General features: G+C 42.3%; 7 protein-coding genes and 2 pseudogenes across 22 annotated transcripts; 2 read left to right on the top strand and 7 right to left on the bottom strand.

Annotated features, from left to right (window-relative positions):
- Positions 1-10359: 10359 nt before the first annotated feature.
- Positions 10360-16282, bottom strand: LOC306667739 (glutathione S-transferase Mu 1-like). 2 transcript variants are annotated; one of them, XM_079150467.1, is made up of 8 exons: positions 16154-16282; positions 15795-15870; positions 15326-15390; positions 14955-15036; positions 14756-14856; positions 13724-13819; positions 13535-13645; positions 10360-11591 (listed from the first exon to the last, which is right to left on the bottom strand). In XM_079150467.1, exons 1-8 carry the CDS (start codon positions 16187-16189, stop codon positions 11502-11504), a joined length of 657 nt encoding a protein of 218 aa, XP_079006593.1. In that variant the 5' UTR covers positions 16190-16282; the 3' UTR covers positions 10360-11501. The 2 variants fall into 2 exon arrangements, with proteins under 2 accessions (XP_079006593.1, XP_079006594.1); XM_079150468.1 differs by having other exon boundaries at positions 16215-16269.
- On the bottom strand, positions 10360-88184 carry GSTM4 (glutathione S-transferase mu 4). 6 transcript variants are annotated; one of them, XM_079150497.1, is made up of 9 exons: positions 87989-88184; positions 87645-87720; positions 70681-70745; positions 70309-70390; positions 70110-70210; positions 69125-69220; positions 68935-69045; positions 66837-66935; positions 10360-11493 (listed from the first exon to the last, which is right to left on the bottom strand). In XM_079150497.1, the coding sequence occupies exons 1-8, from the start codon at positions 88022-88024 to the stop codon at positions 66846-66848; spliced, it is 657 nt and encodes a 218-aa protein (XP_079006623.1). In that variant the 5' UTR covers positions 88025-88184; the 3' UTR covers positions 10360-11493; positions 66837-66845. The 6 variants fall into 6 exon arrangements, with proteins under 6 accessions (XP_079006623.1, XP_079006620.1, XP_079006619.1 ...); XM_079150494.1 differs by lacking the exons at positions 70110-70210; positions 70309-70390; positions 70681-70745 and adding exons at positions 86576-86676; positions 86763-86844; positions 87139-87203 and having other exon boundaries at positions 87989-88161; XM_079150493.1 differs by lacking the exons at positions 69125-69220; positions 70110-70210; positions 70309-70390; positions 70681-70745 and adding exons at positions 85393-85488; positions 86576-86676; positions 86763-86844; positions 87139-87203 and having other exon boundaries at positions 87989-88158.
- Positions 20051-24521, bottom strand: LOC306667777 (glutathione S-transferase Mu 2-like; annotated as a pseudogene). Its single transcript, XR_013766954.1, has 8 exons — positions 24486-24521; positions 24133-24208; positions 23637-23700; positions 23282-23364; positions 23083-23183; positions 22652-22747; positions 22462-22572; positions 20051-20544 (listed from the first exon to the last, which is right to left on the bottom strand). The product of XR_013766954.1 is annotated as a glutathione S-transferase Mu 2-like (transcript).
- On the top strand, positions 45278-46542 carry LOC306667733 (malate dehydrogenase, mitochondrial-like; annotated as a pseudogene). Its single transcript has one exon. The product of its transcript is annotated as a malate dehydrogenase, mitochondrial-like (transcript).
- On the bottom strand, positions 56430-61689 carry LOC306667737 (glutathione S-transferase Mu 1-like). The gene is made up of 8 exons (XM_079150456.1): positions 61436-61689; positions 61077-61152; positions 60585-60649; positions 60164-60245; positions 59964-60064; positions 58961-59056; positions 58772-58882; positions 56430-56915 (listed from the first exon to the last, which is right to left on the bottom strand). Exons 1-8 carry the CDS (start codon positions 61469-61471, stop codon positions 56826-56828), a joined length of 657 nt encoding a protein of 218 aa, XP_079006582.1. The 5' UTR covers positions 61472-61689; the 3' UTR covers positions 56430-56825.
- A 24879-nt stretch (positions 88185-113063) lies between the features above and the next one.
- AMPD2 (adenosine monophosphate deaminase 2) lies at positions 113064-124690 on the bottom strand. Of its 5 annotated transcripts, XM_079109919.1 has the most exons (20): positions 124544-124690; positions 124235-124381; positions 123240-123332; positions 119379-119509; positions 119025-119155; positions 118627-118695; positions 118415-118526; positions 117924-118110; positions 117535-117676; positions 117329-117418; positions 116930-117059; positions 116559-116753; positions 116342-116473; positions 116026-116189; positions 115618-115744; positions 115361-115524; positions 115124-115244; positions 114622-114795; positions 114348-114458; positions 113064-114221 (listed from the first exon to the last, which is right to left on the bottom strand). In XM_079109919.1, exons 2-20 carry the CDS (start codon positions 124242-124244, stop codon positions 114012-114014), a joined length of 2493 nt encoding a protein of 830 aa, XP_078966045.1. In that variant the 5' UTR covers positions 124245-124381; positions 124544-124690; the 3' UTR covers positions 113064-114011. The 5 variants fall into 5 exon arrangements, with proteins under 5 accessions (XP_078966045.1, XP_078966046.1, XP_078966047.1 ...); XM_079109920.1 differs by having other exon boundaries at positions 123240-123588; positions 124235-124688; XM_079109921.1 differs by lacking the exon at positions 119379-119509 and having other exon boundaries at positions 123240-123588; positions 124235-124689.
- A 1270-nt stretch (positions 124691-125960) lies between these two features.
- On the top strand, positions 125961-144253 carry GNAT2 (G protein subunit alpha transducin 2). The gene is made up of 8 exons (XM_079126687.1): positions 125961-131441; positions 133114-133156; positions 133411-133552; positions 134244-134401; positions 136515-136643; positions 136888-137017; positions 138463-138616; positions 139027-144253. Exons 1-8 carry the CDS (start codon positions 131324-131326, stop codon positions 139215-139217), a joined length of 1065 nt encoding a protein of 354 aa, XP_078982813.1. The 5' UTR covers positions 125961-131323; the 3' UTR covers positions 139218-144253.
- A 3056-nt stretch (positions 144254-147309) lies between these two features.
- Positions 147310-186825, bottom strand: GNAI3 (G protein subunit alpha i3). The gene is made up of 9 exons (XM_079109449.1): positions 186684-186825; positions 165754-165796; positions 165505-165646; positions 158819-158976; positions 156703-156831; positions 153586-153715; positions 152842-152995; positions 148616-148828; positions 147310-148524 (listed from the first exon to the last, which is right to left on the bottom strand). The coding sequence occupies exons 1-8, from the start codon at positions 186799-186801 to the stop codon at positions 148638-148640; spliced, it is 1065 nt and encodes a 354-aa protein (XP_078965575.1). The 5' UTR covers positions 186802-186825; the 3' UTR covers positions 147310-148524; positions 148616-148637.
- GPR61 (G protein-coupled receptor 61) lies at positions 186715-195822 on the bottom strand. Of its 4 annotated transcripts, none has more exons than XM_079109410.1 (4): positions 195763-195822; positions 190645-192861; positions 189644-190006; positions 186715-188669 (listed from the first exon to the last, which is right to left on the bottom strand). In XM_079109410.1, the coding sequence occupies exon 2, from the start codon at positions 192258-192260 to the stop codon at positions 190905-190907; it is 1356 nt and encodes a 451-aa protein (XP_078965536.1). In that variant the 5' UTR covers positions 192261-192861; positions 195763-195822; the 3' UTR covers positions 186715-188669; positions 189644-190006; positions 190645-190904. The 4 variants fall into 4 exon arrangements, with proteins under 4 accessions (XP_078965536.1, XP_078965537.1, XP_078965538.1 ...); XM_079109411.1 differs by having other exon boundaries at positions 186715-189813; positions 189929-190006; XM_079109412.1 differs by having other exon boundaries at positions 189929-190006.
- Between the last annotated feature and the right edge of the window lie 23864 nt (positions 195823-219686).

Raw genomic sequence — 219686 nt, 5'->3', positions numbered from 1 at the left:
CTTTACCCAGACTCTGTTAGTTGCACTCAGTGGTACAAGGACCTCAGGTCTAAAGAAACAGGCTCTGCTTCTTAATTTTCTTACAAGGGGTGTGATGGAGGGATCAGGATTTTGGAGACAGCAATGTTGAGTTGCTAGTATACAATATCACATGTCGTGGGGGAGGGTACCAGTGTCTGTACCCAACTATGGCTGTGGAGTCTTCTGCAACTTCAAGTTTGGGGATTAGCATACTTCCTGGCTTCTAGCTACCAAGGCCAACTCCCTGATCCTCCCAGAGTTAGAATGAAATACCTGACACTGCTAATGAATTCTCCTGCTTCAGCAAAAAGGAATGCTGCATGCTACACCACATGCCTTCCATCTAACTGAAGATAAAGACCATGCTACCTGCTTTAAAACATAAACCCTTCTCCTTACTTGGGTTTCATTAACCTTTATCACCACTTTTATGGGCATGGGACCGATTACACTTGGTCACCAATATCCATTCTTCTGTCAAAATATTACTCTGTTTTTGAGACTAGATGAAGCCATACTCTGAACCTCACCAGTGGGATGTCTACCTGCGATGCCTGCCATTCTGCCTCCCCTGTGCAATAGGAACTTGCTTCCTTGCCTTGGGCTAGTTCTCTCTCTCCTTCCCATCCTCCTGATTCAGTTTCAGCCAAGACCAGGAGGAAGCACCCTAGGGGATGGCAGGGCCACATGTGGAAGGAGCCTCAGGCCCTGTGTAACTCCATGGCACAGGGCCACCCCACCACCTGCACTCTTCCCACGGACCTGCTGCCTGACACAAGGACCAACTGCCCCCCAGAAGCTGCAGTCTTGGGGTCTCCTTCACCTTAAGTGTTCTCTACTAGCACCATGGGACTGGAGGTACCTGAGGTGTGGAAGTGTAGTGGCCACCAGGTGATCACAGACTATAGCAGCAGACTCAGGCAGACACCCTTTCCAGGGAACCTGTCTCCTTTCCCCATTCTAGAAGGGCAAGAGGTACACTGAGCAGAGAATGAGCCTGTCACCAGGTACCAAACAGTCCCAAGTCTCAGAGCTTCCACCAGGTTCCAGCCACATCAAGCCATCTGTTTTGGTTGCCTGGGTTTGAAGTTCACAACTTCCACTTCTACCTGAGGCCCAAGTGTATGTTTTTGTCTCTTCAGAACCCTGTTTTTAGTTCTTTCAGCTACATGCCAGAAATGGAACTACTGCAGTCCTGTGGCAATTCTATTTTTATTTTTTTCTAATTTTAGCTGATTCATAAAAGATAGAAATTACACATATTTAAGGGATGCCATGAACACATATATACATTGTATAATTTTAAAATCAGGTTAAATACATCTCTTCAAACATCATTTTTTATTATGAAGTCATTCAAAATCCTTACTTCTTTTTGAAATATACAGTACATTTTTGTTAACTATAGTAACACTACTGTGTAATAGAACATCAAAACTTCTTACTCCTAATTGTAACTTAGTACCTATTGATAATCTTTCCCTATCTCTCCTTTCCCCCTCCATTTCCCCCACTCTCTATAACCACCATTCCACATTCAACTTCTGTAAAATCAACATTTTTAGATTCCACATGAGTGAGATCATGCAGTACTTATCTTTCTATTCTTGGTTTATTTCACTTAACAATATCCAGTTACATCCCTGTTATCATAGATGACAGGATTGCATTCCATTGTGTGTAGAAACCACATTTCCTTTATCCAGTCATCAGTTGATAAACACAAATGCCTTTCTTTAAATTTTTTTCAGTATTTTAATTATACATAATAGCAGATTGTTGTTACATATTCATATGTGCACAAAAACACAATATAATTTGTTCAGCTTCATGTCCCAGTACCTCCCCTTTCCTTTCCCTTCTCTTGCCCCAGGTGCCCTTCCTCTACTCCACAGGCCTCCTTTCTATTTTCCTGAGATTCTCCCTGCCTCCTTTTATTTCCCTTGTTTTCTCTCTAGCTTCCACATATGGAAGAAAACATGACCATTGACTTTCTGAGTGTGGTTTATTTTGCTGAACATAACAGCCTCAAGTTTCATCCATTTTCCTGCAAATGACTATAATGTTCTTTATGGATGCATAAAACTCCATTGTGTATATACGCCACATTTTCTTCATTCATTTCTTGACAGACATCTAGGCTGGTTCGATGGCTACTGTGCTGCTACATATATGAATATGCTTGTATTGCTAGAGTATGATGACTGATTCTTTAGGATGAACAACAAAGAGGGTTATAGCCAGGTCATATGCTGGTTCCATTTCTAGTCATTTAAGGAACATCCATACTGATTTCCATAGTGGTTGTGCTAATTTACAATCTCACCAACAGTGTAAAACTATTTCTTTTTCTCCACATCCTTTCCAGCACTTTTGACTATTTGTATTCTTGATGACTGTGAGATGAAATCTCGGTGTTGTTTTGTTTTGCATTTCCCTGATTGCTAAAGAGGTTGAACATTTTTTCATATATTTGTTGGTCATTTGTATTTCTTCTGTTTAGTTCATTTGCCCATTTGTTGGCTGGATTGATTATTTATTTATTTATTTACTTATTTATGATGTCTTTTTAGTGCTTTATATATTCTGGATATTAATCCTCTGTCAGAAAGTAGCTGGCAAAGATTTTCTCCCATTTTGTAGATTCTCTCTTTATACTCTTAATCATTTCCTTTACTGTGCAGAAGCTTTTTAATTTGATGCCACCCCCTTTATTACTTCTTGGCATTATTTCCTGAACTTTAGGAGTCCTATTCAGGGCTCCTTACTTGTACCTATATTTTGTAGTGTTGCCCCTACATTTTCTTCTAGTAGTTACCAAGTTTCCAGTCTCATCCCTGCGTCTTTCATCCATTTTGAGTTGGCTTTAATGCAGGGTGAGAGATAGGAATCTATTTTCATTCTTCTCCATGTGGATATCCAGTTTTTCTTGCACCACACAAATGCCTTCATTGCATCTGTTAAGATGATTCTTTGCCCTTCGTCCTTCGTTATGTAGATGTATCATATAATGTGTGCACATGTTGCACCGTTCTTGCATCACTGAGATGAATGCCATTTGATCATGGGGAATAATCTTTTCAATGCACTGTTGGATTCACTTGCTAGTATTTCATTGAGGAATTTCGCATCTAGTTTCATCAAGGATATTGGCCTGTGGCTTTCTCTTGGGTCTGCTCGCCTTGTCGGGTTTTGGTATCAGGGTAATGCTGGGCTCACAGAATAAGTTTGAAACAATTCCCTCCTCTTCAATCTTTTGGAACAATTTAAGAAGAACTAGTATTAGTTCTTAAAATATTTGATAGAATTCAGCAGTAAAGCCCTCTGGTCCTGGGCTTTTCTTTGATGGGAGACTTTCTTATTACCTATTCAATATTGTCACTTATTTCTGTTCTGATTACAGTTTCTATTTTTTCATAATTCAATATTGGTAAGGTATGTGTACCCAGAAACTTATCCATTTCTTTTAGATTATCAAGTTTGTTGATGTAGAGTTGTTCATAGGAATCTCTAATGATTTTCTTATGTTTTCTTGATGCCTGTTGTAATGTCTTCCATTTCATCTCTGATGTTATTTGAGTCTTCTCTCTCTTTTCTTAGTCTAGCTAAAGATTTGTCAGTTTTGTTTTATTTTTTTGAATAAACAGTTTTTTCTTTCATCAATCTTTTGTATTTTTTTAGTCTCTATTTCATTTATTTCTACTCCGATGTCTTTATTATTTTTCTCCTTCTATTCATTTGGGGTTGAGTTTGGTTTGTTTTTGTTTTTCTAGTTCCTTGAGATGTCATGATGGAATGTTTATTTGAAATCTTCTTTTTTGATATAGGCCTTGATTGCTATAAATTTAGTACTGCTTTTGCTGTATCCCATATGTTTTGGTAACTTGTATTTCCATTTTCATTTGTTTCAAGAAGTTTTAATTTCCTTCTTGATTTCTTCTTTGTTCCATTGTTGTCTAAGAGTGAGTTATTTAATTTCCATATATTCATTTAGTTTCCAGAGTTTTTCTTGTTCCTGATTTCTAATTTTATTGCATTGTGGTCAGAAAAGATATTTCATATGATTTCAGTTTTTAAAAATTTATTGTAGCTGAGCGTGGTGGTACACACCTGTAATCCCAGTGGTGTGGGAGGCTGAAGCAGAAGAATTGCAAGTTTGAGGCCAGCCTCAGCAACTTAGTGAGGCCCTAAGCAACTTAATGAGTCCCTATCTTAAAATAAAAAATAAAAAGGACTGGGGATGTAGCTCAATGGTAAAGGGCCTCTGGGTTCAATCTCCAGTATCTGAAAAATAAGTAAGTAAAAATTAAAACGAAAATATATTAAGTCTTGTTTCATAACCTATGGTTTGATATATCCTGAAATATATTCCATGTATTGTTGAGAAGAATATATATTCTGCAGTTGTTGTATGGAATGTTATATAGACTTCTGTTAGATCCATTTGGTCAAGGATGCAATTTAACGCCCACATTTTATTGTTGATTTTCTTTCTGGGTGATAGGTCCATTGTTGAAAGTGGGGTGTTAAAATCCTCCAACTTGCGTTGGAGTCTCCTTCTCCCTTTAAGTCCATTAAAATTTTCTCTATATATCTGGGCACTCCAATATTGAGTACATATATACTCATAATTTTTACTTTCTCTTGCTGAATTGACCCCTTAATATATAATGGCCTTTTGTCTCTTTTTACCATTTTTTATTTAAAGCCTATTTTATTTGATGTAATTATCACTACTCCTACTTTGTTTCAGATTCCATTTGTATGGAATATCTTATTCTATCTCTTCTTTATCAGCCTATTCATTTGTAAGCATCATATAATATAGTTGGGTCTCTTTTTAATCCATTTAGTCACTCTGTCTTTTAACTGGAGAATTTAATTCATTTACATTTAAGATAATTATCAAAAAGTAAGGTCTTACTGTAGCCATTTGGAAATTTGTAGTTTTATTGTAGCTTCTTTCTCTTTTACAATCTTCCTTTGTGGTTGATTCACAGTTGTAGTGTATTATTTTGGATTTGTCTATTATAGATTTTTGCTTTGTGGCTACCATGAGATATATAACAACATCTTTTTATTATAATAAGCTATTTTGAAATGATAGTCACATAACATGATCATAAAGAAAATAAACAAAAAAGGAAAGAGAAAATATACTAATAAAAAAAACTCCACACTTGGATTTCACTCTTCCCCACACTTTGAATTTTTGATATTGCCTATATCTTTACATGATAATGTAGTATTATTATTTTGTTTTTAGTTTTCTTACCAAAGATGTGAATGGATAGTCTTAGGGTTTCTGAATTTGTGTATTCTTACCAATGAGATTTTTACCATCCATTTTCTTCTTACTCATTAACATCTCTTTCTTTCAACTTGAAGAATTCCCTTTAGAATTACATGTATGATAGGTCTGGTAGAGATGTATTCTCTCAAATTTTGTTTGGGAACATCCTTACCTCTTCATTTCGAAATGATAGCTTTGCTGGGTACAGTATTCTTAGCTGACACTTTTTGCCCTTCGATACTATAAAAACCTCATGCCATTCTCTTGGATTATAAGGTTTCTGCTGATAACTTTTCTGTAAGGCAAATTGAGACAGCGTGTGTGTGTGTGTGTGTGTGTGTGTGTGTGTGTGTGTGTGTGTTTTCTCTTACTGCTTCACAAATCTTTTCTTTATCTTTCACCTTTGCAAGTTTGGAGCAGACTTAGTTGAGTTAAATCCGACTAGGGCTCTTTGACCTTCTTATGCCTGGATATTTGTATCCTTTCATAGGTTTCAGAAATTTTCTGTTATTACCTCTTTAAATAAGCATTCTATGTCTCTGGCATTGTCAAGCCCTTCTTGAACCCTAATAACCTGAATAATTAGTCTTTTAATGCTGCCCTAAAGCTTCCATAAGCTTCCTTCATTCCTCTTCATTCTTCTCCTTTTTATTCCTCTATGTCTGTTCAAATAGCCCATCTTTGAGCTCACTAATTCTTCTGCTTGCTCTATTCTGCTATTGATGATAACGCCTACTGCCTTTTAAATTTCACTTATAGCTTTTTTAGCTCAAAGATTGTTGGTTTTAATTGCATCTGTTAAGTTTCTCTGTTAGAGTATCATTTCTCTATATTGTCTTGAAGCCCATTTAATTTTCTTAAAATAGCTGTTTTAAACACTCCATCCAATAGTCCACCTGATTACTAATATGGTTGGTTTCTGGTGTCTTACTTTAACTGTTGGTGAGGTCATGTTTTCCTGAAAGATTTTGATACTTCTTGGTGTATGGCATCATCTGGACATTAAAGGCTTAGGTATTTATTTCAGTCTTGTAATCTGGCTTTGTGCCTATCTTTCCAGAAACCCTAAGCAGGCTGCTTTTCTCTGAGCCCATAGTCACTTCCACTATTTCAGCACTAGATGGTGGCCTGGGTCTAAGTTAACTTTGAACCCACTGTTGGAGTTTTGTTGCTATTGACCACTAGAGGGTGATCAGAGCTTGGGTTTGTCCCAAATATGCAGGTGGTGTATCCAGCATGAAGTAGAGGATTACCTAACAAGGGTAATTCATCCCCACAACCCTCTCCCTGGGGCTAGCTAGGCTCTGCTGACGTAACTCATTTTCAGCTGCTGGCCTGTGGTCTAGCACTGCAAAATTCTACCTGGTTCTGGCAGAATTACCATGGAGAGACTAGCCTTATGATTGTATATAATACCTATGGCCACCAATGACAGAACACTGTCACAACCTAAGCCCTCTGCCCACTGAAAACAGTACAGCATAGGGTCAGCACCAAGGCCTACAATGCCATGGCTGCCTAATGCTGAGGTGGACTCGTGGCTCAGGATCACCACAATCATCCACCTACAATGCTGGCCGGAATAGAAATCCAATTCTGCCTGACACAGGCTGGATCAGAGGCCCATCCATGGGCACTCACCCACGGGTGGTGGCTTTTAGGACCTCCCCAGTGTTAGATTTCATCAGCACTGGCAAAGTCCTGTGCTTACCATCTATCTTACCCCCAGAAAATGGAGTCTTGTTCCATACTGATGCCTGAGACTGAGACAGTGTTAGTGAAGGCAGTTCCTTGGGCTCTGAAGTTGATGCTAAGCTTGATCACACCAGAGTCTCACAGCATCAGAGACATGCACAGTCTCAAGGATGAGAATTCCTCTAGGCCCAGTCCAAGACTATTAGTAATCAAGGCCAAAACACAAGTCCGTCCTACCAACCACAGATCTCTACCTGCTGGGAAAGACTAGACGCTCTGTCGGTGGGCTCTGTCCTGAGTACAGGGAACTCTGGCCTTTTTCACCTGATAGGTCTCATCACAGTAAGACTAGCACTGAGCTCCAAGGCAAAGCCCTGTGCAGTTTACCTACCCTACTGCCTAGTGAGTGGAGTCTTGCTCGCCCTCTGCTGCCCACAATTAGAGGAGGGATGATGGAGGCAGCCCCTTGACCCCCTGGTGAACATAGTTCTTAGCAGTTAAGTCTGCAGAGACTGACCTTGGGGCAGGGATGGTAGGGCTCTGCCAACCCAGGGTTTGACAATGGCAGACCTGGCATTGGATTTCAGGTCTAAGGGCTGAACTTAATTCCTTCTCTCCTAAGTGAGAGGCATCTTTCTCCATGCTGCTTGGAGTTAGAGAAGGGGTGACATGGACAACCCTTCCCTTCTTACTCTCTTTACTACAACTTTTTTTATTATAATACTAAAACCAGTCACTTTGGTTTCTCTCATAGATTCCTTAGCTCTTGTGAACGGTTTGGTGTGTGAACAGCTGGCTAAATTGGTGTTTGTGAGGAGACAATTGCTAGAGAATCTGTCTGGTCACCTACTTGCTCCATCTTTCTTTATTTTTAATTTTTTGAGTAACGGCCATAGTGATTTCCACAGTGGTTGTACCATCGTACATTCCCATCAACTGGGGACCAAAGTTCCAATTTCTCCACAGCCTCACACAACTTATTTTCATAATAGCCATCCTAATGTATGTGAAGTAAAACCTCATTGTAGTTCTGATGTACCTTTCTCTAATGATCAGTGATGTTGAGCAATTTTTCAGGTGTTTATTGGCATTTGAATATCCTCTTTGGAAAATGTCTATTCAGGTCCTTTGCCCATTTTTGAAAGTGGTTGTTCAGTTTCTACGGTGATGAAATACTGAATCTACCCCCATATCTAAAATTGAGAGCAACTTCCTCATGCTGAGAATGGAAGCTGAGTGGCTGCAAGACACCATACCCTGGCAGACACCAAGGAAGCCGAGAGAGGAGATTGCCCCCTCACAAGTTAGAACAAGCTAACTAAATCTACATATGTACGTTTCCTGACTTTTTTCTCTGCAGACTCTAAAAAATTTCCCTGTCTTCAGAGATTTTGAAGATGAAACTTTTAAAATTGTAAGTTTCTTCCCTCTTCCTTCAAAGCTGACTGTGAATAAAACATATTTTCCTACCAATTTGACTCTGGGTATTTCTGGAGTAGTGAACCATTTGGTGGAGTCTCTTCATGTGGACCAGTATTGGTTCAGCCCTGTAACAGTAGTTGCAGTCACCTGTGTTTATAAGTAAATTTCTGTTGGACACAGCTCCACTTATTCATTATGTTTGGTCAGTCTATGGCTGCTTCTACACAATCATGGCAGAGCTGAGGAAATATGATAGACACCTATTGTCTTTAAGCCAAAATTTTTGCTGGTTATGAAAAATGTTTGTTGGCTTATGTTTTAAATCCATATCTTTTTTTATTTTATTATTTTAATTTCTCTCTCTACATCATGTACAACTAGATGAATGAGAAGTTATACCCCATTTATGTATGATGTGGCAAAATGTATTCTACTGTCATGTATAAATTAGAAAAAATAAAAAATATTTTAAAAAATATTTTGATTTCTCAACTTTTATCAGTGTCATTCTTCCGTTACTGTATCTTTATTTATTTGTTTGTTTGTTTATTTACTTATTTATCTTTTTTGTGGTACTGAGGATTAAACCCATGGGTGCTCTACCACTGAGTTACATCCCCAGTCCTTCTTATTTTTTAGAGACAGGGATTCACCAAGTTGCTGAGGCTGGCCTTGAACTTGTGATCCTCCTGCCTTAACCTCCTGAGTCACTGGGATTACAAGCATGTGCCACCATGCTCTGGTTCCTTTTTTATTTCCATCCTATCTGTCTTCAAAGTTTAATAAACTTTTGGCTTAACTAATTTTTATCTTACCAGTTTCACAAACTTTTAGCTTGCCTTTCATCTTATCAGTTTTAACTTTCTAACTGATCATTTGCTTCACAGTGACTGTTGACATTTGAGACAACTGCAGACAGCAACCATGTGGACCAACACCCAACAGGACTCTTCTCTCAGATCTGCTCTCTGTTACCAAGTAGTTCCTGGTTCTGTCTTTCCAGGGCCCAACTTCTCCTTCTTCAGCCATTATTTTGGCAACCTGCTTATCAAGTGCTTCTTCAGTGAGTCCTGCTTCTTTGAGGGTGACCTGATATAAAATACCCACATTAATTCTGATTACACACATTGTTGGAAGTGCCCCAGGAAACTATGCCTGTGTATCTTGGGTCACATTGTTCCAAGGAGAGCTAGAGCCTCTTCAGTGCTTAGATGAAAGAGAGTTACTGGCCCAGACTCTAATACCTGCATATGTAAACTCTTCTATACCTTCATGGGCTAAGATAACTATTCCCAGAGCTATAAATTCCAGTACTAACCATGCAGGCAGGCCAAGACCTCCCTGAGATATTTCTTCCCAATTTCCAAATTTCTTGAACATTGTGTGCTAGACACTGCCAGACATATCAGAGATAAAAGTCCAACATGCCCTGCACCCTGCTACCTCTCCTCAGTGAGCTTGTGGCTGAGTGGGGTGATAACAGGCACAAAACCAACTGCAACAGTGGGTATGTTCATGGACAACATCCTGGGAACAAGAGGAGGGCTGTCCAGACCAGGCAATGCTTCCAGGAGAGGGGTCAGTAGGTGGTCACCTGTGGGCTCCTTGGCCCCTTCCCATCAGCCCAGCACCTCTCTGGACCATGACACCCATGCACATGGCCTATGGAGCCTTGCACCCTGCCAAACAGATAAGGAACCCTGGCATAGAAGGAGCACCCTTGTGTAGGAATCCCATGGTGAGGCACACAGGGACATGGATAGGGGACAGCAATGACTTTAAAAGACCTTATACCCCGCCTGACCACACAGAGCCCCCTACACATCCCCACCCACCCAGTTCCTGCTATGGACTCCAGAACAAAGACGCCTTGACCCCAGCCACACAGTCAGCCCTTAGGGAAAGAGGCAATGACATAGACACAGAGCAAGTGGGTCCAGGCTTTACTGGGGTCAGAAAGGGCTGGGTGGCTGCCACACTGGGAACCAGAGCCAGGACACCAGTAACACTGGAGTTTGGGGCAGTGCAGGGAGCATGAGGTCAGTCATGCACCTCCAAGCAGAGCTGAGGGTTAAGTAGTAGCCACCAATGAGCAGTGAACTTCATAGCAAGTTCACAAGTCTTCTTTAAATTACTTTAGGGTCTTCTTTAAACTACTTTCAAAGTGGCTGAGAAAGCAAAGGGTGGTAGTTCATTTATAGAAAATAAACAGAAGCAAAGGAGCTAATGGGAAAATATGTTTTAAAAAAAGGATTAATGGAACTAACTCTTGACGGGGTCCACTGAGGCTGGTGTGAAGCTAGGAATTATGGCTACAGGTGTCTCTATTTGGGAAAGAAGATTCCTTTAGTAGCACAGGAGGACTAAGGTAATTTCTGACCGACTACTGACTCCAATGCCCACATTAACAAGAGATTGACTTGTAGATGAAGGCCCCCTTTATAGGATGGCCACGGTGACAATTCACAAACTCCACCACCAAACATGAAGGAAGAGACGAACTCCTGATTGGCAAGGAGTGCAGAAGTGGGCTCCCATTCTCCTGGTAAACATCAAACAGTAATAAATTTGGTTTCCTTTGTTGTTCTCTGCTCAGAGACGACCCACTCTTCTCTCTGGAGAGGGTTCTCTGCTTGAGCCTTACTTTGCTTATACTTTATTTTCACCTCACTTCCACTCTACTGTCACTTATAATAAAGTTCTCTTGCATGGGTTTTGGTGTCTGACTTTAAATTTTCTTTGGTCAGAATACACAAGAACCGAGGTTTGGAGTTTCAGCTCCCTGCTTTCCTGTGACACTGAGGACTATTTGGTTGGACTCAGGGCAGGGAGGTGAAAGTGAAGGAGGGAACTTTGCTGAACAAGGGAATGGAAGCTTGCAGAGGTCTGATTGGAGAAAGACTTGGAAGAAGAAAGGAAGTCAATGAGGTCTTGCAAAGGAGAAGGGAGTGGAGTGGAAAGAAGGAGAAAAGGAGATGACTGGTGCCTCGAGGCAGCACACTAGCAGCGCCAGGTCCAGAGCCAGCAGGGCAGCCATGGATCCCTTCCCCTGGTCCTGGCATGCAGAGTCCTATTTGTTGCCCCACATGGCCATCTTTGAAAACACAGGTGTTGGGAGGAAGCGGCTGGACTTCATGTAGGCAGAGATCTTCTTCAGGCCCTGTGAGTGGAGAGAGGAAGCAGGAGCTCAGGGCTGCTGACCCTGGGCTGCAGCAGCCACTCCAGGAGCAGCCTTTTAAGTGGGTTCAAGTGCTGAGCACAGCAGTCTGTTTAGGTCCCCAGCTCTGCTAAGGTCACTTGTGAATTTCCTTTAACAAGTGCCCTACCTTAATGAGGATTACCATTTGGGGTAGATAAACCTTTAGATTACAATGTAGGTTCAGAAAATCTACTTAACATCCCTGAAAAGTTGGTTCTACCATTGCCAGCTATCAGGAGGGAACCCGAGGTACAGAATGGTTAGGCGACTTCCTCAGGCTCACACAGCTAGTAAGTGGGAGGGGCTGGAGACAGCCTGGCTCTGTATCTCCAGTCTCACATTCTGTTGGTTGTACTCCCCTCCTCCCCTACCCGAAGAAGCCCCATCACTCTCTATTTGCAGAAACGTTCTCCTTTTTCTTCCACTTCGCCTTGTTGCCTGAGTTTGCACACATTATTTAGCAGCACAAAGGTGAGAACTTGCCAGAGCAGTTTGGCAGAGAGCAAAGAGGTATCATGCAGTGACTCAGCAAATCTTTGACTGAAGTGGATCCATAAGAAAAGGCTGGGCATGGATCTAATTAATCCCTGGTCAGCAAGTCTACGTAGTCCAATCTCCCTGTGCTCCAACCAACCTCAGCTGCAGCACTGATATAGGGACCATGACAAATGGCATTCAGATGTATTGTGTATCTTCTTACCAAGATTGAGTTCCCAGATAATTTCAAAAGGATTCAAAGAGCAGACTGCTTGTTCCCAACAATCCAGGCACTACTGGCCTCTGGCTGCAACACTCCCTCCCTTACCCTACAGTCCTGCCAGCTCTTGCACAATCCTCAAGGCCACTCAGCCTGGGACCAGAATCAGAGCTGATGAAAACTAGCTGCGAAGAAGATCACTTTTTCAGCTATAGTGGGAGTAGGACGCAAACACAGCTCTCAGGTTGAAAAACCTCTTGCAGTAACATCTCAAATTCTCAGAGTTCTACTAAAGTAGGTTTTATTGGTGACGAGTAGACCTGGGTGACCCATGATTGGCTGTGAGATGAAGTACAGGCTGTGCTCCCCAGCACCCAGGTGGCACCATGGGTACCCCAGTCTGGTGCCTACTATTTCCTTCCTGCTAAACTTGGTCCCAGGATGGGGGCATCTTAACATGCTCCATTGTGCTGACAGCAAACCCCATATGGAGGAGACTGTCAATGAAACCAAATGAAAATAAATTTAAGACTCCATTTCATGGATGGAACACTGGGGTATTTGGAAGAGCAGGTAGGGAAAGATGAGGGAAGGAATATCCCTCACCATAGAACAATGAAAACAAATTCCCTTCAGGGCTCCCACATGTACCAGCCACTGCCCTGGGGTTCCCGTGCTTCCCCCAGGGGCATCTGATGGAGCCAAGCCTGCTGCAGAGCAGCTCTCAACACTCTCTGCACCTCCCTCTGCCCATTGCCCAGCCTCCCCTCATCCTCCCACTGCCAGCTGCACACACCCTGCCTTGCTCTCCTCCTGCACAGCATATGGACTGCAAAACCCAGGCTGCATGAGGGCCTGAGGCTGCTCCTTCTGACAGAAGGCAGGGACAGCCCCCCAAGGGGGACGTAGAGCCCAGGCTGAGAGGGAGCCCAGCACAGCCTCCATTGGCACTTGGACCCTGAGCAAATGACTTCCCCTCTACAGGCATAGTTTCCATGTCTATCCAGCGGAACTCATAATTCCATCAGCCTTGTAGGAATATTGTAGAGATAACTTCAATGCCATAAATACAAGATGTGAGTGCAGGTCCCGGCATATAAAGACAGTGCTCAATAAATGCTAGTCTTCTTTCAGCTTCAGGACTAGTAAAGCATCATAAAGGGAGAAGGAAAAGGACATTCAAGAGTGAGAAGGAGCAGGGCATCACCTCAAAGCGAGACATGAAGTCCTTCAGGTTTGGGAATGCGTCGAGGCACTTGGGTTCAAACAGACGGTGCTGGTCAAGAATATCATAAGCGAGGAAATCCACAAAGGTGATCTGCAGAAAGCCAAGAATGAGTGCGCATGAAAATCTCCATGCTGGAAAGACTGACACCTCCAGATTCCTTCCCTTTACCTTGTCCCCTGCAAACCATGGCCGCTTCCCCAGGAACTGAGAGAACAGCTTCATCTTCTCAGGCAGGATTTCCAAATACTCAGGCTTCTTTTTCTCCTGAAGTAGAAATCAGCTGTTACCACTCTCAGACAAGGGCTACCTGCCAGAGAGGCTGGCCTCATCAGTGATGTGCATGGCCCCAGCTGCCATGGCTGAGCCTCTGACTTCCCTGAGCCTGGGCCTGTGTCAGAGTCCAGCTTCCGTTCTATGCATCACCATTGCTTAGACTCCTACATGGTAGCATCCCCATCTCTCAGAAAGAAACAAAGTCAGACAGCAACTAACAGGCCCTGAAACTACACCACTCATCTCTAAACTGCCTCAGGAGTACCTGAGTACCTGGCAGGCTCTGGACTCAGATGTTGAATAGATTCAAAGAAGCAAAGTACTAAAAGATCCCCAAGGATAAAACAAAGTTCTAACTTGTGGGATGAAAAAGTATAAAATGGACATTTGAGTAGGGTATGTAGTTGAGAAGTATTTGATGATAAAAGAAAGGAGGGAAAGGGACAGAGGTCTCTGGATGACTCTGAGCTGCAAAGTAAGACAAGGGTCTGATTAACGCTGGTGTAGAGGACACAGAATTGGGGAAACATATGGCAGATGCCCCCAAACAAGGGTGCATTACAATCCCCCATTTTTTAATTCTTTTTATTATGGTTCCAGGAGCAGGCAGATAGTGTGAATAGTCACAAGACAAAACCTTTGGCAGAGGCTAAAGGTCAGAGGTGAAAAGTATCCTAAACACAAACTCTATGTCTAGGAACTTAATTTCCCCCCTGTAGTACCCTAAGTTTGGTGGTAATTGGTTCATAGTGTTTATTTGATAAGATTTTGGAGTTCTGGGGATCAATCTGTTGCTACGATAAATAATCCCTTGGAGAATCAGTCCTTCTGAGGAGTCCAAATGCCAAACAGGACCAGTGTAGATGTGAACCAAAGAGATAAACTCCTATTCTAAGCCCTGTCTGGTCCATGCAATGGGTGACTCACAAAGTCAGGGTTGTAGCAGACCATGGCAAACTGCATGCGAGTGTCCATAGCTTGGTTCTCCAAAATGTCCACACGAATCTTCTCCTCTTCTGTTTCCCCACCTGCAGTCCATGCAACAGAGACATACCCTCAGCATCCCACCTCAGGCAAGCCAGGGACATGGCCACTGACCCCCACACCCTGCAGCAGCCCCACTCACACAGGTTGTGCTTGCGGGCAATGTAGCGCAGGATGGCGTTGCTCTGGGTGATCCTGTGAGTCCCATCAATCAAGTAGGGCAGCTGGATAGACAACCATGGGAAGTCAGGTGGGATACCTGGTCCCACAGTCTCTCCTCCCTGAGTTAGGTCACATGAGACCTGGCACTTGACATGTCTGGCACATGGTAATCACTATATAAACATACCGTAGAATGAATGAATGATCTGGGACACAGACCATCACAGAAAGGCAGGGTAGACACCCAGAACTGAGAGTAGTTGGGCAGAAGCACTGATCCTCACTGAGCAGAACAAGGAGATGAGGTAGGGTTTCAATCGCTTTCCCCAACCACCCCATCCGTCCACCTACATTGGGAAAGTCCAGTCCCAGCTTGAACTTCTCATTTAGCCACTGGCTTCTGTCATAGTCAGGAGCTGTGGGGAGAAGATGATGGGAAAGCAAACCTTCCCTGAGTGCAAATGTCCTCCCTCACGACCCTCCCAAGAGATCAGGGTTAAGACCCCTGAGAGAGTAGATCTGGAATCTGAGCCACTCAGCCTCACATTCCAAGGTTAAAAGTGGGGAAAATGTTTGTGAGGGCTGTGGACCCAACATGACTGACAAAAAGGCTTAGGCAAGGGCTAAAGGGAACATATCAAGATCACAGATAGAGGAGGAACTAGCAATCCACTCCCAGAATACTGCCTCAGAAGACGGAAGTGCTTCCTCACAGAGGTTTGGAGAATGGAGGGCTGCTGAGATGAAAAACAGGTGGCCTGGGTTGCTGGGCACCAATCAGCAGAAGCTGGGTGGAGTTTGAACAGAAGGGTGATATTACCGTTCCCCATCGTGTATCGCTTCTCCTCATAGCTTGAGTCTGTGTATTCCAGGAGCAGGCGAATGGGATAAGCCAGCTGGGAGAGGTGGCCATGGCAGAGGTCAGAGACGGAGGGACCCTGACTGCAGTTTCATCTCTCCCAAACAAACCCCGCCTACCTTTACACACACACACACACACACACACACACACACACACACACACACACACACACGAAGGCGGACAAAGACCTCCTGACAGAGATAGGTAAAGGACTCCAGCAAGTGCGAAGAGGATCCATCTCCTACATGGATCTCCACCTGCCCAGCACAGTGCCTGCCCTGCGCCCCTCTCACCGGCTAGGCGGACCCCCAGCTCACCCCGCGGATGTCCCAATATCCCAGCGTCATAGGCATGGTGCTGTGCACTGAGCCAATAGACCTCTCTCCTAGGTAGGCTTTCAGCTTCTGAGTGAGTCTGGCGTTCAGAAGGCGGAGCCTGGTTTTGGTCGGGTCTTGGGCCCGCCCCGCCTCGCCCCGCCCCGCCCTGCCCCGCCCTGCCCCGCCCTAGATTCCCGCAAGCCCAGAGAACGGAGTGCCAGCCAGGGCCCAGAGGTGGGAGGAGTAAGATCCTGTACGGGGGGGATGGTCCTAGAACCTGAGCTGGGTGCCAAAGGCTGGACCCAGCTGATCTTCTCCTTAGTTCCACCAGCGGCTCCCTGTTCCCCTCTTCCCACCCTACTCACTTGCTGGGTCCACAAGCGGCTGGCAGTGCCAGACAGTGAAAGAGCAAGGCTAGTCTTTCCAACCTTGCATTGCTCAGTCAAGTTGCCTGTGTACTCAGGAAGGTTCAAGCAGCCAGGGTCAGGTGCTCTCAAACGGGGAGTTTCATTCAGCATCTACCACTGGACAATCTGAAAGTTCCTTGATGCTTTATAAGCGATGGCAGCCTCGTTTGTAGAGGAACAGTGTCCAAAAAAAAAAAAAAAAAAAAAAAAAAAAAAAAAAAAAAAGGAAAGACCTGGAGAATATGTCGTCTCCCTGCTCTCCTTTAAGGAATTTGGGGGCGTGGCTCTTCAGTCACCTGACTAAGGAGCATAGGAATTTGCCAATTACATTTGATTCTGTTTATGTAAGTAAATTAAAGAAACAGACCAGAGGGGGACACTAAGGTGGCCTCAGTACTGCCGGATTGCTGGGAAACTCTCACACTGAGCAGCACAGTGGCCACAAGTGGGGTACGAGCTTGGGTGGAAGATCCCGTTCTCCAAGGAGCACACATCTCTCTTGCTTCCTAATGGAGACAGGAGGGGGCTCAGAGGGACTCTGGAGGAGTCTGCACAGGACACAGGTAGGCCAGGGCCAGATCTCAGCTCTCCAGGTTTCTGCATTCCAGCCCTGGCCCTCGCTTCTGACCCATGTATGCTCTTGGTATGACAGGGTGTCTCAGATGGCCTTTGAAGTCACTCTGGGATCCAGGACCTATGGAGCAACTCTCTCCAGAACAAGGAGTGTACTATCCAAGTACACTACCAACTTTCTTCCTTAAAGGCAGGAGACTCTTTCAAAATGAAGAGAGGTCTGATAGATTGCTCTGTGATTGATTTTCATAACAAAAATCAGAAAACAGGTGAGTGGAACTAAAAGTGAAATGGATCCACATGTTAAAGGACAAGATTGTTGCTCTGTAGGAAGTAAAGGTTGGAAATTAGTTAAGACTTTGTTGAGACTGCAGGGTGTGGACCCAGCATGTCAATAAAGGTTTTCCCCCACAGGAACAAGGTGAGGAGTAGGGGTGAAGGAGCACAGGCAGAAGTTATCTCATCCCTATTAATTCAAAGAAGTCACATATTTTGCATGTCTCTGTGAAGTCGGGGAGCTCTGAGACCATGTCACTGGCGCTGGCAGAGTGCAGTCCCTGTTGCAAATGCTGCCTTCACCTTCAGTCAGGCTCAATTCTTCCAACTCAGATCACCTGAGTGATCACTCAGATCACTCAGGCTGCACCTCAGGCCCCAGAGTGAATCCCCATGTAGTTTTACCTAAAGTGAGGTAATAGCACCACATCAGCACACACACCCATGTACATGGGCCTCTGAATTATTAAGTTCTCATTATACATCAAGGTTTGTCATAATCAGTTGATAAATCCTTAGCACAAACACATAACATTTCTAGATTCAATTGAGGAAGCGATTTTTAAAATCAACATTAACTAGATTAATAATTTTGAAAGACATAGGACAGATATTGTACATTGGTGTTCATCCTTCTGACTCCTCCTTTTTGAAAATACACTATGGACGTGCTAACACAGAGACGCCCCATGACTAAGATCATCCTTCAAATTGCCCCAGGTTGGCTCTTAAGGACCGAAGTCAGGTGGGAACTGCAGGGGAGAACTTTTGAAAATATGAGACACACCCTAGTGTTTTTATAGCATCATTAGGAGAGAGAGAGAAGTCAAGTGCAGGAGAAGGAGGCCATGCTGCCCAGGACAAGGATTCTGAGCAGCTAGGAAGGTACAGCCAGTGCACAGGGGCCCCTTTACAGGAGGACAGCTCTGCAGAGGGAAGAAAAGAAGGAGACCAGTAGGCTGTCCAAGGTGGGTCCCAGGGGCCAGGAGGATCATGCCAAGGGGTGACCTGAGTCACCCCTAGGGAGCAGTGGGATTAGGAACAGTGGTCTGAAGCAAGAGATTGTAGGCGAATGTGACCTCACAGAAATACACCCCAATGTTGCCTGGTCCCCTGGATGTCTATGTGCTCTGTCCCAACAGTACTACGTAGACCAGTTCTAATTGATTAGAGGAATACTGTGGGATAATCAAAACATATGCAATGAGATTTGAGTAAGGACCCATAGAGTAACCTCAGGACAGGATTCCATGACTCCTTCCAGGTCTATGAGTGACATACTGACACCCTCAAGGCAAATTCACAGAAATTCTACCTATAATGGCCTCAAATTTTTAAAGATACCACCATAGAAACAAGCACCAACAAACTAATTCAATAAGTTCTACTTCGTGGAAATATTTTCAAATTATCTTAAATATTGTCTTGGTAAATTCAGGAAATACACTATATTTTCTTATCTCTGAAAAAAATCAGATGAATATCACTATTTCCTAGATTTTTGCTAGATGGAACGAGAAAAACAGTATCCTACATCCCTACCATATTAATAAATGGTTAAGGGCTGGGGTACAGCTCAGCAATATGAGTCAGGCCATGGGTTTAATCCCCATCATTACAAAAAAGGAAGAGGAAAAAGAAGAATTAAGTTAAACACACTAGGGATTCATGTTTGACAAATAACACAGTTTGATATTTTTTAAAAAATTGTATAAAATAAGATAATAATACAAAGAAGAAAATTATTGAAACTTTTAGTCTCTTAGGAAACCAGCAATCAAGTTTCCCTAAACATTAGCTAAATATATAGAGCATTAGTCCAACAACCAAAAGAAAATTCTCAGGGCTAAGAAAAAAAGACTTTAAAATTAGTGCAAATGATTTGGAAATTAAGGAGGCAACCAATTGGATAAATACAAATACACCAGAACATTTTTTTAAGAAATTAAGTTTGAATGAACTAATAATGCATAATAAAGAAAAATGATAAGACAAAACACACTTTTTACTCAGGAATTGCTATAATGAATTTTGAAATTTCCAAATTTCCTGAATATTGACTGTGTGCCAGACACTGCCAGACATATCAGAGATAAAAGTCCAACATGCCCTGCACCCTGCTCCCTCTCCTCAGTGAGCTTGTGGCTGAGAGGGGTGACAACAGGCACAAAACCAACTGCAACAGTGTGTTCATGGAGAACATCCTGGGAACAAGAGGAGGGCTGTCCAGACCAGGCAACGCTTCCAGGAGAGGGGTCAGAAGGTGGTCACCTGTGGGCTCCTCGGCCCCTTCCCATCAACCCAGCACCTCTCTGGACCATAACACCCAGCTGCACACGGCCTATGGAGCCTTGCACCCTGCCAAACAGATAAGGAACCCTGGCATGGAAGGAGCACCCTTGTGTAGGAATCCCTGGCATGTAAGGAGCACCCTTGTGTAGGAATCCCATGGTGAGGCACACAGGGACATGGATAGGGGACAGCAATGACTTTAAAAGACCTTATACCCTGCCTGACCACACAGAGCCCTCCACACATCCCCATCCACCCAGTTCCTACTGTGGACACCACAACAAAGACACCCCGACCCCAGCCACACAGTCAACCCCAAGGGTGAGAGGCAATGACATAGACACAGAGCAAGTGGGTCCAGGCTTTACTGGGGTCAGAAAGGGCTGGGTAGCTGCCACGCTGGGGACCAGAGCCAGCACACCAGTAACACTGGGGTTTGGGGCAGTGCAGGGAGCATGGGGTCAGTCATGCACCTCCAAGCAGAGCTGAGGACTGTCTGGTTGGATTCAGGGAAGGGATGAGGAAGAGGAGAAGGGGGCTTTCCTGAAGAAAAGGGGGAGCTGTGGTTTACAGTGGATTTACTGGGGGAGGATTTGATTAAGAAAAAGGAAGCCAGTGAGGCCTTTCAGAGATGGTTATGGAAAGAAGAAAGGAATGAGAAGACAGATGCCAGGGTGCAGAGAGTTAGTATGCCCCAGGGACCAGGTCTGGCAGGGGCAACCTTGGATCCCCTAATCTTGGCATGACAGTTCACTATTTTATATTCCAATAGGTCATCTTTGCAAAAACAGGTCTTAGGAGGAAGCGACTGGACTTCATGTAGGCAGAGAGCTTCCTCAGGCCCTGTGAGTGGAGAGAGGAAGCAAGAGTTCAGGGCTGCAGCCAGTCCAGGAGCAGGCTTGCCAAGAGGGCTCAAGGGCTGAGCACGGCACAAGGCTCAGGTGTGAGCTTTGGAAGGAAACCAATTTCCTGGGAAGTAGAGGAGACTGAATGCTGTGATGAGGGAATTATAATACGGGTATAGAAAATGCACTCAATGATCCCACAGGATTAGTTTTATGTTCAGCATTTATCTGGAAGGAATCTGAGGTACAAAGAAGTCAAGAGACTTCCTCATGCTCACAGAGCTAGTACATGGGCAGGGCTGGATGCAGCCTGGCTCTGTCTCACTAGTTCTGTGCCCTCTCTGTTGCAATCCCTCTTCCCCTATTCACAGGAGGCCCTGACACTCCTTGTCTGCATGAATCTTTCACAACCAGTCTCCTTCTTGCCTCTATTTGCCCGAAGTCTAGGAAGACAAAGGGGTTGGCAACACACCTGTGCAGTTTAATAGGCAGCAAAGTGACCCAGTGACTCAGCAAATCCTAGGTGTAGGTAAACAGGGGTAGGTGAACAAACAAAGAAAAGATTGATTGATTGATCATTCTACCTGAGCAGAAACCCCAAACTCTGAAACCTTGTACCTGAGCCCCTATTCGCCATGTGCCAAAATACTTCATCTTTGTCCCTGCTAGAGAAGATTGGGCTGAATGACACTTAGGTGTGCCATCTTTTCAGGATACAGTGCCCAGGTCAATTGGATGGATTAAAAATCCTTGGCTATCTCAACAGGAAAGACCTAGCAGGCCTAAGCCTGCAGCCCTCTCCTCTCCTCTATCCCAGACATCACTACCCCACTGGAACAGTCCTGTCAACGCTTGCACAGTTCCCAAGGCCATTCAGTCTGACCGATCCAGAGCTATAGAACTAGATTAAAAAGCACATCACTAGACAGAGAATGGGAAAGGGGGAAAAAAAAACCACTCAGGTTGAAATAACTGGCACTGGCACCCCAAATTCCCAAACCTCTACTAAAGTAGGTTGTTAGTGACAAAAAGGTGAACTTGGGGTGAGCCATGATTGGCTGTGTGGTTGTGCTCCCCAGAACCAAGAGGCACCATGGGCATCTCACAGTCTGGTGTCTGCCATTCCCTGCTACCCACAGTCCCCGGATGGAACTTCCACACGTGTCCACTGGGCCTGAAGCCAAAGTTCATGTGGAGGAGAACACTGAATATAAGTGAAAATCAGAGTATGACCCGATCTCACACAGAACACGTGAGATACTCAAGAGGAGAGAGGATGAAGGGCTGAAAACAAGATCCCATCCATAGAACAAGCCATAATAAAGTCCCCAAGGGCCCCCACATGTACCCGTCCAGCACCAGCCACTGCCCTGGGGTTCCCGTGCTTCCCCCAGCGGCATCTGATGGAGCCAAGCCTGCTGCAGAGCAGCTCTCAACACTCTCTGCACCTCGCTCTGCCCATCGCCCAGCCTCCCCTCAGCTTCCCACTGCCAGCTGCACACACCCTGCCTTGCTCTCTTCCTGCACAGTGTGTGGACTGCAAAACCCAGGCTGCATGAGGGCCTGAGGCTGCTCCTTCTGACAGAAGGCAGGGACAGCCACCCAAGGGGGACGTAGAGCCCAGGCTGAGAGGGAGCCCAGCACAGCCTCCATTGGCACTTAGACCCTGAGCAAATGACTTCCCCTCTACAGCCATAGTTTCCATGTCTATCCAGCGAAACTCATAATTCCATCAGCCTTGTAGGAATATTGTAGAGATAACTTCAATGCCATAAATACAAGATGTGAGTGCAGGTCCCAGCATATAAAGACAGTGCTCAATAAATGCTAGTCTTCTTTCAGCTTCAGGACTAGTAAAGCATCATAAAGGGAGAAGGAAAAGGACATTCAAGAGTGAGAAGGAGCAGGGCATCACCTCAAAGCGAGACATGAAGTCCTTCAGGTTTGGGAATGCGTCGAGGCACTTGGGTTCAAACAGACGGTGCTGGTCAAGAATATCATAAGCGAGGAAATCCACAAAGGTGATCTGCAGAAAGCCAAGAATGAGTGCGCATGAAAATCTCCATGCTGGAAAGACTGACACCTCCAGATTCCTTCCCTTTTACCTTGTCCCCTGCGAACCATGGCCGCTTCACCAGGAACTGTGAGAACAGCTTCATCATCTCAGGGAGCCCTTCCAAGTACTTGGGTTTCAGTTTTTCCTGAGACAAAAATCAGTGGTCACCACCCTAAGACACAAGTTCCTTGGCAGAGAGACTGGCCTCACCAGTGGTGTGCAAAACCCCAGTCACCAAGACTGAGAGTCCATCTTCCCCAAGTCTGGGTCAGGGTCCAGCTGCCATTCACTGTGACTTCATTTGTTAAACTCCTGCTGGTACCAGACCCATCTGTCAGAGGGGATGTGAAGTCAGAGAGCAGTAGAACACTGGCCCTAAGACTGTCACCATTGATATGCAAATCATCTTTTGTGGGTAAGACACCTAGGAGTATGCAAGAGTTTGGGCCCTGCCTCACCCAGCACTGTGGGGAGACCTACAAAGTCAAAGTTGTAGCAAAGCCTGGCAAGCTGCATTCGAGTATCCATAGCCTGGTTCTCCAAAATGTCCACACGAATCTTCTCCTCTTCTGTTTCCCCACCTACAGTCCATGCAACAGAGACACACCCTCAGCATCCCACCCCAGGCAAGCCAGGGACATGGACACCATCCCCAACACCCTGCAGCAGCCCCACTCACACAGGTTGTGCTTGCGGGCAATGTAGCGCAGGATGGCATTGTTCTGGGTGATCCTGTGAGTCCCATCAATCAAGTAGGGCAGTTGGATGGATGACCAGGGAGGTCAGGTGGGACACCTGGTCCCAGTCACTCTTCCCTTAATTAGGGCACTTGACGTGTCTGGCACATGATAATCACTTACATAAACATACCGTAGAATGAATGAATGATCTAGGATACAGACCATCACAGAAAGACAGTGTAGACACCCAGAACTGAGAGTAGTTGAGCAGAAGCACTGATCCTCACTGAGCAGGGCAAGGAGATGAGATAGGGTTTTAATCGCTTTCCCCAACCACCCCATCCCTACACCTACATTGGGAAAGTCCAGGACAGCTTGAATTTTTCATTCAGCCACTGGCTTCTGTCATAGTCAGGAGCTGTCAGAGAGAAGATTATGTGAAAGCAAATCTCCCCTGAGTGCAACCCTCTTTTCCCAGGACTCTCTCAAAGAGTCAAGGGTAAGACCTCTGAAAGGATGGATCTAGAATCTGAGTCACTTAACCTCATATTCCAGGGTTACAGTGGTAAAGAGTATTTGTAAGGGCTGTGGACCCAACATGACTGAGGCTTACCAAAGGTTTAGGCAAGGACTAAGGGGAACCCAATCTAATTATAGGTACAGAAAGCCACAGCAATCCCCTCTTAGATCTTGTATTGTAAGGCTAAAATACACTGTCACAAAGGTTTCTAGAAGGACCAGGCTTTTGGTGCAGCAGGCCTACAGGCCTGAGCAACAGTGGTATGGGCATAGGTGCTAGGCAACAATCAATAAGACCTGGGCTGGTGTTTGAACAGGAGGGTGACATTACCATCCCCCAAAGTATATCTCTTCTCCTCATAGCTTGAGTCTGTGTATTCCAGGAGCAGGCGGTTGGGGTGAGTCAGCTAGGACAGATGGCCATGGCAGAGATCAGAGATGGAGGGATCCCGATTGTGTGACTTCATCTCCTCCAAGGGAACCACACTCACCCTCCTACACTTATCCTACACACACACACACACACACACACACACACACACACACACAGGCGGCAAAGCTCTCCTGGCAGATACAAAATCAGAGAGCTCCAGTAAGCACTGAAAAGGACTCTCTTCAAGAACCAGGCCCTCATGTCCCAGGTCCTCATCCCCATCCCACGGGCCATGCGGAACCCTAGCTCACCCCGCGGATGTCCCAGTATCATTGTGTCATAGGCATGGTACTGTGTGGGCTGAGCTGGGTTAGCCTCCAGCTTCTGAAAGTGGCGGAGGCGCAGAGGGGCGGAGCCTAGTTTTGGTTGGGTCTTTGGCCCGCCCTGCCCCGCCCCCGATTCCCGCCAACCCGGAGCCCGGAGATCGAGTCTGGACCCTGGGAGGGAGGAGTAAGAGCCAACGCATCCCCAGCGTGATGATCCCGGGAGTTAGGTCTGGGTGCCCAGAAGCTAAAGGCCCGGCTCTGCTCTCCTTCTCCCCAGCCCGTGCAGCGGCTTCCCACCCCCACTCCCTTCTGGGTGTACAGGAGTTGCTGCGCGCTTAGAGACAGGCACTCTGGTGACAGAGCAGGGTTATTGTCCCTCCTTCCTCTCCTCACATTGTTCAGTCTTGGCCCCTGGGTGAAACCCCTTCTGGCTCTGAAGACTCAGCCTGCCAGGTCAGGTCGAAATGGGATTCTTCAGCCTGAAAGATTAATGCTCCTCTTCGTCCACGGTAATTCCTAAAAATCAGGTGGTCTATAATCTCTGCCGAGGTGTATATTCACCGCTCATGTCTCTAGGGTTAGCAGAATGCAGTCCCTGTTAGAAATCTCCACACGCATTCAAACAGGACAAGATGTCCCAGCTCAGATTCCCAGTCTATTCAGGCTCAAGAAGCAGCCTCTTGCCTCAAAACGAATTACCCTAAAGGCTTGTGCATGGAGAGGATGTAAGAACCATGTACTGGCACAGTGCCTGGCCCCCTGACTTGTTATAGTTCTAGTACCTTAACTCTTTCTCATTTTGAATTTTACACATATTCAGTTTCAAAAGAAGAAAAATTTCTAGATCCCACTGTGGAAATGATTTTTTTTGAAAAACCATTTACTCGAATAATAAATTAGTAAACTAAATGATTAACATGAATTAGAATGATAATTTCGAAAGACAGTACATTGGTGTTCAACTATGTGGTCTCCCTATTGAACCAACACTTGTGGATATCCTACCACACACCCCATGAATAGAAGACAGTCTATGTTGAATGCAGTTTAACCATTAAGGACCAAAACTTAGTGGAAACTACAGGCGAGGATTTTGGAAATATGGTACATATTAAGTGTTTTTACACACTGAGCATAGTGGAGAGGGAGAGAGGTCAAGTGCAGGAGAGGGAGAGAGGTCATGTGCAGGAGAAGAAGGCCATGCTGCCCAGGACAAGGACTCTGAGCATCTGGGAAGATACAGCCAGTGCACAGGGGCCCCTTCAGAGGAGGATAACTCTGCAGAAGAAGGGGAAAAAGGAGATCAGCAGGCTGTCCAAGGTGGGTCCCAGGGGCCAGGAGGATCATGCCAAGGGGTGGTATGGGTCTCTGAAAGGCACTAGGGAGCAGTGGGAATTAGATACACTGGAAACTGATCTGAAACAATGGATTGTGGACCAACCTGACCTCAGTTATTTACCCCAGTGTTACCTGGTCCCCTGAACATCTGTGTGTGGACCAGTTCTAATTGTTTAGAGGAAAACTGTGGAATAATCAAAATATATGGGATGAAATTTGGCCAAAAACCTATAAAGTGACTTCTAAACTAGATTTCATGGCTCCTTACAGGTCTGTGGATAACATGTGGACACCTCATGGCAAATTCACAGATATTCAATCCTGTGGGGTGGGGAGGAAGAGGAAAGAAAGAAGGAGAGAGAGAAAGGAAAGAAGGAAAGAAGAGATCAACAGACAAATTGAAAAAAATTAAATCTGTTAAATATCATCTAGATAAACTTAGCAAATCTAGAATAGAAAAAACATGCCTTAAATCTGAAAAGAAGGTAATAAAGATCACCATTTATGAGATGCTGCCAAATTGGAATTAAGGAAAAAAATTTTCCTACATGCCTAAAATGTTAAGACTAAAACAATTTAACTAGGGATTTTAGAAAGTTAGCAATAATGTTTAGGTTAGAAAATTATGGAGAACAAGAAAGAATTCCAAGGAGAAAAATATTGAAACTTTCATCCACACCCTTAAGAAATCAATAGTTGATCCTCTAAAACCTTTAAATTCATAAAGCATTTGTCCAATGACAAAAACAAAAAGGGGAAATCATAAATTAATAACAGACAGGATGAAGAAAAATCAGCAGAAATAATTTCTCAAGTTAGGGAAGTGTTTTTTCTCAGCAATGTGTTCATCTTACAGCCAAGTAGAACAAATACAAACTTAACACAATTTGTTAAAAGAAATGAAAATCTGAATGAAGTCATAAGGCTTCATAAAGAAAAATGATAACACCAAATTACACTTGTTCTTCAAGAATTTGTGGCATAAATTTTCAAAGTTTTCCAAAGAGGAAGGTGTGACATAAATTGTCATAAACTCCACCCTTGTATGGCTTGAGGTACGTGCCCTGGGGAGACAGCGCAGTGGGGATGGTTGCAAAAGCCCTGTTCCTCACGGGTCTGGGCCCACTATCAGGGGCTATCATCTTAGAGAAAGAACATGATGTTGTAGTCAAGAGCACCCTGTGCTGCTACCCAGCATTCTGGGGAGGGTCAGACAGAGAGAGGAGGGTGCGGGAGAGGGAGGAAGGGAGAGGGACACAGTACATAGGGTTCTTTGTGCTCTTTTTGCAAATTTTTCTCAAAGTCTGACACTATACCAAAATAGAAAGCTAAAAAATATATTTATCATGTGATCCATGATACACATACATATATTATTAATTGAAATAAAAGCTTCATCACACAAGACTTGCTTTAACTACAAAGACTTGCATCCCAGAATTGCTTTATTCTATTTTTTAATGTTTTAAAATTTACATGTTATTTTCTTAAAGTTTTATTTGCAATTGACACATAATAATTGTGCATATTTATGGGATATGATGTGCTGTTTTGATACATGAAAATAATCAAGTCAGGGTATTTAGCATGTCCAGCACCTCAAATGTTGATCATTTCTTGGTGAAATCCTCTCTTCTAGTTATCTGGAAATATACACTTTAGTATTGTTAGCTAATATCACCCTACTGTGCAATAGAGCACAGAACTCATTCCCCTTTTCTAACTGCAGTTTTGTACCTGTTGCCAGTCAATCCTCGTCCATCCTCCCCTTACCCTCTTCATACTCTAATAATCAGTATGCTACTCTTCTATGAGAGCAAATGTCTTAAATTCCACAAGTGAGTGAGGCCATACAGTTCTTATATTTCTGTGCCTTGCTTATTTCACTAAGCATAATGATCTCCAAGTTTATCCATTTTGCTGCAGATGATAGGACCTCATCCTTTTAGTGGCTTCATAGTATTCCATTGTATTTATGTACCACATTTTCTTTACCCATTCACTTGTTGGTGAATACACTGACTGATTCCAAATCTTGGCTATTGTGAATAGTGCTACAATAAACATGGAGCCCACCAATGTCTCTTCAAAATATGCCTTTCATTTCCTTTGGCCAATAGCCGGCAGTGGGGATTGCTGGATTCTATGGTATATTTTTAATTTTCTGAGGAACCTCCATACTGTTTTCTATAATAGTTATTCTGATTCCATTCCCACCAACAATGTGTAAGGGATCCCAGTTCTCTACAACCATGTCATTTCTTGTTTTTTGGTCTTTTTTATAATAACCATTCTAATTGGAGTGAGGTACTAGCTCATTGTGGTTTTGATTTGCATTTCCCTGATGACTTAATGATGTGGAACATTTTTCATATATTCATAGGCCATTCGAAGGTTTTCTTTTGAGAAATGTCTGCTCATATCTTTTATCCATTTTAAAATCAGATTGGGGGGCTTTTTGAGGTTTTTCATTTTGTTTTTATGTTATTTTTTGTTGTTTTGGGTTTTCATTTGCTTGGTTTGTTTTGTTTCTTTTTAATATTTGAAATATTTCAATTTTTGAAATCCTTGCATTTTCAAGATGTTTCCCTTGTCAGATGTACAGTTTGCAAACATTTCACTCCCATCCCGTAGGTGGTCTCTTCCCTCTATTGCTTGTTTTCTTTACTGGGCAGATCTGTTTAGTTTGATGTAATTCATTTGTCTACTTTTGCTTTGGTTCCTGTGTTTTTGAACTGATATCCAAAAAAATCCTTCCTCATACTAATTTCATGGAGCATTTTCTCTGTTTTCTTCTAGTGGTTTTATTGACTTGATTTTGGGGTTTAGTAAGGGATAGGAGTCTAGTTTCATTCTGCTGTGTGTGGATCTCCAGTTTCTCCAGCATCATTTATTGAAGAGATTGTCTTTTATCCACTGTTTGTTCTTGGCATCTTTGTTGAAAATTGGTTGACTATAAGTGCATGGATTTTTTTTCTGTGTTCTTTACTCCAGTTGATGTGTCTATTTTTATGCCTAAATCATGCTGTCTGTTTACTGTAACTTTGTGGTTTAGTTGTGGTTTAGCGTTTTAGCATCCCGTAGTGTGATGTCTCCAGCTTTGTTCCTGTTGCTTAAGACTGCCTTAACTATTAAGGGTCTTTTGTGGTTCCACGTAAATTTTGAGATTTATTTTTTTCTATATCTGGGGAAAAATGTCATTAATATTTTAATAGGGCTTACACTCAATCTGTAGAGTGGCTTGGGTAGTATGGACAATTTAACGATATCAATTCTTCCAATTCATACCCAGTTTTGTGTCCTATCATAAATGTTTCATAGTTTTCATTATTGAACCTCCTGAATTGAATTTCATATTGTAACCTCCTGGTTATATTAATGGCTACATGTTTTATTTTCTTTATTTTCTTGTATGTATTGTAAATTTGAATTACTTTTCATTTCTTTATTATGTAATTCACTCAATGTATAGAAACACTACTAATTTTTATGTGTTTATTCTGTATTGTGCAATTTTACTGAATTTGCTTATTAATTCTAACAGTTTTATCATGGAATCTTTTGGGTTTCCTATATAAGACCACATCATCTGCAAACATGGACAATTTGACTTTGTCCTTTTTATTTTGGAAGTCCTTTATCACTTTCACCTGCCTATTTGTTCTGCCTGGGACTTAAATACTATGTGGAATAAAAGTGATAAAAGTGGGCAACCTTGACTTGTTTCAAATCCTATAGGAAAAGCTTTTGAATTGTCTCTATTTGGTATGATATTAGCTGTGAGTTGGCCACATATAGTCTTTATTGTGTTGAGGTATGTCCCTCATACAATTAATTTGTTGAGTTTTTATTATGAAGAGTTGAATTTTTTCAAATGCTTTCTCTGCATCCATTAAAATGATTGTGTGGTTTTTGTCCTTGCATTTGTTGATGTGATATATCACCTTTAAAATTTTTTGGTTTTTCTCCTAATCCTGACCCCAACCTTGTCCCTAACCTTATCACATTTATTGACCTACAAATATCAAACTATCCTTACCTTTTGAAATAAATTTTTCTTGACCATGATGAAAAATCTTTTTAATGTACCTTTGAATTTGGTTTGCTAGTATTTATTTTGAGGATTTCTGCATATATGTTCAAAAATCCTATAGCTTTTGTTGTGTGCATGTGTGTGTGTCTTTGTCTGTTTTGTTATCAGGGTACTTCTAGCTTCATAGAATAAAAAAATTCTCAACCAGAAAAAAAACAGGATCTAACAGGAACTCTTATGAGAGTTTAAGAAACATTTAAGAAAGAACTTGAACCAATTCTTCTTAAATTATTCCACACTGATTCTATGACTAGAATAATGTAAAAAGAGATGGTACTAGTTCTTTCTTAAATGTTTGGTAGAACTCAGCAGAGGGGCTATCAAGTCTTGGTTTTTTCTTTGATGGGAAACTTTTCATTACTCTCTTCTGGAAACATCTGAAACACTTCCAGAAATAATGATTTGCCAGCTCTTTGGGCATTTCTTAGCCCAGTCGTGTTGACACAATCAGTCACCATGATATTATAAAATAGAATTCCAAGAAAATAGTCACAAATAATATCACCGTGCCTATAGGAAACAAAGGTTTTGACAGCCACAGGTTATCTTTGAACTGTTCTTCAGAAATTGACAAAACCACAGGAGATACAGGAAAACAGAGCTTCACACAGGGAGATTGATAAACAGTAATTCATTTAGGTGGGCACATACATAATCAATCAATAATTAACAAAGAGTCAAAGTAACAAAATTCATGGTATTATTTGAAACCAATAAAAGTACTATAGGAAGAAATATTGGGCCCCTAAGTGTCTAAGGTAGTACAGAAACAGATCCACAGCATTCCTCAAGGTAACTTATATAAGTTTGTGCTCCCTGGAGAGCATTCAAATCATCCATTATAATAACATCAACCATCTTATCCTTTGCCTCATAGTGTCACTTTGGGAATCTTCCCTGATAAAGTAACCAAAATCAGAGGAAGCAATTGGTTTAAAAACAGCGTACTGTACAACATAGCACAAAATCAGAAAAAAATCCACATTTCCAACAGCATGAGATAACTATGTAAATTCTACCTACAGAAAAATGCCAGAGAGCCATTAATAATTAGGAGTATGCACACATGTGGACTACAAATAAGGACAAATTTTTAAGTGAAATGTTAACAAGAAGAAGAGCAGAGCCTAAGAATGTGTATACATGACAACCTCACCTGCCTAAAACAGAGGCATCAATAAAAATCAAAAGAGAATTTGGAGGTCTATTGCAAATATTTTGCTTAATAATTATTCATTGAGAGATCCAAGATGGCGGACTGCATTCCTTGTCACTCCATATTCTCAAACAGAGGATATCTGTTTCTCCGTGAGGCAGTTTTTGCTGCTTATCGATCCTCTGCTGTTCACCCCATTTGTCTACTGCAATCACCTGCAGTCTGCCAGCATACTGACTATTTTTAGAGTGCAGATTGCTCACTGACTGGCACCTATCATCCACCATTTGCCTGCCTCTTCCCTGTCCATCACCTGCCTTTCCTAGCACTCTACAGGTCCCTTCAGTAGGAACCTTCTGACCTCTAACAAGGTCATCCTTCACGCACCTACTATCACCATCGAGTTGTTTTCTTCATTCTCAGTTTTCATGTACATGGAATGATACAGTATGCACTTAGTTGTGTCTTTGTCTTTTACCCCATGTAACTTCACGTCTGTGAGGCTTATTCATATTGTTGTAGGTAGCATTAGGACATGATTTTTGTTGCATTATAGTATTACGTTATATGGATTATGAAATTATATTAGCAAAACACATTTTTTTTTGTCCATTTTCTTTTGATGGAATTTGGCTGTAAGTTATTGGCTGTTCAAAATAAAACTGCTCAACATGATTGCACATGACTCTAGGAAGATGAATCCTGGTCTATAGGTCCTTGCATATTTAGCTTTGGTTGATATTGCTAACATTCCAAAGTGGTTGTCCAATGTATGATATCAATGTGTGAGAGTTCCACTTACTCCATAAATTCATCAACTGCTGTTGGTTCTAGTAATATTAACTATTGTAGAAACTATGTACTAGGATCTTATGGCATTTATAACCACTCTGTTGTCTAATGCTGTTTATCATGTTTTCATGTTTATTAGCCTTTTAGATGTAATTTGTGGGACATGTATGTACAGAGCTTAAACTATATTTTTAATATATATTTCTCAATATGTAGTTTCAAAACAAAGAGATCTTATTGATTTGCAATGTTTTCTTCCAGCTGGGCTTTGCCTGAATACTTGACCCAGAATACCAGCATGTCTTTCTGGATAATCTGGTTTAAGCCCTGATAATTATTAGAAACTTCTGTTATTGGAGGTTGAGACTTGTGGAGTGTCATATTTTGTTTCTTGATCCTCGTGTGTAAGGTTAGATAATTACCCTGGTGCAAATACATACGCATATAATGAGTCAAAGATAGCATTTAGGGGAAGTTTTTAATTTCAAGGTGAGGAAAATACAAGAGAAAATGAGATTCACCCTAAAGAGCCGGGCAGGCAAATTGGCTAGGGACCAAAATTCACCAAAATAATTAAGCTTTGGCATTTTGTTAGGGTAGGGGTTGGGAACTTGTAGTGGCTCTAAAACCATGAGCCAAAATAAACCTTTAGTCTTCATAAGTTCATTATCTCAGGTATTTTGCTATAGTAATGGAAAGGTGACAAACACACCTACATACAATTTATTTATTTATTTATTTATTTTTTGAAAATAACCAAACTGTATATAAGCTTTATTTCTGAAGTTCAGTGGTACCTATTATTAGTGGAATTTTTATCGTACAAAGATTAACTCCTCATTTGGTTTCATGTATCATATTTTTAAACATGAGATGAAAGTACATTATCACTATTATATATATATATATATATATATATATATATATATGAAAACTGAGACCCAGGTTAATTTTAATCTGGCTGCTCTATGATTTGAACATATAGGTTTTTTTTTATACTAAACTATGATTAATACACAGTGAAAATTCAAATATTACATAAATAGCTCTGTAAAATTTTATGACTGTGTCTTTTGGCATTGTAATTAACCACCAAGATCAAGATATAAAATTTTCCAATCACCAGAGAAACAATAAATATTAATAAGTTCATTTGCCAAAAATAGTGTATCCACAATGAAGAAATACTTTAATCACTAATTAAGTCTAAAATAAATTATTTTTGTGCATAGCTTCCATTGCATAATACATTGACAGAAATTAATTGCAGTTAATTTTGAAAGTATGTTTAATAGTCTGAACGGAGATAGTAATCAAGTTTGAAGCTCTTTGCTTTTATCTTCTTCTCCCTTAGTTTATGGCATGCCTGAAAAATGGAATATCTAAAGTGTGGGGTGGAAATATTCCTTAAGTCAACTTTTTAGATCAAGACTTTTTCCTTCCCTCCCCTCTCTCCTCTTCTCCTCTACTGTCCTCCCTTTTCCTCTCCCTTCCCCTTCTTTTCTTTTTGTGAAAGGGGTTTAGAGAGAGCCAACTTGGTGAATACAAGTTTTTCTTAAGTTGTACCTTTTATTAATGTGACCAGAATCTGAGTATACTGAATTTTAAACAGAGAAAAATGAACTGAGCTCATTTGTTCAGGGAAATTTTCATATTTAGGCTGAAATTGGATGTGTGGACTGACAAGTGCTAGTAGAGGGCCAAATTTTCTTCCTCTGCTCGAATGTTCTTCCTCCCATAGAACCATAGATTTTAGAGAACTTCAGAGATTTCCAGTGAAAATAAAGTCATTCAAAGATGAGTCACGGTTTGAGTATCAATCATCTTCAAGTTTCTGTAGGTTCATTTCTCAAGCTTGCTTTAGAAGTTGTTTGAATCACCACGTACCCAACCTTCAAGTGAAGAGGGAAAGTGAATCTTAGAATTCCTAGAATTTTGATTTTTGAAATGAGTATATCAGTCCTAGAATATTCTTATGCTTTCAGAACATGACCAAACTATAGATGTAAGTCCACATATGCTTATATGATTGTTCATGAAACCACAGACCTCGAAGTTAAAGCTATGAACTGTGGGCCTTGAAGGCCTAGCTCATTGGTAAAGCATATGTTGTAGCATATACAAGTTCAAGGGTTCACTCTCCAGCCAAAAAAAAAAAAAAAAAAAAAGCAAAAAGCTGAAATGATTGATAAAAGCCTTCAGCAAATAACACAAATGGAATATTCTTTAACAGAACTCACTTTCGTCCCATTTTTCCATCTGCTACTAGGCCTCAAAGTACTTTACTATTTTCATTAAACTTAATCAAACTTAAACTATGAACAATATTGACCTTCAAAACAGAACACTTTTGTATGCAAAAATTCAGTGGAGCTATTAGAACACTTTATTTTTAAAACCCTATTATCCGGTCAATGAAAATATCAAAGAGGCTCCACTGACAAGGGGTTTTTTGTTGTGAAACTCACTGTAGAAGACATTTTTCTGTCTCAGTGAGGAACTGCATTTCATCAGGTGAGTTTGCTTTACAAATTCAGTACAATTTTCACCAGCAAACGTCACAAAGTTCCTCATCCTCCACAACCAGTATATGTTTTTCTAATTAAAAAGTACCACTAAAGACCTTTGGGAAGGTTCTCTATTGGAGCAAACCTTCAAACAAGTGCATTTCATGTAAGTGAAACATGAGCAGCATGTTCTGGGTCAGGGAAAACATCCTGTAACCGATAACCCTAGGAGTAATTTTGAGTAGCACAAGGGCAACGTGAAGTTGAAACAAAGCTGGATTAGGAATTTGAGGAAAGAATCAATCCTTTAAACAGTTACAGCTGACAACGAAAGGAAGAAAACTCCCTAAAAGGCTAATAAATAATTCACAGTTCAATCTCAAGTATGAATGACTTTGTAGGCGAACCTCAGATTTTCAATCTACTCAAACACAATGAAAAAGGAGTCATTGATGTGTTTATTTTCTGTAGGTGAAGACTCACAACTCAACGAGTATTGTATTTACTACAGTAGAGTAAAATGTGACCAAATGGTGTTTTTACATGAATCCTAGGAGGAATACATTGTTTATGATCTCATTTGTTCTATAAAAGTTTACTGACCACTTACTACAGGCCAGGACCCTGGCATGTGCTAAGATTATAATGATAAACCAAGCAAATTTTATTCTTGTTATAGAATTTAGACAAATGTGACTGTGTTTAGCCTGTGCTGTGAGAAATGCTGAAGATTCCAGGGTGTACCTCAGGAGGTGACTGGCACAGGTAAGAGGGGTGGGAGCAGATGGGTCTGAAATTCCTGACCCATCTTTTCTCCAAACTTCAATCAGTTGCTCTTTCTGTTTTACCCATGAGCTACCTTAGAAGATTAAAGGTCCTGATGTTAAACAAGTTTAAAATTCAGAACAAGGTGGTGAAACTTCTCCCAAATATTCTCCTTTTCCCAGGCTGTTCTGTTCATTTTTTTCAACTGTACGCTTCATAAATATTAGATAACAGGGATTGTACTGAATGTTATATAAAGCAACTCATTGCATTTAAGCACTATTTTAATCTAGCAGTATTTTACAGTCGTTTCTACTGCCACACAATTAGGACTATTGGGATTACGCCTCTAGGTTACAGTTAATTCTCTGCAACCTCTTCCATAATTCCTGTGCTACTGAATTGAAGAGCATGCTCCTGGGCCAGGGAAAAGCCTTATGAAACTTAATAAAATTGAACTGTAAGGTTAGATTTAAGGCATGCATTGAAGTTATGTGCCTGGCCCATGATATTCTGTTTTCAAGTAGATGTACAGAACTCTTTGACTTTCAGTGGAAAATGAAAGAGTTAGTCTATTTTCACCTCACATACTAAACATGTTTGACCTACTGAGGTCTTTAAGTAGAAGAGGATAACACAATAGAAAACAAATTATTTTAATGAGTCAACTGTGTGTCTAGTCTTGAAAAAATGTCTTCAATATTACCTCACTCCAATTACAAACCAACTATTCATCAGATCTCATTAGTTAGATAAGCATGCCAAATTAAGTTTCATAATACTTAGCTCTGAGTGATTTTTAGAACAGAGCAAAGATTCATACACATTTTGTGCCTTCTGAGATATTAAAAAATTTTAGATGAAAGTTTTTAGTTTGAAAATTCCAGAATTTTTAACAACTTCAGATTGAATACCATCTTCCATGTACTTCATTTCAAATTTTAAAATATTTCTTTTTGTCTATGATTGACTGGAAAACATTAATGCATGGCACATATTTCCTCCAGACAGTGTACACAGGCAAGTGAGTAATCTTTAGTCTTGGTGAAAAATTATTTTGTTATCCTATAATAAAAATTTAGTAGTAAATGTGGAACATTCTTATAGATCATCCCTGACTTTCATTTATTATTTTTTCCTTCAGGATAAAAGATCCGGTTATCAGAATTGATAAGAGTTCAGGACCATACTTAAAAATTGATACAAAAGATAACTGAAAATAGAAATATAAGAGCATTTATCATCTTTTGCCAATGAAAGTAGCCTTGAACTTCAGTGCCTAATCTCTTGCAAATGGAAATTATAACACCTAAAGTTAGCCCTGGCCAGAAATAAAACTGAGAGGAAGTATATAAATACATATTTTTGATACCTCTAATCCCACTCACGTGTCCACTTGCTGGCAGAAGGGGCTGCCTTCTTCAGTACTCTGGTCTTAACACAGAGCTTTGTGCTTAACACCCATTTTCATGCCTGCCTTTCGTCAGTCTTCCTCCTTGTCAAGTTTCTGTTAATTAACTGAATTCAATCAGAACAATTAAATAATGCTATTGAGATTGAAATATATGATAAAAACATAACAAGTCTGCTAGGGCATAGGAAGTGAGGGATCCACATTTTAATAGGGTTGTTTTCAGACAAACCACTTGAATCATTAGAAAAGAAAATTGTTGACTCTAAAAACCAGAAAGGTACTTGAGGACCGATGCTTCTAGCAAAGTTCTCTCAAATCAAATAGTTCATAGGGCCCCAGCATTCTACCCACGAGGTCAGCCCTGCCTAGAGGTAAAAGAACCCTATTTTTTTTTTTTTTTAAACAGACTGCATTTTGGTTCCTTGTGCACAAATGGGGTAACATCACTTAGTTTCTATGGTTGTGCACAATGTAGATTCATACCATTCATGTAATCATACATGTACATAGGGTAATGATGTCTGTCTCGCTCCACCCTATCTTTTTTTTTTTTTTTTTTTGCGGTGCTGGGGATTGAACCCAGGGCCTTGTGCTTACAAGGCAAGCACTCTACCAATTGAGCTATATCCCCAGCCCTCATTCCACCCTATCTTAATCCTCCATCAAGCATTGATTAAGGAGGAATCACCAGTCACATGGACTGTGGGCACTTCTATAAACAGCTTAGAGATACGTGCAGGAAGGAGCGCTGTTCCTGTTCAGCTCAGTTTCACGAATATTTACTCGGCACTGAAGAGCATAAATGAAGCATTACAGGGGGTACTCTAATGTGAGCAGCAGGTCTCAGCCTTGCTGTTAGGAACAGGATCTGCTGCAATCAACTGTGGGAGAGAGGTGGAGTTATGACTAATACAGAAGGAACTGCTCATCCCTAGTAACTGATTTGAGCTCTTCATCTTGATGGTCAAAATCTCACTATGCCCCTGGCACGCCTTGCCTGTGAAGAGGTGGTACCCAGCAACAAAGGTTCAGTACCACAGATTGGAGAGGTGGGAAGTTATCTACAACTCTCCTGCATGCTTAGCAGCTATTGCTCCCAAGGCTTTTCCTTGGCCCAGGAGCATGCTCTACAATTTATAACAATTCATTCTGGTACCATGGATGGAAATTGCTGAGTGACTAGAAACTTCTTTTGAAGCTTCTTTATAAGTTCTCTTTATAGTGAAATTAAAATTACTTTAGGAGGATGGGGTGCAGATAAAGGAATGGTGATTAATGAATCTGAGGGAGGAAGCCTCTGCTAGGAATGTTTGGGAAAGGGTGTGAAGTATACAATGCCAGCCTGCAGATTCCCATGATACTGGGAATTGAAAACAGGGGTATTAAACACTGAACCATCCTTTTTTATTTATTTATTTATTTTGAAAACAGGTTCTTGCTAAATTACCTGGGGCCCCCCTAAATTGCTGAGGCTGGCTTTGAACTTGTGATCCTCCTGCCTCAGTCTCTCTAGTTGCTAGGATTACAAGCATGAACCACAGCTTGTCTCCATGGTACTTAGAGACCTCAGGATGAAGGAGACCATGTGAAGGATCAAAACAGACCATCTGCACAGAGACTGGAGTCTGTCATTACCCTTCTTATCAAATGTGCTTGAGCCCCGTGCAGATCTCCAGCACTGGTCTGCATGCCCCATGCCGATGCCACCTGTGCCACTGTCACACTACACATTGGGATGTCTCTCCTGCCATCTTGGATTATCCCTGATGATGACAACACCATCTTTAGTTGGGGCAGCTTCCATCCTGGAACACTTGCTGGAGACTAGAAGCTCATTATCAGGATACCTACAGGTTAGCCACTGCTGCTGACACCAACTTGGGAAGTGTCCGCTTACATCCAGGGATATCAGCCAGGTCTTGAAAGATCATCACCAAGGACCCAAGAGTCTTGGTTGCACCTGAGCTATTTCTGCTAGGTGTGCTAATAGCCACCATCTTGCTGCAGAGGGAGGACAGAGCCTTGCAAGGGATCGGTAGGTGGGAAGGGTGTGAGGGCATCTTGATCCTGCCTCCTTCAGCCAACCAGCCTGACACTCACTGGGATCCCAGAGACAACTCAGGAGCACTTGTTGGGACCCAACATCAGCCTGGTGCACGACTCCACTGAGCACCTGGTCCCACTGGTTTGGCAATCAACAAGGCCCTTCAGCTCCTCAATCCCCAGTCTCTCAACCATCCCCTAGCCACCAACCAGCCCAGCGCCTGCAGCTACGTGACTGGCACACAGTTTCAACACCTGGTCCTGATTTGCTCAATACAGAAAAACTTTCCTAGGCCCACGGGTCCCACCACTCAGCCTTCATGACCTCCAGGAAAAGAGGTTCCTGATTGGGAAGTCAAAAGGGCAGGGACAGGAGAGATACAATTTAGAGACAAAATTATAGACCAGGAATTGTGGGGTCCACAAGTGAGGGAAGGAGCAAAGATCAGGCTCCTGTGTCATACTAGTGTACCCCAAAGGAGAATCCTGAGGTGCAGTCTTCCAGATGGACCTGCGATTGCTATACCTGCCTCCAGGAGTCCCACCACCAAGTCTAATGCTCACCCCTTAGTAACTGTCATCATCCTGAGGGTGGAGTTACCAGCAAACTCCAGACAACCCCACCTATCAGAAGAGAAGGGAAGTAGAGAAGATACTGAACTCCAGCAGAAACAAGTGTTCAATTTTCCTTCAAACCTTTCTTTTTTTCTTTTCCCAATTTTTTTTTCTTTTTTTCATTTTCCACTCTCACATCCTCATCATCTTTGGAATCAAGTACCTTTCATGCATCAGGCTACTGAAGACTGAGAGTTTTGAATAGTATTTTACAGTTTTGTTGTAGATTTTTTTTTCTCACCCTATTTCCTCTTACTTATGTTTCCTTGGAATATCTTTCTCCCTTTTCTCATGCTAACAACCAACTTCTTTTTTTTTTAACTTTTATTTATTTTCATTAACATTCTTTTACAGTGATAAATATTTTTAAAACATTCTTTTCATACATGTATATAGGGTAATGATATCTGTCTCACAATCTACTGTCCTTCCCCTCCCTACCCACCCAACCCCTCCCCTCACTCCCCTCTGTACAATCCAAAATTCCTTCATTCTTCCCTACTCATCCCCCACTATGGATCAGCATCTGCTTATCAGAGAAAAAATTCAGCCTTTGGTTTTTTAGAATTGCCTTATTTCATGTAGTAAGATACTCTTCAGTTCCATCCATTTACCAGCAAATGCCACAATTTCATTCTTCCTCAAGGCTAAGTAATATTCCATTGTGTATTTGTACCATATTTTCTTTATCCATTCATCTGTTGAAGTATGGTTCCATACTTTCGCTATTGTGAATTGAGCTACTGAAAACATTCATGTGACTGTGTCACTGTAGTATGCTGATTTTAAGTCCTTTAGGTATAAACCAAGGAGTGGGATAGGTGGGTCAAATGGTGGTTCCATTCCAAGTTTTCTAAGGAATCTCTATTCTGCTTTCCAAAGTGGTTTCACTAACCTGCAGTCCCACCAACAATGTATGAGTGTACCTTTTTCCCCACATCCTCGCCAACACTTATTATTGCTTGTATTCTTGATAATTGCCATCCTAACTGGAGTGAGATGAAATCTTAGGGTAGTTTTGATTTGCATTTCTGTAATTGCAAGAGATAATGAACATTTTTTTTTGTATGTTCATCAATTGTATTTCTTCTTATGTGAAGTGTCTTGATTGGGTTATTTGGTTTTTTGGTGAACAACCAACTTCTTTTGATTCTGCTTTCACTCCTCCTATGATCTAGTAGCTCTATATTCTCACTTCTTACCTCATTTATATTACATCCTACACCCCTCCCACCTCCTTTTTCCACCTTTAAAAATTGTAGACCTTATTGCAAACCTATTGTTTATGCTGTAGATAATAATTGAACTCATCATCTCTGTTTATTATGACATTACTATTAACATCTTAACAGGGACTATTTGGTTTAAGGCTGCATATTGTTTGTATTGGGTGCTGTTAATATTTATCTCCCCCTTAAATGTGAGGTATTGGAAACCTGCAGAGACACTCTAAACCTATGGAGGGAAACTATTATACCTTGAATCCCCACTGCTAGAGGGTAAGATACACAAACAACATGAAAATTACAAGGAAAGAAAGCACCCCAAACAAATTAAGATGCTATATTAATAGAATCCATCAATAGTACAGTAGAAGAAATGTCAGAAAAGGAATTCAGAATGTACAAAATTAAAATGAACTGTAAACTACAGAATGACATAAGAGAGCAAATGCAGGCAACAAATGATCACTTAAATAAGGAGTTAAAAAAGCAAATACAGGAAGCAAAAGATTGTTATATTCTCTTCTTATCCCATTAACAGTTTCATCCTACACCCCTTCCCAAAGAGATAGTCTGAAAAAAAAAAAAAAAGACAACAACCAGAAATCCTTGAAATGAAGGGAACAATAAACAAAATTTAAAATTCAATAGAAAGCATCACCAACAGACTAGATCACTTGGAAGACAGAACCTCAGAAAATGAAGACAGAATGTTTAATCTTGAAAATAAAGTTGGCCACACAGAGAAGATGGTAAGAAATCATTAACAGAACTTCTAAGAAGTTATGGGATAACATGAAAAGACCAAATTAAGAATTACTTAACTGAGGAAGACACAGAGATACAAACCAAAGGAATGATCAACCTATTCAATGAAATAATATCAGAAAATTTCCCAAACCTGAAGAATGAAATGGAAAATCAAATACAAGAGGTTTACAGGATACCAGATGTACAAAATTACAACAGATCCACATCAAGCCACATTATAATGAAAATGCCCAACATACAAAATAAAGATAGAATTTTAAAGACCATGAGAGAAAAGTATCAGATTACATATAGGGGGAAACCAATACAGATATCAGAAGATTTCTCAGCCCAGCCCCTAAAAGCTAGAAGGGCTGGAACAATATATTTCAAACTCTGAAAGAACATGGTTGCCAGCCAAGAATCTTACACCCAGCAAAACTAACCTTCATATTTGATGATGAAATAAAATTCTTCCATGATAGACAAAAGTTAAAAGAATTTACAAATAGAAAGCCTACAAATAGAACATTCTCAGCAAAATATTCCACAAGGAGGAAATGATAAACAAAAATGTAGGTCAGCAAAGGGAGGAACTATCTTAAAGGAAAAACCAATCAAAGAAGAAACCAAGTCAAGTTAAAAACCAAAAATAAGCCCAAATGACTGGGAATGCAAATCATATCTCAATAATAACCCTGAATGTTAATGGCCTAAACTCACTAATCAAAAGATACAGACTGGCAGATTGGATTTATAAAAAAGATCCAAAAATATGCTATCTTCAAGAGACTCATCTCATAGGAAAAGACATTCACACACTGAAGGTGAAAAAATGGGAAAAAATATATCATGCCCAAGGACTCAGTAAAAAAGCAGGGGTTTCCATCCTTATATCAGATAAAATGGACTTCAAGCCAAAGTTAGTTAGAAGGGATAAGGAAGGACATTTCATACTGCTTAAGGAAACCATAAATCAACAAGACATAACAATAGCAAATATTTATACCCCAAACAATGGAGAATTTATGTACATCAAACTCCTCTCCATTTCAGGAATCAAATAGACCACAACACAGTAATACTGGGTGACTTTAACACACCTCTCTCACCACTGGATAGATCTTCCAAACAAAAACTGAAAAAAGAAACCACAGAATTCAATAATACAATCAATAATTTAGACTTAACAGATATATATAGAATATTCCATTCATCAATGAGCAAATACACTTTTTTCTCAGCAGCACATGGATCCTTCTCTAAAGTAGACCATATGTTATACCACAAAGCAGCTCTTAGCAAATACAAAAATAAATAGATACTACCTTGCATTCTATCAGATCGTAATGTAATGAAATTAAAAATCAATGATAAAATAAAAAAATAAAAACTACTTCAACACCTGGAGACTAACTAATATGCTATTGAATGATGCATGGATAACAGAAGACATCAGGGAGGAGATTAAAAACTTCTTAAAGGTAAATGAAAACACCAGTACAACATATCAAAATCTCTGGGACACTATGAAAGCACTACTAAGAGGAAAATTAATTGCATGGATCTCATTCAAGAAAAGAATAAAAAGTCCACAAATAAATGACCTAACATTACATTTCAAAGCCCTAGAAAAAGAATAGATCAACACCAAAATAGTAGATGACAGGAAATAATCAAATCAGTGCTGAAATCAATGAAATTGGAACAAGAGAAACGATTTTAAAAATTGACAAAACAAAAAGTTGGTTCTTTGAAAAAGTAAACAAAATTGATAAACCCTTAGCCATATTAAGGAAGAGGAGAGAAACACTCAAATTACTAAAATTCATGATGATAAAGGAAATATTACGACAGACACTATTGAAATAGAAAACATAATTAGAAACTGTTTTGAAAATCTATACTCCAACAAAATAGAAAATCTTGAAGACATCAACAAATTTCTAGAGGCATATGATCCACACAAACACAATTTAAACAGATCAATTTCAAGCAATAAAATAGAAGAAACCATCAAAAAGTCTACCAACCAAGAAAAGCCTGGAACCAGACGGATTCTCAGCTGAGTTCTACAAGATCTTCAAGGAAGAACTAATATCAATACTCAAGTATTCCATGAAATAGAAAAGGAGGGAACTCTTCCAAACTCATTCTATGAGGCTAGTACCACCCTGATACCAAAACCAGACAAAGACACATCAAAGAAAGAAAGCTTCAGACCAAAATCCCTGAAGAACATAGATGCAAAGATTCTTAACAAAATTCTGGCAAATTACATACAAAATTAAAAAGATAGTGTACCATGATCAAGTGGGGTTCCTCCCAGGGATGCAAGGTTGGGTCAACAACCAGAAATCAATAAATGTAATTCATCACATTGATAGACTTAAAGTTAAGAATCACATGATTATTTCAATAGATGCAGAAAAAGCACTTGACAAAATACGTCACCCCTTCATGCTGAAAACATTAGAAAAAATAGGGATGGTGGGAACATTCCTCAACATTGTAAAAGCTATCTATGCTAAGCCCATGGCCAACATCATTCTAAATGGAGAAAAACTGAAAGCATTCCCTCTAAAAACTGGAACAAGGAAGGGATGCCCTCTTTCATCACTTCTATTCAACATTGTCCTAAAACTCTAGTGAGAGCAATTACACAAACCAAGGAAATTAAAGGGATACGAATAGGAAAAGAAGAACTCAAACTATCACTATTTGCTGACGACATGATTCTGTATTGAGAGGATCCAAAAAATTCCACCAGAAAACTTCTAGAATTACTAAATGAATTCAACAACGAAGTAAGCAAGATACAAAATCAACACTCATAAATCTAATGCATTTATATTCATAAGTGATGAATTCTCCGAAAGAGAAACTAGGAAACTACTTCGTTCACAACAGCCTCAAAAAATAAAATACTTGGGAATCCATCTAACAAAATAGGTGAAAGACCTCTACAATGAAAACTACAGAACACTAAGGAAAGAAATTAAAGAAAATCTTAGAAGATGGAAAGATCTCTTATGTTTTTGGATAGGCAAGATTAATATTGTCAAAATGGCCATACTACCAAAAGTACTACACAGATTCAATGCAATTCCAATTAAAATCCCAATGATGTACCTCATAGAAATAGAGAAAGCAATCATGAAATTCATTTGGAAGACTAATAGACCCAGAATAGCCAAAGCAATACTTAGCAGGAAGAGTAAAGCAGAAGGTAACACAATACGAGATCTTAAACTATACTACAGAACTATAGTAACAAAAAAAATGGCATGGTGTGGGTACCAAAATAGACAGGTAGACCAATGATACAGAATAGAAGACACAGAGACAAACTCACATAAATACAATTTTGTCATACTAGACAAAGGTGCCAAAAATATACAATGGAGAAAAGATAGTTTATTCCACAAATGGTACTGAGAAAACTGGAAATCCATATGCAGCAAAATGAAATAAACCCCTATCTCTAACCCTGCACAAAACTCCACTTAAAATGAATCAAGGACCTAGGAATTAGACCAGAGACCCTGCACCTAATGGAAGAAAAAGTAGGCCCAAATCTTCATCATGTGGGCATAGGACCAAACTTCCTTAACAAGTATCCCAAAGTGCAAGAAATAAAATAAAAAATCAATAAATGGGGTGGATTCAAACTAAAAAAATTTTTTCTTAGCAAAGGAAACAATCAATAACATGAAGAGGGAGCCTACAGAATGGGAGAAAATCTTTACCACATGCACTTCAGATACAGCACTAATCTCCAGGATATGTAGAGAACTCAAAACACTTAACACCAAAAATACAAATAACCCAATCAGTAAATGGGCTTAGGAACTGAGCAGACATTTCACAGAAGATATGCAATCGATCAACAAATATATGAAAAAATGTTCAACATCTCTAATAATTAGAGAAATGCAAATCAAAACTAACCTAAGATTTCATCTCACTCCAATTAGAATGGCGATTATCAAGAATACAGACTGCAGTGTGGAGGTCGTTGGAATCACAAGCTAGCTGCCAGTTCCTGTGCCTGCCCGCCTGCGCTCCGCCAGCCCCAGCCATGCTCTCAGCCCTTGCCAGCCAGCTGGGGCCGCTGTCCACCAAAGCTTCAGCACTCATCCCAGAACAATGCTAAAGTAGCTGTACTTGGGGCCCCAGAGGAATTGGAGCCCCTCTCACTCCTCCTGAAGAACAGCCCCCTTATGAGTCGCCGGACCCTCTATGACATCTCTCACACACCTAGGGTGGCTGCCGATCTGAGCCACAGGGAGACCAGAGCAACTGTGAAAGGCTACCTCGGACCTGACCAGCTGCCAGACTGCCTGAAAGGCTGCGATATGGTAGTGATTCCGGTCGGAGTCCCCAGAAAACCAAGCATGACACGAGATGACCTGTTCAGCACCAACGCAACAATCGTGGCTACCCTGGCTGCTGCCTGTGCCCGTGCCCAGCATTGCCCTGAAGCCGTGGTCTGCATCATTTCCAATCCAGTTAACTCCACCATCCCAATCACAGCAGAAGTCTTTAAGAAACACGGAGGGTACAACCCCAATAAGATCTTCGGTGTGACAACCCTGGACATTGTCAGAGCTAACACTCTCGTTGCAGAGCTGAAGGGTTTGGATCCAGCTTGGGTCAGCGATCCTGTCAATGGCGGCCATGCTGGGAGGACCATCATCCCCCTGACCTCTCAGTGCACCCGCAAGGTGGACTTTCCCCAAGGCCAGCGCTCACTGGACAGATCTAAGAGGCGGGCACAGAGGTGGTGCAGGCTAAAGCTGGAGCAGGCTCTGCCACCGTGTCCATGGCCTACGCCGGTGCCCGTTTGTCTTCTCCCTTGTGGATGCCATGAACGGCAAGGAAGGAGTGGTTGAGTGCTCCTTCGTGAAGTCCCAGGAAACAGACTGCACCTACTTCTCCACACCCTTGCTGCTGGGGAAAAAGGGTCTGGAGAAGAACCTGGACATCAGCAAAGTCTCCTCCTTTGAAGAGAAGATGATCGTGCAGGCCATTCCTGAGCTAAAAGCCTCCATCAAGAAAGGAGAAGACATCTCTAGTAATAAGAGAAATGCAAATCAAAACCACCCTAAGATTCCATCTCACCCCAATTAGAATGGCGATTATCAAGAATACAAGCAACAACAGGTGTTGGCGAGGATGTGGGGAAAAAGGTACACTCATACATTGCTGGTGGGGCTGCAAATTAGTGCAGTCACTCTGGAAAGCAGTGTGGAGATTCCTTAGAAAACTTGGAATGGAACCACCATTTGACCCAGCTGTCCCACTCCTTGGCCTATACCCAAAGGACTTAAAATCAGCATACTACAGAGAGACAGCCACATCAATATTCATAGCTGCTCAATTCACAATAGCCAGATTGTGGAACCAACCTAGATGTCCTTCAATTGATGAATGGATAAAGAAACTGTGGTATATATATACAATGGAATATTACTCAGCCATAAAGAATGATAAAATTATGGCATTTGCAGGCAAATGGATGAAATTGGAGAATATCATGCTAAGTGAGATAAGCCAATCTCAAAAAGCCAAAGGACAAATGATATCGCTAATAAGTGGAGGATGACACATAATGGGGGGGAGGGAAGGGTTAGTGTTAGGGTTAGAGTTAGGGTTAGGGAGGGGGGCAAGTATGGAGGAAGGAAGCACTGTATAGAGGGAAAAGAGGGGTTGGAGGGGTGGGGCTAAGGGAAAAAATAACAGAATGAATCAAACAACATTACTCTATGTAAATTTATGATTACACAAATGGTATGCCTTTACGCCATGTACAAACAGAGAATCAACATGTATCCCATTTGTTTACGATAAAAAATAAATAAATAAAAAAATGAGAAAATGTATCCAAAAAGGCAGATACATTTGAATTTCAAGAAAAAAAGGATTATGTTTTTAATTATTAAAATAGAATGCTTACATTTTTATTCCCCTGGAAAAAAAAAAAAAAAAAAAAAAAAAGGAGAAGACTTCGCCAAGAGCATGAAATGAGGTGCAGGCGACGAGCAGCAGCTTCCTTAACTCATGATGGCATCACATCTCAGGAAAGCGGTTCGGATGCCTTGCATTTAATTTACTTCGATGATGGTTATTGTATCAATGTTATCATCCTTTGCAAATTGTGGCTGGTCTATTGGTGCGACAATAAAAGCGATTCTGACTTAAAAAAAAAAAAAGAAAAGAATACAAGCAACAATAGGTACTGGCGAGGATGTGGGGGGAAAGGTACACTCATACATTGCTGTTGGGACTGCAAATTTGTGCAACCACTCTGGAAAGCAGTGTGGAGATTCCTCCAAAAACTTAGAATGGACCCCCCCCATTTGACCCAGCTATCCCACTCCTCAGTTTATACCGAAAGGACTTAAATCAGCACACTACAGTGACGCAGCCACATCAATGTTTATAACAACTCAATTCAAAATAGCTAGATTGTGGACCCAATCTAAATGCCCTTCAGTAAATGAATGGATAAAGAAACTGAGGTGTATACACACAATGGAATATTACTCAGCCTTGAAGAAAAATAAAATTATGGCATTTGCAGGTAAACGAATGGAGTTGGGGAATATCATGCTAAGTGAAATAAGCCAATCCCCAAAAACCAAAGGCCGAACGTTTTCTCTGGTAAGTGGGTGCTGAAACATATGGGGGGTAGGGGGCAGTAAGGCAAAAATGGAGGAAAGTTGAGTCGTGTAGAGGGAAATGAGGGGAAGGGAGTAACAGGGGATAGGAAAGACAGTGAAATGAGACAAACATAATTACCCTGTGTACATGTATGATTACATGAATGGTGTGACTCTACATTATGTACAACAAGAGAAATAAAAAGTTTTACTCTATTTGCGTACAATGAATCAAAATGCATTCTGCTATCATGTATAACTAAATAGAACAAACAATAAAAATAAATAAATAAAATAAAGTAAAAAGGATTGGAGATGTAACTCAGTGGTAGAGTAGCCCTGGTTCAATCCCCAGTACCACACGCTCACACACACAGTGAAAGCTAAATTATTCTTTTAACATAGTGTTGAATTCATTTTGCTAATAATTTGCTCAATGTTTTCACATCTAATGTCTTAGGCAAAACTGGTTTGTAGATCCTCTTCTTTGTGTTATCTTCTACCATTGACAGGATTTGATGTCATTTGTTAAGCTATTTTCCCAAATATTAAAATTGCTTTCTTCCTCCTCCACTCCCCATCCTAAGAACTACGAATATGGTTCAGGAGATATTGGAGGATTGAAAGAACACAACCGTAAGACCCTCCAGGCCCAGAGTCATTTTCAGGAGGCAACAATGAATAATTTCTAAAGTTTCCTCCATGCTTATTAGTCTACTCAGGTATTATCAATTATTAATATTACCATTTTAGTAATTTTGGGTTTTCTTTGTTTAATTTTTTTGTTGCTAGGGACTGAACCCAGAGTTTCACACATGCTAAGAAAATTCTCTACTACTGAACTACATCCTCAGCCTTTCTTGTAGCAATTTTGATAAATTAATATTTTTTGCAAAAATCATATATTTTATCCATTGAATACTACACAGTATGTTTAAATTTTCCATATCTATTCTTATACCCTATATTTTATTTCTAGTTTTAATTTATATATTCTTTTCTTCTTCTTTAAAATTATCAGAAGTTTGCTTTATTGCTGCTTTTCAGAGATCCAGTTCTTTGATGTTTTATTCTATTTCTCTAATTCATTAATGTCTCCTTTTTTCCATGTTATCTTACTTTCCTTAAGTTTATATTATTCTTTAAAAATTCATTTAATTGAATCTTTTACTTCATCTATTTTCTTTTATAATTAAAAACATTTAAGGTTAAAAAAACACACACAAAAAAACAAATGTGCTTAATTCCAGAGGCAGTCAGCAAGTCCATCTGAAGACTCAAGGTCCACCCTACTAGTCTACACCCGTCCAGAGAATTAATGACACATCTGCCAGAATAAGACATTTAAAGTTTTCACAGGGGCCCAAGGAGAGGAAGGATTGATGGAGAAAGAAGGTCTGCTTGCCAGGTGTGTAGGAAGCCATGAGAGGACACCTTGAAGTCATCTAGAAAATAAGTAGAGCCAGGATCCTGACAGATTAACTAGGAACCAAAAGCCACCAAAATGATTAAGCTTTGACCTTTTGATAGGGTGGGGGATGGGAATTTACAGAGGTTCACAACTGTACATCTGTATACAGATGGGGTACCGCCAAGCCTATGGAAGGCAAGAAGCATCCTGGATGTCTCTGCTGGGGACTCCACTGCCCTGGTCCTTGCTCACTCATACTTGTAGCCCTGCTTCCCCGTGGAAAACTTCTGTGATGCTCAGGAGAAGTGAGATTCCTGGCAGAAAGGGTTCCTCTATTTTCTAGACAGCCTCATGGGCCACTGTCAAAAATGGGACCAGGAAGTCTCAAATCCCTTCTGACCCCCAGCAGAATCCCCACGAACCAATGCAAGGCCAGCAGTCGGTCCCTTGGAAGTAGCAGTGAAAGGCTGCGAGTGCAGGGAGCCAGACTCAATAGGACAAATGAAGAACAAGTGGGATTCGGGTTTGACTGGGGACCAGGCAGGGTGATCACAGGGTCCTTGCTGGGGACCAGGGTGAGCACCCGGCAATAGTAGTCTTGGGGGCAAATCTGAGCAGCATGGGGCCTCGCTCCAACAGGAGGGAACAGTCAAAGTTGACACAGCCCCTGGACTTAGGGTTGGTTTTAGTTCAGGCCATGAAAAGGTTGGGATGGGAACGCTGCTGACAGAGAACGAGGAGCGGAGTTTTAAAGGGCTTGGATGGGACTAGGTCGGTCCGAGAAAAGAGGGGATAAGGCCTCGGGCATGAGAAAAGAATAAAAAGAAGGGGAAGGAAAGAGAAGGAAGGTGGGCCAGTGCTGCAGGGGTCTGGCTGCTCCCCAGGACTTGGGCAGCAGGAAGAAGACAGGCCCTCACACCCTGCTTCTGCCCTCCCCAGGCCGGACGAGTTGCCCCACGTGGCCATCTTTGTGAACACAGGTGTTGGGAAGAAGCGGTTGGACTTCGTGTAGGCAGAGATCTTCTTCAGGCCCTGCGAGTGGAGAGAGGAAGCAGGAGCTCAGGGCTGCTGACCCTGGGCTGGAGCAGCCACTCCAGGAGCAGCCTGGCCAAAAGCACAGCACAGTCAGCTCACGTCCTCAGCTCTGGAAGGACACTCTTCAATTTCTTGTGACTGAGGGAAAATGGCCCCTATGCAAGGTGTTTTATACCCACTAGAAATTACAATATAGGTTTAGAAAATCCACTCCACAATCCTGCAAGATTAATTCTATGTTCAGCATTTATCAGCAGAGAACAATAGAGAAGTTAAGGAACTTCCTCATGCTCACACAGCTAGTAAGTTGAATGGACTGGATGGAACCTGGCTCTGTGTCTCCAATTCTGGGATCTCTCTGCTGCACTTTCCCCTTGTCCTCCCCATAGTGGGAACTGTCACTTTTTGTCTGTGCAAACATTCTCCTTTTTCATGGGAATGCTTCTGGCATGTGTGGGTTAAAGCAAGAAGATGGATTTAGCAGGACAAAGGGGCTCAAAATATAGTTGTGCAACTTAGAAGAGAGCCCAGGTCTCACCCAGTGACTCAGCAAATCCTGGGTGAAATTAGACAGGGGCAGTGAACAAACTTGAAAGGCCAAGTCACCTTTAATCATTCCCCTGAAGCCGAAAGTTCAAACTGTTGTGCCTGTTAAGTGAAACCAATCTCACTCTATCGCAACCTACCTCATCTCCAGCCCTGCTACAGACCAGGCCATAAGGCCTTCTGTTATATCCTGCGCTTCTCTCCAGGAAAGTGCAGTGCTCAGATCATTTCAAAAGGGGTCAAAGAGATGCAGGACTGCCTGCACTCCACAAACCAGGCCCAGCAGGCCTCAGGCTGCAGCCTTCCCCTCTTCCTGCCCCACCCACACTGTCCTGCCAACCCTGGCACAGTCCCCAAGGCCGCTCAGCCTGGAGCAGATCCCGAGCTGAGGAGAACTGGCTAGGAAAGCAGATCATCAGAGAGTGGGAGAGGGAAACAGATCCAAGGCTGAATTAACTGTTGCACTGTCACCTCAGATTCTCAAATCTCTACTGAATGTTTGTTGGTGACAAACAAGTGGATTTTGGACTGGGGTCATAGCTCAGTGGTAGAGTGCTTGCCTAGCATGTGTGAGGCACTGGGTTCAATTCTCAGCACCACATATAAATAAATAAAATAAAGGTTCATCGACAACTTAAAAAATACCAAAAACAAAACAAACGGACCTGGGGTGACTCGTGATTGGCAGTGAGGTGAGCTGCAGGCTGTGATCCCTAGCTCCCAGGTGTTCCATGGGCACCTTGTAGTTAGGGGGTGCCTGCTGTTTCCTGATGCACTCAGTCCTACGATGGGGGCATCTTTACATGTCCCACTGAACCTGGCAGTTAACCTTATACAGAGAAGATCAGTGAATGTGAGTGAAAATAAGTGTATGACCCAATGTCACGGACATAAAATTGAAGGCATCGAGGGGAGGGAAGAAAAGCGTAAGAGTGAAGGCAGCCGTCCCACCATAGAACACCTCTGTAAAATCCTCCCACAGGGCCCTACGTATATTCAACTTCAGCCCCAATCACAGCCCAGGGATCTCTGTGCCTCCCTAGTCAGGCATCTGATGGAGCAAAGCCTAGTCCAGATCAGGTTATGGCTTTTCCTTTAAACAGAAAATAGGGAGGGGCACTTAGAAGCCAGAGGTTGACAGGGAGCCCAGCACAGCCTCCTGGCACTGGGACCTGGAGCTAATGACTTAACTTGTACAGTCCCAGTTTCCATATCTGTTCAACAGAACTGGTCATTCTGTCAACCCTGTAGGAGTGTTGTAATGATAAATTTGACACAATAAATGTATGGTGTGAGCATGTGTCCCAGAGCAAAGCCAGTACTCAGTAAAGGTCATTATTTTTCATTTTAGTCGGACTTTAGGAAAGTGTTGTGAAAGGGATTAGGAAAAAAGAATGTCCATAAAACAAGAAGTCTTTGCAACGGAAACACTTCCAAAGACTTTAGCTCAGAGGAGGTTCAGGTGAAGGACATTATAAGCAAAAAAGTCCCCACAAGTGATCTGCAAAAGATCAAGAATGAGGGGCACACAACTCTACTCCTCTAGAACAATGACAGCTCCCCATTGCCTTCCCTTTTGCCTTGTCCCTGACAAACTATGGCCTCTTCTCCAGAAATGGTGAGAAGAGCTTCACCTTCTCAGAGAGGCCTTCTGAGTCCTCTGGCTTCTGTTTCTCCTGAGGCAGAAAATAGCTGTCACCAACATCAGACAGGAGCTCCCTGCCAGAGAGGCTGGCATCACCAGTGGTGTACATGGCCCCAGCTGCCAGGGCTGAGCTTCCATCTTCCCTGAGCCTGGGAATGTGTAAGTGTCCAAACTTCCATATGGGTATTTATTAGACTGGTACTGGTACCAGAATCTATCTGTCAGAGGTCATGTAGAAACAAAGAAGAATACAACACCATCCCGGAATCTATCAGCATTTAATGATTCAACAGAGCTTCCTATGCGGGGATCCAACGGCAACTCTGGGGAGAATGGCTTCTATTCTACGATTGGAGGGGCGTGAATAATAGAACCTTCAATGATACAATTTTATATTATGATGGACGCTGGTGGCAGCAATGGGAACATCCTTGAGGCTAAGTAGCCTTCGTGGGTTCAAATGAGAAACAGGACTCTTGAAGACTCTTGCAGATGGAAATTCAAGAGTCCTGACTCCTGATGGTAGTCCTGCCTGCCCCAGCTCAGCAGAGGACACAAGATGACTCACGAAGTCTGGACTATAACAGATTGACCAGAGCCAGAAGATGCTTTCTTGCCCCTGCATTTCCCTAGGGCAGGGGACATGAAGGCTTGAAGGTTGCCAGGGGGGACAATCTCAAACAACCCTATACTGTAGTCAACCCCACTCACAGTTTGTGCTCATGGGCAGTTAGTACAGGTGGCACTACTCTCTGTGGTGCTGTGACTAGCTGGAGCCACACACTGAATCACCAGTGGGATGTCTGCCTGCGATGCCTGCCACTCTGCCTCCCCTGTGCAATAGGAACTTGCTTCCTTGCCTTGGGCTAGTTCTCTCTCTCCTTCCCATCCTCCTGATTCAGCTTCAGCCAAGGCCAGGAGGAAGCACCCTAGGGGATGGCAGGGCCACATGTGGAAGGAGCCTCAGGCCCTGTGTAACTCCATGGCACAGGGCCACCCCACCACCTGCACTCCTCCCACGGACCTGCTGCCTGACACAAGGACCAACTGCCCCCCAGAAGCTGCAGTCTTGGGGTCTCCTTCACCTTAAGTGTTCTCTACTAGCACCATGGGAATGGAGGTACCTGAGGTGTGGAAGTGTAGTGGCCACCAGGTGATCACAGACTATAGCAGCAGACTCAGGCAGACACCCTTTCCGGGAAGCCTGTCTCCTTTCCCCATTCTAGAAGGGCAAGAGGTACACTGAGCAGAGAATGAGCCTGTCACCAGGTACCAAACAGTCCCAAGTCTCAGGTTCCAGCCACATCAAGCCATCTGTTTTGGTTGCCTGGGTTTGAAGTTTATGCCTTCCACTTATACCCAAGACTGAAGTGTATGTTTTTATCTTTTCTAATTTTGGCCACAATGTTCAGAAAACTATTTTCCTTTGCGATTGCTTTCCTTTATTACATCTTCCAAACACTTAGGTAATGATGGAGTTATTTTAAATTCTTTCCTTTTATAATCTATATTCACCTTTAAAATTTCAAATCTACTGCCAGACATGGTTGTAGACATCTATAAGTAATCCTGCTAGCTCTGGAGACTGAGGCAGGAGGATCACAAGTTTGAGATCAGCTTTGCCCACTTAACAAGATCCTGTTTCAAAACAACAACAACAACAAAAATGAAATAAAAATTAGAAAATCAAGAAAGCACTGAGGATGCAGGTGATTTGTATGAATAATAAAGCTTGAGAAGCACTGTTAAAGAAATAAAAGACTAGGGAGGTAGCTCAGTAATACAGAACCACTGGGCTCAATCCCCAGTACCATTAATATATATGTATGTACATATATATTAATATATATAATAATAAATGTAAAATAAAATTTCAAATCTAATATGGTAGCTTTATATAGCTTTGGTTTTTGTTTCATGTGTTTTTATTGATAGTGGAGATTGAACCCAGGGACACTCTACCACTGACCTACATCTCCAAACTTTTCTAAAAATTTTATTTTGAAAGAGGGTCTCAACCTTGCAATCCTCCTGCATCAGTCTTCCATGTGGTTAGGATTACAGGGGAGCACCACCACACTTGGCTTATCTTGTTCTTTTAAATTTGAGCTTCTAGATCAGGGATCAGGAAAGTGCAACCATCTGTTGTTTGTTTTGTCTCGTTATTCATTCATTGGGGTTGCTGTGGTAAACAAATCATACCTTTTGAATTACCTTTTACCCATTTGAACTGTTCAGTAATTATTATGTACATTCGTAATATTGTGCCTCCATCACCATCATCCATCTCTTGAACTCTTTTTGTCTTGTGAAAATGGAAGTTTTACCCATTAAACAATAACTCCCCATTCCCTTCCCTCTTTAGCTTCTGGAAACCACCCTTTTACTTTCCATCTCTCAGACTGTGAATACCCTGCTTCCTTCTTAGAAGTGGAATCATGAAGTTTTAGAATTTTTGTGACTTCTCTATTTCAATTACCATAATGCACTCAAGGTTCATCCATATTTTATCATGTGTTGAAATTTCCTTCAATACTGAATAACATCCCTTTGTATTTACATACCATATTTTGCTTATCCATTCATGGATAAATGTAGGTGGATTCATGGTGTGCATCCATATTTTACTGTTGTAAATAATGCTGGTATAGACATGGGTATACACATATATAATTGAGAATACCTATTTGAGAGGTTCTTTGACTTCTTTTGAGTACATACCCAAAATTGGAATTGGTGCATCACAAAATGCTTCTATTTTTTTGTTTTTTGGGGAACCGCCATATTGATTTCCACAGTAGCTATACCATTTTACTTTCCCACCTACAGAAGAAAAGATTTTCAATCACTCTGTACAATTACCAAATCTATCACTGTTGGCTTTTTGACAGTAGTCATCCTAATGTGTTTAAGGTAGAGTGTCATTGTAGTTTTGAGTTACATTACTCCAGCGATTAGTGATGTTGAACAATATTTTATGCATTTTTTGGCATTTGTGTATCTTCTCTGGAGAAATATCTATTCATAGCCTTTGCCCATGTTTTAATCAGTTCTTTGGTTTTCTGTCTGCTGCAGCCACCTATGTTAGTAAGTAAAGCTCTGTGGGATGCCGCTGTACTTAGTAATTATGTCTGGTCTGACCACATGCATTGCTGCTCCACAGCCAAGCACACTAGGCCTGTGCATCTCAGGTCACGTTGGTCCAAGGAGAGCTAGAATCTCTTCAATACTGAGGTGAGAGAGAGTTACTGGCTCATACTACAATACCTGCACATGTAAACTCTTCTAAGATCACTGTTCCCAGAGTTATAAGTCCCAGTATTGGCTATGCAGGCAGGCCAAGGCTTCCCTGAGATATTTCTTTCCAATTTCCATATTTCCTGAGCATTGTGTGCCAGACACTGCCAGACATATCAGAGATAAAAGTCCAACATGCCCTGCACCCTGCTCCCTCTCCTCAGTGAGCTTGTGGCTGAGTGGGGTGACAACAGGCACAAAACCAACTGCAATAGTGTGTTCATGGAGAACATCCTGGGAACAAGAGGAGGGCTGTCCAGACCAGGCAACGCTTCCAGGAGAGGGGTCAGAAGGTGGTCACCTGTGGCTCCTCGGCCCCTTCCCATCAGCCCAGCACCTCTCTGGACCATAACACCCAGCTGCACACGGCCTATGGAGCCTTGCACCCTGCCAAACAGATAAGGAACCCTGGCATGGAAGGAGCACCCTTGTGTAGGAATCCCATGGTGAGACACACAGGGACATGGATAGGGGACAGCAATGACTTTAAAAGAACTTATACCCTGCCTGACCACATAGAACCCCTGACACATCCCCATCCACCCAGTTCCTACTGTGGATACCACAACAAAGACGCCCCGACCCCAGTCACACAGTCAACCCCGAGGTTGAGAGGCAATGACACAGACACAGAGCAAGTGGGTCCAGGCTTTATTGGGGTCAGAAAGGGCTGGGTAGCTGCCACGCTGGGGACCAGAGCCAGTACACCAGTAACACTGGGGTTTGGGGCAGTGCAGGGAGCATGGGGTCAGTCATGCTCCTCCAAGCAGAGCTGAGGACTGTCTGGTTGGATTCAGGGAAGGGATGAGGAAGAGGAGAAGGGGGCTTTCCTGAAGAAAAGGGGGAGCTGTGGTTTACAGTGGATTTACTGGGGGAGGGGTTGAGCAGAAGAAAGGGATCTAACAAGGGCTTGCAGAGGAAAGGAGACTGGGAAGGGAAAAGAAAGAAGACTGGTGGTGGGGTACCAGGAATACCCGGGCCAGCAGATGCAAAGATGGATCCCACCTCCATGTCTTCAAATTAAAGGGTCCTACTTATTGCCCCACAGGGCCATTTTTAAGTACAGAGGGCCCGGAAGGAATCGGCTGGACTTCATGTAGGTAGAGATCTTCTTCAGTCCCTGAGAGTAGGAAAGAAAAGGGAGGATTTGGGATTTGCTGCCTCTTTGGATTCCAGCAGCCCCAGTCCAGGGACATCCACTTGAGTTTGTAACGCAGATTGAAAAATCCACCAACTACCTGAGGTACAAACAGGGAAAGCAACTTCCTCATTCTTCCAGGGCTACTAAGGGAGGAAGGGTTGAATGGAGCCTGGCTCTGTCTCTCCAATTCTGTGCTCTCTCTGCTGCACTCCCTTCTCCCCCAACAACCCCCCACTGAGGCCCCACTGAGGCCTGTCACTCAGTATCTGCACAAATATTCTCCTTTTTCACATGAGGCTCCTGGCATTTCTGTAATGACAAGCAGGAAGGATACAGCAGAACAAAGGGGCTGAGAACATGCCTGTGCAGCTTGGCAGAGCCCAGATCTCACCCAGTGACTCAGCAAATCCAGGATGGGAAGTGGGAGAGGACCCACCAAGAAAGAACTGGCCAGCTAAAACCAGTCACCTGGATCAGAAAACCCAAACTTCTCCAACTGATACCTGAGCCATTTTCACTGTGCCCCAAACTATGCCATCTCCAGCCCTGCCACAGCAAAACAGCTTGAAATATACTCAGGTGTGCTGTGCACCATCTTACCACGAAAAATGCCCAGATCACATCTAAAGAATTCATACAGTTCAAGGACTGCTTGTACACAAGACAGGCCCAGCTGGCCTCAGGCTGTAGCCCTTAGCTCTCCTCCACCCTTTCACCCCACAGTTGTGCCAGCTCTTACACAAACACCAAGGCCACTCCCAGGACAGAACCAGAGCTAATGAGAACCAGCTGAGAAGCAGATCACATTCTCAGTTGAAGTGGGAGTGGGAAAGGAACACAGATCCCAGGCTAAATAACCAGTTGAACTAATGCCTCAAATTCCCAAATCTCTAAAGAAAAAAAAATAGGCTTTGTTGATGACAAACAAGTGGACTCAGGGTGACCCTGATTAGCTGTGGAGTGAGGTCCACACTATGTTCCCCAGCACCCCGCCGAAACCATGGGCACCTTACACTCTGGCACTTGACACTCCCTGCAAGACTTGATTCCAGTCTGCGGGCATCCTTACATGTCCAACTGGGCCTGACCAGCATTACATACAAAGGAGAATACCAAAAAATATGAGTCAAAGTAAGAGTAACACCATTTAAAACATAAAACCTTCGAGAGAACGAAGAGGAAGAGAATGATGAAAAGGAGGACACAGAATACCCACACAGAACAACTGAGGACAAAGTACCCAAAGGCCCCCACATGTGTACTCAGCACCAGTCACTGCCCTGGGGTCCTCGTGCTTCCCCTATGGGGCACTGATGTAGCCAAGCCTGCTACAGAGCAGCTCTAAACACTGTCTGCCCCTCGCTCTTCCTGTCACCCAGCCTCCCCTCAGCCATCCACCGCCAGCTGCACACACCCTGCCTTGCTCTCCTCCTACACAGCATCCTGGGCTGTAAAACCCAGGCTGCATGAGGATCTGAGGCTGCTCCTTCTGACAGAAGGCTGGGACAACCACCCAAGGGGGCCTTAGAAGACCAGGCTGAGAGGGAGCCCAGCACAGCCTCCACTGGTACTGGAACCCTGAGAGAATGACTTCCCCTCTACAGGCCCAGTTTCCAAACTATCCAGTTGAATGGGTAATTCTATCTACAACCTTGCAGATTGTTGTATCAATAAATTTGTCAAGGTAGAGATAATTTGTGAGGACATATCCCGGCAAAATCCAGGCCTCAAAATGTACTGGTTGTTCTTTTTGTAACCTTTGGGATTCAAAAAGCCTCCTATAAAATAGGAGGGAAAGAAGGCCATTAAAGAGAGAGGAGGAGCAGGGACATCACCTCAAAGCGGGACATGAAGTCCTTCAGGTTTGGGAACGCCTCCAGGCACTTGGGTTCAAATACGCGATGCTGGTCAAGGACATCATAAGTGATGAAATCCACAAAGGTGATCTGCAGAAAGCCAAGAATGAGTGGGCAGAAAATCTCTACCCTGGAAAGACTGACACCTCCAGATTCCTTCCCTTTTACCTTGTCCCCTGCAAACCATGGCCGCTTCCCCAGGAACTGTGAGTAGAGCTTCATCTTCTCAGGCAGGGTCTCCAAGAACTCAGGCTTCTTTTTCTCCTGAGGCAGAAATCAGCTGTCACCACCCTCAGACAGGAGCTCCCTGCCAGAGAGGCTGGCCTCACCAGTGGTGTGCATGGCCTCAGCTGCCAGGGCTAAGTCTCCATCTTCCCTCAGTCTGGGTCTGAGTGAACTTCGCTGCCCAGCATCACCATTGCTTAGACTCCTACTTGGTAGCAGCCCCATCCCTCACAGTGATGCAAAGTCAGGCAGGAACACAACATGGACCCTGAAGCAGTCTGTTGTCACTGATGTCCACACCACCTGAGTCACACCCAGGAGTGTCTCAGTACGTGGGAGGCTGAGGACTGGAAGAAGCAAAATACTAAAAGAGCTCTGAAGAGATAACAAAGTTCTACCTAGTAGGATGTTAAAGAATGAAATGCATACTGGAGTAACATGCATAATGTGGAGGGTATTTGATGTTTCAAGGAAGGAACGAAAGGGACAGAGGTCCTCTGGATGACTCTGAGCTGCTTATTGGGAAAAGGTCCTGATACATGCTGGTGTGAAGGATAAAACATGGGGGAAACATTTCCCCATCTATTCTTTTGCCATGAGTTTTGAATCTCTGTATTCCAGAGACAGGCAGATGGTATAAAGATCTAGGAGAGAGCAGCCATGGCAGAGGTCAAGGTGGAAAGAATCTCAACACCATGACTCAAACTTATACAGATCAAATGTTATATTGGAGTCTGGTCTGTACATGAAGAGTGGTAAGAATTGATCCGCATTGTTTATATGACAAGATTTCATAGGTTATAGGGTCAGTCAATTGGTAAGATAAGAAAGGTTAGAGAATCAATCCCACTAAAGAGTTCAAATGCCAAACTGGACCAATAGTGATCTGAAAGCACAGGTTTAACTCCTCTAGATCCTGTCTGCTCCAGAACTGTGGATGACTCACAAAGTCAGGGCTGTAGCAGACCATCGCAAGTTGCATACGAGTGTCCATAGCCTGGTTCTCCAACATGTCCACACGAATCTTCTCCTCTTCTGTCTCCCCACCTGCAGCCCACACAACAGAGACACACTCTCAGCATCCCACTTTAGCCAACCCAGGGCCATGGCCACCATCCCCAACACCCTCCAGCTAGCCCCACTCACACAGGTTGTGCTTGCGGGCAATGTAGCACAGGATGGCATTGCTCTGGGTGATCCTATGAACCCCGTCAATCAAGTAGGGTAGCTGAATGGACAACCAAAGATGGTCAGGTGGGACACCTGGTCCCAGTTCCCTTTCCCTGAGTTAGGGCACATGTAAGACTTGGCATTAGTGTGTTTGGCCCATGCTAATCACTATACAAACACAAACACACTGTACAATAACTCAATTATCTGGGACACAGACCATCATACAAAGACAGTGTAGACACCTTTCCATCAGAGGTGATGTGTAGGCAAAGAGGAATACACAGCAATGAGGTCAGTTGAGGAGAAGCTCTGGCCCTAGAAACTCTACCCTGGATCAGAGAGATGAGACAGGATGGCTTCACTTTCCCCAAACCACCTCATCCTCTGCACCTACATTGGGGAAGTCCAGGCCCAGCTTGAACTTCTCATCCAACCACTGGCTTCTGTCGTAGTCAGGAGCTGTGGGGAGAAGATGATGTTTGAGTGCAAATGTCCTCCCTCAGGACCCTCACAAGGGATCAGGGTTAAGACCCCTGAGAGGGTGGATCAGGAATCTGAGCCGCTCAGCCTCACATTCCCAGGTTTGGGTGGGTATAGAGAGGATCATGCTTGTAAGGACTGTGGACACTAAAATACTAAGGCTTACAGAAGGTTCAGGCAAGTCTTAAGGGGAATCCAACCCAATTGCTCTTGGAGAGGGATCTGGGACTCTGCTGCCAACATCATGTCCTTACAGACCAAGATATATTCTGAGATTCAGGAAGTGTCAGGCCCTAGGTCCAGCAGATGGAGGTCTGCAGACCTGAGCACCAATTGACCAGGCATAGGTCTCAGGGTACCAATCAGCAGGAGTTGGGCAGGGGTCTGAACAGGAGGGTGACATTACCGTCCCCCATGGTGTATCTCTTCTCCTCATAGCTTGAATCTGTATATTCCAGGAGCAGGCGGATGGGGTTAGTGAGCTAGGAGAGATGGCCATGGCAGAGGTCAGAGATGGAGGAACTCTGACTGCCTAACTTCATCTATTGCAGGTGAGCCCCCTCCCCATCCTACACCTAATGTCAGCACTCTCGCCAGAGGGGACACACACACACACACACATAGTCTGGCACAGGCCTCCTGACAGGGATAGGCAGAGGACTCCAAAAAATCTGAAGAGGATCAATGTCCTGAAACCCACCCACAGCTGCTCTGCATGGTCCAGCCCCTCATCCCCATCCCACCTGCCAAGGGACCCTTGCTTACCCCTCGGATGTCCCAGTAACCCAGTGTCATGGGCATGGTGCTGTGTACTCAGCAAACAGGTCTCTGCCAGGATAGCCTTCAGCTTCTGAGAGCCTCTGGTGTGCACAGGGTGGGCCCTGGTTGTAGTTAAGCGTTCGCTAATCCTGCACTCCCCGCCTCCTTTCTGGATCCTCCAATCCCAGAGCTCTGAGAGCAAGCTGGGGCCCAGCAGAGGGACAAGTAAGTTCCAACATAGCCTCAGCCATGAAGATTCGGAGAACTAGGTCTGGACGCCCAGAAACCAAAAGCAGTACTTTGCAGGCCTGCTGCCAATCCCTACCAGCGGGTCCCTCCTACCCCATCTGCTGGGTGCACAGGGAGTGGCAGTGTAGGGTCAGTGGACTAACATTGAACAGCACCGTCTGTGGTCACAAGTGCAGTGGTCATAAGTGCTTTGGTGACAGCTGGGGATGTGCTTGGGTGGAATATCACATTCTCAAGGAGCAGACACCTCTCCTGATTTCTAATAGAGACAGGAGAGGTCCAAAGGGGACCTTGAAGGATCCACATAGGACACAGGTAGACCAGCTGTTCGTGTCCCAGAATTCCCACCCTGGCCCTGGTTCCTGACCCATGTGTGCTCTTGGTATGAGAGGGTGTCTCAAGTGGCCTTTGATGTCACTCTGGGATCTGGGACTGTGGTGCAATCCTCAACAGGACAAGGTTTTATCCAAGAACACTGCTCTGCCTGCCAGCTTTCTTCCTTAGAGGCAGGAGACTGTTTCAAAATGAAGAGAGGTGGGACAAATTGCTCTGTGGTTGATTTTGCCCCATGTAAAGGATTTCATAAGCATAACAAAAAGACGAAAACAGGTAAATGGAACTAAAAATGATATGAGTTTACATGTTAAAGGGCAAGATTGTTGCTCTGCAGGAAGTAAAATTTGGAAATTAGCTAGGACTTTGTTGAGACTGCAGGGAGTGGCCCCAGTATGTCAGGAAAGGTTTTCCCACCAGGACGAGGTGTGCAGTTGGGGTGGAGGAGCTCAGGCAGAGACCCTCTGCATGTCACGTGCTCTGCAGGTCTCTGTGAAGAGGGGAGCTCTGAGGACACCTCACTGGGGCTGGTAGAGTGCAGCCCCTGCTGCAAATGCTGCCTTCACATTCAGGCTGGTTTAGTTCTCCCATCTCCATCACCAGACTGTGTCCAGGCCCCAAAGTGAATTGCCCTTAGTTTTGCCCAGAGCAGGACCATCCGACCAAGTGCAAGTGAACATGTGCACGCATACAGACAGACACACAGACACACACACACAAGTGCCTAGCCCTGGGATCTGCTATAGTTCTCATGACACTTTAAAGGTTTTTCTTTCTCAGTGTTATAAATCTTGACCTAATACTTACTTTTTATATGTTCCTTTAAAATTTGTATGACAGTATGGTGTATTTTGATATAATTAGGATCCCATTCTTGTGGTTGTACATGAGAGTTTCACTGGTCATGTGTTCACATATGAACATAGGAGAGTTATGTCCAATTCATTCTACTGTCTTTCCTATTTACATCCCCCTCCCTTCCCTTCATTCCTCTTTGTTTAAACCAAGGAACTTCTATTCTTCCCTCCCTCCCCACTTATTATGAGTTATTCACATATCAGAAAGAACATTTGGCCTTAAGTGTTTTGGGGATTGGCTTATTTCACTTAGCATGACATTCTCCAGTTCCATACATTTACTAGCAAATGCCATAATTTTATTAATTTATAATTTTATAATATTAATTAATTTATAATTTTATATATATATAAAATAAAAATCGTCTAAGGACCCATAGAGTGACCTCAGGACAGATTTCTGTGACTTCTTTCAGGTTTGTGGGTGATATGTTGATACCCTAAGGTAAACTCACGAATTTCTACATATATTATTCTCAAAATTTACTAAGAAATACATGTCACCAGAATATAAACTTTTAAACAAATTTACTATGACATGAATAATGGAAATATTTTTTTTAGTCTCTTTAAACAATATCTACATAGACTTACATAATACAGAAAATGTCATAATTTCTCATCTCAAAACAATAAATAAAATAAATATCACCATTCTTAAGATGCTGCTAAATTAGATTTGAGAAGGAGAATTTCCATTTCTAAGATAATAATTATTAGGTTAAACATACTCAGATATTAAGAAGAAGGAATAACACATGATTTAACATAAATATTGTCAAAACAAGAAACAATACTAAGGAGAAAATATTGAAAACTTCATCAATGTGTTTAGAAAATCAATAGTTGGCATTCAAAACCATTAGCATCATTCACAGAGCATTATTCTAATAAAAACAAAAAGGAAATGTCAAGTTAATAAAAATCAGGGCTAAGAAAAGATTGAAAAAATTGGTACAAATGACTTCTAAAATTGGGGAAGCACGCTTTCTCGTCTACTCGTGAATGTTAAAAATAAGTAAAACCAACACAAACATAAACAAGTATGTGCTAAAGGAAAAAAGATCTCAATGAAATGAAGAAAAATAATGACATAAGATGATAAAAAGGCATAAGATCTAGGAATTCGGGTATGAATGTGCAATCTTCCAAAAAGGGAATGTGGTACATGAATGGTCATAAACCCCACCCCTGCATGGCATGGCAGACCTACCCTGGGGAGACAGCACAGTGGGGGTGGTTACAAGTCCTGTCCCCCACAGGTCTGGGTCCATTATCCGGTGTTGGCATCTTAGAGAAAGAATATGGTGTTGTGGTCAAGAGAACCTGTACTGCTACCCAGCATGTTGGGGAGGGTCAGAGAGAGGAGGGTGGGGAGGAGGGAGAGGGACACAGTGAACAGCTGGGGTACATAGGGTTCTTTGTACTCTTTTTGAAAATTTCCTCAAGTCTGAGGCTATATCATAATAAAAGTTTAAAAGAATTTACCACAGGATCCATCACACACACACACACACACACACACACACACACACATATACACACACACACACACACACACACATATATTACAAATCGAAATGAAAGGTCAAAAAAGGCTGATTTTAACTAGGAATGGTGGCAAATACTTATATAATCCCAGCAACTCAGGAGGCTGGAGCAAGAAGATAGTAAGTTCAAGTCCAGCCTTAGCAACTTAGTGAGGCCCTAAACAACTTAACAAGGCCCTGTCTTGAAACTGAAAAAAAATTTTTAAATGACCACATTTAAATTTTTAAATCTGGTTCAGTGCATAAGCATTTGAGATCAATCCACAGTACTGGAAGGAAAAAAAAAAAAGGAGGGCTTCTCTTGCCTGCATGAGTATAATTCTGAATTTTTAAATACTTTTTTTTTTTTTTAATTAAAAATGGCATTCTCCTACGAGCAACAACAGGTGTTGGCGAGGATGTGGGGAGAAAGGTACACTCATACATTGCTAGTGGGGTTGCAAATTAGTGCAGCCACTCTGGAAAGCAGTGTGGAGATTCCTTAGAAAACTTGGAATGGACCCGCCATTTGACCCAGCTATCCCACTCCTTGGCCTATACCCAAAGGACTTAAAATCAGCATACTACAGAGACACAGCCACATCAATGTTCATAGCTGCTCAATTCACAATAGCCAGACTGTGGAACCAACCTAGATGCCCTTCAATTGATGAGTGGATAAAGAAACTGTGATATATATATACAATGGAATATTACTCAGCCATAAAGAATGATAAAATTATGGCATTTGCAGGCAAATGGATGAAATTGGAGAATATCATGCTAAGTGAGATAAGCCAATCTCAAAGAGCCAAAGGACGAATGATATCGCTAATAAGTGGAGGATGACACATAATGGGGGGGAGGGAAGGGTTAGTGTTAGGGTTAGAGGTAGGGTTAGGGAGGGGGGCAAGTATGGAGGAAGGAAGTACTGTATAGAGGGTAAAGAGGGGTGGGAGGGGTGGGGGGAAGGGAAAAAATAACAGAATGAATCAAACAACATTACTCTATGTAAATTTATGATTACACAAATGGTATGCCTTTACGCCATGTGCAAACAGAGAAACAACACGTATCCCATTTGTTTACAATAAAAAAAAAACAAAACAAAAAAAAAATGGCATTCTCCTTAAGGTGTGAATCTACTTTGTGTACAACTATAGAAATGAAAAGTTGTACCCCCTTTATGGACAATGAATCAAAAGGCAGTATGTAAAATTTTTCTTTAAAAAATGGCATTCTCCATCCACCACATCACTGCTCTGTAACAGGTGCTTATTCCCTCTGGGAATCGAGCAATGCTCGAAGACTTCTTGAACTATCCCAACTGGGAAGTGCTACTGGCCTCTTGAGATCAGGTGTGCTGCTGAACACCCTGCAACACACAGCACAGTGCCCACGACAAAGAATTATGTGATCCACACTGGCAGCTATGCCCTGGTTGAGAAAACCTGGTGTATGAACCACAAGTGGATCAAAGCCACCACTGGAACACTGCCTAGAAATGCTGGCTGTCAGGAAGGAGATCTGAGCAGCCCTCCCTGGACACCAGCTGTAGGGGGCTTTCTGTAGGGAGCACCTAGAAACAATCTCAATCTAGGGGGCAGTCCTGTGGCCTCAGGCTTCAGATCAGGGATAAGCAGGGTGGGGCAGAGAACTGCCCAGCTGGGAGGCTGGGCGGCTGGGACTGCTAGGGTTCAGGGTAGAGGGGTGTGCCTGGTGATCACCCAGCACCTGTTTCAGAGTCAGCAGCCTGAACCCAACTCTAGTGTGGTCATTTTTCTAGAGTTGAAGGTCCAGAGTCAGACAGGGACCCTCAATGGAGATCATCAGGCAAATAATCTTTTTGGTAGAACCAGAAACACAGGACTTAGCTCCAAGGAGAGGAATGGTCAGGGTCCTCGAATCCTCGAAGGAGCCTCCTGGGGCAGCCTTCCTCCCAGCAGAATCCTTGAGAACCCTGCCACTGAAAGAGTCATTCCCACGGCAGTGGCAGTGACACTGAGCAAATCCAGGGAGGCAAACTTGGAATGAGACAAAATGCCCAGCAGGAGTGTGTCAGGCTTTATTGGGATGAGACCAGACCAGGGCAGCCGCCACTCTGGGGTCCGGGCTGCACACAAGGGAATACTGGGTTGTTAGGCAGCACTCAGGAGCAGGGGGCCAGTCAGCTCCTCAAATGAGAGCCAAGGATCGCATGGTTGAATTTAGGGCAGAGAAGAGGAAGAGGGAGGGGACATTGCTGAAGAAGAATGGGAGATGAAGCTTGCAGAGGTTCCACTGGGGGAGGGATTGGGTAGAAGAAAGGGAACCAATGAGGCCTTGCAGAGGAGGAGGGAGAGAAAGGACTGAGAAGACTGGTGCCTGGGTGCAGAGAGCAGCCCTGTGAGGAACCCAGGGTAGAGGGTAAGGACAGAGCCTTCCTCGGGGTCCTGGCATCACAGGGTCCTATTTGTTGCCCCACATGGCCATCTTTGAAAACATAGGTCTTGGGAGGAAGCGGCTGGACTTCATGTAGGCAGAGATCTTCTTCAGGCCCTGTGAGTAGAGAGAGGAAGCAGGAGTTCAGGGCTGCTGACCCTGGGCTGGAGCAGCCACTCCAGGAGCAGCCTGGCTAGAAGCACAGCACAGTCACCACGGTTCCTCAGTTCTCCAAGGACACCCTTCAGGGACATCCTTCAGTTACCTGTGACTGAAGAGAGTATGGGCACCTTGCAAGATGCTTTATATGCACTAGAAAGTACAATGTAGCTCAGGAAACCCACTCAACAGCCCTGCAAGATTGGTCATGTATCACCATCTCTCAGAAGGAAACCTGAGATAAGAGGGGTTAGGGAACTTCCTCTTGCTCACACAGCTAGTAGGTGGGAGGGGCTGGAGAGAGCCTGGCTCTTGCCTTTCCAGTTCTGTGCTCTCTGCCCCACTCCCCTCCTGTGCCCCCCACAGGAGGCCCTGTCACTCCCTCTCTGCACAAGCATTCTCCTTTATACATGTCCATGCCTGTATGGTTACAGAGGAGGGATCGAGCAGGACAAAGGGCCAGAGAACAGTGCACTGCCTGTTGGAAGAGACTGAAGACCTCACCAAGTGACTCACAAGAAAATTCTGGATGAACAGAGACACAGTAGAGTCCCAAGAACTGCAGGGCAACAATCTAATCTATCTCCTGAGAATAGAAAGTCCAAAGGTCTTCACATGGAACCTGAGCCCAAGCTGACTGGTCCCTAAACTAGCTCATCTCCAGCCCTGCCACAAACCAGGCTGTCGCTCCTTGATTATATTGTGTGCCTTCCTACCAGGAGAGTAATGGTGCAGATCATTTCAAAGTGTTCAAAGAGATGCAGAGCTGCCTCTGGCCAATAAGCCAGGCTCAGAAGAACTCAAGTCACAGCCCTCTGGTCCACACTGCACCCCAGTACTCCCATTCCACAGGGGTGCTAGCTCTTGGACAAATCCCAAGGCCACTCAGTAGGGACCAGAAACAGAGTGATAAGAAGTAGCTGAGGAAGCACTTCACTAGATGAGGGATGAGAAGAGAAGAGAGCTTGCTGTCTGAGAAACTTGTTGAACTATACACCTCAGATTCCCAGACCTGCACCAAAATAGGTTTTGTTGGTGACAAACAAGTGGACCTGGAGGAACTGTTGAGTTTCTCTGAGGTGGGATGCAGGCTGTGATCCTCAGCACCCAAGTGGCACCACTGGCAACTCTCAGGCATATGCCTGCTATTCTCTGCTGCAATCGGTCCCAGGATGGGACTTCCATACGTGTCCACTGGGCCTGGCACCAAAATTCATGTGGAGGAAATCACTGAATATAAGTGAAAATCAGAGTATGACCCCATCTCACACAGAACACTTGAGATACTCAAGAGGAGAGAGGATGAAGGGCTGAAAACAAGGTACCAACCATGGAAAGAGCCATAATAAAGTCGCCAAGGGCCCCCCCATCTACTCACTCAGCACCAGCCCTAGGATCCTGGTTCTTCCTCAGTTGGCATCTGATGGAGCCAAGCCTGCTACAGAGCAGCTCTAAACACTGTCTGCCCTTCGCTCTGCCCATCACCCAGCCTCCCCTCAGCCTCCCACCGCCAGCTGCAAACACCCTGCCTTGCTCTCCTCCTGCACAGCATCCTGGGCTGCAAAACCCAGGCTGCATGAGGATCTGAGGCTGCTCCTTCTGACAGAAGGCAGGGACAGCCACCCACGGGGACCTTAGAAGACCAGGCAGAGTGGGAGCCCAGCACAGCCTCCACTGGTACTGGAACCCTGAGCAAATGACTTCCCCTCTACAGGCCCAGTTTCTGTCTCTGTCCAATGTAACCCATAGTTCTATCTACACTCTTGCAGGCTATTGCGTCAATAAATTAGACTCAGTGTGTTAATAAATTAGTCTTAGTAGAGGAAGCACATGAGCATAGAAATTTCCTGGCAGAAATCCAGGCCTCAATATTTTCTTTGTAATGTTTGGAACTCGAAAAGCCTTGTGGAAAACGAGGTGGGGGGCACTGAAATGTGAGGAGGAGCAGGGGCATCACCTCAAAGCGGGACATGAAGTCCTTCAGGTTTGGGAACGCCTCCAGGCACTTGGGTTCAAATACACGGTGCTGGTCAAGGACATCATAAGCGAGGAAATCCACAAAGGTGATCTGCAGAAAGCCAAGAATGAGTGGGCAGGAAAATCTCTACACTGGAAAGACTGACACCTCCAGATTCCTTCCCTTTTACCTTGTCCCCTGCAAACCATGGCCGCTTCCCCAGGAACTGAGAGAACAGCTTCATCTTCTCAGGCAGGGCCTCCAAGTACTCAGGCTTCTTTTTCTCCTGAGGCAGAAATCAGCTGTCACCACCCTCAGACAGGAGTCCCCTGCCCAAGGAGCTAGCATCACTGGTGGTGTGCATGGCCTCAGCTGCCAGGGCTGAGTTGCCTACTTCCCTCAACCTAGGCCTGAGCCAACACCCATTCCCTGCATCACCATTTCTTACTTTATAGCATCCCCATTGCTCAGTGTGATGCAAAGTCAGACAGGAACACAACATGGTCCCTGAAACTGTCTGTTACCACTGATGAATCAAAACCACCTGTGAGTCAGACCCAGGAGTGCCTAAGTATCTAGCGGGTACCCAGGAAAACAGAAAATGTTCTACCTACCGAGGTGGCAGAAGTACAGAACAGAGATTTGAATAGTATGCATAAAGGTGAGATGTATTTGATAGTGAAAGGAGGGAGGGGAAGGACAGAGGTTCTCTGCATGACTCCGAGCTGCCCCTTAGGAAAAGGTCCTCCCTCATTCATGCTGCTGTCCAGGGCACCACTGTGCAGACATCTGAAGACCAGGCTGAATTCCACTCCCCGAACTTGTGCTTGCCTTTGTCACGGATTGAGTCTCTGTGCTCCAGCAGTAGGTAGACGGTGTGAGAGAGTCATGGTGGAGGACAAAGGACAGAAATGAAAGGGATCTAAAAGCATACATGAATGTCTATGGAGAGACTGTCCAACCTGGAGAGTCTGAACAGTATCATAAGAATGGTGGGGTTTGATTCAAGTCTATTTGACAAGATGCTGCTTCATGAATGTCACTCTGTTGGTAGGACAGGAAAGCATGGAAAGTTCCTACCACTACGGAATGCAAATAGCATATAGGCCCACTGGAGATGTGAATGGAAAAGTTTAACTCCCCAACCATGTCTGGTCCACACAGTGGAGACTCACAAAGTCAGGGTTGTAGCAGAGAATGATGAAATGCATGCGGATGTCCGTAGCCTGGTTCTCCAAAATGTCCACACGAATCTTCTCCTCTTCTGTCTCCCCGCCTGCAGCCCACACAACAGAGACACACCCTCAGCCTCCACTCCAGCCAAGCCAGGGACATGGCCACTGACCCCCACACCCCTCAGCCAGCCCCACTCACACAGGTTGTGCTTGCGGGCAATGTAGCGCAGGATGGCGTTGCTCTGGGTGATCTTATGAGCTCCATCTATCAAGTAGGGCAGCTGCATGGACAACCAGGGAAGGTCAGTGGGGACACCAGGTCTCAGTCCCCTTTCCCTAAGTTAGGGACACATGAGATCTGGCACTCACTGTAACTGTCCATGGGAAGCCCTGTGTAAATATACTGTGGAATGAATGAGTGACCTGGGACAAAGTTCATCACAGAAACACAGTATAGAGCCAGGAATGAGAGCAGTCAAGCACAAGCACTGATCCCAGAAACTCTAAGCAGGGCAAGGAGATGAGATAGGGTTTCAATCACTTTCTCCAACCACCCCATCCCTACACCTACATTGGGAAAGTCCAGGCCCAGCTTGAATTTCTCATTCAGCCACTGGCTTCTGTCATAATCCGGAGCTGTGGGGAGAAGATGATGTGAAAGCAAACCTCCCCTGAGTCCTTTCCCAGGACACCTCCCCAGGATCTCCCAAGGGGTCAGGGACAAGACTCCTCAGAGGGTAGACAGGAATCTAGCCACTATTTTATATCCCAATGTTTGGAGGAGAAGGATGGAGGGGAAATCTGTAGTAGGGGGTCCCGGCCCTTCATGACTAAAGCTTTCACATTGTTTTGGCAAGCCTTAATAGGGAACCCAAAGCAAACATAGAGGGATAACCAGAAAATTCACTTCCCAAATCCTGTGTTGCAAGATCAGATTGCACCCTCCCAGTATGTTTTGGGAAAGGATCCAGCAGGAGGAGTACTGCTGAACTCAACTCCAGGCTGGGCATGCATTGCTGGGCACCAACCACCAGGAGCTAGGAAGTGGTATGAACAGGAAGGTGACATTACAGATCCCCCTCCCACCATGGTATATTTCTTCTCCTCATATCGTGAGTCTGTGTATTCCAGGAGCAAGCAGATGAGGTTGGTTTGTCTGCTGTGATGACGGCCTATGGCATAGTTCAGAAATGGAGGGACCCTGACTGTGTGACTTCATCTCCTCCAGGTGAACCTGCCACACTCTAAGACTACTAATTCCCACGCACTTGCACTTATATGCAAGCAAGCAACTGCACATGCACACATGCACACACAGATTCGAACATGAGTGAGCACGTGCAAAACCCTAACAGTACTCCAGCAAATCCAGTATTGGATCCGCCTCATGGAACTGGACCACACCTGCTCCACTGGTCTCCACCTCATCTCCCCTTCCAGCCAGCAGGACAAACACTCACTCACACTCACCCCGCGAACATGCCGGTAACCCAGTGTCATGGGCATGGGTGCTAGTTCTGGGGACTGAGCTAACTGGCCTCAGTGGGACCATGTTTGGTTTTATCACCATACACAGAAAGTTTAGGTGGTTTGTCTGCCCTGCTCCTCTTATGCACCACCCTCCCCCACATCTCCTGAGAGACTGATAGGAAACCCAGAGTAAGATCCAATCCAGCCTCAGCACCTGTGGGCCAGGGAGAAACTTCTGGGGGCCTAGAAGCCAAAGGCAGGGCTCTGTCTGCCAGTGGCTTCCAACCTGTCCACAACTCGGTGGGATTAAGGTTTAGGATTAGGGGTCCACCAGGAGCTGGCCCAACACTGTTAGACCAGACAAATGGTGACAGAGCAATGGTTTTCTCCCTTCCCTCCCCCATCACTCAGTCCAGTTCCCTGAGGCTTAGGGAGGTTCATGCTGCCACATTCAAGCCAAAAAGGGGTTCCCAAACCAAACAGTTTAACTCAGCACCCATCCCTACAAGAATAGGACTTTAAAGATCAATCTGACCGCAACATGGCTTTATTTTCCAGGACAGCTTCAAGTCAATAGGAAGACTGTCAGAAGATCCAAGATGGTGGACTAGAGGGAGGTTGTGTTCCTTGTTGCTCCATAACTCAGGTTTCAAGCAGAGGAAAATCTGTTCTCTGTGAGGCAGTCTTTGCTGTGTATCGATCCCCTGCTGTTTACCCCTTTTGTCCATCTTGATCACCTGCAGTCTGCCAGCATATGGACTACTTTTTGAGCCCAGTTCATTCACTGACTGCTGCCTATATTTGCTCACTGACTACTGCCTATGATCCGCCATTTGCCCACTTGCCTGCCAATTGCCTGCCCATCACCTGCCTTTCATCTACCCATCTCCCACTGCCCAAGATTCCCCTTCCAATCATCCACTGGTAGTCTGCAGACCACCCACAGATGGCCAGTGGATCTCCAGCTGCCTGCTGTTGCCTGGAAGTCCACTGTCACAGTACCCACAGGTTTGGTTACACATGGCTGCCACCATTTTGGGACAACAGCCAGGACCTGTAGAACCCCTGGCCTGATTGACCAAGTCCCGCCTCCAGGACCCCTCAGCCCAACTGACTGCACCCTGCCTCCAGGACCCCTGGCCTGATCTGCCCACACCCCAAGCTGCAGCTCCCCATTTGCCAACACCTTTGGAAGCCAGTGTAGCCATCTTGGATTATCCTGGAAGCAGAAGCTCCCATATTTAGGTGGGCAAACTCCATCCTGAGATGCCTTCTGGAGACTGGAAGCTCATTGTCAGGTACCTCTCATGTATCAGGCTACTGAAGACTGGGAAGTTTGAATAGTATATGACTGTTATAGTGTAAGGTTTTTTTTCTCCTTTTTGACAATTTTTAAGTTTTTATTTCTTTATTTTTCTTGTTCTATTTTCCTTCTGTTTACCTGTTTCCTCAGAGTCTCTTTCTCCATTTTCTCATGCTAACAACCAACTTCTTTTGATTATATTTTCACTCTCTACAATCTAGAATTTCTATATACTCTTTTCTTATCCCATTAAGAGTTACACCCTACACCCCTCCCCATCCTCTTTGTCTTCCATTAGAACTGCAGACCTTATTACAAATCTGTTATACTGTAGATAATAATTGAACTCATGCTGTCTGTTTATTAGGACAATATTGGTAACATCTTCATAGAGGTTATTTGGTTTAGGGCTGCATATTGTCTGTATGGGCACTTCTAATATTTATCTCCCCCTTAAAGAAAAGGTTTTGGAAACCTATAGGATCACTGTAAGCCTATTGGGGGGAAACTGCAATACCCCAAATCTGCACTGCTAGAGAGGAAGATATGTGAACAACATGAAAACAAAAAGGGAAGAAAATGATCCAAACAAACCTATATTAATAGAATCCAGTGACAGCATGGTAGAAAAAATGTCAGAAAAGGAGTTCAGAATACACATAATTAAAATGATTCATGAAGCAAAGGATGAGATAAGAGAGCAAATGCAGGCAATGAATGATCACACCAATAAGCAGTTGAAAGAGCAACTGCAGGAAGCAAAATATCATTTCAACAAAGAGATACAGATTCTCAAAAACAAAACAAAACAAAAAACAAATGAAAATCCTTGAAATGAAGGAAACAATAAACCACATAAAAACTCAATGGAAACATCACTAACAGACTAGATCACTTGAAAGATAGAACCTCAGACAATGAAGACAAAATATTTAATCTTGAAAATAAAGTTGACCAAACATAGAAGATGGTAAGAAATCATGAACAGATCCTCCAAGAACTATGGGACATCATGAAAAGACCAAATTTAAGAATTATCAGGATTAAGGAAGGCACAGAGATACAAACCAAAGGAATGAACAACCTATTCAATGAAATAAGATCAGAAAATTTCCCAATCCTGAAGAATGAAATGGAAAATCAAATACAAGAGGCTTACAGAACACCAAATGCACAAAATTACAACAGATCCACACCAAGGCATATTATAATGCAAATATCTAACATACAAAATAAAGATAGGATTTTAAAGGCAGTGAGAAAAATGTTTCAGATTACATATAGGGGAAAATCAATACAGATATCAGCAGATTTCTCAGCCCAGACTCTAATAGCTAAAAGGGCCTGGAACAACATATTTTCAAGCTCTGAAAGAACATGGTTGCCAACCAAGAATCCTACACCCAGCAAAACTAATCTTCAGATTTGAAGACAAAATAAAATCCTTCCATGATAAACAAAAGTTAAAAGAATTTACAAATAGAAGCCTGTGCTACAGAACATTCTCAACAAAATATTTCATGAGGAGGAAAGTAAAAACAACAATGTAGGTCAGCAAGTGAAGAGCTACCTTAAAGGAAAAACCAATCAAAGGAGAAACCAAGTCAAGTTAAAAACCAAAAATAAGCCCAAATGACTGGGAATGCAAATCATTTCTCAATAATAACCCTGAATGTTAATGGCCTAAACTCATCAATCAAAAGACATAGACTGGCAGAATGGATTAAAAAGAAAGACCAAACAATATGCTGCCTTCGAGAGACTCATCTCAGAGAAAAGGACATCCACAGACTAAAGGATGGGAAAAAACATACCACACCCAAGGACTCAGTAAAAAAGTGGGGGTGTCCATCCTTATATCAGATAAAGTGGACTTCAAGCCAAAGTTAGTCAGAAGGGATAAAGAAGGACATTTCATACTGCTTAAGGGAACCATAAATCAGGAAGACATAACGATTGTAAATATTTATGCCCCAAACAACGGTGTATCCATCAAACAAATCCTTCTCAATTCCAGGAATCAAACAGATTAAAACACAATCATTCTGGGTGTCTTTAACAACCACTGTCACCCCTGGATAGATCTTCCAAACAAAAACTAAACAAAGAAACCACAGAACTCAATAACACAATCAATAACTTACACTTAACAGACATATATAGAATATTCTATCCATCAATGAGCAAATACACTTTCTTCTCAGCAGCACATGGATCCTTCTCTAAAATAGACCATGTTATGCCACAAAGTAGCCCTCAGTAAATGCAAAAAAATAGATACCTTGTGTCCTATCAGATCATAATGGAATGAAATTAGAAATCAATGACAAAATAAAAAATGGAAACTACTCCAACACCTGGAGACTAATTAATATGCTATGGAATGAAGCATGGAGAACAGAAAACATTAGCGAGGATGTTAGAGGTAAATGAGAATGATGATACAACAAATCAAAATCTCTATGACACTATGAAAGCAGTACTAAGAGGAAAATACATTGCATGGAGTGCATTCAAGAAAAGAATAAAAAGTCAACAAATAAATGATCTAACATTATATCTCAAAGCCCTATAAAAAGAAGAACAGAACAACATCAAAAGTAGTAGAAGACAGGAAATAATTAAAATCAGATCTGAAATCAATAAAATTTAAACAAAAGAACAATTCAAAAAATCGACAAAACAAAAAGTTTGTTCTTTGAAAAAGTAAACAAAATAGATAAACCCTTAGCCACACTAACAAAGAGGAGAGAGAAAATTCAAATTACTAAAATTCATGATGAAAAAGGAAATATCACGACAGACACCACTGAAATACATAATTAGAAGCTACTTTGAAAATCTATACTCCAACAAAATAGAAAATCTCAAAGACGTCAACAAATTTCTAGAGACATATGATCCTCCCAAACTGAACCAGGAGGACATACACAATTTAAACAGATCAATTTCAAGCAATTAAATAGAAGAAGCCATAAAAGCCTACCAACCAAGAAAAGTCCTGAATTAGACAATTCTCAGCTAAGTTCTACAAGAGCTTCAAACTTATACCAATACTCCTCAAAGTATTTTATGAAATAGAAAGGAGGAAACCCTTCCAAATTCATTCTATGAAGCTAGTGACACTCTGATACCAAAGCCAGACAAAGACACATCAAGGAAAGGAAACTTTAGATCGATATCTCTGATAAATATAGACACAAAAATCCTAAAATTCTGGGAAATTACATACAAATACATATTAAGAAGATGGTGCATCATAATCAAGTGTGGTTCATCCTGGGGATGCAAGACTGGTTCAACATCTAGAAATCAATAAATGTAATTCATCACATCAGTCGACTTAAGAATCATATGATTATTTCAATAGATGGAGAGAAAGCATTTAACAAAATACACCACTTCACGCTCGAAACACTAGAAAAAATAGGGATAGTAGGAACATATCTCAACATTGTAAAGGCTATTTATGCTAAGCCCACAGCCAACATCATTCTGAATGAAGAAAAACTGAAAGCATTCTCTTTAAAAACTGGGAAAAAAACAGGGATGCCCTCTTTCACCACTTCTATTCAACATCATGCTTGAAATACTAGCCAGAGCAATTAGACAGACCAAAGAAATTAAAGGGATACGAATAGGAAAAAAAGAATTCAAGCTGTCACTATTTGCCAATAACATGATTCTGTATTTAGAGGATCCAAAAAACTCCTCCAGAAAACTTCTAGACCTCATCAATGAATTCAGCAAAATAGCATAAATCTAAAGCATTTTTATTCATAAGCAATGAATCATCTGAAAGGGAAATGAGGAAAACAACTCCATTCACAATAGCCTAAAAAAAAAAAAATACTTGGGAATCAATCTAACCAAAGAGGTGAAAGTTCTCTACAATGAATACTACAGAACAATAAAGAAAGAAATTGAAGAAGATCTTAGAAGATGGAAAGATTTCCCATGTTCTTGGATAGGCAGAATTAATATTATCAAAATGGCCAAAGGCACTATACAGATTTAATGCAATTCCAATTAAAATTCCAATGACATTTCTCATGGAAATAGAGAAAGCAATCATGAAATTCATCTGGAAGAACAAAAGACCCAGAGACCTTCAAGTATGTGACCTGGGCAAAATGCACAGATGAACAGATGGTTTTCCCTTTGGAGGCCCTTAAAATGATGATCAGGGACATTTACCAGAAAAGAAGATATCTTACCTCCAAACCTACATCCAGTTCATTCCAAATTGAAAAAACACTCAAAGAAATGGATATGTTCTAGTGTTTTGTATTATATTTCATTTATAAAATGATTTATTCATTAGAGTCATTCGTGTTCATTTATTTGCAATGTAGAATAGTGTTCTCCACAGAAACAGAACACATAGAGGAGATATATATTTATATATATATATATGTATATATATACAATATATACATGTGTACATATACATACTATTTTTAAAATATTTCTAGGTGTTAATAGACCTTTATTCATTTACTTATATGTGGTGCTGAGAATCAAACCCAGTGCCTCACACATGCCAGGCAAGTACTCTACCACAGAGCCACAACCCCAACCCCTACATGATTTTGTGTGTGTGTGTGTGGTGCTGGGGATTGAACCCAGGGCTTTGTGCATGCAAGGCAAGCACTCTACCAACTGAGCTACATCCCCAGACTGTACATAATATTTTTTAAGACAGGAATTGCCTCACATGTTTATGGAGAAGGAAAAGCCCATGATCTCTCTGTAATCTAGAGAAGCAAGGAAATCAGTGGTGTAATTCTGTCAAGTCTGAAGGTCTGGATAGGTGGAGGGCTATAGCATAAGTCCCAGTTGCTATAGCATAAGTTGTATGGTACAGAACCAGGAGCCCAGAAGTCCCAGGTAAGAAGATGGATGTCCCAAAGGCAAATTCACTCTTCCTTTGAATGATGTCTGCCCACTTTGTTGAGGGTTATCCTCTTTATTAATCCAAATGCTAATCTTTTCTGAAAATGCCATTGCAGATGCACCCAGAAATTATGTCTGGGCAACCTTTAGCCTAGTCAAGTTGACACATGAAATTGACCATCACAATATTTGACAGGAAACCTAGAACAGAACCACAATTAATTATATTGTCTTTCCAGGAAACAAAGGTTTTGACTGCCACAGACTCATCTTTTAACCTTCCTTAGGAATTGACTTATAAACACAGAATGAGTAAACAGAGAATTTTATGCAGGGAGACTCATGGACAGTGATTCCTCTGGTGGACACATGCACAACCAATAATTTATAAAGGGTAAAGGTGAAAAATTATGAAGCATTATAAATCTATAAAAGTATCATGAGATGAAATTGTTGGCTCCCATTTGCCCACAGTGTAAAAAGAGGCCTGTGTGACTTATAGTGCCACCAAAAATTAAAATTACTTTATCTGGAGATCATCAAATAGTCTATTATAAATCATCACAACATTTTCCCCATTACCTTGTAGTATCTGCTTGGTGACCTACCCAAACAAAATAACCAAAAACATTGGAAGCAATTAGTTTAAAGATGATCATCATAGTGGAATAGAAGTTTCAATGTTAGTTCAATGCACAAATCTAATGGTATGAGAATGACTAGACAAACTATACTGAGAGTGTGTGTACACATCCTTCTCACCTATCCAAAGAAATGAGCATCAATCGAAAGAGAATTTGAAGTGTTGCCACTAAAGATAGAAATGAGCACCTGCTGTGTTCAGAAGCTGTCCTAGGTATTATTAAAATACTAAAAGGCCAGTGAACAAGGAGAAAAATACATGCTCTCCTGCCATTGACATGCTATGGGGGAAGAAGATGGTGAACACAAGCACAAATAATGTGTGTTGGATAAAATACGTGTACTGTTCACTGAAGCACAACTTCTATATACAGATCACCAGTGTACACCTCTATAGATTCTGACATATGTCTACTTCATGTAATCACCACCCATTTCAAGATATGGACCATTCCAGCATTCTACAAGTTCCCTTCAACAGGAAGCTACCACCCCATCAAGGTCAGCATTTATCTGACACTTACCCCTAGCACAATACAGTCATTTTCCGTGTTTTTCATTTTCATATAAATGGAAAGCTACCATTCGTACTTTTGTGTCTGGATCATTTTAAATAACATTACGTCTGTGAGGCTCATCCATGTATGTTGTCATGTACAGCATTAGTGCATTTATTTTATTTTATTTATTTATTTTTTGAAGATTCAAAATATATTATTAACAGCTACTACGAACAGTAAGATAGCTCAATTAGATTACCAAGCACAAAATCAACATACAAAAATCAGTATTTTACATATATTCAAACAATCTTTTGGAAGATTTAATGGAAAAAAAGAGATTTTATATATATAACAGTAACAAAAACTATATTAATATGTTTGTCAATAAAAATGTGAGGCCTATTAAAAATTAAAATTACAATATCACTAAAGGCAAAAAAATAGCCTTTCTACAAATATGACCATGTTATTGTGTAAATTACTTTGTAAATTTAACAAAATCTCAATGAAAACAGTTTTAAGCTATATCACCTGATGCTAAATTTAGTGGGAAAAAAACATGGAAGTGGACCAGCACTAAAACACATTAAGGCATTTTTAAAAGCCTAAATAATTTAAGAGTATCATACTGGTCTATTAGGAAAACAGAATGTCCAGAAGTAAGTACACTCAGATACATATAGAAATTGAATGTATAAAGATGACATCATTTCAAATCACTGGGTAAAAGAAGTAGTCAATAAATGTTATAGGGATAAATAAAGTAACATCCCTACCTTACCTCATATACCATGACAAATTCCATATGTACCAAAGGTATTTTTTAAATAACACAACCATTAAAAAATAAGAAAACTTGAAACTTTTTTCTTTACAAATCTGTAGGTAGCAAGAACTATCTAACTTTTCATGACTCAAACTCCCCAAGTCATAAATTATTTCACTGGTACTTATGTTACATAAAAATCAATTTTGGGGGCTGGGATCATGGCTTAGTGGTAGAGCACTTGCCTAGCATGTGTGAGGCACTGGGTTCGATTCTCAGCACTGCATACAAACAAATAAAAATAAAAAAAGGTTCATCAACAACTAATAAAAAATATTTTTTTAAAAATCAATTTTTTTATGGAAAGAAGCATCATAAACAAACTTTTAAAAAAGACAATTAAGGGAGATATTTACAGCTCATATCACAAAGAGTCATCCTTCATAACATGTAAATTGGCAATATCATAACCCTTTTGAAACAGAGAAAAAGGAAATAAAATTTGCTATTAATAAACAATGAGATAGTTAACATCACACATTAAAAAAGAGAAATGTAAATTAAAACTTTGGATAAAAGACCATTCTTCTCTCTCTCCATTGGCAAAAATCCAAAGTTAGCTAATATATTCTATTGATAGGACTCTGAAGGGGAAAGCATTTTCTCATGCATTCTGACAGTGGTGTGTTAAATTCACCCAGAATGATTGTGTTGTGGTCTATTTGATTCCTGGAATTGAGGATTTGTTTGATGTACATAGATGTACCGTTGTTTGGGGCATAAATATGTTATGTCTTCCTGATTTATGGTTCCCTTAAGCAGTATGAAATGTCCTTCTTTATCCCTTCTGACTAACTTTGGCTTGAAGTCCACTTTATCTGATATAAGGATGAAAACCCCCACTTTTTTACTGAGTCCTTGGGCGTGGTATATTTTTTCCCATCCTTTCACCTTTAGTCTGTGGATGTCCTTTTCTCTGAGATGAGTCTCTTGAAGGCAGCATATTGTTGGGTCTTTCTCTTTAATCCAAGTCTATGCCAGTTTATATCTTTTGATTGATGATTTTAGGCCATTAACATTCAGGGTTATTATTGAGATATGATTTGCATTCCCAGTCATTTGGGCTTATTTTTGGTTTTTAACTTGACTTGGTTTCTCCTTTGATTGTTTTTTCCTTTAAGGTAGTTCCTTCCTTTTCTGGCCTACATTGTTGTTTTTACTTTCCTCCTCATGGAATATTTTGCTGAGAATGTTCTGTAGCACTGGTATTCTATTTGTAAATTCTTTTAACTTTTGTTTATCATGGAAGGATTTTATTTTGTCTTCAAATCTGAAGGTTAGTTTTGCTGGGTATAGGATTCTTGTTTGGCAACCATGTTCTTTCAGAGCTTGAAATATGTTGTTCTAGTCCTTTCTAGCTTTTAGAGTTTGGACTCAGAAATCTGCTGATATCCATATAAGTTGTTCATTCCTTTGGTTTGTATCTCTGTGCCTTCCTCAATCCTGATAATTCTTAAATTTGGTCTTTTCATGATATCCCCTAGTTCTTGGAAATTCTGTTCATGATTTCTTACCTTCTTCTCTGTATGGTCAACTTTATTTTCAAGATTAAATATTTTGTTTTCATTGTCTGAGGTTCTGTCTTCCAAGTGATCCAGTCTGTTAGTTATGCTTTATTTGGTTTATTGTTTCCTTCTGTTTCAAGGATTGTTTGGTTTTTTTTTTTTTTTTCCAAGACTCTCTCTTTGGGGAGAGGTATAGGATGTAACAGTTAATGGGATAAGAAAAGAGTATATAGAAGTACTAGATCATAGGAACAATGAAAGTGGAATCAAAAGAAGTAGGTTGTTTGCATTGCATAAGACAAAGGAGAAAGATACTCTGAGGAAATAGGTAAACAAAAGGAAAAAAGAGAGTGGAAAATATAAAGAAATAAAAATTTAAAATATTTCAAAAAGGAGAAAAAAAAAACCTACACTATAATGGTCATTAACTATTCAAACTTCCCAGTCTTCAGTAGCCTGACACAAGAGGTACCTGACAATGAGCTTCCTGTCTCCAGCAGGCATCTCAGGATGGGATTTGCCTCACCTAAAAACAGCAGCTTCTGCTTCCAGGATAATCCAAGATGGCTACACTGGCTTCCAAAGGTGTTGGCAAATGGGGACCTACAGCACGGGGCATGGGTGCCAAGTACGTGTGGATTGTGGTCGGTTGGGCCAGGGGTCCTGGAGGCAGGACTTGGTCAGTAAGGCCAGGGTTTCTGCAGGTCCTGGCTGTTGTCCCAAAATGGTGGCAGCCATGTGTAGCCAAACTGTGGGTACTGCGACAGTAGACTTCTAAGCAACAGCAGGCAGCTGGTGATCCACTGGCCGTCTGCAGGTGGTCTGTAGACTACCAGCGGATGATCAGCAGGTGGACCGTGGGCAGTGGGTGATGGGTAGGTAAAAGGCAGGTGATGGGCAGGCAAGAGGCAGGCAAGTGGGCAAATGGCGATAGGTGGCAGTCAGTGAGCGAACTGGGTTCAAATGTAGTCCAAATGCTGGCAGACTGCAGGTGATCAAGATGGACAAAAGGGGTAAACAGCAGGGGATCGATAAGCAGTAGACTACCTCATAGAAAAAAAAATTTCCTCTGCTTGAAACCCGAGTTACAGAGCAACAAGGAATGCAGCCTCCCTCCAGTCGGTAATCTTGGATCTGCCAGTGCATTTATTTTTAACTGCAGCATACCTTGTCATAACATGAATAATGGAATTATATTAATAAACCATGATTTATTTGTTCATTCTTCGTTGACAGAATTTGTGTTGTGGTCAGTTGTGGTCTATTTAAAATCAAGCTGCTTTCAAATCTTGTTGTCCAGGTCTTACATGTCTTTTGGGAAACAAAAACATTCGTTCTTGTTGGGAAGGTTCCCAGGTCACAGGCAGTGGCATGTTTAGGTTTAGATGATGCTGCCAGCATTACAAAGTGATTGTCCCATCCACAATGTATGAGAGTTACAGTTATTCCATAAATTCATAACTACTGTCAGTTCACTGAATGTCAGCCATCCTAGTGAGTACACACCTGGATTCTATGATGTTAGTAACTACTCTGCTATGTAATTGTGTTTACCATATTTTTGTATGTTTATTGACCATTTGGACATTCATTTTTTAGAAACATCTGTTTAAGTCTTGACCCACTTTTGGATATGCTTTTCTAGAAATATAGCTTTTGAATAAGAGAACTTTCTTGATGAGCAACAGTATCTCTAATCCAAGTCTTCCCTGAATGTCTAATGCTTCAGTTTGGATCCTCAACATCCCTCAAAGGCTCATGTGTTAAAGGCTTGGGCACCAAGGTAGCACTATCAGGAGACAGTTGAACCTTTAGGAGACAGGGCCTAGTAAGAGGTACTTCACATCAGTTTTTCCACCAACTATATACTATCCTCATGTAACTATTTGCAGGCATGGGCACAGGTTATTGACACGGGCTAAGGACACAGGTTAAGTTGCTCAGGAGTGTTTGTTTTGGCTTTCAAAGGCATAAGGGTGTTTTGGAGCTTCTTTTTTGAGACTTGTTCAGTCTTTCTTTTTCTGTAATCTCCTAATTCCTGTCTCAGGATTAGAGGGAGAAAAAAGGGCTAATAAGGTCTTGGGTATGACAGGGGAGTGGAAAGGAGGAAAAAAAGATGAAAAGATGGTGCCAGAGCTGCAGGGTATCTGGCTGCTCCCCAGGGCCCTGGCAGCAGGAAGAGAACAGGCTCCTTACTCCTTGATCCTATCCTTTCAAGGCCCTATTTGTTGCCCCATGTGGCCACCTTTGTGTACACAGGTCTTGGGAGGAAGCGGCTGGACTTCATGTAGGCAGAGATCTTCTTCAGGCCCTGCAAGTGGGAGAAAGAAAGCAGAGCTCAGGACTGCCGAGGTTCAGAGAGGTTAAGTGACTTCCTCATGCTCACACAGCTAATAGATGGTACAGACTGAATGCAGCCTGGCTCTGTATTGCTGATTCTGTGCTCTCTCTGCTGCACTACTCACCTCCCCTTCCCACCAGAGGCCCTGTCCCTCCTGTGTGCACAAACAATCTCCTTTTCCACAGGAGCCTCCCTCTTGCCTCTTGAACACAGAGGAAGCAGGACAAAGGGCAGCTTGGCAGAGATCCCAGATCACTCACCCAGTGACTCAGCAAAACCTGGATGACAGTATATAGATTAAAAGTGGACCTGCAAAGGACCACTCTAATCTTCCCCCTAAAGCAGAAAGTCCGAACTTTTCCACCTTGTACCTAAGTCCAATCTCACTGTGCCCCAAACTACCTCATCTCCAGCCCTGCTACATGAGACCAGGCAGTATAAAAGCCTGGTGTGCTTACGGGCCTCCTTAAGAGGACAGGGACTGCACAGATGCTTTCTAAGGGGTTCAATGCAAATCAGGACTGCCTACGCCAAAAGGATCAAGCCACACTGGGCTCAGGCCATAGCCCTCAGCTTCCTACACTCCTCACTCCGAGGCTGAATCCAACCCTTGCACAATTCCCAAGGCTATTTGGCCTGGACCAAAACCAGAGCTGGTAAGAACTAGCTGAGACAGCACATTTCTAGATGAGGAGCGGGAAAAGGGAAACAGATCCCAGGCTGAAACACTGAATCTGCTAAAGAGCTTGTGTTGGTGATAAACAAGTGGACCTGGGGTGACCCCTAATTGGCTCTGAGGTGAGGTGCAGGCTGTGCTCCCCAGAACACAGGTGGTACCAGGGACATTTCACAGTCTGATGCCTACTGTTTCCTGCTCCACTCAGTCCTGGGATGGGGAAATCTTTGCCTGCCCCACTGGGACACACAGCAGACCTCACATGGAGGAAAACATCACTGAAAATAAGTGCACGAGTGAAAAGTAAGTGTATGACCCCATTTCACAGATGGAACACTTAGAACATTGAAAAGAAGAAAGAGAGGTCAAGAGAGAGGCAAGGTTCGCCTCGCAAGCACAAGGCCCTGGATTCAATCCCCAGCACTGCAAAAAAAAAAAAGAGAGAGACAAGGAAAGTCCACACCATACAACACTTCAGGATGAAGTCCCCTAAACAAGCGCCAATGTATATATTCAATTCAGCACCAACTTCAGCCCTGGGGGCTCAGTGTGTCCCCAGAAGGGGGACCAAGTAGTGCAAAGCATTCTGCCTTTTGGCATAAAATATATCCACTGACCAGTGTCCTTGGAAGCTATAAGCTGACATGGTGCCTAGCCCAGCCTCCAGTAGCACTGAGACCTTGAGCAAATGGCTAACCCTCTACACTTTGTTTCCTTATCTGTCCAAAGAGACTGATAATTCTATCCACCTGCAGGAATGTTGTAATGATATATTTGAACAATAAATGCAAGGTGATAAGCATAGGTCCTGACACAAAGCCAGTGCTCAATAAATGCTAGCAGTTCTTGAATCCAGCTCCATGACTAAGAAAACATCACAGAAGGAGAAAAGGAAAAGTTGACAGCCAAGAGGAAGGAAAGAGGAATCACCTCAAAGCGGGATATGAAGTCCTTCAGGTTTGAAAACTCATTCAGGCATTTGGGCTCAAATATTCGGTGCAGGTCAAGTATATCATAAGCAAGGAAATCCACAAAGGTAATCTGCAGAAAGCCAATGATGAGTGGGCATGAAATTTGGTACCCTGGAAAGAGTGACAAGTTCCAATTTCTTCGCTTTTTACCTTATCACCAACAAACCATGGCTGCTTCCCCAGGAACTGTGAAAAGAGCTTCATCATCTCTGGAAGGCCCTCCAAGTACTCTGGCTTCAGTTTCTCCTGAATCAGAAAATAGTTGTCACTACCCTAAGAAATAAGTTCCCGGGCAGTGACAAGGCTCAACATTTCTGTACATGGCCCCAGCTATCCCTGAGTGAAAAACCATCTTACCTAAAATGGTGACTGAGTCACTATCCAGTTTTTTTTAATTTAATAAACTGGCATTTATTGATTCCTATGGGATACCTGACCCCATGCTTTAGAGGTGATAGTACATCAGAAAAGAATAGAACATTATCTCCAATGGGACGCTCTTACTATCACCTGTGGGTTTGACCCATGAGTGCCCTGAGCACCTGGCAGGCTCTGGACTCAGATGTTAGGTGGTATCAAAAAAGCATGAACCAAGGGGCTGGGGAGATAGCTTATTCGGTAGAGTGCTTACCTTGCAAGCACAAGGTCCTGGGTTCGATCCCCAGCACCCAAAAAAAAAAAAAAAAAAAAAAAAAAAAAAAGCATGAACTGAAAGAGCCCAGGAGAGATGAAAGTTCTACCAAGAAGGTTCCAGAAGAATGAAATACATATTTGAGTTTCTCCCATAAAGCAAGGAATATTCGAGGCTGATAGGAAAGAGGAAGAGGAACTTCTGGCTGACCCTGAGTTGCCTAATAGAAAAATTGATTCATGTGGGTATGCAGGAGAGAGCATCAAGGAACACTTGGGTGAAGGTCAAAACTCAAGGGTTCCATAACAATCCATTATTTATACTTCTTTTTCTCATAGATTAAGTATGTGTATTTCATAAGGAGACACATGACATAAACCAGCTGGGAAAGGGCCCACGGCAGAGATAAAAAGTGGAAAGAATTCCAAAAATTTGAATTTATTCTCTAGGAAGTAAATGTTCACCCTGAGGAGTTTGGAATGTACCCTAGATTGGTGGGGATTGAATAAAAGTGTTCATTTGATACAATCTCATGTTACAAGGGACACTGACAGCAGCATGGAGAATATTCTGGAGGAAAAGCAGCACTAAGGAGTTCAAAAGCAAAACAAGACTCATCTAGAGGGGAATCTAGGAGTCTAGAATCCTGATCCAAATCCTGCCTGGTTCAGTGAGGGTTGGGGTGGTCATCAGATGACTTACAAAGTCTGGGCTATAGCAGACTCTAGCCAGCTGATTGGAGATGTCCATAGCCTGGTTCTCCAAAATGTCCACACGAATCTTCTCCTCTTCTGTCTCCCCACCTGCAGCCCACACAACAGAGACATACCCTCAGGCTCCATCCCAGGCAAGCCACTGACCTCCACACCCTGCAGCCAGCCCCACTCACACAGGTTGTGCTTGCGGGCAATGTAGCGCAGGATGGCGTTGCTCTGGGTGATCCTGTGAATTCCATCAATCAAATAAGGAAGCTGGATGGACAACCAGGGATGGTCAGGTGAGATGCTAGGATCCAGTCCCCCTTCCCTGAGTTAAGGACATGTGAGACCTGGTACTTGGTGTATCTGGCCTGTAGTGATCACTACATATACATACTGTAGAATAAATGAATGATCTGGGACACAGACAATCATAAAAAGACGGTGTAGACACCCAGAATTAAGAGTAGTTGAGCAGAAACACTGATCTTGATTCTCTAATCCGGGACACAGAGATAAGAAAGGGATGACTTCACTTCTCCCAATCACCTCATCCTCTGCACCTACATTGGGAAAGTCCAGGCCCAGCTTGAATTTCTCATTCAGCCACTGGCTTCTGTCATAGTCAGGAGCTGTGGAGGAGAAGATGATCGGAAAGTAAACCTCCCTGAGTCCAACGCTCCTTCCTCAGGACCCTCCCAAGGTATCATGGGCAAGACCACTAGGAGGGTGGATCTGGAATCTCAGCCACTACGTCTCACATTCCAAGGTTACAGGGAGTGATGAATGCTTGTAAGACCGTGACCCCAACATGACTGAGGATTACAAAATGTTTCGGCAAGGGCTAAGGGGAACCCAACAAGATCACAGATAGAGAGGATCCAGCACACCACTCCCCAAGTCCTGCCTCGGAAGACCACACTGCATACTCAAGGAGGTTTCTGGGAAGGGGCAGGCTCTAAGTGCATCGGGAGGAGTTCTGCAGAGCTGAGCAACAGGAAGCCAGGCCATGGGTTGCTGAGCACCAATCAGAAGGAGCCTGGACTGGAGTCTAAACAGGAGGGTGACATTACCATCCCCCATCGTGTATCTCTTCTCGTCATAGCTTGAGTCTGTGTATTCCAGGAGCAGACGGATGGCGTGAGCCAGCTGGGACAGATGGCCATGGCAGAGGTCAGAGATGGAGGGACGATGACTTCACCTCCTCCAGAGAGCCTCCCACCTACATCTAACAACACCCGCCCCCTCCCCCGCCAGCACACGTGTGCGCACGCATGAGCTCGCAGTGCGGGAACTCCTCAGACAGGCAGAGGTCTCCAGCAAATCCTGCAGGGGGTCCAATCTCCTACAAGCCGCCCCCACCTCCTCCACACGTCTCCAGCCCCACGCCACCACCCCCCTCACGTGCCAGGCTCACCCCTCGGATGTCCCAGTAACCCAGTATCGTGGGCATGGTGCGGGTGTTATGGAGGAGCCGATTGACCTCTACGGGACCGGGCTATGACTTCGTTTTAGCTCACTGCAACGGCAAGGGCGGGACAGAGCGGTGGGTCCCGTCCCGCCCCTCACACCCTTAGGGGCCGCATTGCCCAGTTCCGGGAAGAGTAAGATCCGATTCCGCCTCTAGCCCCGCCCAGCGACTCCCGACCCTACACTTTGCTGGGTTCTGGGGAGAAGGCAGTGCGCTGGGAGCGTGGCTAATTGGTGACTGACCTAAACCTCTTGTCCCTTCCTGGCCCTCCTCACATAGCTCAGCCCCTGGATTGTCCGTTTCCCGCAGGTTGTAGGAGGCTCAGGCTGCCGGAGTCAGGTCATAAGAGGTACTCCCAACCCGAAAGCTTTAATTTGGCACTTCGCCCCTATTAAATCATACAAGCCTTGGTCTGCAAAGTTCTGCCGATTTGGGTTGTTCAGACGTGATGTTTCTGGGGCTGGCCGACTATGGTCCCCATTGCAAAAGCATCCCACCAATCAGACAAAGCTGATCTCTCAGGCTCCAAGTCTGGGTCCTGGCTCAGTAGTGGCCTCTAGCTTCAAAGTGTATTCTTTTGTAGGTTTGCACACTGAGCCGATGGTACCATCCATACATACTAGTGCTTAGTCCTACTAATAATCACGTGTTACCTAAAGGATTTGGCCAATTTCTTTATTGTGTGGACATCATAGTGTATGTGTACAGACCTAGAGGGCATAAGTCAATCACTTGAGGTAGCCTCTTTGATTCAATCAAGAGGAGAGAACATGAGATGAATGAAGCTGCTGCCAGTATAACATGGTATTCTACAGTTAGTATTTTTTACGTAAGTTGAAAGAGTATAGTCTAAATTAACCATAGTAAATACATACACCAGTAACATTTATTATCATTTTTAAGTATTATGTACTGTGCCCATTGTATATGCTCTTTTTTTTAGGGGGGTCCATGTTTTGAGACAGTCTCACTATGGTGACCAGGCTCATCTTACACTGATGGACTCAAGTGATCCACTGGCCTCAGCCTGGGGAATAGCTGGGACCACAGGCCAACGCTACCACCTTGGGTTTGTGCGTGTTATTCTTTCATATAGTTGTCAGCACAATTGGTTTGTTTATACCTGCTAAATCTAATTGTTTAACATTTTTCTTTTAACATCAGCATGATGACCTACACTCTACTTCCCTCCTTCTTGGTTTATAAAAACACTAAGATATGTGCCACCCCCCACCCCCGCCACCCGCCCTCACAGCGTTCTTACCTGACTGCCAGTCTTCAATAGCCAGATTACAGTCAACTGGAGGGACTATTAATTAATGAGTAATGCACTGTGCCCTGACATTAAGAGGGCTACAGCATCACTAACCAATAGGAATTTTTAAACTTCACTATAATTCTATGGAATCACCTTCATCCATGGAGTCTTTGACCAAACATGGTTAAGTGACAGTGTGACTACACTTATCGTATATTGAGTGTCCCATTTCAAGTTTTATACATCTTGACCTGGGAAAGATAAAATTTTTAAATCCAACTGAGAAAATGTTTTTTTAAAGCCAACATTAATTAGAACAACTATGAAAGAACAGACACTGTTACATTAGTATTCATTAATTTGATCACTCCTTTATTTAAAAAAGCAATGTCAGTATATTGGAGAAAAGATGGCCTATTCAACAAATGGTGCTGGGAAACTGGAAATCTATATGCATCAAAATGAAATTAAACCCCTATCTCTCACCCTGCACAAAGCTCAACTCAAAATGGATCAAGGCCCTAGGAATTAGACCAGAGACCCTGCACCTAACAGAAGAAAAAGCAGGCCCAAATCTTCATCATGTTGGCATAGGACCTGCCTTCCTTAACAAGAATAAAGTGCAAGAAATAAAATCAAGAATTGATAAATAGGATGGATTCAAACTAAAAAGCTTCTCTGCAAAGGAAATAACAACATGAAGAGAGTGCCTACTGGATGGGAGAAAATCTTCACCACATGCACCTCAGATAGAGCACTAATCTCCAGGATATATAAATAACACAAAAAACACCAAAAAAGCAAATAACCCAATCAATAAATGGGCTAAGGAACTGAGCAGACAACTTCACAGAAGAAGATATACAGGTGATCAACAAATATATGAAAAAATGTTCATCATCTCTGGCAATTAGAGAAATGAAAATCAAAACTCTTCTAAGATTTCATCTTATGCCAGTCAGAATGGCAATTATCAAGAATACAAGCAACAGGGCTGGGGAGATAGCTCAGTCAGTAGAGTGCTTGCCTTGCAAGCACAAGGCCCCGGGTTCGATCCCCAGCACCAAAAAAAAAAAAAAGAATACAAGCAACAATAAGTGTTGGTGAGGATGTGGGGGGAAAGGTACACTCATACATTGCTGGTGGGACTGCAAATTGGTGCAACCACTCTGGAAAGCAGTATGGACACTCTTTCCAAAACTTAGAATGGACCCTCCATTTGACCCAGCTGTCCCATTCCTCAGTTTATACCCAAAGGACTTAAAATCAGCATACTACAGTGACACAGCCACATCAATGTTTGTAACAGCTCAATTCACAATAGCTAAATTGTGGAATCAACCTGGATGCCCTTCAATAGATAAATGACTAAAGAAACTGTGGTATATATACACAATGAAATATTACTCAGCCTTAAAGAAGAATGAAATTATGGCATGTGCAGGTGAATGGATGGAGTTGGAGACTATCATGCTAAGCAAAGTAAGCCAATCCCCCAAAACCAAAGGCTGAATGTTCTCTCTGTTAAGTGAATGCTGATCCATAATAGGGGATGGGGAAGGCAAGGGAAGAATGGAGGAACTTTGGATTTGGCAGAGGGGAGGGAGGGGCAGAGAGGAGGGATGGGAGTGGAAAAGATGGTGGAATGAGATGGACATTATTACCCTATGTACGTGTATCATTGCACAAATGGTGTGACTCTACACCGTGTACAACCAGAGAAACGAAAATTTGTGCTCCATTTGTGTACAGTGAGTCAAAATGCATTCTGTTGTCATGTATGACTAATTAGAACAAAAAAAAGAATAATGAGCAAATTAATCATAAACCAGATTTTTCTCTTCAAATATTGCCATTTTTTAAATTTGAGGTTAAATTCCTGTGAAATTTAGACTCTTTACAAGTATTACCCTGAATAAATGAGTGAACAAATTAGGGGGAAAAAAGAGCAATATCAAGCGCAAGCCTATAATCCCAGCTGCTTGTGAGGCTGAGGCAGGAAGATCACAAGTTCATGATCCATCTCAGCAATTTCATGAGACCTTGTCTCAAAATAAATTTTTAAAAGGCTGTGGACATAACTCAGTGTTAGAGCACCCCTAGGTTCACCCCTCAGTACCACACACACACACACACACACACACACATACACATACACACACACGCGGTTGTTGAGTTTCTACCACAGTTAGGCCCCATGGATAAGACAGTTCCTCAAGTAGACTGTACATTGGCTATTAGAGTCTAGAAGTCATACAAGGACTACTGGGAGGATGTTTTGAAAATATAGGACTTGTCTTAGTGTTTTTATAAACTGAGGAGAGAGGCTAAGTGCAGGCCACGCTGGTGTTCAAAGAAAAATGTTAGACATGGGCTGGGGAGATAGCTCAGTTGGTAGAGTGCTTGCCTGGCAAGCACAAGGCCCTGGGTTCAATCCCGGCACCGCAAAAAAAAAAAAAAGAAAAGAAAAGTCAGACAAATTTAGTAGAGTTTGGGCACAGAATGATTTATGAACCGGATGACACTTGGAATCAGGAGAGGTTGAGAGCACCCCCACCCCAGCAATATTTATTGTGGGCAGGCAATATTTATCTTGAGAAAAAGGAAATGTCATACAGGAAACAACTTGAGGGGTCACAGTTCAACATTTGCTTTTCATGGACATAGTTTTATGAGTTGGCAACCTGTGGTTGACTGAACCTTGGCTGCTGTGATTTGCTGAAACTCAGCTACCTGTCACAAGAATACACTCCATTAGGTAGCTTAACACAAATTAAGAGTAAGGATTCTGAGGAGCAGGTAAGATGGATCTCAGAGCACAAAGGCCCCTTCACAGAAGGACAACTGTGCACAAGAAAGGGAAGCACTAGATCAGAAGGCTTTCAAAGGTGGGTCCCAGGGGCCAGGAAGATATCACAAGGGTTGACATGAGTCTCTGAAAGGTACTAGGGAGCATTGGGATTAGGGACACTGGAAAATGGTACCCTTCATCATAAAGTATGTTCTGTGGTTATTGAGAAGAGTATTCATGCCTGTTGATTTCTAGTTGGCTTATTGTTATTCAAGTCCTCTCTTTCCTTGTTTATCTTCTTTCTGCCTGTCCCACACATTATTAAGAGTGGGTAATTGATGCCTCCCACTGTTATTGTCTATTTTTCCATTCAAGCTTGCCAGTTTTTGCTGCATGTGTCTTGTTATTCTATTCCCACTGTGGGGGATGTAGCCTGTATGAAAAGGAATTAGTTATCCCTGCCCCCTCCAGAAGTTCTTCCAAATATTGTACTTGCCTCCTTTTGTGGGGGTGGGGGGTCTAGGTATGTTTTTTACGTAAAGTTGATATCAGTGAAATGGTAGTTTAAAATGTCTGTAAATCTCTAACAAATGGTTGAGGGTAAATGAGTGTGCAGGAGAAGGTGTAAGCCTGAGTCACCCACAAGATTGTATCTTAGTGGAACACAGATTACCCTGGGAGTAGTATTTGTTATCATAGAAGTGAATCACTTTTATGTCCCTTGAGATGGACAAAGTCTCAGAGTGGAATTAATCAGTTCCTGCAAAACAGGCTGAGATGTCTCTGAAGAGAGCAAACAACTGTGGCAGCCAGAATAGCCCCAATATTAGTCCTAATCAATTGGTCCAGCCAATAGGACTGTAATGACCTCAGCAGGAGCACCGAGTTCTACAAGAGTGCAGGCTGGAATTAATGATGTTGGGGAAACATAATAACTATAAGGAGCCTGTGAGAGGGAAGTTTCCTTTTGAAATTTTTTAAAAAGAATGGCTATTAAATTTTTGTCAGCAGGTTCAGGAGAAAGTGACAGGTCTAGCAATTGTTAGAAAGGCAGCAATGCTCTGGGAGAAACATACAAGAAAGTTTTGTTTTCTCTTAAGTGGTAGACGCAGAATACAAGGGTGAGAAAGAAGAAAGAAGAAAGAGAAGGATGAAAATAAGTACGATAAGGTTTTAGAGGGCTTCAAAGTGGAATAAAAAGGTGAAATCGTAAAAAGGGAATTGAGTAGAAATAGTAATCTTGATTCAAAGTCTGGGGAAGAAGCTGTCACCTCTGAACTAAGCATCTTCTGGAAGATTCTAAGAATCTCAGTTAAGATTTCCAATGGAATGAGTGTGTTAGTAGTCCATATTCTATTTCTTTTGAGTTGAGAACCATTAACCTAAGAATCAATACTTTGGAGTCTCACTGCTATCAGTTGTTAATAGTACCTGATAAAATTCTTTTCAATGAGGCTCAAGGGCAGTTTTTGTCAGGTCTTTCCTGAACACTGAATCTCTTGGTGTAGATCATAGGTAGGTGGTTTGGCAGTGCACCTTGGATCTGTTGATGATAAAGATAGAGGTATCATCCTTTGTGATTCTTAATCGTATTTCACTGTAAAAGCGTAGAATCTAAGATTGGGGATGAAATTTTCAAATACCTAGACCAGCCTGTTATTAATTCATAAGGAGATAACCCGTGGGCCCCAGAGAAGGTCAATTTTGTACTCATTAAAACTAATGGTAATATTTTAGACCTCAGGAGTTTAAGGAAGTTTTGTTGACTTTAGTTTTGCAATTCTATCAGGTCTCTTTTTCCTGAGGACTGTCAATGATAAGGACGGTAAAGTTTGGGGTAAAGGACAAACTTGAAAAGGTTCCTTAATAACAATACCAGTAAATTGCATGCCTCTGTCTTACTAGAAAGATTGGAAAGTTCCAGGATAGAAAACAAAACAAAAAAAAACAACTAAAAAACTTTAAACCACACTTAGAACTATAGCTCCCCAGCAAGGAAAACCTTTCACCCATCATGAGGGGAAAAACACCAAACAAAATAATCAGAAACATGTTTATAATCCATTGCAGGAGGTATTTGTATAAAGTGCATTTAGAAGTTAGAAGGGCCCTCAAAATCTTGGTTCTTGTCCTTTCCCACATTTAGATTTATTAGATCACATTGTTGACAGTAGGAGTTGTTTTGTGTAATACCTATAAAATTACCCCACCTGTATTGATTTATCTTGTTGCCCCCTGCTATAATGAGTAATATCATAAAGCATTTTTGCTAAGCTCCATTTTAAATTACTTGACATTATAAGTCAGTCATTCAGAGCACATAACCAGCATCCAAAACTTTCTGGTTTCTGTAATTTTCCACTTTTCCCCTTTTTTGAATCAGGGACTTGTTATGATGGTTAAAAATAGCCTCTGTGAGTTCCTCCAAGGCCTCTCTTTTCTATGAGATTATAGGAGCAATTATCTTGGTTAATGATGCTTTGTTTAGCATGATGGTCAGCTAAAGTATTGCTCACAGGTCTCTGTACTTAAATATTGTTCTTTACAACTTTATTAAAGCTATTTCCTTAGTAACAGCAAAACAGCTAAAGTTTTTATTTTAACCTGTTGTCCAATTTTCATTGAGTTTTGTCAAGGTTAGAAAACTCTTCATTTCCAAAGCATTGCACATTCACAGACTTCCCCAAATGTACATCTGTCCTGAGTTCCATGTGCTTGTTCATGTCTTAACCAATTGGCAGACCAGGTAAGGACAACTACATTAGCATCCAGATTTCAGTTCTGGAGTAGCATATATTTTACAGGTGAATGTAGGTCTGAGATAGCATTTTTAAATATTAATAAATAAAATTAAGGTTAGGACTATCTAAGGGAATTGCTAACAAAATGGCTTAAGAATATGTGAAAAAGGACTTCAAATTCACAGTGGTTTAAAAAAAAAAAAAAGAACTCTACTAACCTGGGTGTAAAATAACTTGAGTCATTTCACATGAAAGACCCAAATTCTAATTTTGCTCCTTTAGTCCCCTATTTTCCTAACAGAATATAATAAAGGATCTGTTAATATTTTCTTATCTGTATATATTTAGGCATACACAGATATATAAACATACAAGTAAGTAATACTTTAAAGCTTGTATTTTTATCACGTGATAACATGTAACATGAGGTCTTTGCTCTTAACAAAATTTTCAGTGCACAGTCCAGCATTGCTAACTGCAAGCACAATGTTGTATAGCAGCTTTACCCTGGATAACCAAAAGTTTCTACATCAAAAAGCAGCTGTCCATTTCCCACTCCCTCAACCCCTGGCAGCCACCTCCCTACTTTCCATTTCTATGAGTTTGCCTATTTTAGATGTCTCATATAAGTGGAAGGAAGCAATATTTGTTCTCTGTCTTGCTAACTTCACTTAGCATAATACCCTTCAGGTTCATCCAGGTTGTTGCATATTGAAAAATTTCTTTCTTTGTTAAGCCTAAATAATATTCCCTTGTATGTAGAGACAACATTTTCTTTATCCATTCATCCATGCAATAACATTTAGGTTGCCTTCATGTCTTGGCTATTGTGAATGATTCTGCAGTAATCAACGCAGTGTTAATGTCTCGTTAAGATGCTGGTTTTGATTCCTTAGGATTTACAGTAAGAATTGCAAGTTTGGGATTCTATGATAGTTGCACTTTTAAGTTTTTGAGGAATCACCACACTGTTGCCCATGCTGGCTGTACCATTTTCTATCTCTACCAACAACGTACGAGTGTTCCGATTTTCTCTCAACAGCACTTGTTATCTTTTGGAGATTTGTTTGTTTTTGTTTTTGACAAGTATTCTAACAGGTGCGAGATGATATTTCATTGTGGTTTTGATTTGTATTTCCCTCATATTAGTGATACTGAGAGTCTCTTAAAATAACTTGTAAGTCATTTGCATGTCTTCTTTGAAGAAATCTTTATTCCAGTCCTTTGCAAGGATGGTTCGGCATATGCAAATCAATTCATTTGATATACCACATTAATGGAGTGAGGTTTAAAAATCACATGACCATCTCAATAGATGCAGAAAAAGCATTTCAGAAAATTCAACAACTTTCATGATAAAAACTCAACAAACTAGTGATAGAAGAAATGTACATCAATGTAATAAAGTGTTTCCTCTAAGATAAGAAACAAGGCAGTGGAATCCGACTCTAGTCGTTTCAAAAAAGCTTATGCACAGCACAGGAAGCAATCAACAGAGTAATAGGTAGCTCCTACCCAAATGTGGATCACACTGTAACCACCATTCCAGACGCCATAATCCTGAACGTTGACATCCTCTGTTCCAGAAGGATACAGGCTAGAGAATGGCGGAGAAAACTGGAGGACGACTCTGCCCGCGGGACCCACGCCTGCCCCGCAACATCATGAGAAGACTGGTGAACCCCGACATCTCCCACGTTTACTAGATTCCATGGTTACCAGTAGACTGGGTTAGATTTAAGGAAAAGGTTCCTTGCAGAAGCCAGAGTTCCCGCCCCACTTCGGGCCATATCAACTCCGATGGCTCCCCCTGGTGGCTAAACGTGCAGGTCGCGGGCAGTGACAGGACCCGCGAGTTCCCTCCAACTGCGGAATCCGCTCCAGGCCTCGGGCAGATCCCATGCATGGAAATTGATTCAGCTGCTCTGGTCCGAGTGCTATTCACCTACTCCATTGCACTGCAAGGGCACGGCCTCTGTCCTCACGAAAGGGACAGTCCCTTAGGCACCACCTCGCAGTTACATTTCTTGGAGCTTTTCACTTTTTTGCCCAGGAACTTTAGCCACATCCCAGGATCAAGAAAACTAGGTATCCCTCCGTACCGCCCTAGGAAGTAGCATCAGAGAATAGTAACCACCGTTTATGGAATAACTGCTGGCTGACCACATTGCTCATTATTATTCTATTCCTTACCACCTCCCCATTAGATATATAGTAGTGTTGTTAGTCTCTTTTTACCAGTGAGAAGAGGCTGAGCTGGATGAATTGGTGCATGATTGTAATTCCAGCACTTTAGGAGGCTGAAGAAGGAGAATGATGAAACCGAGGCCAGCCTGGGCACCTTAGTAAGACCCATCTCAAAACAAAACAAAAAACAAACTGATGGGGCTGGGGATATTGCTCACAGTTGGTAGAGTGCTGCCTTGCATGCACAAAGCCCTGGGTTCAATCCCCAGCACCACCAAAAGAAAGAAAAAAAAAAAAAAAAAAAAAAAAAAAAAACATATTTAGGCTGATTTTTTTTGCAAGTCTTTTTAATTTCATTTCTGTGAAATTCATTTATCATACGAACGAGACATTTTAAAGTGAGCAATTCATAGGTTCACAATGTTGAGCAACCACCACCCTCTATCTAGTTTTTGTCACCCCCCCCCCCCCCCAAAGAACTCCATACCCTTTAGTCCCCTCCCCTCAGCCCCTGGAAACTCCTAATCTGTATTCTGTCTCTATGGATTTACTTATTCTAGATGATTCATGTGAATAGAGTCACACAATATGTCTGGTTTCTTTCACTTAGAATAATGTTTTCAAGGTTCAGCCACGTCATAGCCTGTATCAGACTTTTGTTCCTTTTTGTAACACAAGAATATTCCACTGTATGAAAACACCACATTTTGTTTATCCATTAATTTGTTGGATCCTTCAGGTTATCTTTGCCTTTTGGGTAATGTGAATAGTACTGCAGTGTACATGTGTGCCCATGTAATTGTTTGGGTACCAGTTTTCAGTTCTCTTGGGAACATACCTAGGAGTGGAAATGCTGGTTCACATATTAATTCTATGTTTAACTTTTTGAGGAACCACCAAACGGTTTTCCACAGTGACCCACCAACAATTACAAGGGTTCCAGTTTCTCCACATCCTCACCAATACTTGTTATTTTTTTCCATGTGTTTTCCTTATTATGGCTGTCCTAATGGGTCTGAAGTTGTACTGTGACTGACCTTCAGGTGAAATTATTTAAAATCAATTTTAAGAAAATAGCATGGCAGTGTGTAGATAGAGTAGTAAGACTGGAAAACCCAAGGCCCCCAGTGTGGAGTAGAAAAAAACGTGAACTTAGTGTAAGTTGTCACTCTCCACTGGCTCTAGCCACCCAGGCCAACCCCAATCCCAGTAAATCTCCTTTACTATCCCCTGACTCAAGGTGAGCTCCATTTCATTCTCTTTAGGGAAAGTGTCCTTAGTTAGAGAACGCTAATGTGTCCCTCACCTCAATGGCAGTGAGCTGACCACAGAGCGCTTAGTTCCCTTCATAAGCTAAGCCATGCCTGTGCCCATGAACTCCCTTACCAGGATCACCAGGGTTCCCAGGGCAGGTCTGTGGGCTAGGCCCCATCATGATCATTATTTTGTTTTTAACTTCTTACAGGAGAATAAAATACTTGCAGAAAAAGTGCACAAGTTATAAGTCTACATAGAGCTCAAGTATTTTCAGAAAGTCAACACTCTTGAGTAACCAGCACGCAGATAAAAACAGAACATTCAGCACCCCAACATATCCCCAAAAGTCTGTGCTATCCTAAGAGTGGGTTTTTGATGCCATAGACTAGTTCTACCTGGGGTTTACATGGTCATGTGGCAAGTACTTTTGGTGCTGGACTTCTTCCACACAACATTCATTCATGCCATTGGGTACAATGGTAATGTGTTCAGTTTCATTTCTACCTGGCATTTCATGGTATGATGCTACCACATGTATTCAGTCCTTCCAGGGTGCCTGTCAGACATTACTGAGCTATGAGGAAAGTGCTGCTATAACATAGGACATGCAGAGTTCTGTGTCACTGCCTTGATGAACCATTGAACTGAGTTCCACTGCCACCAGTCATGGCTGACAGCTCTGCTCCACTTTCTCACAGGAACAAGCTTTGTCCTTTATGCTATCGTGGTGGGTGTGTCTGGTAGCACCTTGGAGGCTTAATGTCCATTTCCCTGACTGCCAGTGAAGATGAGTGTCTCTCACTTGTTTAGTGACCATTTAGATGAGCGTTCCTGTGATACCTCTGACCAAGACCTCTGCTTATTTTCTATTTTAAGAAAGAATATAAAATTTTCTTTATTTTATAATTTACTTATAAATCTTATTTTTAGTTTTATTATTGATCTGTAAGACTTTTTTATCTAATCTGGATATGACCCTTTTTAAATCTAATCCCATTCTGTGACTTTCAGAAACTGAATTTCTTAAGCTTAATATAATTTATCAATTTTTTTCTCTTTCACAATTAGTGCTTTTTCTGTCCTGTTTAAGAAATCTTTGATTCCAAGGTCATCAAATGTCCTTCTATGTCTTCATCTAAAAGCAGAATTGTTCTAAAAATGGATCTTCAACACACCTGGAATTGCCCTGCCTGTAAGGTGTGTGTTCTGGAGATACTACCACAGGAGCTGCAACCGAGGCAGCAGCAGGGGAATTCCCATAAGGGACCGCGCCAAACTGTAGATGGGGCTGGTTAGGATTCCAAAGAAAGAAGCTCTAACCACCAGGGACAAAACATTGATGAGAACATGGATCAGAACAAAACATTGATGAGAACTACATAACAGTGATACAGCTTACCCTCAAGGTGGTTGGTGAGAAAAGGGATGGAGTTCTACCTAGCCATGTCCACAATGAGGGGGTTGGAGCACAGTATTAATATGGGGGTGTAAGGAATTTGGTTCAGGGATGGGGCTAGTTTCTACCTATTTCATCTTTTAGTGTTTCTAGTCACAACATAAACAAATTCATCAGTGCCTGGGAATATTTAAGGCCCCCACTTCGGTTCAGCAGACTCAGAGCCTGCCCAAGAGAGGCAAAGAGAACCTCCAGGGTCCATCCACTGGTCCAAAGGCCAAGGGCAATACTTTCCCCTTCTACTATGGCTTTTGGGATACAGATCACACACCAGAGGATGGGGTTGAGATACCCCCAGGATAGTCCCAGTATGCCTTTCTCCCTAGTCCCCTCTATGCTAGTTCTCCCAATCCTTGAGAGCGGGCCAAAGCCCACCTCTCCTTGGAGACTTGCCTGAGTGCCCCAGACCCCAGAGCTTCCTCACTGCACTGACCACCCACAGCCGAAAGAAGCCTTTGCCAGGGCTCCCAGCAAGTAACCTTGCCATGACCAGGCCTGGAGTGTGACAGTACTCAGGGGTGAAATCTAGGCCTTCTCAAAGCTCTGAGGATTACAGGAAAACCCAGTCAGAGCAGAAAAGCAGAAATCGTCCAAAAATTAAGAGACATTCCACATGAAAAGCAAGGGGCACCTGGAAATGCAATTATGTCTGCCGATGTAAAAAATGTAGCCCAAACAGGTGGCCCACATATCTAAAGGAAGAATGTGGTAGTGAGATAAAGCAGTGGGGTCTATAACAGCATAGCCAAAGGGACAGAATATGAGTGTCCCACCTTGCCCAAGACAAAGGGTGTATAAGTCAGTGGGCCCCTGGGCAACTCCCATAGTGGGGGTCCTGGCATGAATCTAAATCATAGCTCTCACTGGGGGATTCATAGATGAGCTAGACTGTCTCCGTCCCACAGGTGTCCACTGCAAGCGATAGTGGGCACTGGTGCCTGGGGAAGGTGCTCCAGCCCATCCAGCCTGAGTTCTGGCTGCAGGCAAAAGCAGCGGTTCTCCGAAAGCTGTCAGTACTGTCACCCTGCGAAAATCTTAGGAACTGCACAAGGGCTACAAGCCCAGGCACTAAAGGAAGCAGAAATCCAGTTTCCACCTGGCAGCTCATGGAGGAACTTGTCCTAGCACAGCACAGCTGCAACCACCTAGAAGAAAGGACAGTCCTCTTTACTAAAAGATGCCATCAGTTCCATGAGCTATCAGGGCCATGTCTGCCCAGAAAACTCACCCTTTCCTAACTCACACAAAGGTGGCATGGGAATATCCAATAATCCTGGGTGTGTGTGACTCAGAAACTTGAGCAGCACAGCAAGAAACCTGGTAGCCAGGCACAGTGGCGGATGCCTGTAATTCCAGTGACTCAGGAGGCTAAGAAAGGAAGATTGTGAGTTCAAAGCCAGTCTCAGCAACTTAGCAAGGCCCTAAGCAACTCAGCGAGACCAAAAGAGGGTTGGGAATGTGGTTCAGTGATTAAGTGCCCCTGGGTTCAATTCCCAGTACCAAAAAAAACAAAAAACAAAAAACAAAAAACCTGGTGCACAGGGACAGAATGTGGCGGTGGGTAGGGGACAGTTATGCACCCGGATTCTTCATGCTGGGGGCTCTGGCACCCCAGCAAACTTCCCAGAGTAAGCATAAATACACACACTCCCACAGCAGTGCAGAGGCAGCTCTGCAGTCTCTGAGCCTTGTTCATCAACAGCACAGGATTAGGGTGGAGTGGGAGCAGTTGGAGCTTCAGCTGATTTATAAGCTCTTATAGGATGCTGCCTACAATCCCACACCCAGCAGGTCGACATTGTCCAAGGGCAGGCATGAGAGCCAGTGACATCAGTGATAATGCAGCTGTACCTGTATCACAGGCTTAGGCACCCAGGACCCCAGGGCCAGGCCATCACATGTATCATGCAGGTTCTTAACACTGAAGAGAGCTTCTGGGTGATTAGACCAAAACGCCAATCTTTGCTCTGATCACCAAGCTGTGCTTCCTGGTGTGAAACTATGTCCACCCCAGGAAGGAGCATCTTCCTCAAAACACAAAGGCACTTTACAGATTAGCATGCTGTCCCTGGGGGCACATGCGTGCAAAGGAAAAGGAGGCCCTGGGCCAACTCAGACTGTTCAAAACCCTGGGGAGGACTGTTTCCCATGACACTTCTGGTTGACCTTTTCCAAATCCTATGCTTGATATTTTGAGACCATATTATAAGCTGATAAGTAACTTAGCAGGTCCACTCTGCATCTACTGTGAGCTGGGTGTGAGAGGGAGTCAGTTCCTAGGGACCGATTGTCCCTGGACACTATGGCAGGTAGAGAGGATCTGGCCTACAGGGCCACTTCCCCCAGTGACCTCCTGAACATCATCTCCTTGCCCATCATGGCCTCTGCTAACATAGCCACCCAACTAGGCCCTTGAGGAGGAACGTAAAGGAGTTTCTCCTCTCCTCTCCCTACTTCTTCCCCCACACATCCTTGGCTCTCAACAGACCTCTTTCTAACTCCAGGATCTAAGGGAAGAGCTGCCTTGGACTAAGCACCTACAGCAGAACTGTCCTGGGGTAATGGTAGTGGCCAGTGGAGAGATGGAACCAGGGAGGAAGCCAACAGATAGGCGTACGAACCTAGTGTGTGTGTGTGTGTGTGTGTGTGTGTGTGTGTGTGTGTGTGTGTGAGACGGAGGGGTCACCTTGAATAGTGTTTTATTATATTTTATTATTATTCTGGTGGGACTGGGGATTGAACCCAGGGATGCTTTACCACTGAGCTACATCCTTATCCCTTAAAAAAAAAAAAAAAAATTTTTTTTTTTTTTTGAGATAGGGTCTCCCAAAGTTGCCAAGGCTAGACTCAAACTTGCCATCCTCCTGCTCAGCCTCCTGAGTAGCTGGGATTACAGGTATACACCACCAGGTCTGGCCCTGAAGAACTTTTCAATAGAATAGTTTCACCTTCTTGTCATCCTCTGCTTCACTGAACTGCCCCTCTGGTCCCACCATGCTTGAGTTTCTGCCACTTCTTCCAGACTGCCCTGCTGGTCTCCCCTTCCAAGTTCTGCTACCAGGTCCTTGGCCTCTTTGAGACATGATGGCCCATTCACTGTGCATTTTGGGAAACGTGTCTTGCCTCTTGGCAGGGTGACTCTTCTCTGGCTGGTTTCTTGCCTGTCTGAGTTTGAATTCTGGCTTTACTTTGTGTCAGCTGAGTGACCAGGCCTTTAGTTAATTTGTTTGTACACAAGGATTACCCATCTTGAAATGTGGATAAAAATAATAGTACTGTACAGTGTGCTGTGAGAATTTTTAAAGGAAAGTTATTTAGGAAAAAAGAACTTGATAAATACAAAGTTAGCTCATGGGGGCTGGGAAAAGACAAGGAGGGGCTGGGAGAGGAGCTGAGAGGAAGATAGTGCCTGAGCCTCTACAGCCACACAGGAGTCCAAAGACCCTGCCTTTCAAAGTCTTAGTGCCCTCAAGCATTCATCCCTGCTCCTTCCTGTGTACCCCACAACCCCAGTTTCACTCACATTTAGAATAACCCATCTCTCCACCCCATGAGGGCCCTAGTCAGGGCCTGGCCCAAATCTCTAGCAGGTCCCAAAGCAAGCTTAAAAATAAGAGCACTGGGCCAGGAGTCCAATAGTGAGTGTCACCCAAGTTCACTTCCTAGTCCCCTGGCCAGGTCAAGTCTGGGGCCTCTCTGATAGTCCATGCCATTATACCCTCTGTTTGGATAACATTGATCCCACCTTGCTCCAAAAGGATATGAGGTTGCTAATAGGAATAATCACTCTCCTGGCCAACCCATAGGTTCTAGTAAAAATGAGGAATACAAAATCAGGAAGCACAAAAGAAACGTGATATTGTGATTTTTCTGCCCCCCCAAATTAACCCACACTTCTCCAATTCCCCAGTGGAGATTCTATCACAAGTCCAAAATTGTCCAAGTTCCCTGGCTTGAGCTCATACTTAATATATTTTTAAAATTTTTTTAGATGTTGACAGACCTTTATTCATTAAATTTTATTCATTAATTTATATGTGATGCTGAAACTCAAACCCAGTGCCACACATGCTAGGCTGGTTCTCTATCACTGAGCCACAACGCCAGCCCTATACGTACGTAATATTTACTATCCACAATAAATGACTGCAATGGGCCCTGTAGTACAGTTTGGATCTGGAATGTCCCCCAAAGGCCCATGTGTTAAAAGCTTGGTCTTGGGGGCTAGGGAGACAGTTCAGTCAGTAGAGTACAAGGCCCTGGGTTCGATCCCCAGCATCACAAAAAAAAAAAAAAAAAAAAAAAAAAAAACTTGGTCTCTAACCTATTGCACTATTGGGAGGTGATGGAACCTTTAAGAGGTGGGACCTGGTGAAAGAAAGTGAGGTCATTGGGGGTGTGCCCTTGAAGGACCTATTGAGACCCTGGACACAGCCTCTTTGTTTCTTGGCCACCATGAGGTGAATAGGCCTCCTTTGCCACTGTGCATACTCTGATGGGCTTGCCACCACAGGCCTAAAGCAACAGGGCTAAGTGACCATGAACTGAAATCTCTGAAACTGAGTCAAGATCAATTTTTCCTCCTTTTAAGTTGATTATCTCAGGTATTTTTTCCCAACATCACAAAGCTGACAAACACACCCTATTATCTCATACAGATAAGAGAAGGAAAGCTCAGAGTTCATGTAATTTGCCTAAGAGTTCATGTTAATAAGTGACAATTGTACCATAAAATGGTGATTTTTAACCCAGGCATCACAAATTCCTACCTCCCAGGCAATGTGTGGAATGTAAGATGGCAGGAAGAAGGGCCCATGACCACCCCAGGATTTACCTTCTCAACCTTTTATCAGCTGTGCCAGCCAATCACAACACTGGCCAGTTCCACTACCATCCTGACCACTGGTCTTAATTGCCTCCCGTAAAAGCTTTTTTCCATCCCCACAGACCCCAATCATATGCATGCCTCAACGATCATGATGGAATGGGGTCAACAAAGATTTTGCAGCCAGAATGTTGTGGGGTCAAATCCCACCTCTGCTACTTACTAGATAAGTCACCTTGGATAAATTATGGAGCCTCTCCGAACCTTGATTTTCTCTTTGGGAGATGGAATCACTCCACCTTAACTTCCCTCCATCTGCTCATGATGATAGCTGTCATGGAGAGTCCTCAGGTACATTAAATGCATTTGCACTTAGCTTAGATCATTTTATCCCACTAGAAACATACCTGTTTGTTGGGAACACAGGTTAGGAATGGACTGATACTCACACCCCCGCTTTGCATCTATCCCCACAAATTCAGGAAGGGAGAGAGCAGGGCTAAACCAGAAGCTGAGCTGATCCCCTACCCCAGAACAGGACTACAGGGCTAGGTCATCTTAAGACCTTTATAGACCAAGAATGCTTCTGGGGGATCCCAGCCTCACAGTAACAAGCATCAAAATGCACCCATGTCCTTCATTCAGTGCAACTCTTCTTTGCTTTAAATTTAAAAGGATTCTTATAAACTTGCCTTTGAAATTACTTGACTATGAATAACTCATTCAATTTACTACTGGCTATTTCTCTTCAATCATCCTGTGTATTCTGGAGCTTTTGCCAAAAAAGCAATTTACAAATTGTTTTCAAATATAATGACACTTGTATGAATACTAAACTGAGCAAATCCGAAAGTTGACATGCTATTTTCTGCAGGCCTTCCATTAAACATTTGTCAATTTAGACTTTGCTTTTTTTCATATTTTGCAGCCCAAAAATTTATTTTCAGACTAAATGTTTGGGGCATTCCAAAGTCCTCCCTACCCCCTGCAGAGGGCAGGTTTGGGTACAGAGTAAGGGTTCTTGGATCATCCCAATTTGACACTCAGGCAGTGGAGACCACCCACTCAAGATTGACCAGGGTATCCCACCTTTCAACTTTACTCTCATTTTGAAAACAAAAGTAGTTTGTCAAACACTGGAATAAATGTGATTTAAAGTTTAAAGCTTAAATGGGATTTCCTATGAGTAAATTCGCAAATGAGGCAATGCTGTGACCAAGTAAATGTTCTGATAGAGGCTTTGGACTGTCATCCTAGCCAGTTCCCCACCTGTGCCAGGAGGAGGCACTAGGGAGGCAAGCCAGTGCAGCCAGGGGCAGGGTGGCCTGGCCAAGGGCCCTGGGGACTGCTCAGTTCACAAGGTTTTCTGACTGACAAGGAACAGCGCCCTGTGTAGCCTTCATTTGGGGCCATCCCTAGGACTGGGAAATGGCAGTTTTGTACCAGTTTTATTGCTCTGTTTGGGGTCTCTAAAAGTAGAGCAGTTTTTTGAACCCCTCTGCTGCCACCGTCATTCCTCTCTCCCTCTTCCTGATGAGTCCCCGGCCCCAGAGAGCAGAGCAGTGTTGTCCAGAGGGCCACCCGTACACACCAGCCCAGCAGGTCACCAGGAGGGGCGTGGTAGGACCCCAAGAGAGGGAAGAAGGGAGGGGACTGACTATAGGAGCCCTGAGCAAGGCAAAAGAGGGAAGGGCTTTGATTTCCAGGTCAGTAATTCCAGCAACTGCTAAGGCAGGAGAATGGCAAGTTCAAGGCCAGCCTCAGCAATTTAGGGAGATCCCGTGTCATAATAAATAAATAAACAAATAAAATTTTAAAACAAAGGACTGAGGATGTAGTTCAGTCTCTGAGTTCAATCCCCAATAATAGTAATAATAATAATTATTACCTAATAATTATAATTACCTGGTAACTTCCCTTATGGGCATCTAGTCTAGGGGAATAATCTCTAAGGCCTTAGGCAAAGTCAATAGCTAACACTTATTCAGTATTTACTTACAACTTCAGTGACTGAATGAATCCAAAGTCAATTCATGAGGAAAGCACTATTATCCCCATATAATGAATAAGGATCTGGAACTAACTGGAGAAGGAACTAACTTGCCTAAGGTCACACAGCCAGGGAAGGGTGAAGCCAAAAGTCAAGCCTACAAATTTTGGGTTCAGAGTACACAATGTTAACCACACTTTTAGCTCAATTATTCTTAACAGAGAAAAGTTGTCATGGTAAATGATGGTGAGGCTCACCATGGGGCAGGGCACAGTAATTCCATTCATATTTATGTAGTATTTTAATGAAATATAGAAAATCAAGTTAAAATAACTTTTAAGTGCAAGATTATACACGCGTGCACACACACACACACACATGATCTGAACTCAAAAATGCCACTCGAAAAAAGAACTGAAAGGCAGACATAGATGTGCAAAATGTATTAAATATATGCATATATCTCAGGCATGCAGGGGACCAGCAAATACCTGGTGAAATTGGCAGATAATGAGCGGGGTTTTTTTCTTCTTCCCGTTTTTCTATATTTTCCAAAGTTCTTTAATGAAATTGATTTTTTTTTAGATATTTTTATTGTAGTAAGATTATTTGCTTTTTTTAAAGATTTTATTGTGAAGAAAATAACAGAAAAAAGGTGCATAAACATAGGTACAATTTATATTGTAAGTACAATATAAATTCTCATACCACCCAGGTTAAGAAGTAGAACTTCATGAATACCTTAGAAGCTCCCTGTATACTTTTCCCCTAGTTTGTGCATATTAGGGTTGGAGAGAGAGAGAGAGAGAGAAATACCAAGTGTGTGTGTGTGTGTGTGTGTGTGTGTGTGTGTGTGTGTGTGTCTTACAAGGAATTGGCTCACATGAATATGGAGGCTAGCAAGTCTAAAATCTGCAGCGTGGGCCAGTAGACTGGAGAGTTAGGGAGCTGATTTTCTAGCTCAACTTAAAAACTGATGTTGAATGTGACATCCAAAGGCAGTCTGCTGGAGAATTCTTTCTTCCTTATGGAAGGCCAACCTTTTTGTTCTACTTAGGCCTGTAATTGATAATATGAGACCCACCCACACTACAGAGAGCAGTCTGCATTACTCCATTGATTTAGTCCATTGATTTTCTTTTTAGATATTTTTATTGTAGTAAGATTATTTGCTTTTGATAAATGATCAAAAGAGAAAATTCCAGAAACTGAAAGCCAGAAATGAGTTGTTAAAAAAAAATGGATGGAGATTTATAGCAATGAATGCTTACATTAAAAAAAAAATCTCAAATAATCTAGTGATTCATCTCAAGTTCTTAGAAAAACAATAACAAACCAAACTCAAAATCAGTTGAGAGAAAGAAATAATAAAGATCAGAGCAGAAACAAATAAATAGAATAATGCAAAGGATTGATGAAAGAAAAAGCTGGTTCTTTGAAAAGATAAAATTGACAAATTAATTAGCAAATTAATTTAAAAAAAGAAAGAAAAGACCCAAATAAATAAACTAGAGATGAAAAGGGATACATTAACAACAGATACCACTGAAATTCAAAGGATCATTAGAGAATATTTTGGAAAACCATATGTCAATAAATTGGAAAATATACAAGAAATGGATAAATTTCTGGACACATATGCTCTATCAGAATTGAACCAAGAAAATATGAAAACCTAAATAGACCAATCACAAGTAATAAGATTGAAGCAATAATAACTCTCCTAACAAGCCAAAGCTTACAAAGATTACAGAGGCACACACCTGTAATCCCAGCCACTTGGGAGGCTAAGGCAGAAGGATCACAAGTTAGAGAACAACCTCAGCAATAAAGTGTCCCTGGGTGGTTCTTTAATTCCAACTACCAAAAAAAAAAAAAAAAGAAGAAGAAGTCTCCCAACAAAGAGACAAAGGTCTGGATGTATCCACTGTTGAATTTTAAAAGAGTCTAAAAAATAACAGCAATGCTTCTCAAAGTATTCTGTAATAAACAAGAGAGGGAAACTTTCCAATCCATTCTACAGCCAATATTATTCTGCTCTAAAACTTGATAAGGACACAACAGAAAAAGGAAACTATAGGCCAATATCCCTGATATACATTGACACTAAAATCCTTAACAAAATACTTGCAAATCAAATCCAATCCCACACTAAAAAGATCATATACCATGATCAAGTTGTTTTCATTCCATGGATGCAAGTATGGCTCAATATGCACAAATCAACAAACATAAAACAGCACAGAGATAGAATTAAGGATAAAAATCACATGATCATAGGTGTAGAAAGAGCCTTGGATAAAACTGAACATCGCTTCATATTAGAAGTCCTGAATAAATTAGGTATAGAAGGCTCGTACCTCAACATAATAAATGCTATGTGTGATAAACCCATAGCCAACATCATACTGAATGAAAAAAAACAGAAAGCATCTTCTCTAAGAACAGGAACAATACAAGATGTCCACTTTTCCCACTCTTATTTAATATAGGACTAGAAATTTTAGCCAGAACAATCAAACTAGAGAAAGAAAAAGGATACAATCATGAAAGGAGGAAGTCAGATTATCCCTGTTTGCTGATGATATGATTGTATACTTAGAAACCCCAAAAGACTCCACCAAAAGACTCTTAAGAATTGATAAACAAACTCAGCAAAATAATAGGATACAAAATCAACATATTAAAAATCAGGAGCTGGGGTCATGGCACAGTGGTAGAACACTAGTCTAGCATGTGTGAGGCACTAGGTTCGATTCTCAGCACCATATATAAATAAATAAAATGAAGATTCATTGACAACTAAAATATATATATAATATATATTTTAAAAATGAGAGCTTTTCTATACACCAATGGTGAAATCACTAAGAAAGAAATCACAATAACCTCAAAAAATTATATATTTAGAAATAAACCTAAGAAGATGAAAATTACACAGTGATAATTACAAAACATTGAAGAAGTTGAAGAAGACACTAGAAGATGAAGAGACTTCCCATATTCTTGGATTGAGAGAATTAATATTGTTAAAACAGCTATCCGACCCAAAGTGATCTATAGATTCAATGCAATCCCCAACAAAATATCAATGATTTCTTTACGAACTAGGAAAACAAATCCTAAAATTAATATGAAAACATAAAAGACCCCAAATAGCCAAAGCAATCCTAGGCAAAAAGAGCAATGCCAGGACATCACGATACCCAGTGTCAAAACACACCACAGAGCCACAGTAACTAAAACAGCATGGGACTGGCATAAAAACAGGAATGTAGACCCATGGAAACAAACAGAGGACCCAGAAATAAACCCATGTAGCTACAGACAACTGATTGTCAACAAAAGAGCCAAAGATAAATGGGAGAAATGACAGCCTCTTAAACAAGAGATGCTGCATGTAGAAGATTGAAAACAGACTCCCGTCTCTTACTCCATACAACAATCAACTCAAAATTGATTAGAGACCTAAATGTAAGACCTGAAACTACTAGAAGGAAATGTAGGGGAAACACTCCAAGCTGGCACAGGCAACTATTTCCTGAAGAGACTCCAACAGCCCAGGAAACAAAAACAAGAACTGACAAATGGGATCACATCAAATTAAAAAGCTTTTGCACAACACAGGAAACAATCAGCAGAGTCGAGACAACCTGCAGAACGGGAGAAAACTTTTGCTAGCCATTCATTTGACACAGGGTTAAAATATCCAGAATATATAAAGAACTCAAAAACTTACTAACCAAACAACAAGTAATCAAAATGAAAAACAGGCAAATAATCTCAATAGATACTTCTCAAAAGAAATACTTATGGCCAATAAACACAAAATGCTTACTATCCTTAGCCATCAGGGAATGTCAAAACTACATTGAGAGCCCATCTTATCCCAATTAGAATGGTTTACATAAAAAATAATAACAAATTCAGACACGGTTGTGGAGTAAAAGGAACCCTTATACACTTTTGGTGGGAATTTAAATAGTACACTCATTATGGAAAACAGTATGTTGGTTCCCCCCCCCCATAACAAACAAACAAATAAACAAAAATAGAGCTACCACAAGATCCAGCTATCCCTCTCCTGGTCATATATCTGAAGAAAATGAAGTTGGCATACAAAATAGATTAGCTGCAAACCCATGTTTACAGTGGCACTATTCAGAACCAAGATATGGAACCAGTCTAGGTACCTGTCAAGAGATGAATGGATAAAGAAAATGTGGTGTTGGGCTGGAGTTGTGGCTCAATGGTAGAGTGCTTGCCTAGCATGTGCAAGTCACTGGGCTCGATCCTTAGTACCAACATAAAAATAAATAAGGTGGGGACAGTGGCACAACCCTTTAATCCCAGTGACTGGGAAGGCTGAGACAAGAGGATCACAAGTTCAAAGTCAGCCTCGGCAATGATGAGGCGCTAAGCAACTCAGGGAGACCCTGTCTCCAAATAAAATACAAAATAGGGCTTGGGATGTGGCTCAGCAGTTGAGTGCCCCTGAGTTCAATCCCCAGTACTAAATAAATAAATAAATGTATGTATGTATCATGTCCATCTATAACTAAATTTTTTTTAAATATGGTGTGTATACAGAATGAAGCATTATTCATCCATGAGGAAAAATGAAATCATGTCATTTGCAGGTAAATGGATAAAACTGGAGGTCATTATGATAAGAAAATATGCCAAACTCAAAGGCAATTATCGCATATTACCTCTCATAGGTGAAAACTAAAAAATAATAAATAAACAGGGCAACCTAAAGGCAAAATAGGAAGTTTCAGGTGAAGGAGATGCTATAGAGATGAAGGGAAAGTGGACATGATTAAGGCACAATACATGCATGTAAGCAAAGGTTGCAGTGAAACCCACTGATTTGTATAATGTGTTAATAATGATTTTTTAAAAAGAAAATAACTGTGGAGAGGTTGCTAAGAAACTCTTTGAATTTTGTAATAGTCTGAAGAGTCAAAGGATTGATTTAAATGACAAATTCAATGAGTAAATACAGAGTTCTCACTGCTAGAAAGTCCTAAATGCTAGCAGGGGACAGGAAGTTCTGGTCTTTAAGGGATAATCTATAAAAATCTTCTAAATTGGCCACAGTGGTGCACAGCTATAATTCCAGCTACTCAGGAGGCTGAGGCAAGAGGATCTCAAGTTTGAGGCCAGCCCAGACAAATAATCATGACCCTGTCTCAAAATAAAATTTTAAAAGGATTGAGGATACAGTTTAGTGGTAGAGCACTTGCCTAGGATGCACAATATCCTGAGTTCAATCCCCAACACAAAACAAACACACACCACCCCACTCAAGATACCTTCTAATCCTGCTTGCCTATTTTACAAAGCTAAGATACAGGTTATTTATATTAAACATATCCTTGAAAAGTCAGTTCTTATCACCCTTGAAAAGCATTGTTTTGGAGGTAGGCAAGGCCCAGGGTGGGGTGGAGAGCTCTGAACCCCAATCTAGGTTCAACCACAGGCCATTTTCACCTCCTGAGTCTGTTTCTCCAGCCAGAGTTGTACAGCCTCCCATTCATCCCCCAGCTCCAACATTCAGTCCTGGTATGCAAATGCCTAGAATGAATTGGCAACAGATGCCCTCTGCATACCAGGGTCCTCGCCAGGAGGCCTGGCTGGCAGTCTTTGGAAGGCAGGAGGATGAGGAGAGCTCTGCCCAGGGTACCCAGGGCACCTGCTGGGGAGGCTGGGGCCAGGTGCACAGGCACTCATCCCCTGCCAAGGGATGGGCAGGGCCAGAGCCTCCGACAGAGGGGAAGAGGTGGCCCGCAGCCTCCAGGCTCGGCATCCAGGGCCTCAATTACCACCTCGAGCTATTCTAGGGCTAATTGTTTTTGAGGCAGCCAGCCCCCAGTTCCTTCCCAGCTAAACAACAACCATGACAGTCTTCTCTGTTGCCCACCCAGGGCCCTGCACAGCCCAGGGCAAATTACACTTTCCTTCTTTACACAGGCAACAGGCTCTAGCAGACTCTGCGACAAGGAGGTGCTCCAAAACCAGTGCAGTGCATGTGGGACACAAGCAGAGTTGCTTAATCCTGGGTTCATAGCATTCAATCTGACAGGGTGTTGCTGGTGTCTGCATGACTTCCACCTCTGAATCAGAAACCCTGAGGGTGGGACCTAGAAAGGGCATTTTAAGCAAGCTCCCCAGATCCTGATGTCTCAGAAATCCTGGGTATATGCTCCCATCAACCAGGCTGCAAATAAGTGCACATGAAGTACAAGATAGGAAGGGCCACCATCCTTCACGCTGGTGTGACAAGGATATGCCCCAGACCTGGGGCCAGACTTGGAGGGGGCAAGGTGGATGAGGGCCCACTGGGTGTCTCTTCTCTCCTACAGCTTCCTCTGTCCATATCCAAGTGCACAAACCCATCACCCCAGCCAAGTCGCTCCCCTCAGAATGTGCTGGTCCTCCATTCACAATGTCCCTGGCACCCAACCGCAGAACCCCCGACAGGTCTCCCTCTCCCAACAGAGACTCCTCCTGCCTTGTTACTTAAATAATCTTTATTTCTCATGCACTAGGAAAGATGGGTCATATGAAACTGTTTTTCACAGCAAAGGCCTCAGTCTAGAACAAAACACAGGGGGCCAGCTGGGATCCTGGGCTGGTCAAAGATCTGGGGACCACAAAGGGGATACCCCCCAACCCCGGACTAGTTAGTGGCAGATCCAGAACCCTCCAGCTGCAGTGGCCCCAGACACAGCACAGGGCAGTTGCCCCCTCCCACAGAGGCACAGTAAGCTAACGACAGAGAAGCACATTAACCAAGGGAAAAAACGGAAAAGGTTGCCGGGCAGTGACTTGGCAGAGGCAGTGGTCAAGCACCTCCAAGGCCCGGGTCCATCACCTCAGGCCAGGCAGTCCAGACTCTGAGCAAGCTCAAGCCCAGCTCTGCCCAGGACATAGCTGCTGGAGCTCCACAGAGCCTCAAGAGCTTGTGCCTACAGCAGAGTGTACAGGGCCCTCTCAACTGCCCCTCAGTCACATAAACAGGACAGGAGACTAAACTTCAACTCTAGCCAAAGCTCGGATTTGCCCAGGCAGGCCCCCAGGAGCAAAAGGGGCCAGCTCCCCTTGCCTTGGTTACTTGGTTCAATGTTGGTCAGCTAAAGGAGCCAACCTTTCCAAGTCCCTATGGACTCTTAGAGGCACCCACAGGACAGCCAGGTTTCTGAGGATCCTAGGACAGGGCCGACAGTGGGGCCAGCCCTTAAATCTTGGCCATCAGGTACCACCTGAGCCAAGACAACAGTAAAGCAGATCCCTGGGTATTGCGTTCACTGAGGTGGCCCAGGGACAGCACATGGTCAGACATGCAGGACAGAAACAAGGAAAGATGGAGACATGCAGAGAGCACAACGGGATGGGAGGGGTCTGAGAACAAAACATGGTCAAGGTGCTGAGATGGAGTGGGCACTGCAGTGGCCAGGCTCACTGAGGTCCTGGGCTTGTGGCAACACCTGCCTCCTCCGGGATGGTCTCCAGCATCTCACTCTGGACAGCCTGTGTAATAAGCGCCAGTTCCTGGCACAGGGTCTCATGGCGGTAGCCCACGCGGATATCTGGGACATTGGTGCGGCGGATGTCATTGCCTTCAGGGCCCTCCTTGGTATAGTTGGGTCCCAGCCAGTGGCTCTTTACCTGCAGGAGGTGTGAGTAATGGGCAGGACTGCAGCCTGCTCCCAAACATACCATGGACAAGACTAGGACCCCAAAAGCAGAGGGGGGGAAGGCAATGTCAAGGTCCAGGCAGGCAGGTGTTAGTACCTTGTGTGAGAATCCACTCATGAGCACACTGTTGCGAGCCAGCTCACACATGTCACAGGAGCTGAGCTTCCACACCTGAGTGGCGATGCTGTATTCCTCCATCAGCGGCTCCTGTACAAGCCAGGAAGCCTCAGACAGGTGCACCTGGCCCTGCAGCCCCTCCCTGCTTCCACCCTACCCTGTGGGGCTTCCCCTTAGTCTATAGCATTTCACCAGCAGGAGGCAGCACCAACCCAGAGAGACCCCTGGGGCCCAAGTTGCGTGCTGGTCTGACCTTGGTGAAGTGAAACTGTAGGGGATCATCAGTAGAAAGTGAGACCATGAGGCCACGAGACAGGTACTCAGGTAGTGGGTTCCGGTGGTAGCTGAGGAAGAGGCTATTGTTGCTGAGCGGGGACATGGCAATGCCAATCTGCGCCAAGTAATACAGGTACTGCAGGACTGGGGCCTGAACAGACATGAAAGGAGAGCCTTTTAGATGGCCCTGAGGCAGGGGAGGGCATGCTGGTTCTGGCGGGGTCCAGGCCATAGTAGCAGATAGTACATAGAGGAGGATGGGTCTAAGCTAGACCTCATATAAGAATTCAAGTTATAGCCAGAACCTAAGGTGGCGTCTAGTCTGGAAGGGCCTAGTCTGGGATGGAGAACATTAGTTATAGTGGCAAGGAGGAATCCAATTTCGGGTCAGGGTAAGAAGGATGAGTTTCTGAAAGGGCTCAAATGGTTCAAAGGCAGATGAACAACTGTGAGGGGAGCCTGGGGATATAGACCCTGACCTTGCGCAGAAGCAGCCCATGGGAGATGTTTTCTGCCAGCATGAAGGCTGATACCAGGTGGTGGATGGGTCCAGCCTCCCCACAGTGTGGCCTCAGCACGAATGTGTGGAAACCCCTTTGCCTGGAAGGCATGAAGACAGGGTCAGATCCAGAGCTGGGGCTCACCTGGGCTCCTGAGCCCCATCTCAGCATACATGTAACCTCTAAAAGAGGATCAGTACTGGGTGGAACAGGTACCTGCGCAGGTGGTTCAACATGGCCATATTGGCGAAGGTGTAGTACAGGTAGTACGCATAGGGTGGATTGTCTTCCTCCACCCAAGCCTCGGGAAGGGGGCTCTCCAGGTTGAACACATGGTTCTCAGGCTTGGATTCATCATCCACACTGTCAAAACCATCCACCTGGTACAGGAACCAATGGTTAAGCCCAGAACTGTGGCTGGGCCTGAGTCTGGCTGTCCTGCCCACACCCAATCCCCACCACCCCTCCCTCACATGCTCCAGAAAAAGGTGCAGCTCTGGGTGGCTGGCAGGGTGCACAGTAGCCTCGAACAATGGCAGGAAGATGTTCTCCAGCATCTCCTGGAAGTTGGCCAGCTGGCCCTTGGTGCGGTACACATCACTGTAGGCAAGACAACAGGTCAGGGCCAGTGGGAGTTAACCCAGAAGGAAGGTAAGGGTCAGAGCTGGCCCAACAACACAGAAACGTGTGAACTACAGTGGGAAAGTGGGGATGCCAGGGTGGGTCAGGCTGGGTAGACTGGGTGGGCTGAGCAGGCCACTGCTTGCTCTCGGAGGGCTCAGCTGGGCAAAAAGAGCTTCACAGTCCTAGGAAGGCAGGAGGCAGGACCGGGCCCCTTAAACATGGCCCCAGTGTTTCCTCCTACTTCAAGGGACACTCACAAGAGGCGGGGCACTTGCACCAGCCAGCGCACATTAGGAGAATGCACTCGATGTGTCACAGCCCAGCGTGCCAACTTGTCCCACTCGTCCCTCGAGCGCCCGTAGATGGATAGCCGAAGTTCTGCATTCTGGTACTTGCTCTCCTCCAGGTCAGACATTACCTCCTAGAAACATGCAGAACAGATACCACACCCAGGTTCCCCTCCTGCCTTCTGCATATCCACCAAGCACATTCAGTCAGATCTCTTCAAGCCCTTGTCCCCTCACCTCACCTATACCCAGGTTCTCAGCTCAGTAGGCAGGGCTGCCTCCATACCTTGATGATGTGAGCAAAGTACTTCCCAGAAACCCTGTTGTCGGTCTTGATGAAGATCTCTCGGAGAACAGACTCCCCAATAGGGTTGTATTTGGCATTGAACTTGTCAAAGCGGTGGAAGGTATTCCTATCCTAGGGGAGATGGGCAGGCCCAGGTCAACCCTGACCCTCACTTCATACACTGACCCAGCCCCCCAGCTCATTCATGGGGACAGACCGCGTGCACATCAAGTGTGTCCACACTCAGGTCATAGGCAGTTAGATTCATGCTCTCGAAGACTTCCCGCAGAGTCTGCTCACGGCCCTGCTCCACATGCACAATCTCCTCCAGGTGCCGCTTCATTGCCCGCTTGATGAAGCGCAACAGATGTTTCTGGTTCATGCAGGACGAGGCATGGATGTGTGTGTCCACCTAGGTTGGGACATGGCACTGCTGAGCCCACCAAAGGTCCAGAGTGTCTAGGGCCAATGCAGTGAGACGGGAGAGGACTCCCCATATTGGATGCTGGGAGGGATCCCAGGCCCTGGAGAGGGAGGCTGGGCAGAGGAGCAGTCAGGACACGGAGAGGACCACAAGTGAAGGCCCACCTTGCGGATGTTGTAGAAGTCTCGGTGTGGCACTTTCTTCTGAGCAGCCAGTTCCTTCATCTCGTTGAGCAGCACATGCATCTGAAACTTGGAGCTCAGGTACTGCAGCCGACGGTAGCAGAATGACTTTCTGGGCAGTAGGAAGGCAGCAAGGCAGGGATTCAGGCCCTGAGGGAGGAACCTGGGTAGAACCCAGGCAGCAGAGCCCAAGGAGGAGGCAGGAGGGTCCAGGACGGAGGCGGCCAAGAGGGCTGCAGACTGAGGGAAGGTCAAGGACTTGGTGACTGGGGTGGGGTAGAGAGACAAGAGACCAGGTAACAGATATGGGGCAGAATGGGGCAGGGCTAGGGCTGGAGAATCTGGGCTAGGAGGTGAGCAAAATGACCAGAAAAAACTCACATGGGGCCATTGATAATCAGAGCCATCAGCACATTGACGTCAGCCACAAATTCCTGTAGGTCTGGGTATGGCAGCTCCACCTCAGAGCAACTGGCATGTGGGGGAGCTTGGGTAAGGAAAGGAAGCCAGGCTCTGCAGCCCCTCCCAAGGCATGCGGCCTTCCACGTCTCTCCCCTATGCCCCAGCACACACCACACCCCTCTTACTGCTCTTCAGGATCCCTGCGAGTGTAGACATGCACTACGCCACGCACCATGCGCAGACCCAAGCCCAGGTCCCCAGGCATGGTGCTTGGCTCACAGTGCTCATATGGGTGCTGTTCCAGAGCAGGAGGGTGCACTGGGGCATCTGTGAGGGTGGAAAGGGTGGAGTTAAGACCAGGGCTCTTCCAAGTCAGCTGCTATGCAGCCCAGAGGCTCTAGAGAGAATGAGACATCAAAGGTCTCAGAGGGCAGCTCCAACTCCGACCTCCACCCACACTCTGGGGAGCCAAGAAGCTGGAATGAGCCTCAGTGTGGGGAGATATGGGCAAGGAAGAAGGGCTCCAAGCTCAGGACCCAGGGCACTTAGGGTGCAACAGGGATAGGGGTCCCACCAGCAGACACAGGGGTGTCGGGGCCCTGCTCATAGGTCCGCGTCTCCAAGGGCTTCTCAGCCAGCTGCTGCAAGTAGCGGCGGGTGGTGGGGCAGAAGCTCTGCAGTGACAGGGCCATGTACTTCTCCCGGATGAAGAGTGCCCGCACCACACTCTTGGCTGCATCCAGTAGGTCTGTGAATGGCACCTGGAGGGAACACATGCCGTCACTCTCCTCCGTCTCTGACCCAGACTCAAGACTCATGAGCACCCTCTCCCTGTGGCTTTCCCCAGACCTCACACCATCCCCACTTCCTGTCAGCTGGACCCCAGGAATGAGTAGCCCACTCTGGTCCAAGCATATCAGGGAGCTCCCGTCAGACCCTCTGTCCCTTCAGCTGTTAAGAATGAGAAACACTTTCTGCAGCCCTTTCCCTCGGCTCCCCAGGCTAGGTGTGCCCCCTAGAATGTGCAGGAAGAGATGGAAATCCAAGACCCTGCCCCTCACTCACTCCACACTTCTCCTCTCCGGAGATGGTGACCCGTTGAAATTCCCTCTCCAGCACAACATCACGCTCCCGCAGGCCCCGGTCACCCTGGCCCTCGCCCTGCTCCTTATAAAGTCTACAGGGGAAGGGAGGCACACATGGGAGGGGCTGCAGCCCACTGCATATAGCCAGGCCCCAGCTCCACCTCCCCTGTGTGTGCCCCCTGCCCTCCTCACTGTAGGTCTGAGTCACTGTCCGTCTTCAGGAAATCTTGCTTGGCCCGAAGCAGGATGTCTGGCTCCAGCCTGGACACAAGAGGAACAAGAGGTCAGAAGAACAGGAGGGTGGCTCTAGCTCCCAGGCCCGGTACTGTGCTAGGTGCTATGCAGATATTGTCACATGGGGTCCTCATAGGCAAGACTATAGGACCCTGTGCTGTTCTCACCCCACCTTGGAGGTGACAAAGCAGACCCTGAAGTTGACTAGCATATTCTAGGCCACCCCGGTGGATAGAAGACAAAACCAGAACCCAGCAGCCTAGCCTCAAAACCTGTGCTCCCAGGTGGACCCCAGAGGGAGGATGGAACAGGAAAGGAGCCAGAGGGGTACTGAGTAGGCTCTGAGCCAGGCTCACTTGACATCCTGGCTGATTTGCCGCTCCAGCCGCTGCCGCCGCTCCTCCAGCTGCTCAATGGGGCTCTCCTCGGGGAACTCATACGGGGCGCTTCGGAGTTCACTCTCAGCCAGTGAGCGGCTAAACAGCTCCTGGCAGGAGGGAAGCAATACAGGTCAGGGGGCCTCTCCCTCGGGCCCTCAGCCCCAGCCCTCCCCTACAAAACCTGGGCATGGGTGTGGGCAGCAGGAGCTGGGGATCCTGGGGGAGACTGAGGATTGGGGACAGCCAAGCGTGAGGTGAGACAGCCGAGACAGAGGGGTGTGGGAACAGAGGTGGGGTGTGGGGTGAGGGGTGGGGGGTGCCAGGCGATACCTCGGCAATCTCCTTGCATTTGCCATCCATAGACGTGCGCAGGTCGAGCGGGAAGTGCTTGAGGCAGGGGGCGGGGCCCGGCAGGGATCGGGCAGACTGCAGCGGAGGGGCCCCCAGACCACCCCGAGCCTCTGCAGAGACAGTGATGCCAGGGTCAAGGGTGGGACGGGCAGGGCCTGGGTGCCCCGGAAACTGAGGGCTTCTGCCTGCCCCAGGCCAGCCCCTGTGGAGGCCAAGGCCTGGACAGTGGGAAGTCCCTCCACAGAGGCTGAGGAAGGAGCCTGTGAATGTCTCCCAAAGGACCTCACCCTCAGCCTAGCCACAGGGAAGGACCCCTCGCCATCCCAGGCTCAAGGGTGAAGGTCCTGCATCTGCCCCTAGGACACCTTCATTTCATTTCACCTGAGGCCCGGACAAGGGCCCACTTCCTCAGGTCATGAGACTCTACATGTGACTACCTCCCAGAGGCAGGTACACATGTGTACACGTGTATGCACTACAGAGACACACACACACTCAGACATACACCAGGCACTCATTAAGGACCAAGTCGCTTCACCAAGGATTCCAGCCCACAGCTTCCAGGGCAGCTGATCCAGGATCAGACCTGCCCTAGGACTAGCAGATTCTCTACTCACAGGGGCCAGGGGGGCCCCCTGCTATCCCAGACCTACAGGCACAGGGGAGGCCACAGCAGGCACTCAGCTCTGACCTAGGGAACCAGTCCTCAGGGAAGGGAAAGGCCTGGTTGGCAGGGAACACAGCCTTCTCCCTGGAGGCCTGCCCTCTCCCCAGGACCCCAAGGCTGCCAAGATGTGGCTTGGCCCCAGCCTGCCCCTCCCACTGCTGGCTGCCCCTCCAAAAGGAGCTGCCACAAACAGTCTGCGCCACTCAGAGGCCCCAGGATCAGGGCCGGAGGCCCCGTGGAGGGCCCTGGGGAAGGAAGCCTCAGAAGCCAGGGGTCCTCCTCTGGTAAGGGTAGAACTCTTCATCTCTACACCAGAAAGCTGACTGGAAGGGCCTTGGAGCTGCACTGATTGAGCAACCAGCCCACTGGGAAGGACCCTGCCTGGGCCAAGTACCCCAGCCTCCCCAGCAGGAAGCTCTCCACAGACAATTTGGCTCTCCCAGGCAGCTGTGAAGAGTGTACCCCTCCAGCTCTCTTTCTCCTCTCTATTCTGGCTTAGGGAGGAATTAGAGGCTCTGCCCAGGTAGCATGCCTTAAGGTTTCTGTGCCCATTTCCCAGTACTCCAGGTCTGGTCCCAAGCTGGACAAAGGGAAGAGAGAGGTGACTGTCCCAAATCCAAGACCCACCCCCCTGCTCACCTTGGTCCCTGCCTGAACCCTACCTGCAGAGTTCAGGCTGCTCCAGCCAGCAGCCCTGTGCCCCTTGCCCGCCTGTTTGCCGAGTGAAGCTGCAGTCAGTCCCCCAGGACAGCTCAGGGGCCGGCACGGGCTGTACCAAGTGCAGCTGCAAGCAGGGGAGACCCTGGATGGCCAGAGCAGAGGGCTGGGGAAATTCAGCGGGGCCCAGAAACCCAAAGAAGGAGCATCAGATTTGGGAGATAAGAGGAAGTCCAGAACTGAAGAGGGCCTTAAGCTCTACAGTGCTGGAGAGGCCCAGACAGACACAGGGCTCCCAAGGGGGAGAAGAAGCTAGGCAGGCTGATATGGCCAGGGCAAGCTGGCAGGGAGGGGCCAAGCCTCCTTAAAACCATTGCCCTGGGGGACAAAAGCAGGCAGGGCCTGGCTGGCCAAAGGGTAGGAAGAGAAAAAAAGAAGGGACAGCAGCTCTCTTCCTCTCTGAAACCAGCAACCACAGTTCAGCTTCCTCTGCCCACCACTATCCTCTTGGCCCTGACTGAGGGGTCCTTTAGGAGAAAAATGGTCTCTGCTGGGAAGAAGAGCTGACTAACAGCTAGATGAGTGGACCAGTCTAAATAGGGGTCAGTTACTGAGGCTTTTTGGCCCCCAAACCTCCAATTCCTGTTCTACACCTAATTGTCAGCCAGGACAAACCCTCCAGGAGGAGAGCTTTAGGAGAGGGGACTAGCATTTAGAGGACTCACATATAATATGGCTTCTACTTACTGGCTCTTCATAACCTCTGGGCGTGGGCTGTAAACGGATGAGAAACGGCCCCTGCCCTGCCTAGCTGCAGCCCCGGCACTCAGAGAAAATGCTCTGCATATATTCTATAAAGTTCCAGGCCAGGGCTAAAGCAACTGAGCAGAGAAGGGCAGTGAAGACAGTAGAACTTGACAGGGACAGAGATGAGATGACACCAAGTCTTACTTAGAAGAGGAAGGAAAAGATGGGCACCTCCCCACCCCCAGGGTGTAAGGTCTTTGCTAGCCCAAGAGCCTGGAACCTATATACTACTCCCCAGATATGGCTCCAGAACACTTCTAACCTCCTCAAGGGAAGTAGACACAGGCTTCCAGGGCTGGTCTGTGCTGGTTCAGTAGCAGTACAGTCAAAAGTTCTAATCTTAAACCCTCTCCTAGCAGGGTGACCTAGGGCCTGCACAGCAATGCTGGAGTTTGCAGGACAGGTTCCAGCAGGCAGAGCCACCCTGCAGCCTGCCAGGCCACTGCAGAGAGCCACCTGGGGTTCACTAGAGGCAACCCATAGGCCTCCATACTCTCTGAGGCCAGGCCTAGAAGACAGCACCTACTGGTCTCTTCTCCGGAGACTAGTGCCAGAGGTTCCTGACCACAGTACCACACAGCCACACCCACACTCACAAGCGAATCAATTAAAAGCCAGAGAGGGCTACTCTACCAACTCCAATATTCTGGCCACTTAGTAACCCATCCCCCAGACCAGAAGCCCCTCACTCACTGCTTCAGCAGGCAAGGACCCCAAGTATCAGATGCTCTCACCACCTGACCACCCAAGGGTCTCTGGTTCAACATTAGGGCAGCATGCACAGAGAGTACAGACCCTCACGACATTACAGACCCTCAACCAGGCATTTTCAATGATACAAGAAAATACTGGAAAGAGACATTTGGGATATAGGTACAGATAACTGCAGGGAATTGAGAGGGTTGAATGACCTGGTCACCAAACCAGGGTCACTGCTCAGCCACAAGGCCTAGAGGCAGCAGACGGCAGGTTTCTGCTTGTTGGAACCTGTCCTCAGTAAGCACTCATCCAGGAAGCCAAGCCCTCACTGAGATAAGCACAACATATCACACCACAGGCTCCAAACAGTGCACAGATACCCAAAGAGTGGGAACCAAACCAAAGGATGCAGGGCACAAAGCACACAGTTCTGCCCCAAGGGCAATACTCTCCTAAGGAGGCTCACAATACAGGCCAGGAACAAGCAAACAGCAGACCATAGAGGGAGTCAAGCCCAAAGCTCTGGGATGCTGGCCAGCAGTGGATGTGCCCAAATATCAGACCCCCAGGGAGGGGGTCCTAGAAAAAGAGACCAGTCACAGGAGGACAGCCTGAGTCTGCCTGGGAAAGGCACAAGCACCAATCAGGGTGGCCAGTCCGCAAACCAGTCAGTCCCACACACCCCCACTCCATTCACATACACTTCACACGCAGTCCTAGCATATGCACATGCAGACACGTGTGCATACACACCTCTTGCTGCACCCACACCCACACCCACTCCTTGTTACAGAGGACAGCATCTCTGACATAGAAACCTCAGTCATCCCCACCCAGTCTCCCTCTGCACACCACCTCCCAAACAGGCATCTCTCTTGGACTGAGATCAAGGGGCACCACTGCAGAGAGAGGGCAGGAGAAGGGGCCCCTTTCCGAGAGGTGCAGGGACCTGGGCAGAAGGTGCTAGGGCAGAGCCAGTTGCCTAAGGCCAGAAACAAGCACACACTCACCTGGAACTGCAGTGGCGGACTGCAGGCTGGCCCGCTTCTTAAAGGGATATTTGGCCTTGGGCTTGCTGGGGCCAGATGAATACGATGCCATGGCTGGGGCCAAGGCGACAACACGGGAGTCTGAGCAGCACCGGCTGGGGCCCGGCTCTGCCACATCCAACCCCTTCCTCCGCCCCGCCCCCAGCGGGAGTGACTGATGCAGGAAGCAGCACCCCGCAGGCGGAAGAGGCCCTGGCCACGATTGCCGATGTTGTCTAGGCAACCTCGCGGAGTGGGGCCTCCATCCCTGCCCCTTATTCTTCCCCTCCCTCCTCAGTCCCCGCAGTGACGTGACTGATGGTGGCTGTGCCTGATGGGGGTTAGGGTAGATAAAATAAGATGGGGCAGGGCCAACCCTCAGCTCTGCACTAACCCCGCAGAGGAACCCTCACCCCTTGCCCAGGCTCTAAAGCAAATGGGCCAAAGTCCAGGCTAGCTGGTCCAGCCAGCCTGGCAGAAAAAATAATAATAAATAGGAATTCAGTAGGCGCTCCTCCAAGCCCGGAGCACATTGCTCTCAGGGAAAGGCAAACGTACTGGTGAAAACCCAGTGCCTCTGGGGGCAGAGTTCCCCTTTTTTCTTCTCCACCTGATCCCCCAGCTCCAGGGGTAGTCCAGATCTGAAAGGAGAGTGCAGAACTAAGAATCCCAGTCCAGGAGGGAGGGGCCTGTCCTGGGAAAATTCCACTGTCCAGCAGAAACGGCCTTCTAAGAAAGCAAGGAGGCCAAGAGGCAGGGGCGAGTCTGGGGTCCAGGGAAAAGACCCCAGACTCTTCTGACTTATCCTTCAGTCCTTTGCATATTCAGATTCTGCTTCCCCAGGCCCTTCCAGGAGGAGCTGGTCGACGTCCCTGGGTTCTGCAGGCTGTGCTGCGCCAAGACCCCCACCCTCTTGTCCTGGCCACAGCACTTGTCTGTCCCAGACTCCCTCCCGAAACACAAGCGCATACACTTACCTGAGGTCATGCTGCCAGAGTCTCGAGGGGCACTAGGAATTCTTCCACGAAAGTCTGCACAGCCGGGAAGCCCGGGTGGTGAGGGAGAGGAGAGGGGATGGGGGCCCAGATCCCGGCCAAGTTGCTCCAAGGGCCCCTGTCCTGGCACTAGGAAGAGGGGAGTAAGGCAGTTTTTCAAAATTGCCAGCTGGCTGGAAACGGATTCCCGCCGACGACGGCAGCCGTACTGGCCTCCGAGACCCCGGCGTCCCGACCCCCAGTCCTGCACTCAAGAGGCGGGCAGACCACGTGCTCCCCAGAGAACGGTACCCGGAACTCGTCTTGGCTTCTTTCAACACTCCCTGGACATTCGGGATCCGACTCCCACGGCTGGACGGTTGGGGAGTCACGCAACAGGTGCTACCCCACCAAAACCCCGCCGGCGCTGCGCCAGCCTCCGCAGGCGTAGGCCCCGCCAGGTCCGTGGCCCCGCCCCCGCCGTCCCCGCCCGGCGGCCCCGCCCCCGCCATTTTTTCCTCCTCGGGGCTGCCACGTGGGCGGCCTCCAGGCCACTTTTGGCCTGGCCCGGCCCTGGGTCTTGGGCAAGTTCGAAGAGTCAGCCTGCCCATTAGTAAAATGGGTTGGGGGTGATGAATGTATCTCACTCGCAGGGATTATTGTGAGGATTAAGTGTGAAGCCCTTTTGCACAATTCCTCTCACAAAGGCAGGGCCCAATAAACTCGTAACTGTTATTTCATCCTAGGATTCACTTTGAGCAGAGGTTCTGTCCTTGCATTCTCTGCATTCTCACCTGGGTTGTCCAGTTTTTTTCTGGCAGGCATTGGTAGTCAGGGTGTGTGCCCTGCAATGCTAGCATCCCTTCCTACATTAATTTCTATATTTGATAGCTAATGAGCTTGAAGTCCGTAGCTGGAATGTATGGGTTCAAATTCGGATTCCACCTACTTCCTGAATGACATTGAACAAGTTACTTAACTTCTCAGTGCTTCTGCTTCATCATTCATTTTAAGTGGAAGAGTACCTGTTTTATATGACTGTTACGATAAATGAGTTAATATAAATGCTTAGAACTGTGTCTAGCCTGTAGTTACTACTCACTCCACGATCATGTATTATCATTGCTTTGGGCTTGGCCTTGGATCCTTATTGACATCCTATTGATTCATCTTGCAGTCTGTAAAGAAGTGGAGTTTGACTCTTTGGAGGACTGCATACACCCTTATCCAACTAGAATCCTCACTCCCAAGGGGCAGAGAATCCTTATCTAAAGGGAACTTCATTGAATATAATTAACTGTATGAGCAGCAATTAGTCTCTTCCCTATTCTCTCTCTTGTGGGAGCCCTGTGCCCCCACACCCAGTTGTTCTAATGCTGTTTGTCCAGCTCCTCCCAGTTCTCACCTCCTCCACAGAGTTCCTTCCCAAAGTTGGTCACCTATTCTCTCTCCACCCTAGATTCTGGACTCAGAACCCTATTCTTTTTTTTTTTTTTTTTTTTTTTTTTTTTCTAAGACAAACATATTTATTCTTTTTTTTTTATTGTAAACAAATGGGATACATGTTGTTTCTCTATTTGTACATGGAGTAAAGGTGTACCATTTGTGTAATCATAAATTTACATAGGGTAATGTTGTTTGATTCATTGTTATTTTTTCCCTTCCCCCACCCCTCCCACCCCTCTTTTCCCTCTATACAGTCCTTCCTTCCTCCATTCTTGCAAGAACCCTATTCTTTACCTATCATCTGGTGTCAACCCCATGCACCCCTGCATCTGCTCCTCACCCCAAACAACTTTAAAAATAAAGGGTCTTGGGCTGAAGGTGTAGCTCAGACCTCTTGCCTAGCATTCCCTCCAGGACCTGGGTTCAGTCACCAGCACTGAAAAAAAAAGGCCTCCATAAACATGGCAGGTGGGAGAGTCTATCAAAGAATAAGTCTAAAAAGAGAACAAGAAGATACTGTTTGCTTATCAAAAATAGCAAAGATAAGAAAAATATCCTAACAGAGCGAGCAAAGTGAATATAATGGGAGACACACACAAACATACACACAACTGGTGGCCATAAAAATTGATATAATTGCTCTGAAGGCCATTTAGTAATATATAATCAAGAGTCCCAAAAAGGTTCTTACTAAATGATTCAGTAATCCACCTTCAGGAAATTGTTCTAAAAACCACTGCCAGAAAAATATGTATGCACAGGGTTGTCCATCACTGAATGTTTATCACACAGTTAAAGGGCTTACCTTAGAGAAATGTTTATAATTATTGTCATATGCATACAATGAAATAGTCATTAAAGTTGGAGAATTATTTAATGATGCGAAATGTTTACAACATGAAATTGAAAAAAACAGATACAAAAAAACTGTATATATAATACGGTCCAAATTAAGCGACATATATATGCATAGAAAAGAAACACCAAAAAGTTAACAAATGATTATCTGTGAGTGGTGGGATTATGGGGTATATATTTTTTCTTTTTACCTATCTGCATTTTAAAATTTGTCTACATTATATATCCTTTACTTTCATAACCAAGGGGAAAGAAATAACAAGAGCTTGCAAACCCCTGTAATCATCTCCAGGGTGCCCCCAACTCTAGACTTGAAAAAGGAAGCTATTCTTAATATGGTCCTCTAAAGTGGTCTCGGGACTTCGGGAATTTTGAGGCTGTTGGCTCTTGAGAATGAGCAAAATAGACCTCAAAATTAAAAATCAAGCACAATGTAACAGTGCAGGTCACCTATATTCTAATAAGATGCAAAGTTTGACATAATTTTAAGAGTCATAGTCTTGCATTAGGCCAGGCCTCTTTAGCATCTGCCTCTTTAGATCTACCTACCTATTTAGCCAATAGGTGGCAATCCCTGCTCTCCACCCAATCCAGGCAAACCAGATTAGTCCTTTATGAGCCTCTGTGGTCCCATGTGCAACACTCTATATAACCCTCCCCTACTCCTGGCCATCTGGTAGACTGTGGCTGCTAGGAAGTCTGCCTTGGTTACAGCTAAGCATCTATCTCGCACCTACTCAACATCAGAAAGAATCTCAGTGGGTTTTCACTGTCTTCAGAAAAACAGAGCTTGGGAAAGGAAGGAGTGATCCTCCTACAGCCTCTGCTTTTTTCACATTGAGGTCTTAATGTTGAGCCTTTGGGATCTTTCCCACCTCTAAACACAGCTGCTTCCCTTCCAGCCTCTTCCCACCCGGTTCTTTAATTGGCCCTCCTGGAACCCAGGCTCTTATTTAAAGGCCCCCAGTTTCTACACATTCCTATTTCTCTGAAGAACTGCTTCTCTTCTCTTCTGGCTCGCTGATGATGCCTGCTTCCCTAGGCCAAACCACTCCTAGAAGACACTAGATCTGGGAGGAGAGATACCTGCTATTCCAGAATGATCCTTGGCCAGGGCAATTCCCTAAGCCCCACCCTATGCCCAGACTCTTCTAGAACCAAGCTATTTAGCTCTTGTTTCTCAGCTTCTCCCAGCAGCCACCTCCTCTTACCCTGTCACCTCAGCCACCCAGCACTGTTTATTAATACCATGCAGCTGTATCCTTCTGTACTTGTTTTTCAGTCCCCATTGGATTTTAGCCAAACCCCTTAACTTGGCATTCAAGGCCTTTCACTGGCTGACCCCAAAATTTCCCTTTCCTGTCCTCATCTCCCACCTCTACCCTCCATGCACCTTTTGCTCAGTCCAGTTGCATCAAACTTTCCAGTCTTCTCTGAGCACATTTTATACCTCATGTGCCACTATGCCTTTTTTCATGCTCTTTCCTCTCCCCAAATGCATGTTTCCATTTCTACTGCCGGTCTGCTTCTCTAGGGAAAGTCTGTTCATTTTACAACTACCCCTTCCTTTCTTTTGCCACAGAACCTACCAGTGTGGCAGTTAAATGTGTGTTTAACTGCCTCTCCTACCAGGGATGAAGGCTAGGTTTTAAACAGCTCTGAATTCCCCAGCATTAGCAGTGTTCCTTTAATTAAACTGTTGTTTTGTAAATTTCCTCCATCTCCTCTTTTGTACTAGAAGGTCCTAAAGGCATCTTCCTCCTATGTCATATCCCAGCACTGTATGTGGGACAAGATTTATCACTGATAATGACAGATCCTAAGATCTCTCCTTAAGTCAGGAATACGCCCCAAATTTGGGGGAAAACAGTTATTCCTCTTCCCTTCAAAATGATGTGGTGATAAAAGGATGTGAACCAAAATCTGAGTGCTAACCCTGAGTCTTGACAGGAAAGTGGTTACTCAGGTGAGAATTTCCTGTGCTTCACTTCACTTAACTCTAAAATGGGAACTGCACTACCTGCCTTACCTATTTTACCAGAACAGCACCTAAATGTAATGATAAAAAGGCACAGAGCTGGTGACTGGAGGTAAGAGATCCCTGACGGGCATGTCCTGGCATAGTATGGTGCCACTGTTGTGGATCTCAACATGCTCTCAAACCAGGCAAGGGTCAAGAGTTCCCTCACAAAAGCTAACAAAGCAGGACACAGAAGTCTGCAGCAGTGGAGGCTAAAAAAGGAAAATGCTCAAGTATCTTCCCCACATGTGAAGCAAGTTTGTGGCTCCTCTTATGATGCAAGTGCTGTTGTTCCTGGGTTCCCAGTTTGCCCTATGGCTGCTTATTGGGAGTTGGGGGGGGGGGGCAAAGGGTGAGTAGTGGCAAGGAAGATCACTGAATTGTCTGTTTATTGAGATATGTGACCTTGAACAAGATTTGGAACCCTCAAGTCTCAGTTGTCTGGTCTGTAAACTAGGGACAACAGCATTCACCTTGAAGTTATGAGAATTAACTGGTATGAGCTACATAAATTGTTTAACAGAGTTCCTGGCAGTCCCTTGCTTTGAAAGGCATGTCTTTAGCACAACTCTGGCCTATGTATAAATCCCCAGTACTATAGGTAGGGCAGGGCAAGGCAGGATGGCAGTGAGGTATAATTACTGAAACCTTATAGCCAAGATGCCAAGATGTCACAATTTCAGAGAGTCCTGTTTTCCCTTAAGTCAATAAGCACTCGCCAGTTTTCGATTGGGAAAACACCATTGCACCAAAGCCACTCAGCAGCTGCCTGCTTCTCCAACATCCCCGAGAGACTGGCCTCCCAGGCGCCAGCTGGAAGAGGTCAGAGAGGAGATCGGCCAGGGCTCAGGGTGTTTGGTAGGTGGCAGACCCATGTTCAACCTCCCACTTTCTTGTCCCACTGGTCACTGCTGGACAATTCCATCTCTAAAAGGGAAGAGAAGTTAAATCTTGTTAGCTTAATAGTTCTCCAGGTTGGTTATACATGGGAATCACCTAGGGAAAATTTTAAACCTTCATGCGTGGACTGCACTCTGGACCAATTAAATCAGTATTTTTTAAAAAGCTTTCAGTAAATGCCAACATACACCAAAAATCGAGAACTGATGTAGGCCAGGATTTTTCAAACTTCGCAGATGACAAAAATTATATTAATTTAAAATACAGTTTCCCAGGCTCTGGAATTAACATTATCACTGAAATCTACTAATTCTAAAACATGCCTTTTTAAAATATGAGTACTATTTTAACATCTTTGAAAGCAAAGTGATCTTCCAGTCAGTGGCTTGTAAGACTTCATAAAATGGAAACAATCATGCCAGGGGAATTCTCAGGATGAGGCAAATTTGGGGGAAAAACAATTCCCTAGGGCAGTACTTTCCAACCTTAATGTCCTTAGAGTCACTTTTAATCTTGTTAAAATGCAGATTCTGAATTGGAAGTTCTGGATCGAGGCCCCAAATTGTGCCTTTCTAACAAACTTCAAGGTCATGATGTTGCTGGTTGTTATACTACATTTTGGGTAGCAAAGTTCTAAATAATCTTGGTCCGAGAAGCTCCAGCCATGACTCATTTAAGTGAAACAATGGCATAGAGAAATATGACCAGTGGAAATTCTTCAATGTCTGTGAGGTAACTGCCAGATTGCACCCTCATTTCTTCCTGGTTAGGGCAACTGGGATGAGGGCCAGAATGAGATGCCCCAACCTCTGAAGATTAAATGAAGAGTCCAGTTGCCCCATGAAGCAGAGTTTGTTGTGTGAGGCAGCACAAATCCCTCTCTAAATACCAGCAAAGTTCACCTGCCAAGTGAAGTCAGGCATCAAGCAGCCTGGTGGTCAAGTGTAAGCAGTCCTATCCTCTCTACCATGGATCCTTTTCCCTTCACTTATTCATTCACCAAATCTTTAATGAGAACCCACTAATGAACTACAAGTTCTGAGTGGTTCAGAGATGAATCAGATTTGGTCCCTGACCTTCAGTAGGGTTGGGGGGGTGGATTCACAACAGCAAACAGATTAGTAAAACATGAAGGGCTAAATGCTAAGAACGGAAATAACATACAGAGATGGGCCCACACAAAAGAACAAAGATAGTAGCTTCCTGGAGCAACAACCACTGGAGGATTTGCATTAAATAGTCCTAATCTTTCCAAGGAAGGGAACCACCCCAAACAAAAATCTTTTGCCAGGACCAGTCTGCTATAATGTACAAGTATACTTTGATGCTTTGAGGCCCTTAAAACCAAGACCTTATAATTTGGAGGTTCAGCATGAGGAATGCTTCCTATACTTGTGCCCCTAACCTCTAGCTCTACAATGCAAGTAATTCCAAGGGCACAAGTGACTTTCAGGGGATGAGACCCTCAAAAGGATGGAGGTAGGCATATTTCATTCCAATGAGTTCCTATAACCTTCTCTTCTGTGTCAATCTGACATTCACTTCTCTCATTACAGAATGTTTGAGTCTTTGCCTTTTGCTTATTGGCAAAGCTCTTAATTGGCTTGACCCATCACATTGCTAGACATAAAGACTACAATCCCTAGACTAAGACAGAGGTGTCCAATAGGGGTAGGGAGTCTCAGCCAGGATAGGCAGGGTACAACAACCTACATACAGCCTGCTCTCTTACCCAGCCACATGTAAACCAACCTTTAGGGAAGCAAGAGATTGATACTCCATCTGGACTTATTTTTTCCTTTTTTTCCATCTCACATATAGGAGAAGCCTAGAAGCCTGAGGAAGTAGCTGAGGAGGGGACAGCAGAGATGGGGAGTGGAGCCAGTGCTGAGGATAAAGAACTGGCCAAGAGGTCCAAGGAGCTAGAAAAGAAGCTGCAGGAGGATGCTGACAAGGAAGCCAAGACTGTCAAGCTCCTATTGCTGGGTGAGTGAGATGGGATGACATGCCAGAGAAGGGGAATGGAATGCTTCTTCCTGCTTTCCTTTAGGGTTGAGGGATTTCAACACACACCATGGGGAGAGAGGACTGGCCAGTTTCCCTCTTCCCTATCCAGTCTCAAACTAGGAGGGAGCTTGAGGGCTGTTATGTGAAGTCTGGATAGCCACCCCAAGAGGACCCACAATGCCAAAGCTACTGGAATTTTTCTCCTCTTCCTTGAACTAGTAATAGTTCAAGAGTGAGACTGAACTCACCATCTCCAAATGTAACACCTCATTTTGGTTTTGCAAATCCAAGAACCCTAACCTTGCAGACACTTACCCAATCTGCAGTGAGAGAACTCTCAGTCAAGGAATCAGAAAGAACAGGACCTTTCCTCATCAATGGATTCAGAAGTCTTAACATACAATCCTCCCACATAGTCCTAGGCAGAGGCTCACTGGTTCTTGCCAAGTTCCTTTCAGTAAAAATTTTGGAAGTAGAGAATTCTGAGGTGGGAGGAGCAGTCTCCTCCTGCTTTCTATTAGGTAACTTCCTCTAAAGCCCCTGACAGATGGGAGGTTCATCAACTTGATGAGCTCCTAAGCAGATCACTGGTCTGTACTGAGAAAATAAAAGCATCTCAGTGGGTCAGTCAGGGAAATTGATCATGGCCATAAATAGAACCAAGACAAGAAAATTTGACAACTGGCTTAAGGGAGTCGCGGGGGAAAGCACCAATAGTATCACAATAATAAGACTAACTGGGCAAGTGGGGCCTGGCTACCTGGGCTGGTTTTCCAAGCTCATGAGGAACCTGGGAATTGGAGCAGCAAGCTAAGGGCATGTCCTTTCCCCAACTCAATTGTGGCACAGCCTAAGGATACACCAGAGGAGCATCTCTGTAAGCTCAAACCATGCTCCTAGGAGCTCAGGAGTTATACAAGGGGAAATGGAGATAGTGGGACTACTGAGAGAGCTTTTAAGCTTAAGCAAATTTTAGGTTCAGAATAAGCAGCTTAGAGGACCAGCACAGACTAAGTGGGAGGAGGTTGAAGGATCAGGGTAGTATAGACTGAGGGTTGAAGGGAATGTCAATTTTCAATGTGGGAAGAAGAGTGTGAAGAGGGCATTAGGATATTTTAGTCAATAAAGGGAACCATGGAGAAAGAATAGTTCTGTGAAGAGGCCAGCTCTCTCCAGTCCTACCCAAGATTACTCATTAGTGTTTGAGTCAAAAACAGTGAGAAAATGTATCCAAGGAATTCCCCTGAATCAATCAGTGATTTTCAATGGGGAGTTTTCTGACCCTCGGGATGTTTGGGAATGTCTGGAGATACTTTTCGTTGTCATAACTAAAGAGTGGGATGATGCTGATCTGTAGTGAGTAGAGGTCAGGTATGCCGCTAAACATCCTGCAATGCACAGGTCAGTACCCACTAAAGGAAAATCCAGCCCAACATGTAAACAGTGCTGAAGTTGAGAAATTCTGCTCTCAATCCAGGCCAAATGACCTGAGCTCAAGGTGCCAGAAATTGAGGGCAACAATCATTCATCCAACAAGTTCTCCCCTTACAAGGCTCCCAAGCAAGCAAAAACTCTGACTTTTCACAGACCACCTACTGGAATGTTGGGGAGAACTGGTGCAAACTGGAAGTATAAGCATTTCTCTTTCCAGGTGCTGGGGAGTCAGGAAAGAGCACTATCGTCAAGCAGATGAAGTGAGTAGGAAAAAAACCCCAAAGGACTGTGGTTGGGGGAAGTACTCAGTGCAGCTAGTGAAGGTACTCAGAGTGAAAGTTCTTTAGCCTCAAGAAAACTGAGTATAAAGACCTGATTTCCTGCTCTGCACTTTAAGATAGCAGTAGAACTAGAGAGATGGGGTTCTTAGAACCTTTTAAATCCCCTTAGGTTCCCAATCCCTTAGGTCTGGTTATTCAGATGCCGCTAAAGATCGGGTGTCTGTCCCTTGAAGGATCATTCACCAGGATGGGTATACGCCAGAAGAATGCCTGGAGTTCAAGACTGTCATCTATGGGAATGTGTTGCAGTCGATCCTGGCTATCATCCGGGCTATGTCCACACTGGGCATTGACTATGCTGATCCAAGTCGTGCGGTATGTGATTAATGTTACGTGGTTAAGGGTGGAAGCAGAAAAGGCTAATGAGAAAAAAAAAAAAGACTAAAGTCAACAGGCTGAGGAAATTTGGGTAGAAGAAAATTATTTGTGTAACTAAAATCCCATATGCCAAATTTCAAATCTTAGTCCTAGAGAAGCACGCGACCCTCACTTTAATGTTTACAAAATCTGCTCTCAGCTTCTCTTTTACCATTTAAATTTCTCCCTTGTGCTTCTTGCCCTGGCTATGAAACTTAGAAGCTACATCCCTAGTTCTAGTATGAGACTTTTCCTAGATTTAAACCACTTAAAAATCGAAGGTGATGGGTTCCTATCTTCCATCTTATTTCATGGTCAATGTAGCCTTTAAACTTCCAGTCTCCCTGCAGTAAAGGACCCACATTCTATGGCAGTCTACGTTCAGACTTAGAAGCTCAGAACATCAGAGAAGCACCTTTGACCTCTGCTATCCTCTAGGCATCCCAGGGTTGGATATATTGCCACCCTCTACTTCTGGCTTCTGGGGAGCATACTTAAAAGTTAAGTGTGTTTTCTCAGATGGACTCTTCACTGGAGACTGCCTCCACTTACCCACTGGTAGCAAGTTGCTTTCCATTCAGCAGTGTTCCCGGAAGTCTGCTGGGAAACCATTGCTTATGTCATTCTCAGCCAGTTTTCTGCATTACAGGATGACGGGCGACAACTCAATAACCTGGCCGACTCCATTGAGGAGGGGACCATGCCTCCTGAGCTGGTGGAGGTCATCAGGAAGTTGTGGAAGGATGGTGGAGTGCAAGCCTGCTTCGAAAGAGCTGCTGAGTATCAGCTCAATGACTCAGCATCCTAGTAAGACTGACTGGGGAGAAGGTGGGATGAGGCTTAGGCAATCTTCCAGGATTGCCTTAAATTTCTGGCATGAAAGCTGGAAACTCACAATAAACTCAATGTTACACAGCTATATGCTAGTTCCCACCACTCTGCATTACCACACCCTGGCTCACTGCCACCTACAAAGCTGAAGACACAAAATTCAAAGCAGAAGTGCTCTGCTTAACACCTCTACCTAGCTGTGTTCTCTTAAATTGAACACTTAGCCTCTCCCTTCAGGATACAAACATAGACCTGTGGTTCTGTCACTCTCTCAGGAGACCTGTGATGTGTGAAAGCTCTTTCAGGATTGACTTTTCAAATTGGTTAACTCAGGCAACCTACTAGACAACCATGCAGGAATCGGTCTCCTTTGCCAAAGCTTTTGTCAGGATGCCAGGGCAGGGGACTCAGAAACTACCAGGGCAAACCAAAAGAAGGTGGTCAGGAATCAGAGACAAGCAACTTTGCAAAGCTGCTTCCAAAAGACAAAGACACTGAGTTATCAAATCTGCCTTTAACAGATGTTAGATGGGCATGAGTTTTGCAATCAAACAGACATGCATTTAATCCCCATTTGGATCATTTGCTACCTCTGGAATGCTCCCTTTCAAAGGCTGTCTCTGCTAGGTGGATCATGTGTACTGTTTTGAGACACTTTACATATCTAAACAATAAGCCTTCAAGGTAGTACTTTTTACTAGTCCTATTTTATACTAATTGAACTGAGGTTCAATTAACTTGCCCAAGGTCACATATAGTAAATGCCAGAAGCTGGAAATGCATTCAGGTCAGCTTGACCACAAAGCTATTTGTTACAGCGTAACACAATGTCTTTTGATCCCAGGCAAGTTATTTAACTCCTCTAAAATTTTCCATCAATTATAAAATGGGGATATGAATCTTGAAGGTGTATGAGGTTCAATAATTTTAAAGTAAAAATACCTGACATACATTAGGCATTAGTGTTAACTTTCCTTCCCTCTTTATCTCAGTCATTTCATTTCACATCTGCCTTCCTCCTCTGTTTTTTTGTACTTAACCACTGAGCCATATCCCCAGCCCTTTTTTGCCTTTTATTTAGGGACAGGGTCTCACTGACTTGTTAGGACCTTGCCAAGTTACTGAGGATGGCTTTGAACATATGATCCTATCTCAGTCACCTGAACCACTGGGATTATAGGCATAGGCCACTGCATGGAGACTCCTATCCTTTTTTTTAAACTCTTTTTCACGCTAACTTTGAAACATATACAAAAGTGGACTAAAATAATGAATCACCTTGTTTCAATAGTTAATTCATGGCCACTCTTTTCATTTACCCCCACACTCAATTATTTATTTTTTCAGTACTGGGGATTAATCCAGAAGTACACTACCTCTGAGCTACATCCCCAGTCCTTTATTTTTATTTATTTATTTATTTATTTTTGAGACAGGTTCTCATGAAATTGCCCATGCTAACCTGCTGACCTCAAATTTGTAATCCTTCTCCCTCATCCTCCTGAGTAGCTGGGATGATAGGTGTATGCCACTGCACCTGGCTTCACTAGATGATTTTAAGGCAAATCTCAGATATCGTTTCATCCTAAAAACCTATCTCTAAAATACTATGATTCTTTTTTTAAAGGAAAACATATCGTCATAATATTTAATAATACCTTAATATCATCAATATCCAAATCAGTGTTCAATTTTTTTAGCTCAAATGATTTGCCTCCAATTTGTCTTCATGTCCCTAGTTTCTTTCTGTCTACTCTTGCCTCATGATGGAACTTTTGTCACCACATTTAAACCAGTGAATTTCATTCAAAGTCTAGAAAAGCTTGCAGTCAAGTAAACTCCAAGGACTTAAATTGGACGGAACTCCTGCCTCAAATGGGAAGTCTCTTAGCCCATTGCCTCCCTTTTTTTTTTTTTTTTTTGGAAGGACACATGGCAATTTGAAGGAAAAAATAATAGATTTAATGATATGGATCCCAGACCTGTTTCTATCACCATATTACTTGTGTGACTGTGGGCAAGATGCTTTACCTTTTTGAACTTGGTTGTGGAAAATGTAATGACATCAATGCAAACTACTTTTCTCTAGCTACCTGAACCAACTGGACCGGATTACAGACCCTGACTACCTTCCTAATGAACAAGATGTGCTGCGATCTAGAGTGAAAACCACAGGCATCATTGAGACCAAGTTTTCTGTCAAAGACTTGAATTTCAGGTGTGTACATGGTTTCCTGGGGGCATCTCAGATACACGTGTATAATCCTAAAAAGGGACATGGGCATGCTTCTAGGCCTCTGCTGAAACCCAATCTAAATTACTGTCCTACTTCTTTTCCTTTTCCTTCCCTCTTCTCATTTTGCTGCTAACTGGTTCCAAAGTGGCCACTTTTGGGGATTAAGACCAAAGGCATGTAAGGCCACATGCTGGGCATATCTATGAATAGTTGCTTTTTCCCTCAGGATGTTTGATGTGGGAGGGCAGAGATCTGAGAGAAAGAAGTGGATCCACTGCTTTGAGGGTGTCACCTGCATCATCTTCTGTGCAGCCCTCAGTGCCTATGACATGGTACTGGTGGAAGATGATGAAGTGGTAAGTGGCCTTTCAACCCATCAGCTTTAGTAGAACAAATTTTCCCATGAAGATTTCTCTAAGCTTGTATCATCCCAATGCCCCAAACTGGGTGAGTTCAGTGAACACTGACAATCTAGCTGACCTCTGGCAGACTAATGTCTTATGCAAGCAATTCTAAAATACCTCTTCTGCAGGTTGGTTAGCACTTTAGAGCTCCAGATTTACTATGAGGTTGGTCTCAGATTAGACATCCAAGTATTACTTGACTATCACAAAGCTCTTGAGAGGCATTCAGTACTTTTTAATATGGCAAGGTAAGGGCTTATCAAGTAGGCAATGCAAGGACATTACATTTATACTCTTCCAGGCTGCCTAAGGAAGGAACAGGAAATGAAAAAGTCAGAACAAGGAAGACTACAGATGGTGTGTATCTTTAGGCAAAATAGAGATGTTGAGCTACTAACCTCACTTCAGAAACCTAGAAAGGTACTGAGTGTCAAGAGAAGTAAGGAGAGACTGGCAGATTGCGGTTTCTCAAATGCTAACTTAATTGACAGCTGGACCCTCAGGTGGTTCCCTTCAACCTGTAAAGTTCTATAAGACAGTGCATTGCAGGACAAGTGTCAGAACCTAGGCAGGTACATTCTCTGAGTTTGAGATAAAGGATGTCAAAGGGCACTCCAATCTTTTAGCCAAAATGTTTTACAACACTATTCAGTTTCCAAGGTCTCTTCTATCTTTAATCCTAATTTCTGGGTTCTTAAAGGGTTTTGGAGGAGTAATAAAAGTGACATAAGACTACAAATTATATTTTTCTTGTTTTATTATATGATTGAGCTCAAGTCAGGTGTCAACCTTCTTCAGGTCTGTTACGGTCTGTCTCCTACATGCAGGCTGGCATTGGCAAACTCCAGACTCGGCACATATATAGCACTGCTTCTCATTCTCTCAAAGTAGCAATCAGAGAAGGAAATAAAAAGAGTGAAGTGCTTGTGGTGTGCATTGGGAAGTTCTCTAGCCCTCACCATATGGCACTAGAACCAAAGTATCCCGGTCATGTTCCTGCCCAAACTGAGATCTAGGACCCTATTATTGGCAGTACTTATGGATGTTGAAGTCTTTGCTTATGTCCTGGTTGCCAAAGAGCTACATAACTTTTATTGTGTACCTGTATGTCAGCCACTACATAGACCCATGATGTTTAACTTTCATGGTAACAGTATAAGGGAACTGAGACTCAAGAGAAGCTCAGTAATTTCCCCCAAGTCATATAGCTATTAAAATGACAGAAACGAGGTTAGAAGGAACCCATTTATGCTGGCTGTGTTCCACATTACAAAAAGATAAGCTGTTCCCCTATCTATTATTTTACATTTGGAGCACTGGTTCTCTAAGGGCAAAAACAGGAAGTAAATAACCCATAAACCCAATCTGATATCTCCAATGGTGTTTCCTCTTACTAGAATCGTATGCATGAGTCTTTGCATCTGTTCAACAGCATATGTAATCACAAGTTCTTTGCGGCTACTTCCATTGTCCTCTTTCTCAACAAGAAAGATCTTTTTGAGGAAAAAATCAAGAAAGTCCATCTCAGTATTTGTTTTCCAGAGTATGATGGTAAGTGTCAAGGGCTCCAGACACCAGTGATACCTTTTGGTAGTAACTGGCAATTAATCACCTCATTCTCTATGCTAAGGAGATATAAAGTACTTTGTCTCAAGGGAAGCTTGGGCATTCAGTTAGAGGTTTAAAATCAGATGTGTCTGGAACAGAGCACATATTATATGCAGGAGAGCCACTGAGTTCAAAGGATACCCACCAGAAACCACAGAGATACCTCCCTCCTCAATTTCCTTGGCCTACTCAAGAAAGAAACACTGGAGGGCGATAGGCTAAACCCTCCTTCCAGAGACAGGACCCCAGTTGTATTTGTTTAACAACATTTCAAGGATCAAGTTGGTCACCTAAAAAGTAAGTAAGCAACTGACAATTTATCCCACTTCTTCACTATTTTTCTGGAAAACCAGGGAACAACTCCTATGAGGATGCGGGGAATTATATCAAGAGCCAGTTCCTTGACCTCAATATGCGAAAAGATGTCAAAGAAATCTACAGTCACATGACCTGTGCTACAGATACACAGAATGTCAAATTTGTGTTTGATGCAGTTACAGATATTATCATCAAAGAAAACCTCAAGGACTGCGGGCTCTTCTAATCTTCACTACTCCTCAGGTATACATTCTGACTTGGAATCTAGATAATTTCAAGCAGAAAATTACGGGTCCAAATACTGTAACATGAAAAATGAATCCATTCTCCAATGGAGATGGAGAATGATGCATGGCTGCAACAGTATCTCACATCGCTTTTTAAAGAGGGATAGCTAGTGCAGTTTAAAGAGTACAAGGCTAGGACTCATAAGATCCGGGTTCCAGCATTGGCTTTGCTTAATACAAGAATGTGAATACTGTGAACACTTCATTTCTCTAAGCCTGAAATCTCTCATCCTTAAAAAGAAGCTAACTTCGCTACCTACTTCACAGGGTTATTCTGAGCAGTACAAACATAACTGAAGGGAAGACACATAAAAGCTGCTATGGTTAATCACAGAAAGCAAGCCCATAAAAAAAGCTGCAAAATTTGTGAAATTCACCCACTGGCTTTTAGAATAAAGTATATCAACAAACTACCCCAAGTCAAAGGTCAAGCCTTCCCTACAGTCCTCCCAAAAACTATTAAAAACAAAGCCTGAATAAATCTACTAGTCCCTTTTTACTAATAGATCTCCATGTGCCTTGCTTGATCCAGATTGCTGGGTAAGAAATGTTAGTTTGTTAGAAACTAAGGCACACTCCCAAAAATGATCATCTTTAATAAGCATAGCTTATCCCTCTGCCCTCAGGCTGCCAAAAAGACTGAGTTTCCTTTATCTCTATTAATAACTGTTCAGCTATGTAAGATACTTTATGACTAAACTTGGAGGATATTAACATACTCCCACTTAAGATATGATTTTATTGCTACCATTTCTCTAACATAGAATTTAGAAGTGAGCAATTTTTAAATTCTCATTTCAACTGCTACGTGTTTCAGAATAAAAAAAAGCAGCTGAGCTTGCTTTAGGCACTGGAAATCTTTGCTGTTGGGGCCATGTGATGCTGGCTGAAAACAATATCTTCCCAAACCAACAAGGAGTAAATTATTCCTTTGAACTCCTTTGAGAGGAAACAAAGCTTGCATTTATCTTGACAGGAGGTGGTGAAGTCAAGTATAGATTTAGCATTTACAACTACTAGTGAGGAAAGCTCCTGGCAACCAAGATTTAACATATAAAAGAAAGAATCCATTAAAATGAAAATCTGCTCAGTGCCAGAAACACCCATTCACATTTAGTCTGCTACTAGCAATATTAATACTAGAGAGGCATATAAGCTTGAAATACTCTGAAGAATAAATCACAGCTGTTAAAACTGAATCCAATTAATAGTCTTTCTGATTTCCTTAAACAACAACTCAGGAGAATTACAGAAGAAGCTTATCTGGCTATAGGTACTGACAATTAAAAACTTAAGCAAGGATTCTGAGTCTGTTCTGTATCATGGATCCCTCTGGCAGTATGATGAAACCTGTGGACCTACCTCTTCACAGAATATATTTTGTTTGTTTGTCTGTTTGAAGGGAGGTCTCACTATTTTGCCCAGGCTGTCTCCCACTCATAGACTCGAATGATTGTCCCGCCTCAGCCTGCTAAGTAGCTGGGACTACATGTGTGAGCCATAGCGCCTGGCTCAGAGTTTTTTTTATATACATAAAATACTGAGAATTACAAAGGAAACCATCATACTAAATACAGGTCTATGGATTGACTCCCTGATGTCTGAAGCCTCAGGTTAAAGAATCCTTAAATATGATCTTATCTACTCAGGCCCCAAATGTATTTTATACCATTTATTCTATCTCCATAGAGGATGGCCCCGCTTCCCTGAAATTGTGCCAGCCTGTTAGCTTCTTCTTATTAGCTTTTCCTTTGTCCATGAATCTATGAAGAAACAGATTATGAGTCAAATTACAGAAGTCTAAACCAGGGTCCTTGGTTAGTAATGTTCATAAAGAACCTTCCCTCCAATACCTGTATGGAAGCTGAGTCAGTAGAACAGATCTTCTGAAAGAACAATTAAAAATCTCTCACAGACTAAAACAGGATTGTATTTTAGTCCTCTTCTTTTTTCTGACACATATCCAAAATTTTAACTGGCTTATGAACAAATTCACATGTTATCATCTACAAACAATTTTCAAAAAGTTTATCTTGGAGGATGGGGGGGGTCGGATAGCAGTTCTTAAAGCAAGAGTCCTACAGCTGTTGACAGGATCCAGTTACATTTATCTTAAAATGTTTTCAAGTTAAAACTCCTCTAATGAGTCTACACAAAATAAAATTTTGGGGCGTGGGGCACCCCTTCACCTGTACATTAGAACAAAGTAAAAAAAAAAATTCTGAAACTCCCTGCCCAGAATGGATTCTCCTCCAAGTAAAGGTAAAGAGGACTTCTTCAATGCTTTCAGCAAGTTTCCCAAAAAAATCATTAACCCCTTACCCCAGCTTAATCCATCAGACCCAGACATTGTTCCCAAACCTTGTATTGTATAAAGTTGGAGAAAAAGTACACTTCTACTTCTACACAAATGGCTTATTTTTATCTCATGGACTCTTTGTGTGCATGAAAAGTTATTTTTGCATAAAATGATTATAAGAAAGACCAAAACCAAATCTATGCCATGTACTCTGTCTTTAAATTTATATTGTACAGTACCTTTGAATTTTACATACCTCTCTTTACAATCCATCAGAAATTTTCTATAACAAACTCATAAACACAGATTCAACCCCATTTTCTTGAACTATAACCTCAATTCTAAGAATGCTGGTCAGAAGGAACTTAAAAATATTCTGGGCCCATTACTAGCAATTTAATAGGTAGGAAGTTCAGGCCTGGATAGGCAGGGTGTATGGAGATCCACACTGCTAGCAAGTAGAACATGAACTCTAATTGCTCTTCTGAATTCAAAGCAAGTGGTCCTTCTACAGACATGCCACCAACAGCCTAAATAAATAAAGTCAATTTTCCATTTTTATAAGCAACTCTACTCTCTCAACAAAGTCTTGGTTAACTTTTAGTTACACCATCTCTAAATCACTGATATTTAACAAAACCACCTGCAAACTAAGACACAGAGGTCCCAAAATGGAATGTGAAATTGGGGGAAAAAAAAAAAATCACGAAAATATAAACAAATTTGTCTGTTGAAGGCATAATCTTCTTCCCTAGCATAGCATAATTACAGAATTGATGACAATAAACCAAATGTAAATTAGGCTACATTTCACATATATCTAATGATAGTTTCTCTACTTTTAACAAAATACAATATGATTGACACAAAAAGACAAATAGTCTATGATTCCACTTATGTGAACTACCTAAAATTCAAAGAGAGAGGGGCTGAGAGGTGGGAAACAGGTACTTACTGTTCAATAGGTAGAATTTTAAATAAAGATGAAAAAAGTTCTGGAAAAGGAAGGTATATTTTTATACTCAAAAATGATTAAAGTGGTAAATTGGATGTTATGTATACTTAACATGAAGAAAAAAAGGAAATATAAAATATTGAATTTTTCTTTTTTCTTTTTCTTTTTGTGGTGCTGGGTATTGAACCCAGGGCCTTGTGCATGCAAGGCAAGTACTCTACCAACTGAGCTATATCCCCAGTCCTAAAATATTGAATTTTTGAATTTAAAAAATGGAAAAGATAGAAGTGTGCTTTTGTGTTTTCTGTGAATAAAGGAGCAATGGATAAAAGAAACACAATAATTCAGTCTTAAAAGCAACATAAAAGACACATTTACTTGTAACAATTCCTACTCTGATGATAAAACTCACATGTTGTTTCCCCCACCAAATAGTCCAAATAAGATTATTAACCCCCATCCCCAAGGTAACAACAGCATTCAAACCCCGTTCTCTACTTGGAGATATGCCGTAGACCAAAGTGTGCTGGCCATGCTGGGTGGAGAAGGTGGTGAAGGGTGAAGAGCTCTTACCTCCCACTGCCCTCTCTACCCGGCACAGCCCCTGCAGCACAATTTCCAGCAGGACTTCCGTGTTGGGCGAGGGACTGCAAGTGTGCCAAAGCCTCTGGTGGTCCTGCTCTGTAAATGTGTGAAGACGTTTCTATGAGGTCAGAAAGACAAATTGGAGACTGCGGGAGGGAACTTTTTTGCCTTTTGGATATGAAAAAGCAAGCACCAGTATGAACAGAAAATGAAGAAATGATAGATATGTAGAACAAAGCACCCAAACTTTTCACCCTGCCTCACAAATTTAGAGTAATTTATAGTTCGACTTCATTTCAGGTCTTCAGAATGACTATGGGGGAAATGCTGCAAAAAGACCACCAGCTACAAAGAATACGTTTGTTGGTACTGCCATAGGATGTTAACTTTTTTGCAGTGCAGTATAATTCTGAGTCTCATAAAGAACATTACAAAGCATCTTCAAATATGTTATTTCTATCTGATCAGGGTCACAGAATATAGCTGGAAGAAATAATTTAGTCTAGTCCATCTTTAGAAAACAGATGAGTGATATAAGACTAAAAGTAACCTGTACAAGACTTCATGGCAGGTGGCAGAAAAAGGACCAGAACCCATCACTCCGAACATCTCTCAATCTCATGAGATTTTCAGAGGTTTCTGGACCTTTATGCTAGATGAACAAGGATAAACAGAAAGAACAGGTTAATTCTGTTATTCTAACTACTGAGAATCTCTCATGTATAAATAAGTCTTTTGGGTTATTCTGGATTTTCTCAATATTAAGGCAAGGGTAGGCAGAAGATAGGAGCACACAGATAAACCAGGCAGTTCAGAATTAATATTTCAGCTGTCAAAGATCTTAACAGTTCAGTGAACAGCTAATACATTGAGATAGTGTATCCCACAGCATATTAATATTTGATTATTTCTGCTATCTTATGAATACCACTAGATTTCAGGAAGAGAAAACATTACTGCTGGACATACGAAGACTTTTACATTTGACCTATCAATAGTTTAGAGCTAGCCAGTGCTGCTTTATTTCACCAACTCATGCTACCACATACAATCACCTCTAATACAGGATTTTCTTGTCTTTAATTTGGTGTGCATCTTTCAATTTTTACCGTGTAATAAATGACATGAAATAAAAATGTTCACATACCAAGTTTCTTGTTTTAATTTTGTATAAAAACTAAATTCTCTGTATCTAAAATGTAGGAATGTTCTTTGACCAACCAGTCCTCAGGTTAATTTTTCTGTTGGAATGCACTAAGTCATATACAAAAAAGTACTTCCTATTGTCAAGTAGAAAATAACTTAGTCATTCACTAGTAATTTTGAGGTTATTCATGTACTGTTGTTTAACGTGTGCTGGATCTTTAAGGAGGCTGAATTAGGAGGATCAAAAGTTAAAGGTCAGCTTCAGTAAAACTTATTGAGACCCTGTCTCAAAAATTAACTTTAAACACACACACACACACACACCACCTGTCCTGGTGTACACCTGTAATATCAGCTACTCCAGAGGCTGAGGCAGGAGGATAAAAAGTTCAAGGTCAGGTTGGGTAATTTAGTGAGAACCTGCCTCAAAAAAAAATAAATAAATAAATAAATAAAAAGGGCTGGGGGTGTAGCTCAGCACATGCAGAACACTTACCTACATGTGCAAGGCCCTGGGTTCAAACCCCAGCACCACACAAAAAGAAAAAAGAAAATACCTGTTCTGAACTGACTAGTTCTAAAGTATGTTGTCCTTAGCAGAAGTAACTCATAAAAGGCAATGACAAAATTGGGGGGAAACTTTTAAAAGCTATACAAAGATAAAGGAACAAAGACCTTGACCTGAAGTTATTTCCCTACTGCCTCAAAAAATCTTTTTACTCCCTGATAGCTGACAGCAAAACCAACTTCAATTTCAGACTTGTAGACAATCAACTTCTTGCTCTTGTGGTTACTGAGAACAATATAACAAAATATGATAGTCATAAAGCTGTGTGGAGAGCTATGCCTGTTCAGGTCAGATCTCTGATTTGTACTATGAAGTCTGAAACAGAGCACAACAATTACCTGGCAGTACTGGTAACTAAGATACCTTTGTTCTTGAAGTATTACATAGGAAAGGGAAAAGATTCCACAAGTAGTAACACTGAGGTAAATCAGTGCTAATGAGAGGATTTTGGAGTTTGGTTGTTATTGTTTGTTTAACATCTGAAAGAGAGAAAAGAATCAAGGGCAGGTTTTTAACTGAAAGGAGAGACTGGCTTAAACTTACAGGTAACTGCAATACAACAAGGAGTTCTGCAACACGAAATTCCAGAACTTTGTCACACGGGTTAAACAAATGGAGAACATATGAAGTAACTAGTCAGGTAATGAAAGCAATGTCCAAAGTCACAGTCAAAAACAGAACAGTGACCAGGATATAAGAATACAGGGTGAGTTAATAAACTAGAAAAACCAGTTTTTTTAGTCTAAAAAAGTCTAAGATATACATATAACACATGAACACATGCAACACAAGTAGGAAAGATTTTTAAAATTTTGGTTCACCTATTATAGCACCTTGTGAAAAATAACGGTCCATCAGAAAAAATAATAAAATGTTAAACTGAACTAGAGATTTAGAATTTGAACTATCCCAAGATGAAAATATCATCTCTATATCTACTGATGAATAAATAATGGGCATTGGGATTTGCATTCCAGGAAGTGCAATCAATTACAAGCCTCAATTTGTAAGTTTAGGAAAGCCTGTCTATCAAGGAGAATGATTCTCTTTGCTCAATGTTTGATCAGGAGATGTAGCTGTCCATAAAACTATTGTTGCAATCCTTCCTTCTAGGATGTATTTATGGTTCAAACTTTAATTTTCTTAATTACGCCAACTTCTTAGATGGTCCAAAAGTCTGGTCACATAAACCCAGAAACATTATCCATTACAAATCTCCAGCATTCTCCAGGGGAAAAAAACAGACAATGCAACTTTTAGCTTCTCTGATTAAAAATATCAATCTTCTGTCCAGGTTCACAGATGTGAAGTTTCATCCTGACATTTTTGGCTCTGCTATAAGAAAAGATCTTTTATTTCAAAATATCAATTAGTGATTTGAATGCCTAGCTGATAAGAATCATCTTTTGAAAGTTACAGATTACCACTCTACCAGACAAAATTCAATCTCTTCAGATAGGTCCAGGTGATTTTGATTCAAGCCATACTTGAAAAGCATTGACTTAAAGTGCCTCCCATCTATTCTCAAGGGATGTACATTTAGCTGTTACTTGAGATAATAGGGTTGGAATAGAGAATATAAACGGTGTCAAGACAGAAAAATAGAACTATTTTTTGTTAATAGAAGGGCTAATTAAAAAAAGAACCTATCAGATAGATATATTCAAATGAAGATATAAAATGCATTTCAAAGTAAAATTAACTTTGGATTATCTATTACTTTAGATTTTCAACATCATTCCATTAAACCCAGAGTACAGAAAAACTATAATAACAGTATTTCACTGGTTCTCATTTCCTATATTACAGAAACAAAGGAGATAGTCAAAATGAGTAAGACCTATCAACCCATATTTACACTGTGGGCTTTAAGTTAAACACCAATTAAAGCTAATAATTTTCTTCTTTCAAATCAAGTTTTCCTACACCTAATGAAAACTGTGTTAGATAATACAGCGATACCACATGCATAGTTATGATTTTCCAAAAAGAGTAAGAAGTTTAAAAAAAAATTTCCCACTAAAGGCTTGCTTTCTGAAGCAGCTTTGATAACCACCAACCTTCAATGAATAAGGTCACAGCAAAAGATGAAACAATCCAATTAAATATGATTGGACCCCAAAGGCACTGCTCAAATTACTGATTTGAAATGCTCAAAATGCCTTCTCTTCTTTGCCTTTCTCCAATGGTCTGCTCAGTATTTAATGACATGCTGTACGTTAAACAAAAAGACCTAAAGGCTAAGGTGAATATAATTCTGTACACCAGCAAACACAAATCTGGAGGACAGATTATGATTGCATATTACTTGTACACAGATAGGACATAAATACTTCAGCCATAAGTCAAAATTCACAATACTATTACACCAAGGGAGTAGTCTCTCAAGGAACCCTTCCACCTAAACCCACTCTCAGACAAAGGCTGAGCATACTCAGCAGCAGTAAAAATAAACAGAAGACAATGCTTCCAGAAAAGACTGGGTACACACAAGAGAAAACCTGGACTCTTTACTCACCATTTTAATACTGCTGCCAACTATAACAGATTAAAATCTGTAAACATGACAAAGTGGGAAAAAGTCCTAAAATGCAACATTTGAGTAAAAGAACTTACTGACTAAGGATTACTACATTTAACATTACTACAGTAAAAACAATGGCAAACAGGGATTTGGCACCACATTTACAAAGTAAAAGCATGCACTGTTAATATACTTTAGAGATGTCTCCCAACAAAAAAGACCACAGATGGAAAACAAGGGGCACCTTATATAAAACTCCCTATGACTGAGAAAAACAAGCAAGAATATCAAAGTGGTCAATTTAATAGATATGTAGCAGCAAAGTCACTGGTCCTGTTTGGAATTTAGCAATTTGCATTTTTAATTAACAGCTGCCCTAGGTGTATCTGTATCTAAGATGTTGACTTTATCATACTACATCAGCATTTACCTAGTAATTTGGTAATGAGCATAAACAAGATTAACCTTCAGCCACATAAGCTTAAAGAAAAGAGAGCTAGAATCTTATTGCAGACCTCTCAAATGTAATTACCATTTAGAAACCACCACGATTTACTTTCAACATAATAGTAACATAAATTTCATTAAAAAAAAAAAAAAAGCTGCATTTACAGCCCCTATAACTGGAGAGAATTTTAAGTAATTATGGATATATATTCTGAGCACACCAAGAGTTAAAAACGAAGAATTCCTACTAAGAGGAATATTTTCAAGATGATCTGGTGACATCATATGCATAGTTAAGACTGTTTTAATAAAGATTATTTGCAAATAAAGAAGTAAAATTTAGTAGATGAGTTATTCTTGATGAAAAAAATTTTAGAAATGAACTACTGGTGATTTGTTAAGAAGGAAAAAAAAAAAAAAAAAAAAAAAGTTAAGCCACATATTGTTCTAGAATGCAGCACCTCAACTTCAGATCTGCCCTAAACATTTGAGATTACAAAATCCAAGTGATGTCTTGATGAGGAAACCATGCTGTATAGCTGTTCCAATTCCAATGTCTGAATTGAGTATCTCATGTCAATTAAATGTTCCCTAATACAGAAGATTGTGCTAAAGAGTGCTAAGATTCTGCATGCTTCTGCCATTCCCTGGTCCCGTCATGCTTGCAGCTGCCCCATGAGACAGCAAAAGATGTCTGGTCTCAACACTCCACACTGCTGTAGCTAGAAAAGAAGAACATTCTTAATTAGAAAAAGTTTACAAAGCCGAGAGATTACACTGTAGCACTTTAGCTACATTGTATGATGTTTTTACCTTTTACTAACATCCACCCTCTTCAATAAAGTCCACATTCCTTTAAGTTGTTTTTAATGATGACATCTGTAACAGCATCAAAAACAAACTGCACGTTTTTGGTGTCTGTGGCACAGGTGAAGTGAGTGTAGATCTCCTTGGTATCTTTTCTTCTGTTCAGATCTTCAAACTGGCACTGGATGTAAGCAGCTGCCTCTTCATATGTATTAGAACCTAGAACAGATACTCAATATTGTCAGTTCAAATTATAACCATTGCCTGAACTCAATGAAGTCAGGTCATCCATTTCCTTATGAAGAAAGGAAACATGATGCAACTGAATAGAGACAGAATTTTATATTTCTATCATCATTATATTCTTCATCAGTGCAGTCTCCCATTGAAACTAAAATAAAAGAATCACAAAGACTGAGGAAAATAAGAAATTTCTGTCCCCTTTCTTTAGATATTTCAGCTGAAAAAATCTAGTAAGTATAAAAGGAAACAAGGGAAGTAGGAGGGTGCATTTCTAGAAGACACAGTTGCTGAAAAGGTCAAAGAGAGCCTGTGCACTTGAAAAGATCTTGAAATAAGGAATTCAAAAGGGTAAGGCATATTTCTTTTCAAAATCATGCCATAGTTTTAACAGGGCTTAGCCTTAGAGTTTTAAAGTAATAATTTAGACAACCAAAGGGGCAACCAACAGATGCAAAAGGTAAGGTGAGTCCAATCATACACTTTAAAAAAATGTGATTTAAATAGTTTATGAATTATAGCTTAATGAAACTGTTATTTTTAGGGGGGAATTAGAAACCACAAGTAAATCCTGATTTCAATAACATCTGTAACGTATTTTTTTGGTAGGGGGGACTGAACTCAGGGGCACTTAACCACTAAGCCGCACTGCCAGCCCTTGAAATTGACTGTAAAGCCAGGGAAACTTAAGACATTACATATTTTTATTCCAGTAAACCAGAGTTTGTTTTCGATGACACCAAGCATGAAAAAAAATATCAATCACCAAGAATACAAAGAAAATTTGTTAACAAAGAGTTTATAAAAGGAAGGAATATTAAACAAAATACTTAAAGAACTGAAGGAAGACAGCTTTGTAAGTGCCTATAGTTAGGTTTCTTGAAATCTGTAGGAAACCCGTAATAAATTAAAGGAGACAAATGAGTAACAAGTAAATTATATCTGGTCAGAATGGATAACTATGAGAATCTTTAATGAAGTCAAAGGAAATTAGAAATGTTAAATTCACAACAAAGTGGATATGATACTGAAGGCTCTTTGCCTTGGTGAAGACTCCCGGGGGTCCTTCAAAACTAATGTTAACCCTTTGACTTGAGTATGATTTCTCTTTCCATCCTAAAAATGTGCCTACTTTCTATAAACTCAACTAATTGCCACCTCCCTCTGTTCCTCACTCTGAACTGATAACAATTCCTGCTTTCCTGAGAAAACAGAGGCCATAAGGTTTAAAGTATACCTCAACTTTTTAGCCTAACACCTAATTTAAAAAGTTACTAATATCTGCTCTATGGATTTAGAGATGTCTTTCCTTTCTGTTCAAACACTAATGACTCTTCCAGGTGAGGTGGCACATGCCTATAATCCCAGTGACTCAGGAGACTGGGGAAGGAGGATCACAAGTTTGAGACCAGCCTCAGTAACTTAGCGAGGTCATAAGCAACTCAGTGAGACCCTTTCTCAACATAAAATTAAAAAGGGCTTGGGATGTGGCTCAGTGGTTAAGCACCCTTGGGTTCAATCCCCAATACTAAAACAAAAGAAATTAAAAAACTGACTACCTAGACTCTTTTTTTTTAATTATCAAGGGAAATTCACCCAACACAACAATTTTAAAGTGTACAATCCCTTATCATTTAATGTATTCATAATGTTACACTATCATACTTCTGTAGTTTTAAAACTTTTTTTTTTCACCATTCCAAAGAAATGCCCTATTCCCATTAAGTAACTGCTCCTCATGTTCTCCATATTTCCTCCCCTGGTAAACACCAACATGCTTTCTATCTCCATGAATTTAACTATTTTGGATATTCTATACAAGAGGAATCACATAATATGTGATCTTTTGTGTTTGGCTTCTTTTACTTGGTATGTTTTTGACATACATCCAAGTTAGAGCAGAGCTATCAGTACTTTGTTCCCTTCTTTGGCTAAATCACATTCATTGTATGTACATGTCATAATTTATTTATCCATCCATCCTAACTAGACTCTTTTCTTTTTCTTTTTTTGTTTTTTGTGGTGCTGGGGATCGAACCCAGGGCCTTGTGCTTGCAAGGCAAGCACTCTACCAATTGAGCTATATCCCCAGCCCCTACCTAGACTCTTAATTCTTTCTTTTCCCACCTAGTTGTGAATCTTGCGCCACCAATTAAATCTGCTTCCAACAGCCTGTCTTTTGCCATAGGAACTTACCGTAAGCCTTTGAACACTCTTAAATCTGCCCTTCGCCTTAAAACCACACTGCTCAAAGGCAGTTCACACTTTTCTTGAGTTCTTCACTTCCCATTCATAATTCATTGTACCTAGCTCTACTCTCACCATTCCACTGACATGTTCTCAAGAACAGTCAACAATTTCCTAAGTGACACCTCCAAAGGCCATCTTTCAGTGTGTATCTTACTTTTACTTACCTGCACATGACACTGTTAACTAGTCGTCACACTTTTTAAACTCTCCTCTCGGCTTTTATGATACTTTGCATCTACTAGTTCTTCTCTTTGTATCCTTTATGAACGATTCTCTCTCCTTGCTTTCTCATTCTATTGGTTATTCTTTTCTCTCTTCATCCTATAATATCCTCTCCCTGTATTATTCCATCCATGTTTTAATTACAGATGATCACAAATCTATATATCAAACCCAACTTTTCCCAAAGTTCCCAGGCCACTAACACGTCTCCATCTGGATGTTCCACAGATATTTCAAAATAACAATCCTAAATATGAATTCAGATCACAGCACCAACATTCAATTGAGACAGAAATATGGATGGGTTCCTTTAACTCTTCCCACTTCCTCACCCTTACCACATCCTTTCCATTTCTTATAGAAAGCACTTACAGTGCCTCAGCTAACAAGAGTTGTCCTTTCCTGGGAATACCTGACTCAGATCTCCCTGGTAGTCATATCTGCACCCCTGACCTCAAGTGACTGGCCTGATTTAACCATGGCCAGAATGTCTACCCTAGGAATTCGAACTTAGGACCAAGCAATCCTAATCCAGCCTGGTCTTTCTAATGGAGGAGAAATAAAAACCTAGACAAGGCCATTTTTTATCACAAAAGCAAAGTAGCACAGGAAGCTGGTAAAAAGAGAAACAAGAATAAAGAAGAGACACAGGACAGAACAGATGAGGATAAAGAGTGCTTCCAGGGATTGGTGTTGTAGCTCTGTGGTAGAGCACTTGCCTAGCATGTGTGAGGCACTGGGTTCCACCACATAAAAACAAATAAATAAAACAAAGGTATTGTGTCCATCTACAACTAAGAAAAAAAAATTTTTTTTAAAGTGCTTCCAGAATTCCTAACAGCTCTGTATTTCCTAGTTTCAATTCCATTCTAATACCTATCTGCATTCTTGGCCTTGGCTTATATGAGCTATCCCTGGGTCCTTCCCCAAAAACATTCTAGCAAAGTTCTTCCTAATTCAACTGCCCTATTTGCTGTATTTAATATCATTTATTGCTTAATTTTTTCTAAAGCAGTATTTATACTACCTTATGCACCCCAATTAAAATCTTCCAACAGTTCCTCACTATCTCTCCATGAGCTGATTCCTGACCATCTAATTACTCATCTAACTACTGCTTTCCTACCACTTTAAATTTCTAAATACCACAAGGTTCCAGAACAAGTCCTGTTATTTTTGTAACCTCCATATTGTCAAGTATGCTATTTTCTTTTTCTAAAATGCTTTTATCCTGTCTGCCTGAAGACTTCCAATTCATCTTCTTCCTAGCTCATTTAAGTGTCATTCCTTTAGAAAAAGACTATACTGACTCCATCAGAGGGAACCACTTCTTTGTTTCTTCTATCAATGCACATTTTAAACAATAAAAAAAACAAAAAGGGCTCAAGATGTGGCTCAGTGGTAAAGCCCCCTGGCTTCAATCCTCAGTATCACAAAAACAAACAAGTTGGTTGGACAAATGTCACTGAAGTGTGGACCTGAGATACATACTTCCAATAAAATCTTTCATGAACCCTTACCTGTATATTCTGGATAACAGATAGTTAATGGACTCCTCTTAATTTTTTCTTCAAAAAGGTCTTTCTTGTTAAGGAAGAGAATGATTGAAGTGTCTGTGAACCATTTGTTGTTACAAATGCTGTCAAACAGTTTCATGCTTTCGTGCATTCGGTTCTGAAAAAGAATCAAAGGACTGCAAGTCAAACCAGGATGGGTGATGCACATGCTTGTAATTCCAGTGACTGGGGAGGCTTAGGCAGGAGGACTGAAAGTTGAAGCCAGCCTCAACAACATAGCAAGACCCTGTCTCGAAATGAAAAAAAGGGTTGGGGAAATAGCTCAGTGGTAAAGCATCCCTGTGTTCAATTTCTAGTAACCCAAAAAAGAATAGGAGAGCAAAAAGTAAAAGTGGATTAATTTAATAAAAAAACAGACCATCTGGTTTTAAAGCAGTGAATGGGATTCATGGAGATATGTCAGGCACTAATAACAAAGTTGATTCAGTCCTCAGTTTTACAATTCTTGGTGGGAAGAAGGGCTGGCCAAGAAAAGGGCTTAGCTCTTGTCCACATATTCAATGTGGGCTATTACATCTCAAGAGATGGAATAGTTAATTTTGAAAATCTACTCTCACTGACACACAGAAAAACTAAGGATCTTAAGTTTTGGTTTAGTGAACAAGTGGATACACCCAGTCTTCCTGGGAGTTATTTTCTATTTCCTGGCTACATCAGACAATCTTTTAACCAGAAGCTTCAACATACCATCTCCTCATCCTCAGCCAAAACAAGGTCATAATCACTGAGGGCCACACAGAAGATAATTGCTGTTACCCCCTCAAAACAGTGAATCCACTTTTTTCGTTCTGATCTTTGGCCACCTACATCAAACATCCTGAGCAAGGAGAAAGAAAGCACAAATTCAGCAAGGACACATTTATACCTCCTCCTTAACTGTAATGATTAGAAAACTTTCCATTATTACATATTCAAAACCTCTCTTATAATTACAAAAAAGAAGCAGATAAAATGTAGTCAAAATAATTATCTGTGACTAAAAGTAAAAAAGAGCAACATGAGAAAATAAAATTTAGGAATAATTTAAGTTCTTATTTAAGTAGATAGTTGAGCTTCTTCCCTATCAAAACTTGTTACTGGACATGCCAAATGTCAGCAGAATAGGCACAGAAATGGATTAAAGGAAGGAGGGGGGAGAGAAAGGAAAAATGAAGAGCTGAATAATACAGCTTAAGATAATAGCAATCATGTAATAAAACAAGTATTTATTGAGTGTTTACCATTGTGCCAGACACTACCCTCAACATCTTAACATTTACTCACTTTACTCTCCTAACAACCCAAAAGTTGTATTTTTATCATCCTCCTTTTATAGATGAAGGAATTAAGGCATAGATATGTCAGATAATTTTCTCAAAGGCACACTACTAAAAAGATAGGGATGAGGATGTGGACCCAAGCACTCTAACTCTAGCATCCATACTCATCTATACCACCTATCTGCCTCTCAAAATCGTTCGTCTCTAAGTCCCAAACTTGTATTCTGCTTTCCAACGTCTACCCACTGGTTCCCAAGTTTGTTTTCCCTATGTTAAGTCAAAATATTTTAGAGAGAAAGTATGAAAAAAATTGATAAATTATATTTTATGGTGGGACTCTAAGAACTCAATATCTTTTAAAAATCCTTGACTAGTATTTTCCAACTTCAAGTCTTACTTGAACCTAATAAATAATAACATGAAATCTCAATTATTCAAGCACTTTATGTTTCACTACAGGTTAGTTTTATTCTACCACACTCTAGTAATGTGCTGTCAATAGTATCCTCACCTATTTACTATAATGCAAAGGACTATAACAGTGTCTTTTAGCTGATAACTTGGGTCTGATGGGGTAGGCATGCAAATGGATAGATAAAAACTCTTAAAATCTATATTTGATAACAATGATAAAAATTTTAAAGGTTAAACTCTGCTATATTGGTTTGTCAGATCTAGAATAACTAGGGACCTAAATTTCCGGGGATTATTTAACCACCAGAGATTGAGAAATATAAGATACAGTTGGTGTTTTTTTTATGTATATTTGAAAGAGAACATTCATCTTATTTCTTCATGACCCAACTCTTCCTTTTGGTTGATCTTGTACAGTTCTTTATTCAACCTTTGGTCATGCATGACACCTGAAATGATGCAATCACAAGCTGGCTTTAATACAGGGTCATATCACAGGTTGTAGGAAGGTTAACACCACATATTTCACCATGGAACCCTTTCAAGGGGAGACACCAGTAAAGCAATAATTCTAGTTTACTCCCACATTTTCTTCCATAAAGTCCATACATGTGGTAGAACATCATGAAGTTCCAAGGTGGGCTTTTAGTACATATTAACATTTACATTATCATTCACTGACAGATCAACATTTTATAAACATTACCTCATAACTGAGAGGCAAGTAAGCAATTACACAATGCCTTGCATATGGTAGATGCTCAATAAATGTTTGAATAAATGGATAGTGGTTTTGCCTAGAGAGAAGAGGAAAAGGAAGAAATGATAGTACTTCATAACAAGATATCTCTACATGCCAATAATAAAGTGTCGTGGCATTTAATTCAATCTGCTACTTATTCCAACAGACAGGATTTATCTAAAGAACAATCTATTAACACTAAATAATGATCAGAACACTTAATTATAAAAAAATTGCTAAATTCACAGAAAACAAAGAAACATCTCATTGCTATGTTTCACTTGATAATCCATGTGGTTTTTGCTGCTCTTGTTAAATAAATTCATCAGAAAGGCAGACAGTCTATTCTAAAAACATTCAGCTTAACTATTAATACACTGCACCAGGTTCCAAATATGTTTGGTGTATTACAATTTCAAGACCACAAGTAGTACCTAGTAATAAGTAATTATCTATGGATTTCACAAATTCTGGAAAGTAACTGTTTCAAAGAAAAGAAAACAGAGGATTTAAGCAGTGGTTATTTACCTTTGTATGCAATAATGCTATCACATTCGACATATAAGTATAAAGAAACCAAAATGTACATATGTATTAAAGGGGAAAAGCTCACTCCTAACCTCAAAGGTCACAAAAGTAGAAAATGGGAACCAAAGAAATTGTTCTATTATTTATAAAAGACCATTAACACAGAGACAAGCTGTGGCTTGTCTTAGAATTAATTACTGATGCTATGAGAAAATTCTTTGTTTTAGAATACTAGAATTTTCTCTCTAAAACAATCACCATTTATATGTCATCATATTGCCCCAAAATACCTCTATCTTCAAGCTCATTTTCCTTTCTGCACTATTCTAAGAACTTAGTTGTACATGATTCTATGCATACACCAATCCAAGAGCCATGCCAATATTAGATCTATCTCCTTAAAGTAAAATGGGAACCAATAAGAAAGGAATGACACTGCTATTTCAAATTTAATATAAAATGGCAGAACAAAGCCACATCACTAATCAGAAAGTTATGTCCATTTAGTTTTGTTATCCTAAACATTCAATATCTGTTTTCAAGACTAAAAAAAAGTAGCTGTAAAGAATAAAATTAAAAGTAACACAAATTGGTAATCACATGATTGAGTCTATGAGTAGGTAAACTACAATTTAATTCTGAATTTAATTTCATCTGAATGCACCAAATATTTTATTCTACTTGGATAAAAAAAGAAATGTTTGGGCTCCCAATCAGTTAAAACATTCAGATTATGGCTGATAATATGATTACAAGTTTCTAAAACAAGGAATATCGCCTAGAGAAATTTTAGAGCATACTGAATGTAAGAGAGGCTAATGTTTGTGTTAGGCTTATCTAGCAAAAAGGCTAAAGACTTACTTGAAGTATAAATCTTTGAAGGTGAAATGTGTTTCCACAATGCCTGTGGTCTTCACTCTTGTCCGAAGAACATCTTGCTGAGTTGGAATGTAGTTGGTTTGGGATATTCTATCCAGATCATTTAGGTAACTAAATAAAATATACATTTCTTTTTTACCTGATGAAGCCAATCATGTGCACAGTGAGTTAACAGACTAAACGATTCCTTGCCAAAAGTAGATTCTGAACCTGTCACTAATGTGGCAGAACAAAACCAGATCTCTGTACCATGGAATGGTAATGAGGAAAAATGTGAACCTAGCACAGAACAATTAAAGTAGGCTATGTCTACACTAACAAAAGTAGTTTTAATTCTACAGAATTACACTGTGAGGGCCAATTTTAAAAACTACATGACAATGTTACTTAAGAAAAATTCCTGAAGTTTATAGTAGGAAAACCAAAGTTCTCAGACATTTAAGCTTAATGGGTGATTTGCAGTTTTAACTTCTTGCTAAAACATTAGAGAATGGCATTTGAATTACTAAAACTAAGACGAGAACTACAGTAAGAATGAATATTTCCTGTTTTCATTCAGGAAGGATAATAAATTTTGGGGGGCTGTTTTCAAACCAAGGGCCTCATGCATGGTAGGCAAGTCCTCAACCACTGAGAAACAGCCCCTAATCCTGTTTTTGTTTTGTTAACTTAAGTCAAAAACAAATTATAAAAGAAAAATTTAATTTTTGTTCAGTGGAATAATTAAAAGACTGCTTATAAAAGCCAAATCCTCCCCAGCAGCTCAGGAAGCTAAGGTAGGAGGATCATGAGTTCAAAGTCAGACTCAGCAAAAGGGAGGCGTAAAACAACTCAGTGAGACCCTGTCTCTAAACAGGGCTGGGGATGTGGCTCAGTGGCTGAATGCCTCTGAGTTCAAGTCTGAGTATCCCACCTCAAACAAACAAACAACAACAACAAAAAAAAAAAGCCAAATTCTCCACTGATTCCAGGTTGAAAACCTGAAGAGCGGGTGGCACCAATATAAGTGAATCATTAAAGATCTTCTATAAAACCATATATTACCATTAATGTTTAGAAGTCAAGGTTAGATGAACAATTATGGAGGGAAAAATCCAACTTTGCAAACCACATGTAGTTAGCAGATTCAGAGCTTACAATTAAAATCTACCTCTGATGACCATGGGGAGAATTATTTAAATTAATATCTCCAACTAAAAAATGTGATTAAAAGGTGAGCAAGAATCCTGAAATATTTCCAAAGTCATTTCCATTGAAAGAATAAGCAAGCTTCTCAAATATCATTTAATTTCTTATAACAATTTGTGATAAATAAGAATGAGAAAGTAGGAAAATATAATATTGGAGAAATTACCTAATGTTTAAGTGCTTTCATGTAGTACAGAGGGGGACACAGATAACAAGTACTCATCAAGTTCTCCCAAAAGTATAATGAAACAAACAAAAAACTACACTGCCAATATAGATCTTAAAAGCCAATGTGGACAGGGTCAAAATGGAATGACATATAATAGTGCAATCTAAGTATTAATAACCAATTTTCTAAAACTAACATTCAAGAAAATTTCCTTAACAAAAATAGGCTTCAAACTTCATTTTATGATTCAATGTTCTCTTTCTATATTAAGTCTACTATTGAAATCTGGCAAAAGATTTGTAAGTGGTCCTGGTACCAGAGAAATCATAGCTTGCAACCCACACACAGAGAACCGGCTGCATGAAAAGGAATGTCACAATTCTAATTTCCCTCTCCAGCTGCTATCAGTGCCAAGCCCTTATGCACAGAGAACTTTCTAGAGCTGGAAGCGATCCAGGACCCAGCTACAGTAGATGTCTCTCCTTTGCTTGCTTATAAATATACCATGAAGCTAATTTTGTGGTGCCAAATCTTCCATTTATACTCCAAGAAGAACTCTTTTCTACTAATCATATAAATGACCAGGACTTCTATAATTCTAAACTGAGACAATTTTTAATAAAGAGCCTATAAACTTCTAAGAGTTTCTATTACTTAAACATTTCCTTAGGGATGGGCACTGAACTTTCTCTAGGGCCATGATGTTATGTCGTTATGGATTCATAGAGCAAAATTACTTACTATGAAGCAGAATCATTAAGCTGATACTCCCTGGACCTGTTGAAGCATGCCTGCACCCCACCATCTCGCCATAACCGTTTAATCACTCCTGCTAGTTCTGAAGTCATGACTCCTTCTTCAGCACTGCCAGCTAAAACAAATAATTGGCGAGCATCATCCTGAAGAAAGCAATTAAGAGAGAGAGATGATTCTCCATTCTTTAAAACTTCATTATAGTCTCATTAAAGACACACACACAAAATGTCATACTTTAGAGGTGTTTCGAAGACCTTTTCTAGTAAGGCACCATTCGAGAATTTACAATTAATTGTTAACCTATCTCACTCCATTATAGTCTTAATCCAGAACTGAGCTGAGGAAAGATTTTACGGCGCCCTAATTTCTCCACACCCCACCACCATCCTCAGAAAAATAACCATCCTGGTTACTCATGATTACTAAAAGAAAACTGGTATATAAAAATTCCCATTCTATTAAGGGAAGCCTACAATTAAATATAGTAATGAAAAGACCAGCACATTAAGAGTTTAAGTTTAATAAGCCCTTAGCCAAACTAATCAAAAGAAAAAAAAAAAAAACTCAAATTAATAAAATTAGAGATGAATAAGGAGAAATCACAGACATCACAGGATATTATTAGGGACTATTATGAAAACAAATTCCAATTTTGGAAAACCTAGAAGAAATGGATATATTTCTAGACTAATACAATCTTGCCAAAACTGAAGAGGAAACAGAAAACCTAAACAGATCAATAACTTGTAACAAGATAGAAGCAGTAAAAAAAACCCTTCTGAAAAAAAAAAAGCCCAGAACCAGAGGATTCTTAGCAGAATTTTGCCAAACCTTTTAAGAACTAATACCTATACTCCTCAAATTACTCCATGAAATAGAAAGTGATGGAACACTTCCAAATTTTTTCTATGAAGTCAGCATCATACTTATACCAAACCAGTTAAGGATACATCAAGGAAAGAAAACTATAGACCAGCATCTCTGATGAACTTAGATGCAAAAGTACTTAACAAAATATTAGCAAATTGTGTTCAACAACATAAGATCGTATACCACAACCAAATTGGTTTTATTCCAGAGATACAAGGATGGTTTAATATACACAGATCAATAAATGTAATTCATTGTATAAAAAGAATTAAGGCCATAAATCACTTAGTCATCTCAATAGATGCACAGAAGGCTTGCCAAAATTCAGTACTCATTCCTGAGAAAAACACTGAAGAAACTAGGGATAAAAGGAACTAACTGAATATCATAAAGCTAGCTAGCTAGAAAAACTGAAAGCATTTCCTTTAAAATCTGGAATAAGACAAGGATGTCCATCCTCACCACTCCTATTTAATATAGTGCTAGAAATTCTAGCCAGAGCAATTAGGCAAGAGAAGGAAATAAAAGGGATAAAAAATATGAAATGAAGAAGTAAAATTATTACTGTTTTCAAATGATATCATCCTATACCTAGAAGATTCCAAAAAAGGCTACCAAAAAACTGCTAGAGTTAATAAACAAACCTGGCAAAAGTAGCAAGTTACAAAATCAACATACAAAAATCAATAGCTTTCCTATATACCAACAATGAATCTGCTAAGAAAGAAATCAGGAAAACAATTTCATTCAAAATAGCCTTTGGGGAAGGTGGGGAACTAGGAATAAATCTAACCAAGGAGGTGAAAGACCTCTACAATGAAAACTATAGATCACAATGAAGAACAAACTTGAAGAAGACTTCAGAAGACAGGAAAACCTCCCATGTTCACAGACAGGCCAAATATTGTTAAAATGGCCATACTCCCAAAAGCAACATACAGTTTCAATGTAATCTCAATCAAAATATCAATAACATTCTTCACAGAACTAGAAAAACAGTCCTAAAATTCATTTGGAAGTAGAAAACTCAGAATAGCCAAAGCAATTCTAAGCCAAAAAAGCAATGCTGGAAGCTTCACAATACCTAACTTCAAATTATACTAACAGAATTATAGTAACAAAAACTACATGGTACTAGCATAAAACCAAAATAAGACTTGACCTTTATCTTTCACCCTACACACACACACACACACACACACACACACACACACACACACACATCAACTCAAAATGGATCAAAGAGTTAGGAATTAGAACAGAAACTATGCAACTCCTAGAAGAAAATGTAGGGTCAACACTCAAGCATATATAGGTACAGGCAACTATTTTCTCAATAGGACCCCTGAAATTCAGGAAAAATGCCAAGAGTTAATAAATGGGACAGCACCAAATTAAAAAGCTTCTGCCCAGCAAAGGAAATGATTTGGAATGTGAAGAGAGAGCACCTACAGAATAGGAAAAAATCATTGCTAGCTACTCTTCTGACAGAGGATTGATATTTAGAATATATAAAGAACTCAAAAAACTTTTATTTGGAATATATAAGAACTTTTTTTTTCTTTAAAAACTTTTATTTAACCACTAAAGACTTCATTTCATCTTTGAGAAAATCAGGCTTTCTTACAGACAAAAAGCATGAAATTTTTTAATGAAAGGTGTAGCTAATGCAATATAATAAGAAAGAGAAATAAAAGGCATCCAGATTGGGAAGATGAAAAAAACTCTATTTCTAAATGACATAATTATCTATACAGATGATCCCAAAGAATCAATGAAAAAAACCAGAACTAATAAGCAATTATAGTAAAGTTGACGATTCAAAGTTAACACACATAAGTCAACTACTTTCCTACATACTAGTAATGAATAATTGAAATTTTAAAAAATACAACTTTACATTAGCACCCCCCATAATACTTGAGTATAAATCTAACAAAACATATGTTAAGATCTACATGGAGGAAAGTACCAAACTCAGATTAAAGAAATCAAAGTACATATTTTATGTTCATGGATAGGAAGACTTATTATTGCTAAGCTGTCAGTTCTTCCCAACTTGATTTATAGATTCAGTACAACCTCAATAAAAATCCCAACAAATTATTTTGTGACTAATGACAAAATAATTCTGTATGGAAAGGCAAAAGACCCAGAACAACCAACACAATATTGGAGGAAAAGTCAAAAGGACTGATACTACCTAACTTCAAGACTTATTATAAAGCAACAGTAATCAAGACAGTGTGGTACTGGAAATCAAAGAACTTAACACCAAAAAAAATAAAATAACCCAATTAATAAAGGGGAAAATGAATTAAATAGGCAATTTTTAAGAAAAAATACAAATGGCCAACAAATGTATTAAAAAATGTTCAACATCATTAGCAATTAGGGAAATGCAAATCAAAACTACACAGAGATTTCATCTCACAACAATTTTAAGAATGGCAGTCATCAAGAATACAAATAATAATAAATGCTAGAGAGGATGGAGAAAAACACTTTTATGCTATTGGTGATATTGTAAATTTGTACAACCACTATGGAAATCAGTATGGAGGTTCCTCAAAAGATTAGGCCTGGAACCACCATATGACCCAGTAACACCACTCCTTGGTATTTATCCTAAAGAATTAAAGTCATCATATTACAGTTATACATGCACACCTATATTTTACAGCAGTAGAATTTACAATAGCCAAACTATGGAGCCTAGGTGTCTATCAATGCATGAATGGATAAAGAAAATGTGGAATGTGGTATGTGCGCGCGCGCACGCGCACACACACACACACACACACACACACACAAAATGGAGTTTTATTCAGTCACAAATAAAATTATGTCACTTGCAGGAAAATGGATAGAACTAGAGACCATTCATTATGTTAAGTCAAATAAGTCAAACTCAGAAGGTCAAGGGTCATGTTTTCTCTCATATGTGAAAGCTAGAGAAGAAAAAGGAAAAGAAAGGTGAAGGGGATCTCATAAAAATCAAAAGGATCAATATCAAAAAGTGATTCAGAGATGGAAGATGGGGAAGGAGGGAGGGAAGTGCCGGGGAGTGATATGGCCAAATTATATTGTTATATTGTGTGTATGTACAAATATGTAACAACAAATCCCATCATTACACAAAGCTACAAAGCACCAATTAAAAAATGTGTGTGTGTGGCGGGGATGGGGGGTGGGGAGGGAGAGTTAAAGTTTAAACATGCCACAGGGAATAAAACAATCAAATTTAAGGAAAAAATTATTTTCTTCTTCCCCTTTAGCCCAGAAAGCAGAACAGAAAGAAGAGATTAAAAGTGTTTAAAAACCCTGGAAGACTAGAGGAAAGAATAAATCCCTCAGGGAAAAATTCAAAAAGTTTATAGATTTTTACCCCCAAAAGAACAAGGTCCTAAAAGAAGGGAACAAAGACAGCAGGAGGAATAAGTAACAAAGAGAGATATAAGCAAAATGTCATGTGTCACACACATTGTTTTATAAGTAGTATAGCTTTTAAGCTTAAAATATGTGAGAGGTAGAGAGATCAGAAAAGGGCTATGAGAAATAAGTTTCATTCTATCCATCCCTACTTATAAGTTTAAAAATAAAAGGGTCTCATGGAATGATTTTCCTAAGTATTTTATCTACCTCAAGAGATTCCAGATAGAGAAATTCAAATATTAAAAATAAACACATACACTATAAAGAAAAAGTACAGGGAAAATGGGAGCAGTTACATATTAAGCAGTCATCAAGACAAAATAAATAAGCAAAAGGCATTTCAAATCATAGATAAAAGTCATACACAAAAACTCCTAAAACTTGACCATTATCCAAACTTTACATCTACCTAAGCAAAACAAAATTGCCCGCAGTACATTTTTGCCAAACTCTGGTTGGGCCTTTGGTCTTAATGTTTTTTTGCCTAATAATATTCCCTCCTTTAAGATTCTGTCCGTATTCTTTCCTATCTAGTCATACTTAAGGCTGAACCTTCTCTAAAAATATTCATTTAAGATCTATATTCCCCTTTTCTTTTTCAAACATGTTTTTTTTTTTTTTCTTTTTGCAGTGCTAGGGGTCAAACCCAGGCTTTGCACATGCTACGCAAATGCTCCACCACTAAGCTACATCCCCAGCCCTCAAAGATAAAAGATTTAAACAAAAGAACCAATGATTAAGTTTAAGCATTACACAAATTGCCAAACACACTCAACAGTGAGCAAGCCCTTCTAAATATATGGCATAGTGATTTATCTAATTTTTGAAGATTTGGCAGTCCTTTGGTTTGAAATCTGACCTATACTCAAGTAGGTATTCGAATAATCTCATGAAGCATTATTGTTTTTTTTTTTTTTTTTAATATGATGATATTCTACTTTAGAAATTTCAAAATAGAGGGAGCCATTACTATATATTTTTGCTCTTCTGGTTCTGGAAATGCTCTTTTAGCTAAAAACATTTTTCCCTTACCATTTAATCTCTCACCAACCTACTCTTTCTTCCCCATGATAAACCCTCTCCATAGGTCTATAAAGAGGCTCTTTACAATGACCTTCATACTTTCACCCTTAAGCAGATATAAAGAAGGAACCTATCCCACACTCAGCTCTATTCTTTCCATTCACTCTCTAGGTAACCACAGAAAAACTAAAGGAAGAGAGGTACTGCAAATATGAATTTTATATGTGAAAGAAAAAAAAAGAGAGAAACAACAAAATTACATAGGACTGTAGAGTAGGATAGGCGGTACAAGAGCCTGGGACAGATTAATGATGTCAACTCCATCCAGTGATATAGGAGTATTAGGACCTAAAAATTAATGACAACATACTTCATAAAGGAAATAAGTGAAAGGGAGAGGAGAAAGAAAAAAGGGGGAAAGGAAAACGAGAACTAAAGAACTGAAATGGGAAAAAAGTCAACAGAGAGAGGGAAGAGAATACATACAGTATTACTAACTACTTATCAGATACAAAAAATACAAAAGAGAAGCAGAGTGAGGTGATAGGGAAGAATAAGAAAGTGGAGGAAAGTAAGATCTCAGGATAAAAGTTAGTACAAAGAAGAGGGGGTGGAAAGAAGAGGAAAAAGACTACTAGTTCTAGGAAATAATTCTATACTTTTCTTGAAATTTGGCTGATGATAACATCTCCTGCCTTCATTGTGGCCCTCTCACCCATAGCATCAAACCTCCTAATTTATAAACTAGACCTTCAAGGTCCACTAAGTATTATTATAATTAATCAATATAGCTTTTTAATATTTGATATGTGAAAGGCATTAAAGAATATACTATAACTTTGTACAATCCAATTCTATAGCCTATGGTTCAATGTAGTATAAAGATGTAATATTCTTGAATTCCTAAAAATCACCCCCAAAAATTTGGACTTAGTGCTCATGTTGTTACAGAGTTTATTCTGGGAAAATACTTTTGCTTTTAATCTCTACACCTCACAAAGCAAAGTTACGTATCATGGCAACCTTTCTTTTAGATTATTTTAATTTACTATTATCATTAACTACTATAAAATAAATGTCAACAGTGTTGTAAAAGAAACAACTGAATAGAAGTCATTGCAGAAATCTATAGTATATCTACAAAATTCCACTTCCTAGTCTCTTGTGGTAGTAATCTAGTATTTTCTAAGGCAGATTGTTAACACTGTTCAAATGAACACACAGTACTTTGTTACATTTTATGTTGTTACTTAAATTCATTCCCCTAAAACATGATCTAAAATTTTTGCTTAACTTACACATACTGAATAAAAGCAAGTGAAGAGGAAATGAGAAACACTTACTGCTCTGGCAGTTTCCCCAAAATCAATCTTTAGCCGTCCCATGGCTCTGATGATCGCAATGATAGACTGTATAGTATTGCTGTAGACAACAACTTTATACTGTTTACATTCTTCCTCTGAATAACCATCCTCATGAATGATTCTTTAAAAAGAAAACCACAAGTCAATACCATGGACCTAAAATGAAAAGATACTATGGACTTTTTACCCATTGGGAAGAAATCTACAAAAAGCCATGTTCCAACTTACTTCATCTGTTTCACAATGGTACTTTTACCAGATTCTCCAGCACCTGAAAGAAAATAAGAACAGATTTTGAATTTCTCTGAATTCAAACATAAAAAGCATGAAATCAACATAAGTGATAACTCTAAATTAATGAAATATGTTTAACTCTAAATTAATGAAAATATGTTTCCTAGGGAAACTGGGTGAGGCTGTTATGTCTATCAGGAAGAAACTATGGAGCTTCTCCATTAAAGCATTTTACTCTCCTTACATAACTCAGCAACAAAGAATAATCTATTCAAAGTGTCCCAGGATGTTCTTGCTTCAACAGACATACTCAAGAAGCACAGCAACATAAGCATTTCTAGAAACTCATCATAAAACATCATATACACAGTAAATATAAGCAAAAAGGTAATGATTATTTAATTAATTCCTTTGTTGACTACTTGATTATGAACTGGAGGAACATTTCAAAAGCAATACTCTCATCATAGGACTTAAGAGACATTTGACTTCCTGTCAAAACAGAAGCAGAATAAAAGCATCGTCTTCCCCACCTTTTCACTATATATCTCCTCCAGACCCTTAACACTATAATTCCCTCTTTGCAGAATAAGAATCATTGTGAGCTAATAATCACTAATGTCAAATACGCCTTCCGAACTCCTTGACAATCTGCCTGCCAGATCTTCCCTAGTCAATTAACTCTCCCAACTTCCAAGATGCCTCAATACCATTACCTCTCTCTCCAACATTACATCCTGATGATCCTGCCCCCATCTTAGAAAAATTAAAGCAATCAGGAAAAATTATCTCATTTTCCCATAACCAAATCTACCAATCTATCTGCACTTCCATTAGTATGCTTGACCTTCATCAATGGATGAACTGGATGACTAACCCCTCTCCTTACACACTACTTCATTTTACCTGCTCACAGTCAAGACTTCGATAATTTCCTATGTTACTCATATGTCATCAATTTTTCACCTCTTACTGGGTCATCCTCATCAGCATACAAACTGTATGCTGTACTGACTTCCATCTTTAAGTCAACAAACACACACCCATCTCTACCTTTCCCTGACCCCACTTATTTTTCTCAAGCTACTACTCCATTTTCCTCTTTATAGCAAAATTCCTCTGACATATTAGGTATACTTGCTGTCTCCAATTCTGTACCTTCAATTCTCTCCTTTGCCCATTCTAATAAGGCTTCTATCCTCACCCATCTATTAAAACCACTTCTCAAAGTCTCCAAAAATTTCCATCTTGACAAACCCAATGGTCATTTCTCATCTTATTCAGTCTTTCAAGCACAATTAGTCCAAGTTGATGACTCCTTCCCCTTGAAAAACTTTCTTCTCTAGGTATGCTTTCAGCTACCACACCTTCCTGGTTTTGATTACTCAGTTTCTGCTCTACAGTTTCTGAATTCTAAAAGATGTACTGCTTTAAGGATCCTTCCTTGGTCCTTTTCTCTATTGATACCTAAGTTATATCGTCTAATCTCATGGTTTCAAACACCATTCATAAGCTGATAACAACATCTAACAAGTATGATATGCCAGCTTGCTCTAAGAACTTTGCTGTTATTAGCTCATTTAATCTTCACCACAATCCTGTGACATAGGTATTATTATTTTCATTTTATAGATGAGGCAAATGAAGAGAAGAGACATCAAATAACATGCCCACAATTATACAGTAAGTCACATAACTGAAATGTAAGTTTGGCTCCAAAGTGGTGTAAGTTAACTTTTTTACTCCCAAATATAAATGTGCAATCTTGGTTTCTAACCTTGGCTCTGGAAAAATATAGCTAATTCACCTTCTTGATAAATCACAATAGACATTTAGTAGGCATCTCCCATTTAAAATGCCCAAAACTGAATCCCTCACCGCAAAACAAACTCTACTCCTCCCTTCTCATCCCAGTTAATGGTACCAGCATTCATCCAGTTGCTCAGGCTAAAAATGGCAAGTGACATATAACTAACATGCAGATAGAATGGGGGCTCCAGTGCAGATCCATACATTAAATATTAATAAAGTTTAGTTTTTTTTAAAATAAAAACATATAAATAGTTTTAAAACAGTTTGGTCCTTGTACATTGGAAAACATGTCCTAGATGAAGATGACGACAAAAGCTTCCTAAGTGGATCAGTGCTTCAGACCACGCCTTTCCTATAGTTTTCACTTAGTGGCTGTAATAAACTGAAAAAAGTAAATCAGATCACGTCACAACTCTGACCACAGTTGGCCCATGGCCACCATTTACACTTAAAATGCATGGCAATAAGGTCCAACAGCCCTTGCCTACCTTCTTACTCTCATCTCTTTTAGTCTCCACTTTGCTCTCACTGCTCTTGTCAGACCAGCTTTCTTACTTTTCCTTCAACATATCAAACTGGTTCTCACTGAGCCAGATCCTGACTCAGTCTTTGCATTTACTCTTCCCTCTGCCTGAAATAATTTTTGCAAGATTTTCTTCTTCACTCCCATTTCTGCTTCCTTCAACAGCCTTCCCTGACTAACCTATCTAAAAAGCTTCCACTCCATCACTCACTCCTTATCCTGTTACATTTTTTCACATCATTTCTTCACACAACAGATTTGCTTATTTCCTGTTTTCCCTACTAAGATATATGCTTAGTGAAGGCTTATTTATCCCTGTATTTCCAGGGTCTCTAACTGAGCCTGACATAAACTACTTAAATATTGTTGAACAAATGATTGATTAATTAATTGTCAGTAAGTATGATCTCTAACTAAATACTTCTCAACTTCATCAATCGAAAATGTAAATTAAAAGATAATTCAAACCACATAAAAATTTTAAACTACATTCTTTTTTAAAAAAGAAATTTGTAGATGGATACAATGCCTTTATTTATTTAGTTTTATGTGGTGCTGAGAATCAAACCCAGTGCCTCACACATGCTAGGCAAGCGCATTACCACTGAGCCACAACCCCAGCCCAACAATTACATTCTTGCAGAATCAAAAAGTACATTTATATATGACTTTATTTGTTCTGATTACTATGGTCAATAACCAGAGATGACACTGTATAATTAATACTTAGCGCACACAGTGACTTTCTTATGATACTATTAGAAAGAAGTGAATTCTCCTATATATATCTAGGAAAACTAATGATTTAATTTCAGAAATAAGAATACAAATGCATATGAGTTATAGTTTAAATTGTACGAAACAGAAATTCCAGATCGTTCTATATTAATAAGAGCTAATAGCTAAGAAAAGTACAGGTTCATAAAGTAATGTATACCATTCTCTTATATATTGAAAACAGCACTTTTGTCCTTCATGTTGGACTCTTTTGAATGACAGTCAATACTTTAATTAATCTCAGCATCAATTTCCACCTATCTCATTAAGTTCTACCCTATTAAAGTGCTGACTTTAAAACAAAACAAAGCTTTTTCCAAGGCTCCCTTAGAAAACATCAGTTTGGGGCTGGGAATACAACTCAGTAGCACAGCGCTTGTCTAGCATGTTCAATCCCCAGCACCACAAAAATAAAGAGAAAGAGGGAAACAGAGGAAGAAAGAAAATAGAAGAAAACAAAGTATCAGCTTGTCCTTCCCTTTATTAGCACACTATATACCTCCCCCAAGCTTTTATTAGGCATCCAGTTCCATCTCATGAAAGATGACACCTCTTAACTGCTCACAGAACTGAATACAGGATTTGTTTCAGTGGGTGTTCCTGGATATTTTAAACACATGAAGAGTGAATCACTGTATACTAAATGTCTTTGACCCATTCGGCTTCTAGATCACTAGAAGTGCTAGCATCACTAGAAGTGCCACCTTCCAAGTACAAAAGTAAGAAGTCATCTAGAACCCACTTGCTCTTCTCTCCTTACCAAGTTGTAACAATCTTCTCTGTTTTTCTTAAATTAATCCTTTCTATTCTTCAAATGTCTGCACTCAGCCTATTATGTGCTACTGCTACAATTGTCTCAACCTTCCAACTCAAAGGCCTTGTCCCTTCAAATCACTTCCAAATAGCACTACTAAAAAAGCATCAGTTTAACAATTCTCCAAATTCTTCAAACACTTTTCATAACCCGTTCTTATTTGATCTGGGCTCTTCTGTTTTACCTCAGTCCCCCGTGGTCCACTGTTAGTTCCCGTAGTAAGGTCTCCAATAACATCTCACTCTTAGGTTTTCCCCAAGCTGTTTCCTATGTCCCACCTCCTTTCCCCACTACATAGGCAGTGTTTGGGACTTTCTAATTTTATCTACATCTTTTTGCCTATACTCCTTCAAAAATTCATCCAAAGTTTAAGAGGAAATTCAATTGCCTATGTTCCTACCAAGAGAAGTTAATACCAGGATAAAAAGAATGCAGTAAATGCCAAGACTACTTCAGAGACAATTTATGGCTTAGAGAAGGAACAAATCATGACTTTGTAGGCAGAAGGAATGGCACAGGGCTGGGTGTAAACTATAAGCAAGAGAATATTGGGAAGGTCCCAGAAACAGAAGGGAATGAATGGGACCAGTTAAACTTAGAAGCATTATCCTTAAAAGTATATCTACCTAAAGGGTATCCTATATAAATATGAAGAAAGAATGAGATAAAAATGATAAGATTTTTGGGAGAAAATGGAGGGAGGAAGCTATGTTAGATGGTCTCATTCTCAATAAAAGAGGCAGGGCAATCTGAAGAGAATAAAGAGGTAAAATTAATTTAGAAAATCATCTTATAAACACTCAAATAGAACAAGAGAAATAAGCACTGTTTAGATACATAGTTACCATCAATCACTGTTAGATGAAAAACAATTCACATATTCTACTGCAGAATGTTGTATTTACCTAAATATGTTCTTAATTTTACTTTTAAAGAAATTCCTTAAGAATAGGCACCCTTCTTATTTGCCCCTTCTACACACATAACATTTATGGGTTTAAAAAAAAAAAAAAAATCAGTCTGTTTTTTTAAATGCCTGATACTCAAACATACTTTTTTCTTTCATCCGACTAAAGCTAGTTCAAAGAGGTAAATGATCATATTATACTCTAAATGTGTTTTCACTGTTCAAAATATCATCAAGTAATGTCAAGGCCTGCCAAAGTTTCATTTAATAAAAACTCTTGATATTGATTCTATTGGTTCAAAATCCCAATAGAAATGGCATAACTATTCAGCAGTTGTTTCACAATAAAAAAAACCCTACATGGGATCTGGATTCACACACACAAAGAACTTATAACCTAAGAGCTACAGCACACTACGTCAAAGCATTAGTCATTTTCTCCACCCCACTCTCCTTAAATATATTTTTAGCTCTGTCTACTGCCTCCTGTCTCATATTTTTCTAACCCACCTTTGTCTCCATTGCTTTTCCTTAAAGTTTCCTCACAGGCCTTTATATCACTACCACTTGAGATGAGGCATTCCAGTGGTACCAGAAACACCTCCTTTTCCTTCTAAATACTTGTTTCTGTACAGAAATCCTGAAATTTTTAATAACTCAGGATTATAACTGGAGCACAAACCCTCCTCCACAGGTCTGCACAATGAAGTTCCAGAATGACACTATTGTTGGATAAACTTTAGCCAATGCTAGACCAAGACTCTCTCTTCTACAGGTCCCATTATCATACATATGGCAACACATAACTAGGCTTGATCAACAAATAAACTGGACATTTTTTCCTAACATATTCTCACTTTTCATTTACAACACAGGCAGTTGAAGAGATTTTTTTTTTTCTTTTTTTAGCTAATGACACCATGTACTAATAAACTCTAATAGAAGAGTGAAATTTAGTCCTAACTCTGCCAAGTCTAGCTGTGTGACCCTGGGCTTATATAACCTAATTTCACAATGTCTGTCTCCTTATATAAAAGATGGAAGCCTATATGTGATCCATAGTTGCATTCTAATATCCTACTATTCCATGACTATAACTATTACAACACTAAAAGCTGACTAAATTTCTTATTCTGACAGAGTTCTCAAATCAAACCATGATTCCCTACCTTTCTATCAATTCAATTTACAATAGCTATCATAATACAGTTTTTAGCATGTTCTCCAACATGCACTCCTGCTCCAGAAGGGGCAAATAATAAAATTAGAATACATGATAGTAAGGAAGAGTTATATGGGATGCCCACTCGTATTAGTCATGCTCACGGGTAATCTATCACTACCTAGTCTCAAACTAGCAGAGCCTTCAAGTTAGAATGCTATGGTTAAAAAAAGAAAAAAAGAAAAGAAATGTGAATACCTACAATTCAAAAATCACAGGAACACAGTTCATGCTATTTCCAATAGGGATACCTATTGTTCTCACTGGTTCCTTCTTATTAACAGGTAGAAAGTAGCTAACAGTAAAAATTCAGACAAAGGTTAAAAATAACATTTCATGTAAAGTGCTTTTCAAGGTACTAAATACAAAAACCAGTTGCTTCTTAAATTCATTAAAATGAAAGATTAGAAGAACTGCAGATGAGGGGAAATGTCACTGAGCAAATAATTTTTATTCACTCTTTCTTTTTTCAAATATGCCTCCTACATGCCCAGAACTACAGGACAACAAGAGTTCAAAGTCCAAGTTTCCTTAGTCTAAAATAATGGAATAATTGTTTACTCACCTCACTATTCCTCTAAACATCCTAAGCCTTACATGAATAAACATCACTGATGACCCTACTCAAGTCAAACTCCAACTTCTTGCTGAAGCCTTCTCCATTCCTCCCACAGTTACCACTGCCATTCTGATGATAGTAAAGATTATTCATTTTCCACATCAGTCCCAGGGGTTAATCTCCAAAACTAAACTCCAGACCATCCCTCATAGTCACCTCACCTCAATTTTGTATCTAGCCCAGCTCTGGTTACTCTAAAAACACTACATGACTACCTTCCTAGCTCCTAATCTCCTGGTTTCTCATAAACAGTTAAATGGTCGTCTTGATTTTGATCAAAAACCCTTCCATGCCCATATGTCTCCCTTAACAGTACCCTGACCAGGTCTAACCTGGCCCTACAGGGAATGATCAGACACTGTTATGCTAATACTTGGTTAATTTTTTGGTAATTATTCAGATCTGTGCCTGTTTAGAATTCTACTTAGTCTTAAACTCTTTAAAAGGAGAAGCCGTGAAAGCACAAAAAGGTGCCTTCTTTCTTTGCCCCTCTCCTCCAAAACTAGGGCACAGAAGGCACTTAATAATTATCTATAGGATAAATAGCTTGAGTTTTCTTGAGTTTCAGTGGTTGCCCAATCTTATTTTGTAAGTGCCAGTTGCAATGGATGGAATTTTTAATGTGGGCAGTTAAAAGAAACAGATTTCTATTCCTTGGCTATCTTTACTCAGCTCTACACCCACTCCTCAACTCCCAACCCACTGTTACAATGAGAATAAATCTGGACTCACCAGACTCCTTTCCCTCATTTAAACTTACTCTCAAACCCTGTCCTATCTCCCTAGCACCCACCATTCTATTTGTTCCACTGGCATAAACTGCTACAAATCTGTCCTTGTAACCCCAACACCTGAAAGTGTACAAAAAAATATAGTGAGCACTCTTTAAATATTTGCTCAGTGGATGAATGAATGAATATCTTATGGGTAAAATAAGTCTGTGAATTTGCAATTAAGACAGCTAATGAGTCTCTCTTCTGAAAAAGATTTTTCAATGAAGCAATCACATAACAATCACCAAAAAGGCTTAAAGCACATATAAGAAAATTTTTATAAAACTTAACTGAGCAGGGTACAGTGGCCCAAGCCTGTAATCCCAGCAACTTGGGAGGCTGAGGCAGGAGGACCACAAGTTCAAGGCTAGCCTTAGCAACTCAGCAAGGCTCTAAGCAACTTTGTGAACTGCTGTTTCCAATTTTTAAAATGGGGGGGGGGGGGGGTGTGACTCAGAGGGTCCTGGTTTCAATCCCCAGTACTCCACCCCCCCCCGCAAAAAAGTGCTGAGTCTCTCCTTAAATTGCTAAGGTTGGTCTCAAAATTGCAATCCTCTGGCCTTAGCCTCTGAGTCACTGGGTTTACAGGCATGTACCACCACACACACCTAGACAGAATTTCAAAATAAACCCCCATAAACCCCCCCTGCCCATAAGCCCCCTATAGAAAAATCCTATCTCCACTTAGTGGTCAGTCGCCAACATAATCTGGGCCACATCCCTTCCATGAATGGATCAGTAATGAATGCCTGACACAGTACTCACCCAGTCACGGACTGTCAGGTGGCTATACCATGTGAAACCCACCTCCAAAAGATGAGCGGGAAAAATCAGATTATCTGAAGAATATGCAATAGAAGATACAGAAAATGTTGTCCTAAACTAAAAGCTCACAACGTGAAAGAAAAACCATGCTACCTTTACAGAGTTTCATGTATATCAAGGTCTTAAGTAAAAGTGTGCAGAAAGACTTAAAGAAGCCATGAGAGAGAACAGAGAGCATTCACTCCAGAAGTAAGTTAGTGAGGAAATAAAGAATGGATGGGATCAAAGGGACCAAAAAAGAGAATGAGGCAGAGGGGAACAAGTAAAGATAAGAAAGCCAAAAGAGGCAGATACAGTGAAGGCAAGAAGAAAAACAGGAAAATCAGAAACGGCTTGGCCAGAACTGCCTCAGCTCCTGCAACCAGTTCTTCAACTCTTCTGTAGTCCCACAAAAACCTCCCTGTATTCTAACAATTTTTTAAGCTAGTTTGAATGAGTTTTCTATTCCTTGCAACAAAATAAATAAGTAAATAAAAGGAACTGTATGAAATTGGCTTTAAAGAAACTAGTGTTACTTTTGGGGAGAGCCTTTAAAAAGTTTATTGATTTTGGTAAATATTAAATGCTGGGCTGAGGAGATAGCTCAATTGGTAGAGTGCTTGCCTTGCAAGCACAAGGCCCTGGGGTTCAATCCCCAGCACCGCCAAAAAAAAAAAAAAAAAAAAAAAAAAATTTAAATGCTAAAAGGGTATATTTGTAACATGTAACAAAACAAATTTCTGTATACTTATTCCTCAAAATAAAAAATTAAATATTACCATTTATCTTTGATGCCACCTATGTGTCCCTCTCAATATCAATTACTGTTACATTAAATATTTCTAAAAGGTAAGTATGCAATGAGGGAAGGGCAGATAAAAACCAAAATATATCCATAACTTACATGGTAGTGTATGGTTTGTTCAGAGTTTCATGTCTTTTGCCAATTACATGAACGTGATCCTATAAGAAGTCTTATAAAACCAGACAATGGATTACTAATCAACCATTTTACATTCACAAATAAATCATTTGAGGAAGCTGTTGGTTGATTTTTTTTTTTTAAGAGGCAGTTCACTCAGTTCCAAAAATATTACCAAAATGTCACCACTTGAGAATACGAACAAAGTAACTTTAGTAATGACAAGTGGCCAATGAAGGGGGAGAAGCTACAGTTTCTTCCTCAACTTTGCAGGACATAGAATGCTTAAGGGAGCAGCCATTTTGTGAGTAAGGAGGACGACTACTGTCTGTATGCCCCAGTGTTTTAATTTTGGCCTCTTGTAAGTTTCCTTTTGCTTCTTTGAAAGCAAAGCAACAAAAGCCATTTTGGTACTAATACTAAATTATTTGGTCTTTATATATGACATGGCTGAAAACTATTTTTTTATTTAGAGTAACAAGGAACAGAAATGCCATGGACAACTGTAAGGGATAATAATCCAAAGACCTCATTTTAGTCCATACAAATAGTTCTATTATAGTGGAAGATGTTTCAAAAGTTAATAGGAATGCTAAATCCATTCATCAAAATCCATATATCCATCCAGGAGAGGTGGTACATGCCTGTTATCCCAGGCTGAGGCAGGAGGATCATGAGTTCAAGGTCAGCCTCAGCAACTTAGTAAGGCCCTAAGCAACTCAGCAAGACCCTGTCTCTAAATAAAACAGAAAAGGACTAGAGATGTGGCTCAGTAGTTAATCACCCCTGGATTGAATACCCAGTATCCAAAAAAAAAAATCCAAACATCGCATAATTTGACCTTTAAAAAAATGTCAGAATCAAATCCTAGAACCCAGAAACATTGATGGCAGCACAGAAAACTTTTCTACATAACTATTTAGTCAATATCACACTTTTAAAATTCACCAATAGCAACACATTACAAATTGAGTTGCCAGGTAAGAGTTTATTTCAATCTCCTTTAATATATAAATGTTCACCAATGCTGTTAAGCCAAAACTCAAAAGTCTGGGTTTCACTTATGTATTTACTTCTATTTTTAAAAAAGTAGGTAATAAAAACAAAGCAAAGTCTAAAGACTGGGATGTTACTTGTGTGTGTGTGTGTGTGTGTGTGTGTGTGTGTGTGTGTGTGTGTGTATAATGTCTTAAAAACATTAAAATTAAAATTTTCAAATAAACACTCTCCAAATCTGCATACCTTTCCAATCTCAACTCCTATCCTCCTCCTATACCAATCCTTCTAGTAAAATCTCATGCTGAGCCTTTGTGCACACTATTCCCTCTATGTGAATACATTCCTCTCCAGTTCCTGCTTTAAGCATTCCTATTTATCTTTCAAAGTCCATATCAAATGTCACATCCTTCAGGAGGACTTCTTGATATATTTTTTTTTTCTTCCACCTTACAAAAGTGACTCCCTCTCAAATCACATCCCACTTACATTGCCATTGTTTAATTGTATATCTACCTCACCTGAACTGCTTAAGTCTTGTCTATTTCTTATTTCTATCACTAGGCTATAAAAGTGCCATTTTCATATTTAAGACAGAGATACATAATCATAAATAATAAATGAGCCTCCTACTGGAGAGCACAACAATGAAAATCAAAAAGCTTAAAAAAAAAGTAGCCTTGACTAAATGTGATGCAGTACCCTAGCCTGGATCACATCCTGGAATGAACCGAATGTGAGAATTTATTAATGTTGCAAAATTTAAAAGATTTACCTCATTAACTAAAGAAGTACTAACATTATTTTCAGAAATACTAAGTAACTTAACAGATGTAATCATATAATTACATCAAACAGAGCTGGTTTTTTTTTTAAACATTTTTTAGTTGTCAATGGACCTTTAATTAACTTACTTATTTTTATGTGGTGCTAAGGATCAAACCCAGTGCCTTACACATGCTAGGCAAGCACTCTACCACTGAGCTACAACTACAGCTCCAGAGCTCTGTTGTGAAGTTAACGATTCACAAGTTCTTGGGGAAATAAGAGCAAACAGAGGGGAGCCAGGTCCAGTGGCACATGCCTATAATCCCAGCAGTTTGGGAGACTGAGGCAGAAGAGGATCACAAGTTCAAAGCCAGCCTCAGCAACTTAGTGAGAGACTGTTACAAAATAAAAAATTTTTTAAAGTTAGAGATGTGACTCAATGGTTGAGTGCCCCTAGGCTCAATCCTCAGTAACAAAAAATAAAAATTAAAAAATTAAATCCAATTTGAAAAAATAAAAGCAATTTTTAGTATTTGACCTAGTGTAAAGATGTTACATAATCAATATTTACAGGAAAAGTAATTGCAAGATGACCAGAAACAAATTTCCTAGCTAATTTTAAATACGTCTGGTGGAAATAATCCCTACACAACCAGTTTGGTAAGTCTTATTAGTGGGCCAGCTGAATAAAAGTATACAAATGTCTGGATCATGACAATACCTATGCGATTCAACAGCTGTAGATTTACATAAGCAGCTAGAAAAAAATCAGAATATCATCTACTTTTAAGTAACAAGAATTTTTGAGATGTAAAATACATCATTCAAAAAACATTTTACATGAATATTAGAATTTGATCAATTTAAAAATATGACTTGGTATCAAAAAGAGAAGCCCACAGGAGCAAAACAGTAATGGATCAATAAACATGATAATATCTCAGCTAATTTTTAACAATTTTTATTAAACCTTTAAGTATTTTTCAAGTCAAATTTAGAAATCAAAGGAAGTTTAGGACTAAAAACTAGCTCCTGCTAAAAACTTATTTCTAAGATCTCTAAGCCATTACACAGGTACAGTCAAACAAATTTGGTCTTTGGTACCCTTGTTCTTGGCTTAGTTTACATCAGATATATTAACTTCTGTTACAAGTTAAAAGCAAAAATAGGCTATTTCAGGGGATGTGGTTCAGTGGTACAGTGCTTGTCTGGCATGTGTGAGGTCCTGAGTTTGATTACCAACACCAAAAACACACAGGATATTTCATTTTCACAGAGCCCTATATCAAAACTAGAACAATAAAACATCAATCCTAAACAATGTTATTCAGTGCAAGCAGCTTGAATTACAGAAATAATACAGCTGATTACTAAGCAGGTAACAGGATAGTCTGGATAGATAAAAGTTTAAAGATAACTCCAACTTGCTAAACACTGCAAAAGAGCTAAACTACAATGAAGACAATTAAAATTGAGGGAAATTCAAATACTAGTAGAATTTACTTTCTTTGTACTCTTTTGAACATTTACATCATGAACATTTTTCTAACTTCAGTTTTTAACTATCTTTTCAGAAGCTGTATAGGATTAAACAATTTCAATCACACTCAAGAAGAAAAATAACACAAAAATAGCACTTTTATAATTTACTTAAATATTCCATCTGGCTAAGATCAGTTTAAATCCCTTACCAACTCAGAAAAAGGAAAATGAACTTCAAAGATTAGGACTCTAATCTCAATTTTCAGGCTCTTTGCCTGTATTAGTGGTATCTCCTATTTTTAATTGTGTAATTGCAGATGCGTTTTAGTGAACAATAGTCTACTATGTTCTGTTAGCTAGAAAACATATTTTAAAATAAACATCAGTAATTTGAACAAATTTAGTGCCACTGCTCTAGACATTTCTTATAATGAGACTTGCAACATTTTTATTTTCTGGTCCTTACTGCTAATATTCTAGTTCCTGAGTATTTAAAGTACCCTTTCCTCCCCCTTCCCCTCAAAGTTCCACTCTCTAATGAAACTAAGCCAGACTAACTAAACATAAGAAACAGCAGAGACAGCTAAAATCTACTTTGCCAAATGTTTTTACCCACTCCTTAAGAAAAACCTAGGGCTGGGGATACAGCTCAGTTGGTAGAGTGCTTACCTTGCATGCACAAGGCCCTGGGTTCAATCCCCAGCACTGAAGAAAAAAAAAAAAAAAAAAAAAAAAACCTAGAAACAAGGTATAAGCAGCAAAATAATCTGATTTACCTCTCTTCTTACTTTTGGACAATTTTTTGGTGCTCATAAAAGGTTTATGGGGGGAAATAAGAAAAAAACAGGGGTGATGATACGTGAATCCCCAAGATACATTTGATTATGTATATTTTAAAACATTCTAATGTAAAATAGAAGGTAATTAACTTCAGGTTACATTAAATATTCTGAGTTGGATATGCTGATAACAGGAGTTTAGAATAGAATCTTCCATCCTACCTCAAGGTGAATTTAACTATATACTATATCTCCCAACTATACAAAATGACAATATTGGGAATGAGCAGACATGGTCTCATGAATTAATGAGAAATTAAAGCAGTGATATGTTTAGTTGCTCAACAGTTCCACCTAATTCCATCATAACTTGATTTATATTTAGTGAATTTCTACTAGATGGCAGGCATTGTCATCTATTAATTAATCATTAATTCTCTAGCCATGCCTTTTTAACTGTGCAACCCACCCTAGCACTTATAAGATTATAAAGATTTATAAAATTCAGTCTTTTAAAATTTACAATACCCCATCAATCCTGTCATACTTCCACCACAAAAGACTAGACTGGTGGGTACCTGACAAGGCTGGACTGATGTGATATTCTTTCCCAGGGTCCTCGAAGTATGTGACAGATGACACAAAACACTAACACTACCAGATCAGGCAGCATGAGACACAGAAGGTGTTAAAATAAGCCAAAGTTGAATACTGGTGGGGTTGGGAGGGTATCAGAAGTGAGCAGAGAAAGTTTATATGAACTTAGCCAGCAGAGCACAGCAAGTGGCCATTCTGCCCTAGGAGAAATGCGGGTGGAGGTAGTATCACACTCCATGAGAACACAACCTGCTTATATTTCATTTCTTATCTATCTTTGGATATCTAATGCCAATGAAGTCATCTACTGTGTCCTGTCAATAAACCTCTCCTTTACTTGTATTGATATGAGTGCTGTTATTCCTTACAGACTCTTAGCATTATATTAGGTCTTATATAGACAAGAAATACCTAGTCCTCCTGAACTAAAAACCATATATAGTTAGGAGCAGTTACATATATAAGTAACCATGCAATAAGGCAGACACTAAGTAGCAAAAAAAAGTACCATGAAATCTCAAAAAAGAGGGACACCATTCATTTCTCCACCAACCAGGAGGGACACTGATGTGGAGGAAAGTAATTGCCATGGCTTCCAGAACTGTGATGAATTCTCAGATGCAGGGCCTTCTTTTCTTTTCTTTTCTTTTTTTTTTTTGGCTGGGGATCGAACCCATGGCTGCAAGGCAAGCACTCCACCAACTGAGCTATCTCCCCAGCCCAGATGCAGGGTCTTCTGGCCAAGCATCTGGGGTTTCATATTGCTGGAGCATTCACAGTCATCCTGGGGGTTGCAGTCCTCTATAAGTTGGTATGGCTGAACCAAGAAAGAAGACATATGAAGATATCTACAGAAATTATGATTCCATGAAAGATTCTGAGGAGATGAAGAGGGCTAGAATCTTTCAGAATGCAAAGTGATTTTGGAATATGAAGAATTTCTTTGGATTGAGGCTTTAGATATTTGTTACAGACTTGTACTCCTGAACTATAAAACATCAATATGTGGCCTAAGGAACAATTTTCTTGGTAAATAAATAATCAACAAATGAAAAAAAAAATAAAGAGGGACAGATCATATCCAATTCAGAATAACAAAAAGGTTTCATAGGAAAAGGAACAAAATGGTAATCATAGGACAGTAGTGTGTGAGTTATTTTTAAAATGTATTTACAAAGAAAACAGAATACTGGAATCCTAGGTCTACTAAAAGAAATTTTTTAAAAAAATTTTGCTGGTATAGAGAATTTGAAATCTGGTAATGACCAAGTGACAGAACGGGGCAACTGACTGATAATAAGAGATGGAAGCAAGAGAGGAGTTAAAAACAAATGCAGCTTTAGGTATAGATAATGTAAATGTTGGTGTTAGAAAGTAACAGGTAAATCTGGGGAGAGAGGTAAGGAAGGCAAATTCTCTGTGGGATGTACTGACTTGGGAGTAAGTAGCAGCAAGTTTATTCACACACTGGGGGAAGAGGAGAAACCTGAAACATTCCAAGTACAGAAAAGAGACTTCTCAAAAACTCCAACTTAAAAAAATTGTCCTCTAAAAGGAAATAAAAGACTCCTAATCAAGACTCTTCACAAAATCTGGCGTTTTTCCTTTTGCATTTTAAACATTACAATTTTTTCCCCAGCTACTCATTTGCCTGAATATGTCTCTTCATATTGCTTTATCCTGGTCACTGATGAGGGACTTTAAAGAAGGGAGGTTAGGTAGTACTCTGGAGGAACCCAATAAGAAAAAAATAAAAGATTCCCCTCCTCACAAAAACATACATAACCACAAATTTTGATTGTAATTTTTTTCAAAGTTCACAGATATTCTGATGACCTAATGAGTGACAAGCATTCTAAGTTTAAAAAAAAAAAAAGCATGCTGTGGAAGAAACCAAGGAAGGGAGAGAGAAGATGGATGGTAGGAAAAAAGGAAATATCTCAAAGACCCACCAACTCCCTTTCCCCCAGAAACAAGAAGGTGAAGCAGCTCAGCTGTTTGAGAGAGGGACAGAGTAAACAGCACTTTGCTTCAGGTTTCACTATCTTACAAAAGGGTCTCTTAACCGGGAGCCACTGTTAACAGAAACAAATACCTAAAATCTAAACAAAGTTTTGTAATAGTACAAATAAGTATATGAGCTAAAAGGATCATGAGTTCAAAGTCAGCCTCAGCAACTTAGTAAAGCCCTAAATAACTTAGTGAGGTGCTGTCTCTAAATAAAGTATAAAAAAAGGGCTAGGGATACGGCTCAGTGGTTAAGCATCCCTGGGTTCATTCCCAGTACCTCCCCCAAAAAAAGAAAAAAAGAAAAGAAATATAAATGCAGCCCTGATTAGAAAGTCACATGCCCTGTGGAATCTAAGTACTGCGCACCCTACTTATGATCATCACTGTACTACAAGAATAGCATGGTCAGGGAAGATCACATTATGACATATGTCCTAAAAAAGGATCATATTTCAGTGTGCAAAAGTGAAAAATGCACTTATATAAAAGATATAAAGAATAACAAGTGCCTATAAAGAAACTTTTCTGCAACAGCTATTTCTATTTGTTATGCTATTTTCTTTCTTTTTCCCCCACAAGACAAACCCTCACAAGAAATTTAACTTCTATAAACTTTATCCCAAAAAAATGGCAAGTGTTATAATGACTATCTTCCTACAGGAGAATAATAGCATTTTTATCAAAAGACAGTCTTATTTCCAGTAATAAGCACATTCAGTCAGTAAAATGCAAATTTAAATGAACAATCGTTACATAATACAGGATGAGATAAATTTAAATATTCTATAATATTAGTTTTAAATGCAATTATCTGCATGCAACCTTAATTCTTGCCATAGATTTCATTCCTTTCACCACAAGAGTATTTACAAAATTCTTTGGAGAACTTGGAAAAAAAAGTATTAATATGAAATAATCAAATAATTTTCTGAAATATCTCTGAAAAAAAGTAGCTAAAATGATAAGCCTCACAAACATAATAGATAAAAAAATGTCATTTACTGAATAGTATTTGGAAGGCACTAATGCTAAGCATTTTATATACATTATCTCATTGCACATTGTTACAGTTTAGATATGGTGTCCCCCAAAAGCTCATGTGTGAGACAATGCAAGGTTTGGAGGAGAAATGATTGGGTCACAGACTTAACCCAATCAGTGATTTAAACTCCTGATAGGGATTAACTGAGTTGTAACTGAAGTAGGAGGGTGTGTGTGGATGGAGGAGGTGGGAACTGGGGCATGGTTTTGGGTATATATTTGTATCTGGCCAGTGGAGTCTCTCTCAGTTTCCAGATCGGATGTGAGCTGTTTCCCTCAGCCACACAGTACCACCATGATGCCCCGCCTCACCTTGAGCCCCAAGGAATGGAGCTGGCCTTCTGAAACCATGAGCCCCTAAATAAACTTTTCCTCCTATATAATTGTGCTCCTCGGGTCACTGAGTCACAGCAGTGAAAAAGCTGACTAAAACACACATTATAAAACAAGTATCACCATCCCTACTCTACATAGGTGAATATAATGATTCATATGGTTAAGTTACTTATTTTAGATAGTGGTAAATAAAGGTGGAAATTTAATTCAGTTTATGTCTACGCAGAAGCAGTGCCTTTAACCAGACATTTGGAAAAGTTCTGCTTCTTCAAGTTCTGACTGCCATCATACTAGTGCTTCCCAACTTCAGTCACATCAGGGCACATACTAAAAGTGGTAAGCTATGAGTGGTGCTGCATGCCAATAATCTCAACTACCAGCAAGGTTGAAGCCAGTCAGGGCAATTCAGCAGGACCTTGTCTCAAATTAAAAAATGTTTAAAGCAGGGGTGCTGAGGATATAGCTCAGTGGTAGAGTTCTTGGTTCAATCCCCAATGTCCAGGGGGAAGAAGTAAAGGAGTATCTTTAAGGCTCACTGGAATAAACTGGAGAGGCTTGGTAAAAAATATTCTTTGTTATGAAATTATGACATGAAAAAAAGCAAAGTATTACAGATGATTAAACTGAAATAAATCTTTCTAATAATTTTTTCAAATACTAACTTCAGGAAGTTGAGAGAATCACATCAAAAATGTTCAAATATTATTTCAACTATTGTAAAACTCTGATGTTATAAAAATAATTTGCAAACAGCTCACCTATATGCCATCCTATCTGATTGGGAAGCTTTTCATAATAGAATTCTGCCTTTCAAGAGAAAATTGTGATTGAACACTAATTTGGCATGTCAAGATCTTTCCAATAAGAAAGGAAATTCAAACTAAAAGTAATCAATGAAGAATTACAATACTCAAGTCTTAGCTAATTTAGCCCATACTAGTACCTTAAATTAAAATTTCTGTGTTACCTGTCGTCTGTAACAGACACTTTTAATTTCATAATAACGATAAGAGCTAATATTCACTGAGGTAGTACTATGTGCCTGGTTGTGTTCTGCTTCCTCTTTTCATTTTTAATCTACAAAGCAACACCATGAAATTTCTCTATTTTCTCCATTTTAAAGAAACTAAGGCAGAGTGAAATAAAGTAAATAACTTTTCCAAGTTTATAACTAGTAAGTGGGAATTAGGATTAGAAGCCCATTTTGTTAATGATCATTCAAAACTACATCCCTGTAAGAAAGAAAATCTATTGTGAGCCAGGAGAAACAAGAGTAGATAGATTTCAACTTAAACTAAATTAGAAGGTTTCATAGTATCAAAGTAAAAATAAAAATGGCTTGCATGCACATCAAAGGAGATATTCTACAGCCAAGAGAAAAAAAAAAAAAACTCAGATACTGTGTTGGGTGTACTTTGCTTATAGAAATAGCATGGAAGATGATTTTAATTTCAAATGTGCCTTATGGTATGGCTCAAGCAAGAGCAGCTGTTTTTGCAACCTATTTGAATGTGTTGACTTAACTTTCTCAAGAATACTGAATAAAAATCATACTTAAAAAACAATGAAGCCGGTAAAAATTAAAAGCAAATGTTTTACTACTTTTGATTTTTATTTATTGCTTTTTCAAGTTCTGTAAGTCACCATATGTTTAAGTTTGTTTTTAATTAAATTCATTATTTGTAAAATCCTGAATAAAAATTTTTCCAGACATTTGGAAAAGTTCTGTGTCCAAATTCTGACTGCCATATCCTGCCATTTGGAAGAAAGCCTCACAGTTTACAACTGTATTACCATAGGCTAGTGTCCTGAGGGTATCTCTGACTGTCAATGTAAATCAAATCACTCACAAAAAGATGAGAACCTGCCTTTAATTTCATAACCAAGTGATCAATAAAGAAAATGCTAATGTCTTGGGTATTGTGTTTTGTATCAAATTTCTTAGGAACCCCAACAGCAAACGTCCAACATTAGCTAATTCATGCTGGTTCACAATAAATACTTAAGGAGCATGGACTATGCCTCAAGGAAATGCTCATCCATAGAAAATTCCTGTTACACAGAGAGAGACGGTCCAAAACTACAATTCAAATTCACACCTTCTGGAAGTTCAAGTATTCAAAACTGGAAGCTCAAGTTCCAATGCGCAATGTTCTGTCTATATACAAAAGCAGCTGTCACTAGGGCTTCTACATCTACTAACAACCAAATACTTTAACACAAAGAGAAGAGGGCCCGGTGGGCGGTGCCACATGCCTATAATCCCAGTGGTTCAGGAGGCTGAGGCAGGAGGATGGGTAGTTCAATGCCAGCCTCAGCAAAAGCAAGGCACTAAGCAACTGTCTCTAAATAAAATACAAAAGGAGATTGGGGAAGTGGTTCAGTGATTGAGTGCCTTGAGTTCAATCTCCAGTACTCAAAAATAAATAAATAAATTAAAAAAAAAAAAAAACTAGGAGAAGTATCTGGCACATTGTGGAGTACAAAACTGAGTCCTGGGTTACAGTGTTGGATTCTGTAACCCAATACAATGGAGCTTTACATTGTGAAAATCTGGCACTTCCCTAAAGTAACTCCCTTTTTCTCAAAAATCCATTTGTTTTAAAAAGTAAAGTTTTACTGCTTAAAGAAACCATGACTCCTACTTACTCTAATAGACCCCTAGAAAATACTACCAATGAAGAAATATGGCTTGATTTATTGATGTTAATGCCAGAGTACTTTACATGATTTATAAAGCCTCTCAAAAAACTTAAAACTAAATCATGCTGAGTAAAATGCATCTGACTGTACATAAAACCAGTTAAAATGGACATCAGGAACATGAAGAAGTCCTAAAGCCAGTATTTTTCCTTTAAAAAAAGCACAAAAGATAAATCAGCTCCCCAAAATTTCAGCAGTCTTACAGTAAATATGTTCAATTCCATAATTTACCCTAAAATAACTCCATTCCCAATGCACACCTCCCATAGCAACTATTCAGCAATTTCCAATGTGTAATCTATTGTCCACTAGACTGCCACAAAACTCAAACAAGTCATTCTTTGAATTTCCTCAGTTCATACCACCCCCCTCCTCCTCCTATAAAAAAAAGTTATAAAGTCTTGAGAATAAAAATGGTTCAAAAAGGTAAAAAAGCATAGACGGTCTCTGCACCCAAGCTCTTTTCCTTCATATCTAAGAACTTACTATTTATCTCAACACGTAGATACCTTCATGTTTGAACACGTTAATAACAATTCAAAATGCTCTAACAAATGACAAGGCCTTTATGTGACTACTCTGTCCAAGCCTCTCCATTTAATCATTCAAGTCTTGCAGCTTTATCCTGTCATTAAGTATCGCCACGCTCAAACTCCCAAACCATTGTACAAGTCCAACATACACTCTTTCGCGTCCTCCGGTTACCGACACGCTCCAACACAATGTAGAACCTTCCCTAATTTGGCTCTTCCTTTATGAGCTTTTCCCAAATTCCTAACACAGTCTTAAAGCTCCGTATTCCCAAACTCTCTAAAAAGCCATACCAGCCGGAGTTACACCCTCTCCAGCCTAATTCTTACAACCTCAAAACCCCACCCCCTCATCACGCCCTCTCCAGCCTTAGCCACCAAACTCAACATCCCGGCACGCCCTCCAAATCCTTTCGGGATACTTTCCACTGGTCTGGCTAGACCCCTCTCAGGCTTCGGAAATGCCTGGCTCTCCCGACCACATTCCAGCCCCGCCCCCAGCCCCTCACCGAGTAGCAGCAGCTTCACTTCTTTGGCCGCTTTCTCCCCGTCCTCCCGCAAATTGCGATCGATCATCTTGCTCCGCTCCACCGCCGCCTTGTCTTCGGCGCTCAACGTGCAGCCCATGGCGGCGGCGGGAGAGGGAACCGGACCCGGGCTCACTCACACTCTGCTGAAAGTGCAGCTCCGCGGACTCACACAGTGTCTACTGCTGGGCGGCGGCCCTCTCCGTCAGCTCCACTAGCGCTCGGAGGAACCGGATATCCGGCGTTTACGACACTTCCGGCGACGCCCTGCAGCCGTTACCACTTGAACCACTCCCGCTCTAAGAGAGGAGACGAGACCGAAAGCGGAAGTCCCCGGGAACGTGGGGGTTCCGCGGAGCTATGAGGTTCTGTGAAGCTCGGTGCGCACGGCCCAACGTTAATTCCCCCCTTACCTTTTGGGTAAATGTATAAAAACCGGGGTCCCCTGTTCATGTGCTCTTCTGAGGTCACAGAGCGGGTTTGTGCGGTGGGGTTTGGGATTCCCTAATAAGAACCCTCAGCCAACACTGGAATTTCTACTGGGAAATTCTTTGGGCATAAAACCCCTTTGATTTGTGGTTCTGCTGTAGCGACCTAGAGCCCTTGCCCAAGTATATGACATTTTTCTCTCTAAGTTGCGTCAGTCTGATCTGTGGAGTGACAACAAACGTCCAGCCTGAGCTCCGGCCATGTCTGACATCAGAGATCTGTAACACCAGTTCTTCTGGCCCACTGCCTCCTGCTCCAAAATATATCCTAGTCCTTATGACACTACATCCGAATTGACTGTGGTCTTTACAAAAGGCCATTTGAAAGGTGTGTATTGCGTCCATAAAGTTTCCATGCTGCCCATTTCTCCAACATAACTGTCCTATGTTAGGGGCTTAGAACTTCTACCAAAATAAATGAACGTCAGCCCCACCTGGAAACAAACCAGTGCATTCTCTTAATCTCCTAAAATTTCCTGTTGTGATAACCACAGTAAAAGGGAAGTTCTAGTAAAAATTGGCTGTCGACTCTATTATCACCTAAAAATAAATCTGTGAAAGCCCCATACCTTGGGAACTACTGTGAAGCCAGTTCTAAATTAGCTTTACTGCCAAACATCCCGCAGTTACTCTCATGGTACATTCTATGAAGAGGGACTTCTTTGCAGCCCCTAAAACCTTTCCCTGTGATTAAAAATTATTACCATAAAGAATCTAAAAGAATACAAGGTCCCAACAGAAAGGTCTATATAATGATGATTCATGAATTAGAAGTATTTAATTAGAAAATTAGAACCACCTCAAAAAGCCTTATGCATCATAACTCTTAAGCCAATTCTTAAAAGTTTTAAGTCCCTAGTTACTTCTAAATGATGTTAGAATGAAAGGAGCTTTCCATGATACTCTTCCATTATCAACACTTCTGGGGAAAAAGGGCCAGAGGAAAGGGAAGAAAAACCAACATTTATTGAGTACCTATTTACCAATTATGGCTAGTCGCTTCCATGTCTCATCTCTTAATCCTCACAACAACCCTGTGAGGTAGGTTATAATGATCCCCATTTTTACAGATGAGGAAATAGGCTCAGAGAAATTAAGCAGCTTTTCCAGGTTCAAACAGTGAGTAAGCAGGTCTGTCTGACTACAAATTCTCCCCTTTTCTAGACGATATCTAAAAGATATTGCTCTGGGGACACCAGATAACAAAAGGTCTAAGGTTTTCATTTAGTATTGGAAGTCACCCTGGTACCACCAGAAAAAGTAATTGGCAGAATGGTTGCCTCAGCCTGCTGATTCTTCTGTGTCTTAGGGAGGTCAGGTTTTACCCAGGAATAGCTTTCAGAGCTAAGGATTACATACTGAACTTTACCAAGCCATCCTGGTGACTAGAAAACTCCTGGAAGGTGGTCATAGCAGAAAATGTTGGGAACGTTCTCATCATAATAAAAGAAAAACTCTTAATTTCCTTCATGATCCATTCCTAGAGGGAAAAACAAATTGCAAATGAATCTATGTCAAATTCTGTAGTAAATGTCAGTGAATTCACAGTGTCGGGTAATTTCAGCCTGAATTAGAGATATCCTTGTACTTAAAACTTTGTTCTTTGATGTATCAAAAGAAAAGGCAAAATAAATTAACAAAATGGCTGCCAAGCAATATTTAATGCCTTCCCTTTTCCTCCCACCCCCGCCACATATACCTTTCCTATTTCCACTGGAGTCACACTGCCATCTGCTGGCAATACCCCGGGTCTACTAGATGATTAGTGATTGAAAGTTTTTACCCTATCTAGGAAGGAGATTCCTCCTATGACTTTATCTTAAAAGGAAGTAGAGAGAGGTAAACAGGTTTTGAATTACAAAGGACACTCCTTTGCTGTATATACATTTTTTTCCTAAGGGATTTCCTCAGTGTAATACACACTGGACCAGAATGATAGTCTAGTAGTAGGAAGGCTGGAACCTGCAAATTTTCCTAGTTCAAAAGGGGAAAATCTATGTTTGCCCAGCTTCATTTCATTTACAACCCCAACACTTCCCACAATCTGCAGGAAACCTCTATATATCATTGCAATGAACTCTCAGATGTTAGAACTGTGGATATATTCTCTAATATATTTCTCAGGCATATTTTATAATGCTTTATCAGATTCAAATGCTTTATAAAGATACAAAGTATCTAATTATGAACTCCTTGAAGGCAGTGATCCACACATTCTCTGTGTGGGTCCCAGTGCATCATGGGTGTTAAACTATTATGTACTAAATTGAACTGAAGGAGTCAATGTTGGTATCAGTATAATTTTTATCATAAAAATTATTTATTGGCTGTTCAAAGGGGAAACAGCCCCACTCCCACCAACACATTTTCTCCCTGTGATGCTCAGTAAGACAAGAATTTGTTCAAATATAGACCACACCACCTTTGAGCCCTGCCATGACCCTTTAGTGTTACCTGATTCAACTGAGGGAGTGAGATGGACAGGTGATCCCAGATTCCTGTCCAGTTTGCAATTATTCCCTCTCAGTTGAAAATACCACCACCAAAGCCAATCAACACAGTTCCTACAGTCTCAATCAGTAAGCAACTGAGCCCAACTCATGTGCCCTCTCTTCAACCCAGGGCTGCAAATAGGAAAGAGATTTAAGTCTTTGTCACTGAAGCTAATTTTGAGAGCGATGAATGAGAGTAAGGAGGCATTTAATGGATCATGGAAACCCCACCCTTCCCATGCCCAACCTTAGTCTCTTGTACCCGATTGTCCAGGGGGCTGGAGGTGGGTCACTGCCATGAGGAGAGAGATCAGGGAGGCCAGTCCTGGAAAGAGAAGATTTGCAGTATTATTGATCAGGGTGATTTACATGATCTGCCTGTATCCAGCCACCTTACTAATTCAAATGCTAACCCCCACCCCTAACTATCCAAACTTTAATCATTCTAGCTATTCATCCTATCTTATTCTTGCCTCTGCTGAGATTAGTCCCCACAATTGATCTTCTACATGCAAGAGAAAGGCAGAAAAACAGAATGGCTTTTCCCGAAGAATGGGAAAAAGAGAGCTGCAGTCACCTTTCCTGTCTTCTATTTCATGTACCCTAATTGCTGTTTCCCTTTGTTCCTGGCTAAACCCAGGGGGGAAAGTACCCTGCTTGTCCTCCTATATTAAGGAAACCTCAAGTATAAAACTACAAAATGATGTATTAACTCATGGAAACCCTTGATTGCAGTTTCATTCTTTTTAAACCCAGTAGGGAAATGAGACACAGGTCATCTTCTTACCTTTGCTTGGGTGAAATTACTGCCCTGGACAATTACATTGAAAGACAAAATATCCTCAGTGGTCCCCAGAATAACTCCAAACCTTCCCTGCTTCCCTAATCCTCCAGCTCCTATACCTAGAGTTTCCCTGCTTCCTCAGGCATGTAAAGTTCACTGGTTGAAAAGCTTCACCTCACCTTTGTGACCCTTTTCTCTCGTCATCGTCTCACCATACCCAGGTTCCCTCCCCCAGTAGTCAAAGATCACAGCCAAGTCCAAGACTTTTGCCACATATCCCTCCTGTTGGCTCTGGTTCTGAGCCAGGAAACGCTAAGCAGAAGCTGTGTGTGGAGACCCCGGTTCTAGCCCTAGTTGGGAAAAAGGTGGTCCCACAAGGCAGTCCTTGCAATCATAGCTGGCCTCCAGCCCCATCTCCCTCCAAGTGTCCAGTGGCCCATCATGACTCCAGCCGGGGTGAGGGGGCAGGGCGGAGGTAGTTGTCCGACATGATGATGTCACTAGTGAGTTGCTGCTCCAGGAACTCAGAGGTCTCCTCAGCTATCTGGCCTGGGATTCGAAAGTCAACAGCAGGTGGCTCCTGCTTAGGACTGGGTAGGGGTCGGGAAACCCAGTTCTCAGACGGACAGCCAGTCCCCTGAAGGAACTGCAGGAAGTTCTCCTCAATGGAGCCCTCCCGGCTAGGCAGCCTCAGCTCTTCCTCTGGAGCTGGCTTGAAGAAGCAGACAAACTGCTTGCTGAGCTCCCCCCGGATCTGCCGGTTGAGACATCCATAGAAGAAAGGGTTGGAAGTGAAGCAAAAGTAGCCGATCCAGGTCACCACACTTTCCACCTGCCCTGTTGAAATAGGCTGAGCACTCAGGGCAACGTAGAGGTGGAAAGAGAAGTAGGGCAACCAACAGAGCAGGAACTGACCCCCCACAGCCAGGAGGACCACTGCTGCCTTCCCTCCCCCAAACGTCCGGTGTGGAGTGGTCTGGGGTGCCCCCGAGCTGGTGACCATAGTGGAACGGCTGCTGAGAGACTCTGAGCGTTGCCGGGGTGTCTCCATCCACGTGGGCAGTGGCCCGTGCTGCATCGCAGCTACACGGGCCACTCGGAACATGCTGCAGTAGACCACAAGGATGAGGAGCAGAGGCAACAAGAAGTAAAGGACAGCAAAGACCACCACAAAAAGCTGGCAGTAGGCACTGTGGCTCCATTGAAGTGAACAGCCTGGGGCTACATTGGGACCTCCTTCTTCCCAGGAGACCCTTCCCAACACTGGTACAGATGCCATGGCCAGGGCCTTCACCCACACACCCACCAACACTGAGGCCACAAGCCCCAGTGTCATGCGCACTTCATAGCGCATGGGGTGGACTACGTAATAGTAGCGCTCTACATTGATGGCAGATACGGAGAGGATGGCCAGGCTGACAAAGCATACACTCAGGAACAAGTAGAGGCGGCAGGCCACCTCCCCAAAGAGGGCATGGTCAAAAAGGGCAGAACTGGAGAGCATGGCCAGTGGCATGAGGGTCAGGGCAGCCAGCAGATCCACCAGGCAGAGATGAAAGACAAATACAAATTTTCGGAGGGCAGGTGTCTTGGCGATAACGGCCATCACAGCAGCATTGCCAGCCACGGCAGTCAAGTCCAGCAGGAGCATGAAGAACAGGGCCACAGATTCTGAAGCTATGTCCCTCAGCCCCACTTCTGGAACCCCACTGGCAGTAGAGGGACCTGGAGTTTGAAGGACCCTCCCCAAAGTGGAAGAGTTCCCTGATGACTGAGGGATGGGCGAGGACTCCATGGGGCCGAAAGAGGACACCCAGGGCACCTTCTGTCACAGGCCCATCCCCCATTCTAGTCCACGACCCGGGATGATGAGCCCAGACCCAGGCTTTCCAATATCGTGGGTAGGTGGAGCTCCTGCCGGAGCCTCTTAATCACCAGCCTTTGAAGTTGGACTGCTCTGTGGCCAGAGCACCAGGCCAGGCAGTTGCAGTCTTAGGAATTCCTATCCCCTGTTCTGGCAGGAGGTGGCTCCCAGGTTGGCCTTGGCGACTGGGAAGAAGCAGGAGACATGAGAGATGGAGCCTTGACCACTCAACAGCGCTCCCCCTCCTGAATGGCTGCTGGCTCTTGCTTTTCCACTCTCCTTCCTCCATTCTCCATACCCTTCTCCCCTTTCAAGAGCTGTTATCCAGAGATTCTGAATCGTCTATCTCCCTTTCCCGGGTCCTGCTGAGTTCTGGGACAGTGCCCCAGTTTTAGGGCTGCTTATGCAAATTTCCGGATTTCTGATCTCCTCCAAATGGGGAGTAGAAGGAGCATAAGGTTAGGCTTCCAGTTCCAGGTCTAGGCATTACTAACTCTGCGACTCTTCTGGGCTCGTTTCCTCATAAAGGTATCTGTAAAATGAAGGGAATAGTACCTACTTCACAACTGTGTTTACAGACCCAGCGAGATTCGTTAACTGCGGTACTAATCATAAGCTTCCCACGTGTCCAAACCTGTTCTAAGCTCTCGATGAATATTAACTCACTTTAGTCCTCATGCAACCTTATAAGATGAGTGGTACTCTTACCTCCATTTTGCCAGGAATAAACCTGAGGCTAGAGGTGTTAAGAAATTTACCCAAGGTCACACAGCTAGTAAATGGCAAGGTCCAGGTACCTACCCAGTAGTCTGGCCCCAGGGCCAGTTCTCTTGCTCACCAAGCCCTGCTGTGCATGAAGGCGCTCTTTACACCAACTGAAATACAGTAGGCTTCTAGTAAGTGATTGTTAAGTATGAACTCTCCCTAAAAAATGTCTCTCACTGCTATAGGACTGTCACCTGAAAAGGAGAACTGTACTTTAGTTTCTTCTGACATCACCACTCCCAAGACAAAGAGCTGTCACTTTGAGAATGTGAAAAAGGACCAGTGAAAATAGAATGTCCCAGCTGAAAGGAAACTGGTAGGCCAGCTTACCTTCTGATGCTTCCAAGGCCCGAAGGGCATAAATCACTTGAAAGCTATCCTCCTCTACCTACCAGAAGCTTCTCAAGGCCAATGTGCTCCTGCGGGTGGGAGAAGAGCTGCTTCTCACCTTCCCAGCTTCCTGTATCTGGGTATTGGACTGAGCCTCTGAGGATCCCTGACCCAAGGACTTGTCCGTTTTGGACTGTCACCTAGGTCACAGAACAAGGAGTGGGAGTAGGTACCGGGGTAGACCTGAGGTGAAGGCGCCCAGATAGCAGCATGATCTTGAAGTAGTAAGCATAAAGCCGACAAGGAAACTGGAAGAAACCAGCACCTCTCATTTCTCCTGATCAAATGGCAAGATCACATATGTTTTATGTGTGTCATTATCCATGTTGAGTTTTCTTATAATTGAAATGGGTTGCCCGATGTAATTAAATTTTTTTTTTTCATTTACACATATCATTCTTGCAGTGTGGATTCCCTCAATATAGTGTGATGACTTACACAACTTAGAGGAAACTGCAGCATGCCCCATTTGATGGCCTTTCTGTGGACAAGTTAAAAGTTTCCTGGGCCACAGTTTCCTCACGTGTGAAATGGGAGGCTAGGACTGGATGTCCTCCAAAATCCTACAGATGATATTTGATTACTCTGTGAGTTCCTTGCTACAGAGGGCCTGGTGGCTACTCAGTTTTAAACCAACCATTTCTATGACTTCAGTGAAGAAGACAACATGGCCTCCAGGGCCCACTCTCCTTCAGTTATCATTTTAAAATCATCATGGGTTTTTGCTGTTACCATGAATCTCTCAGTAATCCAACATCTAACAGGCTGTGCAATAGGTGCTCAGTGCAATCTTGTGAACTGAATCAGACGCAGATTGACTCAAATTGAATCCCTAACTCCTAGTACTCCAGGAATATTTTGTCAGTCATCTGTGTGCCAGCAGGGTACTCTCTTCTGGAAAGGATAACCCAGGCTCTTGAATTCAAGACTGCCCTAACTGTGGACATCTGCCTAGAGACATGCCTCTCTCCAGAGTTAGCATAAAGCTCATTTCACAGTTGAGAAGGCCACATAGACTCAGGGTCTGCAGAGAAGACAAAAAGAGGGCAAAAAAGTGGAGATGTCCGCTTCTCTTAAGATGATCTACCAGGAAAAATACCTGAAATGCTAGAGGAAGCATCCTTGTCTCTTATGCTCCAAGCCACAATCTACCCATCTCTTCTACCTATGAGGGGCCCAGAAGATATGACTCTGAGTCCCTGGTAGCTAACAGAAGAAAGATACACCATGGGTGGATAGGTAGCAAGAGTCTAATCTAGCAAGCCTCAGCCAAGGTCCTAGACTAAGAGAGGCAGACACGGTTTCTGTATGGATGTGGAGGGGTGCATACAACCATGACGGAGCCCTAGGTATGAAGGCATTGGACATTTCTCTTTCTCATAGCCCCTTCAGTCTTGCCAGCATTTCCACAATGCCTCTCAAACTCCAGGACTCCAATTTACCTCCTAACAGACAGACCAATATACCTGGCAACTGGGCACTCCCTCTGATCAACTGCCTTACAGAGGAATGGGCCTTGGTGTAATGCTTTCATAGGGGTAGACCAGGGAGCCTTGGTCCATTCCCAGCTCCTGTCATCATGCCTTCTACCCCAACACTCTCATCCTCCCACTGCTTCCTTCCAACACCACCCACCTCACCTTCAGGACCTCTTAGTTCCTGGAAGGTTTTACCACCATAGGGACTGAGGTCTGGCCTCTAGTAGGGGCATAGTCAAGTAACAAATATCCTTGTTTCAGGACTCAGGATGCACACAAGTGCCTAGCCCAAGGCCACAGAGGTGTCGTTGAGATTCATATGCACCTGTTTCTCATACACAGAGCCTCCATCCCCAGATCAGAGCCCATTCTTCCTTCAGGCAAACTCATGCCCCTCCTAAACCAGGGGATATTTCCAGGAAGCTTCAACACCTCTCCCAAGCAGAGTTGCCCACACCCAGGACAGAGTTGCCCATAAGCCTGGATGCCAAAGGACCAATTTCTAAAATGTGGGGAACCCATCTCTGTGACATGGAGCAAGACAGATGGAGAATGCTATCTGTTGCAGAATGTGGCTACTCCCACCAGCAAGAGATCATCAAACCCCCATCTCTAGGCTCCGGAGATGCCAACACCCCATTACCGCCTTTGGGATACCTGGGAGCCCATCCCCTAACAAAACTGCCCACCATAGGATAAGATGAGCTGGTCCTTGGAATGCTACCCTTGCGTAGGGTGCTGCAGCACTCACCACCAGGCCCTGGATCTGGCCCGTTCCTGGCCTAGTCGGCAACTCCTACCTTTGCTGAGCAGCTCCCGGCTCCCATGTGATAGCTCCTCTCAGCTGATGCTTCTCCAAGGCTGCTGAAGCCTGAACCACTGCAGTGAGCGTGAGAGGCAGCCGGCAGAGCAGGATGCTCCAAGTGCTTCTGGGTCCTAATGGCCTCCTGCTTCCTGCCTAGCCCCTTGGAACCACTCCTGAAGCAAACAGCTGGGCATTAGTGCCCCAGTTAAAGTGCTCAGGGGTGAGCCCAGTGCCTCTCACTTCTCTCAGGTTGCTGAACTGCTTCTTAAAAGTTTCATGGAGCCAGGTGATGACAGGCAGGGGAGAACTTCCTGAAGTAAAAAGAGCACTTGGAGTCAGAAAATTCAGATTCAAGGCCTGGCTATGGCACTCACTGGCTGTGTGACCTTAGGCAAATCATTTCCAGTTTTGGTCTTTGTTTCTTTTGTGTTCAAAGGGCTTAGAGGATAGATGATCCCTGAGGTTCCTGACAGCCTTGTCATCTCATGGTTCTGTATGACTTCAGGTCCAAGGTGCTTTTGTAGCAGGTAGGTCAGTGCAAACATAGGGCCCCAAGGTTAGGCCAGGGAAGGGGAAGCTCCAGGGAACGCCCCCAGGTTTGATTCCTTTGGAAGATACCAAGTGTATATAGTGGACAGATTGAGGCGTAGTGGTCAGGTTCGAAGGGAAGCGGAAGGCCTTTTGTTAACCCTACATTTGTCCCCCCTCCCCTCCAAAAAAGCACATTATTATGTTCCTAGATCGTATGCTTATTTGGAGTGGGGCTATGAGGGCTGATGGAGATAGGGGAATCTAACATCCCTCTGAGCTACCCTATGCACCTTGACAACACTGCTCTCTAAAGGCAGAATGGGAGCCAGGTATTAAGGAAGGATCAGATTGGTCTAGATTTATAGGACTGGGCAAAGCTGAGGAACACCATCCACTGAGCATCACTATCCATGTGATGGGCTTTGGAGATGAAGTTGGGGCATGGCCTCCCACTAAGTATAGAGAAAACTATAGCTTCTCAGGTACATGCCTGATACCAAGGGTAGGATCCTGACACAGCAGAGCTGTCAGGTATTCTACAAGCCAAGACATTTACATTTCTGAGGTGAAGAGACTACTCAAAATCACAGGTCCACATGGCAAAGCCATGAACTTAGACAGGAAATTCAGACATGGTATAGACTCCGGAACCTTGTGCCCTGATGCTTGCCCACCAGGAACTCCTTCTGTCTCCAAAAAGGAAGAAACTGAACTCTAGAACTGTTTACTAAACCCAACAAAGAGTCATAAGAACAGCAAATTACCCAGCAAACTCAGAAGGGCAGGGTAGCCGCCCCAGGCCCCAGGTCAACAACAAAGAGGCCACTGACCAGTCCAGAGCTCACAGAATCATATTCTGCTATTCCCAGTTACCGTTTCCTGAGTCCTTATGAGAGCCAGTGCCTTAACCCTCATACTGATTTTTTTGCGGGGGGAGTTACAGGGGATTGAACTCAGGCGCACTCAACCACTGAACCACATCCCCAGCCCTATTTTGTATTTTCATTTAGAGACAGGGTCTCGCTGAGTTGCTTAGTGCCTTGCATTTTGCTGAGGCTGGCTTTGAACTTGTGATCTTCCTACCTCAGCCTCCTGAGCCTCTAGGTCTCATACCTATCTTTGAGGCAACCATTACTCACCTTGTTTTATAGGTACCAGAGGTGAGGTAACTTTCTACAGATCAAATATGGTCAGAGTTAATTTTCAAACTCAGGGCTGTTTGAAGTCAAAGTGTTTGTTCCCTCCTCCTGGCCCCATGACCTCTATGGAGTCCTGACATGACACTCTGGGTAGAAGCCCAGGCTGGCATGGCCCTCTTCCAAGGGGTTCAGGGAGAACCCGAGCAGACAAGACTCTTTGGAATAGGATTATAGAAAAGGCACTGGACCGTGGTCAGAAAATGTTTGTTTTAGTTTGGCTCTGCTCTCCTGATTAGTTGGAAGACCTGTGAGTTGACTGGTTGTGCATTAGTTTTCCTATCTATAAAATGGGCAAAATTTGTCACTCCTCAGCTTATCTAGTAGGATGAGGAACCCTATCACAGTTGCAGCTCAGAGCAGGGGGGAGCTAGTATGGTAGCCATGGCTGACCAAACAGGTGGTATGGTAGCTAGCCGCCAAGCTCACGAGACCTCTCCCAGAGAGCTATTGAAGAAGGTGGTACCAAGCATGTGGTGGATCCTAGAGCTCCTCCTGGGTGCTGGAAACTATCTTGGTTCAGGGGAGAGAGTGAGACAAAGAGAGGTAGGTAGGCATGGACAGAACTGCCTGGCCAAGCCTTGGTGGCAGCTGATACTATTAATAATAGCAATGATGATGATGGTAGTGCTCGTTGTTGTTGTTGCTCTTCTCCTCCTCCTCCTCCTTCTTTCTTTTTTTCTTTCTTGTGTGTGTGTGTGTGTGTGTGTGTGTGTGTGTGTGTGTGTGTGTGTTGTACTGGGGATTGAACCCAAGGATGTTCTACTGAGCTACATTCCCAGCTCTTTTTATTTTTTATTTTGAGACAGGGTCTCACTAAATTGCAAACGCTAGCCTTAAACTTGTGATCCTCCTGCCTCAGTCTCCCGAGTCACTGGGATCACAGTCATTCAGGTTGGTGCTACTTCTTGAGGGCCCAGTCTGGGGAGGTACTTCTTATGCTATACCTCATTAGATGATCTCAGTCAGGGTTTGGAGTGAGCTGTTGACATCACATCACCCCACCCCCGCCACTCAGCTAATCCCTCCTTTTAGAGCTTAGCACAATGAAGGAAGTGAGGAAACTATGGTGGAAACCCTGGGGTGAGGTTCCACAAACCATGTCAGAGATTCATGGTCCACCAAATACACCCAGGTTCCCTGGTACAGGATGAAGGCCAGGACCCCTTCTCCCAGTGTCATGGGGAGGCCCTTGGTGCTGAGGACTGGTCCCTCCATCCTAGACTTGCTTCTTGGAACAACTCTATCCCACCCTTGCCCACAAGCCCCCTCTTGACAGTGTTCTGTTCACCCGGCCCACCCTTTCCTGCCACCATGAGACATGGATACTGACCAAGTTTACCTTTCATTCATGTATCCATTTATTCAATATTGAATGTTTTCTATGAGCCCACAGCTCCTTCCCTGGAACCCTTTGTCTGCTTAGAGGTACCTACTACCTTCCCTCTATGTTCTCCCTGCCTTCTGTCAAAATCTATTCTGAGGAAAGAGGTTGATGAATCCATTGGTAATGATAGCAGCTTAATGGGTTCCCTCTCCCAGGAATATTAACAATTTATCAAGCAACAAAGGGAAAAAGCAAGATGTTGGGATTCCAGTATCGACCAGGGAAGTCCCTGAGATCCCACAATATAGCACTCCCCAGTCTGGCCTCACCCCCAGGAGGCCAGCATTGTGTCCCCTCAGCACCTGCCTCCATCCAAATGGACAGCCAACCCTCCCACTCAGGGAGCAGGCTGGCAGCTGAGGTCTCTCCACAGCAGCTCAACACCAGCGGTCCTGCTTCCCACCTTCCCCTGCCCTCTTCTGGGGGCCAGGCTGAGGCACTGGGAGAGGGGCGCAGGAAGGCAGAGGTGAGAGCCTTTCCACTCCCTTTATTCCCCCACAGTCTGGCCCACACCCCCTACCAGGAGCCGAGATCCAACAGTATATTCAGCCTGCAGCTGCCACTGGTCATGTGAGCCCATTGCTAGGTTACAGGGACCCAAAAATAAATCCTTTCCAACCAGATTAGAAACTGGGGGCCTCGGGTGAACCAGGCTCAAAAGAATGGCAGGAACATCCACAGTGTACATGTGCAGACCAGGCTATGCTGCCTGCCTCCTAACCATTAGCCAGGCCTCAACCCTGGACCCCTAAAGGAAAGTTCCAGACAGTTCCTGGGCCCTTAACAACACAATAAATAGGCTTACAGGCTGAGTGGCCTCCTCATTGCCAATCAGGGGCTGCTTGAGCTAGCTATACCATTGAACCTTCTCATCATTGAGCTCTTCCTCCATTTGCTCCACCCCATGTCCCACAAAGCAGCATTTGCCATTTGCCCTGGGGTCCAGGGGCATTAAGTACCAATTGTCCTTTTTTCAAACTGGAAAAGAAAGATCTAGCAGTAGGCACAGTCCTGAGCATCTCACATGAGTAGTCTCGCTCAATCTTCTGAGTTAGTTTCAATAACTCCATTGACGGGTGAAGAAACTGAAGCTCAGAGAGGTTAAGTGACTTTCTCAGAATCACACAGTTGAGTAAATGTAGATCCAGGGTTTGAATGTACATTTATTCAGACTGGGGATAGGACAAGAGAGAGGACAGAAAGTTCAGCAGAGGAAAGCAAGGGTGGGGTCTCTAAAAATCATTCCCTGGGGTCTAATAACTTGATACTTCTACTTGCTCTGAATTAAAGGTGTTGTCTCTACCAGCCACCCATCTCCACAGGCTCCAAACCAGGACACGACTTACCCAGGTCACCTGCCTGCTTCCCCACTGCATCAGGCTCTATCTACTTCTTGAAAAAAGGCAGTCCAGGACCTGGTTTAGGTCATTCCTACCGCTGAAGGCTGGGAAGGGACATATCCAAACCCCCCAGTGTAAGAATAGCAACACTGAAAGGGTCCTAGGAGGTCAGACATCCAACCCCTTATCTTACAGATGAATAGACCCGAAGAGGAAATAACTTTCCCCGAATGCACAGCTAGAAAGTAAAGGATGTGTGACCAGAACCCAAGCTTCCAGGACCCTACCTTCTTTTGCCTGTAAGTTTGCACAGACCTGTCTCAGGGTAACCCGGAGTCCCTCCCAATACCTAGTGCCCTTCCTCAACCCACCTCATCTCCAAGGCCCTCGGTTCCCATGCTCTTCAGCAATATGCTCCTCCTCTCTGGTCTGGTTCTGACCTCACCTCCCTGTGCAGGTCCTGGCCTCCCTGTTCTGAGCACACTCCTATAGTCTCCTGAAACCTCAGGGCACCCTGTTCCCACCTCCTTCTGCTCCCAGCAGCCCAAACTACAGACTGTATTTCACTCAAGTCAAGAAATATTTATCAATTCTCTGCTACATGCAAAGCTCTGAATAGGGGGTGAGGGAAAGGGAGACAGATGAAATGAATACAAACCTCTCTTGGTGCTTACAATCTAGGATACACCAAAGTAGGTATAAGCTTCAAGGGAGAGTCAAAGTGCTGGGGAGATTCAGAGGAAAAAGTAAACCGGCTCCTTCAGGAAGTCTAGGATGAATTCATGAGAGGGTCTTAAAAGAAGGGTAGGATTTTATTTTATCTAAAATCTGCTAATTATTATTATTGATACGTAGATCAGGGTAATTGGCCTATCATCTCAGACTTTTATCATTTCTTTATGTTGGGAATATTCAAAGGCCTCTCTATTAGCTACTTTGAAACATTCAACAAATTATTGTCAACCACAGTCATCCATCCCCCTGTGCTATTGAACATTAGAAGTTCCTCCTGGGGAACCATCAATGGAGGCTGAGAAGGTGAGCAGCCCAGATGGTGGAGAATGACAAGTTTAAGAAATATTGGGCACTGTGAGTTGTCCAGCTTGACTGAAAAACAATCTGCCTGTAAGGGAGAAGTTTTCTCACAGAAAGGAGGATTTGTGGAACTGATGGAAGACCTTGCAAGCCAGACTGGGAAGTCAGCACAGCAAAATGTTTTAATCAGGGTGTTTGGTGCCACAGATGTGCTCATCTCCTATGTTTTCATGAGTCAGTTGTTTACTATTACTGAACCCACAAGTTCCAGAGCAAGGGACTGAACTAGAGACTGGGAATTTTCCTTGTTGTTCAAACCCAGAGGGAGGAGCACAAAAGTTTATATGTCATGAGCTAGGGCATGTGAAAGTATGGCAGAGTGAACTCAGAGGAGAGGGCAGGTCAGAGATGAGGAGAAACAGAGATCAAATGATACTCATGTTTCCAGGTGGGGCTTTCAGAGCCTTTCGGGGCCTTGGCCCAGGTACCCATGCCTGATCTCCATGCCCATTCTTTGGGGAGGAGGTGGAGAGGGGTGGAGTGGCAATTTGAGTGTCTGGAAATTCTCCCTACAGGTTGGTGGTGTCATAGAAGCTATCCAGCCTGATCTGCAAGAACATGGCACCTTGGACCACTCAGCTGGTTATTCCAGCCTGAGATGGTAGTTCAAGGTCAACTTCCTTAGCTCCATACTGAGAACAAAGGGCTGGACTCCACAAAGTACTCCCAGTTGTCTGGTCTCTCAGTCTGGCGCATCTCTAAAGCAGCTGTCCCTAAGCTCCTCATCCTCAGCTAAGCCACCCATGCTGACTTTTCCCTCTCTAGGCTGGACACCGCTGGGCCTAGAGATACTGGCCTTGTAGCCCTTTCCCAGCCATCCCTTTCCCTCCAAAGTCCTCTCCCTGCACTCCTGGTCCACCCAAAAACAGGACTACCCCCTATTCAACTTTCATGTCCATTGGTTCAAGGAGGGCCACATGCCCAGACTCAGATCTCTCAAGGCTCCTTAGGGTTGCACAGATGGCTTTGTGAATGACCCCTCATACAGGCGTGACTTCACCCACTCTCCTGCAGTCCTCTTAGAATGGCATATGGGAGTTGTCTCTCCAGTGGCCTACCCCTCAAGGGTCTAAATCAACCTCAGACCCCAGCAAGGGATCCCTGGGTGGGGAGGACCAAGGTAGGAAAGAGAACTCACCTACTCCATCTCGGGCCCCCAGGATGAACTAACAGACAGTAGCCACAAGAGGGCAGTGTTGCCATAGAGCTGCGAAACCTCAGCATCCCAGTGACAGTCTTTTCTCCCTGCCAACCCCCCACCTGCTTTCTTCTTCCTAGGGACTTACATCTTGTGGGACGTCATCTTTTTACACTGTTGTGGTCTCAGTTGGGGCAGGGGGACAGGCAGTAAGGTCATGGCTCCCAAAAGAAAATCTCTCCTACTCCTAGGAGGTTGTGAGGCAGATCTGGCCAACTGGGGTCCAAAAGCGGCCCGGAGCAGATAGTGCAGCGTGTACCCATATGAAGAGGGCAGTGCATTTGCGGCTCCTCTCCTAGCTTCACTGATTCCCAACTTCAAATGAGGAATTGAGCTATGATTCCAGACCTTCTCTGAGGTTCTTTTTCGCTCTAGATTTCAAGTCTGAGCCAGCAGCTTCTGTCCTTGCATGGCTTCTCTCTCCAGGGCCCTGACAGCTTCAGAGGCTCAGGGTCTGAGCAAGTGGGGGGTGAGTTCAGGAAACATCAGTGGGCACTTCTGATCTCTTCAAACCAGGCCAATCTCTGGGAATTGTGTTCATAAAAAAGTGCAATGCTAGGACTGGGAAGGGATCCAGAAAGGGATGACCAGATTTGGCTGGGTACTGGAAAGACCCCTCTGACAAACTCTATCTGATGGCTTGCATTCAACTGGGTAGGAGAGCTGGAGCCTGAGTGAAGAATGTCCCCTCGCCTGCCCAGACTACCCAAAAAGCCATGGGATCATATTGGGCTGCCCTGCAGTAGAAGATGGAGAAAGTCTAGATTCCTTCCCTCCCAGATCTCCTTATTCCCAGACCCTCCAACAGTCCCTTCTACCCCCAAAATTACTTCAACTCCTAATCCCAGTTACCTGAAAATCTCTCACCTCCAGAGAGTGGAGCCCACAGTCTCAATTCCAGGGTAGGTGCCTGTCTGGCCTTTTCATTTCTGAACTGCCCTGCCCATTCCTATCCTCTCAGATCTGCCTTTGCTCAAGTCTATACAGCTGCTTCTTGGCCTCTTTCACCCAACCATTCTCTCCCAACTCTTGTAATTTTACAGCAGACCTCTGGACATTATCTACTCAGCACCTCTGCTTCCCTGATGGGGCACCTGATCCGGCACTTGGGGCCTGACCCTCCAAGCATAGGGTGTGTCCTGGTTCTTTTATCTCATCTCCTCTTTCTTCCTTGATGCCCCATTTTCTCGCTTTTTCTGTCTCTTATTTGGTTTCCATCCTTTGATATCTATCTCTGTGTCTGTCTGTCTGTCTCTCTCTCTCGCCTTTTCTTTCTGTATCCTGTTCTCAGAACTCTCGAAGTCTTGGAGTCTCTTGGCCATGGGCCCCTGCTCTCCCACCACTCTGTGTCTGCCTCAATGTACACCTTCCGCTTGCCATCTCTCTCCCCACCCTCACTTCCTCCTCTGCAGTGAGTACACGGAGAAGCTGATCCATCCCTCCCTGGACTGAGGGTATAAATAGCAGAGGGAGGCTGGGCTAGCAGCCAAACTTGTCTCCAGTCTCTTCCTTGCAGTCTGGAGCTTGGGTATCCAGGACCTAAGGTGTGGAGGTTCCTGTGCAGGGCCTCAAATGTAGGAAACTGGAGGGTCAGAATTGAAGGCCACTGTACAGAGTGACAGATGCAGGCAGAGAGAAGGGTGCAACAATAAGCTGCAGGGGATGAAGAGGGGGCTTCATATTCAGGTCAGGTTCTCCCTGTAGCATGGTTCTGGAGTACTGACTTCTGCTACTGGAGAAGGATCTCTGGGCCAGAAACCCTCCCAAGGGCCACTCCAGGGCCCTGCCCACTCCTCCAGGGCACAGATGCGTGGGCCCAGGTGGCTGCCAGCAGACAGCAGCTGGGGACTGGAGTGGAAGTGGCGCCCTCAGGAAACAGGCTACACGCTCACCCCAGCCAGCTCCCCGGCCTAATTAGAGACCGGAACGGCATTGATCGTCCCTGGGCTCATTATGTCACAGCTGGGGAACAGCTGGCCAGTCTTTTCCAGGCCATTAGCTGCACCATGAAGTGGAGAGAGGGAGGGGGTGAGGGAGCAGGATCAATACCCAGTCTGTCTGTGGGGGAAGCGCCTGGTGGCTGCCTCCTCTGGCACTCTGAGTTACGTTTCTTTCCAGGGCTGCGGCTGCAGCACTGGCCAAGCTCCTTGGAGTTCACACATGAAAGCTCAACTCCTCCTGTCCTGAAGTTTGGAGAGATGGACTCGGCCTAGGCTGACACTGACCTGGCCCACAGGGGACCCTAGAGACTTCTCTCACAAGGGATCAAGAAGAACAGAAAAGGCTCAGATTACTTATCCTGGTCTCAGAGGGGACCTTAAAAGTCCAGCTCCTCTCCACCCCCACAGCAAGATGACACCTAAGGCAGCTGCTTCTCTTGGCCCAGGGCCACCTCTCTGTGCCCCTGGGTTCAGCTACATTTGATTTCCTGTGGGGTGGGGAGACCAGGGGATCCTCTGACCCTCAGGGAATAGAGGTGCTGGAAAGAAGGAGGGGAGAGACAATTGTTCTCCCTTTCTCCCTCTCCCTTTCTTTGGCCTGGGCCAGCAGATGCTCAGCTGGGCAGTACCCAAGGAAGATGTTCACCTGCCTGACCTCCTGACCCCACTGTCAGAGGGGAGTCCATTAAGTAATGAACCAGCTTTTTGCTTATAGGCATTATAAAGTATGAATACTAGAAGATATCCAAAATATCCCAAGCTACACTCCTCATTTTAAGGAGGGAGACAGCTAGTTCTAATAAGCTTTAAACTCTGACATGCCTGGCTGACTCTGCTACCAAGTACACATTTCAGTTTTCTCTGTTCCTCTCCCCTAGTCTTTGAATTGAGTTTTAATATAGCACTGAGGTCCCTGGGGCACAGGTTCTCAGGCCACTGATGGAGGTTTTGCTCTCCAAGAAAGCAGTGGAACCTGCTGGGCTTCTCCCTGTCCTACCTCAGGACCACCACAGGAAACAGCATAGTCACTGGAGCACTGATGGCTTTAGCTGCTGGGTTCCTGGGCCATGTCCCTACTCCACTGAACAGAGGCCAGGCTGGCCACAGTGCTCCCTGCTCCCCCAAATCCCTACAGTGACTTCCATTCCAGAATCAGCAGTGAACAGAGCACAGGACTGAGAGGCCTGAATTCTAGACTTGAGTTCCACCTGGGCCCAGCTCCAGCCCTGAAGAGTCAGCAGAACAAGATAACTAGAAGCACACAGAGGGCAGAAGGGCCCTTAACATTCATATCTTATGTTATATGTGTGGAGGTGGTTTCTGATGGCTTTGCTCAAGGATACGCAGAAGCAGATTGAAGATCAAGGTTCCCAGCTCCCAGCTGGTCAGTGTCGGTCCTTTCACCACAGGTTGTTGTCCCTAAGATCTGCCACAATGAACAAATCTTTCTCAGGGCTCTCAGAACAGACAAGGGATCTGGGGTCAGTAAAAAGTACATTGGTCACATCACTGTCTCCGGAGTTACCCCTTTTCAGGTGAGCCTCTGTCAGGACAGGAACAGTTGCTACCCAAGGATGGAGCAAAGACCACTGGGCTCTGCTATGTCTGACATGGAGCCATCTCTCTGTCTGGGTCCAAGTGGTGCTCAGGACAGAAGGAGCTTAATGGGTACCTGGTATTTCTAGAACTTCCCCTAGCCTGATGCACAGGGATGGAGTGAAGTAGAAATGCAGTATTGTTTCCTTTTGGCCTTGGGAGGAAAGGGGGAGTCTCCATGGGCTGGAAGATAACATGGCAGCTGGACTGGGAATCAGGGAAGACACATAAGTGAGCCCCTGGGGCCTGCTTCCTGAGGCCGGTGGCAGGGCAACCTCATCTCCATTTTCTTCTCTTGGCTCAGGAATAGGGAGTGATAACCTTAAGCAACAGGGGCTAAAAAAGCCAAACCCCTGTGGTTCTGGCTGGATGGGGCTGGGGAAGGGATTGCCAGACAACTTGGAGAGGGAACTAGCATAGGATACTTCAGGACCAGAGATTTGGGGTGGGGGGTCATTTGGGCAAGAGAGGGGAGCTCCTAGAAGCCAAGAACACTGGAAGCAGAACCCCCAGGGCAGGAAAGGAGCCCTGGAAAAGGAGGGAGAGAGATCAAAATGTCTGTGGTGCAGAGGGGCATTGTTAAAGTCCTTAGGGTATATCCCTTGGGTCCATTTATTATCCCTGTAGTCTGTGGCAAGTCCCAGATCTGATCAGGGCAAGTCTTGATCTGTGAAGAATGCTAAGAGCGATATTTGCCTCCCAGGTTGCTGTCGCTCTAAGGCTCATAGGAGGGAATGTGTATGAAAGGCTCTGGAAAGTGTTCAAATTGTAATGACGATTTTCATTACCCCACACTGCTGTCTATCAGCAGTGTGTGATGCTAAGACCCTGATTTCTAAGTTGCTAGAGAATGGTTTGCATCATAACATTGTGTACACAAGTATTTTTGTCAGAGTGACAGAAGCAAAGGGGCTTTCCTTCTAGAAGGGACTACCCAGTCCATATGAGCAGATGTTTATGAATCTGTAACAGCATGTGTCAGTCCCCACAGGATCTCTGCTCACAGAGAAGGCGCTGGAAACCTAGGCTTCTAAGACATGTGCACACACATATGCATATACAGACATAGACACATGCACCATGGCAAGCCTTTCTAAGTGCTGGGCGTCTTCATTTCTCAGTCCATGATCAAGTTTGCTTCTCCGAGAATAACATTGAGATGGTAACTGGATGAAGAACTGAAAGAGATATGGGGACTGAAGGGACAGTTTTATATTCATTAGTTGTGGGTTTCTGGGAGAAAAAAGGTAATACTATGATTTATATTTGCTGCCATGCTTTATGACTTGCAAAGCTCTGTCACATAAATTATTTTATTATGATTATTATGATTATTTAAACCACATGGTGCTTTTGTGAGATCAGTACAATTACCTGAAGCCCAGGAGTTAAAGTGCCTTCTTCCAGATCATCCAACTGGTAGGTGACAAAATCAGAAGCCAAGCTAGTTCATTTATTCCAAATCCTGCTTACTCTCTGACATTTTGCCCTTTCTCACCTCTTGGGAACTCCTAGTTCTTACCAAGCATCTCTCCTGCCAGAGTCCGAAGGTGCAGGGGTTCTGTTCCACCAACTTGTTTTGTAACTTTTTATTTTGAAATAATTTCAAATGTATAGAAAATTTGCAAAGAATTCCTGCATACCTTTCACCCCGTTTCTCAGTTTGTTTAATGTTGAAATTTGGCAATAAAACTTGCCCAGTTATGTCTTTTCTCTCTCCTTCTCTCAACTTCCCTCCCTCCCTCTTGTATATACATACTTATGTAATTTCTTATCCACTGGAGAGTGTGAGAGTTGTAGACACAATACCCTATTACCCCTTGATATTTCAATGTGTTTTTACTAAAAAGAAAGACATTATCCTACAAAACACCAGCAGGACATCATAATCAGGAATCTAACCTTAATATAAAACAACCATCAAATCTGGAGACCCCATAAAAATGTCACTGCTTATTCTAATAACACTGTATACAGGTTCAGGATTCAATCCAAGATCATGTGTTGTTTTTGTCTTTTTAGTCTCCTTCAATCTGAAACACTTTCTCAGTCTTTCCGTTCCTTGTTTTGTTTTGTCTTGTGTGTGTGTGTCTGTGGTGCAGGGAATTGAACCCAGGACCTCCCCAGCCCTTGTTCTTAATATTTTTGAAGAAACTTCACTTTGTTACTTGGTAGAATGGCCCTCAATTTCGTTTGGCCGCTACCTTGATGACTGGATTCAGGTTGTGCATTCTTGTTGTGAATACTACAGAAGTGTGCTATGTTCTCAGGTTCATCTCAACAGGGGGTACACAATGTTGTGTTGTCCAGTTACCTAGGATGTTAACTTTTATGACTTGGTTAAGATGATGTCAGCCAAGTTTTCCCACTGTAAAGACAATTAAGAAGTATTGTGTGCTCATCAATTAATGAGTGTTTGTGGGGAGATATTTGAGATTGTGTAAATATCATATTCCTCATCAAACCTCTGCTAGTTTTAACATACCCTCATGGTTCTTGCCTACATCATTTATTACTATGATGGTTACCAAAAGACAATTTTCTAATTTTGTCCTTTTTTATATATTTATCAGTTGACATGCTAATATAAGATAAAGGCTTCCTTCTCTCCACATATAGATAGATAGATAGATGTATATACATACATACACATATGTATACATAAGTATAAATTCATGTATCCCTATTTTACTCAATAGGTTGCAACCTAATATTAAAATTACTTTGATGCCTAAGTTGTCCAGATATGGTCTGTAAACAAACGCTTCAAGTAGGTTCTCAGTCCTTTTATCATATTTTCATTATTCTTTGAGCACCTCCTTAATTTCTAGCACAAGATGTTCCAGGCTTACCTAGTAATTTCTAGGCTGATCAGTCCTGATTTCTTTTCTTGTGTGTGTGTGTGTGTGTGTGTGTGTGTGTGTGTGTAAAATGATATTGAGAAGCCAATGTCTGGTGCTTCGTGTGCTTGTTGCTACTGCTTCTCATGTCTTTCAGAGAGGAAGTGTGAGTTTCCTCATTTATGCACTATACACACACACACACACACACACACATATACACACACACATATCTACATCTGTTTATCTATATTAAAAACGTGAGTTCAAACTAATTCCCCAATTCTCATGTTGAACTACAGCGTTTATTCCCTTTCCACATATGTAACTCCTAGCACCAGGAGAAATACAGCTTCCACTATCCTCTGTCTTTTATCTGTTTGCTTAATCTTTTCTGTTTGTAACCAAACTCCTAACCACTCAGGCTACCTTCACTGCCCCAGGCTCACCAAATATGCTGGTCATGGAGCTCAAATATTGGTCCTGGCTGCACTGACCACTCCAGCTATTCTGGCTGAACCCTCCATCCAATCAAAGGTAAGGAGGAGAGGAAGTGCACATTCTGTAAGTTTTTAATGGATTGGCTTTATTGAAAAGTTCATCTTCATCACACATTGAAATCAATTCCATCATCATTCAGACAATTATCATATAACTCAAATGTGTTTGTTCCACAATAGAGCACTTTATTATTTAAGAGAAATAGAGCCAGTATTTATGAAGCTAATTCTAGGTTAAGCTGAGAAACACATTATAATAAGTATATGTTCATTGCATTTTTAAAGTTCTCTCACAATCTATTTTCCTATTTTTTATCATGCCAATTTATATGACAAAGTAGAGGCCCTTTGCCCTACTTATAAATTAGGAAACAAAATTCCAAACAATGCATGGTAGAGATTGATTGTTTACCAAACCATTTCTTCTCACCTCCTGTGTGCATAGCTTGACTACATTTCCCAGCATCCCCTGCAGTCAGATGTGGGCATATGACTGAGTTTTGTCCAGCAGTATGTGGCAGAAATGATGAATGCCACTTCCAGACCTGGCCCATAAAAGCTTCCACATAATCCTGCATGCTCCCTGCCTCTTCCCCCATCTGCTAACTAAAATACAGAGGATCTGGTAGAGAATTCCAAAGCCTGCAGTAATGAGCGGAGCCACAAAATGGATAGTTACTGGGTGCCTGAATCAACCTGTGGAAAGCCCTCAACTAAACACCTGCATTAAACAATTATGTGAGTGAAATATTGACTTCTACTGAAATTAAGCTACTAAGATTTGGGGGTTATTGGTCACATCAGTTAACTCACCTTAACCATTGCAAAAAGCAAACAAATCACCCAAGTTTTATCCTTTAGAAGTGATAAAGCATTATGTCAAAGGTGACCTTCTGATTCCCACCTGAGGGTTTGTCCCATCAGATCAGGTCAGGTAGCATGGAGTTGGTATCTTGGGAGGCCCTAACCCTCTTTCAGAATCTTTCATTATTCCAAGAGTAGCATTTTTCTCCTTTGCACAAGTATAACTACCTTTTCTCCTTTCCCTTTCAAAAGGGGTCTATGACCCAGGTGTACTTTTTCATAGATTCGTTTCATCAGATGAAAACATCTGGTTTATCTAACAGCGGACCCCCTGACAGAGGGAGGCTTACCCACCTTGTAGAGATGAGTTTCCCCAGAGTAAGGGGACAGCCCTTTGATTTCCTGCAAGTGGGCTCTGCAATTGGTGTGAAATTGGTGGCAGGGCCCACACTCAGGGATGGACCAAAATGCCTAGAAAGCAAGTTGATTTCTTCCTCTGTACTCAGTAGGCCACAGAAGTTACTGCTCCACATCCTGTCTCTTTGCAAGCTGGTAATTACTGGTTCAGCAAGTTAGCACAGTCTAGGCTGCTAGAAAGGGAACTCTTCCCAAAGAGAGTATTACTTGCCCTTCTCCCTTCAGGCAGGACCAGAAAGAAGGTAGAGAACAATGCAATAATATGGGCAAAAGGAAAATCCATTTTGGAGGTGTGGCCACAAGAGGGTCTGGCAGCTTTCTAGCCTGGGACTCCAAGGGGACACCACAGTCAAATTTCAGAGTTAGAGTCACAAAATTATCTTTCTAGGACTGAGCAAAATGCCAAGGTCATCATGCCTCATTTCATAAAGAGGTAATGGGGCCAGAATGAATAAGGAGCCTATCTAAGGTCACAGAGGTAGTCATGGCAGGACTAGAGTCTGGACTCTTCGTACTTTCCTACTTTGCTTGCTAGTCTGAGGGAAGCCACTCATTTCAAGGAGTTGGAGTAGCAGATGTAATTAGGATACTAAGTGCTGGAGTATGTGGTCCCTAAGGACCCATCACACCATGCCCTTGGCCAACCTCTAGCCTTCCTGAAAGCCTTTGCCTGCTCCTGTGAGAAGCCAGCTCCCGTCACCCACCAGGGACTGACATAAACAGTCTGTCTGGGGTGAGTCTCTCAATTCCAAGGTGAAGCAGGAGAGGGAATGTTTCCACTCAGAACTCCAGAGCATCTGGGAAGGGAAAGTGTCTCCAGACTGGGAAAGCATGGAAATTTCCCTGAACCCAGAAACATGCTTGGAATAGTATCAACTGCCGCATCACCGCTCCAGCCCAGCCTTGTTAGTGAGGCAAGCCGCAATCAGGGAGATAATTAGCTTGCTGTTATTTATTCCCCGTGCTAATCAGCAGCCCACTGCTTGCACAGTGGAGAGGGCTCCCGCCCCCAGAGCTGTGGGGGTTCTTGGGGACCTTTAGTTATCAGCCAGGAAACAAGTAGCAGAAGACAAAGGGCTGGGGAGTGGGCCAGACTGAGGAGACTGGAACCTCAGGACCCAGGCTCTGTGAGGCTTCTGCACAGCACACAGATGTCAGGGGAGAGGCAGTTCTGGGATCACCAGGAGCCCAGGGCAGCACTACCCTTGGTTTTGTTCTTGGGGCTGGCCTCTGGTCAATAAAGGGCGGCTGGTGCTCAGCTCCCTGTTCTGCCTCACTGCAGTCAAATTGCCTTTTTCTAAGGCGACTTTCAAAAAAAGATGACATTTATCAAAGCCTGCTGAGTGGTGACCTTGGTGGGAGGGAGGAAGGACGGGTGTACTGTTTGTGGAAGCAGGCACAGAAAATGGGGAAAACCTGCAGGGAAGGAAATGCTTTCAAACCTCAAAGTTGTTAGAACAATCATGGGAAGATGGTTGTGTTTGGGAACAGCCACTCCATGCTCCACTGTACTCCCTCCTGCCTGCCTCCTCTTCCTCACCAGAACATTCTCACTGGCAGTCCAGACTTTCCAGCCTCAATGACATCTCTAGGAAGGGCTCAGGCTGTGATTTGATAACTTTGTAAAATACAGAACCTCATGCTCAGTAGCAGTTCCAGAATTTCCATGTAGCACAGGCTAAGGGACTGCCATTTGGTTGAAAGACACAAGGTTAAAGGGAGTGACTGGAAGACTATTCTAGAGCTGCGTATGTACAGCAAGTATATTGTTGTCTTGATAGATAGTATACATCAGTTTGGAGTAGCATGGCTAAGGATCCTTCGCCCCACCACTGCATAGGATACCAGTCTTGGAAGAAGACTTGGGATGAGCTGCTCAACCTCTGATCCCATGTGGGACTTCTCCACAAGTTGGCTTCCTTTTCTTCTCTGGCCTCCTAGGCCTTTTACAAACAAGCTCTCACTGTCACCATGCTTTGTGACCATCTGTGTCTCTGTTTCCTTTACTAAACCATGACACTTGCAAACAGAGAGTTTCCTATGCGTCTATCTTTGTACTCCGCTTTTCTACTCCTATACACTCACTAGACTTCTTGCCATGTGTGAATGGGGGTGTGTAGGATAGAGTGAATGAAAGAAATAAATGAATGGACATCCACACACTGGTCAGGCACATGAATGCTTCCTGCAATGGGAAGTTCACTACCTCAAGATGGAAATGATTCATTATTGTACAACTGAAATGTCAGAAGACATTTCTGAGCACGGAATGGAAATCTGTTTCCCTGGCACTTCCACTCAATAGTATAGCTCTGCCCTTTAAAACCCCAGAGGAACAGAAATTCTCCATCTAGACATCCATGGATGGGCCTTAAGAGGGCCATGTCTCCCAAGAAAAGTGTATAAAATCATATGTGTCTCTGTCCATGCACTTAGGGGGAGGGAATCTCTTGTTTCACAAATGGGTGTGTATTACCAAATTTCAGAGCCATACTTCATGTCTATACTCCCTCTTTCTCATGAATACCAATAATAGACAAATCAAGAGGCCTCAGAATGCTTACTTTTTTAGATTTTCCTTCTTTTCTTTTCTCAAGAAAACAGATCCCCAAGGCATTATGTACCCTGGGAAAATCCAACTCTGCTAATATAGACAACAGGTGATTGGATGGGACTGGTCCACATACTAAAATTAACCATGTGTGGGTGGGGCACACAGAAGTCAAAGGAAAACACTTGATAAGAATTTTGTCCAAAAGAATGCTCCATATTGGATAGTAATGCAATTTGACTCAGTCAAAACAACTTTTGAGGGAAAATAAATATGCTGCTAGAAACAAAAAAGTAGGTGACTTTTGGGTTGCAAGTCTCTTCTGCCATTTCAAAACACTATTTCAATTCTTCAAGTTGTGGCATCCCCAGACCTCACAGTGACTACTGCTAGTGAGGCAGCACCCCAGTCATGCTGAAGCCTGTTAGGTATGACTCTTCTTTTCAGCTTCAAAGATTCTAATATATAGCATTTCAACTTTTAGAAGTGCTTATAATGACTTTCTTCCAAAGTTTTAAAGGCTTACATTGCTCAGTCATTCATCATATAGGGGTTATCAATATGTCCCCATATATCCCCATTTAATTCTCACAAAATCCTGTAACAGTGGTTCTGTAGTTTGAGGTCACAAAGAATCACCTGGCATCACCTTAAAAACAGATTCCCAGGCCCCCATTTTCAGCATTCTAAGCAAGCGTGTGGTGGGCTTTGGAATCCTCTTTCCAAGTTGGAAATCTCCTTGGAGATCCTGATATAGGCAATTTGAAGCCCACACATGAAGAACACTGCCCTAAAGAGTAGTGTTCCCCAACTCTCCTGATGATCAAAATGCTTCCCAGTCTTCATCTACAAAGATTCTAATTCAGTGGATCAGGGACTCTGGAATTTAGTAGGATAGGTAGGATAGGTATTACAACTTGCATTTCATATGTGAGAAAACTGAGGCCCAGTGTAACTTATGTATAGTCACACAGCTATCCCACAATGAGTGAAACTAGAATCCAGCTGTGTTGAAGTCAATTCAATGCTTTTTCTACTGGGCTCCAAAGGCCATACCACCTACATAGAATCCTGCACTTAACAAGCAGTTGATAGACGTTTGCTACATAGAATTGAATCCTTATATCTTACTCTTTAGGTCCTAGAGGAAAGAAAATATTTCCTAAGCAAATTTGCATCCCATTTCACCCAGTGTCACCCCAAGGTATGTAACACAGTGTTCTTCCATAGGGTTCAACAGGTATTTATGAGCAAATGCATATATTGTGTTTACTGTACTGTACACCACTCCATTGACTACCCCTGGCTGTGCTCCAGACTGTAAATGAGCTATACAGAACTGAACTTGATACTCCAGCTACAGTTGACCCAAACTGAGTATAGCAGAAGCTCCTTTGCCTGTGTGTTAATAGCTCTGCTCTCTGGAGAGCCAGATCTTGCTCTTCCTGGTCTGGAATATAGAAGAATAAGAACTGACAGCTCTATTTCGGACCCTGCCCGCCCCCACCCACTCACTGAGCCCCTACTGTGACTTCCTTATGGCTTAATCCTAGCTTCCCACTCATCAACACTTAGAACTTTGACCTGCCCATAACCTGGACCGAGTATCCTAGAATTCAAATTATAAGCCACAGTTTTGTTTTGTTTTTTCCAGTTCCATCTGCGTGGCACTATCCCTGGCAGTGTTACAGTGAACTGAAAAGAACCCTAACCAAAGATGCAAGAGAAAGGCCCCTCCTACCTCTTCATGTGTACGCAGTAAATATTGTCTGTTAGAGGCTCTATGAGGGTATATGAGCCTGTTAAATCCTCATAACAATCCCATTAGGCAAGTATTCTTATTATGCCCATATGATAGGTTAAGTAACTAGCTTAAGTCACATATAAGTGACAGAGCCAGGATCCAACCCCAAGAAGCCTGGCTCCAAAGACTGCTCCTAACCGAAAGCTACACTTCCTCTCTAGGCTCTTAGCTCTGTTGGAAGCCAGCTTTGAACTTGACTGCTTAGGTTTCTTCTAGCATGCGTAAAGTTCTTTCATTATAGGTAAGGACCAGACCAGCCAGTATAACAGTCTGAGAATCAGTTAATAACAGTATATGTGGTTGAAGTACTTCAAATACAAATGAGTAGGCCTCAGAGTTACTAGATGAGAAAGATCAATTAACTCAAATCGCCACAGATCAGGGAGGAAAAAAAAAAAGTCTTTGACTATAAGCTTAATAGTTTAGCAATAATTCCTCCCCAAATCAGAAAAGGACTGACTTCCTAAACTTGAATCTTGAATATTTACTTTCCAAATACCACACAAACTAGTCAAGGATTCATATAATGTGAAAATTAACTGAGAAGTTAGCATTAGCTAGGATTTAATTTTAGATAAAAAGCCTTTAGAAATCAAAAGCAAGGGTTGCATGTACAGAAAAGGAAAATATTTTCAGATCTATAACAAGGTACCTTTAAAAAAAAAAAAAACAGCAAGTTCCTTTTGAAGGAGTGCATGGCAGGAGCCCCTGGGGAGTCTTGGCTATAATGATGCCTTGGAACCAAAGTGCTCCATCTCCGGGTTGTCTGGTCAGGAGCAGGTAGACTGTAGTAGTGGAACCTGGTCCCTGACTCCAAGGGCTGAAATAACATATTGAACCATGAATTTGTCAGCCATATTTCAAAGAAACATCTATCTGATGACTCACTCCAGGACTATTTTGAGATATCCATATGTGTGTGTCAAAAGTCAAAAAAGTGTTCATCATGTAGCCACCTGGAATCATCACCTTTGTGAAGGCAGGATAGCCCTGACTCTGAGAGTTATAGATTAAAAAAGGCAAGGTCAGATTTGACAACCTTGAATATCCCAGAACACTGAAAGGCATCCATGGCACCCCTAAACTACACCAGCATTTCCTCTTCTGTCCCTAGTTAATATGCACATTCCTGAGATTTCTGCGGATCAACTGAAGCTTCCAGGAAGTGTACAGAGTTGAGGTGGAAAAGAGGAGTGAGAAAAAAGGAGTCTGATGTCAATGTCTAAAAAGAGGGACTATATAACTCCTGGACAGGGAATAAATCAATGCATGTGCACACTAAGGGACAGGTTAAAAGTCAAAAGGGCCAGTGAAATGAGTAATGGTTTATGGAGGTGGGGTGGAAATGGCAACACTTTCAGGGACCAAACGAAAATGGGAACAAGTAAATTGTTGGATATAGAAAGAGTTCAACCCAAGGGTGAGAGCAAGAGCTTCCATGCTTTAAGAAATTATTAATTACATTCATCTTTTTTGCTACCCACTCTAAAATAGTCTAATTTTGGAGCCCCTAAGAATTGTAAGAATTACCAATATTAGCAATACTCCTGAGGTTCTCCACAAAAAGCAAGAATACTTAAAATGTTTAAATTTTTATATTTAAATTTCTATTTAAAATTTGAAAATATTTTTAAATTGTAAAATATGGTTATGCTAGAGAAGGAGAGCTTGAAAATATGAGTGAATGAGCCAAACAGGCAATACCTTAAGTATTGGTAATTGTGCAGACAGAGGCATTGAGACCAGAGTACCTCCACTGAGAAAACTAGGAGTTCCAAAAATTATAAATGATAAAACATTTCACAACTATTAGCTCACTTGATCCTCAAAATAATCTCATGATGTAAGCTCAGGGAAAATATACTCTTCCCGTTTTCCAGGTAATAGAATGAGATTTAGTAGAATGAAGTACCCAAACTCACATTCACTGCACAGCTGTGACTTATCCAGTCCAAGTTCTGTGTCATCCTTACCTCCATGCCAGGCACTGAGGGGACTAATACATAATAAATGTGCTAATTTAAGGCCATTATTAATTAATTAATTCAACAAACATTTTGAATGCCTAATAAGATCCAGATCTGTGGCAAATTCCTCCTTTTGAGAAGCTTACGGTCTAGTGGAGAAGCAGATAAGTAAACAGACAATTAAAATAACATGTGAACAGGTCTATAAGGACATATTCACAATGTGAAATGGATCACAGAAGGAAAAGCCTAAGTGGGACCTGCTATTCCAGTGACTTGGGAGGCTGAGGTGGGAGGATTACACCTTACCTAAACCCTGTATTAAAATAAAATTTAAAGGACTAGGAAGTATAGGTCAGTGATAAAACAATTCCCTAGCATCCATGAGTCCCTGGGTTTGAGCCTGAGTACTATAAAGGAAAAAAAGAAAGAAGGACTGAGAGAGGGAGGGAGGAAGGAAAGAAAGAAGGAAGGAAGACCTAAATATGCCCAGTGTATTAGACTACATTGTCCTAATAAAGGGTACTTAATCTTAAGGAGTCTTTAAAAAGGAGCCAAAAGTTAACTTCTTTATAGGGTATCTTTTCCTAGCTTTCTCTGTTCTGATTCTAATAGCTGATAGTAGTTAATAAGAAAGAAAAAATATTCTTCTAGTGTGGAAAAAAGGAATTCATACAGTCTCCTAACCTGGTAGATATTCAACCTCTTTTGCTCAAGTGCTGAGCTAACCAAACAACCTTGTATTTAAGAATACTGGTTTGATCTGTTCCAGTAAGAGAAAATAAATACTCACTATAAATAACCTGTTGCTATTTATCCTGTGTAGGTCATCTTTTGTTGCGAATTAATAGATAGTTTATCTGGCCTAAAAAGCAGCTGTGGAAGAGTTATTATGAGTCAATTCTCTGTACCAGAGCTATCCAATGGAATTGTCTGTGATGATGTGTCGTTCAGTTCGGTAGCTAGCCAGATATGGTTATGGAGCATTTGTAGTGTGGCTAGGGAAACCCAAGGAGTGATTCATAATGCTATTTAATTAACTTAAATAGCCACATGTGGCTAATGGCTACCTATTTGAGTAGCACGTCTCTAGACCCTTGCTACTGTGAGAGGTCTGTAGACATCAGTATCAGCATCACTTTGCTAGCTTGTTAGAAATTCAGGATCTCAGGCCCCACCCTAGACCTACTGATAACAATCAGTTAATAAAATTGTATTGGTATGCACATTAACTTTTTTAAAGGGCTTGATTACTTCCGATGAGCTGAATAAGAGACTAAGGACTATATTTTTGGTAAACCCCCCTCCATATTATAGACATCCACTCTGAAACTGGCATCCAGCATAAAGGGCATTTTGTTTCCTTTGTATTTATCTCTCTCCTACTTTTTAGACTTAGTAGAAAATGGAGAGGAGAGGAGAAAGAAACCTGGAACATTGGGATCTAGAGATGTAGGGATGAGGGGTGGAGTGGAAAAAGCATATTTTTCACAGATATTTGTTCAGAATAAAATGAAGTTATTTCCTCAACAATTATTGAATATAGATGATGAGTACTGGAGGGTTCATTGTATTTTTTTTCTCTTCTTTTGTGTAGGTTTGAAATATTTCAAAATTTAAAAAATAGATGTGACCTCAGAGATGACATGTATTATAGCCAGTTCCAAGACGGCCCCACATTTCTTTTTCTGAAATTCATGTTCTTGTAGAGTCTTCTGCCATGTGGAATCAGGGCTTGTCTGTGACCAAAGTGGAAGTGACAGGTATAACTTCAAAGAGTTAAGTCCTATGACTTCTGTCTGGTTCTCTCTTGGATCTGTTGCTCTGAGGGAATTTGACTACCATGCTGTGAGGACACTCAAGTAGTCTTGTGGATAGGCCTTCATGGAGAGGTGCCAAGGTTTCCTGCTCACAGCCAGTCATGTGAGAGATTCATGTAAGGCAGCCTTTGCTAAAGTTGATTCTCTGGCCCCAGTAAAGTCTTCCAATGACTGCTGCTCCGTAACATGTATTTGTATTCAACTGCATGAGAAACCTCCAACTACCTACCATGTTGCTCCCAAATCTCTGACCAACAAGCACTGTGAAAGAAAGAAAAAAACAAACTATGATAGGCAGTTATATTGTAGTAAGCCACTGAGTTATGCAGCAATAGATAACTGATGTGATGGGATTTTAAGACTCTTCCCTCTCCTCTCACTGTTACCTGGAATGAACAGAAAAGAAAAACCTTTCACACCGTGCCTAATATCCCTTAAAGAGATAATACATCTACTTAAAATCATGGTAAAACATATGTGACATAAAAATTCTTTCTTTGTAAAAGTCTTAGTGGGCTAATCTGTTGAGATGTTAATTTCAGTAGTGGTCTTGCTGTTGTAAGAGACTAGAAAGAATAAAATGGTAATTTCTCTCTCAGAGTCGACTATCTCAAGAAAAGCTGAGATCTTGAATGGTAAGGTCTTGGTTTTTCCTACATCCTCATCACCCCACTCCCCATCCTCAACAACATACACTAATTAACAGTTTCTTCCTCTTTCAGGGGCCACCCTGGATAAGTCACCCCCACCTTCACCCCTGGCCTTAATCTTGAGGATTAGGAAATAGAGAAACTGATGAAACTGCTCTATAACCAGAGGGGAAAGAGCTGGTACTGTTTAGGAAGGTGGCAAGTGGCCAGACTTAAGGGATGAATTACTTTCTTTAGGGAAGAATTTTGGTTTCCCGGAATGGAAACAGGTCCCTGGCTCTCA

Source organism: Sciurus vulgaris (assembly GCF_902686455.1).
Source record: "Sciurus vulgaris genome assembly, chromosome: 1".
Classification (NCBI taxonomy): Eukaryota; Metazoa; Chordata; class Mammalia; order Rodentia; family Sciuridae; genus Sciurus; species Sciurus vulgaris.
The sequence above is the reverse complement of the archived record's forward strand: the minus strand, read 5'-3'. Positions and strand labels throughout refer to the sequence as shown.

Bases quoted from the DNA above. Each gene is read 5' to 3' on its own strand.
- LOC306667739 (XM_079150467.1), bottom strand. From the start codon at position 16,189: ATGCCTATGACGCTGGGATATTGGGACATCCGCGGG. The intron at 15,391-15,794 runs GTAATATCACCC...TTCTCCCCACAG, and splicing joins GCGATACACGATGGGGAACG to CTCCTGACTATGACAGAAGC. The intron at 13,646-13,723 runs GTAAAGGGAAGG...GGCTTTCTGCAG, and splicing joins CATGGTTTGCAGGGGACAAG to ATCACCTTTGTGGATTTCCT.
- LOC306667737 (XM_079150456.1), bottom strand. From the start codon at position 61,471: ATGCCCATGACACTGGGTTACTGGGACATCCGAGGG. The intron at 60,246-60,584 runs GTAGGTGCAGAG...TTGTCCATTCAG, and splicing joins TGGGCCTGGACTTCCCCAAT to CTACCCTACTTGATTGACGG. The intron at 58,883-58,960 runs GTAAAAGGGAAG...GGCTTTCTGCAG, and splicing joins CATGGTTTGCAGGGGACAAG to ATCACCTTTGTGGATTTCAT.
- GSTM4 (XM_079150497.1), bottom strand. From the start codon at position 88,024: ATGCCCACGATACTGGGTTACTGGGACATCCGAGGG. The intron at 70,746-87,644 runs GTAATGTCACCC...TTCTCCCCACAG, and splicing joins GAGATACACGATGGGGGATG to CTCCGGATTATGACAGAAGC. The intron at 69,046-69,124 runs GTAAAAGGGAAG...GGCTTTCTGCAG, and splicing joins CATGGTTTGCAGGGGACAAG to ATCACCTTTGTGGATTTCCT.
- AMPD2 (XM_079109919.1), bottom strand. The intron at 116,474-116,558 runs GTCTGTCCCCAT...CATCTCCCCTAG, and splicing joins ACACACTTGATGTGCACGCG to GATAGGAATACCTTCCACCG. The intron at 115,245-115,360 runs GTACCTGTTCCA...CATGCCTTCCAG, and splicing joins ATGTTGAACCACCTGCGCAG to GCAAAGGGGTTTCCACACAT.
- GNAT2 (XM_079126687.1), top strand. From the start codon at position 131,324: ATGGGGAGTGGAGCCAGTGCTGAGGATAAAGAACTGGCCAAGAGGTCC. The intron at 134,402-136,514 runs GTAAGACTGACT...ACTTTTCTCTAG, and splicing joins CTCAATGACTCAGCATCCTA to CTACCTGAACCAACTGGACC. The intron at 138,617-139,026 runs GTAAGTGTCAAG...CTGGAAAACCAG, and splicing joins TTGTTTTCCAGAGTATGATG to GGAACAACTCCTATGAGGAT.
- GNAI3 (XM_079109449.1), bottom strand. From the start codon at position 186,801: ATGGGCTGCACGTTGAGCGCCGAAGACAAGGCGGCGGTGGAGCGGAGC. The intron at 152,996-153,585 runs GTATGTTGAAGC...ATTCTTTTTCAG, and splicing joins TGGCTGAGGATGAGGAGATG to AACCGAATGCACGAAAGCAT. The intron at 148,829-152,841 runs GTAAGGGTTCAT...TATCTGTTCTAG, and splicing joins CTGTTATCCAGAATATACAG to GTTCTAATACATATGAAGAG.
- GPR61 (XM_079109409.1), bottom strand. From the start codon at position 192,260: ATGGAGTCCTCGCCCATCCCTCAGTCATCAGGGAACTCTTCCACTTTG.